Here is a 288,358-nt window from a genome sequence, read left to right as displayed (position 1 = left end):
CCCTTTGTCTGATATGTCATTTGCAAATATCTTTTCCCATTCTGTTGGTTGCCTTTTAGTTTTGTTGATTGTTTCCTTTGCAGTGCAAAAGCTTTTTATCTTCATGAGGTGTCAATAGTTCATTTTTGCTTTTAATTCCCTTGCCTTTGGAGATGTGTCAAGTAAGAAATTGCTGAGGCTAAGGTCAAAGAGGTTTTTTCCTGCTTTCTCCTCTAGGGTTTTGATGGTTTCCTGTCTCATGTTATTTCCATTTTGCTGAGCAGTATTCCATTTTATGAACATGGATGAGTATACCACAATTTTGTATTCATTCTTCTATTGATGGACAACTCAATTCTTTCCATATTTGGGCTATTATGAATAAAATTCCTATGAACATTTTTATATAAATCTTTTTGTGAACATACATTCTCATTTTTCTTGATTAATTTGTGCTTCTATGCTTATACATGTGATTTCTTTTGAATTAATTTTTTTGTATGGTACAAAGTAAGGGTAGAGACTCATTCTTTACACAGATATGTAGTTTCTCAGCACTAATTTTTGAAAAGACTACCCTTCCCCCTCCTTTCTCCATTGAATTATCCTAGTACCTTGTTGAAATTTAATTGACCATAAACATGTGTTTCTTTCCAGGCCTTCTATTCTGTTCCCTTGATTTATATGACTATGCTTACCACAATACCAATACCACACTGTCTTGATTACTATAGCTTTATGGGAAGTCCTACAGCTTTGTTCTTGTTTCAAAATGGCTTTTTTACTTTTCAAGATCCTGTACCTTTCTGAATAAATTTTATAATCAGATTATCAATTTCTGCCAATAAGAGCCTCTTGGAGTTCTGATTGGAATTGCATTTCAATCTATAGGTACATCTGGGGAGAAATGATGTCTTTACTAACATTGAGTTTCCATTTTGCAATTAAGGTCATTCAGTGATTATGAAATTTCCAATGTTAGGTTTTCCAATTCTAGACTTTCCATTTGATTCTTTTCTTGAAATTTTATTTTCATTCACTTTTTCATTCCCTGTGAGCATATTGCCCTTTATTTTATAGAGCACAGCTTTAAGGGATATTTGAAAATACTTGTCAGCTACTTCTAATATCTGTGTCAGCCATCTTGAGGTTATCCATTCACATTTTCTGGTGTCTTCTGATGCCAAGTAGTTTTGGATTTTATCCTGTACATTATGGAAGTAACATTGTAGATGCTCTGGATTTTATGTTCCTCTAAAATGAGTTGATAGTTTTCTTTGTTTTCTTTTTATAGGTGACAAACTTTGCTAGATTGTAAAGACGGTCCTTTGGATGCCAATTCAAATTCAGTTCAGTTCTTTTATTCTTAGTTGCTTCTCTTGGAGTCTGGCTCATCCATCCATCGTTCAGGTGTCAGTGAGATCTTCAGGCAACGTTTATACACAGAATGGGCAGCTTCTCTTCTCCCGTGCTCTTTCTGGGTTTCCCCCGCCACCTCCCCACCCCACATTTGCTTTTCAGAGGTTGTCATTCCCAAGCTCTGTCCTCTGTTTTTTAGGCCAGAAAGACTGGGTTTTCTGTTAGACTTTCACCTGCCCTAAGCTAAAAGCTGGTAAAAAGGAAGAAGGAGGTGGTGGTGGTGGTGGTGGAGGAGAGGGAGGAGGAGAAAGAATACAGGGTTGAAATATATTCAGTGTCTTTTACTTCTCCTAAGTGTTGGCTCCCCTTTAGAATCAATTTATGTTAATTCTCCAGTGCTTTCAGGTACTTTGTTGTATTTTTCCCAGAGTTTAGACTTATTATCTGTGGGAAATCACATTGGGTGATCTTGGCCTTACTAGAAGCAGTGAAAAATAGAATATTTAAAATATGCTTGTAATTAGAGCCTATTGATAAAAAGAAGACTGCATTTCTTTCAAAGAAAACACTCTCAGGAAATACTTTAATGGTTCTCTTGCTTATATAAATATTAAGCCCAGGGCTAGAGGGATAAGAGGTATTAAAAACAGATGGGATGCAAAAATTGATGTGCATAATATAGGAATATACAGGAATATGGTTCCCTGAGGATGGTTCTGAAATAAAAAGGAAAAGATAGAAAAGAAGGGTGACACAGAAGTATCAGCAGAACTTTGCTGGAGTCAGGGTACTAAGAGATGAAACAACTAAGAAAATAAAGGAACCTCCTTTAATTTAGAAATATTTTCTATATGTAGAAAAAATGTGGTCCAGACTGTCTGATATTCAAGTTTAAGTTGTATCTCTGTTTTTATTTTAAGCCTTCTCCTTATCCCAAACTGATAGTATATCCCACTAATTGTAAAAGAAAAAAAAAATGGGAGCATATTCTCCTTTTCACCTGATTACTTTCCTGTATTGATTACACACTACTTCCCTAGCAGGTATATTATTTGAAAAAAAGTCATCACTAAATTAACTTGAAGACAACAGCCTCCTAGAAAGATTAATGATATATAATTTACCTTTATGAAAGAAGCAAGCATCCAATAAATTAGAAAATGCATACCATCACCCAAGTAAATTGTTAAATATCCCAAGTGCTTACCTTATTGAGTATTTGACAAATGGATTTCACATTCATTCAATTACATCAGTGCTATTTTCATGTCACTTGCTCTATTGTTCGCATAAATGTATGTCTTTTTACTAACGATGTTATGTGTATTTAATTCCATTCATTCTGTGTCAGGGAGGGATATTCAGCAAGGATAATCATGTGTCATAGGTACTCAGATTCCTAGGTTTCAATGATAGTCTTATTCTATCTATCTATCTATCTATCTATCTATAGGGGATGCCAAAAGTTTAAGTTTTTATACAAGAGTTTCCTTTATTATTTTCTACACAACCCATGATTCCATGTTTGGAAATATTCTTTTCCAAACAATAATTTTCTTTCTCATTTAAGTAGTGAAAAAAGGTGCAATTGTCCAGCAGAATTTACACTTGGGTAAGAACAATAACTGGGTTAAAACAATTTCTTTTAAACACAAAATCTCTGTGTTTTAGTTAGTCTAGTAGTGTTTTCATAACTAAGTATACAGCATTTGTTTTATTTTAAAAATAATAAACATGATTTGCAAAGCCTATACCAAGATATTTGTTTTAATGTCCCCCTCGCCCAACTTCCATTCTTCTTTTGATAACCATACCTTTCTTTTCCTTTGATAAACAACCTCTCCACCTTTACTTGCTTCCAAGGGTGGCCACAATAAAGTACCACCAAATAGATGGCTTAAAACAACAAAAATATACTATCTCACAGTTCTGGAGGCTAGGAGTCCAAAACCAAGGTGTCAGCAGGGTCATGGTCCTTCTGAAACCTAAAGAGGAGAATCCTTTTTTTTTTTTTTTTCCCCTCTTCCTATCTTCTGGTGACTTACTGGCAATCTCTGGTGTTTTGTGGCTTGTGCTGCATAATTCCAGTCTCTGCCTCCATCACATTGCTTTTTATAAGGACATCAGCCATGTTTGATCAAGGACTCACCCTATTTTGGTATGATCTCATCTTAATTACTTACATCTACAATCACCCTATTTCCAGATAAGATCACATTTTGAGATATGGGGTTTATGATTTCAATATATCTTTTTGAAGGGCACAATGAAACCATAAAACCACCATTCTCAGTCATCTGGATGGATCTGACTCTACATTTGGCTCAAGAGATGGGCGTATGGCTCAGGTCTAGTCAATCAGAGCATATTCCCCTGCCCAAGCTGCTGTATTTCAGGTCTGCGCACATGTATAAATCAGAGTAGACAAAATATAATGGGTATTTTGCTGTAATTTTAAAATATAAGATACTCTTATTTAGTTTTGTTTAATTTGGGGGGCTGTATAAAGCCTGGACTCACTACTAGCAGTTCTCTTGCCATGAATGGGTACTGCTGCATAGAGAATGTGGAAGAGAGAGAGGGAGAGGGAAAGGAATAAGAAGAGGAAGAGGGGGAGATTAAGCAGGATTTTCCTAAGAACCAAGAATTTGATTCATGCAATTATGAAGGTTGAGAAGTCCCAACATGTGCAGTCAGCAAGCTGGAGACCCAAGATGCACCCAAGATGTGCAGTCAGAGAGCTGGTGGTATATTTCCACTATGAATCTGAACACCTGAAAACTGGGAGAACTGATGGTATAAGTTCCCATCCAAATGCTGGCAGGCTTTAGACTCAAGAGATTCTATTTTTAAGTTCCTGTCAGAAGGCAAGAAAAGACTGATATCACAGCTCAAGTAGCCTTTATGTTCCATTCAGGCCTTCAACTGATTGCCTAAGTCCCACCCACACAGGAGAGAGCAATCTGCTTTACTCAAGCTACTCATTCAAATGTTAATCTCATTCAAAAACACCTTCCCAGAAACGCCTGAAATAATATTTGCCCATATATGTGGGCAGCCTGTGACCCAGTCAAACAGGTACATAAAATTAATCATTACAGAGACAGAGAGACCACTTTCTTTGCCATGGCTTGAGCTCCTAAATTCACCCAGCCATTCATGAAGCTCTACCTTTTGAAACAATGATCAATATATTCCACTATTTCTTTTTTAAAATTTTTAATGTTTATTTTTGAGAGAGAGAAAGAGACAGAGCATGAGCGGGGGTGGGGGGGCAGAGAGAGGGAGATAGAATCTGAAGCAGGCTCCAGGCTCTGAGCTGTCAGCACAGAACCTGATGTGGGGCTTGAACCCACAAGCTGTGAGATCATGACCTGAGCTGAAGTCGGACACTTAACCGACTGAGCCACCCAGGTGCCCCTATATTCCCTTATTTCTTAAGTCATTTCAGTTGTCTTCTCTAATTTAAATATCCATTACGGGGTGTCTGGGTGGCTTAGTTGGTTGAGCATCTGACTCTTGATTTTGGCTCAGGTCATTGTCTCACAGTTTGTGGGATTGAGCCCCATATCAGGCTCTGCACTGAAGTGTGAAGTCTGCTTGGAATTCTTTCTCTCTGTCTGTGTCTCTCCCCCGCTAGTGCACTGTCTCTCAAAAATAAATAAATAAACTTAAAAAAATAAATATCCATTATTATCTTCATAATATTCTAGGCCCCATTGGCTCCAAGAGGAAATCATTGGTAAATATCATAGCTGAGATTATATTCTTTATCTGTCATCATCCTCAGGCCTTTGGGAGCAAACTATAGCTCTATGCTCCACTTGGCTATAGGTCAATAACTTGAACCATGGTCACCTATTCTTTAAACAATGGAAATAACATACTGTAGTGTTACTTTTTTTGCCTCACTAAGGAAATAAACTCTTTGGGCTAGAATATGCTTGCTATTTATGCTTTTTTGGAACTTTTCTATCTATTATTCATAGTTGTGTCCCCAGACCAAAATATCTCATTGAAATATTAAAAACAGAATCAGCTAATAGTCCAGGAGAGCAGATAACTTTATGTCTTAGCATAGTGATTAGAGGATTTATACAACCCCAGCAGAGATTCAAAATTCTCCACAATTTCATGCAGTCTATAAGTTGACATTTTCCTAGCCCTTGAGATGTCTGCATTTATGACTCTATAGAGAGAGAACTCAATCAACCAAGCAATACAATCAGTCTGCTTTCTTTAACACTTGCTTTCTGTAAAGTTTTTTGATTGCAATGACACACAAAACATAGAAAAAAAATTGCTCTCCACAAGACAGAAACTATACCAACTCAAGAATAAAATAAATCATCTAAAGGAAGTAAGAGTGCCAAGTGTTGCTAAAAAGATTTCACTTTACTCAGTGGTATCTAAAAGTTTGCCCCACCATGTTTGACTTCACCTGGGGTCCTGCTTCTGTACTTGCAAGTTAATTTCAGTAGTCAATAATGGGGTTGGATTCCTGTATCATATGATCATGGCCCAGCCAGCCATATGTAGATGTTTCTGGAAAGTTTCTTAGATGCTGAATCATGTCATAAATCTGCTAGAGGAAATTGCTATCTAAAAGAATTATATAAGAGAATTTTTTTCTGAAAGAAAAGCATCTATTTGGTAAAATAAAATGTCCTCAGACTTTATGTTTATGTATAAGATTTGTTTTTTTCTTATTTTGGACTTGCTTTAAGCAAGTTCAGAGTTCTCTTTTATGAAACCAAAATGAAACAGTTCACACACCAAATGAAACAGTTTTCAGACTACTCTAAAGCAAGCAATTGCAGAGGAGGTTGGACCTAATTAACTGAGGACTGTGCATAAGTGAAATTAGTGTCTTTCCCTATTCTTCCTTTGAGGCTGATTTTAAATATTTAGATTGAAATATACATATATTCCACACACATATTATATTTTTATTTGGTAATCAAGCTTATTTTATAAAGTTATAGAAAGGGAGAATATAAATCTTACCTAGAGAGTTTTGGACTCACTCTATTGCAAGTGACAGAAACCCAATTCAAACTAGCTTGAGGAAAAAAAAAGCAATTTACCAACTCATTGGATTCTTAGTAGGATAGGAATATCTGGTTCCTCAAAGCCTTGCTGATAGTAAGAACTGCCAACTTTTTATCAAAATTTTTAATGTTTATTTATTTTTGAGAGAGAGAGAGAGAGAGAGAGTGCAATCAGTGGAGGGGAAGAGAGAGAAAGGGAGACAGAGGATCTGAAGTGGGCTCCACACTGGCAGCAGAGAGTCTGATGCTGGCTCTAACTCAGGAACCATGAGATCATTATCTGAGTCAAAAGAGGGAGTCAGATGCTTAACTGACTGAGCCACCCAGGCACCCCCATCAATTTTTGAAACATAAAAAAGATATCACATTAAAGAATTTCTTCCCCTTGATTATTAGTGATACTGGTATTTTTTCATGTTTTTTAGCTATTTGACTCATTTTCTTTCATCAGTTGTCTGTAAGTTCATTTTAATTGAAATATTTCAAGAGTGGCAATATTGATCCTTTTGTTATCAAAGGTTGTATACGTTTTCCTATTGTCTTTTTACCTTCAGTATGGATTTTATTTTGCTTGCCATTAAAATTTTTACATAGAAAACTCTGCCAATCTTTTCCTATGTAGAATTATGGGTTACTCAGCACACTTAGAAAAGCCTACTTTTGAAAAGCCTTCAAAATTATTTTCTTCTTTTTTAAGGTTTTTTTTTCCATTTAAATAATTTATCTGGAGTTTTGATGTAGGACATCTGGCAAAGTTTTCATATTTCACATCTTTGGTGCGACAACTGATCCTACAAAGTGAAATGGGAACAGAGACAAAGAGATGGCAAATTTGACCTGGCACAAAAAATGATGAATTTGCTTATTTTGTTTTAGTTTTATTATCTAGTAGGGCTCTTGTAAGGTAATTACCTATTGCTATGTAAAAAACAAAAACCAAACCAAAAAATTACTCCTTATAACACAATGACTTAAAATAAAAGTAAACTTTTTCTATCCTCCCAGTTTCTTTGGGTCATGAATTTTGACATATCTGAGTGGTTCTGCTTCAGGGTCTCTCACAAACTGTAGTCAAGATGTGTGCAGGAGTTGCAATCATCTAAAAATTTTAGCTACAGATTCTGGTCCCAAGGTAAGTCACCCAAATGGCTGGCAAGGTGCTGCCGATGAAGGCTCAGTTCCACCCTAACTGGGGCTTCTCTGCAGGACTATTTGAGTGTCCTCATGAATGGTACTGGTTTTCCCCAGACCTAGTGATCCAAAAGAGGGCAAGCTAAGTGAAAGATATCCTTTCTATAACCTGACCAAAAAAGTCAAATTGCATCACTTCTGCCCTATTGAATCTATTAGATGAAAGTTACTAAGGAGTCAAGTAAAGTTGTCAGGATTGAGCATCATCTCCAAGCTCAGCTTTCTATGTTGATTTTAGCTCCAGACAGGCCTTTTCATGGGCTGTAAGATGATGCCAGCTTTGGTGACCACATTCTATCATCTTGATATGTTGATTTTCTTAGCTCTGGCTCACATATTCCACCACTAAAGCTGCTGGTGAAGTCAGATCCATGCCACATAAATTAAGAGTGAAGGAAAAATAGACTCCTACACAGAAAACAGTTATGGAAGAAGGTGGAATGACGCTAGTAAGCTGCAAACAAACAAAAAGCATGTATCTACTATCTATCCAGATATGCACACACTTGAAAGTCATATTAGTATGTTTTAGATTATAATTCCTATAAGGCAGAAATTACATTTCTCAAATTTACTTTATAGAGTGCTAATTACCGTATCATACAAAAGATATTATCTACCCAATGCTTTTGGATGATTATTGCTGAATGATTTCAGATTATTTGAGCATAGATGTTTCTAGCCAGGAGTCATATAGAAGTATGGAATATCAGCATGCAGGGCATGGATAAAGGCAGCCTGTGTTTAATGAGTATTGAAACAAGAACTGGACATTGCTGGGAGACCTTCATGGCAGCAGTTGAAACAGCACAATTCAATAGGTGACAAAGCCTAGTTCTTGTTGTCCCTATAACCACTGAAGAGAAATGTCAGATCTCATCATGAACACATGCCTATTTTAAAAAATTGAAAATACATGATTAACTATGCCTTTTAAAAAATGTTTATTTATTTGAGAGAGCTCACACAAGTAGGAGAGGGGCAGAGAAATAGAGAATCCCAAGCACACTCCACACTCAGCGCAGAGCCCAACATGGGGTTCTATCCCATGACCCTGAAATCATGACATGAGCTGAAATCACGAGTCAGATGCTGAGCCAACTGAGACACCCAGGTGCCCCAATTCATGAGCCACCTTATCATGTCACAAACTTACACTACAATTTCCACCAGAGTTGACAAATATTATAGAGATTTGCTAACGTTATGCTAAAATTCCTCTCTGCTGTAGAAGACTCTTGACAAGCATACTCCAGAGATTTCTTACCTCACACTATGGTTCAAAGCATCTATTTAGCTGAATGGCTGGGAAGAAATAGAGGTGAAGGACCACACATAAAAGAGGAAGTACTACTTTATTTTTTATTTATTTTTTTTTTAAATTTTTTTTTAATGTTTATTTATTTTTGAGACAGAGAGAGACAGAGCATGAACGGGGGAGGGTCAGAGAGAGGGAGACACAGAATCTGAAACAGGCTCCAGGCTCTGAGCCATCAGCACAGAGCCCGACGCGGGGCTCGAACTCACGGACCGCGAGATCAGGACCTAAGCCGAAGTCGGCCGCTTAACCGACTGAGCCACCCAGGCGCCCCGGTACTACTTTAGTTTCCCACAGACATTACTGTACAGGAAGTGCCTGTGTCAACAGCAGCTCCCGCAGAAAGGTAAAGTTACCCAAGGGTATCCAACAATTAGTAAAATTCATGTTAATTCACACTGTTTCTTTTTAAACAACTTTATTGTGATGTAGCTGCATATTCTCAGGCTTGACACAACTGATTTTGTGTTCAGCCACATTGTTGGCATAACTTGAGGGGTTCCAAAGCCAATTCTGTTCCCCAGATGCCCCCTTAACTCTACACAAAGGCTGAAATCCCATAAGGGTGATGCCTTCAGTTAAGTTTTTTTGTCACAATGCTTAGTAAAACAGGAAGTAAATAGTTCCAGAATGGGTTCTTAAACACACATCAATGTCCAGGAAATGAGCTTACTTACTGATTTCCTTCTAAGCTGCTTCCAAAGAAAAGAGGCAGCCTCGTGGCATTTTAAATTTCTGCATGGTGCCATGATGGACACATAAGGATACATGGCCCTTTGCATGGGAGAATAAAGATGATGGTATAGGAGAGGACATAAAAGGGAGAGATGGATGGGATTGAGGACAAACTTTATTTGCTTCAGTAATTTGGCCGGGGGTCCCCTACTCATTTGTTGGGAGGTAGGAATTGAAGCATTAGCCTGTAGCATCAGATTGGTTAGTCAGCTGTGGCCTTTGATTCCATCTTCACTATATTAGTTGTTTCTCTGGAAAAATAGAACCATATGGTGTATATGTGTGTATAGACAGATGATAGAGACGGTAGATACACAATTTCTTTTAATTGCTCATACAGCTGTGGAAGCTGGCAAGTCTAAGACCTGAAGGATATGCTAGAGACCTAGGAAAGAGTTGAATGTTTTAGTCTGCTGACAAAATTCCTCTTCCTAGGGGGGAGGTCAGTCTTTTTTTCTATTAAGGCCTTCAACTAATTGGATGAGGCCCACCTACATTACTGAGGGAAATCTACTTTATTAAAGTTATGATTTAAATGTTAATTTCATCTAAAAATAACTTCACAGAAACATCTAAGTAATGTTGGACCAAATATCTGGGTGCTGTGGCTTAGCCAGCTTGACACATAACATTAACTATCACATTCTTTGTAGCCACTTATGGAGAAAAAAAATGGTTTTAGGACCATATCTTCTAACTATGTCTTGCCTAACAAACAAAGGGCTTTTTGGATGAAGTTTTCAATCACAGTTCTCAAAAGCTATGGTCACAGAAATGTGTCATGCAATGAAGATTTGGCAAAATTAATGGCATTTGTCTTATTCAGGGCAGTTCACTGAGCCACATAATTCGAAGACATAAACTATATTGCCCATGTCAAAGGTAATGCAGTTCCATAGATGCCAATTTTCAGCTACTGGGGCACAATAATTAATCTTCAGTGATCTGTTGACAGGCCACACCTTATATATTATCTGGAGAAAATGATTACTTTATGTAGTCTTTTTTTGTTTGTTTGCTTACTCAATTTGTAAAAATATTTAATGCCTATAATGTGCTAGTATGTGAGTTATATGCTAAATATATGGAATAACTTGAAAATCCATTTCTTCATAATTAAAATAAAGAGGCAGATTAATATGGGCCCATTCCTCCCCTCAAAAAGAAAATGATAAGTGTTTTGAAGGTCCTAATTTGCTCCAGAGGACTTAGGTAAAGGAATGATTCTCTGAAGTGATTCTTGAAATGAGACTTAACTGCTAAGAAATAATAATAATAATAGAAAAATAGTAAAGATTCCTTGAGCACTTTTTTACATACCAGGCATAGTTATAAACACTTTACAGATATTCATTTATTTAATGAGTAATACTTTATCAGATGACTTGGGGTTGGGTAGCATTCTAGGTAAAAGACACAGCATATACAAACATGGTGGGCTAAGAGAGGTGGACCCACTCAAAGAACTAAGTAACTTAGTAGTGGAATACAAGACTACTATGCAGAGTATCAGCAAATAAGACCGAAGATCTTGCCTCCTGGATATCCTGTTAACAGCAGGCATTGTCCCGCTTAGCCTCCAGATCCAGCACCCACACTCAGTGCTTTAGAGTATGCAGTAGTTCACCCACCGATTCAGGTACTCTGAATATAGTTATCCATTTATTTATGGTGTCAATTGTCTCAGGGTCTTGACATGTTTCCTTTGTTACCTGAGTCAACTAGGAGCACTCAGAATCATTGCCACCGCTACAGCTGCCCTCACCTTTGGTGCATTTGGGTTATGGATTGTTACGACCTTTTCTCTTTGTCAAATAGATTTTATATAATCTATCATCTATCTATCTATCTATCTATCTATCTATCTATCTCATCTATCTATATACATACACATATAATTCGTATCAAAGTCTTTGGGATAACTGGAGACATCAATACATGCTCATTCTACCATTATGATAATTTTGTCTACTGGGTCAATGCCTCAATCATCCGCATTTTTTTTTTTCAGGTTTTCTGATGATTTTGGTGGCACTGGACTCATGGTGAATATTGAAACCTTCCTGACCTTGGAACCAGTGACTCCATTTGTTTCCTCATCTAAAGACTCAAGAGGCTGTTTATTCTGTCTCTGTACTTTGAGAGCAGAGAAAGACAGACAGTATCTGAATCTGCTGACTGTCCCCCAAGGATCATAAATCTTCTTTCTTGATGGTCTTTGTCTAGTGTCCTTTCAAAGACTCTCCATTAGTCCCCTGCTGAGGATCAAAGGATATAACAGAATGGCTTAATATGCAAACATGGTAGCTTATAAACTGCCGGCATCCCAGGCGAGAGGCCCTTTGGGTACTTTAGCTTTCCTTTTCATATTCTTACTGTGTTCTCTGTGCCTCATGTCTTTGTCAGGGTCTGGGTGGTGGCGGGGCCAAAGCTGTGCAAGAGCTCAAGGACTCAGATAGAGCTTAGAAAATAGAGGAAATTCTAAAGTCAGAGTGAGGTTCATAACAGAAGTCCCAAAAGTTGGGGAAAAAAACCCTAAGTACATTCATCTCTAAGGTCAATTATTAAAGGAAAAAAGGTCAAGATATTTGAAGTAGACAAATGCCTTGTAGGCTATGGTGACAAAGCAGAGTATCAGCTCAAAGGGTCTCAGATTTTTTTCTTAGGTTATCTGGGTTTTCTATCAGAATTTCTACTATTTTGCCTGAAAGTAGTCCTTTGGGGTTACTGAGGGACCCAGGTTTCATCTTGCCCCTATCCTCAGTTTAAATGTCTTGCTCTGCTTCCAGCTTATTGTTTAAAACAGAATTTTCTTTCCAAATTGTAGAAATGTTGCTCAGCATCATTTCCTCCATTTGCTCTGTCTTATTACTCTAGTAAAACTCTATGGTTCGAATCCTCCATGACTGATTTAAAAACAAAAATCGCACTCTGTTTCCAATAGCATTTTTTAAATAAAAATCTGATTGATACAGAATTTATTTACCATAAAAGTAAGGCTTTTAAAGCATACAATAATTATATTTTAAAGTATACAGTAATTATATTCATAGGGTTGTCCAACTATTACCACTGTCTAATCTCAGGACACTTTCATCACCCCCAAAACAAATCACATACCCACTAGCAGTCACTCCCCATTTCCCTCATTCCCTCAGCCTCTAGCAACCCTGAGTCTATTTTCTATTTTTATGGATTTGCTTACTTTGGATATTTCATATAAATGAGATTATACATTATGTAGCTCATTTTGTGATGGGCTTGTTTCACTTACTATAATATTTTCATGGTTTATCCATGTTGTAGCAGGTGTCAGTACTTTGTTCCTTTTCATTGCTGGGTAATATTCCATTGTAGAAATATACCACATTTTGTTTACTTGCTCTTCAGTTAATGTAGATATGAGTTCTTCCCATCTTTTGACTATAATGAGTAATGCTGCTATGACCATTTGTGTATAGATTTTATTGTAGACATAGATTTTTAGTTGTCTTGAGTATATACCTACTAGAGGAATTATTAGGTTATATAAGTCTGTTTAACCTTTTCAAGAACTGCCAGACCATTTTCCAAGGAAGCTGCTCTGTTTTCATGTCAACCAGCAGTATAGAGATTTCCAGTTTTCCACACTTTTGTCAAGAATTCTTATATGTCTTTCTGCTTATAGCTATCCTACTGGGTAGGAAGTGGTATCTCATTGCAGTTTTGATTTGCAATTCCTTTCTGGATAATGACATTGAGCATCTCTTCATGTGCTTATTGGCCATTTGTGTACCTTCTTTGGAGAAGTCTTACCCAAAGACTTTGATCATTTTTTATTGCTGAGTTGTAAGAATTCTTTGTATATTACAGATGTAAGTTCTTTGTCAGATACATGATTTGCAAATCTTTTCTTCCATTCTGTGAGGTTTTTTTTGTTTTTTTTTTTACTTTCTCCTTGGTGTCCTTTGAAGCACAAGTTTTTAGCGAAAACCACCAGAAGACTAGCAGAATGGATTCTGTAGCACAGACGAGAGGCCCACGGAAGAGGGACTCCTCCCGAAGCGGATCACTGAAGGACAAGCGAGCTGAGCTTGCCCCTCCCACCCCTGTACACCTTGCGGATCCACCCCAGCTAATATGCCAGATCCCCAGCACCACAAGCCTGGCACTGTGCAAGTAGCCCAGATGGGCCAGGCCACCCCACAGTGACTCCCGCCCCTAGGAGAGGGGAAGAGAGGGCACACACCAGTCTGACTGTGGCTCCAGCGGTGGGCTGGGGACAGACATCAGGTCTGACTGCGGCCCCACCCACCAACGCAAGTTATTCAAGACAGCACAGGGGAAGTGCCCCACAGTCCCGCACCACTCCAGGGCCTATCCAAAATGACGAAACGGAAGAATTCCCCTCAAAAGAATCTCCAGGAAATAACAACAGCTAACAAACTGATCAAAAAGGATTTAAACAATATAACAGAAAGTGAATTTAGAATAATAGTCGTAAAATTAATCACTGGGCTTGAAGCACAAGTTTTTAATTTCTATGAAGTTCAGCTTATCTATTTTCTTTTGTCACTTATGCTTCATATTTGGTTCTTGATATGCCTAAGGAGTTGTTAGAATTTAGAAAAACTCTGCTCTCTATCCACAGTCTGTTTTTTTTAATGTTTATTTATTTATTTTGAGATAAAGAGAGCACATGATCAGGGGAGGGATACAGAGAGAGAGAGAGAGAGAGAGAGAGAGAGAGATATGGAGGGAGAGAATCCCAAGTAGGCTCCATGCTGTCAGTGCAGAGTCTGATGCGGGGCTCAATCTCACCAATTGTGAGATCATGACCTGAACCAAAATCAAGAGTCAGACAATCAATGGACAGAGCCACCCAGGCACTCCCACACAGTCCGGTTTTAAAGACTGTTATCTCACTATGGACTTAAGAAAGTTCAAACTCAAGGCTAAAAAATGACCTCTTTGTACTAGACAAAGATGCAGTAATTCTTTATGGAAGGTTTCCTTTTGGGTTTAAGAGATTGCTTTTTGTTGAGGTAGACAAAAGGCATATCAAAGACATTTTTTTCAACTTAGGGTTTAGATGGAGAAAGATGTATAATCACTAGGGTATCACAGACCTATAGAAAAGATGCAAAGTTGAAAGGGCTAGTTGAAATCTGAGTCATAGCAGGGAATGTGTGACGAAGCATTGAATGTCAAGGCAGGGATGAATGATATTCTCTCAGGAATGAACCATTAGATATTTTGAAGGGAAAGGTAGGAACATGATTCCTTTGGGGATTTATGAATATTAATGAGATTACAGTCGAAAGAAATGATTCCAAAAAGATGGCATAGAGGGAAGAAAGCCAACAGAGAACCTATCACAATAGATTAGGTGAGTTAGTGTAAACAGGAGGCTTTCTGGTAACAGTGGGGCAAGAGGAAGGATGACGCAGACACTGGGGTGGTGGCTCTGTCAAGTCCCTGGCAGCTGCTGGTGTGAAAAGTGGGGACTGATGACAGGAGCAAGAAAACAATCTGGTTTAAATAAGAAAAATCTTCTTGATTAAATAGATAAAGAGCCATTTTGAAGTAATTGTGGTGCATTGTTCTGCTGTTCCAAAGGGTTTGGAGCTTCCTTAATCAAAAATAATCTGAATTATATTGTTTTTGAAAAATATTCCTGCAAAGATTTTTTCAGCCCCCAGGACAAAATACTTTTGAAAAGGGGAATTTATTTGTTTTGCATTTTGACTCTAGCTGTAAGTGGAGAAAGGAGCCTAAACTCTATTTTCAGCTCCTCATGGAAACATCTTAAAATTCTCATTTGTCTATGCAAATTAAATGCAACTTAAATGGCAGTATGTGTTTCCCTCTTCAAGACAGAAAAAAAAAAGGTGGTATATATGTGACTGCAATAGGATATGAATAGTGTTCTTCAATATATATTTTTGTACTTATACATTGCTCCACTGTAGGCCCTGGGGGTTTCTAACAGACATTAAATTTGTATGGCAGGTCTACAGGAGTGATCTGACTTTCTTTCTTTCTGGCTTTTCTTCCCATAAGCTCAAGAAAAGATAATCAATATTATATCTATATCTGCACAGATATCGATCGATCAATCGATCTATCTATCATCTATCTATCCACCCAGCCGACCATCTATCTATATCCATCCATCCATCTATCCATATTTATGTCTAACCATCTATCCATATCTATATCCATATCTTAAAAAAAATCTTTTTAATGTTTATTTATTTTTGAGACAAAGAGAGACAGAGCCTGAACGGGGGAGGGTCAGAGAAAGAGGGAGAGACAGAATCTGAAGCAGGCTCCAGGCTCTGAGCTGTCAGCAGAGAGCCTGACATGGGGTTCGAACTCACTGACGGTGAAATCATGACCTGAGCCGAAGTCAGATGCTTAACCAACTGAGCCACCCAGGCGCCCCTCTATATCCGTATCTATATCTATATCTATCATCTGTGTGTCTATCCATCTACCTACATACCTACCTATCTACTTATCTTGAATTAGACCTTATTTACCATATTTCCCACACAGCCGTATGATGAAATCACCTTTGGGACTAATTCTAATTGTGTTTCAGTGGTAGTTTTTTGTTTATATGCTTGTTTTGTGTTGATCGAGTTTTGTCAGAGCAACTTTCAGAAACATCATGAATGCTGCAGACCCTTTCCCAGGGAACACACTATATTTTGCATATACTTCTAGGGGGCATGCAGATTTCCTTAAAGCCCAGTCTCACTCTGTGAAGAGGCCTCTCACAGCATCGTGCTAAAATGTTGCGGACACTCTAAGATCAAGATGGTTACATTGGCATGACTGCCCAAAAACCATGAGTACAAATTACATTAAAAAATAAAAGAATTAGGGCACCTGTGTGGCTCAGTTAGTTAAACGTCTGCCTCTTGATTTCAGCTCATGTCCTGATCTCACATGGTTCATGAGATCAAGCCCTGCGTTGGACTCTGTGCTGGCAGTGTGGAGTCTGCTTGGAATTCTCTCTCTCCCTCTCCCTCTGCCCCTCCCGCACACACCCTCTTTCTCACTCTCTCAAAATAAACAAACAAACATACATACATTTAAAAATAAAAAATAAAGGGGCGCCTGGGTGTCTGAGTTGGTTAAGTGTCTGACTTCGACTCAGGTCATGATCTCCCGGTTTATGAGTTTGAGCCCCGCATTGGGCTCTGAGCTGACAGCTTGGAGCCTGGAGCCTGCTTCACATTCTGTGTCTCCATCTCTCTCTTCCCCTCCCCAACTTGCACACTGGTCTCTCTCTCTCTCTCTCAAATATAAACATTTAAAAATTAAAAACAAATAAAAAATAAAAACTCATGGGGTGCCTGGGTGGCTCAGTCACTTAGGCGTCAACTCCATTTCAGCTCAGGTCATGATCTTAAGTTTCATGAGTTCAAGCCATGTGTCGGGCTCTGTGCTGACAGCTCAGAGCTTGTTTGGAATTCTCTCCCTCTCTCTCTCTGCACCCACCCCCCACCCCGCTGGTGCACATGTTCTCTCTCTCTCATAAATAAACAAACATACATTTTAAAAAAATAAAAACTCATATCTTATATATCTTAACAAGGTGAGGTGTTAATAAGAGACTGGATAACTTGTGATATTTTAATCACTTAACAAAAATCATAGTGCAGTAAACTACTTATTATTCCCAAATAATATAATAAGTTATATAATAGGACATAAATCAAGAAGATGTGGAGATGTGATGAGCTACCCTATCCCATTTGTCTACTCAGAACTAGGTTGGTACAAGGTATATACCCAAATCAGTATCTACTGAGCATGAGTTATTTTCAAAATTTTACTTGTTCTTTACTTTGGTGGAATTAAGTGCTTTAATTTAAGAGCACTTTTACTAGACCGCAGATAGAAGTAATGTAAAGGTGCTGGTCCTACAGGCCTATAATAAAATTGGAGTTTACTTGATTAGGCCTTAAACTTTCACTCTGGCAACAAGGCAACCAGTGACAGTTGTTAGTGTCCATTGGGAGCAGTCTCTGTCCTAGGATCTAGTCTGGATGGATGAGCCTAAAATTGGAGATCACAATACTGGCTCTACATGGCCTCTGATATGAAAGGGATCCAGAAGCGCTCCATTCCCTTCCAAAGTGGAGAGGTCTAGGAAGATTCGGTGGGTCAGCAAACACCCGGCTTTGAGCTACAGAGAGAACAGAAGAGGGCAGCTTTGTAAGAGGCAATGCTGATGGCAGGACCTCCATGACCGATAATACAGATTGGCCCTGTGCCAAGGAGCTCACTGAAGGCGTGCGCGGCTACGGTCTGGTCCATGTTTTCTGCCTGCAGAGTCATGCCCTCTGGTATGCCCTCTGTGTCTAGCAGCAGAAGGAATTTTTCTCTGATTCTGAAAAATGCCCTGTGTAGGTTAGTGATGGCCCTGATTCAAGGGCACTGGCAGGAACTGCGGTCCTCTCAAAATCAGTGGAACAGGCTGCATCACCACCAAAATCAGCACTGAAAGAAACTGAGTCTCAGAGAGAAGAGGAAGACAACATGGAAATAGGCCAACCCCAACGCCTCGAGGTCAGCTCCTTTTTGCAACCAGATGCCACCTTAGGAGTAAAAAGTGGAGGGGAGGGTCAGCCCTGGCAGGAATCCAAGCTTGAACTGCCTGAAGATTTACCCAAATGAGATTTTTCAACCTGAAAGAAATGGAAGGAAATCAGAGTCTGCCATAACTCAAATGGTTTGTGTCCCTATTTCCTCCTCAGCAGACACACCCAGCCTTTGAAACTTGTTAGGATGGGTTTCACGTAGGAGGTGATGATACTTACAGAAACAAAGAACTCTCATTTTGCATGACTAAATGTACTGGTAACTTTTTGACGTGTTTGTTGTATCTGTTCTCCCCTGCAGTCTATAAGCCTCTCTCCACACATTTGTGGTATTTACTCATGTCTTCCCTGAAGCTCTCAAAATGCTTTGTACGTAAAAGATGCTCAATAGATTTGCATAGGGAGTGTTTCATTAATGGCTTAGAATGTGATGGGGCACATTTAGCTCTGCCACGAAAACTGGCTGCCTTTGCAGACTCCAAATAACTTATGTCTTTGTTTTCATCACATTTTATGTCTTTGTTGTCAGTGTCTTGGTTTTTGGCAGGAGAAGAGAGGAGGCAAACCTGTTAGTTATATATGTGCAATACATACACTCAAATGTTGGCATATCCACGAGGTAAGCCTGATAAAAATCTGTTCAACAATCTTACTAAATTAGTTCTTTAATCCTATGAAAGGAGAAAAATACTAGGAGATGAATAGAAGTCTTGGAAGATGCTGGCTTAGCAATTCTGAAAACTAATTCTGAAGATTTCTCTAATTAAGTTGGAAATAGTAAGGCACATTTCTCCCTAGCATTCCTATTTCCAAAGCAATACTGCACTCCACATCCTTGGCAGAAGTATGTGATCTCTTAAGAGGGTGACATTACTACCTTCTATTTAGTTTGTGAATGGTACCTATGACACACTCAGACAGAAGAAGCTAGACTAGGCACCAACAGGAAAGGCTGCATCTACTGTCTGCCTAGAGTATACAACAGACCTTGACCATGTAACAGTTTACTCTGTTACAATACCTTTGGATATTTATTGATTTTTTAAAAAGATTAGTGATAATTTGAGATAATTTTTCTTTCTAAAATACAAATCTTGGAGTGCCTGGGTGACTCAGTCAGTTGAGCACCCAACTCTTGATTTCAGCTTAGGTCATGATCTCATGGTTCTTGGGTTTAAGCCCCACGTCTGTCTTTGAGCTGATAGCAGGAAACGTGCTTGGGGTTCCCTCTCTTTCCCTCTTTCTCTGTCCCTCCTCCACTCTCTCTCTCTCAAAATAAATAAATGTAAAAAAAATGAAAATCTTTATCTTCACTAGCTTTCTTTGATGAATCCCCAATACTTGTATATTACTTTTTAATAATTCATTCTATAAATTCTATACTGATTTTTTTTTTGCTAAATGCTTTTTTTCACTGTGTATATAGCACACATAGATTGCATAGTTTTTAAAGCATGTATACTATCACACTGTACAGTCCCAATATAAGTATTTATCAATAGAAAATGGGTTAATACAGTATGTATTTTTAATATTTTTACAGTTAATGCTGTCATAAGCATCTTAAACAGATATTTTTGTGCATTTTCCAGTAAATTTCTCTGGGCTTCTAGAAATATAAGTGTCAAGTCTAATTGTATGTGCCTTTAAACTGTTGATTTGTATTGCCAAGCCAATCTGGTATAATTGTATTACTCTAGACAGTAACCTGGTACTTTGTGTCCTTTGTTAAATCATGACACATAGAGGAAATGAGCGTACTGAGTTGTCTTAAAGTAAAGCAGAGGCATGTGTTCTCAGCCAAATCAACCAGCTCCAGCTACCTTTAAGGTTGAAGTATCAGGGGGTGCCTGGGTGGCTTAGTCAACTGGGCAACCAACTTCGCCCAGGTCATGATTTAACAGATCATGAGTTTGAGCCCCAGGTCGGGCTCTGTGCTGACATCTCAGAGCTTGGAGCCTGCTTCAGATTCTGTGTCTCCCTCTCTCTCTGCCCCTCCCCCACTCACATTCTATCTGTCTCCTTCAAGAGTAAATAAACATTAAAAAAATTTTTTTAAACGTTTGAAGTATCAGTATACTCATAGCCAATTTTTGAACCACCATTCAGGAAGTGCTGTTCTAACAAACAACAGTATGTCCATGTTTATTATATTTTTAAAAATCTCCAGTCTAATTCGCAAAAAAAATCCTCATTTCTAATTTTGTATTTCCTTGATAATCAGTGATGTTGAGCAGCTTTTTTCCTGTACAGATTGCTATATTTTTCTGAGAATTAGCTCTACACAGGCTTTGCCACCAGGATATTGCTAAACTCCACACTTCTAAAACTCCTTCTGCTGGCCAATCTCTCTCCCCACAACCATTCATGAATCATAGTTTCTGAGAATTCGGCACATGGTGGGGTTGATTATGTTCATTGGGTCAACCTCTGTGGCTGCTGTCCTGTTGAGCACCTGTGTCCCCACTCTGGAGACCTCTCTTTTACAGTTCCAAACACAGTGTTAACATAAGTCTGTTTTGAGTTTAGAAAACCTGGAGAGAATAGGGGCTTACCTCATGGAATAGCCAATAAACTAAAACTAAGTATCAGACTTCACTGTTCCGAAGGTTCTTGCCCTTGTCAACTGGGGGAGACCCTTAGCTGTCCCGCATCTGCTCTGCTCTTGCCCAAGCCTCTCCTCACATCATGGGCCCTTCTTTCTCCCTGTCTCTGCCCTTCTCACAGTCCCAGATCTTATAACCTCTCCACAAACCCTAAAGTTCTGGTCATTGAAATTCAAGGCAATCTCAATCTCATACCTAAACTTTTCAATTAGGCTAAACCCAAAGAGATTTTTTTCTTAGACGATGAAGTCCATCAAGGTGTTTCCTGAACAAAAAGCCCACTCTCTTCTGTGATAATGATAAAAGCACTGCAAGTTTTTTGCTCATTTTTGTTGTCTTTTTGCAGCTCTCCTCCCAATTTTCCTAGTGGGGCCTTTGTTTTTTCCTTTTAATTTGGACAATCAGTTTAATTTATTCTGTGAAAATTCTGGCGTGAGTGTTTTCCTTTATGGTTTCTGGCTTTAACATCAGGCTAAGACTGTCTCCACTCCAAGTGAATCTTTAAAAATTCATTTGTACTTTTATATGTACTGTTAAATTATTATTCAACCTGTAAATATTTGTTAAAAGTGCCAGAGAGGGAATATAGCACCCCTACTCCCCCAAATACTATTTTTTATATCCTCAGATATTATAAAGAGGTTCTTTAAATTCCATGTTTAATAAAGACAACAAAATATTCACCTTAGAATGACTGGAATTTTTTATCCCATAGCATGGGTTGAAATAACCCAAAATTATAAACCTCAGTCTGTGGGTTCTTACTTTAACTCCTAGACCTTCCTCATGAAGGTATTTGTGAAAATGAGCCAGGTTGGCTGGTTGGCTGGAAGAAATACCCTCACTTGGAGATTCTCCTCTTCTTTCTTCCTGTTTAGCATGATCCTCACCTAACTTAGGGCTCCACAATCTTGGTGTGAATCTAGGGCAATTGTAGCAGCAAGACTTAAATTCCTTGATATTAATATAGAATCCTTGATACAAGGGGGTAACTATTCCACGCAGACCAAATACAACGCTTCCTCAAACTGCTCATAAACATGTGTCTCTGATCCTGCTGGCTATCGTAGATCCTGTGGTAGTGAAACCTAAGGAGATCTATTTTGTGCTAAACTCAGCCACACTTCTGCTGTGGCTGCCAGTAACTCAGTAGCAGCTTCTGTTTCTCTGTACTCGATGTCTCCCAATTGCGTGGAAAGAAGTAGTAGAAGGAAACAACTTCTAAGTGGGCTCCTGCTACTCTACCCAACCCTACAGGGGTCCATGACACTTTCTGGATCATATTATCACATACTCCCCTGCTAGACTTAAAGCTCAGGTTTTGCTCTGAAACTATTTTATGCCCACCAGGGCTAGATTACACTCTCCTGTGTGGGGTCATGTGGGAAAAACTGGCTGTACAAATTCATACTCCACTGAATCCAGCCCTAAGTGTAGGCAGCGTGAGCAAGTGTGGAACAGAGATGAAAAATCACTCTTGAACAGGTGGTTACAGAGCCTAGGACTTCATTAACATCCTTTATAAAGGTGGCCTTCTTGAGAATACAAGTGTTTGTGTTTAAATTAAATCAGGTATAACCATTTTTTTAATTGTAAATCAGAAAACTTAGTTTATCTAGTAAATCAGGGCCCACGAAAGCACTAAATCAGAAGAAAATAATAGGTAAGTGACCACAGGGAGGAGACCGGGTTTAAAGGTGAGGAAAGACAAGTTGTAAAGTGTCATTGAAAGACTCCTGGGTTGTAGTCAGAACTCTCATGTTCATTCATGCATACAACAAATATTTAATGACCACTTAGTATGTGCTGGACAATGAGCCCGCCACTAAATACACAAAACTGGCTGTCGGGGAGTTTATATATTGATGGGGAAGACTGATAAGATATATAATTACAGGGGCGCCTGAATGGCTCAGTCTGTTAGGCGTCTGACTCTTGATCTCAGGTCAGGTCATGATCTCATGGTTTATGAGTTCGTGTCCCCCCATCAGGCTCCACCTGCTTGAGATTCCCTTTCTCTCTCTCTCTGTCCCTCCCTGGCTCACGCATGCTCTCTCTTTCTCTCTCAAAATAAATAAATAAACTTTAAAGAAAAAAGATATATAATTATAAATGGTGATACCTACCATGGGGTCAAATGAGCAAGGTGCAGGGATGAGAGCACACTTTACAGGTTGGGGGTTTTTATTAGGTACATGGGTCAAGGAAGGTCTCTTTCAGGAGACTTAAAATTGAAAATCCAAAGGACGATCAGGCGCCATTATGCAGAAGACAGAGAGAAAGTCGTGTGTAAAGACTCAGAGAGGTGAAGAGTTTAGTGAGTTTGAGGAATTAATGGGACTGATTGGATGGCAAAGCATTGGAAACAGCAGAGAGAGACATAAGGTGAGGCTGCACAGTGCACAGGAGTCACACCATGAAGGACCTTATTAGCCATCGTAAGGGCTTTGGGTCTATTTGAAGTGCAATGGGGTCACAGGTAGGCTTTAAGCAAGCAAGGATGGGATAGGATTCATGCTGTAGGATTATTCTCTAGCTGCCGTATGGAGAATAGACTTTTCTCTCCCTTAACTTGCTATTACAGCCACATTTGCAGATTGTAAGTGTTCTCTAACTTCCCTTTGAGTTGTGAAACTGTAGACTTTTATTAATGCTAATAAAGAGCTACAATGGAAAAGGTGGAAGGAAGAGAGTGTGTTGCTGGTGGTGGGGATTTGGAGAGGACAGTACATACAATTTAGTGAATAGTTATGCATAAATGTAAAAAATACATGTTAGTAGGGCTACAGTATTGTATCTTCATCCCAATTCTTGGGATTCTCACCAATTGCGATTTGATCTTTTTGTGCTAAAGATCTTTACCGGTCTTTTGTTAAAATGCAAATATTTTTGAGACTCTCAGCCAGCTGTTAGCATTTATGTACTTCCTATAATTAGGTTTGCCTGAGTGGTACCTCAGAGGTAGTAGAGATCTGGGCAGGTATGGAATACAGCAGAGGTAAATTTTGATAAGCATATAGGAAATAGTGTGGGGAAAATAGTCTTAAAGCAAGGGGGTGGGGGGATGCCTGGAAAAGGTTGGGGACAGCCTTTTGTGGAGCCCTTGTAATTAGAAGAATAACATGAAGGCTTTGGGCATCTGATGTAGGGAGAAAAAGAGAAGTCTGGAAGAAGGAAGAAGTTCTACAAAGATGGGTAGTAGTTTCCAGCTTTCAGTTCACTTCATGGTCTTAGATATGACATTTTCATTTCATCAGTGATCCTAGTTCAGTATGTATTCTAGAAAGGCTCTTAGCCTCTCTGGTCTCTATCTCTCCTCTTATGACGATTAGACCAGATGACATGACAAGTTGCTTTTTTCTCAAACATTCCATGAACTCCCTCACCGTTGTGGAAGGTGAAGGCAAAGACAAAACTTCTTCATTCCATAAAAATACACAGGTACACAAAGGGCTGGGCCAACTGTCCACAGTAGAATTCATACAAACTGCACAGAATCTGGAGTATCACAGCTAAGGTTGGGACACTTATCATGGAACAATATTATTCTTTTCAAACATCATCTCAGGGTGCCTGGGTGGCTCAGTCAGTTAAGTATCTGACCCTTGGTTTCAGCTCAGGCCATGATCTCATAGTTCGTGAATTCAAGCCCTATATCAGGCTCTGTGCTAACAGAGTGGACCTCTTGGGATTCTCTCTCTCTCACTCTCTCTCTCTCTCTCTGCCCCTCCCCTGCTCGAGCTCTCTCTCTCAAAATAAATAAACTTAAAAAAAAAGTTTAAAAAAATCACCTCAATTAAAATGGAAAGTTGCCAGGGGCATGGAAGGAGCTGCAGGTGAATATTTTTGTTTGTTTGGAGAATGTTTGCTAATTCCTTAGCTGAATTCTTATCATGTATGGTACAGGATGTGGTGAAAACAAAGGCACTCTTGAGATACTCTGAATGAGAAAAACTTCCGGGGGAACATCATGGAGTCAGGGGTCACCCTTCATCCATCCCATAAAACCAATCTATTATAATTGTTTCATGATATTTATATCACTAGGAAAATGTGCTTACTTTAGAAATGTGTTATACAGACATATTGGGAAGATAAGGGGAAAAGGAATTGTATCTCTAATTAATACTGACATCCTCATTCTCAATTTTTTTTATGGAAATTTGACAACTACAGAAGACAACAATTCTTAAGGCTATGAAAACTTTGCTTAGAGGAGCCACCAACACTTACTTTTAATTCAGCTTTTTCATTTGCACTTGAAACTCACTTTAAACCTCGTTAGGCAACAGAAGGGCTTTTTTGTACCTTTGTCTCCATTTACAGAAGCACGTGTCACGCAGGAATGAATGCTGCAGCACCAGGACAGTGTCTCTTTTGAGGACAGCGATGATGAGGGTCCCTCTATTGCAGAAACCACTGGTTCCACAGTTTTCTCAGGTCAGCTCCAGAAACACCTTTTATTTAAGGAAAGGAGAATCAACTCTTCAAAGTGGCTTCTTGGCTAAATTACAGTCTTGAAAATAATAAGTGAAAAGACTTCCTACTTTGTTATTTGTTTTTAAATAAACTCAAAGTAAAAGGAAGTTGATAACCTATTTGTAGGAAAAAAACAGTTTATCTGTACACGCTAGCCTTTTATTTTTGGGAAAGCCTTTGAGAAAAAGTTACTGGGTGCTTTGATGCCTCATTTTCTTATCACTTGCAATGGAAGCAGAATGTTCTTCTTCTCCTCCTCTACCTCTCTCAGGTCCAAAATTGCTCATGTGCCTAACACGTGAGGTTGTTGAGAAAGCACTGGAATGATGAGAGTGTAGGCTCTTGAATCAGAGATATCTTGATTAGAATGTTGGTGGTTCCACCACATAGTTGTGTCATGACCACTTGTAGACCCAGAGAAGAGGGCTCTGTCCTGTCCTGGGCTCTGTGGATTAAGAGACCTTGTATATCCAAAACATGCAGCTACCTTTATTAAATAACCCCAGGTGGCTTCTGTCCCTGGGGATCCTGTGCTCATCACGGGCACATAACCCTCAAATCTGTTTTCATGGTTAACACAGTTCAGGACCCAAAGAAATGCTTTTCCACACTTCCTGCCCTAAGTCTTCAAAGGAATGTCGCTTCCTCTCAAACACCAGGAAGGCTTGCTGGTTGTGCCGCTGGGGACAACAAAGAAGAACACTGCTTTGGAGTACAGGGAGGATTGGAGCTGCAGCAGAGGCGTTTAGATAAAAGACAAATTAATTAACTTGTCAAAACTTCCTCTCAGATAGCATAAATGCAATACATTCTTACATAATGAAGTGTCATTTCCAAGTTGTACTGAAACAAATGGCTGCAAAGGCATCCACTAATTAGCACAGTTTCTGCCACACTTGTACATGGTGTCTGAGGAACATTCTGTCCTGCTAAACATTCAACAACTCATATACATTCCACTTGTACATATAGGTGTGTATGTGGAGATGTAACTTGTAAGAAGCGCGAAGCCGTCTCTTTACATCGGTATTTGGGTAGATAGGAACACTAGAAGTGAGAATGGTTTTATTTCTATAAAAACATTTTATTAAATTTCAAGAACTAAAATGTTCAGCTTTCTTTAAATTGTTTTGATATTCTTTAAATATACAACATACTTTGGGAGGGGGGTACCTGGGTGGCTCAGTCGCTTAAGCATCCGACTTAGCCTCAGGTCATGATCTCATGTTCCGTGAGTTCAAGCCCTGCATCGGGCTGACAGCTCAGAGCCTGGAGCCTGCTCAGATTCTGTGTCTCCCTCTCTCTTTGCCCCTCATCCACTCGTGCTCTGTCTCTCTCTCTTTCTGTCTATCAAAAATAAATAAACATTAAAAGATTTAACCATATTTTGTATTTGGCTCTTTAAAATATTTTAGAAGAAAATAAATAAATTTAAAATAACTGTGAAGCAATGTTTTGATCCTTTATATTTACTTTAATTTACAGTTTTGATAAAACATATTTGATGCTTGGTATGTGAGCTTTGACAAAACACGTTCATATGTTGCATACTCTCAATACAATGATACTTTCCTTTTTAATCTTTCAGATTACTATAACTGATTGAATCCAAAATATGTGAAAAATCTTGTTTAGAACAGGGTATTATACAGAAATGAACAGAAAACTAAGGAAAATATATATAACAATGCTCATTTTCTCACGTTATTACTAAAATATTTTTAGTTCAGAGATAGAATACCCAAATGTATACAAAAATAATTAAATTTAATCATCTTTAACATTTTGTCAACTTTCAGCAATACAAAAAAGATAGCCTTCCACTTATTTTTTCAATTTGTTTTATGAAAGTATGTGTGTTGAGGCAGAAAAATGGGATATGCTTATTTACGACTCTGATAGTTTAAATTATAACTATTAAGCATGCCGCCATGAAGCACAAAATACTATACCCTTGCCCAGATCCTACAATTTCTATGAATGGGGCTGAGTGAATGATCATCAGCATTAAACTTCTTGGCGCTTTAATTTCCTCATCTGTAAAATCAGAATGCTAACACTTCCCGAGATGATGAGAAAGATGGTATGCAATAACACCATAAAGCCTTTAGCACAGCGAGAGATAGTAAGACTCCAGTCGTGGTGTTTATAATCTCCTTACATGAAGTAACATCTCCCTCGCTTCTGACATAGCACCGTCTGATTAAATCGTTATTAAGAGGCACGTCATCTCTTTATATAAGCATCGAAAGGTACTGAACCCTGGAAAGTATGAATTTATTTTTATACAAATATTTAGTGAGGTGTTATTAAATTTCAAAAACCAAAATGGAAATTTCAACTTGACTTAAATAAATCTGATAACACTTCCTAAAGTAATTAGAAAGATAAAATGAAGGGAGACTCATCAAGCCTTAACTCAGCAAGTATCTGAAAGATGGTGGAACTTGCTTGCCGGCTTTCTCGTTTCCTTTCATGAACTGATCTATGACAGAGCAGTGTTCTGATTAAATAACAATCCCAACCAAAATTAACACCCCACCACCACTAAAAACATGAAAATATATTTTGAAAAGCTTCTGCTGCTATGGAAAATGGCTATTTTATTTTGTTACCCTCCTTTTATTTACACAGAGGGAGAACATGTGTGGTGTTCTTGGACTCAGGTATAATTTTTTTAAAGAGGTATTTATCTGGCTCCTCTTGTTCTCTTTCTTTTCCTTTTCCATTTTACTGTTTTGTATGGAGTTCCACTTTTTATAACACCCAGCATAACACTAAGTGTAGGTGTTTAGAAATACAAATTTAATTTTTGGGTACTCCTTATTTTTATTTTGCTGAAAAGTCTTGAGTTAGTTAAAAAAGAAGAAAGAAAAAAAAAAAAGACACCAGCATGGACTCTTAAACTAAAGCCCCTACCTAGCCATCTCATGGATTTCTGTTCATGAAATTGATGGCTCTTGTACTAATCATGCTGCCTATTGACTGAAAAAAAAAATTTTTATACTAGAAATCACAAGAGTAAAATACAACTCAGAAACTAAAATGACATAAAGGCAGACAGGTAGAAATGAAAGTTAGATGAAAACAAAGCTTAATTTGAATGGTATCTTTAGCTTATAAACAAAATAACTTTAACAACCATAAGGTTTTGAAAAAATATTACCACTAAGTTCATCTTTTGCTCTCTACATGATATAATAAAAGCAATGGACAGTTCTCCCTTATGAGAATTGTCAGGATAGATGTACTACTTTCTTAACAACAACAACAAGGAAAGTCAAATCTAAAAATAGGCTTCATTATTCCAATTAATGTCAAAACTTGACCAGGAAGCTTTCCTAATACTCCCACTAAAAGTACCCAAATCTGGGCCCATATTTCTTATCATTTGAGAAATTCAAATCCATTTACTTCTAAGTTCTCTATGTTCAGTCACTGTCACTTTCAGAAGGTCTATAGAATGTCCCCACAACCTTCTATGATTCCCCATAGCCTTATTCTGACATTTAAGATCATCCAAAATATAGTCACAGTCATTCATACAATATTGTTTTTATCCGAAATGTAGTCATCAAATGATTCAAACAAACCGTACCTTTCTTTACTACCTGAATATTCTGGGTCATTTTGCTTTTGATCTCTATCTGGAATGATAGCCTGTCTCCTACTTCCTACCATAGAAACCCAATTTATCCCTTGAAGCTTAATGTTCTTAATCTATCCAACCACTAACTGAGTTTTTTCCCCTTTAAATTATTCTCCTTCTATCCCAAGGATTTTATACTCTTTATGATATTTTTAATATTATACCTTAAAGTTTTGCTGTTTATTTTTTGGTTTTTGTTTCTCAAGGGTGAGTTACATTTGTAAATTTCCTTTCTGGATTATTTCTACTTTGAAACAAGAACTGGATTTTACTCATCTTTATAACAATGGCAGCTCTCCTAAAACTATTAAAGTAAATATTTGTGTTGACTCCTTTTCCAGATTTTTAAGCTATTCCTAGACATATCTGAATTTTCGGATAGTAGAAAGAACATTACAAACGCTGAGGGATGCTGGCTTAGTTAAATAATCTCTTGTGCAGGATCATGACTGTGGTTACTGTTCAAATTGTGGCAATACAAGGACTTTCCCAGTGGGCTTCTGTCTGATTTCTGTAATCAGGAAATAAGTCACAGCAAATGTATCTGTTCATTCATTTTGGCACCCCCCCCCCCCAACATCGTAAGCACCTATTATGTCCTACATTTAGCAAAAGAAAAATAAGACAAAGTCACACATATTTTTGTACATTTATCTTTGGTTTAACAGACACAAAACAAAAACCAAAATCCTTTCCAAAATGGTGTAATCCACTTAACTCTGAAACCCAGAAGTTTCTATTCTTTCTCTTTTATCCTCAATGGTCTTATTTTGCACTGTTTGAATCTATAAGTTGCTACAAGTCCCTTTGAACACAGGCAAAGGGCAAATAGTGAACATTAATACTACATCTGCTAATACTCATCATCTAAATGTCTCAAAAGTTCTGCAGATCATATCAACACCTACAAAAAGCACTCTGAGCTATATCCTGCTCTATTTGGAAACAGAATGATGAATAAACTAATCTCGAGCTTTTTTGTTTGTTTTTGTTTTTTTTTTTTTTTTTTGCTTACTTTTATGAAATATCAAGAATTTGGGCACTGAGCACGTGTAGTCATTAATGGTCCCACAGCACAAATTGCCGAAAACGAGATGCTCATAACCCAGATAACTTGGCCTAACTCCAAAGAAAGTAATTACATTCAGTCTACCTGAAATTCCCAGTGCAGTGAGAACTGGAATCAGGTGTTGTATCCTGCATAGCTGAACTATTATGCAGCATCATTGTACAGCAATAAAACAGCTGCTACATTTGACTCACTTCTACTTTCTCCCAGTTTGGGCAAGTACAATGGCTCTGTACAAAATTTTTTGAATGAGAAATTAGACAGATAAGACCTACGTATTCTTCCTTCTTTTTCCAAGAACTAGGAATTTTGATACCAAGAGAATTTATTGATGGGGTTATATCATCTCAACATTAGAAAGAACCTGGTTGCAAAATAGCTTAGACATGTTCAAAATCACCATTAGGAAGTCATTTTTCATCATCTCTATCAGCAAAGAAAAAGATTAATAGCATGGTTTATAAAGATCCTCTAGTTTAGTTTCTTTAACAACAAAAATTTAGGGATGCCTTGGTGGCTCAGTCAATCGAGTGTCCGACTCTTGATTTCAGCTCAGGTTATGATCCCAGGGTCTTGGGATCGAGCCTTGTGTCAGGCTCCAAGACTGCGCATGGAGACTACTTGAGATTTTCTCTCTCTCTCTCTCTCTCTCTCTCTCACACACACACTCTCTCCCTCCCTCCCTCTTGTTCCCTCTGCCCCTCTTTCCCTCTCATGCTCTCTCTCTCTCTAAAAACAAACAAACAAACAAACAAACAAACCCAACAATAAAAATTTATACTCCTGTGTTGAAACACTTCTCATATTATTGTTTAACCAATGATCAGAAACCCAGTGAATGAGGCATCATGATGCCTTCTATAGGTGGCTCTTAGTAGCATCACAGTTCCTTCATTTTTTATTTGTTTGTTTTCAGGCCAGGATAGGTTTATTAATTCCTAGAATTATAAAACTTTTATGTATTTTACTGAGTGTCATTTATTATTTAGATAATTTGGTAAACTACAACAGGAAGAACTTGTAACACCGTTCCTCATTCCTAGATATTTATTTTCTTTTTCACAAGCTGTAAATGAAATTGGCCAAGTCTTTGGGCTTATTGATGAAAGATCAAGAGAAAACGAGACAACATCCATCAAAGGGAATAATTAATAATTGCTAGCACTTATTGGGGACCTTACCAGGATTTAAAGATAAATAACTTGCCTAATTTCATAGTTAAAAAGTGATAGAATCAAAATTTAAGGCAGGCAGTTCCATAATATAGATGGTGGGAAATATCCAACAGCACAGTAGCATAGGATAAAAACAAAATTTATGAAATACTGGGACAGAAACAAAGCAAATTTCTCAAGTCCTTTGTAAATAAAACTAGCATTAAATTTTAATCTCAGTTTTTAAAAGGCCAAAAGGGCTATTTAAGTATATAAAATAATAATCATTGATCTACCAAAGTTTCAAGTATAAGGCCACTTGAACAACTATGATTCCAGATGGTTGGATCAAGCACAGACTATCTTAATCAAGACATTCAAGTAACATATTGTTTTGATGCTTGGCTTTAAACAAAAAATAAAAAAAAAACAACAGAGGGGAAAACAAGAATTTATAAAAACAATCTTTCTAGCAAGTGTTTCTTTATTACTGTGAACTAATCAGTAATACTTGGAATAATATGAGGAGACCAAGAGTACCTGTTTATCAAAAAAGGGTTCATTTAGGTTCACTTTTCTTCACTGAGACATTAAAGTGACTAAGCAAATATAATCAAACACTTTTGTTTGAATTTTGTAGAGAATCTAATATGCATTTCCTCTGGGGTTCTTTTTTATTCCTTTTGTTGTGGTTGTTTAACTCTTAGTTGTCTAGAAAATTCATTAGATAGGACAACTTACTTTTGGGCATCACGATTAATTTAGGGTTTGCTGTGTTACTCAGTGAAAGAGAATCGGATAGTAAGCTACTAATCCCAGAAAGGAATTTTATTTTATTTTTAAAAAATTTTTATATATATTTGGGGGTGGGGAGAGACAGAGAGACAGAGGCAGAGAGAGAGGGGAGCAGAGGATACAAAGCAGGCTCTGTGCTGATAGCAGAAAACCTGATGCAGGCTCCAACTCATGAACCCTGAGATTGTGACCTGAGCCAAATTTGTGTGCTTAACCAACTGAGCCCCCAGAAAGGAATTTTAAAGTATGCTCTCTTCTGACAAGGGGCTGGATGGAGGAGAGGTTTTGTTGAAGGAGTGATGCTTCTTTTATCTTCTATGTCAAGTATGACAAAACCTCTCATAAATGTTTGCAATTACTGAAATTGCTCTCTTAGTTTCTAAGGTAGTGGCTTATAAAATTTGGAGTGTGTCAGAATCATCAAAGAGTTTGTTAAAACAGATTGTTGGGCCCCACCTCCAGAATTTCTGATCCCTACTTATAAAGTGAGACCAAGGATTTATATGCCTAACACATTCCCCAGTGATGCTGATACCTCTGGTCTGCAGACAATACCTTTGTGAAACACTTTCCTAAGGTACATGGAGGCATCCTTTTGCCAGACTCACACCTTTGAAATCTGTAGTAGACACTTTTTTTCCCCCTACTTAACACCCTCTCTCTCTCTCTCTCTCTCATTGTGCCACACTTTCCAGAAACTCTAACCACACAGCTTCCACAGTACTGGTATGAATCCATAGACAGTCATCAGGGTGGCTCATCCAAGACTATGCAATTGTTCTAAATTCTGCTGGTCAGGGCATTTCCCTGAGATTTTTTTTTTTTAATTTTAGACTGGACATGTGAGAATCTTTCTCTCTGGTGCAATAAGCCCAAGGTTTGAAACATATCAGCTTTTGGTATCCATATTTCCTTCATGTGGTGAAATGTAGACTATAGGACAGAGGATAAAGTAATGTGCAGTGAGAAGCAGACATGAGAGACTAAAGAAAAGCACTGGAGGGTTGAGTTCCAGCTGTTTGTGAAGTATCATTGCACTTCTATCTTTCCTGTTTGGATAAATGAAGTATCTTAGTGACCTGCCAGAGAAATTGTGTTTTCTCCTAGCCAGCCAGAACTGACTTTTTATTACTCACCACTAGAAAGGTAACAACCCTTTTATCTGTACTTCTCAATGCATGTAAGTTTATTTGTCTTAAGGAGTTAAGAGGATATAGAACCAGATAGCAAATCACCTGTATTTTGTATATAATTAAACTACTTGTAGAAACACATCACAGATCATTTGATGAAGAAACCATGTTTCTAATTACAAGATGTAAAAGGAACAAATGCTCTTGTCCATATATGGACTATCCAAGGTTGCCATGGCTATCTGGAAACTTGGACCTAATATAAGTCTCCAGCCGGCAGCCAAACCACCAGGAACCAGAAGAACTATTTCAGAACAAGATGTCCATGTGCTTCAGCAGCCAAGATCACATATATGGCTCCTAGAACTTGGCTCGTTCTTCACTTTGAGGTTCTCCAGTGACCAACTCCTCCCAGTTTAACCAAGACTATCCTGGTTTTAAAAATGAAAGCCCTATATCCCAGGAATCCTTTCACTCCTGAACAAACCAAGACAGTTGGGAAAAATACATTGAACCCACTGTTTACTGAAGCAGTGATTCTTTGACCCTTTCTTTGGGGAAAACTGATCTTTCAAAATGGAAGCTGAATAAGAAAACCTGATGATCTTGGTTTCAAGAGAAAAGGAGATGTAATAATATATCCTTCCACTGAAGAACATCAGCAAATCCTCACATAACTATCTACTTGGCACATTATTGATCTGCACCCATATTATTTTAAGTATTTTTTCCATATTGAAGACCAGGCTTCACAAACTTGGCCTTTTCTTTTTTAACATTTATCTATCACAGTTGACAAAAGCATCTTAATCTAGACTGGTCAATGCTAAACTGTGTCAAAGCTGAAGATGTGGATATATTTTCTAGACTCTTCCTAGTCTACTCCATTTTTATTAGCAAATTCACCTTAATATATAAATGGGTGATAATGTGTTACCCCTAAGGTCTTATTTGATTTTTAATACAAGACTCTTATGAATACCTTAATCTCAAGGAAATTTCTGTTACTGAATTTATGAGTCATTAATTGACCCAAACCACATTAGTGTTCATTTTGAACAATACTATATTAAATTTGTTACATTATATTGTAATCCAATCATCATTTAACCAGATGTATCAGGTCCTCTCAGAGATACCTATGTACAGAGTTAGAATTAAACATCTGCTGAAGAAATAAAAATATGCCAATATGACCATTTTGGACATAGAAGCTTTTGGCAAATAATTCAGGTTTGTATACCCCAAGTTACCCACAGCCTCTGGGTTAACATAAAGCAATGACTTTATATTTCAACCAGAAACTCATCTTTTCCCTCCTCTTTCTCCAATTTTCAAGAATGTCACTATTATTCTTCTACCTTCCTAGGCTTGAAAACTTGGAGTCTTTCACTTTCCATGTCCACAAATCACTGGTCTTGTAAATGTCTTATGGTTATCTCTCTGGTGCTACTATCCTGGTTCAGGTGATATTAACTTCACACTAGAGTTTCATAACAACCTCCTCTCTTGAGATCCTCCCCTGTTTCTCTAGTCTTAAAAAAATTTTTTTTAACGTTTATTTATTTTTGAGACAGAGAGAGACAGAGCATGAACAGGGGAGGGGCAGAGAGAGAGGGAGACACAGAATCTGAAACAGGCTCCAGGCTCTGAGCTGTCAGCACAGAGCCCGACGCGGGGCTCGAACTCACGGACCGTGAGATCATGACCTGAGCGGAAGTCAGACGCTTAACCGACCGAGCCACCCAGGTGCCCCTGTTTCTCTAGTCTTTAATCCATTTTGACATTATCACAATACTAATTTTCCTAACGTGTCATTTGACCATCCTGACTGTGTGGCAAAACATTAGTGATCTCTCTCATGAATTTAAAAGATGCATATGAAACAGTTACTATTTATAAGATATTTTCAATAGTAATCAAAATGAAACTATATTGTTTGTGGCAGTTTTAATATAAATTCATCCCTGAGATTGTGGGAAGTAATCTGGTGACACTCGTATATGAAAAACCTTAAGAAAGTTCATATGCTTTGCCCCCCAAATCACTCTCCAATAGAAATATCTTTAAAGTGATGCCAAATGTGAAGATTCACGTGCAAGAATTCATGTGCTTACCTCTGCATCATTTGTAATAGGAAAAAATTAGAAGGAATTCATATGTCTAAGAGTAGGAATTATTATACATTATGACTTATCTACTTTGTGGCATACTATGAAATTATTAAACTATTTTTCAAAGAAAAAATAAATAAATAAATTCATCCCTGATATCTGAATCTGAAGTGTTCTAGCATCCAGCATAGGTTTCATATCTCTCATGTGACATACTTACTACTGAACTTTTGAGAATTTCTAGGAATCAGTACCATGTGCTACATTCTGATTCACAGAGAATAATAAACTTGTGGTAATAGACCCAGCCTCCCAAGATCTTGTTCCCGTTTTTCATAAATGCAAAACTCCACAGCTGCCAGTCTCATGAATTAGCCCAGTATGGAGTTCTAATTTTTCCATGTGTTTTTTCTCTTGAAAAATGCCACTTATATTCATTTAAGAAATCACAAAGTAAAAAGGCAACATCATATAAAATTAACTGCAACAAAACCTAACTAGGGAAACAAATATTTATAAAAATGAATAAAACTTCTGGACAATTTTAAACAAAAGTGAATCTCAATAACCAAGAAAACTTGAGCTGTAGAGCTTAGCACTCTGTCGGGCATTCCAAGGAATAGTGGTGTCTCCATCAAAGGGAGGTTACAATAGCTTGATGAACAAAAATAAGAGGCAGAAAATAAAAGGCAATCCAAAGCCAAGCACTGAAGTATATGGTGCAAATATAATTGCCACAGGTCACCCATGAAGGTGAGGCAAGAGAGCCTTTACTAGCCTCAGAAGTGACTTTTTTGGAATAGCTATTCGTTGTTCTAAATCTTGATATATAGACAAAAGGAGGTTAGGTAGAGAATAGCCAAAGTAATTTGGTTGAAGGAAATAGAAGCAGGTAAGAAAGACGTGACTACTCGATGTTGCAGAAGGGGAAGGAAGCATGACAAACTGAGGTTTCAAGGATGGGCACAATCCACCAAGAAAAGAAGTGGGAAAAGGACATTCCACAGGAAGGGTATGAACATGGAGCAATGCAAAAGGGTTTTACTTAGAGTATTGCCAGGCGTATAGATGACTAAAGCCCATGATGATAAGAGAAGGCTTAGAAGTGAGATTTATTTGAAGTGCATAAAATGTAGGGTTGCCATCTTTATCAGTAAAAATCATGACACTCAGTTTATACCTGCACCTTGCTCAGTTACCATGACTGTTGTGGGAAAGGCACGACCAGGGAGTGTTCCACACCTGGAAAGTACCAGACTGATAGATCAGTACCCTAAGAGAAAATCGAAGCACTGGCTCAGAGGCAATATCCAGGAAGGATGGGGAGTCATTCTCTAGAAAAAAATATATGCACTATATCAAAGGTCTTTATATGGTACTATGTCCCTAGGAGGTAAACATAAATTGGTCCAGAAACCAAGGGGCAGTAGTAGCTATGTCCCACTCAGAGTTACTTCCAATGACCCACTGAGGGACTTGATGCTTTTCATCCTCACAGCTTAAAGGCTCTTTTTCTCAAAAGTAACATATTTTTGCTTAATCATCTATAGCAAATGTTTATATAATGATTGTCATTTTGTACCAACAAGAAGTAACAATGCATTCAGCAAAAGAAATGGAATGAGAAAGGAATTGAGTTTCTTTCCTTACCTCTTCCCTCTTCTAGAGGTCACCTGGATCATGGCCTTTTTCTGCATTTCTCCAACCTCTCCTTCCATAATAACCTCTTCGACTCTGTGCCTCTTGACTCCACTGCTTCCCTGTTATAAAGACCCTTGTGATTACATCAAACCCACCTGGATGAACCAGATACTCTCTCCATCTGAATATCCTTGACTCATTACATTTCCAAATTCCCTTTTGCTGTGTAAGGTAACATTCACAGGTTTCAAGAATCAGAACACTGATATTTTGGGAGGCATTCTATCCACTACACTAAACCTCAGTTTTCTCATCTGCAAAGTGGAGATAATAAAAGAAATTGCCTCTTAGGATCGTTATGGGGATAAGAAGTCTATCTATAGCTCTTAGCAGAGTATCTGACATATAATAATTATGGCCAATGTTATTGTGTCCTTACAAACATTATTTAACTGAGGCTATGATATAAATAGTGTTCCCCCATTTATATCCTAGTTAGATAAACTATATCCATAGCATTTTTAGCCATGACTTCTGGAGCTTTATCAATGGTGACACAGAAAGTGCTTCCGTAGTTCCAAGGTACTTCTAGTATGCCTGTGGCTTTGGCAGAGTGAAAGATTTCAACTGGTACATCTTATTACATGGGTGGTCGAGTTATTGAACTCTATTGACAAAGGGCTGGATTTTCCAGCAAGATGGAGCTTCATTAAAATTCTGCAGAGACTGAAAATTCAATAATCTTTCTCACAAAGCACTGCATGAGCAGGGCTGATTAGGCAATTCCTTTCTCATTCCATTTCTTTTGCTAAAAGCATTGTTACTTCTTGTTTGGTACGAAAAGACAATCATTAAATGAGCATTCGCTATAGGTGATTAAGCGGAAAGTTTTAAAGGTGTGCTGACTCCTTTCTCAAGGCCTAATTGAAGGCTTGAAAGGGGAGGGGAGGAAAAAAAAACAAAACAAACACGATTACCGTATTCTGGACTGAAATATGGAAAGCATCATGATGCTAATAAATACTTGGCAGATTTTTCTTTTAGACTCTAGCTCTTCCTCTTATTTATCAAACTTGTTTTTCCCCCACCAACCCACTTCCTCACTTTTCCCCTGCCTGACCCTCTTTCACTCTTCTTTTTTAGAAGAGTTAACTCATGGTGGACATAATACACAATTGTGCCCAATGAGCCTCACATTTTCCTGATTAAATCCACTGTAATTACTGGACTTGAGAGCAGATAACACACAAGTACCTATCTTTCTAGCCCCACTTAATATCTAATAATGATTGCATCAATAGAGTAGTGTGAGAAACCTGGGTTGCCACATGTAAGTAGAATTTTAGGATAAAACCAAGGAACTCTTCCCTTTCATTCATATATAAACTCTCTCTCTCAGTCCTCTTTTCTCTATTTGGTTTTCCATCCTGACAGAAACAGGCTTTGTCACAGTAGTTTTCTCTGTAGAATATAACTAACCTGGCTTTGCCATAAGCGCAGTTTTAAAAACATGTTTTGTTCACCGGTATATAGGAGAATGGCAAGCATGTAGTTGTTAAATATTTTATTAATACATTAATTAATTAATTAGTCAATCTTGAGGGCAATAACAAATGAGATCTGCCCTGTTCATGTCCTCTCTATAACAATAACTTGATGGAGGGGCTCCTGGGTGGCTCAGCCAATTAAGCGTCTGCTTTCGTCTTAGGTCATGATCTCAACAGTTCATGAGTTCAAGCTCAACATCGGGCTCTCTGCTGTCAGTGCAGAGCCCATATCAGGTCCTCTGTCCCCTCTCTCTCTGCCCCTGCCCCACTCACTCTCGCTCTCTCAAAAGTAAATGAACTTAAAAAAAAAATAACTTGATGGGATTCTTTAACTTGAGTCTTTCTAAAAATAGGAAAAGTATTCATTGAAAATATCAATCTATGCTATGAGAAAATAAAGCTAAATGTGTGCAACTATCTATTATTTTATGCTTAATTATATTTAAGAAAAATGTAAATAATATTGACTGAGGTTCTGATGGAAGACTTTCATTTCTCTTAGTTAAGGGAGCCCTTGAATGCTCCTGACTAGGTATTCCTAAGAATATTCTTTCTAATCCAGTCCAAATTTCTCATCTTGCACCATCAAAATCCTGCTGGTCTTCTTAAGTTTGAGCCACTCTGTCCTTGTCCCACAACAACTTGCTCTAGGATGTCACTTTTTCACATCAGCCCTTCATCCTTAATATTTCATGAACTAGGCTAAAGAGCAGATTTCAAGTAGCAGGACTTTACCCATTTTATAAAAAGAATGTTTTCATTCCAGCCAATTTCCTTTATAAAAATACCTGCTGCACATTACTCATCTGATTAGTTTCCAGAAGGCTCTAGGCATTACTCACTGGCCTGAGCATCATCAATGTCCTGCCTGTGTCTTGCCTATGCCTCTGCAATGGAAAGGGTATTTTATTCTTCTCCCTTTGGCAGAAAGAGAAACAGGTATGCTCTATATAATTCCCTTTATATCAAACTCCATGGGCATCGCAAAGTATTTGGTTGTATGGGAATTATAAAAAGAACACAAGCCTTATCTGTAGGCTCCAGAGCTTGGTCTCCCTTTGTCACAACTTTGCAAATGAAGGGAAGTGTCCCGAATGCACCATGGGAGACAGAAGAGGGTAAGCACACCCATCCCACCCCTTTCCAGCTCCAGAGCTCCTGACTTATTTTTTATGGGTTGATACTGTGTTCTGTGTGTGGTCTGAGGAGTGTGATGGGATGGACAGTGTGAAATGACTAGTAGAAAGGGCAGTGTCTTCCTGCAGCAGGCTGGATGAGAGCTCATCGCAGGACAGATGGATGCACTGTGAGCCAAGATATGGAAGTTGCAGGCAGGGCAGATAGACACTGCACTTGGGGATTCACAGACACCATCTCCCCTGCTGAGATGTTGCCTGAAGCAACCAGGAAACTACCTCAGCTGGCAGAGCCCTAGAGGCCAGGCTGGTTCGCTGGGGGCTGGACTTGCTATCTCTGCCTAAAGGCTTCAGGCCAGTGATAACCACAGATGGCAGTGAAGAAAACAGCAACGTACACTGTAGGTATCAGCAGAGTCAAGCACAAAAGAGAACTAATATTCACATAATTTTCATTCAGCCAAGTAAAAAAGCAACAGGAATAGAAAGTCTTATGGCTCTGAAAAACCCAAGCCCCATGTTCCTTCTTCAAGCTCGCTCTTCCTTCCATGTAACTCTGATGCTCTCTGCAAAATCATAAAGTAGACAATCATTGCATTTAGCCCACAAGTTTAGCTCTTTCATTGTATTGGCCCATCTTCCTTTCCCACCTTGGAATCCCATACCCTCGTTAAAAGTCCTTTCTCACCTTCCTTGAAAGACCCTGCTCTCAGACTCATGATGGGGAAGAATCGGTGTTCTGGGTGAGCATTTGAAACAGTAGACTGAGTAAAACAGATTGTCCTCCTCAATGCAGCTGGGCATCATCCAACCCACTGAAGGCCTGAATATAATACAACTGCAGAAGGACACATTTCCTCTCTGCTTAAACTGAACATCAGTTTTCTCTTACCTTTCAATTCAGACACCATCAGCTTTCCTGGTTCTTAGGCTTGGAGACTGAGCCAGACCCCCAGGTTTCCTGGGTCTCCAACTTTCAGGCACCAGTCATGGTACTTGGTAGCTTCCACAATCATGTGAGCCAGTTCCTCAAATTCCTCATATTCAATCTCTATTTCTACCTATTTCTATATCTATACATCTATATACGTATACATATATGTATATGTATCTTACTGTTCTGTGTCTCTGGACAACCCTAACAAATACCAAATGTGCTCAAATATTTGTTTCTTTCTTAAATATAAAATACTTATCTTAACGCTATTCATTTATTACACAGAGGCAGTATTATGAGCATTCATTTTCAACAGAATGTTCTGCAGCTATTTCTGAGATTTTCTGCCTTTCTTCTCAGGCTTACCATCATCATCTCTTACTGATATCAGGATGCTTATCTGCAGTGGAAATAGAGCTAACAGGACTACAAAGACATAAAGTAAGGCTTACAACTGTACTTAACCTGAGACACAATTTTCTCATCCATAAAATTTAAAAAAAATCATTGTGGGAATTAGAAAAAAAATACATGCAATTGTAGCACATAGCAGGTGCTCAAATGGCAAATATTAGCATTATGATAAACAGTGAATTGAAATAATAGTGTGTCTAAAAGGAATTAGGAGCATGATGGATAGTTAAAGCAGTGGAGAGATAATACTGAAGCTCAAAATATAAGAACCTCCATATCTTTCCACTTCCCCATAGCCTTGACTTATCTGTTAAATCTCAATCGTCTCTAAGACATAGCTCAAAATCTCCACCATCAAGAATCCAGAATCAACTCCTGTTGGAATATTACATAGCTGTAAAAAGTATGAGATCATGCCATTTGAGACAACATGGATGGACCTAGAGGGTATTATGCTAAGTAAAATAAATCAGAGAAAGACAAATAGCATTTGATTATACTCATAAATAGAATCTAAAAAAATAAAGAAACAAAAAGCTGAATCAGAACTATAAATAGAACAAATTGATGGTTTCCAGAGGCGAGTGGTATTGGAGCTAGGGAAAAATGGATGAAGAGGAGAGGGAGATATAGGCTTTGAGTTATGGAAAGAATAAGTCATGGTAATAAAAGGCACAAGAAGGAATACAGTCAATGATATTGTAACAGCAATGTAATGGGACAGATGGAAGCTACACTTGTGAAGAACACAGCATAAGGTATAAACTAGTCAAATCACTAAGTTGTACACCTGAAACTAATGTTATACTATGTGTCAGTTTTACCCAAATAAAACAAATTAAAAACTAAAAATTAAAAAATGAATAATTAGCACTGTTGTCTCCCAAAGACTCGAAATTGAGACTCTACACATATTTGATTAAATTCCTCCACAATTTAATAAAGAATTCCATTGCCTGGGGCGCCTGGGTGGCTCAGTCAGTTGAGCATCCAACTTCGGCTCAGCTCATGATCTCACAGTTTGCGAGTTCAAGCCCCCATCGGGCTCTGGGCTGATAGCTCAGAGCCTGGAACCTGCTTCAGATTCTGTGTCTCCCTCTGTCTGCCCATTCCTCACTAGCACTCTGTCTGTCTGTCTCTCTCTCTTTCTCTCAAAAATAAATAAAAACATTAAAAAAAAGAATTCCATTTCCTATACATTATTTATTTATTTATTTATTTATTTATTAGAAATTAATGGTTGAAGGTAACACCAAAGAGTCACCATTCCTGGAACACCTTGAACTTATCCTTCTATGTGGCTATTATCCCTGTACTCCCCAAAATAAATGAATAAAATAAAAATAACGTGGAAATAATTTTATCCTTTGGAAAATGCAGAAATAATCACACTGTTCCTTGGGATAGGTTTAAGGAGAAAGAGTGGTGGTGAGTGATATTCTAATAAAGAGACATAAATAATGGATAATTGGGAGATAATTAAGGAAATGGATGCCTGTTTAGAAAGACAAGCTAGTAGACTCTAGTGTTATCTATAGATGAGAATGTGTCATCTCAGAGAGGGGTGGAACACAAAAGCAGAACTACTTTTCTGCATTTAATTCTGAACAATGAGAGAAATCCTAAGATATCAAGGTGGCTGAGAAGCAGGCCTGCTGGCCATCAACTCAGTATCAAAGGATTGAAGGAATGTCACATAACCAAGCTTTAATTTCCCTAATGGAATGACTCAAGAGAGGGTGCTTTGAAAAGTGCCCAGCTGCTTCTATGCCCACAGGTGAACACAGCAACTCACTTAAGAGCATATTGATGCTGATAATCATGATGACAGGAAATGCTGAAGACAGTCACACTAGGATATGTAAATGCAAGGCCAAGAGGTACCCACTTTCCTGAAGGAAAGTATAACAAAGACTTCTGTAGCTCGATAAAGATGAACCCACTTGTTTCCCTCTGGTGCAGAGCTCAGGGAAAGGGTGGATTAATATATATAAATACATCAGGGCTTTCTGGGAGGAAACGTAGAGCCAAAACCAGTATGTGCGTGTGTGTCTGTGTGTGTGTTTGTGTGTAGGGAAGGGGGACTGTAGACTAGCATGATCCTAAAGAATGACTGCAGGCAAGATAAGATACCAAGGGTGAATTCATCAAGGGAGAGAAATTCTGGACTAAGCAGCTGAGCTAAACAGTGGCCAACAAGGTTATAAGGAAGGCTGCTTCCAGTACAATCAAAGCCCCTTCGTTCACAGTTGTCCTGGGATGACAGCGACTTGGAGAATTGTGGCTGAGTGTGAAATGGTAGTTTCCCTTATACTCAATGTGATTTAGCCTAAGTCAGGACAGGAAATGTAAGAAATAACTAGTTTCACTCAATGAGTTTGAATCTCCTGGCCAAAGTAAGTGGTTTTTCTGACAACTGAGAGTCCTAATTTACAAGAGTGCTAAACCATTCATACCAATTATTGAAGAACCTTGATTAAAAGGATAGTGTGAACAGAGAGGATGTGGTTCTGTGAATAATTGTCTGGTGAGATTATTGTCAATTTGGAACGGTTTATTTACTTAAAAGGTGGTTTATGAGCACTTTGCTCACAGTTATCATTGCTCCATTTTTTTAACTTTATTTTTTATTTTTTAAAATTTACATCCAAATTAGTTAGCATATAGTGAATCATTGCTCCATTTTTAAACATAAATTCACAGTGAAAAACTTATGCCATATCTACTTTATTTCATTTATGGATCATTTATATCCTGGTAAACTAGAGCAGAGCCTTGTTTAGAAGTTCTGTTTCTGAATTTTGGCACAGCATCGACAAGGCACCTCCCACGAAATGCTGTGGACAAGATGGAGAGATAAGACTGGATAATACTTCAATCAGGTGGTGTGATAATCTGTTTTATCTTCATATTTGTTTTGTTCAATGTTTCATAATTAATAATCACACTAATAAGAATAGTAACACCTAACTTTTACTGAGTTTTTATACTGTTCCAGATGACACAAGGTTGTTTGTACTTTCTTGTTTGATCTCAAAACTTTGTAAGATACATGTTAACATTACTTCCCTTTTAAATGAGGCAATGGAGAATTAGAGATTTTCAGTTACAGTTAAGTAGCAAAACAGCAGTGATGGTTCACTCCAACGCTTTTTTTTTTTAATGCTAGAGAAATCTTAGAAATAAAAGGAAGACACGGATTCCACCAACAGACAATGATAATAGACATATCAAAAACTTGTGGAAAACTTACAGGCTATTTTTGACTAGCAAATTTAGAAAAGTAAGAAAATAAAGTCTGGGACAGAAGTAGGTATTTCAAGCCATTTGCTTGTGGTGCCTTATAAGATAATCAGTGGCTGCCAACGTAGTGGAAGAAACATACAGCAGTGAACCAGACCCTTGGGGCAGGTTTCTAAGGGCCAACAGTAGGGTAGTTCCAAAACCATGCAGGAATGAGGAGTTGATGAAAATAGGTACAGCTAACCAGTTCTTAAGAATTCACTTCTCCTTTCAGATCAAAGCCTTCAAGGCTGGTGTTATACTACAAGGAAGCTACCTCCTTTCACTGGCTTCCCAAGATTAAGAAGATGAATCCATGACCAGAAGAATTACATGGCAGAGTGACAGCAAATGGGAGCAATAAACAAGGGATCTCTACTATCGGGAGTTTTCAGTCCTTATTCTTATTAGGTTCTAACACAGAAGAAAGCTTTTTCCCTAAGTTCTTCTCCAAATCACACTAGCAATCAGAGTAGCCAATGCCCCCAGGGAACATAACTTCCCAGGGTATAATAACTCGACACCAGAGTAGTACAACTACCTCAAAAGGCACACAAGGATTTGGATTATGTATATTCCATCTCAAGTAAAATACTAGAGGTAAGGTGAACCAAAATTTTAAGACACTTCAGGAGATAAGAGAAGACATAATCATTATAAAACAAGAAAACAAAATCATTGCAGAAAAACCCACTAGAAATATTAGGCTTAAAAATTATAATAATTTGATGCCTCTATCTGGGCATGATGTAATAAATAGAATTAATTTTTCCCTTTAATGGTGAACAAGTAGAAAACTCAAATGAATGTCACACACACACTATTTTCAGACATTTGACAACAGGTCTATGAAAGACTATGGCAAATAAGAGAAGGGGAACCATCTAAGAGAAGGGGAACAAGTGATATAAGCCTGATGGTTTCCTTTGATTTCTACCATAAGGCATTTTTCAGACTGTGGCAGGGAGAGCAAAGCAAAATTGAGTTGAATAGCAGGGCTGGAAGCCGAGGCAGTTACAATTTGTGTGACAGATGGCTAGAAATGAGGAATAGCTCCAGAAAATGCAAAGGTGTCTACTTAAGTCTTTGTTGAATTTTGAGTTGAGGGTAAAACTCTATGAGTCCAGTCAAAGAACCACCATAAAAAAAACAATTCCCAGAGATCACATAATATGTAGCAGTGTTCAAGTTTTTGCCCACTAAAATGGAGAAACCTCACTGAAGATTTCAAAATGGCATACTGTATTTGTAGGCTAACCTACACAGGAGCCATAATTCTCAAAGTGTGGCCTATGGAACCCTGGGGGAACCAGAGACCCTTTTAAGAGGGCCATGATATAAAAACTATTTTTACAATAATCATAAGACATTATTTTCCTTTCTTACTATGTTGACATTTACACTAAAAGTGCAAAAGCAATTGTGGGAAAAGTTACTGATGATTTAGCATTAATCAAGGCTATATTAATTAGTAATTATATTCTTCACCTCAGTGCATGTGTAGTTAAAAAAAAAAGCAAGTTTCAATTATGGATGTTCTTGATGAAGCTATAAAAGTAATTAAATTTGCTTAATATCCATTCTTGTTTACACATATTTCCTATGCTAGGTGACAAAATAAGATGTACTTACTTCATATAGCACTTCTTCTGCATACTGAAGTGTGGTGATTGCCTCCAGGAAAGCATTTTTGTAATTGTTTGAGTTACCAGATGAACAAGCCACTTTTTTCATGGGACACAATGTTAGTTGCAGTGTGGAATCTGAAGCCATATCAATGAACTTTTGTACTCTACGAATTGTTGGGACATTTTTCAAGCTATAAAAACTACAAAAACCTGGGCACCTGGGCAGTTCAGTTGGTTAAGCATCTGACTCTTGATTTCAACTCAAGTCACGATTTCACAGTTCATGAGTTTGAGCCTTGCATCTCCACACTGATGGCTGGATCCTGCTCAGGATTCCCCCTCTCTCTGCCCTTTCCTCACTCCCTCCCTTCCTCCCTCCCTCCCTCTCTCTCTCTCTCTCTCTCTTTCAAAAACAAATAAACTTAAAAAACAACCTACAAAAACCTACAGCCAATGTCAACATCACACTGAATGATAAAACACTGAATTTTTTTCCCCTTGAGATCAGGAACAAGGCAAGAGTTCCCACTTTCATCAGTTCTGCTCAACATTCTGCTGGAGGGCTGAGCTACTGCAATAAGGTTAAGAAAAGAGGCATAAATATAAGAGGAAACCAATTTGTTCCTATTTACAAAAGAAATGCTTGTTCACATAGAAAATCACAGGAAATGTCTAAAACAACTGCTAGAATAAATCTAGCAATGTTATAGGATACAAGTTTAATATACAAAAAGCAATTATGCTTTTTAAATATCATAAAAATTAAATTTAAAATATTAAAACTTGTTTTTTATAGTGCCATAAAACATGATACTTACAAATAAATTGGAAAAGACACTTAAGACCTCTACACTGAAAGCTGTACAACATTACTGAGAAAAATTAAAGATGACCTAAGTAAATACAGAGATATGTCATCTTCATGGATTGATTATAAGACTCAATATTAAGGTGGCAATTTGCCCCCAAATGACCTATTAATTTAATTCATTCTTAATACAAATTCCAACAGGCACTTTAGCAACTGCCAAACTGATTCTAAACCTTAGGTAGAAATTTAAAGGACATAGAATAACCAAAGCAGTTTTTTTAAATGTTTATTTATTTTTGAGAGAGAGAACAGAAACGGAAGGGGCAGAGAGAGAGGGAGACCCAGAATCAGAAGCAGGTTCCAGTCTCTGAGCTGTCAGCACAGAGCCCATGTGGTGCTCAAACCTGTGGAGTGAGGGAGATCATGGCCTGAGTTGAAGGTGGTTCCTTAACCAACCGAGCCACCCAGGCACCACCTAAAACAGTTTTTAAGAAGAACAAAATTGGAGGACTCAAAGTATCTGATTCTAAGACTTAAATACATAGTTGCTAATCAACATAGTTAAGCATTGGTTAAAAAGAGAAACCCATAGATCTCTGAAACAGAATAGAGTCAAAAATAGAATGCCCACAAATATAAACAATTGAGTTTCAACAGAAGCAACAATTTACAGGGAAAGGAACTTTCAACAAATGATGTTGGATAAACTAAATATTTAAATAATAAAAAATGAATATTAACTCTTATCCTACATGATGCACAAAAATTAATTTGAAATTGATTATAGATCTAAAACCAAAAATATAAAATTATGAAACTTCTAGAAGAAAACAAAAAAGAGTTTTACAATCTTGTGGTATGCAAAGAAAATATTTGTAATAAGAATATATGAAGAATTCTCATAACTCAATAATTAGTTAAAAAATGTAATAGAAATATAAACAAAAAATTTTAAAAAGGCACTTCACAGAGAAGATAGCCAAGTGACAAAAAACGTACAAGGAAGAGGCTCAAAATCATTAGTAATTAGAGAAACACAAATTAAAACCACAATATAATCTAGAACTAACACTGTTGGAGGAAATGTAAAATGGTATGACTTTAGAAAATGGTTTGACAGCTTCTTAAGAATTTAAACATAATTATCATATGGCCAAAGCGTTCTGCTGCTAAGAATTTACCCAACAGAAATAAAAAATATATTCACCCAAAAACCATTAGGCAAATGCTTATAGCAGCCTTATTTTTAATAGTCCCAAATTGGAACTACCCAAAATGTCCATCAATGGGTGAATGAATAACAGATGTGGTATAACCATGCAATGGAATACTACCCACCAATAGAAAGAAACTATTATATTACACAAGAACATGGATAAATCTCAAAATAATTACACCAAGTAAAAGAAATTTGACAAAAGAGTATGTAAGATATGATTTCATTCATATAAAATTCTAGAAAATGCAAACTAATTTCTGGTCGGTAAGCAGGTCAGTGGTTGCTTAGGGAACGAAGTGGAAGGACGGATGGATTACAAATAGGCATGAGGAAATGTTTGGAGGGGTAATTAAAACTCAATTACAGTTTTGCAGGTGCTTCCATATGTCAAAACTGATCATGGTGTACTTTTTAAATACTTGGAATGTATTGTCCTTTACACATTAATAAAGTTATAACAAAAATTCAAAGCATATTTTTATCTCTTTCCACTGTAGCAGACTAAAAACAATGGCAAGTGCAGTGGTGCTGAGCACCCGTAGCAGCCACCAAAGGGAATAAAATCTTCCCAGGAAGATAGAAGTTTCCAGGTCTAGAGAGGAACTGTGAATGCCGAGCCTAGAACATGTCATCATATCAAAGAACAAGGAAGTTATCAAAGTCTACTAGGCTTTCTCTCAAGAGGAATTGTGAACTTTGAATTCATAACTCCTCAACAGAAAAACAAAAACCCCCAGGCCTTTAGACCTACTACCAAACTTTAGGAAATGAAGCAGGCAGGCACCACAGGGATACAATTAGCCAAATGCAGCCTCTTGGAAACAACATGGTTTACTCCACACAGCATCAAAACTTAGTTATTCATCCATTCATTTAATCAAGAAGAGGTGAAACAGCAACTACATATTTATCCCTATTTTTTATGTCATGAATGTGATTCAAGCATTATTCTTGTTTTCACAAATGAAAGTGTAATATGTTAAAAAAAATTTGTTTATGTTTATTCATTTTTGAAAGACAGAGAGACAGCACAAGCAGGGGTGGAGTGGAGAGAGGGGGACACAGAATCTGAAGCAGGCTCCAGGTTCCGAGCTGTCAGCACAGAGCCCAATGCGGGGCTCAAACCCACAAGATGTGAAATCATGACCTGAGCCAAAGCTGGGTGCTCAATCGACTGAGCCACCCAGGCACGCTGAAGGTGTAATATATTTAAGATGTAGAGCATAGTTGTTTGATTTATGTATATTCTGTGAAAGGATCCCAACCACTGAGTTAATTATCACATCCATTACCTCACATATTTATCTTTTTATTAGTAGTATTATTATTTTGTTGAGAACACTTAAGTTCTATTCACCTAGTAATTAATTTCAATTATATAATACAGTACTATCAAATATATCATGTTATACATCAGATCCTCAGACCCTGCTTATCTTACAATGGAAAGTTTGTACCCTTTACCAAAATCTCCCTATTTTCCAAATATCTGAGCTCCGGCAACCATTTTTTTACTCTCTGTTTCTATGAGTTTGACTTTTGTTTAAGATACCACATAGAAGGGGGGACTGAGGTGGAAGAGCAGCATGGAATTTTTTTTCCTCTCCCATCTCTGAAATGGAGTCAGGACACCACCAAACCATCTTGCACACTTAGAAAACTGATTTGAGGATTAACAAAACAATCTGCACAACCTGAACCACAGAACTCAGCAGGTATGTGGCGCAGAGGTGAACTGGGGGAGAGAGAAGCCGCGGAGGGTAGGCAGCTGTTTTTGTTTGTGGAGAGAGGATGGATATGGGGGAGAGTACAGGAAAAGCATTCCCCCTGAAAGCAGCTGGAGAGAAAAAGAAAGAATGGACTGAACAAAAAAGGGAGAAAAGAGAAAGGAGAAAAGAGAGGGTTTAAATTCCTTTAAGACTTTATAAACAGGGAGAAGGCAGAGTCTGCAACTCTGCAGCTCAATACCTGGCAGTGATCTGGTGGGAGGGGCAAATCCCCAGGAGCAGACAGCGATGTCCTAAGGGTCCTCAGGCCACACGAGGAAAGGCAGTTCCTCTGCTGGAAGGACATTTAATAGAGGCTGTGTGGCCACCCCAAGTCCTAGTGGACCCCAGAGAACAGCTGCATTCGCTGGTGTTGGAACAAGGACATTAAGGGTGAAGGCTGGTGCCAGGTGTGTGGTGTGATTTACCATAATCCCTGAGATGCTGCTGCCACATGAATGTGTGAACTTTTTTCTGGGGTGGACTGGCATCCGGCCATAGTCTCTGATCATGTGCAGCAGCATGGTTGCATGAACGTTCCTGGGGGCAGGCCGGCACGTGGACATTGGTCAGTGAGACCCTCCCCCGGAGGGTCTGAGCATGTCCAAACTGCAGGGTCCTCAGAAGTGAGAGGTTTGGAAACACAGGCCCATCTGAGATAAAACTTGAGAGGGACTTCTGCCTGGCAGGCTGACAACTTGGTCATGGACAGTGTAGAAGTGGGGAGTGGAGAAAAGCCAGAGACAAAGGAGGGGTGCTTGATTGCTGGTCAGTGAGGGCAAAGAGTTCTGATGCTAGAGACTGGGAAACTGGGTGACGCCATTTTCATCCCTCACACGCATGTGCATACACACCTACATGTGCCAAAACATTCCACCCCAGTAAACAAAGCAGCCCCATCTAGTGGAGAATGGAGCCGTTACTCCAAGCCCCACCCAACTGGGCCAGCCGAGCTCTAGAGGAACACCACAGGTCTCTCTGCCTACTTAGTTTGTGGATTATAAAGTGCTTCATAGTTTGACTTCTAGGGGAAAGTGGATATAATTTTAATCGTATTTCATTCTGTTCACTGGTCCATCTATTCAATTTTTTTTCTTTTCTTATTCTTGAATACAGAAAGAGAAAAAATTTATTTTTATTTTCCATTTTTATAAAAAACATTTTTCTTTATTTTTTTCTAGTATATTTTTTACTTTTTTGTAAATTTTTAAAATTCTATTTTACTTTCATCATTTCATTTAATTCTATATTACTGAGTTCATATTTTTAAATTTTCAAAAGTTTTCCTTTTTTTCTTTTCTTTTCTTTCTCGTTTTTATCTATTCTATCAAGCGTTTTAAACAAACAGTACAAAAACACACGTAGGATCTAGCGTCCTTTATTTGATTTTTTTTGTGTGGTTTTAAATTTTTAAATTTTAATTATTTTATTTTATTAATTATTTTTCTTTCTTCAAAATAATGAAATGAAGGAATTCACCCCAAAAGAATGAACAGGAAGAAATGACAGCCAGGGACTTAATCAACACAGATACAAGCAAGATGTTTGAACCAGAATTTAGAATCATGATAATAAGAATACTAACTGGGGTTGAAAACAGCATAGAATCCTTTTCTACAGAAATAAAAGAAGTAAAATCTAGTCAAAATGAGATAAAAAATGCTATAACTGAGATGAAATCTCAAATGGATGCCACAGTGGCAAGGATCGAAGAAGCAGAGCAGTGATTCAGCAATATAGAGGACAAACTTATGGAGAATAATGAAGCAGAAAAAAAGAGGGAGACTAAGGCAAAAGAACATGATATAAGGATTAGAGAAATCAGTGACTCATTAAAAAGGAATAACATCCAGAAGGGGTGTTAGGGTCCCAGAAGATGAAAAGAGAGAAAAAGGGGTAGAAGGCTTACGTGAGTAAATCATAGCAGAAAACTTATCTAACCTGGGGAAGGACACAGACATCAAAATCCAGGAAGCACAGAGGACTCCCATTAGCTTAAACAAAAACCAACCATTGACAAGGCATATCATAATCAAATTCACAAAACACTCAGGCAAGAAAAGAATCATGAAAGCAGCAAGGGGGAAAAAAGTTCTTAATCTACAAGGGAAGACACATCTGGTTGGCAGCAGACCTATCCACAGAAACTTGGCAGGCCAGAAAGGAGTGGTAGAATATATTCAATGTGCAGAAATGGAAAAATATGCAATGAAGAATTCTTTATCCAGCAAGGCTATCATTCAAAATAGGAGAGATAAAGTTTCCCAGACAAACAAAAACTAAGGAGTTCGTGACCACTAAACCAGCCATGCAAAGAATTTTACTGGGGACTCTCTGAGGGGGAGAAAAGATAAAAAAACCCACAAAAACCAAAAAAGACCAAAAGCAACAAAGACTAGAAAGGAGCAGAGAACACCACCAGGAACTTCAACTCTACAGGCAACATAATGGCAATAAATTCATATCTTTCAGTACTCACTCTAAATGTCAATGGACTAAATGCTCCAATCAAAAGAAGCAGGGTAACAGAAGGAATAAAAAAAAAAAAAACAGATCCATCTATATGCTGTTTACAAGAGAACCATTTTAGAACTAAAGACATCTTCCAATTGGAAGTAAGTGGATGGAGAATGATTTATCATGCTGATAGTAGCCAAAGGAATGCTAGAGTAGCCATACTTATATCAGAAAATCTAGATTTTAAAATAAAGACTGTAACATGAGATGAAGAAAGGCATTATATCATAATTAAGTGGTCTATCCACCAAAAAGATCTAACAATTATAAACATTTATGCTCCAAACATGGAAGGACCCAAATTATAAATCAATTAATCCCAAACATAAAGAAACTCATTGATAATAATACCATAATAGTAGGGGACTTCAACATCCCACCTACGGCAATGGACAGATCATCTAAACAGAAAATCAACAAAGAAACAATGGCTTTGAATGACACACTGGACTGGATGGACTTAACAGATATATTCAGAACATTTCATCCTAAAGTACCAGAATACACATTCTTCTTGAGTGCACATAGAACGTTCTCCAGAATAGATCACATACAAGGACACAAATTAGCCCTCAACAAGTACAAAAAGATCGAGATCATACTGTGCATATTTTCAGAGCACAACCTATGAAACTCGAAATCAACCACCAGAAAAAATATGGAAAGATAACAAATACTTGGAGACTAAAGAACATTCTACTAAAGAATGAATAGGCTAACCAAGAAGTTAAAGAGGAAATTAAAAAGTACATACAGACTAATGAAAATGATAACACCACATCCCCAAACCTCTACAATGCAGCAAAAGTGGTCATAAGAGGGAAGTATATAGCAATCCAGGACTTCCTAAAGAAAGAACAAAGTTCTCAAAATACACAACCTAACCTTACTCCTTAAAGAGCTGGAAAAAGAACGGCAAATAAAACCCCAAACCAGCAGAAGATGGGAAATAACAAAAATTGGAGCAGAAATCAATGCTATCAAAACCAAAAAACAAAACAGTAGAACAGATCAATGAAACAAGAAAATTTTTCTTTGAAGGAATTAGCAAAATTGATAAAGCACTAGCCAGCTTTATCAAAAAGAAAAAGGAAAGGACCCAAATAAATAAAATCAAGAATAAAAGAGGAGACATCACAACCAACACAGCAGAAATAAAAACAATAATAAGAGAATATTATAAGCAATTATATGCCAATAAATTAGGCACTCTGGAAGAAATGGACAAATTCCTAGAAACATATAAACTACCAAAACTGAAACAGGAAGAAATAGAAAATTTGAACAGACCCATAAGTAGCAAAGAAATAGATTAAGCAATCAAAAATCTCCCAAAAAAACCAAGAGTCCAGGGCCGGATGGCTTTCCAGGGGAATTCTGTGAAACATTTAAAGAAGAGTTAATACCTATTCTTTTGAAGCTGTTCCAAAAAATAGAAATGGAAGGAAAACTTCCAAACTCATTCTGTGAAGCCAGCATTACCTTGATTCCAAAACCAGACAGAGATCCCACTAAAAAGGAGAACTATAGACCAATTTCCCTGATGAACATAGATGCAAAAATCCTCAAGATACTAGTCAACTGGATCCAACAATACATTAAAAGAAATATTCATCATGACCAAGTGGGATTTATACCTGGGATGCAGGGCTGGTTCAATATCTGATAAACAATGTGATACATCACATCAATAAAAGTAAGGACAAGAACCACATGATTCTCTAAATAGATGCAGAGAAGGCATTTGACAAAATACAGTATCGTTTCTTGATAAAAACCTTCAAGAATGTAGGGACAGAAGGATCATATCTCAAGATCATAAAAGCCATAGATGAAAGGCCCACTGCTAATATTATCCTCAATGGGGAAAGACTGAGAGCTTTCCCCCCAAGGTCAGGAACAAGACAGGGATGTTCACTCTTGCCACTGTTATTCAACATAGTATTGGAAGCCCTACCCTCAGCAATCAGACAACACAAAGGAATAAAAGGCATCCAAATCAGACAGGAGGAAGTCAAACTTTCACTCTTCGCAGATGACATGACACTCTATATGGAAAACCCAGAACATTCCACCAAAAAACTGCTAGAACTGATCCATGAATTCAGCAAAATCCCAGGATATAAAATCAGTGCACAGAAATCAGTTGAAATCCTGTACACCAATAATGAAGCACCAGAAAGAGAAATCAAGCAGTCCATACCATTTACAATTGCACCCAAACCAATAAAATACCTAGGAAAAAAAACCTAACCAAAGGGATGAAAAATCTATACGCTGAAAACTATAGAAAGCTTATGAAAGAAATTGAAGAAGACACAAAGAAATGGAAAAACATTCCATGTTCATGGATTAGAAGAGAAAATATTAAAATGTCTATAACTACCCAAAGCAATCTACATATTCAATGCAATCCCTATCAAAATAACAATGGCATTCTTCACAGAGCTAGAACAAACAATCCTAAATTTTGTATGGAACCAGAAAAGACCCTGAGTAGCCAAAGCAATCCTGAAAAAGAAAACCAAAGCTGGAGGCATCACAATCCTGGACTTCAAGGTATATTACAAAGTAATAATCAAGACAGTATGGCACTGGCACAAGAACAGACACTCAGATCAATGGAACAGAATAGAGAACCCAGAAATGGACCCACAAACGTATGGCCAACTAATCTTTGACAAAGCAGGAAAGAATATTCAATGGAATAAAGACAGTCTCTTCAGCAAGTGGTGCTGGGAAAACTGGACAGTGACACGCAGAAGAATGAAACTGGGCCACTTTCTTACACCATAGACAAAAATAAAGTCAAAATGGATGAAAGACCTCAATGCAAGACAGGAAGCCATCCAAAATCCTCAAGGAGAAAGCAGGCAAAAACCTCACTGATCTTGGCCGCAGCAACTTCTTACTCAACACGTCTCTGGAGGCAAGGGAAACAAAAGCAAAATGAACTACTGGGACCTCATCAAAAAAAAAAAAAAAAAAACCTTCTGCACAGAGAAGGAAACAATCAGCAAAACTAAAAGGCAACAGACAGAATAGGAGGAGATATTTGCAAATGACATATCAGATAATATCAGACATATCCAAAATCTACAAAGAACTTATCAAACTCAACACCCAAAAAACAATGAATCCAGTGAAGAAATGGACAAAAGACATGAATAGACACTTCTCCAAAGAAGACATCCAGAGGGCCAACCAACACATGAAAAAATGCTCAACATCACTCATCATCAGGGAAATACAAATCAAAGCCACAATGAGATACCACCTTACACCTTCAGAATGGCTAACATTAACAACTCAGGCAACAACAGTTGTTGGCGAGGATATGGAGAAAGAGGATCTCTTTTGAATTGTTGGTGGGAATGCAAGCTGGTGCAGCCACTCTGAAAAACAGTATGGAGGTTTCTCAAAAAACTAAAAATAGAACTACCCTATGACCCAGCAATTGCACCACTACGCATTTATCCCAGGGATACAGATGTGCTGTTTTGAAGGGACACATGCACCCCCATGTTTATAGCGGCACTACCAACAATAGCCAAAGTATGGAAAGAGCCCAAATGTCCATTGATGGATGAATGGATAAAGAAAATGTGGTATATATACAATGGAGTATTACTCAGCAATCAAAAAGAATGAAATCTTGTCATTTGCAACTACGTGGATGGAACTGGAGAGTATTATGCTAAGTGAAATTAGTCAGAGAAAGACAAAAATCATATGACTTCAATCATATGAGGACTTTAAGAGACAAAACAGATGAACATAAGGGAAGGGAAACAAAAATAATATAAAAACAGGGAGGGGGACATCACAGAAGAGACTCATAAATATGGAGAACAAACTGAGGGTTACTGGAGGAGTTGTGGGAGGGGGGATAGGCTAAATGGGTAAGGGGCACTAAGGGCACTAAGGAATCCAGAACCCAGAAATGGACCCACAAACGTATGGCCAACTAATCTTTGACAAAGCAAGAAAGAATATTCAATGGAATAAAGACAGTCTCTTCAGCAAGTGGTGCTGGGAAAACTGGACTGCGACATGCAGAAGAATGAACCTGGACCACTTTCTTACACCATACACAAAAATAAATTCAAAATGGATGAAAGACCTCAATATAAGACAGGAAGCCATCAAAATCCTCGAGGAGAAAGCAGGCAAAAACTTCTGTGACCTTGTCTGCAGCAACATCTTACTCAACACATCTCCGAAGGCAAGGGAAACAAAAGCAAAAATGAAATATTGGGGCCTCATGAAGATAAAAAGCTGCTGAACAGATGAAGGAAACAATCAGCAACACTAAAAGGCAACATACAGAATAGGAGAAGATATTTGCAAATGACATATCAGATAAAGGGTTAGTATACAAAATCCATAAAGAACTTATCAGACCCACCCCCCCCCCAAAAAAAACCAAACAATTCAGCAAAGAAATGGGCAAAAGGTATAAATAGACACTTTTCCAAAGACGACATCCAGATGGACAATAGACTCATGTAAAGATGTTCAACATCACTCATCATCAGGGAAATACAAATTAAAACTAAAATGAGATACCACCTCACACCAGTCAGAATGTCTAAAATTAACAACTCAGCCAACAACAGATGTTGGCGAGGATACGGAGAAAGATAATCTCTTTTGCACTGTTGGTGGGAATGCAAACTGGTGCAACCACTCTGGAAAACAATATGGAGGTTCCTCAAAAAATTAAAAATAGAACTACCTTATGTCCCAGCAATTACACTACTAGGTATTTATCCAAGGGATACAGGTGTGCTGTTTCAAAGGGGCATATGCATCCCAATTTATAGCAGTGCTATCAACAATAGCCAAGTATGGAAAGAGCCCAAATGTCCATCGACAGATGAATGGATAAAGAAGAGGTGATATATATATATATATATATATATATATATACACACACACACACACACACACACACACACACACGTATATATACATACATACATACATACACACACAATGGAGTATTACCTGGCAATCAAAAAGAATGAAATCTTGCCATTTGCAACTATGTGGATAAAACTAGAAGGTATTATGCTAAGTGAAATTAGTCAATCAGAGAAAGACAAATATCATATGACTTCACTCATATAAGGACTTTAAGATACAAAACATACGAACATAAGGAAAGAAAGCGAAACTAATATAAAAACAAGGATGGGTTCAAAACATGAGACTCTTACATACAGGGAACAAACTGAGGGTTGCTGGAGGGGTTGTGGGCAGGGGGATGGGCTACATGGGTAAGTGGCATTAAGGAAGACACCTGTTGGAATGAGCACTGGGTGTTATATATAGGGGATGAATCAGTGGAATCTACTCATGACATCATGGTGGCACTATATACTAACTAACTTGGATGTAAATAAATAACTTAATAATTAAATATTTCACATATAAGTGATACCATGTAGCACCTATCTTCTTCCTTCTGGTATATTTCACCTAGCATAATACCCCACAGATTCATCCGTATTGTTGCAAATGGCAAATTTCCTTCTGTTTTGAGGCTGAATAACATTACGCACACACACACACACACACACACACACACACACACTATATATATATATATATATATATGCCACATTTTCTTTACTATATTCATCCATCAATGGACATTTAGGTTGTTTCCATATCTTGGCTATTGTAAATAATGCTGCAATAAACATGGGAGCACAGATACCTCTTTATGATAATGATTTTGTTTCCATTGGATATACACCCTGAAGTAGGATTGCTGGATCAAAAGTAGAACTAGTAGTTCTATTTTTAATTTCTTAAGGAACCTTCATACTGTTTCCACAGTGGCTATACCAGTTTACATTCCCACCAACAGTGCACATGTTCCCTTTCCTTCACATCCATGCCAACATTTGTTACTTCTTGTCTTTCTCATAATAGATATTCTAACAGGTGTGAGGTGATATCTTATTGTTTTGATCTGCATTTCTCCCATGATTAGTCATGTTGAGCTTCTTTTGTCTGTTGGCCGTTTGTAATTTGTATATTTTCTCTAGGAAAATTTTTATTCATGTTCTTTTCCCAAGTTAACTTGTTTTAATTGATTGATTGAGTTTTTCCTATTGATTTAATGAGTTCCTTATATATTTCAGCTTTAACCCTTCTTTGGAGATGTGGTTTGCAGACAGTTTCTCCTATTCCATAGGTCCTTTCTCTATGGATTTTAATGTGGATATCTTGTCAGTCACTTCATGTGCAGCCAACTTGATTCTAGATTCCTCTCAGAATTGTCTCATATGTTGATTATATTCATTGTGTCCATGGGAGGAGGGAAGTTCAGGAGACTCCTATGTCACCATCTTGGTTTTATCTCTACATCACAGTCTGCAACTGTACATTTAAAGAAATTTATCAACTAATCACAATGTATAGGCTGAACCTTATTGACATTCTGATTCAACAACAAATTGACAAGAAAATTATACTTAGAGAAATGTAAACACTGAACATTTGATGATATTGAGGAATTTCTGGCTTTTTACTGCAATAACAGCAATTTAATTATGTGTAAAAACAGAGTACCAATAACTTACTAGATCAAGCTACTGAAATATTTAAAGATGAAATGCTATGTTTACTGGGAACTTGCTTTAGTAACCCAGGAGAAGGATAAGTGAATGGAGGTATATTTGAACAAAATTGGTCACAAACTGGTCATAATTATATCTAAATTATGGATACATAGAATTCATTATTTGATTATTGCTTCTTTTGCATAGGTTTGGAATTTTCCATGTTAAAAGTTAAAAAAGAAAAAAAAACTTTTCCAATGTTATTGTACAAAAAAATAAAACCAAAAAAAATTCTGTTACCAAATATGTTTAGGAAATACCGTGCTAAACAAATTTAGATCTTTTTTTTTTAAGTGTAGAATTTCCCAGTCTTTAAAATTCTCTTGTTCATGGGTAATCTCTAATAGGAGAAGGCATATGCAGTGTCTCCTAGGCCCATGTAAATACAATCCATTTTTCATTTCACAAGATGGGTGTTATATTGCAGTCCCTCTGGAAAACTCATGGCATCTTGGGTCATATCAGCTCAAGCAGAATGCAATTGATGACCAATGTGGATGTTCTAGTATGTTCACTGACTATATTATACCAGGAAGGCTATATTCAGTTTGGAGCTCTGTACTTCAAGAGAGCAACCAGAATAATGATAACTGAAACCAAATCATCTGAGGAATTAAGAATAATTAAGTTAGAGAAGTAACATTAGGGACAATATGATAAGTGTCTCCAAGGATTTGACAGGCAGTCATATGGGAAAACTTTAGATTGGTTAGGTAACCACAGAGATTAAAATAAAACCAATGGTCAGAAGTTAAAGCATTTAGCTAAGCAGAAAGGTTTTTCTAGTCGAAAAGAAGAGATTTATATAAACAGAGTTGCCCAAAGATGGAATGGCTTGTCTTGAGAGGTAATAAGCTTTTCACCACAGGTGGGATAGTCAATTCCCTTTGCATGGATTATTAGTAAAGGCCTTCTGGAAATAACAGCAGTGTTAAATAATCTCTACATTTCTTCTCCACCCTCAAATTTTGTGATTCTGAATAAATTTTGTTGGTGTACCAATAATATTAAAACCAAAAATCATTCCTGGAGTTCCCAGGGCTCCAAATTACCTTTTCATCTTTGCCCTCTCTTATATGTTTCAGAGTACTCCATATTATGAAGAAGTTATTCTCTAAAAAGTTCTTTCTCCTTAGGATCTCCTCCCTCTCTGCGATGTCATTGTCGCTGGACCATAACAAGAGAAAAGAAGTTTGAGAATGAGAATCTGGATCCTGTGTCCTGGCCCCAAATGAAATTAACTGTCAGCATGACTTTCAATAGGCCATAAAGTATCCCTTAGCCTCAATTTCTTCATCTACAAAGTAAGATATTTGGCTAAAATTATTTCTAAAGTGCCTTTCTACAATTAACTGGAGACCCTACAGAAAATCTCTAAATTTCACCTACTAAAAACCAAGGCAGGTGATTTTTAATGGAAAGATAAGGGAAGTAATATTTACAAAGGGACATAACAATTTTAGATATTGTACCCATATTGCATGCTCCTTTGAACCACAAGAATATAGGGAATTTCATGACCTATCAAAAGGTACAACCACTAAGACACAGAGAGGTTAAGTAAATTGATTGGGGTCACACAGCTAATTTAAAAAAAAAATGCTCTTTCCATTACATCACATTGTGAAATTCTTCCAGTCTTTTGTCTGACAAGGCATTGGCCTCCTAGATTCTAATGTTGATTGATTATAAGACATCCAGGTCACTCATGTTCTGTCTTAATTCGGTTTTCCTTATTTTTATTGTTATTATTTTACTTATTTCTACTATTATTATCATCATCATCGTTATTATTATTAACCCTTCACCTGGATTAATCATAAGGGGAGTTATGGTTTAAATATAAATAAATGGTATTTTATCTATCTTGTGTTTACCACTCAGATTTGTAGGAATGCTCTTTCAGGAAATGATACAACTTTCAAGAAGAGAACTCTGTGATATCCTTTTCAAGAACATTTACTATCTTCCCAGCTATATAATTGGGTTTTTTTTTTCTTTTTTTAAAGTAAGTGTGAGCTATTTAGTGAGTACGTTGTATCAGCCAATTCCCTTAATAATCTCAGGTGCCTGTCTAGCTGATTTATAAATGTGCAAATTTTCTGAGTTCTGTATTCCCTCACCTGATTGTTGCCAATAGCTATTTGGCAAGGTTTTCATTATATCCTGATAGTCCAAATTTGTTTGCTTCATTTTTCCTGTTAAAACTAGATTCAAAGAATAAGTTCACTCTCTCGGCCATTTTAGAATCATCATCAATTTCATACCCATCCTCTCTGATTAGCAGCCTTAATTTCCCTCATCTCTCTATTTCCCCAGGCATATTTATAAAAGCCTTCTATTGTACTCCACAACCCATTTTAGCACTAGTCATTTCACTACCTTTATCTTTTCTACCAAATTTTAAGTGATGGGGAATATTTTTACTCCTTGCTCTCCTTTTTAGTCATGTCAAGTGAGGATTTTGTTCTCTCGTCTCTCCTCTGTGATACTACATTGAATGTGTCATGCAATTAGCATTGCTGTTTTTCAGAAGAATTGAAGCACTATCCTGATAATTTGGGCTCAAGCTCCACTTCTGCCTGAAATGTCTAGATAATTGCAGCATATGTAGGTGTTGTGGACTTTCTTTCTGCTTGAATTATCCAAATAATTGCTTTAATTCTCCACTTTGCTTTACATATAGAGACACAAACACAAAGAAAACAGATCTAGAAAATTGAAGAACCAAGGGGGCTTTTGTATAGAATCTTCATTCTGATGAGGGTTATGATCTTATTGCTACCCTTCTGAAAAGACATGCCTTTTAGGTCACCACTATTTGCTTGCCTGGTATCCTTCTGTGTTGAGTCTTCTTCTGTATGAATTACTGCTCAGCTGGCTGCAACTCACATGGTTTTTCATATAACCCTGGATGCTTTCTTGGTTATTTTCAACATGTATCTTTCAACATGATATCAGAGATCAGAGGAGCCTAGAATATCAACCAACATCCCTCCACTACCACTACCATTTCATAGATGTAGTAACTGAGATCTGAAGGGATAAAGTGCCCCCAGAAATGTTCATAGAAAATCAGTACAGAGGCAGGACCAAACACAGGTTATAAGTTGACTGTGGACCGGAACAAAACAGAACAAAACAAAACACAAAACCTGGTTACTTAATGACCTTTTCTCCAAGTGCTTATGAAACAATACATCAGTTTAGTTCTCCATAAAATTGGATATAGAGGAAAATGAGTAAGTGACAGCGGATACCCACCACCTCCTGTCCTCTCCCCACTTTTGCTGGTTAATACAGAGTGGAACAAAGAACAGGAAGAGTCTATGCATGCCCTTCACAATGAGGGTAGAGCAAGTAGCAAGAGCTATGTTCCCATTCTCTCCTCCTTCTCTGGAAGGCAGTGCAAGAAGTCAGCTGTTAAGCACCAGCTAACATTCCACAATGCCAATTTTGGAAGCTACTAGCATCTAAACTCAGATTGGACATCAGTAAGGAAGCATAGTCCGCTTATGGCTACTTCCCATAGTTACACAAATAGGAAGGTGGACACAGTGGTCCGAAGTTCAAGGCTGTACACATGGCATTCCTTTCTCCTCCCCACCTTTCCCTAGCTTCTATAGAAAACTCCCTGTTTCTATCTCCTTTCTCACTTCCCACTCAGAGAAAGCTACTCTCATAACTTCTGCTCCAGGAGTGCTAGAGGTTTGCATGCATGTAGGTGTGTGTGTGTGTGTGTGTGTGCGCGCGCACCCTTCCTTCACAACCTAGCTCTAATAGTCCAAACAAATGCTTGGATCTTTCCATCTTGACCTTCAACTTGGAATCCCTGTAGAAAGAATTGCTGACAGTGACCACTGCCCACCACTAGAGAGCAGCCAAAGCCAACATTTTCCTGGGCAAAAACCTCTGTTTAAAGAGTTATTTTCAAAGGAGCCAGACTCTGTTGGTCCTCTCTTTCTCCCTTTCACCTTCTATCTCTCTTTGAGTAAAGCACTTCCCCAGTCTCTTTCACAAGAGAGCATTCTATGTGTCTATTCAGATGTTGTAGAAACAGGAAAAACTCTAACTCGGCTAGAGGAGCCATTGTCAAAACCATTTCTTCTTGAAATCTCTATGCTTTTACTCCACCAAGCTAACCTTATGTGAATCATAAAATGTTGAAAGTGGAGATAATTTTACAGTAAAATAAGAGCTATCCTCATAAATCCATGAGTAAACAAAATCTGCTCTTCGTTGATTCTTCCCTAAGCCTCTCTAGAAGGACCGACAGCACACCAACCTTAACAGGGTCCTAAGCATACCTTTAGATGTGATTTATTCCTATGGAGAACATGATTTTTCCAACATTGATGAAGACAGCAATTGTGCCTCATAGAGTCTGTCTTTCAAATTCTAGTAGCTCCATGTCTACTTTAGTTGGCTTATTTTAATAAACAGTAAAAGAAAATAATTATTGTTAGTTAGCCTGTCACTGTACAGGAAGGATCATCCAGTCTTCTACGTTAGAAGAAAGAGAAAGTAAGAATGGACTTTGGGAGAAGAATGTGGCTGAAGATTCAGGATTGTGGACATTGGATTCAGTTTTAGATTTACATTTGAAACCTATCTCTGCCACTTGCCAGAGATTGATCTCAGGCAAGTTACTTAACCTCTCTCTAAACCTAAGTTTCTTCCTCTGTAAGGTAGGAGTCATAGCTGTTTTTATCAAATAGGACTGGATTAAAGGACACAATGTAAGTAATACATTTAGTTAAAGATTAGCTATGATTGTTCAAAACACTTACCATGTGCCAGGCTCCCTGGTGATCTCTTTCTGTCTTAATCTGCTACCACTTTATTTCAATATATCCTCTTTCAATTTTAATTTTGTTAAATATTCATTAAACATGTGTTACATTCCAGGTATAATTCTGATCCTCAAGAGGTTACAATGTAGTTTTAAAAAGAGATAAAGAAATATGAAAGAAGGAAATACAAAGAAGACATGTCTTACAACATTTGGTTCTAAAGGGAATGCATAAGACAAAAGTTGTATACTGTCAAAATTACCCTCAGGACTTCCAAGTGCCCATAAAGTCTAGTTCTGCACATGTAAGATCTTTTTTTTAATCTGTTTATTGTCCAGTGTTTCTTCAAAGTCCAAATTAATTCTCAATATCGTCCTTGATACTGGTATCACCAGCAACTTGCCTGACCACTTGAACAGGGGGAACACATCTTAGTCATGACAGAGAACTCTTAAATCTATTCATACGTTCTTTCCAAGAGATTCACCAATAGACATTGATTCTTTTGGGTTTCATTGCATTCATTGCCTGTTAATATAGATGATGTAATAGCACCATTGCCAAGTGCCTTCAGTTGGATATTTTAACTGATGCCCTGAGCAATGTGACTTCACTCTAAGTGCTAAATGGAAGTTCAGTCCACGTGTTGCTGGAGCACAAAGTAAAGTTTAAATAGTTATCACTGCAAGGCATTTAGGGAAGGACCCATAGAAGATAGAGTTGGTCTTGAATAATGAATAGGATTTGACAAACAGAAAAGAGGTCAGGGAAGCAAAGGATGGCATACAAGGCTGAGGGAAGAGGGTGTGACAAAGGCAATGAGAAAGAAGGCACAGTGGCACATACGGGTGAAGTCCTGTGCAAGCTAGTTAAGATACCTTAACTCCTTTAACCTGTTTTATTATCTCCACAAGCCTGAACAGTTTACAGAAATAACTCCATTTTTGCAAACTGAGGAAATATAAGACTAAAGATATAGCCAGTACACAGCAAAATCAGAATTTGTATCCAGATGAACAGAATTTCAGTACATGTGTCCATTATGCCACATTGCCAGAACATACAGGAGTGTAATTACAGAGGAGGAGATGCTGAAATAAAAAACAAAACTATTGCATTGTCTCCTTGACAGGCAATAAAGATTTTAAAAGGTTTTGTATTAGAAAGGGCTTGCTAAACATTAACGATGATCCCCCAAAATTATTCCTTTTTCCTCCTGTGACTGGGATTTGCTCGTAGATCACTTACCCTTTAACAACCACAGCTATGCAAGGGGCTAGCAAAGGAAAATCTAAAGTTAAGTAGATTTTTAAAAAATCACAAGCTAGTTAGAAAATAATAGATGACTAAGGGAAAGGGTAGGTAAAAAAATAGCTAGCCATTATGGGGTGCCTGGGTGGCTTAGTTGGTTAAGCTTTCGACTTAGGTTCAGGTTATGATCTCACAGTACATGGGTTCAAGTCCCACATCAGGCTCTCTGGCATCAGCACAGAGTCCCCTGCAGATCTGGTCTCCCTGCCTTTCTGCCCTTCCTCCACTTGCACACAAGTTCTCTCTAAAGAAAGAAATAAACAAACACTAAAAACAAACAAAAAATCCTAGCCATCATGAACATTTAAAATGGTCAAACATCACTATATCTCATTCATCTGTTTGAAATCAGAATATTTCCTTCCAAATGCTGCCCTACCATAACTAAGCCTGCCCTAAGTCTAAACTCCTACCTGTTCCATAAGTTACAAAGGTCCCATTTTTTAAGACCTGGCCCCAAAACGATTTCTTCTTAGAAGGCTTATTTAATCCCTTAGAGCTGGAATTCATCTCTCATTTCTTTGAACTCTTAAGAGCATTTTTGTTTGTGTCTATCTTGGTTATTTATTGATGGCTTACTTTTCTATTAAAATGAAAGGTCCTGGGGGCTCTGGTAAGAATGATTTATTACTGTGTCTCCAAGGCCCACCTTACACATAGTAAGCACTCAAAATATTTGTTGGATGAATGCTGTGTGTGTTTCAAATGGGCTAGCATCAGATTTTAAAATCAAACATCATGCATACATGAATTATTTTCAGCTTATTTTTGTTTTCATTAGTTGTTCCATGGTCACTGAAGTAATCGTAGATACTGTAACATCCCAGGTGATGGATTATACTGCTGAACCAATAAATTTACTGAATCTGGATTTTCAAAAACAGAGATGACTTCAAAAGATCGGAATTCTGCATACACTTAGTTATACACAAAGTATTTGTTGCTAATGGTCCAACATGATTGCAGCTTTTGTTAAAGCCACCTAATGAAGATTTTGGTCAAAATGGTTCCATAATTTCAGGCTTTAATACACTCTTAGCAATGACGTTTAAAACATAAAAAGAGAAAAGCAAACTCATAAATGAGGGAAAGCTCAAGGCTCCTGGGATTTGTGGCTAAAAGCAGACAGAGCCAGTCAGAGATCTGGCTCCTACAGAGTACTAGTGACTGCGAGGGACCTAAAAGAGCCAGGGGAAGGGGCAAGATCAATGTTTTAAGTCAGGGAAGGGTGGCTCTCTTCACCTGGGAAAAGGATAGTTGTGCATGGGTAGAGTGGGGTGGGGGAGGCAATGGCTGCCCTGGTGCAATGGCTTTTTGTGGGGAAGGGAGATAACTATTTTGAGATAGTTTCAATTTATAGGAAAATTATAAAAGGAGTAAAAAGAACACTCATATACACCTTATTTAGATGCTAAATTGTTAACATTTTACAACATTTGATTCATATGTGTATATAATTGTATGTAAATATATGCAAATTTATATATGTAAATATAATTTCTATGTGTAGATATATCTGTAAATAAATGTATATCAATAAATACATATGGATGTATATAAATATAATCACTATTTTTGAGCCATTTGAGAGAAGGTGCAGGATTTATGTCTTTTTACCCCTAAATCCTTACATTTCCATAACCACAGTACAATGATAAAAATCAGGAAAATAGCATTGATACAACACTATTCTATTATCTACAGAACTTATTCAAACTTTAATTATTGTCTCAATATTATCCTTTATAGCAAATAAAGAAGAAATAAGCTTCAGGATCAATATTATATTTAGTTTCCACATCATTTTCATCTCTTAAATTAGTCTTCCTTTGAAATTGGCATTAATGACATCAAGATTCCTGAAGAACAAAGACCAGGTATTTCATAGATACCCCTCAATTTATGGATTTAGGATGTTTCCTCAGAATTAGATTGGGTTATGGCCTTATGGCAGGAACACTACAGAAATGATACTCCATCATCTTCTGACTTTAGGTCTTTGGCATTTTAGATAGAGATTATTAAAGATTGCCAAATCTTTATACATGGAGGCGTATAAGGAACTTGAAAACAAAAGAAAGACAGCCAACAAAATCAATAATTAAAACACAAATTCTCTTCCCCACACAAAAATAATTAATTTCTGGGATACATTTAGAAAGGCTGTATGTTTTAGGGTGCTTAAAGTAATAAACAGATAAGTAACTCACATTAAAAACTTGTAAGAAACATGAAACAGAAAAAAGGAAACATGTAATGAGACAAAAAAAAAAAGAATTAGAAATTTTGGAGATAAAACATATCCAAAGAAATCTAGACTGGACACTTTGAAACCTACCAGCCAAAGACTATCAGCAAATCAGTAACATACCTGTAGTCAAATAATCAGAAACACACATATAGGCAAACAATGTTAGATTGATTTAGCTTGCTACAACAAAGGAGTATGGACCATGTAAGAATCTCAGTAAACGGAGTTGAAGGTACATTTGCGCATTCCCTGCATTATTTCAAAGAGAGATAGGAAAGTGGGGAAGACTTGTGAGTTGAATACTGTGACGAAAGAGGAAGGGCTAGCAATTCAGCATTTGAGTATGTCAGTAATTGATTTATTCACAAGGTGGGAGAAACTAAGTAGCACTGGGCTATCACTGGTAAGGAAATAATAATAACAGAAGAAAAAATTGTCACCCATTATTATAGGTATAGTATGACCTTGTATAGAAATGGTGCTTTCTTGCCCTTGCTTACTTGGTAATGAAAATATCAGTTTGTTAAACATTGCTGATTTTCACTGTCTGAGGAAAAGCAAATTAGAATGTATTGTTTAAAGAAATTCACTGAGAATTTAAGATGAAGAGTCAAAGGCATATACACAAAAGTAAAAGAAAGAGGCAAGAAAACTTGATCAAGAATCTCCAAAGAAATAACTGAAAGTGATATTTGAAGAGATCAGAACTTTTTCCAGAAAAGTTTCTAGAATTGAGTAAAACATTATTCCTCAGATGAAAGTTTACTCCAGTACTTTGTAGTAAACAAAACAACAACAACACTCTAGACATTAACAACAAGATGACAAAGGATATTCCATATAATTTAAAGAGTTTTTAGTTCCTTGTCATGGAGTGGAAAGGAAACATGGAGTATCTTTAGATTTGTTAAAAAAAATTATATACATATGTATTTGAAAAATTAAGAGAACCATTCATATAGTGGAAACACTGTAACTCCTATGCAAAGAAAATATGCAGGGGCACCTGGTTGGCTCAGTCAGTTAAGCATCCAGCTTCAGCCCTAGGTCATGATCTTGTGGTTCATGAGTTCAAGCCCCACATCAGGCTCTGTGCTGACAGCTCAGAGCCTGGAGCCTACTTTGGATTCTGTGTCTCCCTCTCTCTCTCTCTGCCCCTCCCCAGGACACACTCTGTCTCCCTCTCCCTCAAAAATAAATAAACATTTCATTTTAAAAATATGCAGAGAAAAATTAAGAGAATTTTTGTAAATTATTATTCCAAGAGAAAACAAGGACAGAGAAAAATAAAGGCAAAGAAAAAGATGAATAAATAATAAGCTTGAGTTAAAGTAGTAGATGAAATTGCTAATATATTAGTGATCATGATATGTTAATTTGCAGGTCAGGAAACAGAGTATCCAAATGAACTTTTAAAAAATAGAGCCCAACAATCTTTACTTTTTTAAAAAATCACACAGACAAGTTAGAAACACAGGGATATTAAAATTTATGTCAGTGCTTATCAAAACAAAGCTGAAGTAGCTATGATGATAGCAAAAAAAGATAGAATTTAAAGTAAAAATCAATAATAGTGATGGAGGAAAAGTCCAAGAAGGTTTATCACAAATTTATATGCACTTACCAATTTAAAATCAAAATATATAAAGCAAAAATTGACATAATTACATAGAGAACTTGACAAATCTACAACTATGTGGGGTGTTATACCACTCCTCTCAGAAGCCAGTATATGATAAGTGACTGACTGTTGATTTCAGCTCAGGTCATGATCTCATGCTCATGAGATAGAGTCCCACATTGTGCTCTGCATTGGGCATGGAGCCTGCTTAAGATTCTCTCTCTCCATCTGCCCCTCCTCCGCTTGCCCACATGTGCGCGCTCTCTCTCTCTCCAAAAAAAGAAACCAGTATATGAAACCAACAAAAATTAGTAAGTATAGTAAATTAGAATAAAATTAACAAGACTGATCTAATAGATTTTTATTAGAACTTTATATCAATAAATAAAATATACATTCTTTTCAGGTGTTCATAAAGTATTTACAAAAATTACAAACAAATGAGATTTGATAAATTCCAAGGAAAAACATAAATCATGTTCTCTAAATTTGATTAAATTAAATCAACAATAAAAATAACACCTGCATTAAAATAAAGAAACAAACATGCAAACTGTTTGGAAATGTTAAAATGTACTCAGATCATTGACCTCGTTCAAAAACAACTGCAAACTAAATTCAAATCAGTCCCACCCACTTCGAATTTACCAATAGATATAGTTAGTCACCACACCAGGAGATCTGCCATTTTATACTGCAATATGAGTTGCAGAAATCAAAGGGCTATTTTAAAATATGGAGAAATAATATACTTGCTAATTTATAGAATCAAACAATTTTTGAAAGAAGTAAGATTATTTTTGAGAGACATGGTAAAAAAAGGCTCTTTCAATTGCTGGGTCATAGGTTAGTTCTATTTTTAGTTTTTTGAGGAAACTCCATACTGTTTTCCAGAGTGGCTGCAGCAGCTTGCATTCTCACCAACAATGCAAAAGACAAAAATCATGTGACTTCACTTATATGAGGACTTTAAGAGACAAAACAGATGAACATAAGAGAAGGGAAACAAAAATAATATAAAAACAAGGAGGGGGGGCAAAACAGAAGAGACTCATAAATATGGAGAACAAACTGAGGGTTACGGGAGGGTTTGTGGGAGGGGGGATAGGATAAATGGGTAAGGGACACTAAGGAATCTAGTCCTGAAATCATTGTTCCACTATATGCTAACTAATTTGGATGTAAATTTAAAAAAATAAAATATTAAATTAAAAAAAAAGAAAAGGCTCTTTCAACGTTTTAGTAAATGAGTGCTTTAAAGTACATACTATGGCTTCTTTTAATATTAAGTACTGAAATAATAGTATATGATACTGAGGTTTCTAGATTATTTTCATCTCCTTCCACTTAAATAACTACATTTACCCAATTACAGCTTTAATCTACAGAATAGTGTAATTTTCCAAACTCCTAATCAATTAAATGCTGAGTGTTAATGTCAATGTTTGTTTGTATTAATTGTTGGTTTTTTTATTAATAAATTATTGTTTTTATTAATCATTCCCATGACTATTGTGTTCGTTAAAGTTATTGTGTTCCTAATGTTTTTTAAGTAGCTCTTTCTTCATTTAATATTTTGGGATTTTAGAAGATTTTAGGGGGAGTTTTTTCTGATTTTAGAAACAAATTATAAATAAGTGTATGAATCAACTATATAGAGGTCAAGACATCCCCTCTGTTCTTCTAACTGATCAATCAGAGAAGAGACTCTTTGTCTATGAGCAGGAATTAAGAAAGGATGAGAAAGTTAAGAATGTTCTATAGAAGGTTTTCAGGTTAGACTCTAAATAAAAATATCAAAGATGGAAAAAGAGACATCCCAACTTTTTATTTCCTTTGGTAATCAATAAGTATGCATTTATGAGTAAAGTCCCCTCCCCCCCCCCCTTCAGGTGCTAAGGCAGTAGGGCTACTAGAGTTTCAGATGGCAAAACTGGGCATGGTGTGGGGAGGGGCTAGACGGCATCAAGTGTAACATCCCAGTTGAGTGTGCACTCAGGAAGCAAAGCAGTTGAAACCCAATAGATCAACAAGAGAGTGCAAAATAAAAGAGAAAATTTCACTGTAGACCCAATAAAGAGTGCCTGAAGCATGATTACATGTAGAGAGTAGATCTTTTGTTCAGCTTCACCTTAAATTGGGAATGTTTAAGGCATGAAGTCAGTTGGAAAAATATGGAAGACAGATTAGCTAAGGAGTTTAGAGTCTGGAATTCTAGTTACAGTTAGATGAGGAGTTTTGGGAAACTATTCCTTCTCAAGATTTCTCAGGGAAAGTATTTCCTTTTCAGTTTCTTTATTTATTCATTAAGAAATTCATTATGGGGCACCTGGGTGGCTCAGTCAATTAAGTGTCCAACTCTTGATCTATGCTCAGGTCATGGTCTCTCATAGTTTGTGGGTTCGAGCCCCACATCTGGCTCTGGGTGATGGTGTGGAGCCTACTTGGGATTCTGTCTCTCCTTCTCTCTACCCCTTCCCCACTTGTTCTCTCTCTCTCAACATAAATACATTAATTTTAAAAAAGAAATTCATCGTAGATTGGCTTCCAGTTATCGAACTTCCATGGACTAGTCAACTATGGAAAGACCACAATGAAAACTAAAGACAGAATTTTGGACTTTTACCAGGAAGATTATTGAAACATGATTGCAGAAAAGATTCCATTGAAATAAAGATTATTTCATTTAGTGCTTTCAATAGCTATGTATTCCTCAGGGTCAAAAATTTACCAGAAAACATGAAAGTATTTTTCTTGTGCTCTGGGATAATGTTTTCAGAAAGGTATGATCATATAGATTGCTAAATCTTAACCAGAGGGAAGACACTTTCTTGAAGAGACTATCAGCATTCCCAAGGTGCTTTTATAACTTGAAAAGTCATTTCAATATTATAATTTTCATATTATAATTTGATTTGAATTTTGAAAACAAAAATAAACTCTATAGTTTTCATAACACAAAACGTTGCCATTTGAGTTTTAACAAAATCTTGATAGGTAAAATAGACTGCATAAACTTTGGCTCTTAAATTAGAGTATTTATCTCAGGTGGGAACACAAGGCAGATTGTGGGGTCAAAAAAAGTGTTCAAAAATATGTGTGCCTTAGTTTGAATTTCCCTGAAAGTAGAACCTGAGAGAGTATGCAGTAAATTTACTTAGGAATAATCCCAGGAATTATGAAACAGAGTGGAAAGAGTGAGGAAAGGAAGAAGAAAAAGGTGATATGGAAATGTTTTTTCTACAACTGGGGATCAGTTCTGTTGGGACTTCCTGATTAGCTTATGAAATACCTTCTGAAGTAAGGGAGGCTGAAACATTTATCCATGAACTCTTATCCCCAGTGGTTGAAGATGGTCCCGTGAGTGATAACTCCCTTTACTTCCAATGTGTGCTTCCATGATGTTGTAAAAGGCCCTCATACAGAAACACAAAAGGTACATAACATATACTTGTGGTAAGCCAAGTGAGCATGAGGCATTAAGTGAGCATGATTCTACCCAGAGGCAAACATCCAATATGTTTTCTTTCACCACAATTAAGCTCTAGATCACTCTCCCAGTTGACCTTTCCAATCCCAAGTCTAAATTTTGTACTATCCCAACCATTTAAAATATTAATTTGCATATTTCTAAGATTCTTTTCCATTTCATATATCTCTTCACTCATTCAACAAATATTTTCTTGCCTCCTATTATATGCCAGGAAGTGTGAGGCTTTATGCTAGGCACATAAATAATCTTATCTAATATTTTCAACAATCTTCTGAAAGAGATAACATTATTATCCTTATTTTATAGATGAGAAAATTTAGATATAAAGCTAAAAACTAACTTGCCTAACAGTACATGATTATGTACCAGGCACAGAGCATGTTGTCTGTGCTCAGGCTGATTTGGGGAAAACAGTGAGGGAGTTTATGTTATTGTCCCTAGTACTTCACCACTTTTATATCTATACTCTCAGTCATGTGACTTTGCTGATCCTCAGACTAGGGGCGTGTTATATTTCTCCATCATATAAATTTTTGGTCTGGCTATGTTATTTGCTTTGCCCAGCAGAACGGTTGTAGACATGATACAAGCAAAAGCTTAAAATTGATTGGACATTTGAGCTAATGCTCTTAACATTTTTTTCCAAAACGCTGAGAACATACTCAGGTAGCCCATTGACCCCAGATCTAAACATAACCTAGGGCCTGATGCCAGCCTAAATTAGCTGAACTCCAGTTAACCATCAGACACTTAGGTGAGAAATGAAGGCTTCATTTTGTAGGTATGGTTTTGTTTTGTGGTTGTTTGTCACGCAATAGCTTTTCAGCAAATAGCTGACTGAGACAACTGTAAAGTAAGCCTAAAACACTGATACAATGTGGTTGGTGCACTTATAAAAGAATATTATGGGTTCTGGGTGACAAACTCTCCCAATATGTCTGGAAATGAGGGATTTCCCTAGAGGTAGAAATTTTAGTGCAATTTTATTTCTGTGCAAACCAACACTAGACTGAAAAAAATATTTTAATGAACAAGTAGGCATGTTTTTTCACTTCCTTACTTACTCAATTTTTTTTTACCATTCCATAGAAATTTTAAAAAATAAATGAGAAGTTAGTGGAATCTATGTGGTAATGAAGGTATAGAGGAAATTACATTCATATGTGTACACTTGTGCTACCCACATCCATGCAAGATTTTTCCCTCTTAAAAGTGTCTCTTCTAAAGCTATAACTCCACACATATAATCACATATTTTGTTCTGTATACAAAAATTTTAAGGATAGGGAACATCTCAGTCAGTAAGAATTGCTTATACTAGCAATGGTTTAAAATAGGGAAGAGAGGCATATAAAAATCTAGATAGAGACTGGACTCTGGTATAGGAGAATGAAATGCTCAGTAAATTTTATCCCTACACAAAAAAAGTTATAAAACTGGAAAAAAATTCAGGGTTATGGATATTGGCCAAAATAATACACCAAATTAAGAAGTGGATATTCTTTTTAAAAGATAAAAAGAAAAGTGAACTTTGTACAATAACAGTTGGGATCTGTGACATTCCTCCCTGAAACTATTCCCATGCCTCACCCCAGTGAAATCTGCAAAGTGATTCTACAAATGGAAAGCAATGGATAAAACAAGGAGTTTTGTTGCTGGAGGGGAATGCCTTGATTTGGATCAAAACTTAGAAAGATCTCACAATCAGTGGGTTTATAACGGTTGTGAATTAGGAAGCAAATAAATTTCAGTGACAAATGAATTGGGAAGACCAGAGGCTCAGTTAGCCTGATGCTGCATCCCTAGCTGGGAGAAACAAGGGACCAGCAAACTAGCCAGAAATTTTACGGGAAGATACTGGAAATGAGGCATCCATAGTGTCTTGATAACTTCTCCACATATTTACACAGGAGAGACTAGAGGGAGCCTAAGTTATCCACATATCTTTGGCCAATCTTAATAGTGCATAAAACTGCACAGGATACACTAGAGAGCTCAGGGAAAAGTAAACTCTGGACAAATTTTAAAACTACCTGAACTTTGAATGTACTTACTAACACAAACATATCCACTGATGCAAGGTGGAAGCTTTATTGCCTTGAGATGTTTCAGCATAGCATTCTACTAATCACTGGCTTACTACTAAGACATGCAGAAATAGAGACATGACCCCGAAGAAGTCAGGCTTAAAATCAAAAACAAGAATTAAAAAAAAAAAAACTGAATAGAGATACAAATAGCCATACAGCATGGAGAAACAAATTCCACAGGCATAGTCCAGGCAATTTACTAAACAAACAAGCAACAGAACCAACAAACCTTGGGTGAAATTATAGTCTAGAGTTTCTATAATATGTTACCTAAAATGTTCGATTTTCAACAAAAAAATTATGAGACATGGAAAGAAGCAAAAAGTATATCTCATTTTCAGAAAAAAGATAAAGAAAAGAAACTCCTCCTTTCTGAGGAGGCACACATTTTGGACTTAGATTAAGATTTCCAAGGAGTTGTTTTATATCTATGTCAAAGAACTAATGAAATTCTCCTTAAAGAACTGAAAGAAAGAATGATGACAATAAACCAACAATAGGAAATTATTACAACAAATGGAAATTTTTAAAAATGAAAATTTTGGAGTTAAAAAGTAAAACAACAGAAAATGAAAATTCAGTAAGGGTGCTAAATAGCAACTTTAAGGCAACAGAAGAATCAATAAATCTGAGGATATATTAATATAATTTATTCAGTTTGAAGAACAGGGAAAAAATTGAAGAAAAATAATGAGGGCCTAAGAGGCCTGTGAGACAATACCAAGAATATCAATATGTGTGTAATGGAAGTACTAAATAGAGAAGAGACACAGAAAAAGGCATAAAATATTTAAATAAAAAATGATTGAAAATGTCCCAAATCTAATGAAAAACGCTCTAAAGATACAAGACTCAACAAACCCCAAGTAGACTACAAACCCTCAAATTTTGTACTTAAACACATCCTGATAAAACTACTGGAAGCCAAGGAAACATCTTAAATATATCAAGAATAAATACAACTCATCACATCCAGAGAACAAAAATATAATTAAATTTCATAAAAAATGATGGAGTTGAGAACAATGAAATGACATACTGAAAGTAAATGAAAAAGTAACTGTTAACTAAGAATTCTAGTTAAGGAATATATAGACATTCTAAGGCAAAACAAAGAATGAGGGAAATTTTTGTTAGGAGCTTTGCCTAACAAGAAATACCAAAAAAAAAAACAAAAAAAACCAAAAAAAACTGGCTGGATAAAGGAAATGTTATCATGAAATGCCTACTCAAAATATAAGCAAAGCAGTGGAAAAGATAGTAGATACATATTAAATGCATATAAAAAAAGACTATTTAAAGGAATGTATATTAACTATGTTAAAAACACTTAAAATTTCATAAAACAGTAATTTTAACATTCTAACTGTACTATTGCCTTTATAACATTTATTTAAAAGGAACAGCTAAAAGGAGCAGGAATGAAAAAAAAATAAAAAAATAAAAAAATAAAAGGAGCAGGAATGAAGTGGACTGTATCAGAACAAAATATCTGTATTTTACTAGAATATTATTCATATTAATCTGAAATGGATCTTTATAAGTTAGCACACATATTACAATCCTTTAAGATACAATAAAAATAATTTAAAAATTCAGGGATAAAATCAATGAAATAATTACAATATACACTGCAGAAAATGTCTACTTAAGAAAAAAGAAAATATAAAGATGGAACAAGGAAAAAGGAAAAACTATATAAGACATAAAGAAGACACATGGCAAAATGCCAGATGTAAATATGACTGTCAGTAATTGCAATAAATGTTAGTGGATTAAACGTGTCAACTAAAAGGCAGAGATCATCAGAACAGATTAACCAAAACAACAACAACACAAAAAATAAAATCTACAACTATTTGCTGTCTATAAGAGATACACTTTAGGTTCAAAGATACAAATAGTTTGAAAGTAAAAAGACAAAGAAATATAAAACATGAAACAGAAATCATAAGAGAGCTGGAATCCATACAATAATAGACATTTAATATTGATAGAAATGATCAAGCACCAGGAAAATAAACATAATAAATACAATGTTTAGTGTATCAACACCTAAAAACACAGCCCCCAAATTTGGCATGTCTTGAAGATGTTGTGGGTTTGGTTTCAGACCACTGTAATAAAATATATATCACAATAAAGTAAGTCAAATGAATTTTTTGGTTTCCCAGTGCATATAAAAGTTATAATAATTACATCAAGGATCACTGATCACAGATCATTATAAATTAATGATATCATAATAACAGAAACATGCAGTGAGAAACTACTGTTGGAAAAATGGGATGATGGACTTGTTGATGCAGGATTGCCACAAACCTTCAATTTATTAAAAATGCAATATCTACAAAGCACATGTACATGACATAACAGTTGGCAGAACTGAAAGGAGAATTGAAAGGAGACAAAAACAATTCCACAAAAACTTTGGGACCAAATAGACCACTTTCAATCATTGATGGAAAAATGAGATAGAAAATTAGCAAATACAGAGAAGACTTGAGCAACACTATCAACCAAATTAACAAGTGAGATTCATGTTTAAAACAAACAAACAAACAAACAAACTCCACCAAAGAACAATAGAATAGCCAATCTTTTCAAGAATACATGGAACAGGGGCGCCTGGGTGGCTCAGTCGGTTAAGTGTCTGACTTCAGCTCAGGTCACGATCTCACGGTCTGTGAATTCGAGCCCCGCATCGGGCTCTGGGTTGATGGCTCAGAGCCTGGAGCCTGCTTCTGATTCTGTGTCTCCCTCTCTCTCTGCCCCTCCCCCGTTCATGCTCTGTCTCTGTCTCAAAAATAAATAAACGTTAAAAAAAAAAAAGAATACATGGAACATTCTCTAAGATCTCTCAGATAAATCTTATGGTTAACAATATAACAAGTCTCAATAAATTTTAAATTTTTTAATATTTATTTATTTTTGTGAGAGACAGACAGAGCACGAGTGGGGGAGGGAGAGAGAGAGAGAGAGAGAGAGAATCCAAAGCAAGCTCCAGGCTCTGGGCTGTCAGCACAGAGCTCGATGTGGGACTTAAACCCACAGACCATGAGATTATGAATTGATCCAAAGTCAGATGCTTAACTGACTGAGCCACCCAGGTGCCCAAGTCTCAATAAATTTTAAAGAATTAAAATCACACAAAGTATGTTATCCAATGAAAATAGAAATTAAATTAGAAATAACTAATACAAATGTTTGAAATCCCCAAACATATGGAAAGTAAGCAAAATATTTCTAAATGACACATAGATCAAAGAAATAAATTATTAAGGGAAAATAGAATGATTTTAAATATTGAATAATTAAAAATGAAAACACAATGTAATAAGTTTATTGGATGAAGCTAAAGCAGTGCTTAAAGGGATATTTGTAGTTTTAAACACCTATATTGAAAATAATAAATGTCTTAAATCAATAACTTAAGATTGCTTCTTAGAAAACTAGAAATAGAAGAGTAAACCCTACCCAAAGCAAGAAGAAAGAAGGAAATAATAAGGATAAAAGCAGAAATCAAGACATAGAAACAGTACAGTTGTAGAGAAAATAAATGAAACCAAAAGTGCTTGTTTGGAAAAAATCAACAAAATCAACAAACCTTCTTTTGACAATAAAAAAAGAAAGAAAAATTACATTAACCAAATCAGGAAAGCCTTTTGGGGGAGACATCACTACCAATCCTACAGATACTAAGATTAAAAGGGACTGCTATCAGCTTTATACTAATAAACCATCAACTTAGATGAAAAGGAAAATTTACTAAAAAGATACAAATAACTGCAATTACTCAATAAGAATTAGAAAATAAGTGGGCAAGTAATAACAACAACAATAACAAAGAAGAAATGCAATTAACAATAATTCTCTCAGAACAGCTACCATCTGGAGTATTGCCAATTACTGAGACAGAGAGAGAGAATGCTGCATGAGAATGGCAAAGCCACTTAAAAACAAGGAGTGGCGCCTGGGTGCCTCAGTTGGTTAAGCATCCCACGTCAGATCAGGTCATGATCCCGTGGTTCCTGGGTTAGAGCCCTGAGTTGGGCTCTGTGCTGACAGCTCAGAGCCTGGAGCCTGCTTCAGATTCTGTGTCTCCCTCTCTCTCTCTTCCCCTCCCCAGCTCACACTCTGTCTCTGTCTCTCTCTCTCAAAAATAAATAAAAAAAACTAAACAACAACAACAACAACAACAACAACAACAACTAGTATCTTTAAAAAAAAAAAGGCATAGGGAAAAGAAAAAAGAGAGAAGCAAACCAAGAAACAGACTTTTAACTATAAAGAACAAACTGATGGTTTACCAGAGGGGAGGTGGCTGGGGGGCAATGGGTTAAATAGGTGATGGGTATTAAGGAGTGAACTTGTTATGATGATCACAGGATGTAGTATGTAAGTGTTGAATAACTAAATTGTATGCCTGAAACTAATATTACCCTGTATGTTAACTAACTGGAATTTAAATAAAAGCTTCAACAAACAAAACTTCCCAAAAAGAAAAGCCCAAGTCCAGATGGCTTTCACTGGTGATTTCCAGTAAATATTTTAAGAATAAATAATACTAAAAAAAATTAAAAATACTAAACATTTACAAATTCTTTCTGAAAATAGAGGAGGAAGGTACAATTTCCATCTCATTTTGTGAGGCCAATATCCCTCTGAAACAGAGATGCAAAATCCTTAAAAAAAATTAGCAATATATCGAAAAGTATTATCCACTATTACTAAGTGGGATTTATCTCAATACTGCAAATTTAGTTTACCTTACCAAAAAACAGTTATTGTACAACATGATAATTAATAAAATGAAGGAAAAAAATGATCATCCCAATAGATGTATAAAAATGCATTTGACAAAATTCAACTGTCATCCATGATAAGACTTGGAACTAGTAATGGGAAGGAACTTCTTCAACCTGATAAAGTGGCTGGGAGTGGCCACAGAAATTAGTTGCATTCAGACAAGGGAGAACACATTTGTGTGATTGAAATATTCTAAAACTATATTATGGTTATTGTTGAACAATTTTAAATATTTACAAAAACTCACTAAATTATACATTTAAAATGTATGCATGTATGTTATATAAAATTTACCTCGGTAAAGCTATAAAAATTAATAACCTGCAAATAAAGACGGTAGGGAGGTATAGATGAATCAGGTTAGGCAACATACTGATAATTGATAAAGCTACATTATAGATAATAGCAAGTTATTACAGTATTCCTTCTACTTCTGTGTACATTTGAAAACTATCATAACAAAAATTTTAAAAAATCAGTTTCAGGGGAAAAAAACAACTGCGGGCTTGGGGAGGGAGCTAGCATCATATGAAAACCCCCCTTGGGTGGTTGACATTCTTTCTTCCTCTCCTTTGGGAAGCACCTTCTTAAGTTTCTAGATGTTTTTCATAGTTTTTCTTTTGCTTAGTGCAATTTGATCCTAACATTTGGAGACAGGAAGATAGACATCATTATCTCTGCTATGTAGATGAAGAAACCATAGTCCAAGGTGACAAAAATAGAAAGGTGTGAAGCTAAAAGTCTGAGTGTCCAGTGCTCTGTCCACTGCACTGTGAAGCTCCTTGCACTCCAGGCCTAGGACAAGGTTGGACCCAAACTAAATTGTGTAGTAAGAATTTTCTTCAATGTCACAATTGAATGTCACAACGTCACAATTTCCCACTCCTCAAAGAACTCTTCTCCTCATTTACCCTCACTGACCTCTCTTAACCCAGATCTACACTCCCCTTTCCCATTTCCCCACAACACACACACACACACACACACACACACACACACCCTTTATTTTGATATTCTTTAAAAGCTGATCATTTTCAATTAGCATCCCATACTCTACCTCTCTTCCCTCTCACCTTCCTTACTCCACCAGTATCTTCTTTCAATTCTTGGTTGTAAAGACTTGAAATATTCACTCCAAAAAAATTACTAGATTAATACTACTCTTACTAGAGTATTTACGTTTAAACAGAGGCAAAAAAATCACAAATACTTGTTCTACTACTAAAATTGTAAGGTTCTATATACTATGGATAGGGAGGATATTTGAGAGCAAGGAAGCAACTTAGTAGGCCCTGTGTATTATCTTCCATCCCATACATTAGGTCAACTCTAACCTGAGTCATAACAAATAAACATTGAGGATGATGAACAAATAATCATCAAACAAACTTCTGTTCATTCACAGTAGAAAATAAGCCTCCATTGTCTAGAGAAGATGAAACACTGTGGTGAGTCAGCTCTAAACAGAGTTGATGTAGACATAGAAGGGCAGCAGATGGTGAGCAGTGTTTGAAATTTGTCTAGTATAAGGGGCTTTCTCCTCTTTTTAATGTGGGAATATTCAAAAACCTTAAAGATCACTCTTACCTTCAGATGTGTCTCAGTGATTCAGAGTATTGGATACTTGGTTTAAAGTGGGTATCTTTCTCAGGATTCTCTCCACAATTCTCTCCAGTTGAGTCTCTACTCTTTGATGTATTTTCTTGAACACTTTGTTCCTTGAGGTCACCAGGTTGCATTGAATATGTGCATATTTATTTATTAATCCAATCTGCTCAATGTCAACTATTCTGGATGCAAGAGAAATCAGCAGCAAACAAAACAGAGGAAGATTTTGACATTGTGGAGGGATGCAAAGGTGAGGAAGACAGACAATGTATTATAAAAAGTAAATAATGTAGGATGTTAGGAGTTGGTACATGCTAGGGAAAATTAGCAGTGCAAATGCCCTAAGATGAGAGCATGAATGGGATTTTTGAGGGGCAATAAAGAGTTCACTGTGGCTGAAGCAAAGTAAATGGGATAGGTGTGTGTGTGGGGGGGGGAGGTGGAACAGGAGGAGATAAGGTCCATGATTACATGGGGCCTGGTAGGCCTCTTTAAGGTCTGACTACTCCTCTGAATGTAATGGGGAGCCATTGCAGGTTTTAAGCAGAGGAATGGCATGATCTCACTTACATTTTATAAGAGTCACTTTGGTTGCTTTGTTGAGAATAGGGGTGAAATGTAAAAGCAGAGAAATTGACTATAAGGCTACTAGAAGAAACCAAGTGAGAAGAGATGGTCCAAGTAGTAATAAGTGGAGATAAGTTTCTTATTCTGAGTACAGTGAATATAGATTCAAGAGAACTTCCTTCACCAATGAATAGGTCTATCTCCCTCACTACTCTGGAAGCTTAGCACTCCTGAGCACACACTATACTTAATAAGCATGTGATTAATGAGTTAAGAAATGAATGAATAAATGTTGGGCAGTTGTAATCAATCTGGAGCAGGGAATACAAAGCTCTTTCAAGACAGCAAGGATACAGTTAACACTATCTGTGGCCACAAGTTGATAATTGTTATAAAGAATAGCTATAATCATCTTTGGGTACAGAGGCTACTGGTAATTTTCATTTGAAAATATCTGAAATAGATGTTTCCAGAATAGAATTGGAGAGTTTTCTGCCTGAGAGTTGTCCTCAATAAATGCATAAAATGAACCTTCCTTCAACCAGCAGCTGTTATTAGGGAAATGTGTGCAAACAACATACAATTTTGAACTGCTATTAAGTTCCTAAAATATGGTGAGTGGTTGACAGGCCATAGCAATAGCCTTCTAACCCTTCTAGCCCCATTCTCCCTTGCTTCTGTTGACCTTCCCTACTACTCGTCAGGCATCTTTTCTAAGGACCACTTCTGTTTAAATCCTTCAGCAACTATTCATTGTCTTCTCACTTAAGAACAATTTTCTCAGACTTGGTGTCCAAGGCACTTCAAAAATTCCAGCTTTACATTATTTAACCATTACCTAAACTTGAGACAAGTATGCTTATTATTTTTTTCTTATTACAGGAATTTAATGTTGTGTTCAGGAGACAAGTTCTGAGGATGAACTACCTGGGATCAAATCCCAGCTGAGCACAAGAATTAATCTCTCTAGCCCCAGTGTCAGCTTTGGGGAAAATATAATAGTTCCTACATATGTCTTTTGAGGATTAATTTAGATAAATATAAATCTTACTAGACTATAAACTCCACGGGGGCAGAAACTAAATTTGTTTATTCCATGCTGAACTTCAATCCATGTATGTGGTTGACACTGAATTTATATCCACTACATAATTATATAATTGAGTATGTACTATCTGCCTGGTACTTCTCTAAACTCTGAGGATAATAAGATTGTTATTCTCATCAAGTTCACCTCTGGTCAAGAAAGACAGACAACAAACAAATCTACAAATAAATATACATTTGAGGGACACCTGGGTGGCTTAGTCAGTTAAGCGGCCGACTTTGGCTCAGGTCATGATCTCACGGTCAGTGAGTTCGAGCCCCGCGTCAAGCTCTGTGCTGACAGCTCAGAGCCTGGAGCCTGTTTCAGATTCTGTGTCTCCCTCTGTCTGACCCTCCCCCGTTCATGCTCTGTCTCTCTCTGTCTCAAAAATAAATAAACGTTAAAAAAATTAAAAATAAATAAATATACATTTGAATTACAAATATTGATAAATGCCATTTAAAAATTAAAATGGGGTAACATACTGAAGTGTCTGATTTTGTGGCCATGGAAGAACTCTGAGGAGTTCACATATGAACTGAGATATTAATATCGGAAAACAAAAGTCATTACAGCACTGTGTCTATTGGATAAATTTAACCTGGTTCCGTTTTTAACATAAAAGAATAGTACAGGAACTTAAAGTGAACAGCCCCTGAGGTAGATATGTTCCATGAACAGAGAAGAGATCAGCACAGCTAGGTCACCATGGTAGTGGTCATGGTGAGGATAATACAGACTGAGTTGATACTGGTAACTAGGGTCCTTTAGCTAAGATAAGAAGATGAAATTGTATTTTTAATGTAATAGGAATCCCTGGAACTTTTAAATCTCAAGAATGGCCAGTTTCCCAGGAAGCTGTTTAGAAAGTAGTTTTTACAAGATAAGAGTAAAAGCAAGGAACAGGTTCAGAGCTCGTATTGTAATCCATACAAGAGCTTTTGGTGGTTTGTCTTTGATACAATGGAAATGGAAAAAGAGAAAGATTTAGAGTATAGTTTGGAGGTAGAAACAAAGGAAAAAGAGGCATCAAAGATAATTCCATTCATGGGCGCCTGGGTGTCTCAGTTGGTTAAGCATCTGATCCTTGATTTCAGCTCAGATTATGATCTCAAGGTTTGTGGCATCAATGAAGCCCCACATCAGGCTCTGCACTGACAGCATGAAGGCTGCTTGGGATTCCCTCTCTTCCTCTCTCTTTCTGCCCCTCCCCTGCTCATTTTCTCTCCCTCTCCTTCTCTCAATCTCTCTCTCTGTCTCTGTCTCAATGCGTGTGCGCCCCCCCCCCACACAATAAATAAATAAATAAATAAATACACACACACACACACACACACACACACACACACACACACTAAAAAAAGGATAGTACCATTCAGTACCACATTATGTCTGTTGTAGGCTCTTCCACCGTGAAAATAATATTAAAAAATTATATTTTACAACTGCATTGGTATAAAAACAATGTAACCTAGGATGAGTTGTATTATTTTTCCTTCTGATTGTGAAAAAGAAATTAAAACATTTTCATTGGCTCCTAAAAGTATTGTGGCTCCTAAGCACTGTGCATATTGGATAAATGAACATGGTTTCATTTTTAACATAAAAGAATATAAAGTTTAGAAAATACATTTAAAAATAGTAAGACCTTAATGTATGTTAACGATCACATTATTACTATTATTATATGTTATGTTCTATGCTTCCTAATCTTTATGAATTTTCTCATTTTACTCCTTGAATTTCTCTTAACCTATTGAAAACTCATCCATCCTTCAATGCCCAGATCAAATGTTAGTTTTCTTTGTGTTTCCTAATTCCTCAACTGGTCTTGGTCTTTCTCCTCTCTGTCCCCACAAGTCCATATCCATACCTCTAATTACAGTCAGCATCAGATTTGTGCTAATTTAGGTACTTCTCTCCCTTTCAAGCTTTTTAGCTCCTTTTAATGTTTGGCAATATATCTTACACCATGGCTCTATCTCTTACTGTGCCTAGCCAAGTGCCTTGCACAGAGTATAGCCTCAATAAATATTTGTTGACTTGACTATCAAAGAAAACAGACAGTCAGCCAAGTAGTCTCACCAAAGCCTGTTGGGGCAAGGCTGGTCTCCATTATTGCTGTCCAGACCCTGGCACATAATTAATTTGAGACCATCTATTAAGTAACAAAATGCTAAAAAGAGGAATGCCAACTGTGATTCCCCACTTTGCAAAGGATGCTGCCAGGCTTCTAAATAACAACCTCATGGAGTATCCATCCAAAACACCATCTGGAGTGCAGACAGAGACTTGTACCTTGTTGACTCCCAGAACCATAAATCTAGAGCCTTGGCTAATTTCCATCATGGTTAATGATGACTGTGATCTATGGCAGCTGAAAGATAAGGATTCTGATTAGACATCAAACAGAAATTAGATCCTCAGTAAATGAAAACATTATTCATTTAAATCACATTTGTTCTACTACTTATTTCATACATTTTATACTTATTCCACAGTGCTTGGTGCTGTGGAAAATACAAGTAGATGTAAGATCCAGTCCCTGTTCTCAATGGGACTTTTCTGTAGCAGGAAATACAGATGCAGGGAAAAGATACTGCTGAAATGACAAACGTGAAGATGGCTCTATCTGTGTCTACAATGAGAAGAAGGTTTTATTTAGTTCCAGCATGGAAATTGTGTGACCTTGGATGAATCAGCCCATATTTCTGAACTTCACTTTCAATTTCTACTTATTTGTCTACCAGGAATGCTGGATGTTTTTACTACTTATTAGACATAATAATTTCTGTGCTTTTCAATAATTTGGGGAGGTTTTTTTGCTCAGTTTTCATCTAAAAGCATAAATTGCCTTTCAATTTATGAGCTACTATTTTGGGGAGGAAGGGAGGAACTAATACCTCAATAAAGTCATAATTGAAATAACTCATATATTTTCCAACAATTATTAATTAAGTGCCAACTAAGAACAAGGCATTTTTATCATTGTAAACCAGTAGTTCTCAACTGGTGGCTATTTATAGGCAACATTTGACAATGTCTGGAGATATGTTTAGTTGTTTATGTTATATCTTATACTTTCCAACAAAAAGGCACTTTTTTCATACAGCTCCCTTCTCTTGGAAGATCTTTCTTAGCATCTCTTCTCAACTGGCCTTTTCCTGTTGAAATAATCAAGACAATTATTGCTGGGGGTATGAAGGAAAGAGTCATGACATTTTGGACCAAATAATTCTTTGTTGTGGAGGGCTGTCCTGTGCACTGTAGGATGATTAGCAGCAGTAGCACTTCCCTAGTTGTGTAAAACAAAATGTCTCTCTCCCATGGGGAGGGGCATAATCACATCCAGGTAAAAACTATTGGTGTTGGGAAATTCAAAAGAACTGAGAGGTATGGTGAAGCTTTGTAGAAACAAACCCTTGTGTATACCACTTTGGGGAGTGAAGCCACTTTGCACTCTTTATCAAAAGCCTTAACAAATGTTCATAACTTTGAGTTGTTAATCGCACTGCTAGGGGATCTATAATAGGGAAATAATCCAAAAAAGTATATTTTTTAAGTGCCTGACTGTCTACTTTTCCCTAAGGAAACAGGTAAGTAAATTTGAGAATAGCTACATTATAGAATATTAGGTAAACACTAAAAGATATTTTTAAGAAGGTATTTCTCCAATATTGAGTAAAAAAACAAAAACCACAACAATGTAAACAATACTCAGTAAAAAATGAAAAACAATAACAAAAAACCTAAAAGTAAATACATAAAAATTTTTAATAGCATTGTTTTTAGATAGTTATTTTATCCTTTTTTATCATATATTTTAATCACTGTAATATAGAAATATTATGAATTGTTTATCCTTAATTTTATAAGTTTGAATCAGTAAGAAATATTAATAGGGGTATCATTGGCAGTGTCTCTCTGTAATGATAGATTGGTCATTACAATGCTTTCGTCAAGCCTCCCTATGACATTGTTTTGAAAAAAAGAATATTAGTTCTATTGTTTGCATTCTGTTGATTGGTAGAAAAGAGCAAATGATCAGTAGTTAGTTCTCCTTTTGCCCCAAAATTTGGCATCCAAGGCAAACCACTGATGAAATACATTTGCATTTGAATTATGTCCACCCCAGAGCCAATCCCAGGTCTCGTCCAAAAGCTTTTTATGTGTGATGTGAGTTCTTGTTCAGTTTGTTCCAATAGTGGGACTCTCTTCAGAAAAATGACTTCCAGTTCAGCTGAGTGAGGAAAAGGCCTGCCAGGAGAAAACCAGCCCTTTATGAATATGAAATGTTCATGAAAGAGACAGCTTCAGTAAGTCATTCCTCAAAAGAGAAGCTGATAGTGTGAGGTTCCAAAAATTAGAGTACAAAGTTCTAGCTTCTAATGCCCATAGCAAACACTATTTTATAAAATACATGAATGTATATATTTATTACCATCAGATACTCTGTTTTTTAGATGCTCATTTGTGAACAACTTGGAATCAAGCAATAAGGTATTTAAAAACATAGTATTAATGTGTGGGAGTTGTTTTTATAATCCATCGAACTATTTCAGTATTAAATTAAGTGGTAGGCAAAAATGCTTGAAAAGGACAGACACAAACACACACTCATGCACACACGTATATATACACACCAGATGTGACCTGCTGCACTTGAAAACATAATTTATTACTTTCTTTGTAGTCATACCTCATTTACTCAATATAGTAGTACTTTGAAATCTAATCTTCTCCTTAGCTGTGCTGAGTTTGCATGTAACTAGACACATCAAAACATCCATGTTTTTCTTACATGCCATGGGAAAGTGACAACATCCTTTCTTTGTGGTTTTGGTTAACATCTACACATCCTTCCCAAAACACCACCAGAGAGTGTTATTTTGCTGATGGGAATGCAATGATATGCTTCACATATGACATGCTCTACTAAGGATGCTGCCCAAGAAAATCACAAAGCGCACTGTGAGACGAGAGCAAGTAATTTTCAATCTGAAATTTCAGCCACTGCATGGATTTACCCCCACTCTGACACAGTGTGCCATCATTCATCCTTTTCTCCTCCTAGTGTGGTTCTGTTAGATATGCAACTGGCTGAGCAGTAAAAGGAATGATATGAAGATGCCTGATTATCTAATTAGTGTCTGTCTCAATCCCCCTTGTCCCCAAACATTTCAAATTCAAGTAACTGTTTTCTTTTTTCATATGTACTGTCTTTTGAGTCCCATCCTTCTATCCAGAGACATTTGGAAGGAAGTGTGTTTCAGGGACCTCAGCACAAGAATGAAGATCAGAGACTCATTATTTTGGACTATTCACCATGAGCATTATACACCCACCATTCATTGAGCTCTAGCAAATAAAGTGATAAGCACATTGCTAATCTGATGTCTTATGCTATTGAATTCTTGAAACAACCTTAGAAAATTGACTCTATTATCCTCATGTCACATGTTCAGAAAATATGGCACAGAGACACTCAAGTTCTCATAGCTATGATATAAATGGGATAAGCTGGGATTTTAAGAAGAGTTTGTTGGGTCTCTAGGGATATTATTCAATTTTTCTGTGTCTCAGTAAAACCATTCTGGAATAATCTAGAGTTTATAACTATTTTGTTTCTCCAAAGCTTCATTCTCAGGTCAATTAAGCAAGGTCATTACTTCACTTGGTTTCATATTCATATGCTCTATAGCTTTCTGAAAGAGTCCAACAATGAGCCTCTAAAGATGTGGCTATATACCAAGGTTGTAGTACATATACTACATACTAAGGATGTGCCTTCAAGAGGGTGTTTCAGAAAAAAAGCAGCCAGAGATGTGGCTGAGGTTACAATGAAAAAATCCTCACATCAGAAGATATAAATATACAAATTTGAAATAGTGACTAAAATCTCAGGCATTATAGATTTATTTTTTTTCCCACATGTGTCATTGTTTAGTTCAAATAGTAGTTAAACTTCCTCATGACACAAACCATATTTCCTTCTTTTGTGACACCTAATTATGTATTTTTTAAAAATTATTCCCCTAGTTTTGTTGAGAGATAATTGGCATACATCATTGTATAGGTTTAAGGCACACAACATGATGGCATGATTTACATATCAGACATTGTAGATTTCCATGAAAGGATCTTTGACACTAAGCATAGCGCCCAAGATTTTTTCAGAGTAAACCTTACCAAGATATGAAAGAGAGGTGTAACTATAGCCATCCATTCTTGTCTCACTTTCTTTTTTAGTATTTTCCTTCTCCCAAAATTGTTTTTACCAAGACATAAAGGATTTCAATGAGATATAATTTATACAAATATTTGCATTAAAAAAAAATGGCCATGTGTCGGGCACCTGGGTGGCTCAGTTGGTTAAGCGTCTGACTCTTGATCTAGACTCAGGTCAGGATCTCACAGTTCATGGGATCAAGCCCTGCATTGGGCTCTGTACTGACAGTGTGGATCCTGCTTGGGTTTCTCTCTCTCCCTCTCTCTCTGCCCCTCTCCCACTTACTGTCTCTTTATCTCTCAAAACAAATAAATCGGGGGAAAAAATGGACCATGTGATAAGACAATTTTGTAACAAAGGAATATATTTCTAGCAGTGAGATTTTAGGCATCTGGATGATATATTGGTGGCAAGGAATTTCTGAGGGCCCATGTAAATTACTACCTGTTCACACAATGTAGGAAAACAGAGATGACTAAACTTTCTATGTTCCTTCCCCAAAAACTGTCCTTAAGGAAGTCCTTGGCACACAAAAATTAATCAGCCACCATACCTTCATCTCTAGCCTTCAAACTACCCTAAGCTCCTGACTTACATGTTAACTTGCCACTATAAATCTTCACCTCAGTAATACAAAAGCATCTCAAATCCATATATAAAACTGAATGCAATGTTTCTGCCCCTAAATCTGCCCTTTTTCTTGTTTTTCATCTTCTCACCATGCAACACAAGAGTCTAAACTGAAAAACATCTTCTACCCTCCAGTTTCATCCTCATTGTCAAGTCTCTGATTTAAACCTTCACCATCTCGTTTGGACTTCTAAAAAGCTTCCTACATGATGTACTGTCAATGTCATTCTCCTTCAATTCATACCCCACATTGCTACTAGAGAACATTTATGAAATAGAGCTAATCATCTTCTCTCCTTAAAAATATTTATTCCATAGGTCATATCAAAGTCCAAACTTCTTTCTGTGAGTCAAAGTTGTTTAAAAAACTGACTTCATTGACTTTTCTATCTCAAATGGGCACAGTAGTGATCGTCTCCACGGCCCACAAAACTCAAGTGTGAACAACTCTAGGTTTTCTTTCATTCCTATAACTGAATTGAACTCAGTTCTTGAGTGACCATTTTCATTCTATACTAAAATTTGCAATTTCAAAGTAAACTCAGTCACCTCTGGGCTTTTCTCTTTTCCAGTCTAGTTCTTAATCATTCTCAAGGGATTTTGATATAATTTGGGATTTTCTGCCTCCTGAATCCCTTCAAAGTATTTTCTCTTTTCCTCTCCTCTTGGTCCTGGTTCTAAATCACCTTTGGGTGATTCAACAAGTCCCTTTATGCTACTGCTGAGTAAGCAACACACTTTTTAGCCTCTGCGGTTATGCTGGCATCTGTAGCTAAAGTCCTCAACCTGTTTCCCAGCTTAGGTGATACCCAGTGCTTATTTGGAAGATGGCAACTGCTCTATCTGGAATTTTTCCATTGACTCCTATGCAGCCTTTTTGTGTCTAAATTCCAGCAAAGATTCAGCTATATCCTTATCCACTCCATGCAGATAACACAGGCCCCCACTCTGCACTGCGGTCTTCTGATTGACATATTAGCTTCTCTCCACCCACCTAATATTTAGACTTTACTCATAGCCTCAGAAGACATAAACTATTCTCAAAGTCATTTGAGGACCATGGCAAATTGAGAAAGAGATCTCCCAGGTAGATACTCATGCCACCATGATTAGTGTTGCATTCAAAAACTTTCAGACAGGGAGTAGGTTGAAAAACTTCCCAAATATTGGATCTCAACCTTATAAGCAAATTCATTCCATGAAAGGGCATAAAACACAAAGCTCCTCCACAGTTTTATCATCTCTGCAAACTCTCTCTCCTCTTCAAAATGAAGCCCTTTATCCAGGTGGATAAGAACATGAAAAAGGCAAAGAAGAAAACCACCCATTTTCATCTTCTTACCAATCTATTGGTTGTATGCCACACTGCGGAGATAGAAGTAATAAATCTAGCATCTTTTATTTAAGCATTCTCCATTAAAACTAAAACTAAAAAAGAAACTGAAGCAAAAAACCTATTAAAAGAAGATTTAAATATGAAAGGAAATATCATGTTCTTGGTTGGAAAACATCTGGTAGTGTAGTTCTTTCAACTGTGTTCTACTTCAAGATTGTTTTTCTACTCTTAGCTGACTTTCATTCAAATATTGTAATAACTTATTAAATTCTAAAAAGGAATCCTATTATTTTTATTGGAATTGCATTAATTTTTGTGTCAGAATAGGGAAAATTGACATATTCACAATATTGAATCTTCCATAATGTTTGGTGAAAAAACCCAGATATGAGAGTACATAATGTATTACCCATTAATATAAAGTAAAACAAACAAACAAAAAAACATTCTTGTTTATGCATCACTTCTTAAGCTCATCAAGAGCTTCTAAGGCTATCTCACTCCTCCATCTCATGACAGTCTACTCATTGTTCAAGGCTCATTAAAATGTGGAGTGAAGAACCAGAGAGCTATAAAAACCTTTGGATTGGTTGGTTGCATCAATGGCCCTAAAGCTTCATCCCTTCCTGGGTGCTCATCCTTTGCCATGTAAACTTATAGTGTGTTTCTGTTCTGTCTATAGATCTTACCATGATATTTACCTTAGTCAATGAAATGCTAGCAAATGTGAAGAGAGGCTTGAAAAGCACTTGCATAAATTGGCTTTCTCCCCCTCCGTAATCTCTGCCATTGCTATAAGATTATGGCTGGCTAAAAGATATATGCTGAAAAATAAAGGACACGTGGATCAGAGTCAAATAGCCTAGTTGTCTCAGATGAAGCCTGTTTAAATTGGCCATCTGCCAGAAGACCTTCAGGCACATGAGTAAGCCCAGCCAAGACCAGCAGAGCCACCTAGAAGACTGCAGCTGACTACAGATACATGATGCAGCCTAGCCAAGATTATCAGTTTATTCCAGATCAGCAGAACCCCAGAGACTCATAAAATAAATGATTGTTTATTATTGCATACTAATAAACTTTTATGGCAGCAGATCATTGATATAACTTAGAGCTCTTTATATCTAGCCAATAGTGAAATTCCATAAATAAAGTTTGGTTTCTTAGGCTTTCATGTATTTTTCCTTTAAAGTGTGCATGACACCATTGGTTGTATCATATGGGGTCACAAAAGAAAATATGACACAATAAAATTAGAATAATTCCATGAGGCTTTAGTAAAGGCATTGATTTATAAGGGTGAGAAGAGTATTAAAAACATACACACAGGGCACCTGGGTGACTGAGTCAATTAAGTGTCCAATTTCAGCTTACGTCATGATCTCACAATACCATGGTTCGAGTCCTGTATTAGGTTCTATGCCGGCAGCTCAGAGCCTGGAGTCTGCTTCAGATTCTGTGTCTCCTCCTCTATTTCTCTCTCTGGCCCTTCCCCAGCTTGTGCTCATTCTCCCTCTCAAAAATGAATAAAATAAACTTAAAAAAAAAAAAAAAAACTAAACACACACACACACGAGATAACACCATATCCTAAGATTACTACTATTCCAAGGCCCAAAGAACCTGGAGAGAGAGCAGTTATCAGACCTTCGAAGGAAAAAGTGCTGTGAAAAGGACTACCTTGAGAGGAGATGTGACTTTCACTCAAAGGAGAGAGCAAGCCTGAGGCACCCTGCAGGGAGGCACCATGGAATTAAATATCTTGGCTTCATTCTCTTCCCTTCTTCCAATCTTTTGCCAGAGGTCTCCATTGGCCAAACCAAACCAAAAGCCAGAGGGATAAAGAGTTCTTTGATATAATCCACACACGTGATTGGGGCATAGAGAATGGTAAAAAAGAATGAATAGAGAATCTGAAGGAGTAAGCAGAAAATATCCAGCAAAAATGGCCATGGGTTTACATGGCTATATGTATGAACCTGTCAAATCCTTTCTTTTCATATTGGGGTGGGAGGAATATTGCCAGAATTAGGCACCTTAAAATTAGGAAAGTAGAGTGTACAGAAAGTGGAAGCAAAGGAGAAGATGTTTAAACTTTTCTTGTGTCACAATTTGCTTGATAAGTGCCCTTCCCAGAATATGCTAAGCATTCAGTGAGGATACAACAAATAATTGCTAAGTTTAGTTATCTGAACTAAAAAGGAAAATCTAATATATGAATATACTATTGATCTCTTGGCACCAATTCTAGAGGTAGTCTTCACATAAGTCTATTTTGCTTTGCCAGAGAAAATGGTATTAATGATACAATGAAATATTATCCTGTGTTGTATTTTTAGCCTCTTTCCACAGTGTAATTTTCCTGTTTTCCTACCTACTTTGAGGCAAGAGTTATAAGAAGATTAATATTTCTTTTTTGATGCATGGTTCTGTTTATTAAATAGGGGTGCTTAGATGGCAGATCTGTGTTCTGCATGAAGCAATAAGCAAGCAAGGGAGGAAGAAGCTCTCATTCATAGACCTTATAGAGGACAATTGATATTCTGAGATTGATCTCAACAAAGACTAACATGCAAATTGAGGTATTCTGGAATATATTCTTATTTTGCTTTTATTCCTCAACTAAATTGGAAATGACAATTGAGGCAAGTTAATGTGGCAGGAAAGAGTGTGAAAGTATAAAGGTTGATGATCTTAAAGAAGAAAACCTAGGTTCAAATCCTGGCTATGCTGTGTTACTGGAGGCTGGTGCTGATAAACTGAAGGCAATCCTGCCTCCATCACAAAGGCTGTTGTCAGCATTAGGTAAGTCATAGTCACATCCAAGGATCTGTCTTTTATATCTTTGTGGTCATATAGCCAAAACAGGCTGCATGACAAGGCTCAAAAGCAGAAACTGAAAGAATATAATAGAATCCAGGTACAAACCATCAGACTGGATACTTTTTATGAACAGGTTGCCCCTGACCTGTCTCAGATGCTAGCACAAGACTTTATTAATTGCCAGTTAGCCTGTTATAGTCCATTTTGACTGCTACAAAAAAATACCGTTGACTGAGTGGACCATAAACACCTTATTATAAACAATAAACATTTATTTCCCCCAGTCCCGGAGGCTGGGAAGCCCACAATGTATGTGCCAACAGATTGGGTGTCTGGTGAGAATCCACTTCATAGATGTCTGTCTTTTCACTACAACCTCTCATGGCATTGGGAGGAAGACTCTCTCTGGGTTCTTTTTTATAAGGCTACTAACCCCATTTATAGGAGGTCCCACCTTCATCACCTAATTACATTCAAAATTTCCACCTCCAAATACCATTACAATGGGAATTGATTTCAACATATGAATTTGGGGGGACAAAAGCATTCAGTTTATAGTAGTACTTTTTATCCAGGTTTTGACAGAAATCAGGACCATCACCCCAGCAACGCTGAGAGAAGCAGAAAGTTGCAACAGAACAGCTGAGATTCATTCCATACCTATGTAATTTAATCTCTGAACCTTGGCTAAACTCTTAATTACAAATTTCTCATCCTCATTCTTCTTTATGCATCCTTTACAATGTTTATAAGCAAATATGGCAGACCTGTAATTGTTGAATAAATGTCATCTGAATGCTGTTGAATGACATGCTTAATGAGAAATTTGGCTAGTGGTTTGGTGCACTTCTTCCTACAACCTACTTTGAGTCACCCTTAGTTTGCTGTCCCATTCTTTTTGAGTGATCATTTATTTGATGGTGATATAATGGCTAATGAAACAGGTGACAGTTAAGAAGCTTGTCCATAAATTCTTTTTTTTTTTTAATTTGAAGACCTAATTGGCTTTATTCAACAATTCATGAGTCAGGCAGCAGCCCAACTAGCAGGTAGAAAGGCGCTCCCAAGAAGATTATTCACAAATTCCTTATCATCATTTGAGGTCAGGAAGAGCAATAAGTGGCAGCCAGCATGTTTCCTATCATGTGCAAAGGCCTACAACTCTTGGCAGCAGAACTCTAGGGTGGACTTTTGAACACACCGAATAATTTGGGGAGGAGTCTAGTATAACTAAGAAGTTTTCCTCTGACATGATTCACCAAAATTAATACAGTTCTGAACAATATTGTATGTGAGTGTACATGTGTGTGTTTGTGTGCATGTATGTGTTGTGTTTTGACTCCTTCTAATAGAAAACAGGTCCTCATCACACAGATCATGGCCTTTCCCACACACATCTATAGAATTTTTTCAATTAGAAATAATTCTAGAATATTTCAATAAGGAATAATTCCAGAAATTATTTTGAACAAATGCTTCACCCAAGGAAAGATGCCATACAAATCTGTAGCTCTTCACAGTTATCCCACCATAGGAGATAATGCAGAAGACAGGAGATGACAGCCCATTTCAATATTTCATACTTACTTTCAAATCTCTCTTCATTGTAATTTGTCATCAGTTGTAAAGCATATGATTGATAAAGTTGAATGTTTGGGGAGGTGGGGTAGATAACTTAATATTAAAAATCTTAAAGTGAACCCTGTCTAGGAAATACAAATGTGGGGAAACGTGGGTTCTAAATTTGTGCTAATGTATGGTTCTTCAACAGTAGATTGCATTTCATTGAGAATTAGGTTAATGGGACTTTAGTGTCACGTAGTATTTTGTACCAACACATGTTGTTCCAAGAGATGAGTCAGTAGTAAGAAATAAGTTTATGTTCATTGTAAAGTGCTAGAACAGACTCAGAATTCAGTAACAGCCTTTCACTCCTGAGAATGCCCAAATAACTTTAAAGTCATGAGTCAATGCCATCAAATGTCTTTTTCTATTAGGTGATGAAGAGGCTTAGCAGTAGTACCTTTTGTGGAAGTACAGGATGGCAGAAATTGAGTTGCCCCAGGAAGGCTTCAAGCAACTGCTTTGTTTTTGGAATGGGTGCCTCATGGAATGGACATATTTTATCTTGAATGTGATAAATACCAGCAGCAGTCAGCAGTAACCTAAGAAAATGGCAGTGGAAATTTCTGAGTTCATCTGTTTTTTTCTTTTTTTGCTTCACCTAGATACTTGAAGTATTGAAGTGATGTAGGAGTTCTTGAAAATTTTTGACAAATTTATAAGGTTGATCTTCAAGCAAAATTGAAATACAGTGTCACACCTGGAAACCTAGGAATCAGAATTCTCATTAAGTCCTGGAGAACCTCAGTAGTGTCAGGAATGGTGAACAGAAAGTACTCAAATCAGTGTTTTCTTTAATGGATGACATTTGTTTATTTGTCTGTAGCAGTATCTACACTGCTGATCAGGGATTGGTAGTTTGGGTAAAATAAAATTCTGGTAAGATTTTCTATCCATTAGGGATAGTAATGAGTTAGAGGAGGTGAGTGTGGAACGCAAGCTTTAACCACAGCACATCTTATTCAGCTCAGGCTGCCATAACAAAGTACCACAGATTAGGTGGCTTATGCAACAGACATGTATTTTCTCACAGTTCTGGAGGCAAGAAGTCCAAAATCAAGGTGCCAACATGGAAGGGTTCTGGTGAGAGTCCTCTTTCTAGCATGCAAGAAGCCACCTTCTAGTGTGTCCTTATATGGCAGAGAGAGAAAGAGAGAGAGAGAGGGAGAGAGAGAGAGAGAGAGAGAGTGAGGTAGACCAAGCAAGTATGAGAAAGCAGAGAGCACAAACTCTGATCTCTTTTTCTCCCTATAAGGACACTAATCTCATCCTTTGAGCCCTACCCTTTTGACTTCATTTAAACCTACTTACCTCCCAGAGGCCTCACTTCCAAATACCATCAGTTTGGCAGTTAGGGCTTCAACATCAAAATTTTGAGGGGGACACATATATTCCGTCTGTAACAGCATTGTATCTGAGGTGTTACCTGAGTTAAAGTTTAAAGGATGAGAAAGTAAAGTACAGAGGATAAGAAGAAAAGAATGTTCTAGGCAAGTGAGTCAACCGAGAAACAGCATGATATGAAAGTGTGTATTGGTGGCCTGAAGAAAGGAGAAGAGGAGAGGCCCCTGTGGTGCATGTTCATGCATATACATCCTCACCTGCTCCTCCAGCTTTGCCTTTCTCAGGAAGGAGGTTGGACAAGATATATGGATTAGAAATAGCTTCTCTAGGGGTGCCTGGGTGGCTCAGTCGGTTGAGCATCCGACTTCGGTTCAGGTCATGATCTCGCGGTTCGTGGGTTTGAGCCCTGCATCGGGCTCTGTGCTGACGCCTCGGAGCCTGGAGCCTGCTTCAGACTCTGTGTCCCCCTCTCTCCGCCCCACCCCTGTTTGTGCTCTGTCTCTCTCTGTCTTTCAAAAATGAATAAACATAATTTTTTAAAAAGAAATAGCTTCTCTAGGAGGGTATTTGTTGTTGTTGTTGTTCCTGCCAACCAACCTATTCTCTCTTCTGAAAATAGAACCCTCATTTCCCTTTGAGAAACCACGATTCCTCCATTCTGGATTTATATCAAAAGAGCTGCTCCATCCATATCTTGATGGAAAGCCCATGAATCAGGACTGTCCTAGCAGACATCACATTTCCTGGCACATGACCCAAACCAGACCAACGAGAATCGATCTTGGGATTTTGGCTGTAATCATTGAGAAAAGGGGGACCTGCTTTCACTGATACTGCTAGATTATAAGGCTGAGAGCTGCTGTTGTCCACCTTTATACTACAGAGAGAGAGCTTGCTTAAGAATTAAACACACATAGAAGAAAAGAATGCCCAGAAATTTGACATATTTCAGACAAGATATTTGAAGATTTGGATCCAGCTATACCAGTCCTCCCAGACTCCTCAGTTCCATGAACAAATGAATTTCCCCCCTTTTCCCTTAAGAATCTGAGTTTTCCGTTCCTTGGAACCTGGAGAAGCCTGTATAATACAGTTCCCTAGAATATTTGGGTACTTCTTCCCCAACTTAAGCACTGTTGTTCCTAAGAATTTAGAGAAAGTCATTGGACTAGGGATCAAGAAACCTGCTTTCTGGGCTTGACTCTATTCTTCATCTGCAATATATTTAGCAAGTCAATTAACTTCAATCTCCTTCCCTAAAAAAAAAAAAATGAGACATCAAAATATTCAGTGTCTATTTCAAAAGATTCTTATGAGGCTCCAAATAAGGTGATGAATAAGAAAGCACTTTAACAAATTGAAAAATTTTACTCATGCAAATGATTAATTATCATTGCCATTGTAGCAGACACAGAGGTGCATGAATATTCTCCAAGTGGTCAAGAGATATTAATAGCCAGAACGTGACAGTGTGTATATCTGTGCCTGGACTGGATTAATGATTTACTTGTGAGCACCTTTTTTGGTCACAGCCAAAAAACAAGTTCCATATTTCCCATGAATTGTGGCCAAGTTTTTATTTTTGTTTTTAATCCAGTTTTGGGGAGTAAAGAGCAGAGAAAATCCAGGTGGTTGACAGCCCCTGGTGCACGAGATCTCTTATGACCATTTTTATTATCACCCTGTGATTCTGTTCTTGTTCAGGTCACAGATCTGTTTGCTCAAACATCCTAGGATGTTGAATCCTGCCAATTCCTCTTAGCATAAGATTGATCTCATTACTTAGAAGCTATTTGGGGAAGCTGAAGATTAAACAAGCTTTTCTGTGTATTTCTCTGGACATTTAGACTTCTTATAAAGGTATTCATTTATTTCAATGTTATCTGTCATCTCCAGGGTCTAAAGTCATAAATCTATGGCCTTGACATAGATAGGGGAGAGAAGGAGGAGCTCTTTCCATTTTTAAAATCCTTCCCTTTATGAGGAATCCACTTGGACAGGGAAATACAGAAAGTATTAAATCGAGAATAGCCAAATTGTCCTACACAACGTTTTCAGGAAGACACTATTATCTTTTATGTACATAATATTGAGTATTGGGAGGCTTGGGTTTCCTTATTAAGTCAGGAGTCTGTCAAATTTAGCTCCCAAGGGACTAGAATAAACGTATTTTCTTTCTTTCTCCTCAACCAAATTCCATAGTTCTTCCCCTCCCATATTTCTCTGTTTGCCTGAGGAAGTGACTTTTCGCCCACATTCCCCACTTCCAAAAGTGGTAACTATTTTTTTTATTAGCTGACACCCACTGCTGTAATGGAGACAGAAAGCAACAACGTGGAGGGAACGGCCAGGCACTCCAAAGGCCACAATGAAGACAGTCAAAAATATGACCCTGGCTGGGACCGTGCAAATAGTGGGTCACCACTGCTCTCATGATGAGTAACATTAGAGTCCCAAGGGAGTATTTGGTGACTGCAAAAGTCAATCCTTGAGCTCATGATTCTTGGCCCAATTGTAGCATTCCCCTTCAGTCTTCTTATTTTTAGACTGCACCTCACCCCAGTGGCCTGAAAAGGTCCATCTTGTCCCTTATCCAGAGAGGGAGGAGTGGATTTTACTATTCAAAGTCTATATGTGCTCCAAGCACAGAAGCTGCCATCTTCTTACCTGGGGTTTAATTCTCCTCCTCCTGTATATACACACACCCCCCCAACAGATAACCACTGAGCCATTCTCCTTGAAAACTAACTTTGTGTTTGTGGAAATAAGCAATGAATTAGCTTTCTAAACATGGCACAGATACTTTCTCCATTGATTTACTAATATGTACAAGTATGTGTGAACTGTGAGTGAACATCAACAACAGAGAGACCTGTTCCACCCTCTCTCAGCATGGCAAACTTATGTGATCTCTTTGAATTTCCAATTTGGAATTGTGTGGGTTTTTTTTCCCCTTAATTCCCCACTAAGGAAGAGCAAAGTTCCTAGGAAACAAGTCACCATGTCACTCACCCTTGATTTCAATGCCTATTCCTAAATCAGGAACATAAAATTTAAAGTTCAAACCAAAAAAAAAGGTCAAGCTCACTCAGCTGCCTATTGGAAGAAAGAATAATTCCAAACCAATTGACCTGCCTGATGGAGCAGACATCAAAGTTAGTCAGGCTAAAAAGTTCAATCCACAGCAGGAGAGAAAACCACATGACTAAGTTATCCACCTGAAAAGTGTGACTCGGGGTGTTGAAATTACATATATAAACTACAGTGGCCTATGAATAACAGGCAAAATAAAAAACAGCAAGCAGTTGATGAATATAAACACTTTTGTTGTGAATTCAAAGTATTTTATATTATTTTTTTTTACTTTTATAGCTTTTAAGAACTGATTCTCTAAGAGGGGTGATATATTGCTCTTCTAGGTAAAAGGTCATAACCCTAAATTCATTTTTTTATGGAGTTTTACAGTTTCCATGAGGAAAAGGGCCAGACTCCAGCATGTGAAAAGCTGGCTGGTGTGGATGTTCCCCTACGGGTAGCATGAAGAGTCTTTTTGCCTCCACCTTGCTTATACCTGGGAACATACAAAGAATAGAGATGGGGGCCATCCTTCGAGAAGGCCTTGGGAGATGTACTTTACATACACAACTATTCAGGAGTCTGGGGAGGGGGGGATTTGGTCATATAATCCATACAACCAGTAATTGGAACAATTGTTTGAAATCCTCCCATTTGTTTCCCCCTCAGGTTCAGGGAATGGGGCTCAGTAATGAATAGTGCCCAGGCTCACACAGCCCTCATTCTGGTATTTTTAGGGATCACGTCTGCATTTTATGGCTATGTACACAGGACAAGACATGGGATGTAGGACACTCACAGGAAGGAAGCCTATCCCATTGCCCTACTAACTATGCCACAGCTGCACAAAAGAGAAAAGGTGTGAGAAGTCTATTAAGAGAGTTTTGTCAACAGTTAATTAGACTAATGTATTCACATATACATTTTCCTCTCCCATTTGAGCCAAGATCCAGTGTAGGGACGTTGAAGATACTACCTGCAGAATACAGTATATATTTTAAATTATGGAGAAATATGTTGGCCAACAATGAGAAATTCATGGGTTAGTGTGAGAGAACAGCTCCCTTGTCACAGATAGGGCAGGCAGCAGCTGCTAGCAATGGGACTTATGTAAGGCACTGCTCTCAGCTCTGGGCCCCCGGTGCCCAGTTTCCAGCCAGGATCCAAGGGGTCAGCATGCCAGGTGAATGAAATCCTGCCTTTGTTTGACTGGCCCAGAGTCTCTTGCTCTGGGACGTTCCGTGCAACAGAAACCCAGACACACTTATTATACAGAAACCCAGGAGGGGAAGAGGAAGGAGGCTTGTAGGTGCCAAAGGCAGTGGCAAAAACTGAATAGGCAAGAACTTTCTCCCAGCCAAGTCCACAGAGTGTCCCAAAGTCTCAGAGATTCCAGTCTATGAGGATGGGAGAGAGTGTTCTATAAAAGCAATCCAACTACTGTAATGCAGCACCCACATCAGAAATAACAGTTTTTAAACAGGAAGTTATGTACGGAGGATTTTTTTAAGTGTTTTAAAAACATAACTTATTATAGGTTTTTCATAATTTAGTATAGGTATTTCATTGTATGTATTAACTATATTGAAGCTGTTAGGTCTCTACTGAACAGACACAGACTATGTAGCACAGTAATGTCATTACTAATCCATCAAATTAATGAAGTCATAATTAAACTTTTAGGTGATGTCATGTAAATCACGTAATTATTTTTATTTCAAAAGTAGTAGAGAAATAGAAAATAAGGGAAAATTTTACTTATAGTATCCCTAATCTAGTCCAATCACCATTATATACAAAATAATTTTATGAGTTTTGATTGAGGTTAATCTTCTCACATTTGAATTGTCTGTTCTCAGTCCTGATCCTCAAGAAGGCACTAACAGAGAATGGATGCTTTACTGGATATTTACAAACACTTGCACAAGTATAAATATGAGAGAAGCACAGTAACATTTTAAATCCAGCAAAATGCCAGATATTTATTGAAACCCTACTGCATACTTGACACTGCATTGCTATTATTATTATTGCACATCAAATAATCTGTGGCTCCCAACTTCAAATATAAATGACATGATAAGTTCATGTTGGTAAGACTTCTCCATTTTAGTTGTTTCTTTGTTATATGGTGGCATGCCTGAAGATGTGCCTCCTTGCATCAAGGTTGTAGGTGCTTAGGAGGTGGAAGAGCTTTAACGTGAGAAGTAAAAGGATAATTAGCCTCAAAATTCAGGCAGGCAGTCAATAATATTTACTGAGTACCTACCCCATTGCAGTAGGGGCCTGTATGTAAGCTGGTTAACAAGCAGTTTCTGACCATCTACTCAGTATGCAGTAGATGAAGTGCTGTGGAAAATAAAAGAGGACATTGGAAGTCCATGCTCTGGAAGGATTCTCTTCTGAACACAAAACCCACACACGGGAATTGACTTGGGGGTACCGACAAAGAAACATGGGAAATTAGCATACTTCAAACTGAGTTTAGAAAATACATACAGAATATAGAATACAAGAGCCATGAAGGTTGGGCAGGGTCTGTCCCAAGTGTCTCAGAGAGAAAGGAGAGGTGTAGGGGCTTACTCATTTCGCTGGGAAGTCACGTGCTTCATGATGCACTTCATTTCTGTGTTTCAAAGGTTTTATTTCTCTTTAATGGTGAGGTTAAAAGTGTAATCTGAAAGCGCTGTTCTCTGACACACTGTGGGAAAGCAGGCTGTGCATAAAGACCTGGAGAGAAATCTTAAATGACAGCACTGCTGGCAAGGGATTATCACTCCTCCTACGAAGTTCTAGAACGACTCTTTAGGGCGCCTGGCTAGCCATGATTGGTGGCACAGGAAAGGAATGATCAGATTTGAAAGCGCTAAAAAGTCTTTTGTTTTCTTCTGGGATAGTACAGTTTTAAAGTAAATTACAAGTTTGTCAGTGGTTTTGGCTTTAATTTTGCAAATATATATGGAACGGGTAATGTGGACCCTGGAGGAGATGGTCTGTGATCCATCCCAGCTCTACGAGATGGAAGAATCTATAGTAAGCAATACTGGTAGCATCACAGAGGTGGGTGGTACCTAAGGTCTTCCTGGTACAGTCTTCAGAGAAGCTATCCCTTCCTTTACAAAATAAGAGAGCAAGATGGAGCCATTTCCAGATAGCTGAGAGGAGAGATCAGAGAGACAGGCAGCAGGGATTGCTGGAGGCCAAGGGTGAAATAGAGATCGCTGTGATGAGTGCCAGGGAGGGGCAGAGGAGACACACTACTCAATGAAGAGTTTGTAGCTGGGTTAGTAAGGCAACACCACCAGTGATGTCTGGCCCTGGAGTTTTGCAACCAAGTGTCAGAGTCCTTATAACAGAGATCTTCCGCAGGTTGTTCTTTTCTTTTCTTTTCTTTTCTTTTCTTTTCTTTTCTTTTCTTTTTTATAAGACACTGACTAAAAGAATATACTGCTATAAGTATACTCATGGTGTGCACATTTCATCTGTAACTCCACTTCTTTCTCTGCTATTCAAAAGAATATTCCAGAAAATGAGTGAGAATAATTTTATATGGATATCCTTAAATCTACTCTAATTTAATATTTTCATTGAAATTAGTCTTCAGAGATATAAAATCAAGCTACATTATTACACATATGGTTATTCACAACACTTATGTTCATAGAATGTAAAATACGATGCAGGTTTTAAATTATTTTATACTTTTTAAGTAGGTAGTAAATTATACAGAAAAAATCACTTTTACATAATGAAAATCAGTTATGCAAAAATAAACTTAGAATTTATGAATGTATTTATATTTATTACAATATCAAGAATGTTATCTTTATCACTTCTGAAAAGTATAATTTTTTAAACAGTGAAGGCTAATAACTGTTGAAGTCAAAAGAGAAGAGAAAAACACTGAAAGACTGTGTGCATTTTGTCTTTCCTAAATCTCTAAAACATCACATGCACCATTGTTTCCAGCTTAACTTGGATAATTTTAAAATTCTGATTTCTCTTCACTATTTTGAAATAATTCCATTAAAGGTAGAATTGGTGCACTACAAATTCTATTTGTTCCTTGATGAGAAATGCAATTCTCCTCTGTGTACATAATTCTACATTCTATTTTAGACTTCTCTCAGGATTTCTTAAAAAGAATTATTTTCAATTCTTGGTACTTTATCCATTAGCAAGTACAGTTGCTAATAGCTCATAAATAACAGCAGTACACTGAGAACCACTGTTTGAGAGGACTGGGCTCTTCAGTCCTGTCGTGAAGGGCAGAAAGCCAGAGAGAAAGCAGTCTTGAGAAGCAATGCTAGAGAGTTTGGGTGAGCCTGTCTCAAGAGCTAGGAAAATATAAATTAGCCCAATGCCCTGAAAGGGCAGCAGGAGATATGTGCAAATATCATAGGTTTTTACTATTAGAAAAAGAGATGTTGATACCCTTCTAGCAAATTCATGCAACACCTGGCATGTGTACATGTGCTGAGACAGAAACCAATGTAAGGCAACAGAGTAGTAACCATGATTAACGCAGAAAGTTGTGTATATGAAACTGAGCATGAATTAGTGTTATCTAGTGACTTGTAAACCAATATCTAGAGAAAAGAACCCAACAGAAGAAGACTATAGAACACTATCTATATCTATGGATAGAAAGATAGATAGATACAGAACTATAGATATATATAGAACTATAGAACTATATAGATAAGAAAGAAAGAAAGAAAGGACACTATAGAGTGTTAGTGGGGAACAAAGGTAGCCAGATAGATAGTGAAAATCTGTTCCTAAGGAGTTTGGTAATTCCCAAGTGAAGAAGGATATGTGATTAAGTTAAAATCACACTTCTATTATTCTAATTACAGTTAGTTACATAAGAGTTTGCATCAAATGCCATATTTTTAAAACTCCAGCATATGACCTCCTTAACCCATCTGAATTAAGTATCTTACTTACAATGTTTGAAAATTTAAGGACTATGAAAACAAGAATTCTTGAATTTCAGTGAGCGTTAACAAATAACTTGGTCATGATTTTGGTGCTCAAACAAAATCTCCACTGAGTTCTTCATAATGGGGCTTTATATTTATTTACTTATTCACTCATTTCACATATATTTTGGGGCACTTATCATGTTCAGGACACTGTTCTTCTAGACTTTAGGAATACAGCTGTGAACAAGGCCGGTAAGTTGTGCCCTTATCTGAGACCTAAATGGAAACATCCCTCTATATGGTTTTGCCAAGTGGGATTGCACTTACTGCATCTTGCAACCTTCTGCAGTCTCCTTAAACTGCAACTATCTTAGAAACATATCCGCATATGTTAAATCAGATTGCCTACACAGACTTTGAGCCAGAGCTGTGATTTTCTTCTTATTTCGTGGTTTGAGAAGAGAGTTATATGGATGTGTGAACAAAGACACTCTACCCTTCATAAATAGGGAATTACCCAACACCCAAGAAATAATTAGGCTGATTAGTTTCTTCTGCTCTGGCTAGATATTTGTGTGTGTGTGTGTGTGTGTGTGTGTGTGTGTGTGTGTGTGTAAACTCAGAGTGAAAACTAGGAAGCCAGAAGAAAAGAAAGAGTGCTTATTAGACATTCCCAAGCCAATCTCCTGAATGTCCTTGTTTTGTTTTGTTCTGTTTTGTTTTGTTTTCTTTTGTTTCTACTGAGTTTTAAACTTAAATCAGCAAAGGCAAGCACGCAAGCAAGAAATGTGAAAAAGAAAAAAGAATTCTGGCTGAGAAAAGACACCAGATTTTTATAATAAAAGAATTTTCCAGTTATTAACCCATCAACAATGTCCTCAAATGAAAACTTCCCATCATTACATGATACTCTAGATTCTGTTCTAAATTGTGGACAAATGACCTTTTAAGGAATAAATCTTAGCGACACATAATTTGGGTGGCATTTACTTCAACACACAATTGGGTTGTGAATTGTCTTCATGTGTTTTGTTTACTCTGGCAACTGGATTTCTTTGTTGTTGTTGTTGTTGTTTTTTTAATAAGTCTCAAACTTAGGGCCACATAAAAGGTAACTGCATATTTGCAATTTTTGTTCACATAATACGTGTGTTGAGTATGGCTTTGGAATGATGGGGGGCAAATTTCTAGAAATTGAAGTATTAGGTACCACAATATGTATTTTAGAGTTGTTAATGAATCATAAGTAGTAATTCCTTACAGACATTGTATAAGAAACAAATTTTATGACACACATATAACCTAGAAATAAATAAGCAAATGAAAACTTAAATGTTTTTTCCTGGTATCATCTCAATATATAACTGACCATCAACAACTTCAGTTGCTCTAATCTTTGTACTATTTATCAGACATGTCCACGGTATATATTAAAGTGTCCTTATACAGAAATCTAACACCCTTCCCTCTTACCAGATTATTTTCTCTCCCTATTACCAAACTAGAGTCAGCAAACTCAGTATTGGCTTGCCCCCACATTCTCATAACACACCCCAAGAGCAAAGAAGAATTCTGTCATTGATTAGAGATGTGTAAGCCATAACACTTTGAAGACATAGCCCTCAAGGCAGCCATGACCAATCCATTGAAGTGGCCACAGAGATGAAATCCTTTTGCCATCAAACAAACAACAAACCAAATTGAGATGATGAGTTTAATGAATGAGGTTAGCAAATGCTTCTGCCAGGAACATCAGATAATTATAAAGTTCAGTTAGTTATTTGCTGAGCATTTAGAATATCCTTAGCACTTGCTAGGAAAGGCAAGAAGTTAAAAAAACAAAGTGCATGTCATAGTGTAAGTCAAGAGTATTGCAACCTGAGGCAAGATCAACACATATGTTTTTTTCTTTTTCTTTTGAGATAGAGAGCACACAAGTGTATGAGTGGGGGAGTGGCAGAGGGAGAGAGAGAGGATCTTAGGCAGGTTCCATGCCCAGCACAGAGCCTGATGCAAGGCTCAATCTCACGACCCCAAGAACATGACCTGAGCCAAAATCAAGAGTTGGACACTTAACTGATTAAGCTACCCAGGCATCCCAATTTCAACATACAAAAATGAAAAAATGTGTTATCCATTGCATAGGTACAAAGAAGAGCTAAAGAGATTTAAAACAGTCTGAAATCAGCAAGGTCTGGAGTTATGAGTAAAATTTTCATGGATGAAACTTGAAATGGAATTTAAGCTGAATAATTTTTAACTAGAAAATGGGGAGTTAGAAGAGCATTCCATGCTAGAGGGGAAAAATCTAATAAAAAGCAAAGATGTGGGACTAGGTATGGAATAGTCATCAAAAAACAAAAAGACTAGAATCATCAGGAAGGAAGGAACAAGGCAGAAAACCAAACACTAAGTGGGAAATAAGATAAAGTAGGTCTTATAATATAAGACCATACACCCAGACAGGCATATTTAGAGTTAATACTGGAGGTAAGGAGCCCCTCCAAATGTTTTAAAATTTCAAATTAATTCATTAAGTTTTTATAGGTAAGCCCTGATGTATGAATTAGAATCTGCCCTCCACCCCACCCACTCATTAGCTTAAACATTAACCTCTGTGCCTCAATTTCTTTATTTGTAAAACGAGGATCACCAATTTCTTTATTTGTTAAAAAAGAAAACAATATTACCACCAGAGGGTGGAGATGAGGACAAAATGATTTAATATTGGCAAACTTATTAGAACAGTGCCAGAAACATTGTAGGCACTCTATGGATGTATTAAATAAATAGAAAGCACAGCATGGTTTACAGAAATAAGAATAGACCTGAGATGCACATGGCAGAACCTTACCTATGATCTATCATCTTTTCTTTGATTTTTTTTTTCTTTACTCCACTTAAAAGTGTCAAGGAGTGTCCTCTGGTTAAGAGTGAGTGACTCTTGGGTGTGAGGACATAAATCAGGTTCTCATAGGCAATTGGGAGGGCTGAGGAAAAGAACATATCCTTATGATGTTTTCAAAGGACACTTTGTTTTATGTTCCTAGAGATGAAAAGGAGGCTTAAGCAAACAACCAAAATAACCTTGGTTTTCACTGAATGTAGAAATGAATTCTCATATGTGTTTTCTCAATTCCACACTATGAGATATACCATCACACCAACAACAGAGGCTCCAAAGGTCACAAGCTCCCTATTTTAATATGGAATGTTATAGTTTAGAAAGCATGTTTTCATAAATTGGCTTTTAGGACAATCCCCACATCCCTGGAGGGTGAATGGAAGGGATCCCCTTGCTTCATTTTACAGATAAAATACTGAAATTCCAGCCATAGGTGAGGGGTCAGATCTGCCATTTCATACTCTAAAGTTCTTATTCTTGGCCATTCTATCACTTAGACCTTGTTCTTCCCAGTGTCTTAAATATGTGTTCTATTCTCTGCCACTTCCAAATAAATTATCTTGAGAACATCACTGATGTCCTCCTATTTTGTCATCTACCTGAAGGAAGCAACCTAACTTTGCAATAAGTATTTCCATTTTGGCAACCTCCAGTTGAAAACTGCTTTAGAACCCTTCGTCAAACAATCTGAATCAAATGAATGTGCTTAGTCATTAGGTGAGTTTTGTGATTAGTTGTCATAAAACTAGTCTGGGCCAGGTGGGGGCCAGAGTGATACAGTGGCCAGAAGTTCCCTCTATCCTCCACTTCACATTATATATATGAGAGCAGAAATGCAGAGTCTGAAACTCCTCTGAGACTTCTATGAAATCTTGGGGGAATCCTTAAGTTCCTCCAAAGTTACAAAGCAAGCAAACAAGGCAGTGAGGCAGTGAGTAGGGAGTGGAGGAGAGGTGTAGGGGTGGCAGACAGTGTGTTAGTGCCCTCCTGGTCTGGTTCCAGGGTTCTGTGGAGGGTGAAATGTGCTAATGTATGTGAAATTGCCACACTAACTTCAAGGGGCCTTGTGAACGCTAGGGACTATTACAGAGAGTATTGAATATGTCTTCCACTAGCTTCTTATTGCATCAACTTTTTACAAGGTTGTGTTTTCCCTCTAAAGTGAGTACCAAACATTTGATTAAATAAAACTTTACAAACACCTCTGCCAGTGACTTCCCTCCTTAGCACATGCTCATTTTCCTTCCCATCAGTGCTCACTTGCTTTTTGCAGAAGGGGTCGACTGACTTGCCTAAGAAACTGTTCCCTTTGCTCAACTCTCAAACTTACATAAAGGAAACTCTCACTACTCACTATTTTGCTCACCATTAAAGCAACACTGCAAATAACATCAAAGTGGTGTCATCTCCATATTCATTTCAAACTGTAAGAGTCTGGGGCGAAGTACCCAGAAGTGGTTGAAGAACTCCATTACCATCTAGAACTTTGACAATTTGCCTAATTATGGAAGATCTCATGCAGGGAAAATAGACTCATTCTGCCCAGACCTAGTGAGATCAATTAAATTCAGAAAACAATTTAAAATTTTACCAGAAATGGCTCGTTCTGGTGGCAAAATCAACTTGAGAATCCCAAATTCAATAGATACTTAGTGAGTACCTAGTATGTACAAAGCACTATGAATACTAGAAAAACAATATGTACAAAGCACTATGAATACTACAAAGACATCATCCCTACTTTTAAGAAAACTGCAACCGGCGCCTGGGTGGCGCAGTCGGTTAAGCGTCCGACTTCAGCCAGGTCACGATCTCGCGGTCCGTGAGTTCCAGCCCCGCGTCAGGCTCTGGGCTGATGGCTCGGAGCCTGGAGCCTGTTTCCGATTCTGTGTCTCCCTCTCTCTCTGCCCCACCCCCGTTCATGCTCTGTCTCTCTCTGTCCCAAAAATAAATAAAAACGTTGAAAAAAAAAATTTAAAAAAAAAAAAAAGAAAACTGCAACCACGGGTAGTATATAAAGACACATACATCATAGATTAAGTTTCACTGGAATGCAGGATCCTGATGGAAAAGTAATGGGGAATAAGTTCAGAGTCATACTGTAGGAGGCTCAGCATAGAGAGTACTAGTTTTTTGAGTACCTATTACCTAGTACTACTACTATCCAGTATCTCATACAATCTTCCCAAAAGTCCTGAGAAGTAACTGCTATTACCTCTGTCTCATACATGAACTATATTTCAAAGATATGAAATAACTTTCCCCAAATCATCCAACTAGAAATAGACTGAGCTGGGATTTGAACTCAAGTCCCTTTGATGCCAGTGCTCATGGAATTTCCATGTTTCCTCACTTTCTCCCGAAATGTCTGCATAAGAAATTTTCATAAAATCTTGGGCAATTAGGAGTCACTGAAAATTATTGAGCAGGGGAGTAAAAGAATAGATTTGGGTGTTTTGAAAGATCAGTTTGACATTAATTAGTAAAATGGATTAGAAACAGGGGAAGATAATAAGGGAGACATTTAAAAAGCTATTTTAATTGTCTGGCTAAAGGAAATGAAAGTCTGATCTAGATCAGTGGTAACAAGATGGAAAGGAAGGGAAGGAGACAAGAGATACTGCAAAGTTTAATTTATTAAATGTGGTAAATGTCTAGCTGTGGAGGAAACTAAAGTGAAATGAGATGGGTCACAGCTGGATGTAGGGAATACCTCTATGACAGATGCCTTCTAAGGGCACACTGACCTTGTGTTGACCTGCCAATGAGACAAACTCCTTTTTAATTGCAAATTTCCATGATTTTAAGGAAGGTCTACATAGGGTCAATTTTATTGGAAACTGTAGAGATGGACACCAGGGTAATCTCACCCTCGGCCAGATTTCATAGTCCAGCTCTTCAAAATTTATTCAAAGAATAATACTTAGTCCCAAATGTCCATTGACCCCAACTTAACATATGTAGTAAATGGTTGTCTTGTCACAAAAAGGTCTACCCAGTTGGGTGACAGGCATTCTGGTAAATTAATCAACTGAAGTTCAGGCCCTAAACTAGTAAGACAACTTTCAAGCATTTTAAAATAACTAACTTTCATTAAAAAAATAATAATAAAAGGGGAGGAAAGGCAAGAAAAGGAGCTGAGTTTCAAAAGATGTTTTCCAAGATAATGTGCAAATTGAAAGCTTTATAGACAGTCATTTTAGGTGTTACTTATCTTAAATTAATGGAACCTGCTAGCTCTAAGAATCTTTCTGGTCACCTAGGATTTATTTCACATGTTGTTATCAAGTGGCAATATATAAAACACCAGATCTAATATTCAAAATGCTTGTAATAGCAAAGTCCTTCCTGCCAATTTTAATAGCATTAAAATGACTACACACGTCTAGCAAATCTGCTGGCTTCCAACAGCTGGAATCAGACCAGATTCACCTTCTGTCTGCTGCATGAAGCCAGAACTTGAAGACGGGAAAAAAAATTAGTACTGGTATTAATTCTGACCTCCTGATCTTCTCTTACCCCTGTTAGACTAAACTTATAAAGTCTACATTTCCCATCATTCTAAGAAGGGACAGCTGGTCAGCAGAACACAAGGGTACCTAGGGGCTTGTAAAATCACTGACATGAAATTGCAGAAAGGTATAAATGAGGGAGATGCCCCTTTTTAATGCACGTGGAAAAGAGATCAGACTTCATCTAAAGTAATACATACAAAACTGAGAAAAACATAGGAAAGCCCCTCTAGGGTATTGGGATGGGAGCCAAAATTATCTAGAATGGATTAGCAATGTGGTAGATACTGAAGAGAAAGGACTAGAATGAAACTGGGCAGTGAAGTAAGAACAAGGGAAATAGGTAAAGAAGAGAGAAGCATTTCTAAGGAAGAACCTGGTCATATCAAAGCAGGCTCTTTAGTCATATATCCATGCTAGGTATGCCCTGAGGAAATGAAGGAAAAGCAGAAATTTCAATGGAAATGCAGGGAACTGTATGATGAGGCATCTGGGTGCGCATCCTGATCAAGTTAGTAATTAATTTGAACAAGTTACTAAAATTTTCTAGTCCTTAGTTCCTCAGCTGTAAAGATGGTCCCTTTCCACTCCATGGATCTGTATTTTTCAGATTTAACATCTATGATTTTCTTTCTTTTATTTATTTTGTTTACATTTATTCATCTTGGGGAGACAGAGAGCGAGTGGGTGAGGGGCAGAAAGAGGAGACACAGATTCCAAAGCAGGCCTCAGGCTCCAAGCTGCCAGCCCAGAGCCAAAGGCAGGGTTGGAATCCACAAACTGTGAGATCATGATCTGAGCTGAAGTCAGACGCTTAACCGACTGAGCCACTCAGGTGCTCCTAACATCTAGGATTTTCTAATATAACCTCTAGGAGTTGAAAAACTGGTAGAGCCTTTCAAAATTATTGAGTCCAACTCCTATTTCTGGGCCTTAAAAAGGACAATAAAGTGAGCATGGAATTTTGAGATTGTATGATTTTCATTACTTAATCCTATGCTTAGAGCATTTTGATAAATGTAAATTAACAGAAAGTTTATCAACATATATATGTAAGCTACCTTTAAAGTTTCCTTGAACACACCTTAAGACCTGAATAAAAGTTATACATGCAAGGGGTGCCTGGGTGGCTCAGTCGGTTGAGCGAGCATCCAGCTTTAGCTCAGGTCATGATCTTGAGGTCTATGAGTTCCAGCCCTGTGTTGGGCTCTGCGGTGACAGCTCAAAGTCTGGAGCCTGCTTCAGATTCTGTCTCCCTCTCTCATTGCCTCTCCCCTACACACTCTCTCTCTCTATTTCAAAAATAAAAATAAACATTAAAAAAAATTTTAAGTTATACATGTAACTAACTTTGGGAAAAATTGATGTGGAAAATCCAAACTTATAAAACCAATGAGTTAAAGGGCAATTCCTTCATAGAGCAATTCACCCTAGCAATCTTCTGTGTGGAAATTTTCTCTTCCTGGAGGATTTAAAACATTTTCAAACTGAATTTTGTAAAGCAAAAACAAATTCCAATAGGAAATTTTTGTATAAAGCTAAGTGTCTCCAGTAAAACATATTCAGAAAACTGTTCTAGAGTTTAAAATGTTTTGTATCAGGGTCAAGTTCTGAAATTACAAAAACATATCTGTATTTTGTTATAAATATTTTACTAAAGATCTAATCTCACTGAGAGTAAATGTCAAATTCCATAAATGACCTAAAGCCCTACAAGACCTCTTCCTCTCACCCTCCTGGATACCATGCATCTTCATCTCCTGCTAACTTCTCCCATCTCCTCCCCACTCCCATTTATTTCCCCACAACCAGGCTGGCCTTTTCACTGTTCTTGTAATGTGCTGTCATGCTCCCACTGCAGAACCTTTGTGCTTGCTCTTCCCTCTGATTAGAATGCTCATCCCCCTAGATATCCAAATGAATTGTTCTTTCCCTCTTAGTTGGAGTTGTCCCTGGAGAACCTATTGAAAATTGCAAAATGCTTTTCCAGTTTTATTTTCTTCCCTTAGAACACATTACTAATACATTAGAAATTTGACTTCTGTGTGATGTTTATTGTAAGTTCCATGAGGTCAGGTGTTTGATCTATTTTGCCTTATCTTTGGTGCCCTGAACAGTATTTAGCATAAAGAAGGGTATTTATTTGCTGAGTTAATGAATAGTCAAAAATGATGGCATATGGATCATGGGTCTTCTCCATTTCTAATTCCTAAAAAAGATAAAGAGATGGCTAAAATGTCATCTCCCCATTCATTTTACAAACTATCAACCTATGAGAGATAGACCAAGGGTATCCTTATTTTAGGGGACTGTTGTGAATTACATGATTAGAAATGCATATTTGTGGAGTCCCCTAATTTTTTATGAATTATGTATCTTTAGTCTTGATTCAAAATAGTTCAAAACAGATTTTATCAATTTTATCCAGATAAATGATATATTTATAGCTGAGTGGAAATAATAACATTTATTAGTCAGTATGAATATTAGTATTTAATAAGTTGAATTGTTCTCAAGAATTCTGGGGGTTGTTTCAAATGGAGAAACATCTCAATTTGAGCCAAAAATTTTGAGAGTCCTGGGATCATATTTGGTTCCATAAAATCCTAGAACATTGTGGCTTATTAAAGCATGGTTTGCTTTCTTCTCAACTATTCCCTTTTAAAACTTACCTACACAGATAATACATCTTGCTCAATAATTGATGTTGTTCATCTAAAGGTTTGCCCCCATTAATGGCAGCTGCAAAAAACTTATTGTTCAATTCAAATTCATCAAAGATTGTGAATCTTTTCTGAAAGTATGGCTTTGTTTCCACTGTATAGAAGTGATTCTATTGAAATAATCATACTTTAATAATGGAAAACAAGGGCAGTAGAAAGCCATCAATTTCCTTGACATGGTTTGAAAATAGGTTGCAAGTACTTCCTTGAATAAATCCATAATGCTCTGATCTCACTTTCCTCACTGTTTTAAGGTTTTTTTGTGTGTTCAGTTGTCTTCAATGTCAATAACAATGTGTCCACTGAAGAACAACAATTCTAAAGGTCTTTCTAATGTAGGTTATAGAAAGAATTCTATTATAGGTTATAGAAAGAAGATATTTGTCAAGTTGTTTCTTCATATAGAGTAAAAGTTTTTATTTTATTTTAGCATTTTCCAAATGTTCCACAAATTGGTGATTATTAATAAAGGACGTGCATATCAAGAAAATTCACCATTTTGATCTCTCCCTTCATTATACTTTATAATTAAACTAACTTGCAATATTTGGCACCCACTTTTATAGAGTGATAGAGAATTAGTAAACCAACTTTCTTTTTAACTTAAACATTTGTAACTTTCCTTTGTCCTCTTTCATTGATAAACAGAGTCAATTTTTCCATGCTTAGGCTAAACATCTCAAATTCCTTATAAGTAGGGGGTTAGACCACACTGGTTCATGTATACCAGCCAGTCTGATAAAACCTATTTTGCTGAATTCTCAAGCATGAAGCCCCCTGGGGAAAGGTAAGTTGGATTGGGCCTGTGGAATGAGTTTTGGAGTAAGCCCTGGACTATGAGTCAGATGACCTGAGTTTCTGTCTTATATTGCCAGTTACTAATTCTGGGAGTATGGACAAGTCATTTAACCTCTGTGAGCTTCAATTTCCTTATAGTAGAGGGGGAAAATATTGTGGGTTTTTTTATTTCACAATCAGAGGGATATATGGGGATTAAACAAAACAACACTGTTTTTAGTGCTTTATGAGCTGAATAATATTACATTAAAAATGTGATAAATTATTAAAATTGTTCCAATTATGCCAGCTGAAGTTTGGTCCATGTCTCATTTCTGGCTGAGCTACATTCTCTTCTTTATCCTTTGGCTATTACCTTACACAATCCAGAAGGTGCACAAACTATTTTGCTGCACTGGACATTAGTGATGTTTAATATTGTTGAAAAGAAATACCTTTGAGAATGCTTTTTTCTCTGAAATTCACTGTGATTTTTTTCCAGTTAGATCAATCCTGGGCAAAATATGCAACAGTATTTCCAGCACCCCCCATTATCTTTCTGGCAACACTATCTCAGGCTTCTCAGTGCCCTTCTTTTCTCTAGGGAGTCTAATGCTTCATCTGGCTTTGATGCCAAAAGAAACCCTTAATCCAGTAACAGTGGCGCTCCATCCTTGATTGCCTATCTAAGTACCACCCTCACTGGCCTCCCATTCTCTAATACTGTACTTCCTAATGCATCTGGCTAGAGCTCCATTCTTGGCAAATAGAGCCAATCTGATTAACTAATTAGCCCTGAGTTAATAATGGAAATAATGGCTTAATATGTTTTCTTCACCCAGGTTTACAACCTACATTTTATTATGTGTTTGTCATGCCTTACCTCAAAAGCCATAGGGTTTTTCTAGGGTTCTTTTCTCTAAGAGGAATCCCCCTCCCTTCTTCCTTTCCTTTATCTAGTTAATACTTATTCTGCTTTCACTAAAGAAGTTTTCTTTGATCTCCCTTATTAAATTTATTCCTTCCAATGTAATTTCATATAGCATCATGGGTTTACTTTTCTTCATATCATTTAGTATAGCTTTAATTTTACATTTGTTCACATATTTTTTAAATGACTTTCTCCCCAACCCATGCTAAGCTCCAAGAGAGTATAGACTATCTTAATTTTACTTTTCATCTTCATGCCCCAGGCCTAGAAAATTGGAGGTGCTCAATAAATATTAAATAAATTAACAGGCTCATATATGAAAAATTCATTTTTTTTATCACAGAGATTTTACCTTTGAATCATCTCCTGAGGGTGGTCAAGGAGAGTCAGTGGGAGTTCTTATATGCAAGCAAAACTTGACCCTCAGTTTGGGTTTTTTTAAATAAGAGTAGATTTATTTGAAGGACTTTGAGGGTAGATGGCAGCCAGAACTTACAAACAATCAACTGTGTGCTGGGAGATCAGGTTTGAAAACAGTAGAAAATAAAATAACTCTAAATTCTTGAACCCAGAAAAGAGGACACACAACTATTTCATGGGCAAGAAAAGTTGGCCTAAATGTTTCTTCTGTGCCACTGGCACTATTGCCTCTCCTTTCACTGTAACTAATGCCCTCATTCCTGTGTTAAAATGAACCTGGCCTCTAAATACTAACACCTTCGTTTATCACTAAGAGTCATTGTGTGTCCAGTCACCCAGATTCATAAAAGCTTAGAGGTAACAGAAGAAAATACTTCTGCCATCTCCTGTTTCACTAAGCTTAGGTTATGTGTCAAACATGGCTAGAAGTATCTTTAGTGGGAAGAGACCATATGTGGCAGATACCAGGAATTATAATCTAACCCAGATTGTTTCTACTTCAGAGAGAGAATTCCATGAGAACACTGAAGGGATGGGTGCTGAGCATCAGAAAATCTCATCAACATAAGTAAGCAGTCAGTTAGTATAATACTACCTCTATTTATTAAGAAGAAATCTGAAAATGGCAGAAAAAGTTAGAGGCAAACATTCAAAATCCCTCCCATATGTCCAAGAAAGAAGGATGAAAAGCAGAGATGGTTAAGTCCCCACAGATTGAGATGTTAAGGTTAACATGGACATGGCCAATATTTCCACAACAAAAGAATCAGTTAGGAATTAGAATTCCGATGAGGCTCTCCATCTATTCGGTGACTAATCATCTATGACCAGCCAAGATGGAATAATATCTTCCCCAAATAATCCTATGCCAAAAGTCAGAAGCAGTTAGAGCAGCAAACAAAATCTCTAGCTTTCCTCATTTTCTTCTACTTAATGCATTCAGATTCTAGTAAATTACTAGGGCAATAACAAGATGTTATATCTAATGCTCAATACATTGGCCAAAAGAAATAGATTGCTTTCTTTCAGATGCTGTTCTACGGAAACTTCCATAGTTCTTTGATCCTTCCATGTAACTGCTCTCCACATCTACATTCTGTGTTCTGTTTTTGTTTTTTATAAGTATATCTATTTTCTGTTCTTTTTTTTTAAGTTTATTTTTATTTATTTTGAGAGAGACAGACAGAGCAAGTAGAGGAAGGATAGAGAGTGTGGGGGGAGAGAATTGCAAGCAGCCTTCACAATGCCAGCACAGAACCTGACATGGAGCTCAAAGTCACTAACTGTGAGATCATGACCTGAGATGAAACCAAGAGTCCAACACTTAACTTACTGAGCCACCAAGGTGCCCCCTATTCTTTCCTTTTGTGATTTATCTCTTTTAATCTACAATGTCCTTCCTATTCATTGGTTTAGTTATTGAAAGTTAAAACTGTCAAACAGCTAATAGCAAATGTTAGGAAGGATTCCTTCTTCCTGGCCAGCATGACCCAGCCCTATACTTGTCTTCTTCTGACAAATGTGTTTCTACTTTCCATTCCCTGTCAGCATGTGCCTTTTGCTGTTCTTGTGGGGCAGGATCTTGTCCATATCTAGTGTTGTAAGAGACTCAGAGATAAAGTCTGCCCTAGGGTTCCAAGCTTTCATACTAGCCTCCATTATGAACATGGATTCATTTTATAAGGTGATGTGCTGTTGTTCATTTGCCATTTGTTTCATTTCTAATTGTTTAAAACTTCAGTGAGAAGAGTGGTGCTATTGGAGAAGCCTTCAGAAACCAAAACACCAAACCTTTTTCACCTAATTTTAACTCAGCAGTATCCTTATCTCCATATTTGCCTCTCTCTGTTAAGAGTGTAAAATCTAGGGGAAACTAAGGAAGAGAAATGAAGTACTTAGGGCTCTTGTCTAAGGCTGGTAGATTAGGTACATTCCTCTGGTCTAGAGGGTTTTTTGCATAGGATCAGTCCCGAAGAAATCATGTGAGTTTAAAGTGAGAACATCTGGCTGGTAAAATCCACAGAGGTTAAAGAACTGGTGCTCATCCCAAGTGTGCCATCACCGATGTTATGAGGAATGTTTATTATCTTGTATTCTCTAGTATGCATTGCAAATGGGCACCAGGTGCTCTAGTCCTCTTCTGTCACACAATTAGTAGCAAACCATGCATGGAGTACAATTGCTTGGCCCCTGAGTGATTTGGCTCTCCAGACTGAAGAGGCCAAGAGCAAGCTGGCACTTCCTCCACCACTCAAATCACAGCTGGCTACCCTATTCACAGGACTCCATCCCAGCCTCATCAATGTGTGTCCAGCCTGTTGAAGCTTATAGGAGCTTGGAGGGAACAAAGAGGAACATTTTAGATTGATTGTTTTCAGGCACAATTCACCACACTGATTGTTTGTCTATAAAGGGAAGTGACAATGGGTCCTAGATTTTATTTGCAGAGGGTTTTTATGCCCATAGAGTCAGTCGTTCAAGATAGTTCTGCAAAGGATGATTCATATATTTCAGATTTTTAATGGCAAAAAATAAACAGGAAAAAACACTTATGTTGAAAGCATGAATTGGGTCCTTGGGTTCAGAATGGCTTTGGCCATTCATGTGCATGATCTTTCAAAAAAACATAAATCACATTATGTCATTTACCTGCTTAAAATTCCCAGTAGCTTCCCTTGTACCTAGAATAATCCAAACCTTACATGTAATGTTCATTCCTGCCATAGGAACCATTGCACAGGCTCTTCCTTCTGCTTTAGATACTTGCTTTTCCCTCTCCCAACACTTTAGACCTGACTGGCTCATTCTTATCATTTGGTTCTCAACCCAAATGTGACCTCCTCAGAGAGATCTTTTCTATTTTATTTAAAGAGGCACACTCTTGCAAATCAAAACCATAATAAGATATCATCTCATACTTGTCAGAATGATGAAATCAAAAACACAAGAAACAAGTGTTGGCAAGGATGTGGAGAAAAAGGAACCTTTGTACACTGTTGATAGGAATACAAACTAGCACAGCCATGGTGGAAAGTAGCATGGAATTTCCTCAAAAATTAAAAAAGAAATACCATATGGTCCAGTTATTCCACTACTGAGTATTTACCCAACAAATATGAAAACACTAATTCAAAAAGATAATATGCCCTATGTTTATTGTGACATTATTTACAATAGCCAAATTATGGAAGCAGGCCTAAGTGCCCATCAACAGATGAATGGATAAAGATACGGTGTATATATATACAATGGAATATTACTCAGCCATAAAAAAGAATGAAATCTTGCCATTTGTAACAACATGGATGGACTAGACAGTATAATCCTAAATGAAATAAGTCAGAAAAATACCATATGATTTCACTCATATGTAAACAAAGAAACAAAGAAAAAATAAAGACAAACCAAAAAACAGACTCCTAACCACAGAGTACAAACTAATGTTTACCAGAGGGGAGGTGGGTAAGGATATGCATGAAATAGGTGAAGGAATTAAAAGTACACTTACCATGATGAGCACTGAATAATGTATAGAATTCTTTAATCACTACATTGTACACCTGAAAAACTAATATAACACAATATGTTAACTGTACTGGAATTAAATTTTTTTAATTATCAAAACATTAAAAAGAAAAGAAGTATACTCCAACTCTGGTCATTCTTAAGCTTCTTTTATTTTTGTTTTTGTTTCCATTTATTGGCGGTCTCCCTCACTGCCTGTGGGCACGTAGCTTGATTGTCATATTCACTGTGATAGCCCCACACCCTGGAATAGTGCTGGCTGTTATATGATAGGCACTCAGATGGCTTTGTTGAAACATAGCAACTCAAGCACTTTCAATGAAAATTTGAAATATATATACAATAACTATAACAATATGTAGTAAGTTAACCTCTCTATATCTGGTAATTGCATCAGTTAATACCATTTGGTGGAGTAGAACAGTAAGCTTAAGATTAATCACCAGTTGCTCTCCATAAATCTCTACATAGTACTATAGAACCAGTATCCCAAAGGAAGGAAATCTGGACAAAAATTATATATGTCCATTACATAGCCCTTTGAACAAAATATCCCCAGTGTGCCTGCTACATTAGTCAATCACTCCTTACTTTTAGCAACATGGTGAGAAATAGAGGAGTCTAGACAGAAGAAAAAATTACTGATAAAATTTTTGGTCATATCTAAGTTTCTAGAAATAATAAGCAGTAGATTTGATCAATGCAGAACCTTAATTTGGGGGGGATATATGAATCAATACTAATTCATCAACTTTACTGTTTTTTTGTTATTTCCAACATTCTGTGTTACATCATCTTAAAGTGATGCTATGACACACATAGGTAATGGATATGCATAAATAATGTTTTGATTTAGTTTCACATTGAACTTTTGAGTAATCAACCTTAAAAATAATAATCAGAAAAACAATTCTCATGATGCAAAATTTTAATTTTTAAATTTTCCATTTTTTAACCTAATGTTGATTTCTTCAAATTCAATCTTAAACTGTTATGCATCAGAATTGAGACAGGACACATATTCAACCTCAAATCTCTTTTAACAACTAGATTATATCTGTATGTTTATGTGTGTACATCAATATGAATGTAGACCATTCTCATGGATCCTTGAAAGAGTTCCAAAAACCTATGAAAGTATTCTTATTTCTGAGGCTCCCAAATAGTATTAAGGTTCTTTTAGTTACAAGCAACAGAAACCCAAGTAAAACTAGATTAAGTTCATACTTAAGGAAATATATTGGTGCATGTTAGCAGTAAGTAAATCAAAGTACTTCAAGAATCAGGGAAAGTGCTCCCGAAACAAGGGTCTTCAGTTCTGGAAATGGAACTGAGATCACAGTTGTCAGGTCTTTCTTACTTTTCATCCATCTCATCTCTGTCTCACTTTGTTTCTTTTTATATGTTGATTGAGTTATTTCCTACTATAGAGAAGATTTCTCCATGTGCCTCTGAATGTAACACTCATCAGCTTAAACTTAGCACAGAAAATGAAATATTTTCTTTTTCCCAATGTCCTTGTATCCATCCCAGGGAAAGATTCCAATTGCTCCTGCTTTAATTAAATGCTGACTGTTGTGACCAAGGTTGGCAGAGTCCATTAGCAAGAAGCAAGAAAAAAATAATACTATGACAGGACATTTCAAAGGCTAAGAATCAAACTTTCTTTCCTGTTATCATTTATTGAGTATGTCCTTAGTATTAGGCATTAGACTATGTATTGTCAACATGATAAAATGCACAATTCCTAGAACATTAATTTACACACTTGCTTAATACTATTTTTGCATTGAACTAGGAACTCCAAATAACAAAGATTTAACTAGCTATTTTTTTCCCTCAGTAGATTCATAATATAGTTTGAGAATCAGGCCATGGACATTAAAAGAATCATAGGTAACGACTTATAAATACCAAATGAGATGTGCAGCTGATTAATGCCATAGAACTTTTCAAGGGGGTCAACATTATTGGAACTAAAATAACCTGGAAAAAGTTCAGAGAAGAAATAAGAGCCTGCGCTACTGACATATAAAAAAAAACCACCTTAATAAGCAGAGGCACCATCTTTTCTGAAGCTAATATTTCCATGCTGTTTAAATGTGCCAGCTATGACTGAGATCCATGCAGGAAGCCAGAATTCTACAGCCCTTGTTCAGCATCTCCCTCCAGAAATTCAGAGTGGACATTGAGCCCCCAATTCACTTACTGTTTTTCTGGCTTTAGAGTCCTGGGTAGTAAGAGATGTACATAAAGGCAAATAACCACATAAAGATCTGTGTATCTGCTTCATAATGGGCTAAGCCAGGGCTCTTTCATCACTGCTAAGCTGAAACAGGACAGAGTTTTGGTTTGTTTTTAATTTTTACTTTGTTTATAATTTCCTAGGATGGCTGTAACAAATTACTATGAAATTCAGGATTCAAGAAAAGTTATAAATTTATTCTTTCACAGTTCTGAAAAACAGAATCCAAAATCAAAGTGTTGAGAGGACCATGCTTTCTTGAAACTTTCTAGGTGAGAATCTGCACTTGCCTCTTCCAGCTTCTGGTGGCAGCAGGCGTTCCATGGCTTATGGAAACATAACTCCAATTTCTGTTTCCATGTTTACATGGCCTTCTGATCTGTGTTTCTGTCTCAAATCTCCCTTTGCCTCTTATAAGGGCCCTGTCATTGGATTTAAGACCCACCCTAAATCCAGGATGACTCCACCTCAAAATCCTTGACTTAGTAACAACTTCAAAGAGCCCTTTTCTAAAATAGAGTCCAATTTATATGTTCTTGAGATTGGGACTTGGATATATATATTTTTGGCCACTATTCAATCCACTACACCCTGTATTGAGAATAGTTGGCCCCGTTCGACTTACCTACCCAGCTACATACAAGAAGCCAGAGAATGGCAGTTCCCACTTCAACCTGAGTGGGCTTAATTTCAGAAGAAAAGGAGAAAAACAGAGGACGGGGGGCTATGGGTCTGAGCACCTTTCCAGTCCAAGAGATCAAGACAGCAAGGCACTTCTATTCCTGAGTAGTACCCTCCCTTGAGAAATAAGTCTCTCTGGAAGTAGAGTTTTCACTCTTCAGATTCATGACTCCTTGTCTTTAAGGGACAGTCAGAAACATATAGAAAGTGAGACTGGATGTTCATTCCAAACCATTTCCTACCTTCTGAGGAGTAAAGAGTCAGTCCTCTACTCTATGGAAATTTATGAAAGGAGAATATGGGTTTTGAACTGACACCTCCTATTCTGGCCTTAAAAAGAAAAGCATTAACATGAAAAGCTAACAATACAAGTCATCTAGAACGTTTGGAAAACTAGACCCAGGCTACAACATAGATATATTTATTTATTCATTTAGTCATTTATTCAGCAATGTGGGCTAATCACCATTTATGTTCTGCAAATACAGTGGCGGTAGTCCCTGTCCAAATGGAGGGTAGAGTATAACTAGTGGAACAACATACTATAATGGCATCTTTCATTGTCTAAGTGTTGATATATGGGAGCATAGACCTGGGAGCATATCACTTAGCTGTGAAGGGGTTAGAGGTAATAGTGGCATTAAGGTTTATATTCAAAAAGAAAGTATCTGGGTAAAGGGAAGCAAGGTGGGGCAGGTGAGAGAGAACCTGGAACTGCAGCAGCTGGTGAGATAAACAGACATTAGAACAAAAGGACCTTGTAAACATGGTAAGGTGTTTGGACTTGTCCTGTAAGCTTTAAAGAGTCACTAAAGAGCCAGTGACCTAATTAGATTTGCATATTGAAATGCTCATTCTGACTGCAGCATGAAGAATTGATTAGAGAATACCAGAGGTTCAGGGGCCAATTAAGAGCTCTTGGGATAAATGTGGGTGTTTATTGGCATGTTAGATGCCAAAATAAATCAAATCCTCTGTGACCCTCCTATTTATTTATCTCTATCTCAAACTCTCCAGTATGTGGGCCACAATGGCCAGTTCAACATAGAAAGAAGTCAGAGTGCTGCTTGACCTCCATAGAGAGACATGTTGGGGCTTAAAATTGGAAAACATTTTAAAGAAAGAAATCATTGGCCTTTGTAAAGTAAAAGTTAGCTTCAGGCAAAGTTGGATCTGCGGATTCAAACACTGTCATCAAGAATAGGTCCTTCTCCTTTCATTTCTTAGTTCTTCTCTCCCTGGTGTTGACATGACCCTTGGTCAGGTCTTCTCCAAGGGGTAGTCCCTTACATTAATCGAAGGGATGCATATTCCTAGTTTTATGATCAGCAGAAAGAACACATGTTTTCTTCAAAGAGCTGTGACAGAAATCATTAGTACAAATTAGGTCATATGCCCAACTCTGAACTAACTAGTATGACAAGAAAATAGAATATATGCATAAAGTTGGTTCTTGTTAAGGTGCTCATTCCTAGAAGGGGGCATGGATCCATCTTGTATCACACAGACTAAGAGTGAGAAACAGGTAATTTTCAAAAGTAAATTCTAAGTGTTATCAGAAGTAAAAGATACGGATTCTGGACTAGTAAAATCAAAAGATGTCCAACGTATATTCTCATTCTCTCAACCCACCACACATGGATTTACGTAATCAATATAAAAGAAATCAATGTTTTTCTTTTAATACGTTCAGATTATGGAAAAGAATCCTGGACTTTGGGAAAGAAAGATGGCAAAGGCTTGGGCTCTTTTCTAAGAAAAATCCAACCTCTCAACTAAACCAGTTTATGGCATTATTTGTTGTATGGCAGCCAAGTGGCCTGCATTCTAGGGCAGAGAAGACTGCCAGCTGGATATTCCATGCCCCATCGTAAGTAATGTGTTAAAGAAAAGAGATAGTATCTTGAGTGAAGCCAGCTTGGAATCAGGAGGTGAGACCGAGTTGGAATATTACAAACCCTAGGGCTGTTTTTTTCACTGGACAATTCTTGCACTCCACATAGCACAACATTCCATTCAAATCCCAGCTCCAGAAAGTGCAACTTACTCATTAAAAGTATTTGTAGGGGACACATAAATTATCTTGGCCTAATCAATATCTCAGAGACAAGGAGTCTGGAGCCTGGCCAAAGATGAAAAAAGGTCCTTTTGGCTGCAGACCTCACCTGGGAATCCAAAAGCAGCAGGGAGTAGAGTAGACTCTTGGTGGCTAATGCCATTGAGTAGAATTACACAAGATTCCAATGTATCTTCCTTCTGGCTACTCCTCTCTGATCAAAGAATCATGAAGTTACATTGGAAAGGATGTTTTCTTTAGGATATTCTTTCATGGGAATTTTGGACAATGAACTAGAACTTGGCATCTTGGGGTTTTTGTTGTTGTTGTTTTATTGTTGTCTTCTGTAATAGACACATATCTTTTCTGCCTGCTTGAAGTCCACTTCTCTTTTTGTAATAATACTCCCATCTCAGTTGTTCAGGTGATGTTCCAGGGGTGAATATGTGGCCTACCCCAGAAAAGCACTTGGGCCACGGTGATTGGTTCACTGATGAACATGTGACCTAATTAATGTCAATGAGAGTTTAACCTGGGAAGATCTTCTTGGGCACCCTTTAGAAATAAGCAATTTTATCTACTTCTATATAGGCCTAGCATCATTTTAGAACTGAGTATAACGGTTTTATTTCAATTATTTACTCTCACTCAACAAATCACCCTCTAAAACTTAGTGGCTTAACAAAGGAATCCTTTTATTTTCTCATGATTCTCTGAGTCAGGGGTTCTGTCAGGCACAGTGGGAATGGCTTATCTCTGCTTACTAATGTCTGGAGCTTTCATCTGGAGGGCTTAACTATGAGAGATGGCTTAACAGGGGCCTTGTGTTTGGAACCATGCTTCCAGCTCCAGCCCAGTTTTCTCAGTTCACCTTCAAGTGGTCTCTGTATGTGGCTACCTTGGGCTTCCTCAAAGCATGGTATGCTTGAGGTGGTAAACTTTATTTCATGACAAATGGGTCACCAAAGGGAATATTCCAATAGAACAAGACATGGTACATTCAACATTGATATAAGCATTTATTAATGCTCTGAATCATGTTTTCTGATATTCTTCTGACCAAAATAAGTCATACAGTGAAGCCCAGGGTCAATATGGAAGGGGATAAAGCAAGAGCTTGCATACTGGAAAATGAGATTCAATTGTGAAGAGGGGCACTAATATATCAAATCTACTATAGGGTTAGACACTGAGTTTCTCACAAAGATGATAAGCCTTCTTCAAGCTCCTTCTTAGAGACTATAAGTAAGTGGTAATTACTAGATCAGGGAAAAAAAAGCATAGCAGCCACCAAAACTTTGCTACAGCTAAAAGATTGCTTGTAGATACAAAGAAAGCACTCCCTTGGACCCTTTGAGAAATAACTAGATGATATTATGAATGGTACTAATTTCTTACTTGAGTCTGATGACATTGTAATTTGGGTGTAAATGGTAATATAACTTTCGTTTCTGGTTAAGTTCTGGCATGGTCTGGACTTAGGAATTACAGAGAATAATGAGAACAGAAATAATAATAAATACGTGGTATTTTAAAACCCACACTATTTCCTTAGCTTTCATCCAGTTTCTCCACACAACGTTTGAATCATATACAAACAGTGTTTCTTATAATATTTTAGAGCAAACTAACCAAATAGAATATAGGCTCCTTCATAGGAAGAGTACAAAATTTAACCTGTGATTTAAAAAATTCTAATAACCTCCACCATAGGGACTGAGTTATACTAAAGTTTATCAAAGAAAATATCTCCTATGTCTTTTTCATAAGTCCAATGTTGGTTATCAGGATTCTCCAGAGACACAGAACCAATAAGAGATATATACACATAAAAGTATTTATTATGAAGGGTTGGCTTACACAGTTATAGAGTCTGAGAAGTCCTACACACTGCCATCTGCATGGTGGAGGTGTGGGAAAGCCGGTGTAGTTCCAGTCAAAACCTGAAGGCCTGAGAACCAGGGGAACCAATGGTGTAAAGTCCCAGTTCAAGTCTGAAGGCTCAGGAACCAAGAGCATAATGTTTGAGAGCAGGAGAATATGAATGTCTGGGTTCAAGCAGAGAGAATAAATTCACTTTCCCCTGCATTTTTGTTCTATGTTCTATAATCTTTTTGTTCTATGTTCTTTTTGTTCTATTAGACCTTCAATGGATTAGATAAAACCCACCTGCATTGGTGACAATGATCAGTTTACTCAGTCTACCTATTCAAATCCTAATCTCTTTCAGAAACACACCCAGACACAGACACACTCAGACACACCCAGAAACACTCACAGACACACCCAGAAATAATATTTTACCAGCTATTTTGGCATTCCTTAGCCCCATCAAGTTGACAAATAAAGTTAACCGTCTCATTAGTCAATGCTTCACAACCTAGTTTTCTAAGAAGAAATACTTCTTAAAAACTTTGATTTAGAAGTTTATCATCTGTCCTTTGCCCTTAACTACTCTCACCAATAAGAGAAAACTCAAAATTAATCTCTTCTACCAGTTGCAGGTGACAATGGCCTATCTCTTCAAAAAAACAAAACTCATTAATTTACAGCTCAGATGGGAAGGTAACCTGCACCTCACTTGATGATATTACCACACGTTTCAAAGACATCCCTCTGAGAAAAGTGGTCTGCTTGATACCAAAACCTCCCATCAGAGGGAAATGTTAAGAAGAAAGTGCCCATCTAAGCATGGGAGAAGAGAAGATTGGAATTTTCTGTAGAAGATAGGGTAACTCCTACTCTAGATTTGCTTTCTTATTCTTTGCACCTCGAAAACTCTCTTTTACAACTTAGTTGGGCCCAATATTAACCACTTGATTTGTTCTAACTCAAGTTGAACCACAACAAAGAAGTACAAGACCACTCTAATAAAAGTGAATACAAAACTTTCTCCTATTATTATCAATCCTCTTTAGCAGAAAAAAAAAAGGACTTTGATTTTAGTCAAGCAACAAATTTTTGCTGTACATCTAGTATCTACTAGGTGCTAGGATTACCAGTGTGAGTAAGACAAAATCCTTACTTAAAGATTTACACTTATGGGCTCAGGAGGTGCAAGGAGTTAGGGGGGTAATGGTAAATACACATGCAAATAATCATATTTCATGTACTAATTCGTGCTGTAAAGAAAATAAAGTGATGATATTATAGCAAGCAACTAAGGAAAGGAAGATGAAATGAAACAAGATGAAAGCAAGTGCTTGGGTAAATGAAGGGGAAACTGCTTCAGCTAAAATGATGAGACTCCCCATCCTGAGATCAAAGAGTTGGTAAATAGCTAATCTGAGGTCACAGATAGGCAGACTGGGGCTACCACCTAAATCTTTTGGCTCTATGAGATTTATAGTGACTTTATAATTTATTATTGTTATCACTTTGTTAAATTAACATTTGTTAAGCGGAGCACAGGGTGCTAGGTGGTGAGTCATGGTTCAACAACATACCTGAAGAAAAGTTGAAATAGATGAAATTTCCAACTGACAGTGTAAATCACCTGAAAATTTTCCCTGAAGAAACCTTTATCTCTTGTGGGTCCAAGGCTGAGATTTCTGAAGGCCAAACCCAAAGTCTCATCCTGCATGTGGTTGAATTATAATACAAGTTGAATCCCCAATCTTGCAAAGTACGTACTGTTAAAGTGAAGTTATTGATTGATAAGGAATGACATTCTGAAAAGTGGAATGAGGAAATATATGAAGATCCCAATGAAGCTGGGGATGTAAAGCCCCTAAATTCCGATGAGTCTTATTTGCCTATAGAAGAAGACTCTCCAACTTTGTCTGATGAAGTCAACTCTTTTGTTTGAAGATCTGTAATGGTCTCCCCTGGCCTTGCCAGACACTGTTGTTTCTAATTAGGATCCACTCCCACTATCCCGCATTGTTTCTAGATCTATATCTAAGTACCAGCAGGTCCCAAAGGTGAGGTAGGAAGTATCATCTATGAGAAAGGGTGCTTACACATCAAAATAACTACATGATGTTTCTAATTTATACAGACAGAAATCTGGGTAACGTGGGATAGATATTAAGAAGGTGGGATGACAGTGGAAGGAAAATAAAGTTAACACAGGTCAAATGTATTGATATGGGCCAACTAGGCAGGAATTCTGGATTCAAAGTTTTAGATTGAGGAATTCTAGATTGAAAATTTTAAGTTGGGGAATTAACTGCTTGGTTGGTTGAAAAATGGATCAAAAAGTTATCTTCTACTAAGTAAAAATGAAATCTGAGATCAGAGAGTTGGTAAATAGCTAATCTGAGGTCACAGATAGGCAGACTGGGGCTACCATCTAAGACTTTTGGCTCTATGAGATTTATGGTAGACTTTATAATTTATTACTGTTGCCACTTAGTTAAATTAACATTTGTTAAGCAGAGCACAGGGTGCTGGGTGGTGAGTCGTGGTTCAACAGCATACATCAAGAGAAGCTGAAATAGAGAAGTTTATCACTCATGGATCTTGGAGAAAGTACCAAGGATGCCACAAGATGCCACTTGGGGAGGTAAAGGGAGAGACAGGACATGGGGTACATGCCTTTAATAGGGTCTGTGTGTGGAGCACTTTGAGGTTCCCAGATTGGAACCAGACATCAATTCAAACCAAAAGAGCAGAGTTTGGGTCATCTCCAAGGGGGTCTTACCTAAAGGATGGAGAAAAATAGAGGTGATAGAAGGCAGGGGAGACTGTTGATCACAAGGTCTGTCAGAGAAGTCTACCAGGAACTCATATTGGCTTGTGACTCCACAGTGGCTATGGAGAACATCTGCTCACGTGAGAGGCTGATGTCAGTTTAAGGTCCCTGAAGGTTGCCTGGCCAAACAAAATGGTTGCCAAGCCAACAATACCATGAAGAAGCTGAGCTAATTGTCAATTGCCAGTTGAGCTAATTGGACAATTGTCCAAATGTGGATACTTCTGAGAGTAGAAAGGAGATCTATTAATATTTACTTCGGAATAATAGGCATAGATAGGACCATCTTTGTTGAACCAAGACATGTAGTCATACTATCTTTAGTGAAACAAAATACTATGTTATTCTTTTTTTTTAATTAAAAAATATTTATTTATTTTTGAGATAGAGAGAGAGAGAGAACAAGTTGGGGAGGGGTAGAGAGAGAGAGAAGGAGACACATATTCTGAAGCAGGCTCCAGGTTCTGAGCTATAAGCACAGAGTCTGATGAGGGGCTCAAATCCATAAACCCATGAGGTCATGACCTGAGCCGAAGTCAGACACTTAACCAACTGAGCCACACAGGTCCCCCAATACTATGTTATTCTTTATAAAATAAGAAGGTGATAATAGCTTAAAGACAGTATTTATCTCTGGAGGTATTCAGATCTTTCACATATATTATTTAATTGATTTTCTTGAGGAGAAAAGAATTTCTCACAAATAAAAGACTTGTTCTAAAAAAAAGGCAAAATAATTCACAAAGATTTGAAGAAACACCCTTATTTTACAAACCCAGTATGAAAACTTTAAAGACTCTTTAAATTAAATACAAAGAATTTAAAGAAAATAAATATAAACAGAAAATCAGTAAATATTTACTAAGTACATAACAATTGCTGGGTTTTGGAAGACAAAGATGAATAGAAGGCCATTGCCCTGGAGAAGCCCTATTCAGCCAGCTAAAGAATACTGCCTAAAATCTTAAAACACTTGCTATGTGTCAAGAAGAAATAAAGACAATGGGTGGTTTCTGCCTTTTGCATCCTCTGTTGTATAACCCCAAAGTAGGAAGACTTTGGCTATCGATGGGTGTGACTGCTGATTGGCTGCTTGTGCTACTGCTCCCATAATGTCCACGAGTTCCTGCAAAAGTAATATAATTATTCCCATGACCTTCATCTTTACAGCAATGTTTTGAAGACAGAGGACATGCAGAGGTGAGCACTATTTTGAGAAAGCTCTCTATAGGCAAACCTTGAGGATAAAAACTTATCTGGGTCCCTCCAGACTCCAGATAATTTATTATTCTTTATTCTTTTATTCTTTTCTTCTCTGCTGGAGAGAATAACCAGTAGGTACTTCTAGAATCCTTGTCTATTATGAAACCTTACCCTCAGGGACAAATTTGATATATATCCAATTGAATCAACTGGTTTCCTGTCCCTGGTTATTTTCATTAAAAAACATACTACTGATTGCTAAAGGAAGGCTTTTCCCTGGTTGGAGGAATTTCAGAAATCTTGGAGGGATAATGAATGAGCAGTTCTGAGAGGCAAGGTGCCTAGTCTGATGAAATGCAAAGCCTACAGAAGGGAAGATTAAATTCAAGACATTCCAGGGAAAAGAGCAGTCTAAATACTGAGTCCTCAAGGGATGGCTGAGTCTGTTGGGAGATGGGCATTGGGATAGTAGTGGAGATAAAGTAAAAGGAAATCAAGGTTGGCATTGTGAATAATTCCACTGTCTTCTCTTTATGACCACTTTAATGCAGCAGTTGGTTCTGAAAGTTTTCTAAGTCAGTCAGCAAACTGGCTTGTCTAATAAATGCAGAGTTATAAAGAGCTGGTATTTATTTCTCAAGACGGCAATGAGGACCCAAACTTCAGAGACATGTTACCCCATTCATTCCTTATTGACAAGAGATAATGAACTGAGACCTTTAAGGCAACTGGGGAAATAGCAGCCTGCCACAGCCTGTAAACCCAGAGGCTTCTAGTTCACAAATTATCTGTGTCACCAACCTGGCCTGACTTCCTGCACATTATATAACTCAATTATCTTCATGTGTAAGTGGGGGAAACAGTAGAAATCCAATCAGAGTGCGGTTGTAAAGATTTCTTTTTTTTCTTTTCTTTTTACCAAGTGTAGTAGTGAAAGTGCGCTGAGAAAAGTCAATATGCATTTGTCAATTGGCTTGAAATGAAAGAGAGTCACAGTGGGAAGACTGTGGTGAGTTGTAACCTGCCCGTTCTTCCACTTCTGTGAAGTAACAGCCCGAGCAGTGGGGGAGGATGGTCCAATAAACACCCTGATGATCGCACCTCTTCCTTGCAAATCACTCAAATGAAATCTCCCAGGTAGACGCAGTTAAGAGAAAATTGCCAAAAGAAAAGGGCAAATTTGGGGGATGGGAAAGGAGCTCAAAGCACAGCCAAAATAGTTGCATCCATGACATCACCTTTTTTTCATTCACTCTTTCAGGCTTTATTCATTAAAACATTGAATATTTATTGAGTTTCCACCCTGGATCAGGCATTGTGTTGGGCATGTGAACTCAAGAACTCTCCTCAAGCTTACAATGCATTAGAGGAAGATAGGCAATTCAGTGATGTATCTTGACAAGGAAGATCACAGGATGTTGTGGGAGCCCACTAAAGGAACACTCAGCCAAAACAGTGGGAGGGAGGATCAGGTGAGGCTTCCAGAGAAGGTAATGTCTATCTAACCTGAGACTGAAAGATGAGTATGAGTTATTCAGCAAAAGTTTCAGGAGTAAGGGAGCAGTGGTGCTAGAAGGAGTTTTCACAAAAGGAAGAAGTATGCCCAGAGACCAGAGCCCTTTTTTCCAATATTTGTAGATGGTTTTCTTCTTCTAGTTCTTATGATATCATAAGAAGGGGGACGAATGAAAGTCATTCTGCATTTGTATTCTTAAAAAATGATCAGTTCAATGGTTAAAAGAAAGCCCAATTGCATCTTAATGAGTCAATATTGATTTACTCTAATCAGTCCAGTAAGCTGAGATCCTATAACTATTACCACCCTAGCCTATTCTTTGGTACTTATTTTCAACTACCTTATGTCATAATGGTTAGGGGTGACATAGTGACTATACAAAGCAGAACACATTGAAAAGGCTTTTGAGGGGAGAGCTTCTGCCTCTGAATTTCTATGTTCCCTGCTCAGTATCTAACACAGCAACATACGCTTCAGAAAACATTTGTTCACTTATCAGTGTCCTGACCCAGGTCATGAGAGTACCCGAAAATAAAGAAGAGTAAATATTTGAAAGGTGCAAACACCCAGGAGGAGCTGGTGGGAATGCACACTGGTGCAGCCACTCTGGAAAAAAGTATGGAGTTTTCTCAAAAAAACTAAAAATAGAGCTACCCTACGATCCCAGCAATTGCACTACTAAGTATTTATACAAAGGATACAAAAATGCTGATTCAAAGGAGGCCTTGCACGCCAATGTTTATAGCAGCATTATCAGCAATACCCAAATTATGGAAAGAGCCCAAATATCCATCGACTGACATGGGTAAAGAAGATGTGGCACATATACATATGATATGATATACATATGATATATACATGATATATATGATATATGATATATATATGATGTGGCATATATATATATTTATTTATAGAATAGAATAATAATCAGGGATCAAAACGAATGAAATCTTGCCATTTGCAACAACGTGGATGGAACTAGAATGCATTAGGCTAAGCAAAATAAGTCAATCAGAGAAAGATAAATATGATTTCACTCATATGTGGAATGTAAGAAACAAAACAAGTGGAGCCAAGATGGCAGAACAGCATGGAAGTTTTTTTGCGTCTCGCGTCCATGAAATACAGGCAGACCAACACGAAACCATCCTACACACCTAGAAAACTGACTGGAGGATTAACACAACAATCTGCACAACCTGAACCACAGAACTCAGCAGGTATGCAGCACTGAGAAGTGAACTGGGGAAGAGAGAAGGTGCAGAGGGCAGGGAGCTGTTTTTGCTTGCGGAGAGAGGACGGGGATGGGGGGAGAGTTCAGGAAAAGCACCCTGCACAAAAGCAGCTGGAGAGAAAGTGGAAAAGGGGAAACAGCTGCAGGGACGGAACTAAAAAGGGAGAAAGGAGAAAGGAGAGGGTTTAAATTCCATTAAGACTCTGTAAGCAGGGGGAGCGCAGAGTCTGAAACTCCGCAGCTCAATACCTGGTGGTGCTCTGGTGAGAAGGGCGAATCCCCAGGAACAGAGTGGGGTCTGGGAGGTTCTCGGGCCACATGGAGAGAAGCGGTTCCACTGCTGGAAGGACATTTGGCAGAGGCTCTGCGACCACCCAGTCCCCGCAGATCGCAGAGAACAACCACATTCCCTGGTGCTGGAAGAAGGTCATTAAAGGTGAAGCCTGGTGCCAGATGGGTGTTGCGATTTTCCATAATCTCCGAAATGCTGCTGCTACACGTTCGCATGAATTTTCGCTGGGGTGGGCTGGCGCCCGGCTGCAGTCTCTGGGCATTGGCAGCAGCATGGACCCGTGAACATTCCTGGGTGGGGCCGGCATCTGGCCACTACTCGGTGAGACCCTCCCGCAGAAGGTCTGAGTGGGTCAAACCTGCAGTCCCTCAGAAGTGAGGGGTCGGGAAAAACAGCCGCACCTGAGATACAACTCAGGAGGGAGGTGCTGCCTGGCAACCTGACAGCTTGGTCACAGACAGTGTAAAAGCATGGAGTGGACGGAAGCCAGAGACAAAGAATAGGTGTGCCATTGTTTGTCAGGGAGAGCACAAGTTCCAACACTAGAGACTCTAACTGGTGACGCCATTTCACTGCTCCCGCGCACGCGCGTACACACCTATGAGCACCAAAACAATCCACCCTAGTAAGCTAAGCAGCGCCATCTAGTGGAGAACTGAGCTGTTACATTAAGCCCCGCCCAACTGGGCCAACCAGGCTCTTCAGGAACACCATGAGTCTCTCTGCCTGCTTAGTTTAGGGACTATAAAGTGCTTCATAGTTTGACTTCTAGGGGGAAAACAATGTAATTTCAATCATATTTCATTCTCTTTGCTGGTACATCTATTCAATTTTCTTTTTTTTCTTTTTCATTTCTATCTTTTTCTTGAATACAGAAAGAGAAAAATTTATTTTTGTTTTCAATTTTTATTAAAAATATTTTTCTTTATTTTTTCCTACTATATTTTTTACTTTTTGGTAAATTTTTCAAATTCTACTTTACTTGCATCATTTCATTTTATTCTATTTCATTGTATTCATTTTCTCAAATTTTCAAATGTATTCCTTTTTTTATCCCCTTTTTCTCTAATCTATAAAACTCCTTTCAATAACCAGACTAAAACACACCTAGAATCTAGCATCATTTATTTGATTTTGTGTGTATTGTTTTTAATTTTTTTTACCTCATTAATTCCTTTTCTCCCTTCAAATCATGAAACAAAGGAATTCACCCCAAAAGAAAGAGCAGGAAGAAATGACAGCCAGGGACTTAACACAGATACAAGCAAGATGTCTGAACCAGAATTTAGAGTCATGATAAGAATACTAGTTGGAGTAGAAAATAGATTAGAATCCCTTTCTGCAGAGATAAAAGAAGTAAAAGCTAGTCAGAATGAAATAAAAAATGCTATAACTGAGCTGCAATCTCGAATGGATGCCAGAGAGGCAAGGATGGATGAGGCAGCACCGAGAATGAGCAATATAGAGAACAAACTTACAGAGAATAATGAAGCAGAAAAAAAGATGAAGACCAAGGCAAAAGAGCACGATACAAGAATTACAGAAATCAGTGACTCATTGAAAAGGAACAACATAAGAACCATAGGGGTCCCAGAAGAGGAAGAGAGAGAGAAAGGGATAGAAGAGTTATGTGAGCAAATAATAGCAGAAAACTTTCCTAACGTGGGGAAAGACACAGACATCAAAATCCAGGAAGCACAGAGGACTCCCAGTAGATTCAACAAAAACCAACCATCAGCAAGACATATCATAGTCAAATTCACACAATACTCAGGGAAGGAAAGAATCATGAAAGCAGCAAGGGAAAAAAGTCCTTAACCTACAAGGGAAGACAGATCAGGTTTGCAGCACACCTATCCAGAAACTTGGCAAGCCAGAAAGGAGTGGCAGGATATATTCAATGTGCTGAATCAGAAAAATATGCAACCAAGAATTCTTTATCTAGCAAGGCTGTCATTAAAAATAGAAGGAGAGATTAAAAGTTCCCCAGACACACAAAAATTAAAGGAGTTCGTGACCACTAAACCAGCCCTGCAAGAAATTTTAAGGGGGACTCTCTGAGGGGAGAAAAGAGGAATAAATAAATAAATAAATAAATAAATAAATGAAAAGCAACAAAGACTAGAAAGGGCCAGAGAACACCACCAGAAACTCCAACTCTACAAGCATCATAATGGCAATAAATTCATATCTTTCAGTACTCACTCTAAATGTCAATGGACTAAATGCTCCAATCAAATGACATAGGGTAACAGAATGGATAAGAAAAAAAGATACATCTATATGCTGTTTACAAGAGACCCACTTTAGACCTAAAGACACCTACAGATTGAAAGTAAGAGGATGGAGAACCATCTATCATGTTAAGGGTCAACAAAAGAAAGCCATAGTAGCCATACTTATATCAGACAATCTAGACTTTAAAATAAAGACTGTAACAAGAGATGAAGAAGGGCATTATATCATAATTATGGGGTCTATCCAACAAGAAGACCTAACAATTGTAAACACTTATGCACCAAATATGGAGCACCCAAACATATAAATCAATCAACCACAAAAATAAAGAAATTCATTGATAGTAATACCATAATATAGGGGACATCAACACCCCACTTACAGCAATAGACATATTATCTAGTCAAAAAATCAACAAGGAAATAATGGCTTTGAATGACACACTGGACCAGATGGACCTAACAGATATATTCAGAACATTTCATCGTAAAGCAGCAGAATATACATTCTTCTCCAGTGCACATGGAATGTTCTCCAGAATAGACCACATACTGGGACACAAATCAGCCCTCAACAAGTACAAAAAGATTGAGATCATACCGTGCATAATCAGACCACAACACTATGAAACTTGAAATCAACCACAAGAAAAAATTTTGAAAGGTAACAAATACTTGGAGACTGAAGAACATCTGACTAAAGAATGAATGGGATCAAGAAGTTAAAGAGGAAATTAAAAAAATTCATGGAAGCCAATGAAAATGATAACACCACAACACAAAACCTGTGGGGCACAGCAAAGATGGTCATAAGAGGAAAGTATATAGCAATCTAGGCCTTCCTAGAGAAGGAAGAAAGGCCTCAGATACACAACCTAACCTTACACCTTAAAGAGCTGGAAAAAGAACAGCAAACAAAACCCCAAACCAGCAGAAGACAGGAAATAATAAAGATTAGAGCAGAAATTAATACTATCGAAACCAAAAAGCAAAAAAACAAAAACCAAAAAAACAGAACAGACCAATGAAAGCAAAAGGTGGTTTTTTGAAAGAATTAACAAAATTGATAAAACACTAGCCAGTTTGATCAAGAAGAAAAAGGAGGGGCGCCTGGGTGGCTCAGTCGGTTAAGCGTCCGACTACAGCTCAGGTCACGATCTCACGGTCCGTGAGTTCAAGCCCCGCGTCGGGCTCTGGGCTGATGGCTCAGAGCCTGGAGCCTGCTTCCAATTCTGTCTCCCTCTCTCTCTGCCCCTCCCCTGTTCATGCTCTGTCTCTGTCTCAAAAATAAATAAACGTTAAAAAAAATTTTTTTATAAAAAAAAAAAAAGAAGAAAAAGGAAAGGACCCAAATAAGTAAAATCAAGAATGAAAGAGGAGAGAGCACAACCAACCCAGCAGAAATAAAAACAATAATAAGAGAATATTAAGAGCAATTATATCCCAATAAAATAGGCAATCTGGAAGAAATGGACAAATTCATAGACACATATACACTACCAAAACTGAAACAGGAGAAATAGAAAATTTGAACACACCCATTACCAGTAAAGAAGTCGAATTAGTAGTCAAAAATAAAAAAAAAAAAACAAGAGTCCAGCACCAGATGGCTTTCCAGGGGAATTCTACCAAACATTTAAGGAAGAGTTAACACCTATTCTCTTGAAGCTGTTCCAAAAAATAGAAATGGAAGGAAAACTTCCAAACTCTTTCTATGAAGCCAACATTACCTTGACTCGAAAACCAGACAAAGACCCCACTAAAAAGGAGAATTATAGACAAATTTACCTGATGAACATGGATGCACACATCCTCAACAAGACATTAGCCAACCGAATCCAACAATACATTAAAAAAATATATTCACCACGACCAAGTGGGATTTATACCTAGGATGCAGGGCTGGTTCAATATCTGCCAAAAAATCAATGTGATTCATCCCATCAATAAAAGAAAGGACAAGAACCACATGATCCTCTCAATAGATGCAGAAAAAGCATTTGACAAAATACAACATCCTTTCTTGATAAAAACCCTCAAGAAAGTAGGGATAGAAGGAGCATACCTCAAGATCATAAAGCCATATATGAACGACCCACTACTAATATCATCCTCAATGGAGAAAAACTGAGAGCTTTCCACCTAAGGTCAGGAACAAGACAGTGATGTCCACTCTCGCCACTGTTATTCAACATAGTATTGGAAGTCTTAGCCTCTGCAATCAGACAACACAAAGAAATAAAAAGCACCCAGATTAGCCAGGAGAAGGTCAAACTTTTGCTCTTTGCAGATGACATGATACTTTATATGGAAAACCCAAAAGATTCCACCAAAAACCTGCTAGAACTGATCCATGAATTCAGTAAAGTAGCAGGATATAAAATCAATGCACAGAAATCGGTTGCATTCCTATACACCAACAATGAAGCGACAGAAAGAGAAATCAAGGAATTGATCTCATTTACAATTGCACCAAAACCCATAAAATACCTAGGAATAAATCTAACCAAAGAGATGAAAAATCTATACACTGAAAACTATAGAAAGCTTATGAAAGAAATTGAAGACACAAAAAAATAGAAAAGTATTCCATGCACATAGATTGGAAGAACAAATATTGTTAAAATGTCAATACTAGCCAAAGCAATCTACATATTCAATGCAATCCCTATCAAAATAACACGAGCATTCTTCACAGAGCTAGAACAAATAATCCTAAAATTTGTATGGAACCAGAAAAGACCCCAAATACCCAAAGCAATCTTGAAAAAGAAAACCAAAGCAGGAGGCATCACAATCCCAGACTTCAAGCTATACTACAAAGCTATAATCATCAGGACAGTATGGTACTGGCACAAAAACAGATCAATGGAGCAGAATAGAGAACCTAGAAATGGACCCACAAACATATGCCCACTAATCTTTGACAAAGCAGGAAAGAATATCCAATGGAATAAAGACAGTCTTTTCAGTAAGTGGTGCTGGGAAAACTGGACTGCGACATGCAGAATAATGAACCTGGACCACTTTCTTACACCATATACAAAAAGAAACTCAAAGTGGATGAAATACCTAAATGTAAGACAGGAAGCCATGAAAATCCTCGAGGAGAAAGCAAACAAAATCCTCTTTGACCTTGGCTGCAGCAACAACTTACTCAACACATCTCTGAAGGCAAGGGAAACAAAAGCAAAAATGAAAATATTGGGACCTCATCAAAATAAAAAGCTGCTGCACAGATGAAGAAAACAATCAGCAAAACTAAAAGGCAACTGACAGAATAGGAGAAGATATTTGCAAATGACATATCAGATAAAGGATTAGTATTCAAAATCCATAAAGAACTTATCAGACCCAACCCCCAAAAAACAAATAATCCAGCAAAGAAATGGGCAAAAGGCATAGACACTTCTCCAAAGAAAACACCCAGATACCAACCAACTCATGAAAAAATGCTCAACATCACTCATCATCAGGGAAATACAAATTAAAACCACAATGAGATACCACCACACACCTGTCAGAATGGCTAACATTAACAACTCAGGCAACAACAGATATTGTCAAAGATGCAGAGAAAGAGGATCTCTTTTGCATTGCTGGTGGGAATGCAAACTGGTACAGCCACTCTGGAAAACAGTATGGAAGTTCCTCAAAAAATTAAAAATAGAACTACCCTATGACCCAGCAATTGCACTACTAGGTGTTTATCCAAGGAATACAGGTACGCTGTTTCGAAGGGACACATGCACCCCCATGTTTATAGTAGCACTATCAACAATAGCCAAGTATGAAAGAGCCCAAATGTCCATCGATGGATGAATGAATAAAGAAGATGTGGTATAATACAATGGAGTATTACTCAGCAATCAAAAATAATGAAATCTTACCATTTGCAACTATGTGGATGGAACTAGAGGGTATTATGCTAAATGAAATTAATCAGAGAAAGACAAATATCATATGACTCGACTCACATGAGGACTTTAAGATACAAAACAGATGAACATAAGGGAAGGGAAACAAAAATAATGTAAAAACAGGGAGGGGGACAAAAACATAAGAGACTCTTAAATATGGAGAACAGAGGGTTACTGGAGGAGTTGTAGGAGGGGGGATGGGCTAAATGGGTAAGAGGCATTAAGGAATCTACTCCCGAAATCATTGTTGCAATATATGCTAACTAACTTAGATATAAATTAAAACAATAAATTAAACAGAAATTAAAAATAAAAGAATAAATAAAAAAGAAACAAAACAGATGGACATAGGGAAAGGAAGGAAAAGTAAGATAAAAACTGAGAGGAGGCAAACCATAAGAGACTTTTAAATACAGAGAGAAAAACTGAGGTTTGCTGGAGGGAAGGTGGTTGGGGAATGGGCTAAATGGGTGATGGACAGTAAAGAAGGTACTTGTGATGAGCACTGGGTGTTCTATGTAAGTGATGAATCACTAAATTCTACTCCTGAAACCATTATTACACTATATGTTAATTAACTTGGATTTAACTAAAATTAAAAAAAAAAATCAGAGATACAACTGACCCAGGAAATTGGCTTCTCAGTGTCAAGTAATGCTTTCAGTCTGGTGGGCTGGGACTATCCCTCCAAGGATTACTGAAACTCTTTTTGGGCCCTCTGGATGCTGTCTGGCCTAGCATAACACTGGAATGAAAATCTCAGGGAAAACTGTAGCCTTTCTCTGGCCCCTGATAAATGAGCAGCTGACCTGGTTTTGTCTTTTCCATCTCAGATTTGGGTATGATTCAATTGGCATGGAGTTCCAGTGAAACGCAGTCTGCCCTGAACTCTGGTATCCTGCCTCATGGCCTGAGGTCTAGCTGCCAAGTCACCATGGCATCTCAGATTCCTGGCCTTCTAACTTTTCCTTGTCAGGATCTGGTCATGTAATGAAGTACAGCCTCTGCTCTCCTGGCAGTTTCCAGTGTCTGCTCCATTTCACTTGCCTTTACTCCACTGGCTTTTGACAGGTCACTCTCTATGTGAGACCACAGTTGAAACTCAAATCTGAAGAGGTTCTAAAGGGCTCTCTCTGGGAATGAGAATCCAGCAACAAACAAACCATTGAGCATTTAGGGACACTGTTCCTGGTTGTGATGTCCTCTCTCTGCCATGTTATTTCCCTTGCTCCACTCCTCTGGTCTTCTTCCCAAGGAAATGCTAACCAAGCAGTGAAAAGCAACATAAGGAAGGGCATACTAGAAAGCTTGGGGAATATGCAACCTGACATGAGTTTTGAATATATGGGAGGTAGCTTTATAGTTACATGTAAAAATTGGTATTATCTTGTGGATCCAAATCTCCTTAAAAGTGTTATGGAAAGGCTATGGGCTTTTAGCTCCACCAACTAGTTGCTGGAAAGTCATATTATATCTCTACTTACAATCAGAGTTTATAATGCTTACTTGAGAATCAAAACGCCAGCACTGCATTTCAGACCACTTTTCAACTGGGGAAAGCCACTCCCTTCTCTATGGCCCAGTCTCCCATCCTTATTATGATTCTTATCATTGCCTGCCTTCTCTTGCCACCCAGAAGTTAAAAGAATGACTAAGTAAATGCCTATCTTAGGAGAACACAGAATATTTTAGGATAGTCTCAGTGTCAGTGTATATTGTTGAGATAAGGGATTCAACCATTGCAAGAGCAAGTTATAAAACAAAAACAAAAACAAACACAAAAAACTTGCCCTGTGATCATAGATTAGTTTTCCTAAGCCAAAATTGTATGTTGAAATACAAATAGCCAAAGTATAAGCTATTCTCTTGTGACCAGGTTGGGGGAGAAGGTAGTTAAGTTCAACATTAGTACTCTCCTTGGGGTTTATTGCTTTTTATCACTGGGGATGGCTGAGTTGCTAAGCTCACCCAAGATTAGAAGTGTTTTCAAACTGCCTCAGTGTGCACACAGGTCAGAATTTGTCCCTATGGGACAGCTGGCTCCTAACTGCAATTCTTAATCAGGCTCCTCTGGGGCACTGCCATGTCACAGTTTCATGTACATCATTATCAAACCTGATTTTTGTTCTGTAGCTGCAACAAGTGACTTTTGACCTACTATATTTTAACTTTCAGAACAAAGTCATGTTTTTTTCAGGTGAGATTTTTGGGAACATGGCATAGAATTTTGGAAAAATATTACCTTGACCTTCACCATTCCTGAACCTTTAGAAAATATGCCCTTCTTCTCATGGGATGACCACCAGATTCCCTGGCAAAGAACTTTCAAGGTAAAGTAGGGGCATAGGTGATGATGCTTATAAATTAGTGGGCTAAACAAATTCAAGCCTTAGGAAGGAATGGGGCAGAGGAAAGAGAGTTCCCTTCTCTGCTTACCTGCTGTTATTAACAAGTTCTCGTTTCTCAGTAGCACTATGCCTGACTGAAAGCGTGAACCCTATTTTTTCAAGGAGTATAGCCACAATGCCCAGGTCTTCCTCAATGTCTCCTACTAATAAATCTACCTCATATACTTTAGTCACATTTTAAAGTTCACCTTTTCAAAGAAAACAAGGAAGCTTGTGATCAGGGTGTCTGAGAGCAATAAGTGACAGGGCTGGTATTCAAATGCTGACACCTCCATCATGAGGCATGAGAGTAAAGAGGTTAAAGCTGAGGACTAGGGGCTGGACTTTTCAGCACTCTGATGCTTCTTCTCCAGCCAAGCCTCTGCCTTTACACTTATCTGGGGAAAATAATACCATTCTAGATTGGATAAAGCCTGGAGTGTTATATTCTTGGGATTCACCTCTGCAGGAGAGAGAGAGGGTAATGGGGATGGGCTGTGGTCTTGGACCACTCCCATTCTAAAAGTATTTAAGAACATTTGATGACTTGAATTACCCTCTCCATCCCACCTTGGCTGAATAATTGTTGACAAGACAGGGGAATGAAACCAAACTAATTTTAAGAAAATTTATCTTAGTTCATAAAAGAAAGTCCAGGACTTTTCAAGTAAAGTAATAAGGGAAAGTGTCTGCAAAGAAAGCCAACAGGTATGATATAGTCTATCAAACAGACATGGACAGTTTGGTTGCTAAAAGAGCTCTCTCTCTTTCCCAGGAGAGGGTTTGCATAAGGTGAAATCAGAGAAGAGAAAAACTGATGGGACTGCTGAAAATTGTCTCTAATACATGGAGTCACCATGGGGCCAATTTAATTTTTTTTCACTGTATCACCAAATTTCTTCCTTTCTATTTCATCACCCCTACTAAGAAAATGTACAAACATACCCTACTAGGAACTCCTTTCAAAATTAAAATTTTTATCTGGTTGTGTCTCTACTTTCTGCTCCCATCCATGAGAGAAAACTCCAGAAAACTGTGTGCTATTGCTATTTTCTGACTTACACTAACCCTTCAGCTTTTCCCATTAGTTCATCAGTGCAATTTGGCTTCAGCCCCATCATGCCACTGAAACTGCTCTTGTGAAAGTCAGGGGTGACCTCCACATTGCCAATTACAAGAGTATATGTCTTCTCTCTTTGATGAAACCATTTTCTTTCTTGACTTCTGTGACAATATCCTCTTCTGGGTATTTCTCCCCCTCTGTTACTGGTCATTCATTTGAACTCTCTTTTGCTTGCTTTTCCTCCATTACCTAAACTTAACTACTGGTATTCCTTGGGGTTTTGCCTTGGACTCTCTTCATCTTTCTTCATATAGAAGCCTCTGAGTGAGTTCATCCATTCTCATTGCTTTAATTATTATCCCTGGGATAAACATTCCCTCTTTTATATTTTTGGCCCACACCTCTTCTCTGAGCCCTAGACCTCTTCACCCAACTTCCTATAGTTCCACAGCCTCGTGGTTATCTGAGAACATTCCCAAGGTACAACTCTTATTTCCTTCTGCATCTTACTTTTCCATGTCATAAAATAACATCATTAGCTCTCTAATTGTTAAAGCTAGAAATCTAAGTGCCATCCTTTATTCTGCCTTGTCCCTCTCACGCTCCACATCTAATCCATCTAAATCTTGATTATTTTATCTCTAATGTGAATCTCAGTTCTATCCATGATGCTATATCTCCACTGAACCACCCTGTTCCAACCATTATTCTCTTTTGCCTCTTGGCATGTTGCCCTGCTTCCATTGTCATCCATCTTCTACTAATTTTCTTTACAGCAGCTAAAATTATCTTCCTAAACATGTAAATCAAATCACATAGCCTTTCTAACTCAATTCCTTGGATGAATTCCCAATGCATTTAGAATAAAATCTGGACACTTACAGGGCCCTAAATGATCAGATCTCAGTCTATCTCTTCAATGTACTTCATTCCAGTTTTCCTCATCCTTACCTTCTAGCCATAAAATAAATACTCATCATTATTCTCCTTAAGAGTCCCCTGTTTATTTCCTTCATAGGGTATGCGTTAGGCTGAAAAATACCACCCCCTCCCACCTCCAAGATATCCATGTTCTAACCACTGGAACCTCTGAACATTGCTTCATGTGCAAATTTGCACATAACAGGGGCTGTGTAAATGTGATTAAATTAAAGATCTTGAGATGGGGAGGTTATCCTGGTATCTCCAGTGAACCCTAGATGCTATCACAAATATTCTTATTAGAAGGAGACTGAGGAAGACTTTTCCACAGAAAAGAAGAAGACAGGGTGGCTATGGAGGCAGAAATTTGAGTGATGTGGCCACAAACCACATCAGTGAATGTCAGCAGCTTTAGAAGCTAGAAGAGTCAAGGAATGGATTCTCCCCTAGAGACTCCAAAGGTAGCACAACGCTGCTGACAGCTTAATTTCAGTGCAGGGAAACTAACTGACTTTCAGAAATTTATTCAGAGAATAAATTTTTGTTGTTTAAGCCACAAAGTTTGTGGTAATTTGTTATGGTACCCACAGGGAAATGATTCAGACATCATAATTTGTGATTATTTTATCTATTTATTTGTTCAGTTATGTCCTCCCTTACTAGTTTGCAAGCCGTACGAGAGCAGGGATTACATCTGTCTATATTGTTTAACACTATGTAAGCACTATTTGCCATTAGTAGGAATTCAATAAATGTATTTTGAATGAATGGCTTAATTTGTTTCAATGAGGCAGACAATTTTTCTTCCTCACTTCTACCCAACCCAAATCCAATCAATCACCTATTCTTCAATTCTCAGTATATCCATCTTTCTCCAACATCACCCCACCTCCACCCCCATTCCAAACTATTAGAGTCTCTTCTGGGACTAATGGAAGCCATTCTTAACTTCCTTTTTTTCCTCCTTTCTAATATGATCATTACATAGCCTTTAGAATGACCTTGTAAAACAGATTGGCCACATAAGCATCTGCTTAAAATCCTTTAGTGACTTCTTTGACCAAAATTCTGAACATGGTCTGCAAAGTCCTTTATTGTCTCTTCATTCCTATATCTTCAACATATCACAGCATCCACTTCCCACCTCCTTACAGTAACATGGAGGCTTCTTTATATCCTCATTTTTTACCTTACCCTTTCCTATTATATAGCTTTGGCACATATTTTTTTCCCCTCTCTCTCCATTTTCCTTGGTTTCATGCATTGAATATTTGTGTCTTCGAAAAATTCATATATTGAAGGCTTAATGCCCAGGTATTTGGAAGTGGGCCTTTCAGAGGTAATTAGGTTAAGATGAGGTCATGAGAGTGTGGCCCCCATGATAGGATTGGAGCCTTGCATAAAAGGGGAAGAAACCAGATCTCTCTTTCCACCATGTGAAGACACAGCAGGAAAGCAATGATCTGCAAGCCTGGAGGAGGGCTCTCACTGGAAACTGAATATGCCAATTATTCAGCCTCCAGAATTGTGAGAAATAAATGTCTATTTTTTTTAACCACCTAGTGTATGGTATTTTGTTATAGTAACTCAAGCTTACTAAGATACCTGGCTATTACTGGTATCTTTCACTAGACTGTGTCCCTAAGAGGGCATGAGCCTAGAAAACATATTTTTTAAAATTTTTTAATGTTTATTTATTTTTGAGAGAGAGACAGAGACAGAGCCCAAGTTGGGGAGGGGCAGAGAGAGAAGGAGACTCAGAATCCAAGCAGGATCCAGGCTCTGAGCTATCAGCACAGAGCCTGATGTGGGTTTGGAACCCGTGAATGGTGAGATCATGACCTGAGCTGAAGTCAGATTCTTAACCAACTGAGCAACCCAGATGCCCCCAAAATATGTATTTGTAAAAATATATTATTCTATTCACAGAATTTAGCAAACTGTCTAGCACAGCAGTAGATTTTCAATATTCTCAATTGTTGAAAGAGTGAATAGTGACAAAAAATATTTTAATTTTTCTAAAACACTAATTTTTTATGATGACTTTAAATATTTCAAAGTGTTTTTACACATTATTGAATTTAATATTCCTAGAGATTTTATGATGAATATGATAGTTAATCTAATTTTTTGAATTTTACAATATGAGAATTAGATGTCAGAAGATTTAGGTGACTTACCTATGATCATATGGCTAGTAAGTTTTAAAAGGCGTAATTACACTATATGCAAGTACACAAAATGATCTGCACTTTGTGTGCAAGCATATACATAATATGTCTTGAGTGCAGCAGGCCAGGCAGTATGCTAAATATTGTCAATGCATTAATTAATTTCATCCAGAAAACAATCTTATAAGATGGGTACTATTTTATTCCCATCTCAAAGATGAGGAAATTAATTTTGGGTTGAGTAACTTTCCAAAACAAAACAAAGAACCAAGACTTAAACAAAAGCATGGGTGATTCCAAAGTCCCAAACTCTTAACCATTCATCTGGAAAATTCTTTTTTTAATGCTGAGATGTTTCAAATGTGCAACAGTATAAAAATAATAGAACCCATTAATTCATCACTTGGCATAAGAAATAAAACATCACAAATAAAAGTGATGTTTCCTAAGACTTTTATCATATTCCCTTCTCTCACTGGTAAAGCTAACTACTTACCTGAATTTATTTTATCATTTCCATATGTGTGTTTATACGTTCACTACATATGTATGCATTCCTATATAATTTATGGCCTTGCTAGCATATTACTTTAATCTTATCTTACTATCTCCTTCTGCAACTTTCTTTAATTGTTCATGACATACATCTTTGCAGATATATGAGGCTCTCCTGTTAACTGTTAATTTCAGTATAAAGCTAGGTTTATACCAAGAAAACCAATTAACCTTTTGAGAGAGGAAGATTTCTCTGTTGTTCTAATCTCTGCATGGGGGGAAAATTGTGAAGGGAAGAGTAGTTTGTGTAGCTCCCATCCCTCCACTTATACTAATGTAGCATTTAGGTTGAAAAAAAATGGTAATTTCTCTGTTGATCTTCAAGTCTGACCCAATGCTCTTGGTCAATGAGAAGATGCCTCTAAGCAGCCATTTGGAAATGCCCAGATATTTCACAAGCCTCCTCTGATGTAACAATAGATCCCTCCTAGGAATAGGGAAAATGTTTCTGGCACATCTTAATCCCACAGAGGGATAGCTCAAACTTTGATAAGATTTTGGATGTAGTGTTTTTCAGAAATTGAACCTTTGAAGAAGTATAAGCTTCTTCATCAATTAACTGGTTTTTAGAGAATCAATCAGGTAAAAATATCACACTATTTTATTTTATTTCATTTCATTTCATTTTATTTTATTTTATTTTATTTTTACCAACTAGTGGGATTTTTGATGCAAAGAAGACATGGTTGTAGAATCCATGGAACACTCCTTGGGCATTGCCCTATTTAACTTGGAGAGAATCTGCTTGCAGGAAAAAAAAAAAAAAGTACAGCTGATGGTTGTTTTCCATGACACAAATGTATAAAACATTTGGTCTTAAATTCTCTTTCAACAGCTGGTATTTTGAATCTGAGCTCTGGGTTGTATCATTAATTCAAAAAGCTTGTGATACTGTTCAATGCATATGTCCATTGGCTATAACATTTTCCCTAATTGTGCCTATTGGCTAATGCAAATTCTTCACAGATTTTTCCATATCCTGCAAGAAAATGTACTGGCCCTATTAAGTGAAGCAAAAGCCTATTTACCTGAATGACCATTACATGTCATCATCTCAGTTAATTAGAATCTGGAGTCATTCTGTAATCAGGATGGGTCTCTATATAGTTGCATATTTATAGAAACATAAAGAAAATTGGAAGGTGAAAGAAATAATGAGTAGTTACTTTTAACTACAGGCTTGGACTGAGCCTTGTTTGGTTATTCTTCAAGTAAAATTTTCCTTCCCTTTGCATAACAGCATTAAGTTTAAGTTGAGGACTGGCTCAAAAGAAAAACAAACAAAGAAAAAGGGGGAAATTTCCATCCTTCCTTTGTAAATTAATACCAGTAAGAGAAGAGTCCATTATGGATATTCCTCTAAGGAAAACTGCATAAATTGTTGTTTAGTCCATGTCTCTGGAAAGGCCTTTTAAGAAACCCAGAGACAAACTGACCAAGGGAATTAACACAAGACAAGCCATTCCATAAGTCAGGTGGCCCCTACTAACTATCCCCAGTCGAATGATGAGAGTGCTTTGTTCCAGGCACCTGCAGGTGGAAATGTGTCCTGACATTGGCACCAGTGTTTGCTCTTGTCTGGGGTGTTTCCACAAGTAATTCCCTACCTCCTTCCTCCCTACCTTCCCCTCTCCCACTTCTATTCCTTGCAGTTGAAAAAAGATTCATAATGGAATGTTGACTTGGTGATCTCATCCCAAGGCCCTGTCTATTTAGACACAATAATTTGAAGAGGAAATAAAACTGGTCACATTGGGAAAGGAAAACTAATAAAAAGGTTTCAGCCAGTCACTTAAAAGGAATAAACTAAATTCAATCTCTGTTTCATTCCCAAGCTGGTTTGTGCATGTAGGCCAAGCCTGGGTAATAACACAAACCCAACAAATTAGGATTCTGATCCTGATTCAACATGTAGCTGAAAGGCCCTCTTACTGGGGTCCTTCACTGAAGTCATTTCTGGGGTGGAATGTGGCAGCTGTCTCACAGCTGGCTAACATCATGGATGGGTGGTGACATTAAGAAGTGACAAATAGCCTTTTGAATTTCAAGTGTCAGGTTGATGAAGGAAGAAGAATGCAGTCCAAAAAAACTTCAGGTTAGAATCTGGCTAAAATTTTATATTCAACATTCCTAATATTAATCAAAAGGGGTCAAAGACACTAATTAACCCCAGAAATTCAAAGTTACAGATTTACCCCTTCAGGAAACTGGAGTTGCTTCCCCAATACATGAGACAATAAACCAAAAACTCAGGAATGATAACTTCTGACAAACAACATATTTTTCAGTGAAAGTTAGTTTCTATATGTATTTCCTGGTGGCTAATTAAAGGAGAGAAAAAGAGAAGTAACATTTATTTAACATCCATCCTGTATCAAGCATTGCACTGAGAGATTTACATACATAAATCCCATTAAAATGAGTTGTTGCAAAGAGAAATAAAAGTCCTTAGCAGTGCTTCATTTTGGAGTCCAACAAAGAAAGACCTAGGTTACTTCCTAACACAAAATGAGATTAACCTTGCTGATAAAATGTAACAAAGAACAGGTATTTCTCCCATATAAGTACCATAAGCAGAGATGATCTTTTGAACTGAAACAGAACTTGGCAACTCTCATAATTGCCAACTCTTCTAGTGAGAGAAATACCAGGTACTCTTGGAGGGACAAAAGGATTTTCCATACAGAGTAGTAAGGAAGAGGCTATTTCAGTGGGAAAGCTGAGTGAATTAAGCAGTCAACTCCTTTAATAGGATCCAAAGAGACTTGATTTTGAATTAAACTACTAGATTATTCTAAGACTCCTAAAGATAATTTGCCCTTTGATCTTCAAATGTGGGTAAAAGATAGTTCCATTCAACTAACATTTATTGAAAACTCTTTACTATATGATACAGTGAGATCTATAATAATCACCAAAGTGTGATCTTTTCTTTCAAATAGGTTGCTATGTGGCTATTATTTATGGTTTGTGTGGGGAGGGGGTAGAATGGGAGGAACTTGAGGGAAGAACTATGAGATCCTCCCGACCACCATACCTAATGTTAAAAATGGTTTAAAACAGCTTCAAATAAGTAACTTTTAATCATCACGGTAAGTTTTTTCCAGTGAATTTTTCTTTTTTTTTAATTAAAAAAATGTTTATTATTTATTTTTGAGAGAAAGAGCATGAGTGGGGGAGAAGTCAAGAGAGAGGAGGAGACACAGAATCCAAAGCAGGCTCCAGGCTCTGAGCTGTCAGCACAGAGCCCAACGCGGGGCTCGAACCCACGAACTGTGAGATCATGACCTGAGCCGAAGTCGGACGCGTAACCAACTGAGCCACCCAGGCACCCTTCCGGTGAATTTTTCTAATCAAACAAATCATCCAGTAACAATTTCAATAGCTATTAGATTAAAAAAACCTGGAACTCAGAACAGTGAAGTGACTTGCCCTTTCACATCTCTTGTCAGAACCATGGTCTTCTTTGTTACATCCAACATGATTTATGATTTCTCCTATACCACGTGACCTCGCTGTGCCCAATTATTTCACAACCCATTCCAAACTGTAATCATTAATTAAAACTATGGCTAATGTATTTGTTTATTTATAATTGTAATGGGTTGGTCAATTGTTTCAGTGACTGTCCAATTCAGTCTAAATGGTCAATCCTACAGCCTTGGGTAGAGTCAGCTTCCAAAACTTATCTCCTCCTGGCATTAGGAATGATGTCAATGTGCAAAGTTGTTTGCCAAAGGACAACATGAACTCAAAATCAGCCTGTTTGGAAAGATCCTAGTGACTAAATCTGATGATGGTGTCAGTGCTTTGGCAGCATGGTCATGAAAAGTTATCCAATAATTTAAATCCATTGGCTTATTACCCCATCTGGAGTTCCCTGATGAGAGAGGGCATGTTGTGTTGCCATGCCTATATGAGATTAAGATAGTCATTTTAACGGTAAAGACCAAAAGCATTGGGAAATATTTATTAGTAACTATTAAGCAATCTCTACCTTGGATTTTGTCCTGAGTGTTATGTTGTCATTAAAGTATAGCTAAGATTATATGACTTGGATATTTCTAAATGATCAAGAGAATAATGTGCCCTGCATACTGTGTTAGAGCAACTACCCATGATCTATGTATATTCCGCTCTTTGAAAGTACAGAGTGATACACATTTGCAGATTGAGAATTCTGAAAAATTCAGAAGAAAAAATCATTGGGAACTCTACTGAGACTCTCTCTAATATCCTTGAAACTTTTCACTGACTCGTGGTTTTGGAATATAAACCAGGCAATCTTGTTTAAGAAGTTAATGACTTTTGATTGAATTGAACAGTAATTGTTTATCTTGGTAATTCTCCCAAATGAGTACCCTACACAGAGAAGAGCAACATTTCAACAATCAGCTGCCTTTAATACCATTGGGGCCTCATGTCTAACTAAGATGACTATGATCTTTGAAGAAATGAATAGATTTCATTACAGTGGTTCCTTTCAAATTTCTTGGAGAAGATATAAAATGAAGTGCTGTAAGATTGGTTATCTAGTTAAAAGATTGGTTTGTGCCTCTCCTAATCACCACAAGCACGAAGCTATTAGGAAAGAGAATGGATGTGTACATTTGATGGTAATCTCACCATTGTCTCAATGAGTAGCAGCCACAAAACTGATATTACCACATACGACTTCCTACCTTATATTTTACCCTTCAACCATACTGTTTTCCTCCAAGGCTACTGTATTTACTTACCCTTCTCTGAACATACTAGAAACTTCATCTTTTCCATAGAGTCTAAGTGTGGTTTTCTGACTAGGTAAGCTCCTTGGCTAGAGCATAAGAGTGAGCAGTAAGAATCATTTTGATTCTCTTTGTAATAGACTTCTCAAAAAATATACCTTAAAAATATATAATTAAATATATCTTAGCTATATTTTATTAAATATAGTTCATTAAAATGTAAAAATGTATTAAAGTAATATATAAAAATAGTTCTTAAATATCTTTAAAAATAAAAATTCTTTTTTTAATGTTTATTTATATTTGAGAGAGAGAGAGAGGGAGAGAGAGAGAGACAGTGAGCAGGGGAGGGGCAGAGAGAGAGGGAGACAAAATCCCAAGCAGGCTCTGTGCTGTCAGCACAGAGCCCAATGCAGGGCTCCAACCCACAAACCATGAGATCATGACCTGAACCGAAACCGACTGGCTTAACCAACTGAGCCACCCAGGTGCCTCTCTTTAAAAATACTCTTAAGAAACAGGATAATGATTCCCTACTTTAAAATCCATGGTTTCCTAAATTTTCCTGCACCAAGGTAAATGGAGCTCTTAAAAGTGTCTATAAAACAAAATAAAATGGCATTGTGTTTGCAGTCCATATTGGCATTTAGGGAAACAAGATGGCCTTCTGAGCTTCCTTTAAGACATTTGTATCTATGGGCCAGTTAATTAACCGTTTATCATGGGTCAATCAACTAATCAAGTCGCACTCTTCATACAACTGCAGTTAACTGATTTAGCACTTCGCTTCTGGAACCATTCTGTCTGGATTTGAAGTCCGTTTTCCTCACTTTATGGGTGGCAATTCTTAGGCCAGCAAACTAACATTTCTGTCTAGCTTTCCTCATCTGCAAAATGAGAATAATAGCAATGTATACCTCATTGGATTATTATAAAATTGATTAATATAAATTATTATATACTATAAAAATATTAATATATTATTATAATGATACAAGTGCTTTCAATAGTGCCTGGCACAAAGTAAAAACTCAATAAAAAAGAGTTATTATTATTCTCTTGGGACTAGTTCACCGTCACTCACCTCAGATCAGCACTTTCCCTTCCTATCTACTTCACCTTGCTACTAGATTCCTCTTCTGATTTACCCAGGCCAACACCTCACCCTGATTCACAGTACCACAGAAACTTCTTAAAGACTACATATTTTACCTCTTTGTGTTTCCCACATGACCTAGCATTGTATTTTGCATAGGGTGAGTAAAACTTAGATTATTTCTCAAAACTTCCCTGGTTGTCCCTTGACAAGAAATTGTCAGTCAGGCACACACTTCCCTCTCTGGTGTCTTGGTGAGATGACCCAGTGCCACTCTTGAGAATTATTAAAGAAAGTTATAAGTAACACAAGTATAATTGAGCCATTAACTCTTATAGGGTGTGATCTGCAATTTATTTACTACTTTGTAGTCAGTGAATTACTGGGCAAAAGGACAAAAGTCAAGAACACATGTGAGGCTAGATGCTAACTAATAGACTCTGATATTCAGATTATGAACTATGATGGTCAAATGATTCTTTCTGAAAGAATAACTTCATAATTAATAAAAGACAGGCTGAAGAGATACCATATTACAAATTTCACTTACATAAAGCCAAGAACCCAGTCTACCAAAATACTTTCTACCTTACCTACTTACCTGCATCATCTGAGACAATAGCCAAAACTAAACTGTATTAAAATATGTGGACAATTCAATCAATGCAGAAAAAAATGAATAAGTAAAAAATGTTGCTCAGCAAAAGTCATGCCACTTTGCCACTCTCTAATTTTTTTTCCCCTTCATCATATATAGAAACAAAACAAAGGTAATTACTATATGATAGATACGGTCTTCCATCCAACATAAGCATTCTACGATTCTGACCTTCACTGGGGAACCAGAAGCACACTATGTATTATTCTTTGCAACTCTTGCGCTAACATAGTCCACGACCGTAGGAAAATAAAGTGAAACCAAGTAAGTGAAAATGAGTATTGCAGGAGAACCCAAAGTGACTCATTTAATATAGATCTAGTAAGTGATTTTAATAACATCTCCAAAAACAAAAGTAAGAGGAAGATCCTCTTACTGGTTAACCTTATTTCTCTAAGCTTCAGCCAGGCATCTTTAGGTTTAGTGGGGTCAACAGACAAATAAATGTGAGAAGCACATGGTGTATATTTTTAAATTTAGAAATGATATTTTTGAAAGTTTCTCCCTAAATCAATGTTCTATAAATCCAAACACAGCTAAAATGCATTAGAAAAGTTTGGTATTTAAAGTAACTCTATAATGATTCTATACAACAAATGATTGACAACTCATGTATATGATTGATATAGTCACTTTTTTCACTAAGCAGAGTTCATCTTTACCAGAAAAAAAGTGCCATAATGCCAGGGATTCTTATCAGGTTTATTCTTGCCTTTGTTTTGTGAAGATTAAGCAAGTTAACATACACAAAGCCCTTCAAACAGTAATAGAGCATTCAAGAAATGTCAGCTATTGTTATTCTTGTTGCTTTTTCTTTCTATGATAGTATGTCTATACATTCCCAAATATTCCCTAGTGAGGTGGGCTGGAGAAATCTCTTTCTTATCTACTCCTTTTCTATGAACCTCCCCTCAGTACCAAATTCTCCCTGAAGCAAGTAAAAGCTCTAACTGGAAAAACAGGATTCAAGTAAATTCTTTAGAGGATTTCACAATCAGATTTAGCTCAAGTAATGCATAATTCATCATACTGAGTTCATATTTTGGCTAAGACAGAAAGTCAGCTATTAGCCTTAATGATATTAAAACTTAAGTAGTAAAAATCACACTTTTATTTCTATTTAGCCCTTTATTGTCATGTCTGATTGTTTATTTGCTTAAGCTCTTCTGCCTTATCACCTACAAAAGTTAAATGTTTTGTTTATGATTTTTACTTTGTTTTAAATTTCACAATTTTTTTCCAGTTTTTTGAACCTAAACCCATGGATACACTTTTACATGCTATCAGTTGTGATAAAAGGTGTAAAAAGAGGCAGCATAGAATTAAAAGATGGTTTTGGAATCGGACAAAATTTAGATTTTCCATTAATCATGAGGCTTTAAGCACATTACTTATTATCTTCTAGCTTCATTTTTTTCATTTATAATATAGAGACAGTAGTTCAGGCTTCATAGAGTTATTGTAAGGAATTAAATAATTTAAAATAAATGTGAAGGACCTTGTATATAGTAAGTTCTCAATGCTTGTAATTGTATACAAACTGTATAAAAATTGTTGAGGTGGGCAAAACCTCAGAGGTCATTAGAGTTGCCTTTAAACAGGGAGTTATTAGCCTCAGCAACTATTCTTTTAATAAAAGAATAAATGAAAATATAATACATATAGTTTCTTTAAGTACAGTTATTTACTTGGCTCTTGTCCACTGACAATTATATCTAAGGACACACACATGTTTAAGTGGCTATGTACTTATATGTACATTTATATGTGCATTTATATATTCAACAGGTATATTATTGGTCTGTAGCTTCCTTTGAACACATTTAATGATACATTAACTGAGTCTCTCCTGAACTCAAGATTAGCCAAGTATGTTCTCATTAAAACTCAAATTTTCTATGATCTAATGTTTTCCTACAGTTCTTAAAATACATATGAATGTATATTCTTAATCCATTATCTGTTTGAATTTCAAAGTACTTTATGTTTAATTCTATCAAAGATTTAGAAAGAGCATCATCTTCACGTGACCATCCCTAAGTCATCAATTTCCAAATGCATTAATCATGGTTTAAAACATCTCCAAGCCCTGCACTGTTTACTTGGACAGTACCCAAACCTTTCCTGGTAAAAGTATATGAAAATCACCCAAGAATAGGAAAGCATCCAATTACTTCCATTTTGGTAAACATTGGTGTTTGATTTTATAGGGAGTATAAGATTGAGTAACCTACTTACGTTTAGCAAATAATAATATCTTGTCCTTTGAATTAAATGATGCTACTGACTTATCTTCACAACCTGGGTGTTTGAATTGTTTTTCTAGTGTAGTAATAGATTACATAAACCATGGACATTCTTCTTTTTAAGTAAATTCTGCCCTGTTGGCTCCCCAACCCCTGCCATCTCCATTCCGTTCTGTTCATGACCAAATATGACAGGGGTATCTGGGGTTAAGAATACACCACATATTCTCTAATAGATAAAATTTAACTGACCTATATTGAGCTCCTGACCCTGACTTCCTTAGGAGTTTATACTCATTAATGGAACTAACTGGTCTACTCTTAATTGATATCAATTAGGTTATTGAATAAATTGAATTATCCCTGATATGGTTTCAGTGCCCTGATGATCTCCAGAAAAGCACTGGCTACCAAGTGAAGTTGTACTGCTCACATCCCATCCCTCTGTATTACTAATAATTGAGTTTGGAGGCTGAACCAAGATAGTCTTTGAGTCTCCTCAGTTAGATTTTGTCTCTAATCGGTGTGTTTTTACATTGCATGTGTGTTAGCTGTTACTGCAGTTTGAATTATTCTACGCTAGTTTCTTCTTTCCTATTTTCCTCATCACTCATAACTATGCTAAATACGTTTTATATGGATCACACTTCTGGGTTTTCCATGAAGTTGGTTGTCTCTATATCAATTTTTGCCTCCTTCTCCTTTTATTTTTTTAAACTTATCATCTGTTTTCCCTTTAAACATACTTTCCACTTTTTTCTAAACTTTCGCTTAAGACAAATGCTATTAGAATGGAATAAAGACAAAGGACAGGGAGCTATGCACCTACCTAACTCATCAGAAAAAAAAAAATTAACGTAGCCCGAGATCTGCTTTAGGAGATTCTTATTTCAACTCAGAGATCCACAGATGAACTTAAGCTATTTCAGGTCAACATGTAGTTCACATATTAAATAATAACATAATAATAAAGAATTTATATTAATATAATAATAGAAAAATACTCTAATGTAAATATTATAAATATTACAGTAAAATATATTCAAGTATATAATTGTATACTTATATATTAAAATGAACACTATATTAATATTGATTTATATAATAGAATTGAAATCATTATGATAAATAGTATAATAATAGTTTTATATTATTTATGTTATTACATAGTTTATTTTAATATTATCAATTCCCTTGTGTGATTAACCAATTCCAGGCTCAATGTATTATGTTATTTTCTGTTTCATTGTGATGCCTGGCAAATCTGATTCAGGCAGGAGCAGTTATCCCATTACTTGATTAATTGATTTATTTATTCACCCAATTAATAGGCATTGAATACTCTTCTGTGTGCCCTATACTTTGCTAAAAACTGAGGACACAATTTAGAATTAGGCAGAAATGCACCTGCCCTTATGTAACTTGCATTCTCATGTAAGAGCAGTGTTAGGACAAAATTCTTTCCTCCCCTGGGGAGATAAAGTGATTTATCTGATTGGTGAATCTGGGAGTAGGTCATCAGTACTCATATCTCAACCCTTCCATTTTTTTTTCTTCCGAGGCAACAACTTCCCTCTGAAAGCCCCTTCTGAAAGGTGACAGCCCAAATGTGGCATTAGATATTAGGAAACTCTCTGTTGCCACACAACTAAGCTATTTCCTTCCATTCAGTAATAAAGCTAACTTTTTTATCTCCAGGATTATCTTTGAATTGTCTTATCTCTTAAGTGGTTTCAAACTCAGCTAGTAAAGAGGATTTCTCTTCATTGGGTTTCCTCAAACCCAACACTGACCTAGAGAAGAGAGAAGGGATTGATTCTAGATAAGGTGAGTGGCAGACATGGGTACTGGTCACCAATGTTTCTTGTTCTAACTTTCCAAACACTAGAGTCAATTGCATGTTTTAGTTCCTTAATATTAAATCTGGCCATGTGCCTTTGCATTCGCCAAAGAACCGAGGACATGTATGTCACTTCCACGTGGATTATTCAAGAGCTGGCGTGCCACACCATTCTCTACCTTCTCTGCTCTGTTCTACCAAGAATAAATACTGTAAAGGCATGCAGTAAAATGTGGCATCCAAGAACTATGGAGCACCCATCACAGCCCTGAAAGCTTATAACAAGCAGAACTGTCCTGACCTGCTTTGGGTCTGAAGTGTGAATGAGAAAATGACCTTTGATGTTTTTGTTTTGTTTTGTTTTGTAACATTTTTATTCAATACAATGCTTTCCTTTCCTTTCCTTTTCTTTTCTTTTTTCCAGTATCATTTTGTATTTATTATTGGACAAGGATATCCAGAAATTACACCAGAAATTTAACTTAGGATATATGAACTCTACATGTGGTATACAAGTTTAATTTTTTTTTTTTAATTTGAGCATAGTTGACACACAATGTCACATTAGTTTTAGGTATAAAATATAGTGACTTAACATCTCTATGCCTTATGCTCACCACAAGTGTCACCATAAAACACTATTACAATATCACTGACTACATTCCCTATACTTTACCTTTTATTCCTGTGACTTATTCGTTCCACAAATGGAAGCCTATATCTCCCTCTCTCCCTCACCCATTTTACCCATCCCTTTTCTCCCTTACCTCTGGCAACCATCAGTTTGCTCTCTGTATTTGTGGGTCTGTTTCTGCTGTTTGTTTATCATTTGTTTTTGTTGTTGTTGTTTTGTTTTGTTTTGTTTTGATTCCACATAGTAAAATCATATGGTATTTGAGCTTTGTTGTTTTAAGCCATTGAGATTTGGGGGTTATAAGTCATGGGTGCAAATGGTCAGATTAAGATATGTCTTTCTGAGGAAGGATAGTGATATTGAAGCTGACTCCAAGGATAAGAAAGAGCAGACCCCATACAAAGTAAAGAAAAGGTTTTAAGCACAAATTATAATTTTAAACATAAACTGAAGAAACAGTTGGCACAAAGGAACTGAGGAGGAAAAGAGTCCAGAATATTCAAGGAAATTATGGAATTCCAACATGAACAGGGGTCAGAAAGGAGAAGACAGTGGCCCAGGTATTGCCCACGTCACCCATTCTGTTGTCTGACTACTGCCAAAGGCAAGAAAGAGAATTTCAGCCCCAGAAAGTCACATCTGTGACCATCATTGACCTGGGATATTATTCCTTGCTCCTGATTTTTCTGTTCACTAAGGTAGAGACGAAGTGTTTAGGAGAAAAGCAGAGAAAGATAACTTCCTCAATTAAGTATCATCATTCTTTGGATCTATTATAAGCAAGATATCCTACTGAGCATGGATATGGTCACTAGGGGTAGAGTCAAGCTTTGTGGGGACTGGCATGTGTATAATTTTCCAGGAGGGACCTCTTTAGGGTACTAAAAGTGAAATTTCATTAGTTTCATAATCAACTCATCTTTATGTGTTTTTGTGGTTTAAACCTGTGGTGGCTTCTCAGTGCCTCCTGTAGTAGAATAGTAGAGTAGGATATAGAGAATATAGAATTTTTAATATAGATTGTTTAAATGCAAAAAGTGACTGCAATCCCCCTAATATTGCCCACTACTAGCGTCATTTTCTTTGGTCTTTTATATTTTCTATATACTTTGAAAATTCCTTTCTGTGTCAGATGCAAAAAAAAAAATTAATTTTTTGGAGAATCATGTTCTTTCAAAAAGCAAAACAAAATTGCAAAACATATCCTACATCCTTTCATGATTTGATTTTAAATTGTGACTGTTCTTTTTGGTGGAAAAACAAATAAATATGATGAAAATATGCTATGTCCATGCCAAAATTCCATGAATTTAGCTAGCTTAGAGAATGAACTTATGATATATCATAGTGTTTTTAGTCATTGTTTTATAATTAATTATCTAACGATAGAATTATGTCTTATAAGTGACAAGGAAGACTCAGCAAAACAGGCTGGCAACATTGTTTTTTGAAGGAAAAGGCAATTTTTATTTTTAAGTTAATTTTTAAAGTAATATATGTTCATAATTAAAATTTAAACAGTCAGAAAGATATAAAGTGGACTCCATTATCTAAGACATAACTAATATAAAGTGTCTTGACATCCTTCCAGAATTTTGTATTCACATATAGTCTTCATAAATCAAAAAATTCCATGCTGTGACAAATTGTCTTCAACTTACTCTTTTCAGATAACAGAATATTTTAGTTATATATACATATTAGTATGTATACATATAGTATACATTAGTATATATACCTATAGTATGCATATATATCTGCATATCTATGACTGTATCTATCTAGATGGATGGATGGATGGATAGATGACAGATAGATATGCCAGCCTTCCTTTTAATCTTTTAGTATGGCTAGGCTGAAATATGTCTAACTATCCTGTAAGTAATTGACAATATGGATTGTTTGTTTTGGTTGTTTCTTTTAAAATATTTTTTTAATGTTTACTTATTTGAGAGAGACAGAGAGAGAGAGACAGAGAGAGAGAGAGAAGCAGAGAGGGAGGGAAACACAGAATCTGAAGCAGGCTCCAGGCTCTGAGCGCTGTCAGCACAAACCCCGATGCAGGGCTTGAACTCAAACCTGAGCTGAAGTTGGTTGCTCAAGACTGAGCCATCCAGGCGCTCCTCAGAACTCTTTTGACAGCAATAAGGAACCTCGGCACCAGATCACACTTAAAGGTAAACTATTCTTCCTGAATAGTCTTCTTGTCTTTACTTGTGGAATTTTTCTTCTATTTAATCTTTGAATATATTTCCATTTCTACATGTTCTATACCTCATGTACACTAATTGTATAATTGTTTGATATCCTTATCTTCCATATCTGACAGCTGTTTTTTCCCTTGGTGATATCCTCAAGCCTGAATATCATGTCACTGACCTGATAGTTTTGAGGTCTGAAATGTTTTGAGTAATACCCATTCTATTTTTTTGACCTCCTCTATGTAGCTTCTATTTTTGCAAGTGTTAGTTTTTCTTAACCTCTTCCCTGAGTTTTGCCAGTGCACTTTGTGCCTTCTAATACTGTCTTACTGATTTTTAAATTAAAAATTAATTAATTAGAAATTAAATTAAAAAATTTAATGAGTTAAAAGTGATTAAGATTTTTATATTTCTAAACTCATTATTTTTTAAGTAGCTCCTTTTGTTTCTAATTCTCTGAGGTACAAAGAAGTGTTTAGCTGAAATTTTATTTCCTAGAAAGTTCATATTTCTCTAAAAGGTACTTTCATCTGCCCTTTAATAAAACTGATGTATCTTTCATCCTTTAATAAAACTGATGTATCTTTCATCCTTTTGTTTTTGTAGCACCTGTGCCAAAGTTCTGCTTTGGGTCTCTTTGGCTTATCATTCATCTTTGAACCAGCAGTTTTAACATGGCCTACTTTTTACTAAAAAACAATCCAGGAATGGGTAGGTGTATGACCTGCGTCACCTCGCTTGTCATCTCTGAGCTCCTTCTCACCAAATTTGCTCTGTCTTCTGTGCTGGGGATATCTTTCTGCAGCAGATCTATGTGACTGCTGTTTATGTGACTTTCAGTGAAACATCTTATCACAGATTTCTTTTATTTGGTGATTTAGTGTTTAGCTTTTGTCAGCAGTACACGCCCAACCATCATATTCTTCACTTTTCTCATGGCTATCCATACTTTCACTCCTTACTATTCTAATTTAAAAAATCACCAGATGGACCCATTAGGCCCATTAGGATCCTTGCTTACTTTGAGAGAAATCTATACTCTGCTGAAGCTCAGAGGTATATGTTGGCTTTCAATGTCTTCTTCCATTTGATTCAAGCCCCACAGTATTTGATGGATGGTTGCAATTCATAGACTGTGTTTAGGGATTTTAACCAAGTTTCAGTGCAGGTAAAATTTTACATTTCCAAGTTTAAATTGTTGTGTTCATCAGGTTTCTGGCATGGAAAGAGTTAGGAATTGAAATAATTGAAATAAACATACCTTTATTCCACCATGTTTTACAGGAAATCCCCTTTCCCTTTTTAACTGTGTGACAACACAGTCTTTCAGGGAATTTATGTCAATCATATACATGTCAATCATAGAGTGGTTGCTGAAATTACTTCAAAAAACAATAGTATAAGCTGCTGATGTCTACTATCTAAATTCTGTATTTTTATTCCTAGTTGTGGGGATGCTCTGAATATTCCCAACACTTAGAAAATCAACTTTCTGAGAATCAAAGTAATATATATTAATTGCTGAAAAATTAGAAACATATGTATATTATAAGAAAGAGAATTATTTTTTTCATTTTTTATTGTTGTTACTTTACTTTTGAGAGAGAGAGAGACAGAGAGCAAACAGGGTAGGGGCAGAAAGAGAGGGAGACAGAATCCCAAATAGGTTCTGTGCCATCAGCACAGAGCCCAATGTGGGGCTCAAAATCACAAACTGTGAGATCATGACCTGAGCTAAGTCAGATGCTTAACTGACTGAGGCACCCAGGTCGCCCTGTAAGAAAGAGAATTTAAACCATATATAATTCCACTACCCTATAATCAGTATATTTCATTTATTATACGATAGACATTTTCTTACATTTTAACATCTCCAAAATGAGGTTATGCCTCACAATTGGTAGCATACCATAATTTAATCAACAGAATTTTTTATTTCTTATTGTTAAAAGAAATAATAGTGCATCATACTGCTGATACTGTCCTAGACTTGATGAATTCTGATATATTTTCTTCCAGATATATGTACTATTTTAAGCCAAAATTGGGATCGTATTTATATACTTTTGTGGCCAACTCTAAATGAAATGCAACAATTAAGCCTTTTGTAGAATAAATAAAGTGGTATCACAATACCATCATTCTTTAAAAATGTTGTACAATTTTATAAATGGGTGATCTAAATACCTACATAATCTAAAAGAAAGACAAGAGAAGTATTTGTCTGAAGATCTGTAGGCCACTTACCTTCTCTAAGCCTCAGTTTTACTTATCTATAAAGTGAACTTACTAACATTCTTACCACCTAGGAAGTCAAGATGATTCAATGGAGTGCTTAGTTTAATGTACTACATGTTAAATACTCAATAAATGTGAGTCACCAGCATTATTGTTACTAGCTGCAGTATCATGAGTAATGGTCCTTCAGGGAATGGCCTCTTTGTACTTATTTCAAAAGACAAATGGCTGATTGTATTCTATTAAATTGACCTGCTTACCTCATGCCAGATACGAGCTAGGCACTGGGAATATACAGACAACCACAAGTCTTACACAGGAGGACCCTCTATCAAACTGTTGACTTTCAGGATCTTGTTTATTTATTTTGTGTAAACAGATTTATATTTTTCTGACACTCATTGCTCTCAACTGGCCACAGGCCATATTTCTTCCATGCACTCTTTACTCACATATAATACTTGCCAGTCTACTCACACACCCTTTGTCACCCTATTCCTGCAACTATATTATAGTTCCTTCTTCATCTGTGATGCTTTTCCTTTTTTCTATCTCTAGAGGTCCAAATCTCTCCTAACCCAAAGAATATTTTAAAGTTAAGAAACAGGTTCCTTATCATTTACATTCTGTCCAAACAAAAACCAGGAACAAAAACTGGAAGCAAACCAGTTCACACAGGGTATTGGGCAACTCTCCTTGCATCCTTCCCAAATCCAACTACTTTGACGCCATTACCTCTTCCTCCATACTCCCCAGAGCATTATTTGCAATATTTATGATCACATTCTGCATCACAGTATTTGTATGCATGTCTCATTTGCCCTAGATTGTGAGGTCCTTGAGGGCAGAAATATTATATTATTTGTCTTTGTCTCCATAGCATCTGTAACATAACACATGCCTAATAAGTTTTTGAATTGGATTAATTTAGACACTTGACTCTTACGACCATTATCAGGGTTACTTATCCCTTGAAGTAAATCACTCCATTCTCTTATTTGAAAATAAAAACAATGTCTGATAGTTTCATATAATGTCAGACAGTTTTCCAAGTCTTTCAATAAAATCAACCATCTCTTTGTGTTCCTTTCCTGGTCTTGTCCTTAGAAGCAAGCACTTAGCTATTCCTTTCCACAATTTGCTTCTCCATGTTTAAACAGCGTGTGTTGTGATCTTTCTTAATTTTTCCCATGTTAATGATGTGGAAGAGGAGCATTGGTCTTTTTTACATGCCTCCCTGTCCCCCACGCATATTTCACCTCTCTCCAAACTCTCAATATAGTTCAACTTAATTCCTGCTCATTCTCTTGTCCCAACCCTCTTGTTCCAATCTGGACGGTCATTCTTGAGGTTCTGGGATGTCCCTTTATCATCATGTTGGCTGTTCCCTTTGGTCCTCTCCTGTGTTAGTTTCCATGTTTCCTGGATCCCAGAGATTTTTACCTTGGGTTTATTCCTTACTTTGGTGCATCCTAGCTTTAGCAGTTTTTCAAGAAATGCTCTATCAGAAATAATATTTACTTTTTTCAGGGAAAGTGATTGCAAGTTTCACTTAGAATAGAATTTCAGGTTAGATGTGATTATCTCTCAGAATTTGGAAGGCACCACCTGCCATAAGAGGTACAGGTAAAGGGTCTCTTGGCATGTGTGAAAGGTAAAATACTGTTTGCCTGTGGGTTGCAAGATACAAAATCAGGTGGGGTAACTGGAGAGGCAACGCCAGAGGTGAGAGGGGAAGGGACAGGGATGAAATGAAAACTAGGCAGGTTTTCCAAATCATCGTTGATTCAAACATGACAGAACATGGTAGGAAAGCCTACTGAGAGCAAAAGGATTGGAAGTAAAGACTGTTATATGGAGCCAGAAAATGAAATGTCCTGAGACAAAAAATAAATAAACTAGATTATCTCCATCCACTTTCAGTGTGGTGCCAGCAGCTGTTGGAGAGGGAGTCTTTTCAATGGTTGACCACAATCTTGACACCTGGACACTCTCCATCCCAATTTCATTTTCTTAGATGAGGTTAGCTCAGCTCTCATGAATTCCCATACGACCCCAAAACATAAAATGCAATTGCACCACAAAGAAAAGCCATTCACGTTTTCTTAGAATTGAGAATCTTTTCAATCCAGAAAATAAGGCCAAGAGCACAATGGCTCAAATGCTCTCTAAAATCATCCTGCTGAAGAGAGACCTTTAGTTCTACATCATTAGGCAGCTGCTATCTCTGAAATAGGAAGGTTAGGCATGTTGGCCAGGCCAGCAGCAACCTAGCTGGCTACTAAGAAGCCTGAACAGCCATCAAATACAGTATTCTACAAGGATACAAAATTCCATTGGAATCAATACCAGCAAATGAGTGTGCAGCCATGTTTTCTATTACACACTGCCCCATGCTGCTGGAAAGTTTCTCTTCAGCCTTGGTACTAATACACTCCTTGGGCTTTTATGCAGTAACTGTGAACCTTCAGGATCATTCCCTAAATAGTGCTTTAATGTACTCTTCCCAAACACAGTGTAACAAAGTTTCCTACTCATGGACACCTGATGATATTAGTAGGCCAAGACTATCAACTATTGCTACTCAGTATGCTTACTACCTCTCTTGCCTTTTCCAAAACAGATGGGCTACATACATATCTGCTCCAGGAAAGGAAAACTCTTGTCACATGCAAATTCTTCATGTAAAGCATTTTGCTTAGAAATAATACTTATTTGAGGTTTGGGTGTCTATGATGCTAAAAAGGTATTGAGGAAAGAAGTACATCCCTTTGTGTCTCAAGCAAGATAAAGAAAAGTCTGGAGGGGGGTTACAAAAGAATGAGAACATTCTCCTGCCACCCAACTCACCCTTTGCTGAAAAGGTTACAGGTTTTTCCTACAGACCTGGATTCACAAAGCATGGTCCACTCAGCAGCATCAGATCACCAGGGATCCTACTAGAAATTCAGAATCTCAGGCCCTGTCTCTCCTCAATCAGAATTTTCATGTTTAACAAGATCCCTAGGTGGTTTGTATAAATGTTAAAACTTAAGAAGCACCTGCCTATAGGGATGTTACATAAATATTAGGAGGCACAGGATGTCAGTAAGTTTATTGACTAGTGTTACCTTTGATCATTTGGATCAAGTGGTATCTATCAGGTTTCTCCACTATAAAGTTACTTATTTTCCTGTTGTAATTAATAAGCATTTTATGCTGAGATACTTCGAAACCACACAAATATCCTATTTCTCTTCACATTTTTGCCCACTATTTTTATTTATTTATTTATTTATTTATTATTTATTAATATATGAAATTTATTGTCAAATTGGTTTCCATACAACACCCAGTGCTCATCCCAAAAGGTGCCCTCCTCAATACCCATCACCCACCCTCCCCTCCCTCCCACCCCCCATCAACCCTCAGTTTGTTCTCAGTTTTTAACAGTCTCTTATGCTTTGGCTCTCTCCCACTCTAACCTCTTTTTTTTTTTTCCTTCCCCTCCCCCATGGGTTTCTGTTAAGTTTCTCGGGATCCACATAAGAGTGAAACCATATGGTATCTGTCTTTCTCTGTATGGCTTATTTCACTTAGCATCACACTCTCCAGTTCCATCCACGTTGCTACAAAAGGCCATATTTCATTCTTTCTCATTGCCACGTAGTATTCCATTGTGTATATAAACCACAATTTCTTTATCCATTCATCAGTTGATGGACATTTAGGCTCTTTCCATAATTTGGCTATTGTTGAGAGTGCTGCTATAAACATTGGGGTACAAGTACCCCTATGCATCAGTACTCCTGTATCCCTTGGATAAATTCCTAGCAGTGCTATTGCTGGGTCATAGGGTAGGTCTATTTTTAATTTTCTGAGGAACCTCCACACTGCTTTCCAGAGCGGCTGCACCAATTTGCATTCCCACCAACAGTGCAAGAGGGTTCCCGTTTCTCCACATCCTCTCCGGCATCTATACTCTCCTGATTTGTTCATTTTGGCCACTCTGACTGGCGTGAGGTGATATCTGAGTGTGGTTTTGATTTGTATTTCCCTGATAAGGAGCGACGTTGAACATCTTTTCATGTGCCTGTTGGCCATCCGGATGTCTTCTTTAGAGAAGTGTCTATTCATGTTTTCTGCCCATTTCTTCACTGGGTTGTTTTTCGGGTGTGGAGTTTGGTGAGCTCTTTATAGATTTTGGATACTAGCCCTTTGTCCGATATGTCATTTGCAAATATCTTTTCCCATTCCGTTGGTTGCCTCTTAGTTTTGTTGGTTGTTTCCTTTGCTGTGCAGAAGCTTTTTATCTTCATAAGGTCCCAGTAATTCACTTTTGCTTTTAATTCCCTTGCCTTTGGGGATGTGTCCAGTAAGAGATTGCTACGGCTGAGGTCAGAGAGGTCTTTTCCTGCTTTCTCCTCTAAGGTTTTGATGGTTTCCTGTCTCACATTCAGGTCCTTTATCCATTTTGAGTTTATTTTTGTGAATGGTGTGAGAAAGTGGTCTAGTTTCAACCTTCTGCATGTTGCTGTCCAGTTCTCCCAGGCCCATTTGTTAAAGAGACTGTCTTTTTTCCATTGGATGTTCTTTCCTGCTTTGTCAAAGATGAGTTGGCCATACGTTTGTGGGTCTAGTTCTGGGGTTTCTATTCTATTCCATTGGTCTATGTGTCTGTTTTTATGCCAATACCATGCTGTCTTGATGATGACAGCTTCGTAGTAGAGGCTAAAGTCTGGGATTGTGATGCCTCCTGCTTTGGTCTTCTTCTTCAAAATTACTTTGGCTATTCGGGGCCTTTTGTGGTTCCATATGAATTTTAGGATTGCTTGTTCTAGTTTCGAGAAGAATGCTGGTGCAATTTTGATTGGGATTGCATTGAATGTGTAGATAGCTTTCGGTAGTATTGACATTTTGACAATATTTATTCTTCCAATCCATGAGCAGGGAATGTCTTTCCATTTCTTTATATCTTCTTCTGCCCACTATTTTTAACAACCATTGATGACACTTGACTGCAACAATTATTACTATAGTATTGACCAAGTGGTGATTTTTACAAATTTTAAGAGACTATTTTTAAACATTTTTAGAATACACATTTCCCCCACACCTAGTTTCCCATATTACTATCATCTTACATTAATATACTTGTTATAATTAATGAGCCAACACTGTTCCTTTATTATTAACTAAAGTCCACAGTTCATTTAGATTTCCTTAGTTCTACCTTTTGTCCTTTTCTATTCCAGAATCCCACCTAGGTTGCCGAATTACATTTAGTTAGGTCTCCTGAGGCCCCTCTTGGTTCGATGGTTTCTCAGACATTTATTTCCACCATACTTTCTTCATTTATTCCCTGGAATTCAGCTTCAAGAACTGTCCCCTTCTCCACCACTTATATAATTATTTATGTCTATATGGACTCATGAGCATTTATTTTATTCTACATATTTTAAGCTATTGCCATCATTATGTATTTTATTACACACATTGTTTCAGTTATGTAATCTGGAATCCCTTCAAATTGACACTTCAAGATGCTCCCATCAGTTTTGGAGCACTTCCTTACTTTTTAGCATCAAAAAATATTCCAAGTCTTCTAATGTACTTTCCTGATCCCAGACATTAATTAGGCATTTTTTTGAGAAGTGTGGGTCCTTTAATTGTTGAATGGTATTTAGAAATCAAGGTGTGGGGCATAGTGTTCTTTTTGCTACTGGGATGTCATTATCTCTAGCCTCCCTCAGTGCCAGAGCCAGAAAATATGGATGTATTCTAACCCATACATGCATGCACACCTATATTTCCATGTATATTAAGAGCCATGAGTTTATACTGACATACCTGATTCCAATCCAACGACAGTGTTCTTTTTAGCCTTTCCCTTTTACTAATTTTTTCTCTGACAAAAACGTAGCTTTCGTTATCATATTATTATATGTACTTATTTATTCATTCCTAGAATACACAAATAAGCTGCAGAAATGCTAATCCATATCTCTATGAACAACAAATTTACTAACTAGAGCACAATTTCTGTATAGTTCTTACTATTTAGCCTTATGGTATCTAGTTGAAATATGGTTTTCCAAGATTACTTAGAAATTTTCTTTCCCACCCTCTTTATTGTAGTTATGTGGTTAATTTGTAATACAGTTAAGTTTGTTATTGCCATATTCCAAATTGGGTTCCAGGTAAGAGGAATGTTTTGACTATGGAAGGATTCCACTTTCAGAAGAGCTAAAATGTTGATTATCAATATTTAAAAATTTCCGTCTCAATACAATCCAAAGAAGCAAAGTAGGAGCTAGTCCAGAAAAGAAAGGCATTCCTAATTAAGGCTTCTTTCAAAACAATGGTGTGCCTTCTCTAGGTAACTGACTGGCATTTCTTAATGGCATTTCTTAATGGCAAATCTCTCTTCTATGAGTAAAAATTATGTACATAATTTAATCTCTCACCCTCCTTACCAAATGGGAGATGGCTTAATAGCTCTCTAGAAACAAGTAAACAGTTTTGTAGATACTTAAATGTTGGTTCTAGTTGCTTCTGAAAGAGCCAGTTATATAATAGCCCTTCTCACAAGTTGATAGTTTTTTTTTTCTCTATTATGTGGGATACCCCAGTGTTTTTAATAGTTAATGCCGTTCCAAAATTTGAATGGCTTAAACTGATATATTTTTTTACCTCAATTACATAGTCCATACTGGCTGTGTAGCTCCATTAGGTGGCTTTTCTCTGAGCAGTGACTCAGGACTCAGGTGTGCCACTTCTCTTTGGTCCTTGGAGTCTTCTCTGCACAGGGACCAAATGAAAAAATGCAAGTAGAGTATGGCACAGGAGAGGGATTCATTGGTCAGATCTTTAAGTGGAATCTATCACCTCTGCACACATGCCACTGGCAGAACCCAGTTATACGAGCTTGCCCAACTGTAGGGAGGATGAGAGGTGAGTGATGCCCAACTGTGAGGAGGATGCGAGGTGAAAGCTACTGAGTAGCCACAGGAGAGAAGTAACAACTTGATGATCAGCCAACCTGCTCTGCCATAAGCAGTAAACTCCCATCTAATACATTCCTATCTTTGCTTAAACTCATTTGATTTGACATTTTGTCACTTGCAACCAAATGCACAGACTAATACACATCTTCGGCATAGTAATAGTAACAAAGTTTGGACAAAGACAAGTTCTAAATCTCTTAAGTAAGCATTCAGGTAATTGCAGTATAGATTTCATTGTTCATTGTTGTAAGAAAATAAGAACAAAGACCCAGAACACAAAGTAAGAGATGAAAAAAATAGTAAACATACACCAAAAAAAATGTCACAATATCCAGCAAAATATTAAGGCACTGTCATTTTGTTAAGAGTTAAACTTTTTCTCTAGCCACTGACATGCAGTACTGTCTTACAGAGCAACTGATTTCCTTATCACTTTCTATCAAGGTCTAAATTTAAGCATTCAGAGGCTTTATAAACTCTTCTGAGTTATTCTTCATAAATCTTTTCATAGACCAAAGGTTCTTAGATTTGGCCATGCATCAAAGTAACATGGATATCCAGGCCAAAACCCAGATACCATCAATCATTAATCTAGGTTAGGGCCTGTATATCTGTATTTATTTAACGTCACAGGTAATTCTGATGCACAACTAATTTGGAGAACCTCTGTCATAGGGTGTAGGAATAGATGTGAATCTTATCTCAGGAACAACCACATGTTTCCCATCATTACCCAAGTTAAACTTGAAATGTAAATAAATATAATATTGGGTTATAAAGATCACACGGAAGATGTCCAAAAATACTATTAAAGTAATTTCCATAAGATAGATGGTAGACACTATGAATTTAGAGATGTCCCTGGCTGACCTGGGCTGTGCAGCCTGCATGGGGCAAAGTTATTTGACCTGGACTCTGGTAAAAAGGTGTAATCTGATAAGGAAAGGGCAGGAGAGGCCATTCTAGACAGATGGAAGCAGTAAGAACAAAGTCACAGTTGGGAAAACACCAGGGAGAATCGGGGATAAAGCACAAGCTCAGTGTGGCTGGAGCAGAAATGATGAAGGAAAAATATGAGGTAACATAACTAGATGCTAAACTGTGCACTGTGAGCTTAAAGCGCTATGGAAATTCCAAAAAGAGAGTCATTTGGTTAGAACAGCCAAGAAGACTTCGTGAAGAATGCAGAACTTGAGCTAGGTTGTGAAAGCAAGTAGTACTCCGTCAACCAGAGAGAAGAAGGGGGGAAATTATTTTTATTTTGATGTTTCTTAAAACCCAGCAGACAAAATGAAATACTATATGACTGACTATTCTATTTTTTATACCTGTTCTAGGGTCTTATGTATATAGTTTAACACTATTGTAAATGTTTATTAATTGTTGTTTACTAAATGTTGGTGTACCACATAGGACTTGAATTGGCTTTTAAGAAACACATGTTATAAAAAAGTGCAATATGGCAGGATTTTGGAAGCCATTCTGGGACTGAATAGGGCTATGTGGGATAGGAGACACCTGAGAATCCATTTTTTATAACTAAAATAAGGAAAATATACAAACAAAAAGAGGCGTTAGAGAAAGGGAGAGATTGAACACAAATGGATAAGCATGTAAGCATATGTATATTTAACATAATTGATTTATGTCAGCCAAAATTATGTCTCAGAACTTCCTGGAAATTAAAGCAAAAAGAGAAACACGGTCATGTGCATGATTCTCAATATCCATGAAAACATCCAAGAAGTTACACTAATCTTTCATGGGAAGGAAAATTTAGCCTCCAACTAGCAGAAGAACTATGTCAACTGTGTTTTAAATATTGAACAATGTACACACCAGTGGATTTTTATGTGTGCTCTTTAGTGGAACCACAGAAGATAAGCAAATCTCAGAAGTTGCTCGGTGGGTAGAACCATTTCAGCCTCCTTAGTGAACTTCATGACACATCAATTGCTGTCCATGGAGAGCCAAAGCAAACTTGATTTTCACAAGATTTTCCCTACTGCAAGGCCCTAAAAGTCTGGAGGAACCACGATCATCAGAAAGGAATGTTTCTGATGTGTCTATACAAAGTTGGTTCAGCTGCTTTGATTTAATTAACAACCAGTCGATTCAATCAATTAACAATGTGATTCTATGAAAAACATTCCATCAAAATTCAGTAATATGAAAATGAAAGAGCCCACTAATATCCTAGATTCTTATCTATTCAGATGGCTGTGTAGACCATGCAAAGACACAGCTTTTTTCTTCTTTGTGTCTGTTTTTTCAGACACAGTTCTGAGTATCCCTGGGCAGTGGCTAATTATCTGAGGATAATGGTTTACATCTGCATATGTCTTCAGAACTTCACAAGTATAACCATCTTGTGAGGTTGTGTTGGTACCTATGAAATAGGAGTTTCATGACTTGACCAAAGTCTAACATCTAGTTATTAATAGAACAGGAAGAAGTATGGTGTAATATAAAGAACTTTGGAGTCGTGGTAAACAAGGGCATGTTGTCCAAATCCTGCATTTACTCGCTGAGTGGTTTGATGTAATCCACCTAGTTCCAAATTCTTGATTCTGCACTTTCAACTTTGGTCTCTAACTTTGACCTCTCCCAGAGTTAGTGTTTATTTTCATTCTCACTTGAAATTCTGTCCTTGGCTCTATTCTTACTGTTTTCAACTGAGCCAATTCCTATAGTTTTAGCATCTTTCGTTGTCTTGGATCAGGACCCTTTTCTAGCTCCAGCAATACAGAACACAGCCCTTAGATTTGCCCTTGACTGGACCAGCCCAAACTATCCACAAGGCATCCACACACACAACTCAGGCAGCTCCACAGGTAATAAGGACTAGAGCAGGACTTAGATCAAATGGTGGGGTACAGGGGAAGGCCTGGACAGCAAAGAGAATTAAGCTGCATGTATATAATGTACATTGAAACATAACAAAGACAATATAGGTGTCTTACCCTGGGACAACAATGTGGTTAGATGGGTTTCAGGTGAGATTCTATGCTTAACATATCATAAACAAATATAAATGCAAAACTCTCTCCACTTCTGTTTACCTCTTCAAATTATTAACAAACAAATCATTTTCCACCATAGGGAAGTACATATTTAAAACCAGGCTATCAATTTCCCTATGTAAATAAAACCACATGGAATTCAGCCTCTTGTTACAGTATTGCAGTCCTACCCCCCCCCCACCATTGACAAGATCAGATTTAGAGTATCTTTAATTAAAGTGCTATCAATAAATAAATAGACTGAGCGACACTGGATGGTAGCAGAGACAATTAAAACAAAGTTACTTGGTGTCCTATTTATCTGTCATACAGGCTGATTTATAAGCTTCCTACAAGAAGTAATTTAATGACTCTTTAATAGAAGAAGGCTTGACAAAATACCAGCAGATGGTATTGTGGGTAATGACCCAGGCTATAATGATTTTAGTAATGACTTGTCTTATCTATTTACCTGTACTCAAACAAAGGCTGAACTATGCACGAATACATGCACACACATTGCCTTCCGGTGGACTAGGCTGCCTAAAAGCCATTTAGTAGAGAAAATGTAAATATAATTAAGCAATTAAAGTATATAAAACTCAAGAAAGGTGCCAAACTGGAGAATGTAGTACTAGTAGTAATTGATGATGATGGTGATGATGATGATGATACAATGCAAACAAAAACAATTTAGTACTTCCATTCTCGCTTGCCTTGGCTTTCCATCAAAAGATATATGTCGCCTTCCTCGAGTATAAGCCTTTTAATCACTACCAGCAAGTTTAAAAGAGATCCTGAGTTATCTACTGCCAAAAGGGATGAATAGAAATGGCTTATTTCCTTCAAGTAGCCCTTTGGCATGCATACACAACACAGGCAACTCTACAAGTGGTAAGGACTTGCACAGGATTCATACCAAATGATATCTCTTCCACTGATTAATTTATCTTGGTCCCTATTGTCTCAGTTACAGATCCTGAGGCTACCGCCACATCCTGAATGGCTTCCCCTGATCTTGCAGGGATAAATGTATGACTGGGAACTTTCCTTAGAGGGAATGATGCAATGGCATCCTATCTACTGTTTCATTTTAAGTATTGTTGGTGTATGAGGACCAGAAGTCTAGATGCAAGCCAGAGGATCAGTCAGGAGCAGGAGGCCAGGGCATAAGAAAGAAAATCTACAATGATCTGATCCTGTGGCAGTCCCAGACAATAGGATCAAGGAGCTTCAAGACCTAGTCTCTCTTATGCCGTCAGCTTTGGGCACCACATATGTCTAGTCTCTATGGGTGGAGATAGTGCATTGTTTCATGGGAGTTGAGCTCACCTCTGACCTCTACTCCTGGTGCCCCAGACAGTACTACTTGCCTCTGGCCATAATGAGAAGGTCCGTGAGCTCATTTCTGGGCAAGTTTTCCATGGAACAGAGACCGGGTCCACTGGGGCTAATATGTGAGGGAAATTTTAGGGCCCTGTTTCCTAAGAGAGCTGGAAAAGACATTACCAGGTACTGAGAAGAATAGCCTGTGGGCTTTTTAAGTAAAATTAAAGAGGGAAGGCAAAATGAGAATTTTCCCAGGAAAACTTGACTTGGCATACTTTCTGTGGGTGGAGAGGCAGACACCAGCGCTGACCTTGCTGGCCGTCTTTGGATAAAGTCAGGAAATAAGCAGAGCTAGTCATCTGGGCTCTTGCTAAACACCCTCAGTCGGCACTCCCTTGGCTTCCACTGCGACCCATTCTAGGTTTGCCCTCCCTGGGGGTATCCCATCCTGCAAAATTTACAAGCTGGTTTTCTAAGCTCTCCAAACAGTAGCCACTAGCCACATGTGTCTAGTGAGCATTTGAAATGTAGTTTGTCGGAGTTGAAATATGCTATGAAATGTAAAATATATAACAGATTTCAAAGACTCAGTACAAAAAAGAATATAAAATACCATCTAGATGTTTTTATATTGATTACATGTTGAAATGAAACTACTTTGGGTATATTAGGTTAAATAAAATATATTATTAAAATTAAACTGTTTCTGTTTACCCTTCTTTAAAATGTGGTTACCATAAATTTTAAGATTACATTTGTGGCTTGCATTTGTGGCTCACATCATATTTCCTTGTGACCACACGGTTTTCTATCCTCAGGGCTTTTATGTCTAATATGGTCAATTTAGCCATGACAATGACAAGGGTGAGTTTTCTCAAATAGTATACTTGCGTTTAAAAGAGTTAATGTAGACAGGTATGTGAGTGAATAGGTAATTCCCTTGTCCTGGAATCTGCTTCCTTCTTCCTCATTCTGGAAACTCTTATTCATCTATCATGACCCAGATCAAATGTCTCCTCCACCAGGAAGATTTCTTTAACTCTCCCAAGTAGAGGTAGTCCCTTCTGTGTTGTTTCAGCATTTCATGCAAATCTTTACCAGAGCGTTCTAAATCATGCCATCATGTACCTTAATTTGCATGTCTTCCTTTCTAAGTTGTGAACTCCTTCAGAGTAAGGATTTGAAAATAATAATGCCATAGTGGTCATACTAAAAGTGTTTTCTGATACCTTAATTTATTCATTTATAAATTTATTCATTCATCCTAAAATCAAGGCTTCTGGGCCATTTAATCAGCAGCAGGGATCTGCCCAGACTCTTTGTTCTTCAAATAGCCCATAATTACAGACTTTGAAGTGAGTTTTCCCCCAATGAATTGCCATTCCAGCTCCTTCCAATGAATTTACCTAGAAATAACTATATTTATGATAACTGAATACAGAGTTTTACCCATGTCCCTTGACTACCTACGTAAGTGTCCTGGGTTTATCTCTTTCTAGAAGTTACACATAATTCTACCTAGGCCAACTTTGTCCCCTGTTCCTGCACTGTTTCTTACTCTCTTTCTTTCTAGTGTGATTCTCAAAGTTCTATTGTAAACTATCTCCTTACCTCAGCCCTGTCAATACTCTCCTGCTTTGTATTATTTATTACATTGTTTGGGTGTTGACTCTCCCCAAAGCCAGTGAAATATGGGATTCATTAAGAAGATTATGAAACACGCTCCAAAGACTTAATGATTTGGCAAGGATTATATCTTTTCCTCTTTTCCCACTGCTGTCAATCAAAGGACTGATAAGACAGCCTTCTAAAACATCCAAACCAGGTTGTCAATTTGGTCCTGGCTGTGACTTTTTTAGTCATTGTCACATGGAGTGCTGTCCTGTGTGTTGGAAAAGAAGTTATGACTTTGCTTAACTAATTGGAAGTATCTCCCTTCTGCATAAACATGCCATGGAATACCAAAGAACAGATCATGTTTCTGCAGCCAGCATCCCTTTTTCTAAAGTTTGCTGCATAAGTAACCCATATCACTTGGCTTTTGAAAAAGTAGGTTCCAGTCTTTGTAAAGGGTTGCCACAAAATAGGAAGCAGCCTCAGAGTTCTTGTGAAAGGTACACAGTCAAAACTCTATTTCAATTATTACTGAGGTAGTAAAAAGAAGTAGGATTGCCAAACAATTATCATTAAGTTAGCAAAAAAACAAACTAAAGGCCATTTTGAAGTGTTAACCTTTCTTTGGTCTTGAGAAGGTAGTGACAAGACACTTAATTTGACTCTCAAAGGAGAAAGAAAAGCTAATTGATGCATGTCTTCATGTTTTAAAAATGAGATTGCACAACTGTGGAAATTTAGTTCCTAGCTTGCTTGCCTAATTTCTATTTCTCAGGTCCACTGGGATAGTTTAAAGATAAAAAATGTGGTCTGCCTGGAAGGCTACCAGCCCTCCCACTTTGCCTGAAGAACATCTACCACTTCCTTTCTCAGCTTGGATGCCACTCCTACTGAAAAGTCTTCTCTGATGTCCCAAGATGGAGAAAGAAGTGTGTTTAGTTCTGAGCACAGTGCCACATGGGCATTCAAGAAATGTTTGTTGAGTGAAGGAATGAGTGGTAGCAGGTTGTACACAAAAAATACTTGACCTGGAGCTAAGTTTTAGCTCTGCCACTTATCAACACTGTTAACTTTTCTGAGGCTTGTGTGCTCATCTGTAAAACAAGGGAGATAATGGTATCTATTTCATAGACCTTTCTGAGAGCAAGTAAGTTTATGTGTGCAAAAGCATTTTGTAAACAGAAATGTCTTAACAATTTCCTTTTACCTACATATTTGCAATGAGAACTTAAATATAATGCAACATCTTGGCATGTGAGCCAAAATTATCTGGGAAGAAGGTTGGAGAGCTTGCCAATCATATTCTCTGCTAAATGCAGTTCCACAGTGGACTGCATGCAATCCATGGCTAATATGGAGAGAATTCCTTCTGGGAAATCCAGGCAGCCCAGCCCAGGGGTCTTAGAAGTCATAGAAACAGAGCAGCAGGAGTTGGATAAAGAAGATGGTTTCATGCCTCTCATCACCTGTGACTCTGTCCACAGTGAGTATTGACTAAGTTTTGAGACCTGTGTTCAGTAGGGGAACCCTGAATACTGTTCAAATGTCCAATGTTTTGATAGTTTTGCCAAATGATTTGGTAGAGTATGAAGTTAAGTGTATCATCTGGCCTGCCCAGGGAGTAGTTTCTAGCAAAGTCAGAAGAATGAAAGAGATGCATACAGAAACTGTGTTCACTTGCCTTTTCGTTCAGCATAGCATATAGAATAAGCTAAGAAAGAGAACTGAACTGACTGTGAAGAAAAGGAGAGGGAAAATCAACCAGGAAAAACTGGATTTGCATGTTGCACCAAGGGGCTTGTGGATGGATACTTTTTAAAAGTTGTTGATCACATTTCAATTATCAGTAGTTATGAAGTAGAACTGACTTGTAGAGCAGATCTTAGTATGAAGACAGCCAAAGAAAGAAAACCAAGCCAACATTCCTCACCCAAATCTGCTTAGTTGTGTGCATGACCCTGGCAAGTTATTTAACCTCTCATGCCCCAGCATCCTTATATGAAAGATGAAAGGTCAACATAAGCAAATCCAGTAGAGTCAACCATTGAATCTTAAGGATAAGGGATTAAGTTCTCTCAAGTTAGTGTAGTTGACATAAGAGTCTTTGTGATTATCTGTTACAAGGAATAGATTATACAAAAGATTTGTAAGGAGGAACACTATATTTTACACACAGCTGAGAAAAGAAAAGGAAGAGCAGAATTACATGAGGACAAGGACAGGGTGAAAAGTCCAAGAATGGGAAAACATTTTGTTTCTCTTGGACAGCAGGGATATCTGTATCTTTGCCTCTCTTTGTATCTATTTTGATCAGCCTCCTTTGCTTTCACCTGGTCCAACACGGCATCTTAGGTAATCCACCATCAGTACTTTCTAACACTCAGGAACATTGGCTCAGATGCCTCTTCTTTGATCTAATCAGTTGTGGCCATTAAATACAGGATATCATGGTATTTTTTATTTAATTTAATTTTTCTTGTGAGAGAAAGTGCAAGTGGGGGAGGGGCCAAGGGAGAGGGAGAATCTTAATCAGGCTCTACACCAAGTGTGGGAGTCCAACGTGGGCTTGATCTCACGACTAGGAGATCATGACCTGAGCCAAAATCAAGAGTCAGACATTTAACCAACTGAGCCACCCAGACACCCCTGGTTGGTCCTGGGGCCATAAGATAGAGGGTAGTAGGGCTTGGTATACAGGCAGAGTTTTTAAAAAGAGGATGGAAGCAGACATACAAGTCATTTTAGTTGCCAAATCTAGTCTTTAAGAGCAGTTTTGGGCTTATGAATGGTGCTGATTTTTTGGAAGGAGGCATGGACTTAGGAGGAACATGAGGAATATGGTTTTCTTTATTTAGGAATAAGTCCAATAAAACAGAAAACCAGGATTGACCAAAATGTGATACATCTCCTCCCTTTTCTTGTGTCTCCCCTTAATAGGAAATGATGATCTCAGTCATCTATGAGTCACAAAGGGAAAGGAAACTCTTCAAGTGGTCCTTTAATTGTGGTTTAGGAAAAACGCCTTACAAAAAATTTGTACCTGATTTTCCCCTTACCTACTGGTGTACTCAGCTGTACTCAGTACTTAGCACCAGTAACCAAAATACTAATCTACTCTTATATTTTAAATGTCCTTTAATTGTCCTGTGCATTGCTTCTGCTTACCCACTGCCAAGTAGATTGCAAGATTCATGACAAAAGTACAAATAAATGGCCCTGCCCCATACTGTGGTCCACTTACCTTCTTTTCTCACACCTGCCCCCATCTTTCGCCACAAAGAGCCTTAGCCACATGGAGAATACATTCACCTCAATCCATATTTCTCCCCCAAACAATCACCCGTTGGCTACCCTGTGGATCAAGAGAAACAGAGCCATAGGATAGCTCACTCTTTAGAGGACAGATTGGGGAAGAGGACTGAGCAAGCCTTGAGAACTGGCTTTAGCATCTCATGTTCCAGAGCAGTATAGAAATGGGGGAGGTTTGGTGGAGGGAGCACCCCCCTGGACCCCCTACGCTTTTCACAGGACTCTGACCCAGGCAGATCTTTGGCATTGGGACTTTTAAACTCAAGGCAGGGAAGGAATCTGGCACTTGTATAGAGGTCATTGGCCCTATGGGACTTGGAGTCTCTGGATTTTTGCTCATGTGCTGTCAAGCAAGAATGGAAAGGATCATTCAGCGATACCATTATAGCTTCAAAAGAGTATTTCCTAGATGGATTTCAGCCATTATTATATAGTACCCCAAAGATGTGATGTCTCTTCAACGCCAGAAGTTTAACATATTTGAAATCAAATTCATCATCTTGTTTCTTAAACTTTTTCCTCCTTCTGCTTCCCTTGACTATCTTATCCCTGCAAAGAGTATCACAGTTTTCCCAGTAACTTTGATTTCATATCTCTTTGGGTTCTCTCTTTCCCCAACTCTCTAACATTGCATGCTGTCACCAAGTCCCCTTGATTATTCCCCTCTTTTACATCAAATACCTCTCCTCTTTCCTGTCCTTGCTGCAGAGATGTAGTTCTGGCCCTTATTACTTCCTGTCTAGACCATTACAATAAATTCCAGTCAATTTTCCATTTGTTTCCAACCTAAACAATAACAATACTTCTGTCTTAATCTCAGGATACAAATCTGTTCACATCACTTCCCTTCTTAAAAAGCTTCAGTGCCTTCCCATTGACCAAGAATGCATCCCAACCCCTTAATCTGTTATTAAAGTCCTCTATAATCCAGCCCCAGCCAAGCTCTAGATAGCATTTGTTTTAGTTTTTTTAGGGTGGTTTTTATTATTATAAAAATTACTCCAGGTAATTGTAAAATTTATGTAAAAAACATGAAAAATGATATAAATCTTAATTTTACCATTCAAAGATATTTTGGCCTATATACATATGTCCTTTACAAGAGTGGAAATATCCTTTTTTTACTGCTAGTATATTGGTAGCATTTTTTCATATTTGAAAATAATTCTTAATTATTTTAATACCATTTGCAACACTGACTCAAATATACATGAATTGTTTTTATTATGTAATAAATCTGTGCTTATGTAAAAGCGTATAAAATTTACAAAGCACAAATAAGCAAACAAGTAAATTTATTCCATACTTAGATAACATAAAACTAATAATTATTGTCATCTTAAAATATATAGTTATTGCTTATTTTCTTTAATGATTACATAATGACATTTACCTGAAGTTATCTTTTCTTTTCTTTTCACTAGTGATTTAGAAGGTTTACATCATTTTTCCTTCTAGCATTGACAAAAATGTTAACATGTATTTTAAAAATACAATAGAACTTAGTTTCCCTAGTTATTAGTGTGAAGAATGAAAAGCATTCATTTTCCAAGTATATGAGAAGACATGATATTACTTTATCGTTCTTTGATTTTCTTATCAGTTTCCAGTTATTGTTGATTTAATCTGAATTTTTAGACTGAATTATTATTAGGTTATTTTTTGCTTACTATGAATCTTTTATTTTAAAGATTAATTTTAATGTTCAAAATATTTCATCACTAAGAAATAATTATTGATATTCAAATGGTTTTATTGCTCAAAATTAATCTTTTTTTATGTTTATTTATTTATTTTGAGAGAGAGAGAGTGAGCATGAATGGGGAAGAGGCAGAGAAGGAGACAAAGAATCCCAGGCAGGTTCCACACTGTCAGCACAGAACCTGATGCAAGGCTCAAACCCACCAACTGTGAGATTTTGACCCGAGCTGAAACCAAGAGTCGGATGCTTAACTAACTGAGCCACCCAGCACCCCAAAATTAATCTTTTTAACTATGACTTTATTATTCTTGAGTTTATTATTTTGTTTTAACTGTCAATATCCATTGTCTCCCAGGATGTGTGTTTGGGAAAGGTACACTGATGACTCTCCTAGCCCCTGCAGATACGAAATATCTCTCACTTGACCAAACACATTCCATTTGCCAAACACATTGTGAGTATAGAATTCTTGTGTAGCAATGTTTCATAATCCAAAACCCTTTTGCTCATTCTCCATTCTCAGTGTCTTTAGTATTTTGGAAAAGTATGATGCCAACCCTATCTTAGCTCTTTTTTAGCCAACTTGTTTCAATTAGCTTCTGTGTTTTAAATTTCTTTATCTTTGATTTTTAAAAATTTCAGCAAGATATTTCTAGGCGTTAGTATATTTCCATTAAATTTGCCTGATAATTGGTGAATCATCTCAGTCAAAAAACCTGGATCTTTCTTCAATCAGAAAAAATTTCTTTCTTTACTTCTTTACTTATTCTTTCTGTTCTTTTATTCTGTGCCTTACTGATTTCCATTCTATCATATGTAGCTTTTTTCCTAAATATGTGTTCAATTTTTTTCTCTCTCTCAAGAATTCCATTTTTTTATCCTATAGGTTCTTAGAGAAATTGTCAAAGTTTAAAATATCATTATTCAGTTCTCAAACTATTCAATCAACTTTTCACTGCCTCCTTTTAATTAAGCATTTTTAAAAGTTCCCATGAAATCTTTCATGAGCTCAGAATATTTAGTTTTCACAACTGACTGCTCACTTTTTATACCTGTGACAACTTCTTGAATCATCTTAGTAATAGGAATAAGAACATTGCTAAATTTTTCTTCATCCACTTAAAGAAAGGTGGTCTTATCCTTTTGAATACATTATCATTTTGATGTGTTTGGTGACATTCCCTATTTATACCCTTTGATAGGTGAAGAAAAAAAATCAATTTTACCTGCCCTTTGCTAGAACAGAAGAAGCCCAAGGAGGTAGAACTTACTCCAATTTTTCAGGATAAAACTTTTGATCTTCTGGATTTTGTTTCTTGTGGCTTCTTACCCCCAGCCTGCCATTCTTCTGAATTAGCAGCCCATCAATACCCTCTACTAGTCTCTGCTAATTTCTTCCTTTCCAAATAGAGGACACTTGCTGTTTATAGGAAGGGAAGATTTAGGTCATTATTCTATACTTTATTTAGTCTATCATTTTTGGACTTTATGTAGCTGAAATTTTTTCACATTTTAAAAATGCAAATTTCATAGTTTCTAGTTTTCACACATTTATGCATGACCTTGGCCATTTTATTGGAATCTGGTGATAAGGGAGTTGGATATTTCTGCTAATGCCACCATCTTTCCAAAACATTCCTTTCTATTATTTTTTTCTTTTCTCTTCCCATTATATTTTCCATCAATATCTTCACTATATACCCTATGGTTCCTGGAAACTATGCATTTTCTCATGCTGTTACCTTCTCCTAGAAGTTCTTTCTTGGCATCTTTTCTCAATCCATTTCTTCCTACTGAAATAACCAAGACTCAAGAACTTTTCAATGAGGAGGAGTATAATAAAAGTTTTCATAAAGGAGATAATATAGAATTCTCTCTTCTATGTGCTCTTGTGCTATTTGTTAATATACATTAGAGTCTACCATAAACGATAGCTATTTGTGGTTATACCTTATTCCACAATTAGAGCATTCAATCTTTGAGAGTAGGAATAATGTTTTGTTCATGTTATTTCCTCTATAAGAAGCAAACAGAAACTGTCATATAGAAGAGGCTCAATAAAGAAGTATGTTAAATTTAGTTTAAGTTCAGCTTTTATCTATTATACACTCCATATCAGGACATGTGTTATTTATGTTCCCCATAACAAGCATAAGAGGTAATTATTATTGTCCCTTTTTGTAGAGAATAGATAGCTGAAGCACAGACAAGATTAATAACTTCCAGATTATATAGTTAGTGACTGAAATTAGATTCACACCCAAGTCTGACTCCAGTGGCCATATGATTTTCTGCCACACCATTCTGATTCAATTAAATTTTAATTAAGTTTAGATGACCTCATCAGGCATAAAACTTGCAGAAGGAATATAATTGGATTAGATATGTAACAACATTCCCCCCTCACTGAGCCTATTTTGATCAAAAATGAGAACTAGACACTAAGGTTTCTACTGAATTGCTGCCTATAGAACTTCTGAAACCCTTGTAAATCTCTCTTTTCTTCTCCCAAATAATTTGGCAATTCTCTGATTAAGATATATATAAAGTAACTAGTCATAGTATACCTTGGAATCTTAGAAATCTGAAGTAAGACTTACAGAATATAGTTTTTCCTCATATCATGATTGCAGGGACATCCTGGAACACTAAACCTATTGGTATTATGATCCAGCTCTACTGGGCTTGATCCACCCTTTTGTGGAAGTAGCAGAAAAATAATATGCAGCAGCTGTTGTTCTCTGACCAGAAAAGTAGTAACTGAAAATGGTAAGGGCAGAAAAAAATCCTTTACAGCATAAACTGGCAGTCCATGGGCCAAATCCAACCCACTGTTGTGTTTTGTTTGGATTAAACAGTATTTTAAGGCTACTTGACTTTGTGGTTAATATTTAAAAGTTTGAAATTTCACATAAAAATCCAGATTTCTGGTTTCTTTTTTTAAAATATGAAGATCTGATCACACCAAACTTGCATTCCTGCATGAAAACCGCATACTTAGTTGGGTACCCACCAGGGTAGGATGGCTGGTGCCTCCAACCGTGGACCAGTGAGTTTGCAATATACAACACATATGGAGTAAATATAAAATATAGAAAGTTAGAGCTATAAGGAACCTTCACAAAACTAAGCCAGCCTCTTCATTTTAAATAAGGAAACTTGACCAGGAAGCTAATACCAACCAATGTCACATAGCTAGCTAACAACAGGCTACAATAAGAATCTAGGTATTCTGAATGGAATACTATGTGGCAATGAGAAAGAATGAAATATGGCCTTTTGTAGCAACGTGGATGGAACTGGAGAGTGTGGTGCTAAGTGAAATAAGCCATACAGAGAAAGACAGATACCATATGGTTTCACTCTTATGTGGATCCTGAGAAACTTAACAGAAACCCATGGGGGAGGGGAAGGGAAAAAAAAAAGAGGTTAGAGTGGGAGAGAGCCAAAGCATAAGAGACTGTTAAAAACTGAGAACAAACTGAGGGTTGATGGGGGGTGGGAGGGAGGGGAGGGTGGGTGATGGGTATTGAGGAGGGCACCTTTTGGGATGAGCACTGGGTGTTGTATGGAAACCAATTTGACAATAAATTTCATATATTAAAAAAAAAAAGAATCTAGGTATTCTGACCACTGAGGCCACCAATTTGTTTATTGAAAAACTTCATAATGCAATAAGGACCTCTCATTAAATTACATTATTTGATATTTAAAAGTGAGATGCATTTTAAAACACCTATCTGTTGTTCTCATGTTCCTTTGGCACCTCTCCCTTCTCTATTTGAATTAGTTAGCATGTGGTTTACTAAATGACAAATAAATCCTTTGAGATAGAGATGTCAAATTATTTGAGTGACTATGGGTCAACGTAGTTCTGAAAATAGGATACTGTACAAGATTGAGATTATATAAACCGAAGTGTTGGTCCTATATAAACCTTATTGTAAATATGCATTATTTTGCTCCTTTATTCAAAAAATATTTATCGAGTATCTACCATGTTCAAGGAACTGTACTGGGCACTCACTGGGGATAAAAGGAATGAACAATACAAATTAGATACCTGCCTTTATAGCCATAAATTAACAGCACCATCTGTAATAGAATTTCCAACAGTGAATTATCTAAATATATGTTTGTCTAGATCCAAATGTCTTTATAGATCACAGATATAGCAAATATAGCACACATAATCCATGATGAGTTTTTTAAAAGTTATTATTAATGTGGCAGAGTAAAATCAGAGTCTCAAACCAAGGCAGTAAATTAATGAATCAAGTGATAGAACAAATCCCCTGGAACTAGGTAAAAATATTAACATATAATAATCTACTTTTCTAGCCAATAATTTGATTCTTTGTTTGAAGCTGAATTTTAAGCCATGCCATGATGCAAGAATATTTATATTGGAACAAAGAGTTCCCGACCACCCATCAAGTCACAGGGTAATTATTTTCTAAATATGCATGTTGAATCAGAGACTTCACTACAGTTGGTGGCAGATATAATAAAGGAATAAACTTTTTTTTTCATTTCTTAGGGAACAGTTCTCTCTCCACAAGAGAAAGTCTAATAAACACGTATTGAGCACTATGAATCAGACATTATGTTTATCACTAGGAAGATAAAAGATGACTAAAATAGTTACTTTTGTGTATTAAATGATCATTAGAGAAAGAGATTAAGGGAAATAGAAAATAGTTAATGCTTAGCTACATGTTGTTTTATTATTTTTTCAAAAAAATAGAAAATACATGCAACAGGTATCCAAACAAAGAACAAAACTGAGTTAGAGGGTCCAGGGCACACTTCAAGGGGACAATGAGTCTTGAGGAATAGGTAGTAACTATAATCAAGAAAAAAGAGGGAATCTTAGTGTACTACAAGATCAAAACCTCACTGAGGATAGATAACTAGGATTCTTTTTATTATAGAAATTAAGCCCCAAAGTAAACCCCAAAAGGGGAATGAAGGATGGCTAGAAAAAAAAATAGATTTGTTTTTTAATGGTGAAAAAAAGTTTAACAAGAAGAAGCGAAGGAAAAATAAAAAAAAGAAGGATGGGCATTTATTGACTTATTTATCCAGCTGATATTTAAGTATGACTAGGTGCAGGCACTGAAAGATGTCATCTGTCATCAGTAAAGGAGCTCCTTCAGCTTTGCTTTACTTTGTCTTCACTATCATTCCCTAACTCCAGCGAACATTGCAATCTCTTCTTTCTTGTCCCCACTCACACAGGTGTTACCTGATGCAGACAATTAGGCAATCAATTATATTTAGCCAACACTCAATCAAAGAATAATATGTATGAATTTAGTAAATAAACTTTTTTATTAGTCGTTTGAAACCAAGAATCTTGAGGAAAGAGCCAAAGAACACATCTTTTATCTCAACTCTAGTAGCTTGCATATTACCTTCCACAAAGATGATCAATATATCTAGATATATTGAAATTCTATCAGATTATTCTTAAGTGAAATGATTAGGATCTTGTATTCTGGGTAGGAATTAGGAATGATAATTTATAATACAGATATTTGGGCAAGGAGAGGAGACAGTGACAGATTGCATAAAGGATATGAGGATGCTATAATCATTTCTAGTATTTTCAAGGTTTACAGGCTAAAATCTAGGAATAATGTTGACTTGTTAAAATGACAAAATAGCAATGTTTGATAGGAGAATCAATTTGTGGAAGAAGATAAATTCTACTTCAGACACGTTGAGCTTTAACAGCTAATGAAATATTCAAGTTGTTAATTCATATTAACAAATGCCTATGGGAAATAGAAAGTAGATGAGAGTTTAGGTCTGAAGATCTAGATTTGGGATTCACTGTCATTAGCATAGAATTGATGATAATAATCATTAGAGGAAGGATACCATTCCACAGGAATGAATAATAGCAAGTTCTGCTTTCAACAATAGAAATTGGCTACATATTCCAGAAAAACTTTTTACTACAAACCCTGAGAAATTCTGGATAAAATTAACAAATAGACTTTAAAATACATAGATGAGTAACAGGAAAGTAAGAGAAATTCATAGGTTAGAAGAAGAAGAAGAAGAAGAAGAAGAAGAAGCAGCAGGAGGAAGAGGAGGAGGGGAAGAGGAAGGGGAAGGAGGGGGAGGGGGAGGAGGAGAAGCCACCTAAAAGAGCCTGAAACTGAGTGTAAGCAAGTGCTAAAGTCATAGACTGCCCAGGGGCATCTCCTGACAACAGAAATCTAGATGCTCAGGTTTTTAATAATCAAGACCTGGAAGGGTGAGAAAGACCTCAGTCTGAATCACAGTAACAAGTCGAATCTGAGACTCCTACAGAAATCTGGGTTACTTGGAAGGATACTCCCTCAACAAAAAATGTAAGCCAGAAAAAATTTCATCCACTGGGAAAAAGAGCAACAGAGGGAACAGTTTGCTTTAGGTCTTGGTAGAAAGGAAAAATGAGTCTCCCCTGGAAATTCATAATGATTAGCCTGCCCTCACAAAGGTTAGGGTCTTGAACGCTTGGTATGTTTACATTTAATTTTTAAGGGCTTCCAGGTTATTAGTGGCCCAGAACACATAGCAGAAGGAAACATGGATCTTGTCGAGAAACAATTCCCTTAACCAGGTTCCTCATAATCTGCATAAATTAATATCAGCCAAGAGGAAGAATATAATATAAAATGATCAAAAACACAAGTAAACAATGAACTAACAAGAATCAGAGTAAAACGGCCCAAGGTCTTCAGATGCTATAATAATCAGATGCAGATTACCTTAAAATATACTTTAAAAGTTTTGGCAAATAGAATTAAAAATAAGAACATAGAACATGGCACTTTCAAGAAATAACCAGGAACATTTGAAAAGAACTCAAAAGAATTTTCATAAATTAGTAATATAAACTTTGGACTTCAAAACTCAGTGGATTGGTTAAGCAACAGATTCACACAGATGAGAAGAGAACAGGAGCACTCATAAGAGAGATTGAGAAAACCAAGTGCAATGCAACACTTTAGAAATTAAAAAAAAAAAGTAGGAGATTTGGAGGATAGAATAAGGACACACATACATCTGTTTGGAGTTAACAAAGAGAAAATGTTAAGAAATGGAGAATTGACATTCAAAGAATTAATGGCTTTGAATATTTCAGATTCCCTTAGAGTAATGTATCTTCAATTCAATACCAGTTAAAAGTAAATAAAAGGATATCCCCATTTAAGTACATGATGGTGAAATTTTAAAACACCACATGACAAAGGGAAAAGCTAAAATGCAGCCAGAGAGAGAGAGAAAAAAAATTAGAACAAATGGATAATAGACTGTCAGCAGATTCTCAACAGCAATATTGGAAACACCAACAGAATAACATCTCCAAAAAGTTATCTATAATTATATCCCTGCCTAAACTTTAATTCAAAAACAAGAGTGAAAAAAAATATCCATAGGAAAAAGATAAAAGAAAACATTTTATCATCAACACACCCTCACTAAAAGAAGAGCTAAAAAATGTAGTTTAGGAAAAAAAGAAAGTCATCTCATGAGGTAGGCCTGATATTCAAGAAGGACTGGTAAGCAAATAAATTGGTAAAAGTATAATTAAATATAAATGAACAAGCTCTTGTATGAAATGATAGTAATTTGAAGAATAACTAACTTATTGAACCAAAATAACATGTCAGAATATGTGTGAGAAATTTATTGAGAAAATTACATAACTTCATTACAAAACATTAAAGAATATCTAAATAAATGGAAAGATATATCATGTTTCATAGAAAGATGCAATGCCAGATAGATGCCAATTATCCCATACAGTAATCTATAAATTCAACAAAATTCCAACTAAAGTGCTAACAATGTTCTTTCTTGGAACTTGGAAAACTGATTTGAAAATTTATGTGGAAGAGCAAAAGATGCTCCTTAGAAAGCAAAGTATGTTTGAAGAAAGTAGGGAGAGGCACTTGTAACAACAAAGATTATTATTAAACTTAAGGTTTCGTTTTAATTCATATCAAACTGACATTTTGATAGGTCAAAACCAAATATTGGTAACTTCTCATGGATCAACCAAATAATAAAGATATAATGTATCATTGGCCTAAAGAAAGACAAATAGACAAGAAAATCCAGAACAGAGAGCATCGGGACAGTCCCATGCAGGCAAAGAGATTTGTCATTACTTGGCATCATAGATCATTGGGAGAAAAGGAATAAAGGATGCTGCAATAATTAATTATCTGAAAGGAGAGTAAAGTCATATTATATTTCTTACCTTATGCCATAAACAAAATTATCTCCAGGTGGATAAAACACATTGTATGTTGGCGAGGATGTGGAGAAATGGGAACCCTCTTGCACTGTTGGTAGGAATGCAAACTGGTGCAGCCACTCTGGAAAACAGTGTAGAGGTTCCTCAAAAAATTAAAAATAGAACTATGCTACAACTCAGCAATAGCACTACTAGGAATTTACCCAAAGGATACAGGAGTGCTGATGCATAGGGGCACATGTACCCCAATGTTTATAACGGTGCTTTCAACAATAGCCAAAGTATGGAAAGGGCTTAATGTCTATCACCTGATGAATGGATAAAGAAGATGTTGTTTATATATACAATGGAATACTACTTGGCAATGAGAAAGAATGAAATCCTGCCATTTGCAACAACATGGATGGAACCGGAGGGTATTATAAGTCAGTCAGAGAAAGACGGATATCTTATGTTTTCACTCATATGTGGAATTTAAGAAACTTAACAGAAGACCATGGGGAAAGGGAAGGGGAAAAATAGTTTCAAACAGAGAGGGAGGCAAACAATAAGAGACTCTTAAATACAGAGAACAAACTGAGGGTTGATGGGGGTGGAGAGGGGAAAATGGGTGATGGGCATTGAGGAGGACACTTGTTGGGGATAGGCAATGGGTGTTGTATGTAAGCAATGAATCATGGGAATCTACCCCAGAAACCAAGAGCACAGTGTATACACTGTATGTTAGCTAACTTGACAATAAATTATATTTTAAAAAATAAAGGCAAGTAGTATTCCATGTGTGTATAAACCACAATTTATTTATCCATTCATCAGTTGATGGACATTTAGGATCTTTTCATAATTTGGCTATTGTCGAAAGTGCTGCTATAAACATTGGGGTACAATTGCCCCTATGCATCAGCATTCCTATCCCTTGGGTAAATTCCTAGCAGTGCTACTGCTGGGTCCATCAACTGATGAATGGATAAAATAATTGTGGTTTATGTACACATGGAATACTACTTGTCAATGAGAAAGAACGAAATATGGCCTTTTGTAGCAACATGGATGGAACTGAAGAGTGTTATGCTAAGTGAAATAGGTAATACAGAGAAAGACATATACCATTTGTATTCACTCTCACATGGATCCTGAGAAACTTAACAGAAGACCATGGGGGAGGGGAAGGAAAAAAAATTGGGGAGAGAGCCAAACTATGAGACTCTTAAAAACTGAGAATAAACTGAGGGTTGATGGGGGGTGGAAGGGAGGGGAAAGTGGGTGACGGGCATTAAGGAGGGCACCTGTTGGGATGAGCACTGGGTGTTGTATAGAAACCAATTTGACAATAAAATTCATGTTAAAAAAAAAGAAAGGCAAATATTAAAACTTCTAGAAGAGAATATAGGAGAATGTCGTTACAAATATGTTTTCCCCTTCTACAATATAGACTTTTCAGATGGGCACATAGCTGCCTAGAATAAAGACTATATTTTCCAATCTTCTTTACAGGTCAGATTGTCTTATGATAAAAGTTCTGGCCAAAGGTATATAAGTGGAAATGTCCATAAAGCAGTTTCTAAGAATCTCCTTGTACAAAGCTGGTAAGACACATACTTTGCCCTTTTCTTTCCCTTTTCCTATCCTTCTGCCTAGGAGAGGGGTATATAAGAACTATAAGGCATCATGAGGATGAAGCAGAAAGCTAGAAGGAGAGCCTGGATCTCTAAGGACTTTATGGAACAGAGCTTCCATACCAGCTGCAGATTGCCTGCCTCAGAACTTTTATGTAAGAGAGAAAAATAAGCTTTCTGTCTTAAGTAATTATTATTTTAGGTCTCTGCTCCTCACAGCCAGACCTAAAGCTAACTTGCGTAATTTGTAATGATATATCCTCTCTCCTTGTTACAGAAAGACTACAAGAGAGAAAAAAAGAATATATAGGAATAATCATGTGGGAGCATCCACTTGTAATGGACTAAATGTGAATAAGGAACAGCAAAAGAGAGAGAAGCTATGAAAGTTAGAAGTGCCCAATGCTGTGAAATACAAAAAGCGAGTACTGAACAAAAATTACCTCTGGACTTGTCTAGATTAGAAGGAGGTCACTGGTGGCTTTAGAAGACTGTTTCCAAACAGTGACTAAGAATCCAGTGAAGCAACACAGCACTCAAAGGATTATTGCCACTTGCACGTTATTTGGAGGCCTTCCAGTTCCACACAAAACCAACATACAAACACGTTTCGTGTTTCTGGGCTACGGGTGTAACTAGATGTACATGAATCATCAAGAAACAGAAATAGCCCTTGCCCTGGATAATTTCTTGATGTCTTTTCTACAATCATGACATACCCAGTAGGAATATAATTGGTCTACTCTCATCTGGTCACTAGAATGATGACTGACAATTTAATTGGGGTTCAACATATCTCTCTCCTTAAGTATATGAGAGGATTCTTTTTTCTCTAGGGTTTAGAAGGTAACTGTCTTTTTGCCATGGAATAAAATACATATATTACTATTAATAATATATTTATAAATGTGTGTATAAGTGTTTACCTGTAATAGAAAATGACAAATCTTCTAAAGATATAACTAAAATATTGACCCAATTATCACCCACCAATCTCCTCATAGAAGCTCTGAGCACAAGAACAAGGGAAGGAGTGGATGCAGGCCAGAACTTTGAACTTTTCAAAATATAAGTAGGCATTCCTTGATGTACCCAAAGGAGGATACTTCTAAAAATTCTGCACAAACTGAGAAGACATATCCCCCCCCCAAAATTTTTCCGTAAGAAATGTGGTAAAGAATGAATTCAGGGGATTTCAGTCATTATAACACATAAAGAGCCTATAGTTACACATCCTTAAAATGTAATAGGAAACACACTTAAATGGTTAGAGTCAGTAGTGGAGTCAGTTGAGTGTTGGGTTTGGCAAAGGAGACCACAGCTATTACAAAAGCAAGGGAGGTTTGTCTCCACCAGATAATGATGGTTGGAAATGGATTAGATTCCCCTAGTATCAACAAAGGGTAAGAATTCCTAAAATTGCCCTTAGGGTTTTTTTTTTTTTCACTTTAAAGAAACTTTACCCAGGGGTGCCTGGGTGGCTCAGATGGTTGAGTGTCCAAATCTTGATTTTGGCTCAGGTCATGATCCTGGGGTCATGGGATCAAGCCCCACATCAAGCCCTATGCTGAGCATGAAACCTGCTTAAGATTCTCTCCCTCTCTTCCCTCCTGCCCCTCCCCCACTCAAGCTCTTTCTTTTTAAAAATAAAATAAATATAATATAATATAATATAATATAATATAATATAATATAAATAACCTTTACTAAATCAAACATTTACAATCTTTCTCCCATTAGAATTGGTAAAGCACCTAAACCTTAAACAGTTAAGGTAACATAGGTTAACAACGTATAGATGAATAGTAACACAAAATGCAATGAAAATTTGGTGGCTGAGTAGGATCACCTGATGAATAACTGTCCTGCAGCATTAAGTGCATCTTCCACTTCTTATGGGAGTGGCCTATGAGGATACCTAGGCTTGTGGTGTGTGCACACATTAGTAGATTGTTTAAATTGCCTCATATGTGTTGTCTAAAATGTATAAATCAAGATTTTTGCCTGAATTACATAGACTGTATCAACTATACAATCCACTCCATCCTATCCCATCTCATACTCACTGCAGTCAGGCTAAGTTCTTATCTGTTTTGGAGGGCAAGAGAAGACAAAGGGGGTGGCACAGCCAGGGAGGAAACAGAAGTTAACTTTTTCTCAAGAGGGAGTGGGAGTGGATGGGTTCCTGGATCCCTGGCATTCTCTCAGTCCACTCTCCCTGGTTTAGGCCAGTTGAAATAACCATAATTTATCAAGAGATACCAGGAATCTTTGCCACTATTCTAGTAGACATAGGTAACTGCAAGACCCAGAATTATTCCCCCACCCCGGATAGTTAAACCACAAATATCAGCAGGTGAAGAGCCAAACTGCAGCAGGGTTCCAGCCCATCTTGACTCCTGAAGGTAGATCCCTTGAATTCTCAGTAGCTAGGTGTGCAAGCTCATCCAGACATTTCATGAACTTTGCAACAACAGACCTTGCACTTTCCTTATTAAAAGTTACCAAGTTTTGTCACTAGCATATGTTGAGGGTTTGTTCTATGCCTTTTACCCCTGTACAGACAAAACTAGCCCACAGCAGTGGACTAAAATGGCTAAGCCACAGTGAATCCTCACCCATGTGAAAATTGGAAAAGGATTGTGAATACCTTTGCAAAATGCCCCAATAAAAGGCATTATACTAAGGAATTTTATTACAAATTTTCCTGGAATGTCTTTAAGAGCTCAATGCTGGCTGAAAGACTTTCTTATTTTTTAAGTGCTCTTTTCTGTTTTTTTCCCCCTCCAGTTTCTTCTGAAGGTCCTTCTGGATGGAGTTAAAGGGCAATACTCAAGGTTTTGACTCAGTACATTTGGAGTCTATATCTGGTACATTAGATATCATGTTTAGATTTTTCATTTACCAGCGAGGCTGTAAACACGGTGCAGAAAACCATATTTCATACCATTTGTATATATACCCACCAAATGTAGTATTTTGATGGTAATGTTTATCACTTAGTGGGTACTTAAAACATCCATTGGTGGTTGTATTTTAGATACTTAAATGCCTGCTTACCCAAGAGAGGGAGAAACACAAAGAAATAAAAAAAAACATAGCTTCCTATCCTCAGTTCTCTCAACTTTCACTGAATTGGATTGAATTATCCCTCCTAAGGATGATGGCCATTTTAGTGTCTTATTTTTTTTACTGATTTGGCTTTCTTAGTCACATCTAATGGACACTTTGTAAATACAGATTGACTTGACTAAATGAAAGACCGTCCATCTTCCTCTCTATCTAAATCTTACCCTTTCTCCTAGGTCAACTCATTTTAAACTCCACAGAGCCTCTTCTGAGAGCACTACCCAGAGTTCTTTCCTTTCTTCCTCTGAACTTGTTCTTATTGATTATACACATCCAATCACTTATTTAACCCTCATTATAAGGGGAGTTAAAGAAATGGCCACAGAGTTAACTTCTGATACCCTTGGACATTCCCAATATTTCTTGCTCTCCTTTTGGTAGCAGACCCTGTTACCATGGCAACATGTAACACAACCCACATGCAACACAAGCTGGCCCAATTCAAGTCCTTCTCTGGTGATAGGGTCAAACTCTATTTGAAGCATCTTATAGTTAGAATGCAAGTAATGTACAGCACAGTAACTATCATTAGTGATACTGTATTATATACTGAAAAGTTGCTAAGATAGTAAATCCTAAAGTCCTAATAAAAAAAACCTTTTTTCGCAACTATTGTCCAACTAAATAAAGAAGTAAACTGAAGCAAGCTCAAAATTGTCAAAAAGATGTATTTATTCAGGAATATAACAGAGGAATTGCAATTAAATGTAGCAAGCTACCGGTGAGTCCATTGAGGGTTTGGCATAGCTGTGTTTATGGGCAGGAAGTGCAAATTGGGGAGAACTCGATTAGGTCTGTTAAAATCAAAAACAAATGACCAAGTTTCAAAATTCCCTAACCAGACAAAACCAGTCCAGTCACACAAACAAATCTCAATTCAGCTTATCTTGTGAGACCAACCTGACCTGGATCATTTCTTATTCCTGCTTCTGGAAACCATAATCGAAACTTCCCAACATTGCTTTGAGGCAACCCCTGACCAACTGCCTATCATTTAAGAAAATTCCAATATTATCAGTTTTCCATAAATTAGACATTTATGGGAAATCATCTCCCATTCCTTAAGTTTTGTTTTTCTAAGGGTATATGCCTGAATTTTCCCATTTTCTATCTTCCAATTCCATTTTAGTTTGAAGTTCTTTAACACTATGTATGGTAACGAGTGTTAACTAACTCACTGTGGTAATCATTTCACAATATAGAGAAATATCAAATTGTTACATTGTACATCTGAAACTAATGTGTTGTATGTCAATTATATCTCAATGAAATTTAAAAAAGAATGTGAGGAGCTTCCCCCAACGAGATCACGCAAGATAAGAAGCTGATCTGAGGAAAACCTGACACCCCAAAAGAACAGAGACAAAAGACTTAGTAAACAAGCACTGAAGGTTTCTAAGTCCTTGGACCCATCAAACTGTCCCTGAGGTAAGTTTCATCCCAATCATTTCTAGGGTTTCATTATATTGGCCAATAAATTCTTTTTTTTTCTTTTTTTGAAGACTAATTTGCATTTGTCACTTGCAGAGCCTTGACAAATCCATGATAGGCTCCTAAAGGGAGTCACATCTTCGTGAATTTTGTTTCATGGCTTTTACACATCCTATTGCACCCAGCACAGGGTATACCCCTAACTAGAATCTCAGTCAATAGTTGTCAGTCATGATTCTTCAAATTTCCATTAAAATTCTGGAATAGTATGAGATACTACAAATATTAATGAAATTACTTTGAGTAGGAAACCATGAGTAAGTTCAGAGTCTCAAGATACATTAATACATTGGTTGAGTCACCTGTTTCCAGGATTAAAGTGTACATATTTAACCATGTTGCAAATACATCTCTTGTCATTAACAGACCACTGCCTCCATAAAACATTCATATCCTTTATACTCTCTCATAATGCAAAGTAGTTGATAGAAGTGTGTTCAAATTTTTTTCATTACACATTATTACACTGCCAAGCATATTATATATAATGTGTGTGTGTGTATATATATATATATATATATATATATATATATATTTATTTATGGAAAGTTTATTTATAGCACTTAAAAAACCCGGGGCATAAATTTAACAAAGTAAAAGTTTGCTCCATGATCTCAATAAGGCCCTTCCCATGAATTGTGTGTGACTTGTTCACAAATATGGAAAGTATCTGAAGATTTTCTTCTAACTTGTCTTAATTTCCTTGAAGACTCTGGCACACAGCATGAGATTAAAATAACCTGGCATTGCCGGAGTCTTTACCCACAAATACCAAGGAATAAATATTAGAATGATGGATTCTCTTTCCCTTGTCAACCATGAATGTGTTCCAGCCAGGAGCAAGGTCTAGAGAGTAATTTAAAAATAAACAAACAGAACCAAAGAGTAACTTTATTCTTTTATTCAAAATTTATTAAAATACAAGAACAAATTTTAAAAGCACACGTACCACTCAGCACCAATATAATAACACTCTTTCTACTGGTAATCTCCAAAGCATTTCTGTTTCTGCAACTGAGAAGCAGAGAAATACACACATGCATTCTTACCACATTTACCCAGTGCCCATAGCATCATGCCCCAAATATTCTCCTTGCCAGGGAGACAAAGACGGGCAGAGGAAAACTAATGTGACTACATCCAACCACTAACTGAGTCAATGACTCTTTCATCAGTAGTTATCATTTGCACACTGGTCACCTCTGCACATCCCTATCTCCCTCTCCAGGTGCCCGACTGCTTGGGCTAGTGATATAGTCTGGTGATAATGTGATGCAAAAGAAAATAGAACTGGCCAACATTCCCTACCCAATTTCTTTCAATTGCTTTGGTTATAAAGTACTGGATACTTATGTCTTCACACTCTCTCATCCTAACACACATAAAAAGTACATGGGCCAGTGACATAGTCTGGAGAAGGCTTGAGAGATTTTTTAATTTATTTCCCACCCCCTTCTGTGGGCTTCTTTCATTTATGTGTTTACCTGTTTGCTTTTGGGGAGAGGGGGGAGCCCAAATAGTGACTTCATTTAACATCTCCTCGGTCCTTGAGATCTCCCCAGTAAATATCAAATAAACTCCCTAGAGCTCTGATACCGCTGCCCAAGATGGGCAGCAAGCCCTGACTTGCATGAGCAATTTTTTTTTTTTTTGGATATCTGTACATGTTTGCTTTCTATTGTATCAGACTCACCTTAGAACAGAGCTGGGTCTCTTAAGTCGGAGACCTTGCTTCTGGTGCTATCCAGAACATAAGGCATTAAGAAGTGGCCCAATGTTTGGCTCTTCCTAAAGTCATTCACTGATACCTAGCAGCCCTCTTCCAATGGTGAGAATTATCTTTTCAAACCTTCCCAAATCAATAGACCAAATTCACAGGACCTCGTTCTTCCAGGTTAGCAACTTCCTGGCTTTCCCAGGCCCCACTACCTTCTTTCACAGAGGACCTCAAGATACTACCAAGAGATTGCAAATCACCAAGGCAGAAATAGATACTTATACCCCATTCTGGATGTACATATGAAGACTAAGTTTGAATTCTATTTTTAAGATAAAGGAGAAAGTAGGGAGAAAGTTGGAATATAACTAAAATTTTTTTTGATCTGATTTTTGGCAATATCGTTTTAAGTTCCTGGAATTAGAATTCTCCACGGCTGAGAGACATGACATTGGACATGTTCTGAAAAGCTCTAAATTCTGGAGAGGTTTTCATGAACCCTTCAATGGGACAGTAATTGGTATCTACATTTCCCCCTTTGCAGGGGCCATATGATTCTAATTAAGCTTATTTTCCAAACCATCAGTCAGATTTACAGAATGGGAAGTCCTGTACATCAGTGCATTCCTTTTGCTGTGGACATAACCCACAGGACATGCTAAGAACACCTGTGTCCAGCTGGGAATTCTCCCAAAGGCATAGATATTGTCTTTAATATGCCCCTCTGGTATTTTATGCAGCAAGGCAGTACCCACACATGACCTCAACATATTAACATATTTCATATTTTTTTATTCAAGAGCCCAAATAGTGAAATACACTCCAGGCAAAATCAAAGACAGCAGGATTTTCTTCTTTCCTTGGTTATAGAATAGGCATTTTCTGCTTAATGGCAAGAAAATTTAAATAAATAGACCATTTAGAACTTGATATTACCAAAAATCAAGGGTAAATTCTATAAACAAGGTGAAGACATAGTACCAAAGATCCAAAACATGAATATAAAAAGTCATATAAGTTAAATGGCTTCACTTTAGCTATACAAAGAGCAGTTACTAGTCTGCCTCTAAGGAGGTCAGTTACATTTTAATATCTATATCAAACATTTCAACATCATTGTGCCGGTGTCTCATTCACTCCCATTCAAGAAAGTCATGTGGATTCCACTATTTTCTCTAAGCAATAAAATAAAGTAAGTTTGAATAGTTCCAAGACATAAGTCTTTCAAACACTAAATGTTTGAGTAAATCCAGATGCTATGATAATATCTAAAATTGCTTGGAAACTATTTCAATAATAGATATGCTAATTCAGTTTAAAAGGCTAAACTGATAGCTCCATGTAAACATAGCCTATGGGTGGGGGGGAATGTTTAGGTACTAAGAAGAACTCAAAGTTTGTTTATATATATATATATATATATATATATATATATATATATATATATGAATAACAATTGTTCAAAGGAACATACTTTATAAAAGAGAAGATAGGTGGGGTGGGTATTGACAATCTAATACTTTCTCTCTGAGCATACCAGCTAAGCACTGATTCTCCTCTACCTCAAATAATGAGTTCTTGTTATGTTCCTAAAGATACATCATAGGAAATCATAAAAAATCATGTTGAGATAAATAGGTTACATAACTCTGGTAACACCAAGCCATTCTACATACTGTAGGATTCCTGAGCTTTGTCAATTCACTTTCTTCATTGGCCCCTAACTGCCTTTCTTCCAGAAAGTCTTCTATGTTCTATTGAACATATCTTTTTCCCTGATATTCAGCCTATGCCTTTGTGTATTTACTTCCACTGCTTCATTTCTCCATTGGAGTATCCTCGTGGAGAGGAATTGCACACACACAACCTTCTCTTTCCTTAAAAATATATCACGACTGGGTGCTTTTTCCATCATCCTTTTACCCAGACAACTAGCACTGCCTTAGCCAAATCTCATCCCCCCACCAGCTTCTCTAACATCCTGTTCCATTATTGTACATGTAGAACAAAGGGGAAGTTTAAGGACAACAGAGTGAGTGTGCTGCAACCAAGTTTTCATTTTACTTTTCTAGGGGACCACATAATCTTAACACCATTTTAAAGATAAAATACAATGGGGCCCACTGATCATTCTGGAATATAGAGTTTAACAATTGAGAAGTCTGAAATAATCTATTCTCCATGTGATTTTCCAGAAATCTATTAGATGATGCCACATTTTCAAAATTTGCTTTGTTTCTTTGTGGGTGTGTTTTATAGACTTTAAGACACTGGAAAGCTTAAATGTTGCTGTAAAACACAATCATCAGTTAAAATAATGTATTAGTATCTAAACAATAAATTAGTGATAGGACTGATATATCGCTTCAGCTTTTTTTGTTTTTAATGTACTTTTGGTTCTTACACACTCAGTTCCCACCTTTTTCTCATTTCAGAGGCAACTAGTTTCAGAAGATATTTTCAACTTGAGATTTTTTTCTATTACTTTTATTTTATGATTCAATTATTAATGGAATGGTCATAAGAACCTTTGTACATTCAATACAACCATATACTGTGATTTGACAGCATCCTCAAATTTACAGTAAAAATTTATGATATAAAATTAGTTGGTCTATTCTTTGGGGGTTATGATATTTAGCTATTACTTACATTAAAGGTAAAACTATAGTATCTTTATTTTAAAGAGAAACATGGTGTGTGTGTATATATATACACATGTGTGTGTGTGTATATGTGTGTGTATATATATATGTATATGTATATATATACATACACATATCATTATAATAATGTACAATTGAGGCCTTAGATTACCAGACCTCAGCTAATTGGAACAAAGGAAGACCCCAGTCCAAATTCAAATGGAAATGGAAATTCCATTTCACCAAATTCCATGCCACTGAGGGTTGCCTTATATCAAAACCTCCAAAATTACTAATGAGAATTTTCTCAAACTAACTTTGCCTTCCTCTATTTTGCAGCTGAAGAAATCTTGTTTTTTCACACCTATTATTCATTATAGTTCACCTACTTTGGGAGAACAGTGCCACAGCGGAATGGCCAGGGCACCTACCTCCCACAGCAGCTAAGAATATATTTTATTTGTATATAAATAAAGAAAGAGCTGAGTCCAGCTCAGCATTCAGAGAACACCATTATGAAGGCTAAGACCAAGAATGAGTGGGGCCACATCATAATTGTAGGAATGGAGAGGGACAGACCAGTACCACTGGACCTATTGGTTTTGCAATTAATCAGTATCACAGGGCATAATTAATCAACTGAAAATATACATACCACAAACATGTTTCAAAAAGTAATTATTTCTACCAAAAAATTGTCATAATTACAAATAATGAAGTGTGTTTTTTTTTCCCTCTTTCAATCCCCCTTTCTCCCTTAGTTCAGGAGTATATGATAAATATATTGATTTCATATGTATATTCTCAATGCTAATTATAGTTGAGCTGCTTCTTTTTCCGGCCCATGTATGTTTTATGTTTCAATGTTTCGGTGGCTAACAAATTAGTCCCACTCTCCACAGCTTCAAAGTTAAACTCTGTGAAGCCTCCTCATCTTTCTGCATCCTTTCCTAGCTTGTCAATTTGATTTTCTTCTAGTACTTTCCCACCTGCCTAAAAAGTAACCCTCAGATTTCAGATAATCTAACCCTCCAGGGATCATTCTTGGTATCTACCAATACATCTGTGAGTTCTGGGATATTTAGACTGGCAGAGAGCACCAGATGGCTAGAAACTAAAACAGCAGAAACTACTTGAACATTGTTAAACAAGAAGTCCCAAGCACAAGGACTGGACTCAAGGATTCATCATAAGTAAATATTTGGGAATTTTCCAGTTGGGCTCTATCCATGCTGAATAAAGCCTAGGCAATACCCCTTGTACTAACAAGGACAATAGTTCCCTAACGTAGTAGTTATTCAGGTAAGTCTGTTCTTCAGGTCCCAAAGCTTCCATCAGCTGTATTACTTCTTTCCCAAGGCAGATGAACACATGTGAAACAGGGTTTATTCTTCTACATCTTGGGATCTTTTTACTCAGGGCTTTTCACTAGGAAGAGATGTGATGGGGCTACTATTTAGCCAAATGCCATTTGAGTGGTAAAAGAAGTATGGAGATGTTAAAAGCTTATGTTCTTCTGACACGTAAATTCCTGTCTTTCAGGGAGACAATGAGACTCAGTTGAAATAGTGGATTCAGTTCTTAGTTTCCTTTTCTTTACATAATTAAAAAAAAAAAAACTCTTTTACAATCATACCTTCAACCAGCTAATCTAGATTTCATCTTTTGCTGAAATTCTTCTCCAGCCAACGCCGGACTTCTTGAAGGTTGTAGTAGAAGGGCCCCTTTCCTCCTAGATAAGCAATTTTCTGTCTCTGCACAATACACACACGTTCAAAGGCTACACCATAAGCTACATTGGCATTATTGTCCATGCGGTCAGCCACAACTCGGCACTGGGGCGGCAAGGAGAAATGCTCCAGAAGCTGGTGGGCTGCTGCACATCGGTCTTCTTGGTTCCGGTGCTTCTTCACTTCAAAAGACAAAGAAGAATCACCAGGCACTGCCCAACCATCTGAAGGATGAGCCTCATCAATGTAGACCAACAGGAAGTCAGCCACTGATGAGAACTCTTCCACCAGTTTGCTGAAGGCTGGCAGCTGGCTAGTAAAAGGAGGTCAAGTGGCTGAGCCAAAATTGACCACCAGTGGACGCTCAGGGCTGGCAAAGTCAAGAAGGTGGCACTCGCCTCCATCAACTATCTTCACCTGGGCACCATTTCTACTGTTGTCACCTCCTTCAGAATTAGAGACATGTACCACACTGGAATTGGGGGCATCTTCACCCAATTTCACCTGATGGTGAAAAAAAGAAAAGGGGAGAGAATACCATATGAAATGCATTGTCACTCCAATTCACTCTATACAAAAACAACCGGCTCTAATACAATGTGGGATTTCCTTCATAGGATATGATAAATATATATTGATTTGAGTAAAGAAGCATCATGGCTGGTAATGTAAAGAATGGCCCTAAAGAGTAAAAGTCTTTTTCATTCTGTATAGTCATTGAAGGTAATTATTTTCATCATTGAAGCCACCACATTCAAAGAACCATTGAAGGCACCACTCTTCATAATTATGTTGAGGCTGGTATTCTTTACTAGCTTACTCTGCTGTCAATGCTTAGCACACATGATACAACAAATGATTAATTGACTTCATTTTAAAAGTTAAAAGTGAATGGTCTACTTTAAGTGAAATTGTCAGAGCTGTGGGGATTAGGTACCTCTTTTTTGTATTCCCACTTATGAATTCTAAAATACTCAGGAAAGACCTTTGTATTCTTGCATGATGCTAATTTACTTAATCTCCACCAATGGACAATGGTACCAATGGGCTCAATTCTTGGCCAGAGCTAGAAATCTGAGGTCCACCATTTACTAGAAGGGCTACTCCCACTTCACCTCGTCAGTGCTTCAGTTTTTCCATCTGTAAAATGCTGATAATAATGCCTGTCTTCCTCAGACAGTTATAAGGGCTACAACATAAGAAAATGAGCTCTTGTATACTATAAATCATTGTGTGAGTATAGGTTCCATTATTAAATGCCACCCAAACATGTGAAACAGCATATCATCTTTCTGGGAAACTCTATGTTTAAAAAAAAAAAAAAAAAAAAGACTATCCTCAGAAGTAATTTGATCTCTTCTCAGGATGATGTCCTTCCTAGAGGTTTCTTGAGCTACCACTTACTTTTGGGTTCCCATAACCCAAAAGTAATGGAAATGAGTTCATTTCCATTAAACAAATGAAATAAAAACATAGAATTATTTTAATTCCTCATTTTTCATGGGTTTTTGTTTTGTTTTCCTGTTTTTTCTAGGAAATCACAAACCATTTACTTTTCTATCATACATTCTATTAACAAGCTCCTCTGAATTTTAAAATACTCAGGCAGGTATAAAAGAAGGTATAGAAGAAAATTGTTCCACATGCCCCTTTGCAAGTGGTTTAAATAGCTGAACACAGAATGAAGGAAAGTTTGCTGGCCTTTGGATCTGTAAATTGATAATAAAAAGCTTGCAACATAAAAGAACCAATTACTTCAGTTTGAATTAGCACAATCGGATCTTCCCCTAGTATGGTTTAATCAAAGCCAATAACATTACGGACAACTTACGACAGCCTGGTTGATTTTTATACGCTATACTTAATATTACAAAACACTCCCAACTGGATCGACTTATTTCCCTCATATAAATACAGCCACATATAACACTGTTAGTAATTGAAGTCACTTAGAAGTAAACTGTTAAAGACTCAACAATCCAAACTGATGTAAAATACTCAAGGGCTTTCATTCAGAAGCTTCTATCTAATGTGATGCATAACTCATTTTAACTGTAGAGAAAGAAGGAAAGAAGTTCTTTCTCTCCCTTCTGAAAAATCCTAGCAATGCGGATTTGAAACAATACTATTAGTTTCCTAAAAATCTTAAGATAACAATCTTCTTTCTTAGAAAAGGAAGCTGTTGGTATGATTTAAATAAGTACATTTGTTTTTAGTTACTATCAGGGAGAAAGTTACTTTGTTTATATTAATTTTCTTGGTTAATTTGCAAGTTACCCTAGATGGAGAAATCTTATAAACCACTTTCAGCTGGGTTATTTTATGAGGTAAAATAACACCTCACACATCTCTGAGGTATGAAAATATGCTTAAAATTTAAAGATACACACTTTATAGGTATTATATATCTTTTAACCTACCTTCTCATTAGATTTTTCCCACTTAAACTATCAGTAACAGCTCTAGAAGGGCTGCTTTCAATGATACTGTGTTGTGTTCCTCAACATACTGTGATATAAAGATCTGAATGCATTCACTCTAAATCCATTAAATGCTGTAGTGACTTCTTGTGAAGTCAACAACCCATTCACAGAAGAAAAGTCATCTCTAGACTACAGACTTGTAGGTTCTTGGTAGGTGGAAACAACCATCTGCTTTTTGGAATCATATTAAAGACCTCTGATGCCCCTGACTCTCACCCAAGCAGAACTGCTGATTTTGCATTATTCTTGATTATTCAACTGAATAATCTCATCTGATGCTTCTGTCACAGGTGGCTCTCATATTACCTGTAGTTGATTTTCTTAGAAAATTAAAGCACCTTCTCCTTCCTCTTAGTGACAATGTCTATAGTTCAGCCACGTAATTCTTTTCAAAGTACAGACTTAGAAAATTTCAAACAAGTACAATACCTTCACTCTCAAATTAAAAATTAGAAAAGTTACCAAATACATAATGCTTTTGTGTGTGTGTGTGTGTGTGTGTGTGTGTGTGTAGTGCCGAGGGCAGCACTGGCATTTTATTAAGCTGGAAATTTTGTTGAATGAATTAGTAAATAAACGATAGCTATTATAATCCTAGGGGTCAGTGAAGAATTTTACACTTAATAATAACCTAGACCTGCAATGAACATAATTATGTTTGGGTGATGGATATGTTCACTGAGTCAGATAATTCAGAAATGTGAATCCTGGAGCCCTATTGTAGAGTTCTGCCATAATCAACACCGAATACTGTTGATCTGCTCTTGATTTTCTTGGCTCCCAATGTATGAAATCAAAGTAGCCAATTCTTTTTATTTTGCTCTGCAGCCATGGGACCCTACTGCAGATTGGAATGTCATAAACAGCGTGTTCATGAAGATGACTAGGTTAGAGAAAATGCATAGGTAATACTAATGATATTAATAAAACTACATGGAAAGAAAAAACCCCACACCCATTATTTGTAAGTCTCAGTGTGAGTAGACCAGTAGTCTACTTTTATAAACATCATATACTAATCATAAAATCTGTCCATCTTTGCTAAAACCTGCTGATGACACTTTAGCAACAATAAAGAAAAAAAAAACTTCAGAAATTAAAAAAAAATGGAAGTTCACTTTAAACAAACAAACAAACAAAAATAAATCTTTTAAAAGGACATTACTGTCCTTTCTCAATTGCCATTTGAGACCAATATCATTTCTCATCTTCCCATTTGATCTCCGTGAAAATTAAATTCCTATTATGAACAGAGTTTCAAGTGGAGAATTTCTTGGTTTGCTCAGTTATATGCCCTGCTGAGATGGAATGGGAGAATCACCATTGTCTTCACTGATGGAAGATTCTTTGCTTTCCCCAGGAGCAAAGCATTCCTTGACAAAGAGCCAAAATGATGAAGAAAATAAAGTTGGTCCCATAATAACATTTAGGCTGCAGGAAAGAAGCTCAACAAAAACAAGTTATCCCCTGGTACTCTCAAACTTTGTTTTAATTTCCCACAGTGGCACAGAAAGTCTCCTGGCCACAAGTTACCTATCATCTTAATTTCTCCTTCTTAGAGGGTTTGTGTTTGGTTTTTGTCCTTAATGAGACATATTTGCCAAAGAGGCATTCAAAAGGCATTTTTTACTCTTGCGGAAGAGTAATTAGGTCGGTACCTCTTTCCCTGCCAGCATTAGCTGCTCTAAAGAGAACCCTGCCCAGTATTTAATGCCCAAACACAAGAAGCATCATTTCCACTAATTGGTCTTGAAGTTCCGATGTTCCCAAAGGGTCCCTTTATTTTCCAAGGATCAGAAAGGACATACGTAAAATGTAATATCGTCATCACTGACTTTATCTCTCTCATCTGCGCTATTACAGTTGTCCTTTCCTATGTTTGTGTAATCAACATCAACACAACACCAACAAGGGAGTAAATAAAGGGCTTCATTTTTATAACACATGACCTCTCCAGGCAGAATGCAAATGTTGTGATAGCCATATTTATAAATATGAACAAGAGGGTAAATATATGGCCTATAAATTTGATTCCTTTGATGATAGGATTCCTTTTACTGACAATGTTCAGTGCATGGGGAAAAGGATAATACTGCTTTAGCATGTGGACTCTGAAATGCAGGGCAAGGGGAAAAAAGAACCATTCATCAAGCAGAAGCTGGAAATAGAGCATATACTACTAACCTTGTTTTTTTTTTTCCTCTTTTCCACAGCCTTAGAAAGGCCTCTGGACAAAATATCACCTCATCTCATGATAGGAAGTAAGGCAAATGATAAAAATGGGGGTTGGGTGTGTGGCAGAACAATATTTACACATCCTTCTTGCTACACAAAAGCCCTAGGATGGCTGTATTAACCATCAAGAAATTTCAAATTCTTTGACATAATGACCAGGCTACATCAGTGTCCTTACAAACATGGCCAAACAATGATTAAACAGTAATTTACCCAGGTACATTCCAACTGGCCAAATAAACCAGAGTTGAAGAATGAGCTACTGACTCTTTCCTCCAAGTTCAACTCCTCTCTGGTCCTTCTGTTTTTGGTGCATGCCTTGAAAATGCAGCTCTAAGCTGTATCATTTCCTAGTGTTTTATCCAAGTGATGGATAAACTCTGGCTGGGGCTTCCTTTGTGTTCTTTTGAGAATGTTTCTCTCTTAAGAGAGCTATTTTCCATTGTAGAAACTAGTGTCAAAAGGCTGGAGGTGAATGAAGAGGAGGAGGTTAGAGACCCTTTCAAAACCAAAATTATATGTTCAAATGAATATGTTTTCTGTGCTACCGCGATATTAACTGCATAGAAATTAAACTGCTTGTCAACATCTATACTGTGTGTTTACTTTTACACTTCATTTAGGTAGGAGCCTGGTTCCCAGACAGGGGAGTTTGCTTATTGGTTGCATTTTCGAGTCTTGGAGTGCTAGTACAAGGATGCAGTGTTAGATGCAATGACACAGATTAGGAAAACTTAAATAACAAACATCTGTTATTCACCTCTGTCCGTCACAAGTTTCCGTAGACTTTTTTTCCATCAAAACCCATGCATGGAACTCCCTATAACCAAGAGCAAATTATCTTTAAAGGTTCCACTCTGGAATTAATTTTAAATTCCATTCAACATTTTAATGAAGAAGGGTTGTTTTTATTTTGTTCTATTTTAATTTCTTTGTCACCCCCTCCAGGAGCCAAATACAGGGATAACACTTTTACTGCACTTTCTCTAACTATCTCCCCAAATATCTGACCTTCAATGAGGGGAATTAGAAATGACATGCCTTGTGTATGGCAGGTGTGCAAACCCCTCCTCCCAGAAATCTCTGCTTCTGAGGGTGGCGGCCTTGAGATAACGTAAGTCGGCATTGTGAAATACCACGGTGCCACCTCACACAAAACTTCCTCCAGTGTGGCTCTGGAAATGGCCACACCCAAAGACAGCATCACAGATGAAAACAGCAGTCAGGGAAGTCATTCAACTTGTTTTAGAGATTCTGAGTGACCCTCAAATGCCACGACAGCTACCACCACCCTTGTCATACTTGGGAGACAGGGGAGACCTAAATTCAGTGCAAGCTGTGTTCACAACGTTTCTATTCATTGTACACCCAGTCCAGTCTTGTCTCTGGATATATGGGTTCCTGGTTTGTTCCTTCTCATGGTATCTATTATATAAATCATAAAAAGCAAACATAATAACATCAGCTATGAACTTGGTCACTAATCAAATCAATAGAAACAATACAGGAGAAGAATACATAAACCATATGCAAAAAAAAAAAAAAAAGAAAAATCACTTGTCCTTGTCAATTTCTTGGAATACAATTAACAAAATATTGCTACATAATGCAATGCTATATTATCAGTGAAAAAATAAACAATCAAGTTTATTGAAGAGACATTTGTTTTTCCCTCTTTATTTCAATAAGCTGCTTGATAGGAGAAATAATGTCACTTAATATTTGTGGGTAACAGCACAGCCCCCATGTTTTATGTGAGATATCTATGTAAGCACATATTCATATATAAAATTCTCCTGAGAAGTGACTTTTCTTTTATAGGCAAATGTCAATTATCTTTCAAAAAAGTAAGAGTTTAATATGCTGAGTTCAAGCCATTGGCATCTCCATTTTGTCTTCCTAACACCTACAAAATACAGATGTAGATGAGGGAACTTCCTAATTCATAATGTGCCTGACATACTTGTGTGTTCTCCACCTTCTTCCAAATTCTTTACTCCCATGTCAAAACATAAAAAATTCACATTCAGTGATACATTTGTGGGAGTGAAATAGTCATCTCAGTATCTCCCTCCATCATCTCCCCTTTGCCCAACATGCATGATATAATGGAGATTATATGATTAGAACTTTAAGCATTGTTTCATATCATCAAAAAAGAATTTTCACTTACTAACAAGAGCTCTTACTATTCTCTGGCCTTTAGGACAGATGCAGGTTGCTTTCAATAAGAAAGACGTGTGTTGTAGTAAACCTTCCTGAATTCACAATGAATATTTCCTTCTTGAATATTTAATTTTCAGTGGACAAACCTACTCTGGATTCTTTGTGACTAGAAGCTACTCCTTTTCCTCTCCTCATGCACAGATTTATTTTTCTAGGGTTGATTTATGGGGGAGTCTTCCCTTCCTCCTCTTTGATTCTGAGTTTTCATCCTGCTTCTGTGGTGCTGTTTGTCTACAATGTACCACTTCATTGCCTTCCATATGCCTCTCAAATTCCCTTCCCTGCCATCTTGGACGAGGTCCCCCAGTACAGTTGGGGAAAACCAGGACCGTCTACTTTGACAGCAACTTTTGCCAAGTGAGTCCATTCTTAAGCCCAGAGATCAGTAGGAGTCACGTGGGCATAGGCAGAGGTGCCAACTGACAAAGGACCAGTGCCAAAATGCCCCCCGTTGGCCCTTGAGATCGGAGTTGAGGATGTCCTACCAACATCTCCAAGCAGCCAAAAGGCAAGTCTTAGAAACACAGATCACCAGGTCTGGTTTTGAGAAGCAGCCCTGGGATGTGTGTTCCGCAGCTAAGTGAGGCCACTGCTCCGGTGCTCAAGGCATGTGTTGTGACAGTTTTGAGACTGTAATGAACCATAGACTTATCTGCTCTTTCTAGGACAACTTTTTTACTTTTGAGAAGGCAAATGTGGTTTCCCCGTACAAAGTCTGGATTTCTGACAGCTAGTTCACAGCTCTTTCTATTGCAAATTGATATCTAGTGACCCAGGACTCATTGCCTTATAACCACTTCGAAAGGGTTCAAATCAAATAAGCCACGGGGATGAAAAGTATAGCACAATATAGTCAATAAGTTTGTAATAACTTTGTATGGTGACAGATGGTAACCATAGTTTTCATGGTGAACATTTCCTAATGTACATAATTGTCAAATCACCACGTTGTACACCTGTACATTGTATATCAACTATCCTTCAAGTAAAACAACGTCCACCTAGAGGAGGACGCTGCACACAGGGCTGCTTTCGTTAACTCTTACCTCTACCAGAAACAAGGGGGCTTTTATGCCAAATCTTACCCGCCGTGACCATTTTGTTAAGGCTTGCTAACTCTGAGGGTTCTGAGGAGCATTTTCTTTTTTCCCTCGCTTTTCAGTGCCCAGCACTGAACTGTCTTTCCTAGTGCACCCCAGCCTCTCATCAAGCAAAACATCAAAATCCAAGTTTGTTACAAGAGCAGGTTAAATGCATTGGTCTCCTCCCCTCCCCCAACATTTTCTGACTTTTCCCAAAGTTACTCATCAGGCACAAATACCCTCTCTTCCAAAATTGCAGCAAGACATTAATGGCTCTTATTAGAAAGCGTCTTTACTAGGTGGCACAGAGTCATAACAGCTTAATACCTGTCATCCCCAAATCTAACCTGTGTGACAGGTGTGGAAGGCACAGGTAGGGGCTCCCTTGAGCATAACGCCAGGAGCCTAGATGGTGCGCCAGGATCCCAACCCGATGCTCCCCAGGGCCTGCGGTCCCTCGCTCGCCAGCCCCTGCCCCTGCTCACCGGGGGAGAAGCCCCTGCCGGGGCAGCTCACCTGCTTGTAGGCATCGAGGAGGAAGCTCTTCCAGATGCAGCGCATTCCCTCTGAGGTCAGCATGCGCCTCCACTCCCCGCGAGTGGACTTGGAGCGGCTCAGCAGCAGCACCACGTGCTTGAGGAGAATGACCGAGTCATAGAGTGCCAGGAAGAGGCAGTTGGAGAAAAAAACTGGCAGAATCTGCAGTGTGATCAGCAAGTCTACGCTGAGGATGCCCATCTTCTCTGCCTCCCAGTCAGTTCCCTTGTGCGCTCTGGTTCCCCTTCACCCTCTTATTTAAAAGGGGGGGTGGTGATAGAGGGGGTGGGGGAGATAAAGGGGAAGGCCGGGGTGGGGGGAGAAGGAGAAAAACTAAATTAAAAGGAAGCCCAAGTTGTCTCCTCTTTCAAAGAAGCAGAAATGGCAAGACCAAGTCCAGTCTCTGCAGCCCAGCAGTTGGAGTGTGCCCATCAATTCATTCAATTCGGAGCTGCTGCCTTTTTTTTTTTTTTTTTTTTCAGGACTTAAGATGTTAAAAAACAAAACAAACAAACAAAAAAAAAACAAAAAAAAAACCCACAAAAAACAAAAAACAACCCACACACAAACTGGCGTCCCCGTCCCTAATCCAGTCACCCCTCTCAGAGTCGGTGACAGACAGGCAGCTCTACTTTCATTTCTAAGCACCTATGAGACTGTGGCAGAGATTGCAAAATTTTCTTTAGCTTTTCATTGTCTCTAATGTTCAGAAACGTAGCCCGTTTCTTTCTGGAGTTGCCAGAGTTTTAAAAATGTGCTTGAAGGGTAGTTTTCCCCCTTCTTTACTCCGTTTGACACACACTTTCTGTTCTCCTTCTCCCAGCCTGTCTCTCTCTCCCTTCCCCAGGAGCGACTGACTCTTCTCTTCCTCACTCGCTCTGGCTTTTCCTTCGTGCTATCTGTCTGTGGTGCAAAGTGCCTCTCTCTCTCTCTCTCTGCAGCCCAGTGAGTCTCCCTGAAGCCTTTTATACATTCCCTGGCTAATTGCTGCAATAGAGAAATGAAAGCCTAATCTTGGTAAAGATCTTGACGTCATTGAGAAAGAGGGCTTTACTTTGGCCAGAACTGCAGTGAATAGAAAAGCAAAACTCGACAACTTTTTTTTTTTTAGAAGGGGGGGGGGGGGTAGAGGGACAGTGGAATTTTGCTTTGTGATTTAAAGAGAGGGAGAGAGAGAAAAAAAATTGATACCTTTGCCAGTTTTCAGGAAATACTTCCAGATTTTGGGAAAAGTAATTTAATGTAACGTGCAGATTGATAGGGAAACACTCTCTCCTCTGATTATTATTATTGTTATCGTTCATTTATGAGGGGTTTTGGAAGGAAAGGATTCTGGAAAGCAGGTAGATCAAGAGGAAGACTCCTCATGGAAGGTCTTTGCTCTAGTTCTTGGAAGATGTATATGCTTACATTTGGTCTTTATACCTTTCTACTCTGACACTCTCTCGTCAGGTTTGTGACCTAGGTTCTTTAAATATTTTTGAGTCATGATCTTATTTAAGAAAATTCAAAGTTCTGAGGTGGAAACTTTTAAACTCTTTGAGTACCATCACAGCATTTCTCTAAAGCTTCTTGCAGAAAATTAATACAAGTTTTCAATTTTACTGAAATTTCCAATGCAAAAAAAAAAAAAAAAAGAAGGAGAAATAAAGAAAGAAAGAAAAAGAAAAAAGAAAAAGAAAAATCTTCCACACAGACATAAAAGTAGTTAAGTGATCAGAACTCCTTTTTTTTGTTCCATTTTGCCTATATGCAGATTAAATTAAAACTTTTTGTCACATGGCATTAAGATGCCATAAGACTGAAAAATAAATTCTTTATGTGAGCTCTTTCAATTCTACTCTTCCCTGCTTCTGTTAACATAATCCCTAAGACACCTGAAGCTTTAGGGACTCTTCCTATTTCCTTGCAAAAAAAAAAAAAAAAAAAAAAAAAAATTAAATTTGTACGTGGTTAGGAGAGGACTTTGAATTGGTTCAAGAGCCACAGTGAACATTGCTCACCTCTGCCATTAGTCTCCAGGAGCGATGGGTAGTTAGGCAGACAGCGCTTTGGCAGAATGCCATGACCCTTGCCTCATTCTAGTTTTCCTTCCTCACTTACCTAACAGATCACCTTAGGAATTATGTTTTCATGGGAGAAGAAGTAGTAAGTACAGATCCTGGGATGGGGAAATCGAATTTAAATTGAAAATTAATTAGCTGACTTTTGTATATACATATTGCTCTCACTAAGCATGAGCTAAGCAGAAGATGCAAACCTGTGGGTCAGTACATTTCTATGTTTTGTCCCTGTGGTGAAAACCTGCAAGGTCACAGAAATAATTTAAAAGCCTAAAGCAGGGGTCATGAATTGGTGGGCCAATGGGCCAAATTCTATACATATATGCATTTTATTTGATTGGCCTGGTGCTTTTTGCCTTTAAAAAAATAATACAGTGAGAATGCTTTTAATTTTCATGAGACCAGGGATTCCTGTCTGCTTTCTCTACTGCTGTCTTCCACCAGTTAGAACCATTCCTGGAACAGAGTAAATTCAAGGTGGGTGAACTGAACGGACCAATGGGCAGGGTATGCACTACTCCACACTAGGGGGCACCATTCACATACAATATGATATGACTGTGGTGTCCCAGAATTGTACACCTGGCTGGCCTTGGCTGTGACCCTCCCCATGGACACAACCCTGGCCATTCCCTATTGTCTTAAAAAAAACCTGATACCTTCATCTTTCTCATTGGTTTAGCCCATTATGAATCTTGGATTTACATTCCATGGACTAAATTCTGAGGCAAGATTTCAGAGCTTAGAGGAATGAATATGAGCCACATAGAAAAACAGTTTTCCTGTGACTAGTGTACATTGTTAGGAAAAGAATATTATTCATATACATGATATACATTTACTCCATTCATTCTCTCAATCTTCTCAATATCCTTATTGAAGGGGGGAAAAAAAGAGAAGGAGGTGATAACACGGTATTTTGACTAGTGTAGATGGGAAAGCTAAAGTGCCAGATGAAGTCCCACTCCACCATGAAAGAAGGTGTGGAGTCAGTAAATGACACTTCCACTCACTGCTCAAGCCTTAAAATCTCACCCCTTCTCAGACATTCACTTTGACCCGTTTGAATGAAAGCAATGCTCATTTAAGGCAGAGGCTTTAGCAGCCATACACCAATTTTTCCTCACTTGTCATTTGCTTTCAAGGAGAAAGGTATGATTAGAAATGGCAAGCCAAGGAGGGGGATTGGTAGAAAATCAGAAAAACACTTTCTTTTTAAATGCAAAGTTCAAGGCACATCCAAAGTACAAATGATTATAAATCAGAATGACTTTTTCTTTTTTACTTTCCTTTTGTCTTTCTCTCTTCCTTCCTTCCTTCCAAAGTCAGATGTATGTGAGGATTGTTTGTTTTTTTTCAATGGAAGAACAAATAGACACATAGCCAATCTGATTGTATCATTTTTAAGATTTCATCCATCATTTTTTGAATGAATAAATGAATCACAAAACTGAGAGCCACTCATTTACCTGTTATACAATCTGTCCATTCTAGAAATTACATTTCTCTAAAGATATTTTTTACACATGGTTTGCTTGTTCTAATTATTAATAGTTATTCATCACTTTAATTTTTAAGTCATTTTATATCTATGAAGTAACAAAAATAATGCATATGGTGACAGAGTATCATATAGATGCCCCATCATATAGATGAGGGAAAGTGGATTCAGAAGGCCGTAGAATCAAAGCTGATGTTAGGATATTTTCCCCAACACTGAACCTCACTTTTTTCTTACATAACTGTTTTGTGGGTCCTGGTCATACTCTGAAAATCGAAACCCTTGCCAAAAGTGGTTGTGCTAAATTATTTTACCTTCTAAATTGCAAAGGATATCTGGGATTTCACATCTGTTTAATATTGCCCCAATTCAAGCTCCTGGTTTGGATTTCATATGGTCATTTCAAAGGTTTGGATATCTTCTTGGCCATGTAAGCTTTCTTAGCAATCAACATTGTAATGAGCTAATTGCAAACCAATGTGTGGCATGTTGGTTCAATTTCTCCATACAATGTTGTACACAGGCTTTAAATTCTAAACAGAGGCAGCCTGGGGCAAAATGCTTTGGGTTTTTTAGTAAGTGTAGAACCACTGTAAAATTGTTTAATTGTTTTTTCTTTCCAGAGTAAGAGAGCATCATATCAACCATTGCTTCCTTCTGGTTGGAAAAAATAAGAATATGAGTGGTAAATGTTCCTTTGGTCTGCTTTTTGACTCAAATTGAGACTGAGAGCATGAAGTTGAATAACTTGAGAGCAGACTTGGAAATTTCAGGGATAGAAGCTATCACTGCTATCACATTATTGTTCTATGAATGAGCCAAAGAGCATCCAAAGAATTCTGTCAAGTTAATAACTCATGCTGTGGATTTTTAAGAAGTCTTATTTTATAGAATTTTATTCCTTCTAAAATTCAAACAATTTGTTAAATATAGTTTAAAAATGGAGTTTGATTATTCCTTTATTAAAATCTTGTCAGATAAATAGATTATAAATCAAAAAATGCCTAGTCAGGACAGGTATGTTTATTTGAGGTTTGGGAATATGATTGCCATACACACCACCCCCTTCTTATCAGAGAAGGAAACCAAAAACTGTGCAACCCTCTGTCTCTAGTAACTCCTGGTTGTGCCCAAGAGGGAGTTATAATGAAGGGTTTATACCACAACTACTGAGTCATTCAAAATTCCCTGTGGGCCCGTCCATTCTACAAACAGAGCTGTGTTCCCTGCCTTGTGATGAAAGCACCTCAATGGATAAAATACACAACCCCAGAGTAAACTCTGACACACCTTGAGCAAAGCAACTTAGGGCTGGGGCAGAGAAGGCAGACGCTGTGGGAGGTAGGAGCATTCTATCCCAACAGCTCCTCTTAGGTCCCTTCACAAGCCCTGGCAGAAAACACAGGCTGAGGTGTTAATGCATTCTTCCCTCAGAAAAGGCTGCTACTCTTTTGTTTCCAGGCCACCTACGGTAAGACAGAGAAGGAAAGGAAAAGGGAAAAGACAAGAGGAAGGGGAAAGGAGAAATGAAGAGAAAGAAGATGAAGAGGGTGGAGAGGAGAAAGAAGCAGGGAGAAAAGAGGAGAAGATTCAATGAGCTGCCTGAGGAGGCTGTAAGCAAGAGAGCCAGTTAATGCCAATTGTGGCAGTGCTTTCTGTGAGGAATACAGCTGTCCAGAAACTGGAGGGAAGCCACCACCTCATTTCACAGAGGCCACTGAACAGCTGTTATGAGACAACAGCCTTCGTTTGCTATTGACCTGGTCTAGATATGTATTGATGGCCAATCCCCACCCCAAGCAGCCCAATGCCTCTGGTGCTTTGAGGCTCTCTGAGTGTTATTTAGTTTTGAGAATAGTGTGTTAACCTCTAGAGACACCCCAGGTTGGTGGGGGAGGGCAGGGGAATACAAAAGAACACTCTGTAAAGTTATACAAGATGAATTCTTTCAGGACAAGAAGCTGTCAGAATGAATACGTTGAAACTCACCCTCTTTTCCTAAAACTTGACTCAATGTCGTCATTCTCCCTAAATCTTTGACCCAATGCAATAGACCAAAAAAAAAAACAAAGAAAAATGGTCAAAAAGTCAGCTTTTCCTCTACTCTTACTCTATAGCTCATAGGAAACCACAGGCGAACATTAAGTGTTAAAATACAATAGGCCATTCTTTATAAATGGTTTTACAGTTGCTTTTTTAAAAAAATATCACTTATACATTGCTTCATTCATATACTGAGTACATGAACAGAGCATGACAAAATATATTAAGATTCATGCTGGTTCATGCCATTCCAGAGGCAATAGTGCAATTTGTTCCCACTGAGAGCAAAGGATGCCACACCTCCTCTCAAGAATTGGTAGACACTAATGCACAGAGAAAATAAGCTAGATGTCTCAATCTCAGTGGAGATGGTGAAACTAATAGAATTACTATAGCATAAAAAATCCACATTTGATATGGGGATAAAATACCTGCAATGAGGATGACCATATAATGAGCTATGTTACCCAGGGAGGTTATGAAAATGCTATCAGTGGACTTGTTTTCAAGGTAGGAAGGAAGGCTAATAAGGCAATCTCTCAAAGCCTTTTTTTTTAAGCCCATGGTACTATTAAAATAATAGTTTAAAGTAAGTTAATATGTAACACATACCTAAAACCATCCAACAAGGCTCATGGCAGAATACCATAATCATAAATTATTGCTCTGTTTACATTTCAATTTTGAAGGCAAATTTTTTGTCCAATTAAGTAAATCCTTATGCTTTTCTAAGAGGTAGACAGGAAAGCATCCGTTTGTCTTCCGAGGACAAAATATAAGGCACGCAATTCAAATCTATTTTTAAAAATCTAGCTTCATTTAGTAGATCAACACTGGTAGTCTTTTATCAAGACATAACCAGTTAGGTAAATGATTATTTTAAAAATAAATGTGTACAAATTCCTAAATACTCTTATTCTGTTTTCTCAGGAGAATTTTCTATCATGATTTAAAGATTCAAAATCTGCTTTCCCAAAATAAAAACAATACACTTTATGATTTTTGTATCGGCAATGAATTAAATGATACACAAATCTAAGACGCTAAACTCCTCAGCACAAATATTTCTATTTTTTCTTGATAAATGTTAAATAATACCAACTCACTCAGCAAATTGGCATTCACCCCTTAATCAAGAGAAGTCTTGTTCTGACAGACTTCAATCATCAGGCACAGAATCTATTTCTGGGGTCACATAGAACCATAGGATCAGAAGCAAACCTCTGAATTGATAATCTATCTCTAAAATGGAGCTAAAAATGTCTTCCCATACTTATCTCATGTTGTTGGCTAATGTATTCATGTTTTTAAGAAACTTAGCCTTATTCTAAAAATACTCAAAATAAAAAGCAATCTTGACTGATAAGTTTATTCAGACCTATCTGCATCAATAGATTCCCGATAATAAAAACCTTTGGAAAAAAAAATGTTCCTAGCAGGTCAGATCTGATTTTAGTATGAATTAACAACCTGTTCTAACTGACTTTAAGGAAACTTTACTTACTTAGTGAAAAACAGGAAAGATTACTATAACTGTGGATGGACAAACTTTGCCTAAAAAATAATAATCACCCTGAATCTTTACCCAAACTCAACCCTGGACTGAACCTGTGTGAGACTCCTCTAGGGAGGCATGTTCCTTAACTCTAAATTATTCACCATCTAACACTCCTGCATCTTCCATGATTCTAAGGAGACTAGAAAGAAAATCTACCCAAGTATCCCTAATCCTAGAAAACACTTGTTCTCCTAAGTTTCCAGAAAGGGGTAGAGCCAGAAGGGGGTAGAAAAACATTCAATAATAAAGGAGGAAAACCACTGACATTTTAATGACAGTGTGCTTGTCACATAGAAGCCTCAACAAAATCCGAAGCCTGTCACTATGTGTGACACTACTTTGTACCTTCTTTAAGAGACTATTTTATTGTGGCGCCCAGGTGGCTCTGTCTGTTAAGCATCGGTCTCTTGATTTTGGCTCAGGTCATGATTTTATGGTTCCTGGGATAGGGTTCCCTGCTAACAGAGCTGAGCCTGCTTGGGATTCTCTCTCTCCTTTCTCTCTATCCCTCTCCACCTCCCCACTTCTCACAAGGGCTCACAAGGGCTCATATATGCATGCTCTCTCTCTCTCAAAAAATAAACTTCAAATAAATAAATAAATAAATAAAATATTTTTTAAATAGACAGAGACTGTTTTATTCATCCTACACAGAAATATTTCTCTACTACCCTGGGACCTCAGAACTATGGGTCTTGAAAGAGCTATCAAAGTTATTTGTTTTGTTTTGTTTTTTAAATTTATTTATTCATTTGTGAGAGAGCATGTGAGTGTGTGCATGCACACACAAATGGGGGAGGGTCAGAGAGAGAGAGGGAGAGAGAATCCGAAGCAGGCTCCTCACTGTAACACAGAGCTCCATGCAGGGCTCAAACCCATGAACCATGAGATCATGACCGGAGCTGAGATCAAGAGTTGGATGCTCAACCAGCTGAGCCATGAGACACCCCTAAAAGCTATTTGATTTTTTGTGTACAAAATGACTCTTCTAGAAGGGGTTAGCAGGCAATGGGGGGATGGAGGCAAAGGATAGGGCAGAAAAATAAGGCTGGATTTGGAAGAATGAATATAATAAGGGCCTGAGAGGGCAGTGCACATTTAATAACATTTGATTCCTTGATCATAATAGATTTTGGATCTATTAATATATTAAATATTGGAAAAATAGAGAAATGTAAAGAATTTGGAGGTTAGTTCAATGAAAGGATGTGACATTGGAAATCAGTGGGTAAAATATTTTCCTCTTCTATATGTAGCCCCAGGGAAAAAATATGGGAAATGGGAGAAAAAGGATAGGAAAAAGCCAAAGACATCTGATTATATAATAAAATAAGCTCAAATTCACTAAAAATATCAGCCACCAGAAGACATTTACTCAGTTCACCAATCCATTTACAACAAACATTTATTGAAACCCACAAAGAGCTTGTCATTGTGCTAGGCACTGAAAAGGATTACTGGTCTCAAATAAATTTGGAGTCCAGTAGAGGGAGACAAACATGTAAACAAAGAAGGCAACTCATGGTATAGGTGCTGTAATAAATAAAATTGCAGTATACAGTATGGTATAAAAGAAGAATTAGCCAATTTTATGTGGAACAAGAGTAAAGAAAGTGTTAATGAAGAAAATACACAAGCCCTACTAAGTATAGTACTGCAAAATTCAGAAATGTGATATTTGATAATAGAACAAGTTCAAAGAAATGTTTATATATACCTCCAATAGAGATTATTTTATCAACAAAATTTTATCAATAATCTCTATTAGAGTAACTTATGTAGTAATTTTTGACCTTGGAACATAAGTTATTTAGGTATAGATAACCTTTTGATAAACAGTAACATTGTTACAGTTACACAAAATGAAAAAAGTTTGATTAAAGCTTTGTTCTGATAGATTCTACCAGTAATAGCAAAGAACAGGGATCTAAATATATCTTTTTTCTCCTTTTATAACTGACAGAAAGTTAGTATATTCAATCTTAATATCTGAATGTTATGGATATATCATGGAAGTTAGGAAGCACTTCTTGGTAATGCTATTCACTTCCAGTTGAAGAATAATCAGTAATGGGCATAACAGTGACCAGGTCAATTCTAGTCTTCCACTACCACACTTGTATGATTTTGAGCCATTCATTTCATTTTTAGGTTCTCTAGGTACATCACAAAGACAAGCTCATAAAACACATTGAGATTCCAAATTAGTGACTATTGTAATATTGGAGTCTTTGGAAACTTTATGCTGCTACAGGATAAAAATGGGTTGAGTAACTCAGAATCCAAATTTTCATTTTTCTGGTTCTCTTCAGTCTATAGCTTAGGGTGTCTTTCTTGCTTCTTTGTCTATTATTTCGATTACTTTTGTCTTCTCATGACAAATCACCCTGGTAGTGTATAGGATGCAGGGCCAGAAACATTGAGGATATTTACTTGGAGAATTTTATGAGCTAGTGCAAGAAAGATGTGGAAATCAAGATTCTATGGAAATAGGAAACATTTGTGAACTGTAGAGTCTGTAGTATACATGCACAATGAACATTTTTGTTTCCGTATTTAGAGTATAAACTCCTGCTGGGAAACAGTTAAATCCTAGGATTTCAAAAAAACACATTATGGAAAAATTCAAACAAAGACGTAAAAATGCAAAAGTAGAGTGATGAGAATGAGGAATCCCATGTATCCATCAACCAGCTTCAAAAGATACAAACTCATTGTCCAATCTTGTTTCATCTCTACCATCCTCACCTACTACCCTGCTTTCCCTGTAATTTTGAAAGAAGTTCAGGTCAGGTTTTTGATTCTCCCAAAACATCTGCGAGGTTTCTTTGTCTACAGAAAGCATCATATAAATTAGCTAGCTAACTGATGTATTCTTTTATATCTAGCTTTTTACTCATAGTGATATTTATTGGTCAAACGCTAGGAAAGAAATGGAAAACAGACATTCCTCCTCATCATTTTTGAGCTTGAATCCAATTTTTCATCTGAGTACCCTTGTGCTACAGTGATAGGTGTTGTAAAAAAAGTGCACAGATAAACAATAAAAGTGTAACATTTTTCATAAATTATTGAACCACAGTCATTTCCTTTTTTTCCCCATTTTTAATGGTATGCAGTACACATGTTGACTCAGAGTGAGATTGCTTTTTAAATTATGAGTTGGTCTCAGTTTACTCATTTACATGCATCCCCAAATGCAATGTACTACAAGGTACAGCATGAAATTGCCAACTGGGTCATAAGAATGTGACGATTGTGATAGAACAAAAGCTGATAAGAATTCATGAAAGTGAGCAATGAAAAGCTGATGTGTTTCTTAATGTAAAATTTCTCATAGGGAAAGTTCATTGATAAAACAAAATCATGATATTTACCATAAAAAGCAAAAATAATAGAAAACTTAACTTCTTAGTGAAACCCATAATAATAGGTCTGTGTGCCTATTCCCTAAAGTCATTCTCCTTCCCTGAGTCATCGAACATTCCCCAAAGGTAATAACCTCCTCCATTAGAGATTATTCCATCTTCCCAACCACTTACCATTCCAGAACAACTCCCAGCCTAAAAAGTGATGAATGGATGTTTGGAGGGTTTTATAGAAAATATAATGCCTTTCCCCATATCACTGATCACTAAGGGAGTGTGTGGAGGGTGGGAGGGCAAACGTGTGTGCATCTATTTGAGTCTGCATCTTCTCCAAAAGAAAGTATAAAATTTTACCTGATGCTATGCCAGAATAGTGTACTTGCATATGCATGTACATTAAATTTTGTAGGTGTGCTTTGCTATATTGGAAAACATATTCAAATAATAAATCTCAATAAATGAAAATGACTTTCTTTTCCTACAGTATATAAAAATGCCAGGGCAATCTGCTTTCCATGTTCAGACACCAAAGAGCTAAGCATTGAGTGATATCCAACTTTATGACAGACATAAAAATGAAATAAAAATGGGTAAGAAGATAAACATTTAAAGAGATAAACACTGTCAAACAGAAATGATTACAAAGTTTGTAACAATCTGCAGTTTTCATTGTTTTCTGTTTACCTAGCTTTCTGTACTATGAATTTCGCTCACTCCTTTCCCTTCTTTTAATAATACATGTTTCCATAATCATTGACATTAAAGTAAAGGATGTGAAACAGGACTCAGTTTATATTTATTGGGAGAAATATCAGTAACTTTAAGTGCAAAAATTTCCTTATACTTGAATGTTTCATCTAGCTACTTCCATTTAATAGCTCTGGAAAATTGAGCTCCTTCTTCACAGGGGTACTCTTTACTTTTTTACTATATGAAACACCGCATTCAACCTTTTTTGACCTACTAAAACAGCAATTTCATATTATTTAACCTAGTAACATTTCAAATGTCAAAAGGTCTGCAGATTGCCATTGCACTTGAGCATATATATGGTTATTTCTTGGCGAAATGCCCAGAGAAAAATGGAAGTATTTCCATTGGTGCACACATGACATTATTTGAAATTTTATATTTTTAAAAATCATCCTAATGAATGGAAAATAAATTTATATTATTTTTTAGTCTGGCAGGTCATTGTCTCTGTCAGTAGTCTAATGTAGCCCCTGGATGAAATTACATTTCCTACCAAATAGTGCAATATGCCCAATGGTTCCTTCTTCAAAATGATGGCACCCAATATGTGTGAGAACATATAATATCACTAGAAAATCCTATAAAACCATTGGCTAGAAAACATTTTGTAGACGATATGTTGCTTAGTTACTAACAAATTAGATGTGCTTATACTGCAATAATGATGGGAGGGAAAAAAGGACAATCTAAAGTGTTAGAGGTAGAAAGGCCAACGTGAATGGGAGACTAAGCCAAGTGATGTAAGGATGGCACTCATGTTAGCAGGAAAGGATTTCTATCACAATCTAAAAATTTGAGATTTACTTATGTCCATAAAAAGCTTAAAAAGTGACTCAAACATTTTCAGAGTATAGAATAATTCCTTCTCCGAGCAAGTGCTACATCTTTGCTATTCCTAAAGCTAGTGCTCTTAATGGGAACTTGGCTTCTGAGTTGCCCTCTCAATTTGGGGGTTAACTTAGTCTGTTCCTATTGTAGAAAAAGTTAAATAAACTCCACAAGGCAGATTAAACATATTCTTTAGACACTAAGTCACCACTTTACTTCTGTGACTCACCTTCATTAAATTTGTCAAAGCAAAATAAAGTTAACAGTAAAGAAATGTGGATTATATCATAGGCCACCAAGTAAGTCTACAATTATCTTCTCACACAATCTTTTTTTATAATATTGATAATATCAATACAAACAGTACCAACAAGTAATAATAGCTGACACTGAGAACTTCTTATATAACAGTAACTCTTCTAAATGTTTTAATTGCATTAAGTCAGTTAATCTTCATACCCATCTTATTGGCCTAAATACAAGTATTAGGCTCATTTCATAAGTGAGAAAACCAAGGCTCAGGGAGGGGTAAAGCAGATTTCCAAAGGGTACAATCTTTGGATCACAAATTATGATGCTAGAAGGTGCCCATGAAGCAGTCAACCAGTTTATTCCTCAATTTGTGTGGTAGACTAAAAAAAAAATTCCCTCCTCCTGAAAAAAGAATTTTAAATCCTAATTTCTGGAATTCATAAATGTTATTCTATTTGGAAAATGGGTTTTTGCAGGTGTGATCATGTGAAAGATCTTGAGATGGAGAAATTATCCTGGATTATTCAGGTGGGCCCTAAATGCCATCTCACACATTTTTGTGAAAGAAAAGCAGAGGGAGATTTCACATGAGTGTGTGTGTGCGCGTGCACACACACACGCACGTGCGCACGGGCAAAAATGAGAAGACAGCAAAAAGAGATTTGAAGATTCTGGCCCTGAAGACTAGAGTGATGTGGTCACAAACCAAGGAATGTTGGCTGAAAGAGGCAAAAAAGAATTCTTCCCTACCACTTCTGACCTGACCAACACCTTGATTTGTGGCCCAGTGATACTGATTCCAGGCTTCTGGACTCCAGAACTGTGAGAGAATAATTTCTATTGGCTAAAGCCAACCAGTTTGTGCTAATCTGTTACAGCAGCCATTGGAAACTAACACAGGCTACAATTAAAAGGATATCTACACTTTTGAAAATAAGTTAAATGTTCCTGTTTTCAAAAAGTCTATAATTCTTTACTTGGGGGCCAGTCTTGTGCACTATAGGATACTTAGCAGCATCCCTAGTCTCTACCTACTGCATGCTAGTTGCAACACCTCACCCAGTCCCCCAACCAAAAATGTTTCCAGATATTGTCAAATGTCCCCAGGGAACAAAATCATGCCCAGTTGCTGTTTTAGAGTAAGTATAAATGCTGGTAAATATAACCAGTTTGACTGAAATAAGTTAGGAAACAAAAGTGGAACTAATATGCCTCTTTTACATTGGTCTTGTTTTAAAGGAAATCATAAAGCTGTAAGTCGGATCAACAAGGACCCCCTTTCACAGTAAAAGATAGACTTATTTGAAAGAATAATTGAGAGTTTATTTTTAATCAGATAATTTTGTGACTGATCTCGAGGCCAAAGGACAGCCTGCTCATGTTCCATATCTCTTCAATACTTCTTAACTCAGGTTTCTGGGAATGAGGATTTTAAAACCAATCCTTGATTTACATGGATTACACTGACATTCAGGACAGGTGTTCATCTATTCATATATGTATCTAGAGCATATGGAGGTGATGTTCCTGCATTAGACATTAGCAGTTTCATTAATTTAAGTGGCCAGCAGGCATATTTTTAATTCTCTTGGTGATTTGGAAGTGGAGGTAAGGAGAAAAGGACTTAGGAGAAGGCCAACTGAGATGCTTTTCCCTTGTTTCACCCCAAAATGGGATCTTTGTTCTTTCTATAGCAGATAAAAATAAAACTAAGGGACATGGGTAATGGGGCTCCTACTAGTGACAAGCTATCATGACCCTTAAGAGAAATAGAAACTTGTGAGGCAGCTTTTCAGCCCTTTATTTTCAAAATAATAGAAAAAAATGCATAAGAACCAAAATGTCTTAAAGCCATAAATGGAATGATTTTTGTGAATGTTTATAGAAATAACACATTCTAAGCTACTAGAACTTTTAGAAATTTCAACTTGCACTATGATTTCCCTTAGAATCATGTAAGTACTTGATTTTTTAAATAACACCAGGGGTTATGGGATACTCTCCAGACATCTACTTTATTTGCATTAGGGTCAAAAAAATCACAACTCTGCTTTCAGATCTAAATAATCCTCACAACCCCAATAGATAGTCCATTACAGTTTCCTCCTATTACCAAGTGAGGGCAAAGCTTAATAGCTGGCTTTCATTTTGAATACCTTCAGCCAGCAATTCGTTTCTGCTCATCTTGCAAAGATAATGCATGTATAAACAAATATGGGCAAATGTTTATTGTTATTTTTAACCAGACATCATTTGTGAGAGTATATGGGCAAAGTTGTTGTAACCCTCCTATTCCTGGCATCACAACCACTCCCTCCCAAGGCAGAGGATGCAAGCCCTGCCCCAGCTCTTGTACCAGCAAGTCAAAGCCTTCTGCTGAGGATCACTTTCACAGTCATGCAAAAATTAGTACAAGCAGCTCTGTAGACTGAAAGTAGATGCGGCCAGTTCTGTTGCCAGAGATATGCATTTCTGCTCCTCCTTCTGATTAAGTGTTTTGCTCTTTTGACTGAGGGAGTCTCAGTGGGTGAGGAAAGCTACCTTGAATTGTCATCTCTTAAGAGGAAGCTGACAGTGCTAATAGTTCAAACTTGGTTGACTGATGAGACTGTCCCAGCCTGAGAGACTGGCAATCTTTGTCATTGTTAGGATCAGGTAAGCGATTTCACCTATCAAAATTCTGGTCTCCCTCTACCTTGTCCTACTGTATCCCAAAAGGGAGAGGAGCAGTACTGTTACTGAAAAAAGAAGTCTCGTGTGATTTGAGTCGTTGACTTTGCAAATCCAAGGACTCTGGTTTGCAAACTGGGAGAGTACTCTCCCACTTCTTTGTAGTGAATAAGGTGGAATAAGAAAGAACATGGAAGTAAATGAAGGTTTTATGAGGCCTAAAGTTTCTATAGTTTGGGAGGGCCCTCTTTAAGAAAAAGGACGTGTAGTTATAAATACAAAAATTAGATACAAAAGTGAATAACTATTCAGAATGTTGAAAAGATATCACAACTAATTACAGATTTTAAAAGGCTAAGAGATACCACAAACACCATAAAATCCAGAAAAATAGCACAGCATTTTTTATTAATTAACTACAAGATACATTCTTAAATTTTTGACTGTATATTCTTTGATCACCTCTTCATAATACAATAATTAATATTATCACATAATTTTTATAGAATAAAAATAGTCTTTTATACAAAATTGAAAATAGGGATAAAATTCCTTATTATTATTGATCATTTAGAAGACTTTCTTTCAACTTTACAACTCATTAACGTCAATATAAAATTTTAGGAGGTATGTTAACTGTTCTTTCATGTGAGAGTTGTATGGCTGATTTTCCAGCAATGAGTTTCTCATTTTATACATTTCCAACTTTATTTTTCCTCCACAATCACGTCTTTAGTCCTTTGGTCCTGTACTTTGCTATCACAGTATCAGTTGATTTGTTATGGAGGGCAATATTCCTAGAAACAATTCCATACCAGGACAGCTAGCAGTAGCTAAACTACGCACAAGTGACTGAAAATAACATAAATACATCCCATTAAATTGGAACTAAATGCATTTCTACTAAAAATGACTGCTGCTCTCCAACATCACTGAACACAAAGGTATGAAAGAATAAAAGTCAGGATGTAAAGAGGTAGGTGATTTAACCAATTTTAGTTAAAATGCCTCACTTGTGTGAAGTTTGCAAAAATATACGACTATATGAACACATTTCAAGTGAAGTGCCTGAAGCTTAGCTTCATTAGCAAACCATAAACTGCCTTGGGGAGAACTGTGAAGGCTGCACCCTCTGGCCACACATTCCCATCCCTCCCTTATTTTTCCTCACATACTTCATAATTCTTTGTCCTATATTAACTGTAGAAAGAAGATGGTCATGAAGATTTATGCACACATTCATCAAACACACAGGATCTGAGGAACAGGGTAAAGCAAAGACATGGAGATGGCATAGTTGAAGAAATAAGTACATGAAGTCAACTTCATCCCATACACATTCACTACACTACAGGTATTATGTACCTGTACAGTATTAAGTACTATACTTAGTGTTAGAAATAAAAATATGACTGCAATCGGGACCTTGCCCCATGAGGGGTCCTCATTTTAAAGATAATGTGTAATCAAATTCACACATGTGAAATATGTTCCTTTATAAAAACACATAAAATCATGAAAACAAACTATGAGAAAACATAGGTAAATATTTAACTCATCTTTTGGAGGATGGATAATTAAAGTATATAATGGAAGAAATCACAAAGGAAAATCTATAGATATTACATTAAAATACTACTCTATTTACAAACTATTATCAACCAAATTAAAGGACAAAGAATAAACTGGAAAAAAAGTCCAACATATTTATTGCAAATGGAAGGTAAATATAATTTTTCTGCAAAGAGTTATTTAAATTACTTGAAAAAAGATCTATCAACCCAATAGAAAAATAGGCAAGAGACATGATAGGCAATATAGAAAAAAATATAGCCAAAACCATATATGAATATATATTTAAAACAAAAAGTAATCAAAAACATATAAATTAAAGCAATTCATGATATGTTTTTCACTTATAAAATTATAAATATCGTTTGTTTTAAAGACAGAAATTAACCCTGATGAGCATATATCGATATCACAACTCTAACATATTATTAAAAAGGTGTCAATTAGTATACATATTGTGGTAGATTGAATAATGGCCCCCAAAGAAAACTAGGTCAAAAATGAACAAATACTTCGACCTTTAAAACCATTCTAAGAAATAATTAAAAATTGTTTTACATGGAGAAATGCTATGCATAGTAGCATTACTTCTAATGGCAAAATAGTAGATAAAAACCACCTGCCCACTAACAGGGAGTAACAAGGTAAGTTATAATGTACGTATATAAATAAGTATTTTACAATCATAGATTTGTTTAGGAATATTCAATATTAAAACAATGCCAGAGGTATAATATGAAGATATTTTAAAGTAGATCATAAGAATGTATATGTATGTTATGATTTCACTCATATGAGGACTTTAAGATATAAAACAGATGAACGTAAGGGAGGAAGAAAAAATAATATAAAAACAGGAAGGGGGACAAAACATAAGAGATTCTTAAACATAGAGAACAAACAGAGGGTTACTGGAAGGGTTGTGGGAGGGGGGATGGTCTAAAAAGGTAAGGGGCATTAAGGAATCTACTCCTGAAATCATTGTTGCACTATATGCTAACTGGGATGTAAATTAAAAAAATAAATTAAATTTTTAAAAAAGGAAAAAATAAACATTAAAAAATTTAAAGAAAAGAATGTATATGTATGAAAAGTTTTACAGATTGATCACAGTATGCTTGTAGTGATGGAAAATATGGGGAAAATATGAATGTGCAACAATAAATAAATTATAGTCCACCACATGATAGGATACTGTGGAGCTATACCAGGGACTACAAGTTGCTTGCCTAATACCCATTCTACCCTATTCTTATTTCTTAGTAACGTAACCCCATTCTATTTGAGACTACCTACCAGATAAAATTCTGCATTTACCAACTTCCTTTACAGCCAGGTAACCGTGACACTACATCCTAGCCAGTGAGATAAAAGCAAAATTTATTGGGTGGAACTTCTGAAAATACTCCCTTAAAGGTTAGATAACTGGTAGGTTTTCTTTTTCCCATTCTCGCATTTATGCTTCTAATGAGGACACGGTGGCTAGAGTCCTGGCAGCCATCTCGGATTCTGTGACAATCTTGAAGATGGAAACCACATGCTAAGTCTAGTAGAACAGAAATATAAAAATGTCCTGGGTCCCTAATGACCATAGATATCCCAAACAAGCACAGGATGGATTATTTCTGGTCTTTAATGTGAGAGAGATATAAACCCCTCTGGCATTTTGCTATTAGAAACATCCAAACTTAACTAACACAATAGTTTAAAATTGTGTTTGACTGTACTGCCAAAATAGGTAATTCAAGCAAAAGCCCCCCACTGAAAACAAATAGAAAAGTTAGGCAAAAAAAAATTTTTTTAAGATTTCTTGAAGCTATGAGACCTAAGGAGACAATAAAAAATTATAGGATTTCAAAGATTTAAAAGAAAAGGTCCCAGAGAGGTGCATCTGGCATTTGAGGCCACTTTAATTGTGAGAGTGTTTGTAGATTCTAGAAAAGCAGCCAAGAGGCTAAGAACCTAAGCAGAGCTTTTGAAAAACTTTAGGATAGAGAGACAAAAATTAAAATTCAAGACCCCAATGCTTTATATTAAGACCTCAAAAAGCTGTGCCATAACAGAAAGAATAAATCTGAACTATATCAACCCTCACAGGGAATAAAAACAATAATCTCAAACCCTGAAATTAGATTAAAGATGTTCCTTAGCCACCTGTCAAACAAATGTAAAGCCTTGCTGAGGAAAAGTTACATTATACTAGTTTACAAATTATTTATATATAATGCATTACACTCAATCAAGAATGCACACACACACACACACACACACACACACACACACACCAAAAACTGTGATGGGGGATAGTATGATAGTCAAAGAAACAAAGCAGTCAAATATCTAGATAGTGGAGTTATCAAAAAAAATGCTGAATCAAACATCAATAATAGACATTAAACATGTGTGAATATGTGTGAGGAAGCAGAATTCAAGCCTGGAAGGATTTAAAAAAAAAACTAGAAATTTTGAATCAAATCAAAATTTCAGAAAGCAAAAACACAATAACCAAAATTAAGAACTCAATAGATAAATTTAAGAAGAACTAAATTGCAGTTGAAGAGAGAGTTAGTGAATTCAAAGACAATTGGGTAGAAGGAAAGGGTTCAGAATAAAGCACATAGTTTTAAGAGCATGAAAAATACAAAAAACACTAAGAGAATAAGAGACTAAAGAGATTTAGACCATTAAGAAGCTCTAAATGTGCCTTCAGGACTACTAGAAGAAGAAGAGAAACAAAGAGCTGAGAACATTCCAAAAATGATGAAAAACGGCATAGTTTATTAAGTTCATAATTTTTCTCATATTATCTTGACTGGAGAGTGCTGAACTTCTTAAATCTCTGGAGTGGTGCCTTTCATCTATTTTAAAGTATTCTTGTCCATTATATCTTCAAACATTGCTTAAGTATCATTCTTCGGCTTTTTTTTTTTAGACCCTACTTATATATTGGATAATGTCCTGCAAGTCTCTTAAACTCTTATTCATTCATTTAAATTTATATCACCTGGCCTTTGAATTCACTAATCTTATCTAGCATGTGCAATCTAATACTAAGCCATTCCCATGAAATCCTAACTTCAGATATTGTTTTTATTTTCAGATCCATAGTATCCGCCTAGAAAAAAAATTGTATTTATCTATAGAAATTCTCCACCTTTTTATCAAATTTATCCATTTTTTTCTATTTTCCATAACAAATTTTAATAGTCATTTCAACGCCCTTGTCTACTAATTCCAACATCTGGATCATCTGAGGGTCTGGGATGTGTATTTCTCTTTGATTGTGGATCACATTTTTCTCCTTCTTCATGTTGCATAATTGTTTTATGTATGCCAAACAGACAATAGAGACTGAACTTGATGTTATTTTCCCTCAGAGGGCATACCTTTCCTCTGTCAGGCAGACAGGGTGACTGGGTCTTTTGAACTAATTAGAAATTGAGCTGGGTAAGTGTTGGGTTGCCACTTTAGTTAGACTAAGTCACAAAGGTGTGAGCTGTTCTGTTTATTATAAACTTTCCAGCACACAGAACTTTGGCTTCTAAGTATTAGGACCTAGAAATAGTTTTTATTGAGTGTTTCAGTCCAGTCTCCCTCCTGCAGAACCCTAGAAAAGAGTCTTGTGGAGAAATATGGTTGGGGAAACAGCTATACATTTAGGACTTATCCAGTTTCCAAGTGGCTATGCCATCCCTCCATTCAAAGCTCCTCTGATCTCTCCTTCCCTCAGCAATGTCTGTCTCAAAACCACAGCCTAAGACTGGACTTGGTAAAACCCCAGAGGGACATGGTTGCCAAACTCTGTCAATACAGTACATGTCTTCAGTTTCTGGAAATTAATTCCTCTAGACCTCTTGACTTTCATAGACATAGATATAGAGATATAAATAATATGTATATATAATTTCTAAATTCATCCAGGTTTTCTAGTTTTTACAGAAGAAGCAATGTTCTGCCACTATTTTATATATCCTAAAGGAATGTAGAAGTTCCTGTAACTATAAAATAATTTAATTCAATTAAAAATTTTCCATCCAGAAAACTCCATGCCTGCATGACTTCATAGGTAAATTATACCAAATTTTTAAAGAAGCAATAATACTAATCTCACATAAGCTCTTCAGGAGAACTGAAGAAGAAGAAACACACTCTTATATTTTTAGGCAGCATAACCTTGATATCAAACCTTATAAAAAAGGGAAATCACAGCCAAATCTCTCTCATGAGTATAATTGCAAAAACAAAGCAACAAAAATTGTGAGATTTAACTCTAATCTAAATTTATTTGCAAACAAACACCAAAAGAATAATACATCACAACCAGTTGAGTTTACTTCGGTAATGTGAGGTTTATTATTTGAAAACTTAACATAACTTCCCATATTAACAGAGGAAGAAGTAAAATCATATTTAATATCTCAATATATTCAGAGAAAATACTTAATAAAATTCAACAACAGTTCATAATAGAAGCTCATTGAAAACCAGGAGTAGAAGACAACCTTTTTAATCTGATGAAAATTATTTCAGTAAAATTGTAGCAATGCCCTACATAATAGTCATATTTTGAAAGCTCTCCCTCTACTATCAGCAACAAAAAATATTTCCATTACCACAAATTTAATAAAGATATATGAGAAGTAGCAAAGAAGAAATAAAAAGGATAAGATTTAATACACAGAAAAGGGAAAAGAATCTAAAGATTGGGTACAAAGTCAGTAAATAAAAATTAATAGTTTTTTTAAGCATCAATAAATAGAAAATAAAAAATTAATTTTATCATCTATAACAGCATCCAAATACATTACATTTTTAGTAAATAATCTAAGGAAATATGTAAGAAGTCCCACACAGAAAAATATAAAATATTATGAGAAGAAATAAGCAATATTCAAGTGAGAAGTAAGCCAATATTTTCTGTAAAGAGTTAGATAAAAAACATGTTTAACTTTGCAGGCTAGATGGTCTCTGCCACCTCCACCACCCAACTCTGCACTGTAATGCCAATGTGTTCCAGCAAAACTATTTTCAGACAGACAGGAGACCGTGTTTAGACAATGGACTATAGTTTGCCAGTCCCTGATTTAAATAGTCAGAGGAATAAAATATACTAAGGTATAATGAAGGCATAATAAACATATCTATTCTCTCCAAATTGACCTTTCCATTCAAATTTCTTGCAGGCGAAATTCAGGAAGTGGGTTTTTGTCATTGCTGCTTTGTAGACATTGACAAACCAATTCTAAAATGAAGAATTTACCCATGGCAAAAGTTTGCCAAGCCTGAAGAACAGAGCTAAAATACTTTAACAGATGTTGAGACTTAAAGCTTCAGTAATTAAGAGAGCATCGTATTGCCAATAGAAAAGATGCCAAGATCAACAGAACATAACAGACAGTCCATCAATTACTTACATATACATACAGTAGATTCATGACAAATGTGGTGACAAAGCATGGAGAAAGAACGGTCATTCTAATAAATTATTCTACGTCGTCTAGATAGGCATATTATAAAAGAAAATATTTCTGATATTATGTATAAAAATCAATCATAGGTATATCATAGATCTTAATAAGAAAGATAAAACAATGAAGCCTCCAGAAGAAACTATGAAAGAATATCCTCAGTACTTTGAAGTAAGCCAAAATGTCTTAATCCAGGACATATAAAGTACTAATACTAAAGGAAAAGACACTAAAGGTTAGAACTTCCATTTATCAAAGGATATTTCAAGAGAGCAAAAAGGTAAGCTATTGATTGGGAGAAGATATTTATAGAGTCTCAGTACATAAAAGAAGATCTCAAATGAAAAGATGCTCAACATTTTGACACTTTAGGAAAATGTAAATCAAAACCACAAGAAGAGGGGCATCTGGGTGTCTCAGTCGATCAAGGGACCGATTCTTGATTTCAGCTCAGGTCATGATCTCACGCTTTGTGGGATCAAGCCCCATGTCAGGCTCTGCACTGACAGCATGGAGTCTGCTTAGGATTCTTGGTCTCCCTCTCTGCCCCTCCCCTGCTCATGCTCTCTCAAAATAAATAAATAAACATTTTTTAAAAACCACAAAAAGACATCAACACATACCAGTTGGAACGGCTAAAATAAGACTAGTAATCCTAAATGTTGATGAGAATATGGGACATCTAAAATTCTCATAGAGAGTAGATAGATTCTAATTAGTAGAACCACTCTGGAAATATAAATTCTATGCTAATATTAAATATATATATGTACTATTAACAACTCCATTTTTAAGCATATTTCAAAGAGAAATGTATGCACACATGTATGCATACACGAGAATGTTCATAGCAGCACTATTCATGATAATCTCACACTGGAAACAACCCAGATGTTAATCAATACTAGAGTGGATAAATATTTTGTGGCATAGTCTGTCAGTGGAATATTACACAATAGTAAAAATGAATAACCTGTCCCAAACACGATGTGGATAGATCTCACCAACATAACAGAAAATAATTTGCCAGACATATTATTTCATTTAAATAAATGTTTAAAAATAAGTAAAACAAGGGGTGCCTGGGTGACTCAGTTGGTTAAGTCCTACTTTGGCTCAGGTCATGATTTCATGGTTTGTGAGTTCAAGCCCCGTGTTGGGCTCTGTGCTGACAGCTTAGAGCCTGGAACCTGCTTCGGATTCTGTGTTTCCCTCTCTCTCTGCTCCTCCCCTGCTAGTGCTCTGTCTCTCTCACAAAAAATAAATAAATATTAATGAAGAAAAAGTTTTAAAAAAATAAAAATAAGCAAAATGAACTATAATATTCTAAGTCACAATAGAAATTTTGGGAAAGAAGGAAAAAGTAGTCACAGAAAGAGCATATAAGAGTTATCTGGGGGATTTGCTATACCTATTTCTTAGGTATAACATAAGTGATAGGTGATAATTACATACTTTTAAATTATTCTTTTAGTTATATGCATTCACATTATGTTACAACATTTGCTTAATCAGGTAAATGAATAGGATTGTTTTTTTCTAATGCATGGAACAATGACCAGAAGGATAAACATCAATTTTAAATGCTCATTTCTAGATGGAGGTTTTGCATACTTATTTTAATTCTTATTTGGATCATTATACTACTAATTTTCCTCTTTTTAAAAAATAGGATCTTGGGGCGCCTGGGTGGCTCAGTCGGTTGAGTGTCCGACTTCAGCTTAAGTCATGATCTCGGGTCCGTGAGTTCGAGCCCCGCGTCGGGCTCTGTGCTGGCAGCTCAGAGCCTGGAGTCTGTTTCAGATTCTGTGCTCCCTCTCTGACCCTCCCCTGTTCATGCTCTCTCTCTGTCTCAAAAATAAATAAACGTTAATTTTTTTTTTAAATAAAAAAAAAAATAGGATCAAGCGTGCCTGGGTGGCTCACTGTAACCAAAGTGTCCAACTCTTGGTTTTGGCTCAGGTCATGATCTCAGGGTTCATGAGATTCAGCCCCCTCCCTCTCTCTCTGCTCCTCTACCCCTCAAAATAAATAAATAAACTTAAAATAACAGGGTCCTACATTCTTCTATATTAAGAAAAAAAACAACATGATTTTTAAAATTAAAAAACAATTACTTCAAGTTTGTCAGGACTGAATGTCTGAGAGGATGTGAGAGTCATTCACCAATATGGATAACAATAAAGGGAAAGGGGCAAGTTTTGGCAAAAAGAAAATCCTGCAGAGAGCTTAGTTTCCTGGAGGTTGAAGTAGCAAAATAGAGGAGTCAATCACAGATAAAAATTGAGTCAAGGATGAAGGTACAGATTTAGGTCTTGTCAACAAAATGTGACATTTCACGGAGAGAATGGGCAAAATTTTAAAGGGAAATGTGGATCGTAAATCTGTGTGCCAATTTTTATCAAATATCAAAAGTTTTTGATTATGAGTGTGTTGGTTATCCACTTGGAGGGAAGTCTTTACTCTTGGATATCTCTATTTTATTATTTTTATTTACTACTGGGATGAATATTGCATTACCTAGCACATTACCTCCTACATGGTAGTTTTAAAGTGAATGTTTGATTAATGAAATAAATGTTTACCAAATTTGCTGATAATTCAAATCTAGGAAGAAAAGTAAATACCCACGTATCAGAATCAGGACTGAAAATATCTCAATAGGCTAGAACAATGTAACCAAATTTCAAGATTACACAATAAGAATAACTATTGTGTGAAGTCCTGAATATAGTTAAAAATCAGTTCACAAGTATAGGATGAGAAAAAAAATGTATCACATAGACCTTAATGTGAAAAGACTTAAGGTTTTAAGTGACACAGAGCCCAAGATAAATTCATGAGGTGTACAAGGCTATGAAAACCTAGGTCAGTTTTAGGCTATATCAATAAATGTAGCGTCCCAAACAAGAAAGTTAATAGTCCCATCAGACATTTCGCTGGCCAGAACAAACTGGAATGTTGCACTCTGCTCTGGCTGCATGTCCAGAGGAAGGTAGCCAACATGGTGAGGTATCTGGAAACCTGATTTAAGGATGCTTGATTTTTGGAAAAGAAGAAACCTAAAAGGGACAAGGCGGCTGTCTCTGAGTACTTAAAAAGCTGTCATGGGTAAGAAGGATGTGATTTTCTATGAGACTTTATAGACCAAATAAAGAATTAGTGCTGAATACTTTGGCTTAATGTAAAGAAAGAGATTATAAGGTAGACATGTCCAAAACCAGAAATGGTTATTCATGAGATCACTGTGTCACTGAAACTTTTTTTTTTACTATGTTGAAACATTTCATAAAGTGGTACATTAAACAAATTTCAACAGTTTAAACAATAATAATATAAAAAAACCATGTATTTTGCCCTAAGGTTAAGGAAAAATATAGTATTTTAGAAGATATTTCTATCTTGACTTCATATTTATCCTGTGTTTTCTTTAGAGTTTTACCACCTATGTAGGTTTCCCTAAATAATATATTGTTAGCATTAAAGTACATAGGAATTAATCATGCTGTGTATATTACTCTGCTTCATGTTTTTTCCCCCTTAACAACCAAAAAATAGTATCCAGGTATCAGAAAGAAAAAGAGAAGAACTCATCAGAGAAATAGGAAACAAAAAATAAGCAAGCAAAAAACCATAAAGAGGTTTATACAGAATATGAAACACAAATGGTTCATAAACATAAGAAAGCAATTCAACCTCATTTGCATTGAGGGAATAACAGATTAAAATCCCAATTAGATACATTTCACATAACAGCATCCGTGCTGATAGTGATGCATAGTGATGGTTTGTTTTCACTACTGAATAGCACTCCATTTGTATGAATATCTCACAATGTTTTCATCCACTGATGTGCATTTCAGATGTTCCCAGCCACTCTTAGGCAAGACCCTACTAAGAACATGGTTGTTGTTTTTTTTTTGTATATATTCTGTGGTGCACAGTAAGGAGTTTCTTGGGGTTCTAGAGCAAGAAAGATACACACAAGTTGACCTTCACTTGGTAACCCCAGACAGTTCCAATGCAGCTGTACCAATTTACCATCCTGCAGCCTCAGATAAGAGTTTCTATGGCTTCAAGTTATCACCATCTTTTGGTATTTTCAGACTTTTAAAGTGGCCCATCTGGTGTGTGAAACATATCTAATTGGGATTTTAATCTGTTATTCCCTTAATGCAAATGAGGTTGAATTGCTTTCATATGTTTATGAACCATTTGTGCTTCATTTTCTGTATAAACCTCTTTATGGTTTTGTTTGCTTGTTTGTTTGTTTGTTTGTTTCCTATTTCTCTGGGTTCTTCTCTTTTTCTGATACCTAGATACTAATCCTTTTTGGTTGTTTGTTTTGTAATAATCTTCTCCTGGAATGTGTCGTGCTATTTTGCATTTGTTACGGAATTTTGAAATATTAATTTAATGACTTTAAATGTTAATTTAGCACCATTGATCTGTCTTTTCCTTTATGGTTTAACTTTATTTAACTTTTTAAAGAATTCCTTTCTGCCCTGAATTAATAATATATTCTTCTTTATTGAATCCTAAAGTTTTCTCTAATTTTCGCTTTGGCATTTAAGTCTTTATTTAATATAGAATTGATCATTATTAATGGTATATGGTAGGGATTCAACTTATTTTATCATTTTCATATGATAATCACTGATAGAAAAGGTCAACATTTAATAAATTTTTATTTTATTTTATTTTTAATTTTTTTTAATGTTTTATTTATTTTTGAGACAGAGAGAGACAGAGCATGAATGGGGGAGGGTCAGAGAGAGAGGGAGACACAGAATCTGAAGCAGGCTCCAGGCTCTGAGCCGTCAGCCCAGACCCCGACCCGGGGCTCGAACTCACGGACCGTGAGATCGTGACCTGAGCTGAAGTCGGCGCTTAACCAACTGAACCACCCAGGCGCTCCCATTTAATAAATTTTTATATATGCATGAGGAGTGTGAGAACTCTTTTTTCTGTTCCATTTGATATATATGAAAACATTCATATATATATTTTATTAATTTTATAGCCTTTTTCAGTGTTGACATGTGGTAGGGAAAGATGTACACACACACACACACATACACACACACACACACACACACACACATACATGTGCACTCATGCACGCACACACACTGGCTTTCTTCTTCAGGAGCATGGGGCCTTAATTTCTTGGACATTGCTCTACAATATCTATTTTAGAACCAGCTTATCTAACACCATAAAAACAAAACAATACGATGTAAGAAATCTTACTGAGGCTTTGTAGAGAATGCCTTTTAACCTATAAATCAACTTGGAGAGAATTGACAACTTAGACCACTGAGTCTTCCTATCCAAGAACATTATTTAGGTTTATTTGTTTTGCTGTTTTTCAATAACTTAAAAAAATTGTTTCATAGAAATTTTAAATACCTCCTGTTAGGTTTATTCACTTTCACACTTTTTGTCGATCAAACACCTCTTGTGCATCATTTCATGACCTCTTGGCCATGCCTCTTATTCCAGCCCTCATGACCATATAATTTCTAACCAAATTTGGCCAGCTTAATCATGTGCAAACTTATATATAGTACAGAGCCTTTGTTCACATTTCACATGGGCTAATACCTTCCCTGAGCCTCTCTGTTGCACAGTGGAAGATACTCGTGGAAACTCAACACACTCATCTGTAGGCAATCTGGAAGTACAAGGGAGTTAGCACTCATGGGCCCATCCTTGAGTGCTGGTTGGACAGGAGCATATGGGTAAATGCGTCCCCCTTTCACACCAAAGTACGACATTTCTGAGATGTATTGCATAAGCTCTCAGAAGTTCCTGTGGCCTAGGGTGCCTGGGTGGCTCAGTCGGTTAAGCATTTGACTTTGGCTCAGGTCATGATCTCGAGGTTGGTGGGTTCGAGCCCCATGGCAGGCTTTGTGCCAGGCTCTGTTCTGACAGCTTGGAACCTGGAGACTGCTTCAGATTCTGTGTCTCCCGTCTCTCTCTGCTCCTCCCCCGCTCTCACTCTCTCTCTCTCTCTCTCAAAAAAATGAATAAACATTAAAAAGTAATTTAAAAAAAAAAAAGTTCTTGTGGCCAGATTACTAACACAGCCTTATCTTGGCTTTCTTTTCTTCTTTATTTATTCCCTAATCTCTCACAACTGCTACATGACATCACATTTGCTACTTACCTAATTACACAAAAACTTTTGTTTGGGGCTCTACTTTTTTTTTTTTTTCAGTGTTTATTTACTTTTGAGGGCGAGTGTGTGTGCATGCGCTTGAGCAGGGGAGGGGCAGATAGAGGGGGACAGAAGATCTGAAGTGGGCTGTGCTGAATGCGAAGAACCTGATGCTGGGCTCCACGTGGGGCTCAAATTCACAAACTGTGAGATCATAACCTGAACCCAAGTGGGACGCTTAATCACCTGAGCTACCCAAGCATCAGACTCTGCTTCTAAGTAAATCTAAGCTAAGACAGTAATGTGAAATGGCATTATCTAGTTGTTGCTGATGTACAGGGATGCAATTGACTTTTTTCAACATCAATAACAATTCTACCATTTGAGTTTCAAGTGATAACTGCTTTATATACATTATCCACTTCAATCCTCACAGACTCTATTATGCAGTTATGTTATTATACCCAACAATAAACTTTAGCATATGACTTTTGTATCTAATAATGTTGCTAAATTCATATTAATTATAATAAAACTCCTATAGAATCTTTATAATTTTCTATCTAAATGATTTTTAGCTCATTCTTTTTACTGCCTATCCTTCATTATGGATAAAAAGGAGTGGTTTCAACATTTTATGGTTAAATATGATGCTTATTATAGGATTTTTATAGATCCCTACATTAGATTAAGGAAAGTTTCTTTTATTACCAGTTTGCTAGGAGTTTTTATTTAAAATGGATATTCCGTTCCATCAAACGCTTTTTGGTTGTTTTAACCTATTTAGCAATTTGACATTTGGTTTCCTCTACTCTGTTAATGTGATAATTTGTTTAATTGATCTTAGACTATCATTGAGATAAGCCTACCTTAGACATGATTATCTTTTTTATATATATCACTCGATTTTATTTGCTATTGTTATTGTAACCATGTTTAATACTAAAATTGACCTAGTACTTCTTAATAGTCTTGCCTGATATTCAGTATCAAGGCAATATTAACCTTATTAGATGATCTGGGGAATAATCTTTTTTGTCTTCTTCAGGAGTTTGTGTAAATTTAGAATTATCTTATCACTGACAATTTAGTATAACGGGCCCATAAAACTATCTGAGCATGGTGCTTTCTTTATGGAAACATTTTTAAACTCCAATTCAGCTTTCTGAATGATTATCTAGTTAGTTACATATTTTTTCTTGGATCAGTTTCAGAAACTATATTTTTCTATAATCTATTGACTTCACCTAGGTTTTCAAACATTTTGGCATAGGTTTTTTTATAATATCCTAGTTTATATAACATATATCCTCCTTTTCACTTCTAATATTGTTTATTTTTAATTTCCACCAATTTTTTTAATTTATCTTGTCAGTGTTTAATCTAATCTGTTAGTATTTTTCAAAGAACCAAATTCTAGTTTGTGTATTTTTGTTGTTGTATTTTTCCTCATTTTCTATTTTATACTTTCTGTTCTTAATATGTTCTTCTAGTTTTTTAGGATTATTTTGCTATTCTAATATTTTAAGTTCAATACTTAAGATTCTTATTAATTTTGAGCCTTTATTTCAGGCTAATAATTTCCTTCAAACATAACAAGGTTATGACAGCAGTTTCATTATTATTAAATTATAATTATATTCTAAATTTATGATTTATTTTTGGTCCATGAGTATATTTAATAACATATATTTTAAATTTCAATCATTTTTTCCCTATTTTTAGGGAATTTATGATCTCTGACTTATGGCACTGCAATTAGATAATGTGGTATTTATGCTATCAACCCTTTGAAATTTGTTGTGGCTAACTTTATGGGATGGCACATGACCAGTTTTCATAAATGTTTTATATGTGCTTGAAAAAGAATGATTGTCATCTAATTGTTGTTTGCAATGTTCTGTATAGGTGAATTATACCAATTTTGCTGATTATGCTGTTCAAATCCTCTCTACACATAGATATAAAATTATTTTAATTGTCTTGTGCTAAAGACTTAGAGATATAGTACCAATGCTGATGGTTTCGCATACATTTCCCTGCAGTTCTGTTAGTTTTTAAATCAAACTTCTGAGGTAATTGTGTACATAAAAATTGAGAATGTTTTAATTTTTCCCTAAACGTATCCTTTTCATCATTTTTAGTGTTTTTCAAAATCACAAGTAATTCTTTTTGCCTTCATGTTTACTTTGGATGATACTGATATTGATGTAGCCACTTCTTTTGGTTAGCATTTGACTTGAAATCCAGAAAAGTTGAATGACAGGCCCAAGTTCACACAAATAATCCACAGAAGGAGAATTAGGACCCAGACTGCCTGCCTCCCAGTACAGTACTCTTGCTAAGTGTCCCAACAGAATGAGTAAAGAGAGCAGAAGAGAGAATAGAATGAATGTATGTGACAAGGAACCATGGGGAATAGCAGTCACAGCTATAGAGGAACAATGGGGGACAACTAAAGTTAATGCAGAGTTTGAATTTTATGACAAGGTGTCATGACAAAATAGGATTTAAGGGAGCCTATAATTTTAACAATATCCAGGAGAGAAAGAAGGAAATGAGACTGTTTAGGAGGGTCCTTGCCCTCCAAATTTCATATAATGTAACGAGAGCTGGAATCAAGGCAGTGGGAATGAAGAGGAAAAGGTAGACTCAAGAGCCACCTTATGGAGAAAATGACATATCAAAATGACTTCGTGGATTTTAGAGATGAATAAAATTGTAGAGTCAAAGATACTACCTCATTTATGTCTGTCATACCCTGACAGCTTCATTATTTCTTAGGTTTGAAACCAGAGTTGGGAAACAGTAGTTGGCCTAGAGGAAGAGAGAAAATAATGAGTTTTCTCTCCATGTATTGAGTTTGGTATTTCTAGTAGACAAGTGGAAATATAGGATTAGGAACAAATCCAGATCCAGATATGAAAGGTTTTTTGTTTTGTTTTGTTTTGTTTGCTGATGATGAAGGGGGCTACTTGCATGGAGATGACAGTTTGGATTAGGCTCTGTGTTTCTTAAACATTTCTGTTTTTTAAACATCAAGTATTTTTTGCCAAAATTTTTGGATTAAAAATTTCTGTAATTTTTTACTGTCATCTTTTAAAAGTTGATATCAGGGATAATGGCTTCATGAACAAACTTCTGGACAGCCCAGAGAGCTTTTTTGGACAACCACTGTACTCCAGGTTGCTCTTGAGAACCACTGTATCAAAAAGAAAGGTTTATAGCTGCAGACCTTTCAAATTCCTTGTAGACCTCCCCTTCAAGTATCGACAAGGCTCAACCCTGTTTAATTCACAACCATTAAGATCAAAGCATTAAGTGGTACATCTGCTTGTGTAATTATCACTAATGCCAGAACACAGCTTTGTGAATTTGGTCACAATGAACTCTGAGGGAATAAGCAGCTGGAAAGGCTCTAAGAGCTTTCTCCCCAGAATCTAAAAAAGTGTACTCAACCCAGTGAATTTTTTTTGCAGTGAGTTTGGTTTTGTTTTTTGTTTTTCCAACTGGATATAATAAAAATGTCTGAGATTTTGCTACATAATATGATCTTTTTGGAAGGGTCAACACTAATGTTTTAGGCCAGTGCAGCAGGCTTGAGTTCAACTCTGGAAGTGTATAAGTTTCAACAGGATTCTAACAAATCCACCCAAAAGAGCCGGCATTTGTCCATAGATTATGTATGTTGACCTCCTCCACTGGTAGAGTAGGGGAGTCCTGGGGGAATCATTATTTAGTTGTCTGAGTATCAGCTGTAAAATACTTAGAGGTTCTGAAATCACTAATTCAAATCCCCACAAGGCCCACTCAGCCCTCACTACAAGGTACATTCATGGAGTATAATACTGTCTGCTAAGGAGGGCTCCAGGATGAGACTTTTATATTAATGCCAAGCACATGGGACTCTGGTTTTAAAGATTCTGAGCCATTTTTGATATCAGGAGAGGCTTGTCTTAGCGTTCTCAGCCAAAATTTCTGGGACTCAGCTGAAGATTTGGAGCCATTGAAAACTTGGCTATATATATGTAATCTCAGATTAATAATAAAAGACATATTTCTTTGTTTAAAATATCAAAATATATTAGAAATCTAGAGAAAATAAAGTCCTTCAAAAATGTCTCCCTACAATAGAACTAGAAGAATCTATACTGGCCAAGTTTTCACCTCTGAACTTTATATAGAACCATGAAGCATTTCCAAAAATTTCAGTAAATACAAAGTTCTTTACAGCTTCTTAGAAAAAGAGATTTTTTCCTTCGGTTTCACTGAGAAATCTGCTAGCTGTCTACTGTATCTTCAAGCACCATCTCTTGTTCCTCTCATCCCTTTTTCATGCAAAAATGACAGGGGCATGAATGAGACTAACTCTACTTCTCTAAAGTCTGTCTCAGGGCCCCTGGGTGGCTCAGTCAGTTGAGCGTCTGATTTCAGCTCAGGTCATGATCTCAGGATTCATGGGTTGGGGGCCCATGTCGGCCTCTGTGCTGACAGCTCAGAGCCTGGAACCTGCTTCAGATTCTGTGTCTCCCTCTCTCTCTGCCCCACCCCCACTTGCGCTCTGTCTCTCTCTGCCTCTCAAAAATGAATAAATGTTAAAAAAATTTTTTTTAATTATCTCTCTCATATCTCTGTGTCTCTGTCTCTCTCTGCTTTTTCATGTGTATTCCTCCTGCTGTCTAGGTTGACCTCTCCTACACTCTTTTAGTTAAATCCTAAGGATACTTTAGCATTCAAGCTGAACTGTCACTTCTTCCAGAAAGCTTTAGAAACTCTGTCTTTCCTCTCCTTTGGCCAGGTTAGGAATCTTCCCCTACTTCCACAGTCACTGTTGCTTCTTGCTGTCATAACACTACTCCGTGTGCCTCCCCCTCCATGGAGAGTTCCTTAAATCCAGACTTCCTTATTTGTACCTGTAGTCCCAGCACCTAGTTTAATAAATATTTGTTAATAGGTACATAATGAATCTCTGATAAACTACTTTTTCTCTCACTTGGAAGAGGGACAAAACAAATGGTCATCTTTTAAAGTTGTTAACAGATTGCATTCATTCATTAATCCCTTAAAGGTGTTTACTGAGAAGCTGTTATAAGTCTGGCACTTTAAATACAGAAGCCAGAGGATGAACAAGTAAAAAATTGTCTCTCTTCTCATAAGTTTGTATTCTAGTTGGGGAGGCATACAATTAAGCAAACCAAAACAAACAAACAAACAAGTAAATCTACAATATGATATCAATTAGTGTTAAGTGCTATGAAGAAAAAGCATTCAGAGCCAGGGATAGAAAGTGAATGTGTCGAATGGGGTAGGGGATCTTGCAGGTGGGGAGCTCAGGGAAGCCCTTTCAGACCTGAATAATGTGAGTGAATGAAAGCTAGCTGTAGAGAGATGAGCATTCCAGTTAGGGGAACAGCAGATACATGGATTCTGAAATGTAAGCACATTCGATGTGCATGGAGAACAAGACCCAGTGTGGTTAGAGCAGAGAAAGTGAGGGCAGAGTAGGAAGAGATGGATATAAAGGTGGTTATAAGGAGACAGATATAAAGAGCTCAGACCATGGAATCTCTTAGAGACTTTATATGAGATGTATACAATGCAGCTGTGAAGGGAGCCCATTTGAAGACTTTGATAAAGGACATGAGGTGGTCTGATATATGTCTTAGAGGGAACATACTGGCGGCTAGGTAGGAATCAGAACATACGAGCACACAGAAAATCTTTAGGAAGTTCTTAGAGTCATCTGAGCAAGTGATGATGGTCATTTTAGCTAATGTGATCACAGTGGAGGTGGTGGAAAGTAGTCAGATTTCAGATCAATTTTGAAGGCAGAGAATAGGATTTGGCACTTAATATTGTGAAGTTATGTTATAAGTTTCTTACAGAGTAAGTTAGGATCAGGCTAATCATATGACTAGTTACAGTATTAACACACACACATACACAGACACATATGTGTAAATATACGTACACCCAACAGATACAGCTAATGACACAGAATACAGGAAACCGTTGGTTTGGTCTTATCTGAGGTTGTAGGTACCATTTGCGGATGCTATGGGTGACTTAGGATTCATCTCATAACTGCTGAACAACTGCTCCAAATGAACCACTTCTGGATGCTCTACCCAGCTGGTTGGTCTACAACCATAATTCATCAGCATTCACTTCACACGTGCATTACCCATTACCACACGTGCATTCAGCATTACTGAATGTTAGTGTGCCCATGGGAGTTACTTCTACCCCTCTGCTATCACAAAACCCTGGTTCGGTGCCAGCCCAGCGAGGCTGAGCTACCCCAAGATGCACTCCAGAGATACGATAGAAAAAGGAGAGGTCTGGAGTTTGAATCTTTACTCTGCTACTTAGCTGGCTAAGTAAACTTGAATTACTTACTTAACCTCTCTGAAACTTAGGTTACTCATTTGTGAAATGCAGATGTTTAACAAACTTGAAGAGATGAAAAGAATCTTCCCCATCCTGCGTCCTGTGCTTCTGGACCTCATTCAAAGTCTTTCCCAGAAAATTATGGCATCAAGGTAACACTGGTAAAACCACCAACAGGGACATCAGTGGCATATTCAACATTCACAGCCACGTCCAAGGTCAGAATCTGTCTCTGCTCTAAAGACCTTTAGTTTGGAACAACTCGCGTCTACAGTGACATCACTGGGACCGCTTGCTGTCTCTGTAACAGAGTCCAAAGACAGCTTCCAGTGTCGAGTTTCCATTAAAATCCTTGGCACTCTTGAGGGTAATAATACTGTCAGCATGGCAATCCACAAACACAGATGATAATGATGTCTCAGAAAGGAGCCATCAAACTGAGATGTTTTCAAGATTTGGCAAGTCAGTCTCTTTATCCTGCCCTTTCGGTCACTGAAGAGCTAAGGCCACTTTCTTTTCATTAATTTTAAAGTAGCATTTTAAGATAAAGGCTAAAATAGCTCCCAGTGGGAGGGAGAGAAAGAGAGGGCAGATAAGAGCCAAGGGTTGAGTGTTGAGTAATGTGTCAATACAAACAATGGAAATCATCAGCAGACACTGAGGGCAAATTGCTTTCATATATAGAAATTATACCACAATAAAAGACTGATAGATGCTTACACAGCTGTGGTTATTAGGGTGACATAACAGCATTTGTTCAAAGCAAATAATGGAGTAAGAAGCAGGCTCGATATGACAGGCTTTCAGACCTTACCAACAATAAAGAAGGGACAAGTACCAGATAAGGCAATAAAATAATCAGGGAAAAAAGAATAAAGTTGGAACCCTAGGTTGATGAAGTGGCTGAAATGTGAGAAGGGTTTTAACAAGGCTACTTTTCTAGTGTATGAGGTTAATTCTAAATATCTAACAGGTTAGCAATTTTCAGACAATTTGACAACCTGTGTGTAATTGAACTGGTGTTTATGAGTTACTTGTTTTATTTCTAATTGAAATTTGATTTGGACCGTGTAATAATGGGTGCCAGAAGGGAGATGGCATTGGCAATTGGTCCTCTCTAGAAGGAGACACCTATGAGCCCAACAGATAATGTAACCTAAAACCTCTTTCCTGGAAGTACCTTAGAATGTACAATTTGGATAAAATGTATTATTGGATATGGTGGTAAAGAATGAACTAAAACAAGTTTGTGTCTCTTCTGTTGACATCATCTTTTGATACACCCTCTCAATTAAAACTAGGGTCTCTCTGCCCAAGTAATGATATGCCTTCTGCCTTTCCTTGGACAAATTTTACCTGAGCAATAGCATTTGGTTTTGATAAAGATACCCTTCAATGCCATAAGAAAGACAATCACTGTATTTACTACGTGTGTCAACCTGATATGTGGTTCTGGAATGCCACTCATTGAAGATGCCAAGGAGATGAACAACTTCACCTATTATATAAAGTTGAGTATTATCGTATAGTAATTATTACATAGTCATATTTCCAAATTTATAACAAAAAGCAGAATCTATATGTATTGTTAAAAAGTAATTGGCATTATCAGCCAACAAACACTAATTCAAGGAATGCTATAACCCACTGACTATAAGCAGCTGATTATACTTTCTGCCAGCTGTATCTCAGGCCCTGTGACACACTTAAACATGTCTTGTTTCTTTGGAGCATGAGAGCCCACTGGCAATGGAAGAGTTAATCATGAGTTTGTAAAGCTTAATGTCTTCACAGTCTCATTTGTTTCTTTTTGTTCAAAAGAAAGAGGCCCAGAGAAAGTTTGACTGACATTTATGATAATTACATTTGAAGATTAAAATAATTTAGGGTTTCGAAAGGTTTAAAAATTATACACCATATTGGGCCTCACATGATTATGGCTTCCTCCATATCATTTTAGTAGGGCGTTGAAATCCATTTGATGTGAATGTAATAGTCATTTTAATGGATATTGTTAATTCCTTGTTTTCAGCATAATAGATAAAGGGGGTTTTAATTAAATTCATTGTGTGAGCACTTATCAGGGGTAAAAAGGTTCACAGAATTATTATTTTTCTGGCATGACATGTAAAGAACATTGTAAAAGGGAAGAGAGCAAAATCAAAGTGTGGCTGGCATGAGAAGTCAGGCTGGCTTCGTGTCCTGTGCAGATGATGTGATGGGCAGACTTCAAACACTGCAAAGTAGAGCCTTGAAACCAGAGTTTCCATAAGGCACCAGCAGGATGTAACAACATTGCTCTCTTTCTTCTTCACACCCGATGGAACTCTTAAGGTCAGAGTTCAAGTTTCCCCAAAAGCCTCAACAGAGAGCCAAATCCTACATCCCATAGTGGTCAGCTAGAAAAATGGCAAGAAATGGCAAGAGCCTTTCCACTTTCTGCACCAGCTCGGAAAACCATAAGGCAGACTCTCCCTTGGGGTTTCAGGGCACTTCTGGTTATGATCACTGGATAAAAACCAAAAGTCATTGGCTTGGTCACAAAAGAGCTATGACATCGTGGAGGGTAGCGTTCAGGGAAAGAAAAGCCCAACAAAAACTGCTGAGATGGTAAGTTTATGTTGGTGGAAGAGGAAAACCTGAATTATTTATTCTGTAGAATTTTCACTACATATTATCGATTGACCATACCTCTTTGGGTCACTAAGCTCAGAAACTCTGCCCTTAGCTTGCTACTCACAAACCTTTGTCATAAATTCCTCAGTGTTGTTAGACTACATTCAAACAGCATTATCATTAAATGTAAAATTATACTTGGAGCTTCTACTGGAAAAAAAAATAGTTATAAGTAATTCCAGCCAGTTTAATAGCAAATGAATGCTACAATGAAGAACTCCCTACACTCCTATCTAATCTTTAAAATTAGGATGCTAGAATTAAATTATGCAATAGGTATACATATGCACACATATAATATGGATATGCTCAGAGTTTTTTCTGGGAAGAGGAGTTACACATGGTTTTATTTTCTTCTCATATGATTACATTAAATGATAATGAATATGCATTACTTTTAAAATCTGTACAAATGCCCTGACAAATTGAAAAAGTAACTAACTTATATACAAAGATCTCTCTCTCCAACACTTGTGTGTATGTATGCGTGCTTATCACTTTTCCCAAACCAAATCCAATTCCTTACACACTCAACATTTATCCTGACAATCTCTTCAAGATTCAGAAGTAGTTGGTGCACAGAGGAAGTCATAAAATGTAACTACATCACATTTCTTAACTTTCTCAAATTAAATGGAAGGGTGGTTTTAACACATATTTAGGGAGACAATTTCTACTTCTAATATGAATTCCATGATATCACTCTTCCATTCTTGATTAAAATTCTCTGGGGCACTTCTTGCCTTGACCCCCTTGCCACACATATCTCAATGTTTACCACATGGCTTCTACTTCCCACCCCCTAGTCCCTTAAAATGCTTCTCCCAAACCTCACCAATGACTTCCAAATTACCCATTTATATTTTTGTTCGTTCTTTCTCTTCTTTGATCCTTCTGCTATCTTTGAGACATTTATACTTTCTCCTCCTTCTTTAGAAACCACAGGTAAACTGATTTTTATTACTCAACATTCTTGTCATTCTTCTCTAATTCCCAATGGCTATTCTTCTCTTCTCTGATTTCAGTGGCTATTCTTTCCTTCTTTGTTTCACCCATTCTCATTCTTTTCCTGGTTTTGCTTTCTCCTTCCACTCCCCCATGTGAAAGCCATTCTCCAAGTCTGTTTCCAGTCTTCGTGCCATTTATTTCAGCAAACATTAATGAAAAACTTGCTCTATATATAGCATTGTGTTAGACACTGGTTTTGGACTGAAAACAAAGTGATGTGCACACAAAGGAGAAAGTGGCAGGTTCTGCTTGCAGAGGGGTCTGGAATGACCTCTACTGGGAAGGAACAAGTCTCCTAGGTCATAATATAGAGATTAAACTTCTTAGACTTCATCCCATGGACAAAAAGAAACTGAGGATTTTTAAGCCAGGAAGTAACATCAATTTGCATTTTAGAAAAATTGGTGAAAGCAGTGAAAGCAATGGAAGAAAATACTCAGCTAGAGTTGAGGGGACTTATTGGAACTGTTGGCCAGGTGAGAACTGGTGCAGGCATGGCCTCATGCAGCATCAGGGAGGATGGAAAAGGGGAGATGGAGGACAGGTGCAAAGGCAGTGGAGAAGAGTCAGGATAGAAAAGGGAAAATCTACAAGATTTGATCCTGATTCCATATAAAAAGGAGGGAGAGAGAGAATGGAAACCAAGATGACTCCTGGGATTCTAAATGAATGCTGCTGCTGCTGTATCTTATAGATAGGCAAGATAGGGAGAAGTGGATGTTGGTGGGAGAAACGGTGACTTGGGAGAAACAGTGAAATTGAGATACTCAGGAAAATCCAGGGAGTGGTGGCTAGATGGGTCCGGAGTTTATGCTTTAAATTGGAATATAATTTGATAATTTGATATTCATAAGTGTAAGAGAGCTCAATCATACGATTATAATAGGAAAACAGATGAGGCAGTCAGGGTGACAGAACAGAATAAGGAGAAAATAATATCAAGCCAGAGTCTAGGAAGTTATCAGCACTTAACTGATAAGCAAAAGAAAAGTCAGCAAAGGAAAAATAAATGCTTGCCAATTCTATAAACCTACCTGCACTGGCAGTCATATTCCCTGTTTTCTTTCTTGCTACAACAAGGTTGCAAACAACCTTGCAAGTAACTCCAAAATCTGTATCAATGACTCAGTCTCTCTTCTAAACTCTTTAAGAAGGCTCTCCAAATCTGAATCAGGTCTATTTTCTCCAGACTTTCCTACCATAACTCTTTTACACAGCCCCTGATTTTTAGCCAATCCAAATGACCCCTTTTCTTCAAATTTTGCATTCACTACTCTGCCTCTCTGCTTCTACTCATGCTGCTCTCTCTTCCTGGGATTACCACGTCCCCCACACCCAGCATCTCCATCAGCCTTAATTCATCATGTTTACCCATGGCTAAGAGAAGCTAAAAGAGAGCCCAAACTGAGATCACTAACATCAAAGGGTAAAGGAGGAAGAGCACTAATATTTATTCAGGATTTGTTAATATGCTAGGACTGTGCTAGTCTGTGAATGTGTGAGTGCTTGTGAATAAATCACTTAATCTTCACAGCAACACTAGAAAGTCCCTTTTATATATGAAGATACTGAGACTCATTCATTACTTAATATTTATCAAATAAATACCTATTATTTTCTGGGCACTGTGCTAGGTGTTAATAGGTAATGGTGAATCAAACAGAGTCTCTAGGTTGCCCCTAAGAAGGGCTAACAATTGTGGGAGAGACAAATAGTAAAAATATAATTATGTAAATAATGTATAATAACAAGTTGGAGCAAGGGCCATAATGTAGAAGGCTGGGGAAGATAATTCAGGAAAGCAGGCTTCTTTTCTAAGGTAGGAACACTTAAACTAAGACTTCAATGATGAGTACCAATGTGAAAGGAGGAACAATGATGTGCCAGGCAAAGGAAGGAGTCTGTTGAAAGTGTAAGGAACTCATGAAAGGCCAGTGAGGCTGGAGGGGTTGGAACAAACTGGAAAGAGGTGCTCTGTAAGACTGAAAAAGTAAGCAAGAACAAGATTTTGCATGTCCTTGTAGGCTGTGTTCAAGAGTTTAGATTTTACTCACCAAGCAATTAGAAGAGATTGAAGGATTTTTAAGCAGCACAGTTACATAAGGCTAACATTTAAAACAAATCAGGAAAGCTAAATAAATAAAGTCATTCAGTTAGTAAATGGTAGAGCCAAAGATTAAATGCTGGGTCTGGTGCCTACCATTCGCAGGAAATTTGTAATCTCAGTCCAAAGCTAATCTGAAATTAGGTACAGGTTTTGGACTGAAAACAGAGTGATGTGCACACAAAGAAGAATCAGGAGAACTTCTGGTTTGGTGTGGGTGGTCTCAATTCAGATTCTGATGCTTCTCATTCAAGCTCAAAGACTTAGCTGACAACCTGAATTATGTAAACTTTCTCTTTGCCACATGGAACCCTAGAGCTATCTTTCAAGGGATGGGTGACTTAAAAGGGCATCAACCTTTAGCAAAAGCAAACTTGGGTGCCTTTCCACTCAGTATAATCCCCTAGAATGACATTTGTGGTCCAATAAAGTGTTTGGGATGGTGCTGCTGTGGCTTACTAGAAATACAGCTAGCTAGCCAAAGGAAGCACAGGATGATGGAGCCTGATTGCCCAGGCTCCAAATCTGGCATGACTGTTCATGAGTTGTATAACCCTGGGATAAGAACTCTGAGCCTATTTTCTCATCTGTGATGAAATGGTGGGGATGGAGATCATCATAACAATGATACTTCACTCATAGAGTTGTGACTATTAAATGAACTAATATATATAAAGAAAGCACTTCAATAATACCTAGCACAGAATAAGTGCTGCCTATGCGATACCTGTTATGTCACCAACTAGACCCCAAGACCTGATCTTCACTGCCCACCTGCTAGTACTCACTGACCTTTGGCCCCACATATTTCCTTAAGCTCTTTTTCCAGCTTATCTCTTAACTCAGGCAAATAGAAACTGAAACCACCCCTTGAGAAATAGTGACTTCCCTGATAAGACCTCCAGCCAGCCCAGACCACCCAGACCAGTTTGAGTGTAACCCACCCCCCCGACCCGCCCCTGACTCGCATCTGCCTAGATGGAACACAGTGTGACCTCTAAAATGACCAAAAACCAACTCTACCTCATTATAATACTAAAATCTCCACCAAGGAGGAGCACAAAACTAATTTACATAACATATAATATATGTAAAGGCATGTTTCCTTAAGGTGCATGTGTGGACTTATGCCCACATTTACATACGATGACAAGGCTTCCCTATCTAAATATTCAGCCTAACCCTAAATAAAAGGAACCTATCCACCCTTGCTCAGAGAGCCATGGCTTTTCCCCATGATCTCCTTATTTGCTGCAAATAAAGTTTACTTTGTGCGACAATTCCACCTGATGTATCTGTGACTAACCAAGGAGTAAACTCATGTTGGTTGGGTTATAGGATTACTAATAATTATGAAGTCATTCTTAATTTAAGGTGTTCCTTAGGGAGAAAAATGTATATAACCATTTGTAACCATTGTCTATAAATAAAACTGGACTTTTAAGGTGGAGAATACAAAGCAAAAAAACCCAAAAAACAAAAAACATGTTCTTTCATATCCCCACTGCAATATGTAATACTTGTGCTTGCCAGATGTTTCATGACCACTTTGGTGCTTCTGTCCCTACATGAGAACTAGGAAAGCCCATGTAAGTGGGCTCTGTCCCATCTGGAGTCTAGTGGAAGGTGTATCCTCAAAGCATCACTTGTGAAAACACAGTGGCTGACAGGATCCAAAGCTATCCAGCAAACTTCTGAGATTGTTTCTGGTGCTTATCAAATCAACAACCACTAATAAGGAACAGAAACAAACCTTAGAAACCATATCAGATTGAACACTTCACTAAGGGGACAACTCCTCAAAAGATTCTAACTAGATTCTAGACAAATTACTTGAATAATATTACAAGTGGCCTCCACACATAATAATCCCTGCAAGAGAGAATGCAGAGCTGAGGAGGGAGGAAGGGGGTCCTTCCCTGATCCCATTACTAACAGGGAAGAAATGCAAAGGCTTTGAATTCATTGAATATTTAAATGGAATGAGTTACTCTGGTGTATTTCTGCCATGTTTTGCCAGTGCCTAAATTGATGTAAGGAGAGGAAAGAAAGGGAGATTTAAAAAATATTTACAAAACCAAGAGGAAAAAAAAGTGTAGAAGGGGACAGTGGATAAAATCGGGGTAACCTTAAATGGGACTGTGAGGGGCTATGGCAAGGAAGGAAGAGCAAAATATGAGTAACTAAGCACAAACATACAACTTTCACATATTACAACTCAAAATTGATTTAAAGAATAATAAGGAGGGCTGGGGTGCCTGGGTGGCTCAGTGGGTTAAGCGTCCGACTTTGGTTCGGGTCATGATCTCACAGTTCGTGGGTTCGAGCCCCATGTCGGGCTCTGTGCTGCCAGCTCAGAGACTGAAGCCTGCTTCATATTCTATGTCTCCTTCTCTCTCTGCTCCTCCCCCGCTCGCCCTCTGCCTCTCTCTCAAAAAATAAACATTAAAAAAAAATTGAAAAAAATGGAATAACAAAGAGGGAAGAATGCTGGGGAAGAAGGAAGAAGCAATTCTGCCTCCAGCCTGATGCCATTGTGTACATGACACGAGGGGGAGATCAGACTGACTTGAAGGAAAGTTACAAGACTCAACTGCATACTTTGGAAGTCTGACATCCAACTCTACAAATTTACCTTCCTATTTGGAATGTTGGCATTGAAGCCAGAATTGCACCTATCTTAGGATAAGTGCAGTGTATTTCTCGTTGACAGTGTATGAGTAGAGTAGGTGAGGGGGTAGGTGCATAGTTTTGCATGTTTCAAATATTTTCTAATGAAAAAGTATTTTAAAAGCATTAAATCCCTATGATATTAAATGCACCCATCAATTAGAAGATATTTCACAATTCCAAGAATAATAACACATGGCAGTGGCTGGGGGGGGGGGGTCCAATATACAGTCAAGAAGCACAGTGTTTGCAGACTGCCTCAAACAGCATCAACAATGAATAGAGCAGTACCTATAATTTTTCCTTTTTAAAAATCTTTTTGAAAATTGGAGTTGGGGTTTTCTTAAGAGAAAAAAGTATCCTTGGCTCATTCTCCTCTTGCCTTTATGTTAGGCAGCTTCTTTCAAACATTTCTAAGGAATGAATGAGTTTCTTGCATGGTTTATTTGGAAATCTGATACAAGTTATGGACAAAACAATTGAGCCAAAAAAAAAAAAAAAATCATGAGAATGTATGTATTACAATATCTAGTCCAAACCAAAAACAGGTTGGAAAAGACAAGCTGAAAAATGCCCAAGGACTCAATTCCTTGTGTGACTCATTTGTTGACTTTAAATTACAAAACATTTCTTTAAAAATTTGCAAACTTACTATTTTATATCACTTATTTAGACCACAAAGCAACATGTGTTTATTATATAAGCTTTGGATCCAAAGACAAAATTAAGGAAAAATTTTAAGTCTTCCATACTATCTCTGCCTAGATAATTGTTAACCTTTTGACATGGATGCTTATATTTTACATAGATATATTTATATAAACTTAAATAAAATTGGAATTATCTTTACACATTGTTTTATAAGCTGGCCTTTCACTTAATTAACACAAATTTTTACTCTTCCAAATTATGATCTTTCATAATTACATATAATCTTCTTATATAGCTATACTCTAGATTATTCAATCAATAACTCATTGTCGGTTATTTCATTTGTTTGCAATTATAGTAGTATTGCAATAAGCATCCTTGACATAATTTTGGGAATGTAGCAGATTATTTATTTATACTAAGTACATGGAAGAAGAATTATTTGGTTAAAGAATATAAAGATTTTTAAGACATGTGATATATATTGTAACTTGTACCATTAAAGTGTACCAATTTGCCTTTCTGCTAACAGTATATACAATCATCTACATTGATTAAAAGACAAACTAGAAACCCTGAAGTTAAAGCTACATAACAACTTCTGCTTCTAGCTAGCACCAACCAAGAAGATGTCAAGAACAAAAACTTGTAAGTAAAGGCAGAGTAAACATAGTTTTTCTTAAATTAGTGAGTATATAAAATTGATGCATTTTTATGCATTCATTTCTATGTCTCTAAACTTTTTAAAAATCTCATCTAATCTTTTAAGACCATGGTAGAGAATGATTTGGATAGGCTTTGGAGTGAGAGAGAAGTGGGTTCAAGTCCTAGTTCTCCATTTGAATACTGTGGATTACTGGAACTCTATGAGGTGAAATTCTTTCATTTGTAAAGTGAGGGTAAGCAAAGGAGTCTGGTTGTTGGCAAGAGATGATGAATGGAAATTGCCTAGCACAGTGCTTGACTCTTAGTGCTTCTTCACTCCTAGAGAATCTTCCATCTCTTTTAAACGTGCTCCATTCATGGTATTTTTTAAATACCATGGGACTATGCTGGGAAGTTGTTGCAATGAATCTAAAAACTTTTGTGCCCATTCTTTTGTTAAGTGTTTTTCTTTCAGCTGGCAATATTAAGAGATACAGTCAAACTTTGGATTGTGAGTTACTTGCTCTGCGAGTGTTCCGTAAAACAAGCAAACATTTCTAATCTAATAAATGAGCAATATCTTACAATACGAGTAGTATGTGACACCAAACATCACATGATCACAACTGAGCCAGTGGTTCTTGAAATTCACTTTGATATACAAGTGTTTGGATTATAAGCATGTTTCCAGAACGAATTATGCTCACAAACCAAGATTTTTAATGTAGGACACAAATCCTCACATAAATATTTAGGAGAAAGTTTTACTTGTGCAAAGTTTTAAAAATTAGAAATACCAATTCAAACTGAAAAAAAGCAGGATCTGTCCAGAAAATACCAACAGTGGTATCTAAACCCTTGAAACCATTTCTTCAGGGAATCTGCCCATTAAAACAGCCATTTTGGTCTCTTTGTCCTCATTGTTTTCATGTATTTTTCACATCTTCTCTAATGATTAACCTTTCCCATAAAGCCCATGCATCCTGATTTCTTCCTTTCTGCTCCATTTTGTGATTTAAATTCTATCAGGCAGGAGGGGTGGGGGGCCAAAAAGCTTATAATGAGAGACACTGAAGGATAAAGTGGTAGAGACTTGTCTAATACACTGACGAATAGCTAACATAATTGACTCAAGCATATGAACAAAAGAAAGTCATGAGAATTAAAAATGTGTGGGCATTGAAATATGTCATAAACAGGGGATTAGCCCAATGAGTCACAGAACCATGCTGTCTGAATATGAGAATATGGATTGAGAGAGGAAAATAGATGAATTTCTACCTTTTGTTCCAGAAGGTTTTTTTCATTGTGAATAAATTCAGTTTTAACATTTTAAAAATTCTAATACTGAGTGTGAGTGTATGTGTTGACTCATGTCATCTTGTCAGCATTTAATGTTCACTGCAAAGTTACCCTTGCATTCCCTCACACTGGGAATCAGCATTCCATTCACCAGAGCTACAACTGACCCAATGTTCAGATTGGCCTCTATCATGGCACAAAGATGAATGCATTTCAAAGGAGGATGCTTGTCCATTGGGTTTATATAAAATAAGCGTTTTTTAAAAGGAAATTATTAAGTTGTTGCTATAAACTGAATGTTTATGCCCCTTCCCTCAATTTATATGTTGAAGCCTAATTCCCAATATGATGGTATTGGGAAGTGGGGCCATTAAGAAATAATAAAGTGTGGGTAAGGTCATGGGGGGTGGAATTCTCATGGTTGGATTTGTGTCCTGTGAGTACATAAAGAGTGCAGAGCAAGAAAACAGCCATCTATGAACCAGGAAGTGGGTCATCATCAGACATTGAGTTGATTGGTGTCTTGATCTTAGACTTTCCAGACTCCAGAACTATGAGAAACATCTCTTATTTAAGCCACCCAGTGTATATTTCTGTGGTAGCAGACTTAGCTGATTAAGACAGTTATCAATACTGATGAAGTTTGTCACAGTACATCAATAAAGAAAAGAAAAAATAATAGGATAAAGGATTTATTCTATGTGATTATTAGAAAATGGAAGCAGGTTGGGGCACCTGGGTGGCTCAGTCGGTTAAGTGGCCGACTTCGGCTCAGGTCATGATCTCGCGGTCCGTGAGTTCGAGCCCCGCGTCAGGCTCTGTGCTGACGGCTCAGAGCCTGGAGCCTGTTTCGGATTCTGTGTCTCCCTCTCTCTGACCCTCCCCCGTTCATGCTCTGTCTCTCTCTGTCTCAAAAATAAATAAACGTTAAAAAAAAAAAAAAAGAAAAGAAAAGAAAATGGAAGCAGGTAACATAATATTTCGCCAATGAAGTCTATTTTAGTTTATCATATAAACCAGATCATACACTTGTCAAATCTTATAGAGATTTTGAAGGTAAAAATAGAGTTCAAACTATAACCTTGGATCCAGTACTGTATCTCTATGTTATCAACACATCAAGATAGTCTACAAAAAAAAAAAATTGTCCTACATTTGAAACCATTTTTTTTCAATTCTCAACTATAATCTCATGCTAGAAGTTACTCAAAGAGGCAATTTCTATAAATGATTAAAATCAAGATAATATATACTGAAATGGTCACCATTCCAAATGTTTAATCTTGAATAGAAAACACAAATCTTGTGTCTGTGCATAGTAGACACCACTGGTGTTATCCTTTTTTTTTTTTTTTTTTTTTTGCTAAGAAATCCCTGATTTTATTCTTGTCTTGGAAAAGAAATGTGTTGAGAGAAGGTAAGAACCTCCTCAGACATTATTGTTCTAAATGAATCACGGCAATTCCATTTCTTTTTATCAGTGATGATTTAGCAGGAGACATCTAAACTAGTTCTAGCCAATGAGACATAAGAATTCAGGTCTGAAAGGGTCTTCTGAACACAAAGGGAGTGACCTGAAAACAAAACCATCACACCAAGGATGGCAGGATGGAAAAATAAAACCTGAGGTCAGTGCACACTGGCATCCTTCTAACAATGAATGGATCCTAAAATTCAACACCTTATGGCTTCCTGTGTAATGATATAATGCATGTTTTTGTTTTGTTCTTTAAACTACTTTTAATTAAATATTTTGTTACTTGCAGCTGAAATTACCATAAGTTATCATGGGTTAGATATTAAACATTACCTCCAGAAATGGTCATAAACTGCACACCTACTTAGCCTGTAGCCTAATCCTTTTCTATATCACTGTGTCTTTGTCCATTATGTTCTTTCCATCTGGAGTCCCCTTCCTCTCTTTCTTTCCTGAGCTAATGACCCAATAACTCTTCTGCAATGCTGTCCCCTGAAAGAATAAAATTACTCCATTACCTCTATTTCTGTGTAATTTAGCCACCATCATTATTATTGCTATTATTGCACAATTACCAAACATTATACTTATACTCTGTGCCAGACATGGTGCTAAACGCTATACATGTATTGCATCTTGTAGAAGATTGTTCTATTTTTTCACAAATATTTATCTGTTCTTGCTGTGCCATGCTCATAGAAGGCAGAATACTCTTATTTTCTATTGTCTTGGCCATGTGCCTTGATTTGTAGTTAGATATAGGTGGAGAAGGAAGACTTAAGGGAAACACATACAGGACGTATTAGAGTTCTCCAGAAAAACAAAACAAATTGGATGGACGGATGATGAATGGATGGATGGAGAAATATTACAGGGAATTAGGTCATGCAATTATGGAGACTAAGTCCCAAGCTTTGCAGTTGGCAGCTAGGGACCCTGGAGAGCCAATGCATGACCCCAGTCTCAGTCCAAAGTCCTGAGAATTAGGAGAGCTAATGGTATAAGTGCCATTCCAATATTGACAGACTGAAAACCCAAGAGTTAACGTTTCAGGTCAGAAAAGACCTATGTCCAGCCCAAGAAGTTAGCCAGGAGGAGTTCCCCCTTACTCAGCCCTTTTGTTCTATTCAAGTCTTCAACTGATTGGATCGGGTCTGTCCATATTAGGGAAAGCAATCTGCTTTACTCAGTCTACCAATACAAGTGTTAATCTCATCCAGAAACACCCTCACAGACACACTCAGAACAATATTTGGCCAAATGTCTGGGCACTCTTTGGTTCAGTCAAGTTGACACATAAAATTACCCATCACACAATATTTCCTTAGGTAACAAATATATACTCAATGTGTTAAATGCCTACTCTATGCTTGGAATAAATCTTCCTACAACATCCCCATAGTAAATGAATTTTCATCTTTCATCAAAGAATTGTAAAGTGATCTTCTTAGAAACTGTGTTGTTCAACTGAATCATTTATACAGGTAAGAAAAATACGGTTCAGAGATACTAGGTGACTTTCTCCAAGCAACATAATTTTATTGGTAAAGACAGAGGTAAGACTAGAGCCAAAGTCAAGAGCAAATGCTCTTTCCATTATACTGCATGGTTTCACTTCTCCTTCTCAGTATTTGATTGTGAATCCCAATCCCAGAAAGAAAAAGAAATTAATAGACATACATGCATAAGCCTCGTGAAGTGTTTATCTTGCTGCAGATTTATACACACCAAGCATTTATGAACACAGAGAGAGATAAAAGCTTTATTATAGCTTCCAAGCAATAGTAAAATACATTTAAGATATAAAAGACAAGAGTCCCATAGATAAAAATGCATCCTTTGTAGTTTTTCATCCATTAGAAGGAAATATAATAAAACACCCAATTTCTATTCCTGAATGAAACATTTCAGAAGTTTAATTTTTCTTGCTAACATGCAAGTAACCCAATGATGTTCATCGAAAAATGAGGGCAAAAGGTATTAAATTCATCAGCATATAAATGACTTTTCTAGAATGTAAAGATGGATCACAGTGAAAGACATCCATGATTTCAAATATTATTACTTACCAAGGAAAAATAAAGTTTTCACACTATCATTTACAAACTATTTCACTGAACTGTTCTTGATATTATCATTTTCTGTTTTATGATTTTCCCTCAGAGAAACCAGCTAAAAAATAATGTGTATGACTCAATATTCTTCAAATATGAACACATTTCTTCTTTCATTGTTTTCCTAAACAATCCTGTAGCACAAAATCATCGGTAATTGATCCACACCAACTGAATATAGGTGGCACCAGCTCAGAGTGAATTTCAAAATGGCTGTCATTTTGTTTCCATGCCAGAGAAAACATGATATAACTATGCAGACAGATAGGAATAAATGCTGGTAAATGCTTACATACTGTAGTTTAATTTTAGTACATAGATACATAGATAGTTGAGGACTATTATTTTATGATCTCTTATGAACTGTTAATAAAAGTATATGATCAATCAAAGACCTCTCATAAATTGACTAAAGTTTATTATTCATTCATCCATTTACTCAGCAAACATGTCTTCTTAGGCTAACAAAGGTCAGAAGCTAAGCCTGGTACTATCAAATATTTTAGAAGCTGATTCATAAAAATTAATAGCTAATTGGATATGAGTAGAAAAAGAAGAATTATATGAATACAATATGGATTCTACCTTTAAGGAGGCACAGTGTTCAGGGTGGCCTAAGTAAATAATGGAGTCCAGGCATGTAACAATAATCTATGGAAACAAGGGAAGAGGACAACTACTTGTCTGACAAAGATTCAGATGGCTACTCAGAGGTGATGACATTTGAGACCAATATTTTTTTAATATTCTTATTTTAGAGAGAGAGTAAGAGAGCATGAGTGGGGCAGAGGGAGAGAGAAAGAATATCAAGCAGGCTGCATGCTCAGCATAGAGCCCATTGTGGCGCTCAATTCCATGACTCTGGGACCATGACCTCAGCTGAAGTCAAGAGTTGGACATTTAACTAACTGAGCCATTCAGGTGCCCCTTGAGGTCTATCTTTATCTGTCAATGGAGACGGATGAGGTTATTACTGAAGAATGTGAAGAATATCAAAAGGTCTAGAGGCATAAAATCTCTAGTTTTTGTTGAACACTGAATAGTTCAAAAAGAAAGTAGTCTGTGCAGGTATGAAAGATGGGACTGGAAAAGTAAGTTGGGGCTAATCTATATGGTGGGCTGAAATGCTGATATATTTAAATATATCCCTTCACCAATGGAGTTAACACTAAAATGTGACAAGATTAGTGATGAGCTCTAAAAAACAATAGGAGGAGGAATTGAAGAGAGACTTGAGTCAATGATAATAGGCAAATATTACAACCCAGGAAAGAAATTCTGAGCACAATGAAGGAGGGGGATTCAAATGTATAGTTGATCCTAAGTACCTGAAATTACTCCTACTTACTAAATTTTTTTGTAACTCCCAAATCAATACTTGTGTTCTTTTCATAGTCATTTGCAGACAGTCATGGAGTGGTGAAAAATTTGAGTTGCCCAATGTGCATATTCCCAGCTGAGATCGAACAAGGCAAAGCTCTGCTTTCCTATTTCAGTTTTCATATGGAAAACACATGTCCTTTTTTTAAAAAATGTTTCAAGTTTTTATTTAAATTCTAGCTAGTTAACATATAGTGTAAAAAACACATTTGAGTCTATTTAGTGCCATGTTTTTTATATCTTTGTGCTTTTTGTTGGTTATTTCACTGTTTAAAATGGTCCCAAGCATAGTGCTGTCTAGAGTTCCTAAGTGCCAGATGACTGTGATATGCCTCATGGAGAAAATACATGTGCTAGGTGACTTCATTTAGGCATGAGTTATAAGGCTGTTTGCTGGCCATGAATTCAATGTTAACGAATCAACAATATATCATAATCATGGTTTCTTTAAACACAAATTCATAAACAAGGTTATCCATTATTTAGTTGGCAAAGATGTTGTGACCAGAGGCTCACAGGAACCTAACCTTGTATTTCCTCTAGTAGCAATGGTTCAGTATTCCTAATTTATTGTTCAAAGTGACTTTACAGAACATAATCACTGTGAAAAATAAAAATCAACTTTATTTTAGAACTTATAAGATTCAACTGTGGCCTGGATGTGGGGGACAAAGGAGAAGTCAAGAAAAAAATATTATCTTGCTTGAGTATCTGAGAAGATGATAATGCTTTAACTTGCAATAGGCAGACACAAGATGGTACTAATTTTAAGAGTTGGCATTGACTTAAATTTTGAATAGGTTAGATTTGAATATGTTCAATCTAAGAGACATACAGGCAGAGAAATTTAGAAAGCTTTGGGACATAAAGGTGTGAGATTTTGGGGTAAGGCCAGAGCTGGTGATACAGACTAGAAAGTCAGCAGCATGGAGATCAGGGTTGTAGTCAAGGAAATGAATGGAGCCATGATAGGAAAGACATATAATAAGAGAAGTGGGGCTGAGGGAGACCAATTCTTCTTGCAACAGTAAACAGAAAGGAGTCAGAAAGGGGCTCATAAATAAGCAATAATTTAGGAAGAGAGCCAGGGGAAAGGGAAAAATAAAAACCAAGGAAAAGGAGCAGGGTAAGAGGATCAATCCTCCAAAAGAGTCAAGTGAGAAAGAGACTACAAAATATGATCCAATCTTACAAGTGGAAGACCTTTGTGACATCAGTAAAAGGAACTTCAGGAAAATAGTAGTAGAGAAGCCAGACTGTAATGGGAGGAGGAGGTAAGGAGGATGACCCATCAGCAAAGGAGTAAAGACAGTTTGCTCTTGCAAAGGCTTTGGCAGTAAAGAAGATATGAAAGGTAGGCTCTCAGCTTGAGGACAAGGCAATTTACTGCAAGCAGGCAAGCAAGCAAGTTAATAAATAAATAAATAAATAAATAAATAAATAAATAAAAAAGAGAGGAGTTCATGAGGTTTGCCTTCTGGGATCATCTGGAAATTTTAAGTAAGATAAGTGTATTCCTTCACTACTGGTATCTGAAAAACTTGATTTAAATTACTATTTCAATAAAAGGGAGCCTGGGTGGCTCAGTCATTAGGCATCTGGCTCTTGATTTTGGCTCAGATCACAATCTCACGGTTTGTGGGATCAATCCCCACATTAGGCTCTGTGCTGGCAGTGAGGAGCCTGCTTGGGATTTTCTCTCTCTCTCTCTCTCCCTTTATTTAAAAATAAATAAATGAATTAATTACTATTGCAATTCTATTTTTTTTAATTGCTATAATTTACCTGAAGCTTAAATTGCCACTTATCATTCATGCACTCAATACATTTTATGGAAACCTACCATATGCCCAGCATGATTCTAGACACTGGGGATATAGTAGTAAATAAAATAGACAAAAGTTCCTGTCCCTATGAAGATTATGTCCTAGCATATCATGTATTCTAGGAAGAAAAATGGCGTTCTCCAAGTATAACATTAGCCAATAGATATACAGGAAAGTCAGAAAATTACAAAGAAAGAAATAAAAAATAAAGATCATGTCTTTTAGAATTTTGTTAAGAATATAAAGGAGTTTCCAAAAACTCACAGTAAAGAATGACAAAAATGACCTTACTAACCAATGAAAATAGCAACTGAAGATCACTTCTGGCAGTTTTGTGGTAAATAGAATAGCACAGAACATTGGAACTCTACTTGCTTATTTTAAAACTATAAAGTATAATTTTTCAACCGGCACACAAGCCTTTTGAAGTACCAACTGAGCATTATATTCCTTTGGCAAATCCCCAATAACCCTCGCATAGGGATGAATCCATCTAATTCAATACCTCAAGGGCATCCTTATATGCCCCTCAAGGATAGTTAAATAAGACACATGATGCTTCTTGTTTCAAAATCAGAGATTCAACCATCCTAGAGTGGTATGGCCTTGGGGTTGAAATCCAGTGTAAACATGAAAATCCATCTTCAACCTTTAAACTGCTTATCCCTTAAGTGACAGCTAAAGATAGACCCAAGACTGACAGAACCATTAATGGATTTTGTAACATGGCTGAGTATCCAGAAACACATTATTAATAGTATAATGACTGTTTTGCAGTTATAGCAATGAGTAATGATGATTTTTAGAAACTTATATGCACCAGTTATCAACCTATATAAACAATTTGATACATAATAATTGTTTTGTTTGGATGTAATTTTAATCCTGGGTATCCCTGAAGCTCAAACGCTTTATTAGTTAATTCCTAATCTACTCATTTTGAATTTTTGATAGACCAGAAAAAGGCTAAAAGAAAAATAGTGTGTTATTGAAATCACAAATGAATATGGTACTGCAAAGTTTAACAGAATAGAAAAATTTTTGAGTACCTAAGTTTTTTATCAATCCTTAATATATTATAAATTCTTCTTATCCATTCACTTTTTAGGAATTTAACAAATTCCTCAATGGCCTTTGACCAACACTTTAGTTACCAATTGGAGGGATTAAGTGGTACAAACTTGCAATTATAAAATAAGTAAGTCATGGAGATGAAAAGTACAGCATAGGGAATATAGCGAATAATACTATAATAACTTTGGTGACAGATTTTGACCACAATTATCATGGTGAGCATTTCATAAAGTTTATAACTGTTAAATCACTATGTTGTACACCTGAAACTAATATTTTGTATCAATATACTTTAATATATATAACTCAAATTTAATATTTCTATGACTATGTCTCAATCTCAGTTGCTAAGATTTAATGCCATTCCTATTTGGTTTCTAGCTGAAAGGCCCAATTTTTGTACATATCCTGGATATTCCTAAATAATTAACTTCTACTAGTCAATATCAGTAACTGTACCTATTTGAGATCTCAAACTATTTTTGTTTTTCTTCTCCATAAAGACAGGCTATCTAAATTACTTACATCAGTAAAACAGTTGTCAAAATATTTCAAAAGAATTAAGCTAGATTTTTAACTCTGAAGAGACAACTGTTAATTTATTCATACCAGGACATTGGAATCTTGATGCTACCAGTTGCCTTTTGAAGTGTTTGCCAAGAAAACAAAAGTGAAACACAGACCAAAAATCCACTGTTTTATTTATGAAGAGATGATGTGAAATAAGAATTTAGATGTAAGATAAAAGAATAAAGGGAGTTGTTTTTGTTTTGTTTTGTTTTGTTTTTAACTGGAGCATCAACCTAACCTAAAATGGAGACATCTAGGCACATATGATAGAGGCAATTGAGAAGTCATTTTAAAAATGATATGAATGTGTATGGCTACCCACCAGAAGAGCTAAAATTAAAATGTGGGGGGAAAAAACCTCACAAAACTGGTGACACTAGTAAGGATGCAGAGCAAACCGGAATTCCATTCGCTGCTCTTGGTGTATAAGTGGACACAACCACCGTGGAAAATTGCTTGGCAATATCTACATACCCTATGTCTTAGCAATTCTACCTCCAGGTATAAACTCAACAGAAATGTACCATATGTTCACCAAAAAATGCACTACAATATTCATAGAAGTACACTTCATAATTGCCCAAAACAAAATATGCCTCAAATGCCCACCAATAGCAGAGAAGTTCAAAGAAATTATAGGATATTTGCACAATGAAACACTATGTGACAATGAAAATAAACAATCTACAAGTATGGGCAACAATATGGATGACACAAATAAAACAAGTTAGTGAAAGAAGCCAGATACAAAAGAGTATGTACTGTATTATTCCATTTGTACCCAGAAAAAAAAAAAGTAAGGGGGGGGGGGGGGGGGGTGGAATCTATTGTTAGAAGTATTGTTAGAGCGCCTGGATGGCTCAGTTGGTTAAGTGTCTGACTCTTGATTTCAGCTCAGGTAAGGATTTCACACTTCATGGGTTCAAGTCCCACATTAGGCTCCACACTGATAGCATGGAACCTGCTTGATATTCTCTCTCCCTCCCTCTCTCTGCCCCTTCCATACTCTCTCTCTCAAAAAAACAAAAAACAAAAAAAAAACAAAAAACGAAAAAAAAAACCCTTGAATTTAAAAAAAGAGAAAGAGAAGTTGAGATTGTTAACTCAACCACTATTAGAAGTTGAGAGAGTGGTTAGTCATGACAGGTGGGTAGTGACTGGAAAGAGTTACATGGGTGTTTCTGTTATGCAAGTATTGTTCTATTTCTTGAGTGTTGTTTATAAAAGTTAACTTCAAGTTTATTAAAATCCACCAAGCTATATAATTATGCTCTATGCACATTTTTTAAAATAGACATTTTTAGAGCAGTTTCATGCTGCTCCTCAGCAAAATTGAGGGGAAAGTACAGAGGTTTACCATATAACCCCTGACCCCACATATCCTCCCTGCATAGCCTCTTCCATTGTCAACATCCCACACCAGAGTGGTAGATTTGTTATAATTGATGAACTTACATTGTTATCCCAAGTCCATAGTTTACATTAGGTTTCACTCTTGACATTCTGTGAAGTTTTAACAAATGTATGACAAGTATCCACCATTATAACACCAAATAGTTTCACTACCCTAAAAATCCTCTATGCTCCACCTGTTTGTCTCTTTCTCTCCCCAGCCCTTTGCAACCATTGATCTTTTTACTATTTCCATAGTTTTGCCTTTTCTAAAACGTCATATAGTTAGAATCCTACAATGTGTAGCCTTTTAAGATTGGCTTCTATCACTTATTAATATGTAGTTAAGGTTACTCTGTCTTTTCATGGCCTGGCAGCTCATTTCTTTTCAGCACTGAGTAATATTCCATTGTCTGGGTGTGGTAGAGTTTATCCATTTGCCTACTGAAGGACATCTTGCTCGCTTCTAAGTTTGGCAATTATGAGCTGGCAATTATGAATACAGCTACTATACACATACCTGTGCTGGTTTTTGTGTGGATACAAGTTTTCAACTCATTTGAGTAAATACCAAAAAGACTGACGATTGCTGATGTAATGTAAGAGTATGTTTAGTTTTGTAAGAAATGGTCAAATTGCCTTTCATAGTGGCTGTACCATTTTGCATACCCACCAGCAACGGGTGAGAGCTCTTCTTGCTCCACATCCTTGCCAGCATTTGGTCAGAGTTCTGGATTTTGACCATTCGAGTAGGTGTGTAGTGCTATCTCATTTTTGTTTTAATTTGCATGTCCCTAATGACATATGATATGGAGCACATTTTCATCTGCTATTTGCAATCTGTATATCTACTTAATGTGCTATCTTTTAAAGCCTTTGGACCATTTTTTAATTGAGTTGTGCATTCTCTTATTGTTGGGTTTTAAGAGTTCTTTGCATATTATGGTAATAGTCCTTTTTAAATAAGTCTTTTGCAAATATTTTTTCCCAGTTTGTGAGACTGTTTTTGAATATGTGTACTTTTTAGTATTGACATTATATCATTATTTTGTATTAAGCAGTTTACCTTTGTTATTGTGGTATATATACATAATGCAAAATTAACTAAATTTAACCATTTTTAAGTGTACAGTTAAATGGCATTAAGTACCTTCACATTATTATGCAATCACCACTACCTATGTCCAGAACTTTTTCACCATCTCAAACTTAAACTCTCTGTCCATTAAGTAATAACTCTCCATTCTCCTTTTCCCCCAGCCCCTGGAAACTACTATTCTTTCCATCTCAATGAATTTAACTATTCTAGGTATCTCATATAAATGGAATCATTTTGCCCTTTTGTGTCTGACTTACCTCACTTAGCATAATGTTTTCAAGGTTCATCCATCTTGTAGCATGTGTCATAATTCTATTTCTTTTTAAGGACTGAATAATATTTCATAGTACATAATTATTTTAAAATGTCACATAAATGGTCATTACATCAAAGTCATGAAGCCAGACATCCTTGGCCAACTAGCTGATAACTTGTATAATACCATGAGCAAGTTGTCCAGAATCATGTGTAAATGATATACATAATCACTTCCATATATTATTTAAGGGAAGTGAGAGTGCCCTTGCATTCTCAAATGTCTCCCTTCTTCCACTCTGATATGTTACTGCAAATTCTATACAGGCTATTTCTAAACTCAAATATTCCTGAAAATAGTAACTTACAAGACAATAACACCTTAGGATGGTTTAAATATACTGCTTTCTTTTGTGACAGGAAAGATCTTAAGAGGAAAAGAAAGACAATATTTCTTCTGTTTCAAGTACATTGTGAAGTGTCATGTAATGCTCATATCTGCTCCATAAAGCAGGACTGATAATCCTCCTCTTGAAAATGAGGAAGCAGAGACTCAGGTTCAGCAACTAAGACCAGATGAACAACTGGTTTATGGGAAACTGGATTTCATTTTAAGGTCTAATACTTTTCTACTAAACCATGCTGCCTACCAGGAAGAGAAAATGTTCATGAAAGAAGAAGAAAAATAAAGAGAATACCAAGAACAACTTTATCAACTTCCTAATATTGTTTAAAGCTAGTATAGGTTGTCAATTCAACTGATCTATTTCAGCAGAAGTTGTTCCTTATTATGAAATGACTATGAGAGAGAGAAATGAGAGAGAGAGAAATGATTATGAGAGAGAGAGAGAATATGAGAATCTTAAACAGGCTCCACACTGAGTGTGGAGGGACTCAATCCCATGAACCTGGGATCATGACCTGAATGGAAATCAAAAGTCACACTCAGCTGACTGAGTCATCCAGGAGCCCCTAACATAAAACACATTAAAGCTAATTTAAAATTTAGACCATACTGAACTTTCCTAATTAAAAAAAAATTTTCCTGGGAGGAAAAAAGTGTCTGATTTGTTCATTGGACTCCAAGGAAGTCCTCTACTTCAAACCATTATGTCCACAGTGGATCCCATGGATTGTTTTTTTCCTATGGATGAGAGAAAACAAAACAAAACAAAACAAAACAAAACAAAAATACAAGCTTATGTTGGGTAAGTCATGTCAGTATTTGAAATATTTATTCTTAGGAATTTCTTCCTTAGACATTAACAAAATTCTTCTTGCTTTAAAACTATTTCTCAGAGTTGATGGAGACCAGCTAGCCACTATTTTTCAAGATTCGATCCTAGAAGATTGTCAGTGAGCTTTCTTTCTCCAGGTGAAATAATTTTAATCTCTTTCATTCTATCTCCTAAAATAATCAGAATTTTCTTAGACTTTAATAAGAAGTGTCAAGACTGAGCAAGCAACAGTTCATCTGCAGCTATTCAGCATCAGCCATAATCCATAAATGCCAAGTGCATCTGCTAACATCAAGCATAAACATGAAAGTGGTTTTATTAGTTTAGGCACATTAAACTGACATAATCTAAACTGGTATTTATTAAAACATGGGAAGACATAACTCTATCACCCAAATTTTAAAATGTATTTTACTTTAGTGTTGTAATTTTACAGATTAAATTATAGAGAGAGACAGAGATAAGAAAAGGTAGGAGTAAAAATGGAGATAGAAATGGAGATAAAGATCATGAAATTAGATTGCTTGAGATAAGACTTGAAAAAAAAGTCACAAAATCTATTGTTATTAAAGTTCTTTAAAAAGCCCTAAAATCAACAGTAAAGGAATCACAAAAATTCTCAACTTTGCAGAATGAAGTAGTCTTTTGTGTGTTTCTTGAAATGTAAACAAAGCACATGATACCTTTGTGGTGGTCTGTTACCCTACAATATAGAAGTCAAGCAATATTAGATCATATAATAGTCCAAGAAAAACCACTTTTCCCTTCGACCTAGTTTCAAAAGCATTTTCCCTTGGCTTTGAAGATGAATAAATATGCTTGTTAAAGTATTGGATCAGGCTATCCACTCTTAGTAGTGGATTCTATTAATTATCAACTAGTCCCTGTTAAAATAATTTTAAAATTTACTTGGAAAAAACTCTTTATTGTATAAGCCATCTAATTTCTCTGTTATTTACTATATAGTTGCATATTGGTTGCTCAAGAGATTTCTAGTTGTATTTAGCCTTTGAATATCCCTTTTTATAGAAATAAACTTAAACAATATTCCCATTGCTACACAAGTATCATGATTAAAAAACTTAAAAATAACCTCTTGTTTTAAACCCCTTAGTTATTCCATAAATGTTTAAATAATGGAATTACCATCTTCTTCAATGAAGAGATTTCTACAAAACAGCCATTATTATCTGTTATATTTCTTAAGCACCACTATGCCTGTTATATAAGCAAGATTTATAGAAAGTAAATTTTTGCCCAGCAACAGCTAAAGGAAAAACATTAGCCATAATCCTTGGTTCTATTAAGACAGAAAATATTGGCAAAGAGATTGTGATCATTTCCTTTTCAAATTGGTTGGCATTTCCTAGCTCCAGATGCACTAGAAATTTGAAGCTGACTTGGGAGAATAAGTAATTTCATACTTTTTATCTAGTAAATGGTTCAGTAGTCCTCCCTTTAGTACTCGGACAATACCTTAAGTTGAAGTGCTAATTGAACAATAAAAATTTTAAGATAGGAATACATTTGCAAATGTAGTATATTCCTATTGCTATTTTGTGATAGATATAATTGGTTTTGGAAATGTTCAATTTACCAGTATCTAAACGGTAGTACCTTAAGAAACTGTCTAGTTGTTTATCCTCTCAGTAGTTTAATAATGATAATTTTTTAAAAAATGAGTTTTATACATAGGCAGTCAATACTAATTACTAGTATGAATCTGAATGTTTGAAAACTTATCAGAATATTTACAATTAAATAAAAACTAGACTTGGTTGACTATTACAATTCCTTTCTGATGAAAGACAGTAAACATTTATCAAAGTTCATCTTTCTTTTGGTATATTGTAGAACTAACCATGTTCTACAAAATATTTAGTGGAGAGGAATATTAAAACGAAGAAAAAAAGATGTTTAGCTTTAGCAGGCAATGATGATATCTACTAGACTCTTTCAACCTTCTGCCCTTCCACTATTACCTGTCTTTGTGGGTAACAAACTCACAACTCTGTGAGGAAAGGGTTTATGGATAACAACACCTACATTTTAGAGAAGTTAAATAAATTGACTGAGGTCACACTGTAAACAATGACAGAAACTTGATTCAAGTTCAAGTGAGTCTAACTCAAAAATTACATGGGCTTTTTTTCATTGAACCATTATATTATGCTTTTCTCTACAGCGAGGACAGGTACTGCTATCCTCACTACCACCATCACCATCATCTTGACTCCTAATCTCTTGAACTATATACATCTAAAACCTCACATCAGAGTAGTATGTATGTCCTAGAACAATTTAAGATAGACTTGGGGATTCCAGGGAACAGAACCTAACTTGAAAGTGACCTCAAATCTGTATATTAAAAAAGTTATAAACAAGAAAGCTTGTTCTGTATAAAAGAAACCTCTGAGAACAGTGGAGTCAGAGTAAAAGGAACAGAGAAAAGCAGAGTGTAACCCACATGTTTTCAAATGCACCACTCTGTACTATCTCTGTGTTGGGGTACTTCTCTATCTCATAGTTCTTCTAAAGAACCCATCTACATCAAAATATTCATGAATAGTGGCAGATTTTACTGAAGATTTTGTAGGGAAGATGGAGGAAGAGATTTAAATTGCACATTATCTCCAAAACCTTTAAAGTCTTCCATTAGATATTTCTTTTCTTTTCCAAATCACTACCAGGACTTATTTTCCCTCTTCTCTTTTTCCACATGCTGCCCAATCTTATTGACTCTTCTCTCTCCCAAATTCTCAGGATCTTCAAACACCTCTCCCCTTCAAGATGCTGAAAATTTCAGCTTTGCCCCAGGGACTAACTCCAAATTGCATCCAGTGCCCTTGACACTCAGAAAAATAAAGACTTTCTGATTTACAACATCCATCTACCCCAAAGGAGGCAATGAGAAGTTATATTTTCTGAAATAAACTTAGCTCTCCAGAATCACTGTCCATAAAAATTTATCCAGATCGCTGTCCATAAAAATGATGTGAACTGATACATTCTCCTCAGAAACTCTGCCTGTCTCCATGTTAATTCTGAATGTCCTCACTTCAACCAGACTTTCACCCTTGGTTACTTCAAATCTTGAACCTCAAGTCTGACTTTGGTCAAAAATCAGAATGGACCCTGCTTCCAAAGTTATCCATCAATAAAAATCAGCACCACCCCCATTTATTTAGCATTTCCTGTGCACTTGGCAATGTTCTGAATACTTTAAGTAATTTAAACCTCCCAATAAGTCTATGAAGTAAATATCACTTTTCACATCTGCCCCTTGACCTTTTCCTTGCATGAAACAAGACTTTCATCTTGGTGCTCACACTTTAGTGATAAAGAGACAGTGTTCTCAGTAACAGCCAGGTATAACAGAGATGGGTAGGTAACAATTATTCAATACTGACCTTGATCTCACATTTTAATAGTTTAATGGGACAAAGTATACCATTATTTAAATGTAATTCACAGAAGTTATGTAGTGGTTACTAACTTCTCTTTCCTCTCTCTCTCTCTCTCTCTCTCTCTCTCTCTCTCTCTCTCTTTTAAAGTAGTCTTCACACCCAGAACAGAGCCCAATGCAGAGCTTGAACTCACAACTCCGAGATCAAGACCTGAGCTAAGATCGAGAGACAGATGTTTAACAAAATGAGCCATCCAGTCACCCCGAAGTAGTTAATAACTTCTTAAATGGTGTTGCCTACATAACACCCAATTTTCACAGCAATCTGAGAAGCAAATATTGTTGTGACATCATTTGCACATACCAAAAAAGGACACTCATAAATGCTAACAATCTACACAAAAACATACTAGCAAATGGCAGATATAACAGCTGTCTTATACTCTCCCTCCAGACTTAAGCACTTCAAATAATATTGTGACTCTATATAACTATATATATTATATATAGTTAACTATATAAATATCGCATTAACTATATAAAACTATATATATTATATACAGTTGAGTACAAAATACACTACACACACAGATAGTATGTGTTGTAAGGGCCAAGGACAAGATGAACCACTTTGGCATGAAGATTATTTTGAGCTGAAGGCAAGCAAGCCCTCACAGCCTCAAGAAAAACTTTTGTCCTTCCTTTAACTACATAGAAGAATCTAAATTGGGGGTCTTCCTCAGAATAAGGCTGATTATCAAAGATAATTTTTATGTGAGTAACCCATTTGTATGGCAAAGTAAATATCTAAATACTGAACATCTACTCTTCTTATTAGTCTGTAAACTGCATTCCTTTCTTCTGAACTCCCAGATACCTTACCCCCTTCTCCTTAACTCAGGATGTTATACATACTTCATTTCACCTGTCTTTGAAATTTCCAGGTCTGTGTGGATTCCCCATGTGTATGCCATTAAATTTGATGTTCTCCTATTAATCGGTCTCATGTCAAACTGATTCTAGTCTGGCTAGAAGGACCTTTGAGGGGACAGGAATTCTTGCTCCCTAGTAGAGTGTATATGTGTGTGATTGTGTGTGCCAAAGGAATGACAACTGGCTTAACAAGACTGACTTATTTAATACAAAGACTAATAACTCAACAGTTGCCCCTCTAAAAAAAGTAAAAAGGTCAAGTACTGTGAATTGACTCAGAAATTTATAACCATAACATGAAAAATCTACTTTAATTTCATCATTTAAGTCTCATATTATTTATCTGTAGAGATTATTGTATTATAGAGATATTATTATAGGGTTTTGCATTATTTCAGAAAATTACAACTTTACTTTGATTTATATATGGATGGGTACTGGGGGGGGGGGGGGTAAGGGTACCACAATGTGTTCACAGCTGAGGGTTTCTAAAATTCTAAACCCAGAGCTGATAATATAGAACATTCCTTCAAGCCATGTCTAATGAAAGGAGAAAAATAGGGTGGTAGCTAGAAGGAAAAATGTACGTAAGGAACCATCTGAATGCATAGGTAAACTGAAATCAAGACAACATATATTACCAACTGAATATGAATGGCAAAGCACAGATCAAATTACATATAAAAAGAGCTTCTGAGGGGTACCTGGGTGGCTCAGTCAGATGAATATCTGACTCTTGACTTCAGCTCAGGTCATGATCCCAGGGTCATGAGATTGAGCCCTGCATCAGGCTCTGTACTGAGCATGGAGCCTACTTGGAATTTTCCCTCTCTCTCTCTCTCCCCCCCCCCACTCATGTTCATTCTCTCTTGCTCTCAAAAATAGAAAAATAAAAATAACTTATGAGAAATGAGATGATGTCAATCACAACAATAATTAACATTTTGTTTACACAGGATAATTTGCCAATAACATTATATGTGTCCTTTGCTTAATCCTTGCATTGATTCCATGATGAATTATTATTATTATTATTATTATTTTATTATTATTATTTTGCCATTTGTAATTCGGTATGTGTATATATATTTACTACTTAACCAAAAGCAGTTCTTTCCGTTATATGCCTTTAGTTTCCCAAACTAATAGTTTTGTTGACCATTTGAAGTCCCAAGGTAAACACCCAAAAAAGCAATCAGACAATCTCCTTAGGCATTGTTAAGGAACAATACCTGAGCCAACTGTACCATGAGGTATTATTATTATCATTTTGTAGACAAGAGAGTAAGTCCTGAAGGAGTTGCAAGAGCTCTGAGTCACCCAGCTTGGGACTGGCTTTAGCCACCTTTTCCAAAGTGTGCCACCAGCAGTGGCATTCTCTCAGGCAAAGAGCAAAATGTGGAGCTGCCAATCCACATTAATTTACAAAACAAAGAAATTAGAGTAATTTCAAACTCAAAAGTTGAAAACAAATGGAGTAATTCATGGCAACTCAAACATTAGAAACTGAGGAAGTTCTGTGGCAACAGAAGCTTAATAAAAAGGATAAAATAGAGTATACGTAGGTAAAATGTAAAATTTAACAAATGTGTTCAAGCTAGTTCTTCCTGTGGAGAATCTATGTGATGGGGGAGGGAAGGAGAGCGGAAGAGAAATAATGACTAAAAAAGAAACCAGGGACACATCCTAAGAGTAATGCAAGGAATTCCACTGAGGACAATGAAAAGAAAATAGGAAAAAGTTTTGATGTCATAAAATCTCAAACATTTGGGCAAGTAAGTGTTTGAGTTAACTGCTTGAAGCAAGGCTTGGAAAATGATTCTTTAATGTCTTCTTAGAAAGAACAGAAGAACATTAAGTAATTTGATCACAATCATTAGAAGAGAGGTTTATATAAAATTCCCTGTTTCTCAGAGCTTCCCCTTAACTCTTGCTACCCATATCACCATTTTTGATCCCAGAATACTGGAAGCCAAGACTGTGCAATCATGAATAGAAAGCAAACATGCCATGGCGGGTTTGTTTGCCCTTACTCAGGCTTTTTCTGTGGGGTGTATATAGTAGGAGTTACATCACACATGTCCAATTGTATTCAGTTCATCAGCTGATTACAGACATCCCTTCCAGGAAAGCTTCCATCCCTGATATGCTCAACTCTATTACCCAACTCTGAGCCACAATGAAAGATTCATGAGGACAATGACAGTGTAGAGGTGTGAAATGCGAGATATCCAGGAGAAGATGACATTCATTGCTCAATCACAATGTGTTTTATATAATACAGTGTGGCAAGCTGCAGACATGATCAAAAACATTTCTTTATAAACTATGGCACCTCATACTTTAGTTATCACCTTTGCAGATATGCAAAGTAATAGCTCACATAGGCAGAATGTTAATGATGAGCAGAAGATGGCCATACCTCTGAACAGCTAGTACACATTTACTTCCAAAGCTCATACCTGAAACTTTCATATTTCATTCAGTGAAAAGTTTATTGGACTCTCACTTAGAACCTTTTTAGCTTTATTTTATACACAATTCTAAGAAATTTAGTAAAACATAGATTAATCTAAATCAAAATCACAGGCTCTCCCATATATTAGTTCCCATGTATTAGCAGGAGATTTAACCTTTCAAAGCCTCCATTTACTCACCTGTAAAATGGATATTTCATAGGATAAGTATGAAGATGTAATCAGCACACTCATGTAAAGTATAAACACAAAGCAAGTGCCCTTGAGTTTAAATGCAGATATTGTTTCATGGAATCTGGTACCACATTGTGAACCAACTATCTGATCCTCAGGGAAAGAACAATCATTTCCAATGCCAAAGAAAAATGGGCTCTTCTGGAATTCTTGAGAGACTGATTATACATTGATCTCCACAGGGTAAACTCCCTAGGGGATTTTCAAAGGTAACTGTAATTTATATGATTGTCTTTCATTGCTAGTTAATATCTCCTTAAGAATTCAAAGTGCAGAGCAATCTTAACCTAACTAGCCCAGAGGTAAACAGCTCTTCCTAACCTCATTGTACTGCATTACAGCACAATATAATAATCAATGTTCTTGATGATGAATAAAGTCATCAAGAAAGGGTTAGGTGTATGTTTCTTAACTCTGACAAAGACAACGGAATAAACAGAAATGTTTAGAAAAAATATCCATTTAAAAGCCTAGAATTTTTTAAACAATGTTTTTTCAGGAAACTTCTAGGTTTCAGTCAAGAAAACTCATTCATTCAAAACAAAGCTGATCACACTGCCAAAATAAAGGACCACTGTCTTCCCATTCATTTACAAAGATGGTTGAATACTGTGTTTTCAGTACCTGGACTCAAGACTACCAAGGTAACTTCTTCAGGTGGTAAGAAGTAGTTACCTAAATGTATGCCATTCACTTGCTTGCTCTACTAAGTTATTTATCTTTTCTTATTGACTTGTGGGAACTCTTCACAATATTTCCGAATTGTAAGAAAAATTTCCACAGTTTACCCTTTGTTTTATGGTTACTTTTTTTGACAGGGGTCTTAAATTTTAGTGTAATGAAATGTGACTTATGTTTCTTTTATGATCCCTGAGTTGCTATCATGTAAAGGGAAACTTGTTCCAATCCAAGATGATTAAAATATCCTCCTATGATTAAAATATTTCTCCTATTTCCTCTGTGGCTTTAGCTTCACATTTAGGTCATTAACCCAATTGTAGCTTATGTTTGCATTATGCAAGGTAAACAAATTCCCAAGAAAACGTCTTGTTTGAAAATATAATTCTTTGCCTCTTAATCTACGCAAATAAAAGCATGGATTTTTATACTATGCCTTGGAAACATAAATGAGATAAATTTTTCATGTTATTCTAAGTTATCAAACATTCATATCTGTTAAAATAAGTAAACATTTTGGTGTCATGATGAGAAGAAAAAGGGAACTAATACTTACAGAATGCCAAAAATGTGCCAAGCACTGTCCTAGGTATACTATATACACCATTTCATATAATCCTAATGTTAAAGCTGAGATTCAGAGGGGATGATAATTTACCCCCAAAGTCACATCGCTGGTGAAGTGTAGCAAGTTCAAAAACAGTTTGTTCTGATTTCAAAATGTATATTCTTTCTGCACAAAGACACAGAAATGTTACAACATGTCTAGGGGATGCATGATTATAATTTTAAGTGGTTAATGCTACTGTTTCCCCAAATGCTAAGTAGCCCATTTAATGCTTGGGATAACAGTTATTATCATCATGTTGTATCAAAGTATATAAAGAGACTAATGGTAATATAAATGGAACTCTATTCCTGGGTAAGATAAGGGCTGGAAAATGTATTATTATCCTTTTTTTTAAATTCTACTTTCTGAATTTTTAGACTGGCACATAGTAAAGAAGTGATATGATAATCCACAAAAGTTATAGGAAGTCGGGGAATTTTGTACTGCCAGGTATAGCACTCAGCCTCTATCTACTCATCCATATGACTAAGGATGTAGGTATAAACCACTTTGAGAAATAAAATCAAAATAAAGTAAATTCTGGTGTTTTGCACATATAGCCCAAAAGAAATATTTATGTTAATGTTATACATACTAATTTTCCTATTAATACCATATCAACACAAAAAGTTTATAGCACATTAGTGCACAAAATCATTACTACATACATTATTACAATTGAGCTGTACATTCACCACATAAGAGGAAAGCAAGGCAGGCATTATTTCCACAGCTTTTACAAGGTGACAGAAGTTGTGTTACTTACCTAGATCTCAAGGCAGGGAAATGAATGAATGAATGAGCAGGGGCTACAACTCAGCTCATGGGATTCCTAATTCAGTTCTTCCTACCCTGCTGTACTCCTTTGAAAAGAAAATAAAAACCCAGCTTTAATTTTAAAATTCAATGAAAGTCTAATAAAGTAGTTTTTAAGTGATTTACTTTATTAACATCTGCTCTATAGACCTATCCGCTTATAATCTCTGTCCCTAGAGCTATTTGAGAAGTTAATAGGACAAGTATCTGTCCTTGAGGATTGAAAAAAATAGCAGGTAGACAAGAAAGTCTGCTGGGTTTCACACTAAGCCAATAATTAATGTTCATAAAGGATTTACAACTACTTTCATATATTTTTGGAAAAAGTTCAGTTCTGGAAGCACTGACAGACCTACTATGTACAGAGCATTTGGAGGAATACTAAGAAAGTACATGGTAAGGGCGATGCTTACAACCAATATTTACTGTGGCTATCTCTGAGGGTATGGGACTTCTTTGGTATAACTCTATTTCCAAATTTTTATGTAACTAGCATGCATTTGTTTTGGAATAAGAAATCAATAAATAGAAAATGTATGGAAAAGGTATAGTGCTTTTTGTTTTCCAGTAGAATAGACCTCCCATGTTAAGCCTCTTTGAAAAAGCCTGCTATGCTGAGAGATGAAAGCCACACTGATTGAGCAATGTCTATGTCCAGGAATTTTCTTAGATGGTTAGAAACATTAATCTTACTTACTTCTCACCACAACTTTTCAAGGAAAATATTATCATCCTCATTTCATATATCTAGAAACTGACTCTCAGTGAGATTATATGACTTGCCTTTGGTCACACAAGGTTTCAAGACCCCATGTACAGTACTCTTCACATTCCCATGATCCCTTTTCTTTTTAATCCTAGAGACAATAGGCTTGCCTGGTGCTGAGAATGCCCATGTGATTTATGACTAAACCAGAAAATCATGGGAAGTCCCTAGGAGTGCCATATTTATTTTTATTTGTGGTTCCCTAACACACCAAATATTAATTCTTAATGAATTATTCCTAGCTCTAATAAATTATTGCACTGAGTCTATTCTATCCAACCAATTGGTTTGTTTGTTGACCAAGTTTTCCCATTAGATAAATGGTAAAAAAAAAAAAAAAAAGTCAACCACTTGTTTTAAGCTAATATAGTTCAAACAATTGTCTGAAGTATTCCATAATTGATATTAACTACATAGCTAATGCCACCCTGAAATTTTAAGTTGTACATTCCAGGTTAGAAACAAAACATGGAGCAACCAGAAATGATTCAAGTTGAACATAGAGAATGCCACTCAATGAAATAAAAATTCTAGAATTATAAAATTAGCAAAACAAAAGGGTTTTTGAAAAGTCAGCATGTAGTCAGGAAAGTTCAGATTGAATTCATATGGATCATTAAGACGCTAAAGATTCCAATATGTAAAGAAAGATTAATATTTACAGTAAAAAATAAGTAAAATGATTAGATGTATTTTAGAAATAAAGTAACTTCTGGCCATCAGGAAAATGACTTTTCTTGGAAAGTTTTGGTGACTGAAATTAGGGACAAAGGGATTTCTGGGTTATCAATGAGGTTCTGTTGCTTGATGTCAGTATTGGTTAAATGTGATGCTAAGTTTGTATATTTTCAGTTGTATATATCACAGTTCAATAAACATTTCTAAGAAATGACCTGTAGCAGTGAGGACTAAAAGCACCCTGACTGATTTTTAAATGATGGTTTTTGCATCTTTGCACTACAGATTTTTAAAGAAAAATAAACAAAAGCCATGAAAAAAGCTAAGGTATAGTGGATATCTATTCATTTGCGAAAAGAAAATGACAAAAGAAAATCTCTTAAAATCATTTCACTAAAGGAAAAAAGATGAATTCCTCTTAGGATTCCATAAGTATTTAACCTGAGATAAAAAGGAGTGATCCAAAATCCTCAGAAACAACAGGCCCCAGGGGCGCCTGGGTGGCTCGGTCGGTTAAGCGGCGGACTTCAGCTCGGGTCATGATCTAGTGGTCCGTGAGTTCAAGCCCCGCGTCAGGCACTGTGCTGACAGCTCAGAGCCTGGAGCCTGTTTCAGATTCCGTGTCTCCCTCTCTCTGACCCTCCCCTGTTCATGCTCTGTCTCTCTCTGTCTCAAAAATAAATAAACGTTAAAAAAAAAAAAATTAAAAAAAAAAAAAACCAACAGGCCCCCAATTAACTTTCTTCTTACACACATATGCAAACATGCACAAATAGACTCACACACAGATACACACACATGCATGCACTCCAAATCATGTATACCATCCCTGAAAATAAGTCTTTGTTTTATAAAGAGTCACTTTTGAGCAGGACTCAGACATTTACATTTCTATGGATTAACTTTAGGATAATTTTTATTAGTGTCATAGCTGACAAGCCAAGAATGCATTGTAGAGCTATTGGTAATCCATGAAACCTTTATTTTTAAAGTTGATTATTTGAACCCCCAATTCTATTTAAAGCCTATTGGAAGATAATTTTAAAATAGCACACTTAATTTCAAGAGAAGCTAGTTCTCAGACTTTAGAATTCATAAGGGTTATCTGGAACATTTGTTGACAACACAGACTTCGAATCTTTATGTCAGGACCTTGATTCAGTAGATCTGTGGGGGCAGTGCCAAAAATCTAGGCTTTTCAGAAGGTAATTGCAAAACAGATAATCAGCACACCACACCTGGAGAAACACTATGACTATTAGAACTTCAAATATTAAGTTCCTGCCAAACTCCACACGGGATTCAGAAAGATCACAATACAAGCAGTGTGCGTGGACCCAGATAACCAGAGGGTTTTCATCGTGGAAATCTAACAGTCAGTGATTTAACACCACGCTGGAGTAAAGCAAGGGAGAACAGCACAACAGGACAGGTGACCTCACGATGTTCTCTTAATGAGTTTACCAAGATGTACCCTGGCTGAAGTATTGTACATTTATAAAATTTCTTCCAGTACTTTCACCAACCTTCATCTTTTGAGCCACAACAGCTTATGTGAGGGGAATGGGTACAACTCAGTAAACTTTTATGACACTGTGACCCATGGTTGGCTAAGACTGAACAAGCACTTTGGCTAGCTAGCAGGCAAACCCTCCATTTGGAGACAAGTTCCATCCATGGAAGCTGTGACTCAACTTGTCAGAGCAAGTATACAAGCATTACATCTGGACTGTCATGAGTTGTCAATCACAGGGTGGCTTACTAAGTTTTCTGCAATCCAGAACCTCATCATACCAGAAGCAACAACTACCTTGTTTACCGTCATTCTTAGGCAATCTTTCTCTACATTATCATTCTGATCATTAATGTGCTTGGGTTGACAAGAGCCAAATAAAATTCAAATGCAACCCAGAAACAACAGAAATGTGTCATCCTGGAAAGGACATATGGTCCGTCCAACCTAGGCACCTGCTTCTCATGATGAGTAATGCCAGATGTTCCAGGGGAAGATATAAGTCTCTATTACACATGTGCTTTATGCAATTGTGCAATGATACATCACAAGGGAGTTTTCTTTTTCCGACCCTGGGTTAACCATCAGTTGCAGCCTAATATTTCAAGACATCAGCCCTTGAACTCATTACCCCTACATCCTTTACAATACTCTTAAAAAAGAAAAGAAAGGAAAAAAACAATATTTGAATATTTGTTCAATATGTTTCCTGATCAACCCTGGTCCAAAGCAATTATACTTGTAGACAACATTTTCTGTTTTCCATTAAGGAAATGGCCAAATATTTGATATAAGGACAATATTTGTTGGATAAAGTAGATAAATAAGAACTAGCTCACATTTGCAAATAGCTTAAAAACAAAAATCACTATACCAATAATGTTTAAAGTTGGTATTGAGTATTAGATTCTGGTATTCCAGAATCTGTATAACTAACTAAGCATAATCCAGGTAAAATGACAAAAACAAAAAACAAAAAACAAAAAACAAAAAACAAACTAGTAACAATTGCAGGAATTATAAACACTAATGATTTCTCTTTGATTATATACTCCTGAAAAAAATTCAATGAGCAAGAAGCATACTATGGTTTATTCATTTGTTGAACAGATACTTATTCACTTCTCATTCACTGTGTTAAGGGCTAGGGAAGTAGTCGTGGGTTTTACCATTATATGGTCCAAGAAGGGAAATGGACAGTTGTTAGGGAAATAAATAGATAATATAATGGCAAATTGAGATATATGTTCTAAAGGAAACCAACACGGTTATAATAAAGAAAAACTGGAGGAACCTCCTTACAGTATTCAGGTAAATTTTCTCTAAGAGGTGACTTTTAAGGTCACCTTAAGGTTAAGAAAATTGAGATTACACCAAGAGCAGAAGGGGAGTATTCAAGTAAAGGAAATAATGAGGCAAGTCTTGTGGGTAAAACCAAGCTTGGTGTGTTTTAAAAGCTGAAGGGAAGGGGAAGTCAGTGTGCCTGGGAGTCGGTAAGAATCAGATCTTGCAGGACTTTGTAAGTTCTTGTAAAAACTTTGGGCTTTATAATAAGTGAGATGGGAAGCCATTAAAGAACTTTAAGTAGAGAAATGGCATGAACATTTTTATATTTTTAAAAGATCACACTGGATACAAGGGGGAGAATGTAATGGAGGAGGCAACAAAAGTATGGGGAGGTCTGTTAGAACACTGATTCTCTAACTTTAAAGTACACATGAACATCTGGTGATCTGGTTAAAAGCAGATTCTGAGTCTCCAAGTCCAGGGTGGGGCATGAGATTCTGCATTTCTAATAAGCTCCTAAGTAATGCAGATGCTACTGGTCCAAGGACCATGCTCTGAATCGCAAAGTATGAGAAAACTTTTACAGCAGTCCAGACTTTTGTCTCTTTCAGGATGATGGCTTGATCTAGGATCAAAAATGTGCTAATAGAGGAAATTTGACAGATTTGAGATATATCTGGGTGTTACAACTATAGCATGCTTCTTTACATTGTAGCAGTGTATGTATTAAAAAGGCCTCTGAAACAAAAATTTCAGGGAACCAGAAGTTCTGGTCTCAATACTAGGTATGGATGGAGATAACAGGGGAAGAATTAAAAGCAGAGATGGAAACTTTCAATGTGTAGGACAGCTTAGCTTGAGGGGGATACAGCTGGTGTTGAAGGAGGTGGTGGGTGGGATAGAGCTATTGCTTGGAGCTCAGCCTGACAGCCAGGGAGTAATCAGCAGTGTGTCAGTGAGAGTAGAAGACCACAGATGCACAGGAAAGAAACCTGAATCTCAAACTCAGAAATTTTATTCTGCCTCATTTTAGTTCTATGTCTCTGAAAAAAAGTCACTATTTTTCTATTTCTTCATTTAATAAAATATGATGCAATGAGATCATGCACATAAACATTTAGCATGGCACCTATCACAATCAGAAGATATTAATAAATATGAGGCAAATTACACTTACAGGTTTCCATGGGCAATCATTTCTGTTTCTTCTGAAGATATGAAAAGAAAAATGCTTATATAGCTATAGGAGGCAGTGCTTTCATATCATGGAGTGTCCCTATGCAACCCATGTTATTTCTGCCCTGGCAAAGGTACTTTCTGACAACGAAGTTAGAAAGCCTTTTCTTAGTTACAGGCAATAAATAAATATCACCTTGAAATTCAAAAATAGTCCACACTTCCACAAATGCTTCAAGGGTAATTTCCAATTAAATATAATGTTGTTAATACAGAACTAAAAGAGCTTACCCAGTCCCTTCACCATATATGAAAGCATCCCTAAAAGGTAGCAGACTCTTAATGTTATTGAAACTTTTAGGAAGAGTTTGGCAAAACTGAGGCTGGCTCTTTCAGGTCACCTTGCAATGGCTAACAAGATTTTTTTCTTGATTCAATCTCAGTCTTCTACTGTTGTTTGTTATATTACTTGTATTAAGAACAGAGCTTGTTGACTTTATCTTTCCTGGCTATATTTAAAGTCATTCATCTTTTCCACACTTGGAGAGAGAATGGAAAATAGCTGGTCCCCATACTCTATTACTCAGGTCTGGTGCAAAGTTAGGCTGACTTCAATTAAGCCTCTTTTGTAATCAACAGCAAATATTTGCATACAAGGAAAGTTTCAAAAGTCCTCCCAAAGCTGTTTGATCTCTAAGTGGGTAAAACATGACCCTTGTAAACATACTCTGCAGCATTAATTCATAGGGATTAAAGTTTTCCCAGTGATATAAAGGCAAACTCCATATTTTCAAATTATAAGTTCAAAACAATTAGCTTCTTTAAAATCTTAAAGGTCATGGGCTTTATAGCTCGTTCAGGATAGGGAAGAATTTATAGAGTACATCTTGTACAGCCTTATGAGTTTATTTACTTGCTGGACCCTCTGCCTGAAATAAATGACCCAAGGTCTTCTCCCAAAACCCACTGTATCAACCCCAGGCAAGGCAGATGGAGTCTCAATGCCCATGGTCTTTTTCTTTCTCTCCACTAAAATAATTCTCAAATTCTGAAAGAGAGTCTCTAAAATCTCCATTAACAATCCAATCTGATAGAAAATAAGTAATTATTTTGGTCATTATCATTGTGCATGCTCTCTTAGGCAACATTTAGGACCACGTCCAAAATGTGACATGCAACTCTAGCCCTCTATAAGAACTCACAAAATATTTCTAAGTCAATTTCTCAGTTGCACAGAACTTCTCCAACTCAGAGGAAACATCCAGGCATTTCCCACCCCTGTGAAACAATCACTGTTCACTTCCACTCACAGCCAGGGCAAAGAATTAAAGATACCAACCACACAAACTATGCGAATCCTACAAACCAGTCCTTCCCTTCATTTGGTCTCATAATAAATAATGTCAAGTATTTGAGTTTCAGAGATGAAAAATCTTTCAAGAACTTAACAGTTATCTCTCACCTGTACTTCTGAAATGGCCTTGATCAGGTTCTCCCTGCTTCCAGTTCACTTCACTTAAATCCATCCTACACACTGACCCCAAAGGGAGACATCCAAGATGTAGATTTGATCATGGTGCTCTGGCAATGGAAAAGCTTGTCTTTAACACATCAAACCCATTGATATTCTTGTCTGACTCTCTCACTAACCTGTAACACCTTTAAGGCAAGGATCAAATCATATTCATCCTATTAATCCTACAAGCTAACACCAGGCATGGCATTTAATAGATATTTCATAAATGCTTATTGAATGAGTAAATGTTAGTTTTTCAGAATCACAGATTCTCTTAAATGGAGATCAAGGAAGAAAGTGGGAAAAACATAGTAAATGACAAAATGCCAAACTACAGACTTTCTGTCACATCCTCCTTTTGTTCTGCAGAGCAGTTAGAGTAATATCTGAAATAAATACTTTATATCACAACCTTCTGCTACATCCAGAGCTTCTGAGATCACCATCACATTCCAAGTGATATGCAGGGAAATCACATTTCTACCAACACATTACTACTGAAACAAAGCAAAGCTGTGCTCTAGGTTTTAAGTAGAATGGAATAGAATGATGTTTTCTGAAAATTTTCACTAAAATGGATTTCAGTACATATCCTCCAGTAATGATATCTCAATATCATCTGCCTCTCTGTGCCCACCACACACACACACATGCACACACATACATGTTTCTGATACTGCAAATCTTACTTAGATATGTGGGGGGTAAAGCTTACTCACCCTTAACTACCATTCCTCCTCAGCTCCCCTAACTGCATTATAATCATAGTCATTACTGCCTTAATGATAGTAATAATGCTTTGTGCTTCTACAGCACTTCTCAGATGATCTCAAAGCATGACTGCATCGTGACTGTAAAAATTAAGAACGTTTGCCTCCTCTGGAGATGGTGTTTATAATAAGGGCGGGAGCTCACAGACTTGTCTGACACCCACAAGTCAAAATTATGAGGAGGCTTGCACAGATTTGTTTCTTTCATTTAGCTAGGAAAGGGTGATTTTATGGACACAGGTCAAGACAAGTCTCCAGAGGGGCCCATCAAAGAAGAAAGACCTATTTCTTACCCAACACTCATGACCTTATCAAATACATTTTATACTGACAATGAGGAAGAAAAAATTTAATGCTTCCATAGTTTAAATCTGCAAAGTGCCTTTCGAGAAATGACAACAAATTGACCAGCTAACTGATGTAGCCTTGGTCTCCGGTCTCAAGCCAAACTTTCTGTATGACTCAAATTTCTCATCTCCATTTCATGAGATGCTTTCAAAGTTCCCTCCATATATCGCTGCAAGTTCTATATGGTCGCTATTATAATGACCTTCCTACAATCCCAGGAAATCACTTAGGAAACTCTAGAAAACATAAGAAACCCAATTCATGCTTCTTGGGGACTGACCCATCTATGAGAGGGGTCCTAATTCATAATAGGCGAAGATATATCGGCTCCAGTCTAAGAAATTTCCCTCACCCACCCCTCCAGAATATATTCAGTAGTTGCCAAGTACCCATGTAGTGCCAAGATAAGGCAAAGCACTGGGAACAATAATAGTAGAGATGTAGGTAGTCTCCATCCATGAGGAGTACATATTCTTTTAGGCTAGAGATCATGAGAGGGGAGAGAGATAATTGGTTCTGCTTTCAAACCATGGCTGACCCAAGAAGTTTAGTCTCTGTTTGGGAGAAGAAAGATGAATTTAAAATACAAATGAGATCATATTGTTCACCAGCTCAAAACCCTTTGATAGCTTCTCAGCACACTTAGAATGATACCCAAATTTGAACCATGACCTACATGGAGGTACCTGATTCTCTTGCTGCCTGCCTGTTTCTCTAGTCTCATTTTCTTCCTGTGACCCTTCCAACTTAAGACACACTCACTTCCCTTCTCCTTCTCTAAAAATCTAAGCTCAATCACCTCCAGGCTTCTGCACTTGCTGCTCCATCCTCTTATAACATTATCCAACTTGCTCCCTCATTTCATTCAGTTCTCTCCTCCAACCTCAACTTCTCAGAGAAGCCTTCCTTGACCACATCCTCTAACATGGCTATCCCAGGTCATCTCTATCTTGTTAGCCTACTTTGTATTTCTTCGTCATACTTATCCCTATTTGGCATTATAATGCGTGTGTTCATGTGGTTGATTGGTCACTATTGGTCCTCCCCACCATAATGTAAGCTGCATATGGGCAAGGATTTTGTTGTGTTCATTGCTATAACCCAAGCACCTAGAAAGCTCTCTGCACATAGTATCTGATCAATAAATATTTATTGATAAATAAGTAAATAGTGGAAAGGGTCTCTATACCCACATTTCACCTAATAATACTGTAACTGGATCACCTATTTGCTCTTATACCCTAGGGATTCTTTAAGGTCTTCAAGATGAGAAAAGGAAGGGAATGGGTTTTTACCTGTTAAACCAAGACATGTGGATATAGGCTTCAAGTAATATCTATGTGCCCGGATTCATCCTTTACTGCCCATAATCCCAGGTCTCTCTCTCCTTTACACATTAGGTACTATAATTATGATTTTATTACTGGAGACTGACTGTCCAGTCATCAGGAAGCATCTTTCACTGACATGTGTTGCCCTATGGACATAGATAGACCTGATAACTAAACTTCTTTGTCTACATCTGCTCGTATTTCTTTTGAGCATGCTTAAACTTGATGCATTCACATATCCCAAGAAAGTATCCCCATGAGAGCAATAATAGGAGTTGGATTGCTTTCATAGAGTTTCAAGTCTATCTTGTTAGCCTCCAGGGGTCAATTTTTTTATCTTGCTTTCTTGTGGGGTATTTCAAACTATCAAAAAAAGTTTGTGCAATGAAAAAGCTACTTGGTTGGATTCACCAATAGTCTGGATGCCTATCTACAAACACACAATTATTCTTTGTGAAAAATGTTAATGGGCAAAATGCAAGGCCACAAAAACTCAAGCCTACCAAAATGAAAATACAAATCATGAGATACACCACATTGGTGCTTTTCAAATTCTGATAGGTTCAAATAAGTCTTGGAACTTAGTGTAAATGTCTCATTCATAATTGCCCCAATTCTGTATAAAGCTGCCTCCCCACCAAAGACTGCTACCTCCTTTCTACCCTAATGCCCAATAAGGATATTGGTTCCCATTGCCAGGAGGCACCATTCTATGGTATGTGATAAAACTGGCTGATGGCATAGTCTTTATACCTCTTATGTGATTTAAAAATCACTTAACAGTCAGCTTGGTCTCATTGGCTGACTATAATACTAATTCAGAAAATGTGGTTTACAATCACAAAGTATAAGCCTTGTTTTCTCAGCAGTATTTCATGTCATCACCTGTCTTTCTAGAAAATGAGGTAAACACCGCAGTCTTAAAAAAAAAATATTTAGTAAAAGTCATGATGTTGGTTTTCTTATAAAACAATATTGGGCTGAGCTAAAGAGAATATTAAAAACTGCTTCTCCACTTCTGAACCTAAAAATGAACTAGAGCTATGTGGTCACACATCCATCTGTTCATCCATTCACCTATCCCTTCTAACATACACTAAACATCTATTCCAGGGAAGACCCTGCTGGAACCAGAACTGTAAGTATTAACATGACACGGTCCTTTCTCTAAATCAATTATCTACTTCAACCAAAGTTTTTGTCTTCAACAACAGCACTAACTTTTAGGTCCAAACATATGTAGTCTGTGTAGCTTTACTCCTATTAATTTCCCTTTCATGACTCTCTGCCAAAGCTTTAATTGAATCCATACTACATATCTATGATTTGGGATTCTCATACTTCCCTGATTGATTATTCATAGTCTATAATTTCTGAAGTTCTTTCACATATATCATTTCAGTTGATCCTCATAACAATCTGTGAGGTAGGTATCATAAACCTCATTTTGTTTTATTATTTTAAGTTTTTATTTTAATCACCCAGTGCTCATCACAAGTGCACTCCTTAATCTCCACCATCTATTTAACCCATCTCCCCACTTACCTCCCTTCTGGTAACTATCATTTTGTTGTCTGTAATTAAGAGTCTATTTCTTAGTTTGCCTCTCTCTCTTTTTCCCTTTTGCTCATCTGTTTTGTTTCTTAAATTCCACATATGTGAAATAACATGGTACTTGTCTTTCTCTTACTTATTTTACTTAGCATAATACTCTGTAACTCCATCCATGTCATTGCAAATGGCAAGATTGCATTCTTTTTTATGGATGAATAATATTCCATTGTATGTATCATAAATCTCATTTTACAAAAGCAGCAGCAATTTCAGGAATGATGTGTCACTTGCCCCAGGTAGAAATGGACATTTCTGACTCCACATAACCACATGTGGCTTTGAGTTATCAACTGTATTACCTCCTTTTAGTCTTCTTTGGTTGCATACTCTACTAGCCCATATTTATTAAGTATGAACTAATTGTGTGCAGAATATTCACTAGGCAGAGATATTGACTTCTTGCCAGCTTGATCAATTTCTTCAGTTCTCAAATTGATCAAGTTGTTTACCTCCACGTTCCCTGAATCTACAACTAGCTTCCTCTATAATTTCTAGATGAATACTATAAAATATCATGCAGAATCTTACTTAAATATCTACATCTCCACGTCAGAAAGGTTCAAAGCTTTTCTCCATAACTCATATTTGTTTTTAAGCTGTCTTATTTTGCATAGCTTTTAAAATTTTTTAATGTTTATTTTTGAGAGCAAGAGAGAGAGAGAGAGAGAGAGCACGAGCAAGAGAGCACGTGCACATGCTTGAGTGGGGGAGGGGCAGGGGGAGAGACACAGAATCCAAAGCAGGCTCCAGGATCCAAGCTGTTAGCCCAGAGCCTGATGGTGGGGCTCGAACTCATGAACTATGAGATCATGACCTGAGCTGAGTCGGACCCTTAACTGACTGAGCCACCCAGGTGCCCCTTGCATAGTAGTTTTTAGCCATAGACCCCTTTCCCCATGCCCCACCTAGAGAGAAACATAAGTGGATTAGAGGAGAAAGGGTAAGTCATTGCAATTCTTTGGCAGTACTTGAGAAACACAGGCAGATGAGCAGCTAGATGCACCAGGGC

General features: G+C 36.9%; 1 protein-coding gene across 1 annotated transcript; it reads right to left on the bottom strand.

Moving 5' to 3' along the window:
• Window positions 1-200,431: 200,431 nt before the first annotated feature.
• On the bottom strand, window positions 200,432-209,293 carry DIO2 (iodothyronine deiodinase 2). The gene is given in 3 exon segments (XM_049611929.1): window positions 200,432-200,454; window positions 200,457-201,027; window positions 209,066-209,293. Coding segments are annotated over 3 exon segments (816 nt in total). The 5' UTR covers window positions 209,288-209,293.
• Between the last annotated feature and the right edge of the window lie 79,065 nt (window positions 209,294-288,358).

This window comes from Panthera uncia, assembly GCF_023721935.1.
Source record: "Panthera uncia isolate 11264 chromosome B3 unlocalized genomic scaffold, Puncia_PCG_1.0 HiC_scaffold_1, whole genome shotgun sequence".
In the NCBI taxonomy this organism is placed as follows: Eukaryota; Metazoa; Chordata; class Mammalia; order Carnivora; family Felidae; genus Panthera; species Panthera uncia.
This window is presented reverse-complemented; position numbering and strand designations above follow the sequence as displayed.